Genomic DNA, 288,358 nt, shown 5'->3' on the forward strand with positions numbered 1-288,358 from the left:
GTGTGTGTGTGTGTGTGTGTGTGAGAATGGGTGAGTGGTTTGTTGATGCTATGTGCTTTGAGTGCCTTGAATCTAAAAATGGGACCAATGTTACCATATGACTCAACAAAAATACAACTTATGAGGCTATAACTACCCATAGGTGAAAATAGTTTCTTCTTCTTCTATCTTCTTTAGCAGTAACACTAGTAGTAGTGGCAGTAGTAGTAAGCATGGTAGGCTTACTAGAATCAAAATGGTGTATGGTATAGTATGGCAGTGGTAGTAGAAGTAGGCCAGCTGTTATAGCATTAGTAGTGGGGGGGGGTTAAAGATCCATCCATTCATTCATTTTCTTCCGCTTATCCGGGCTGGGTCGTGGGGCAGCAGTCTAAGGAGGGACTGCCAGACTTCCTTCACCCCAGACACTTCCTCCAACAACCCAAGACATAGTCCCTCCAGTGTGTCCAGGGTCTTGCCCTGAGCCTCCTTCCGGTGGGACATGCCCGAAAAGCATCCAGAACAAATGCCTGAGTCACCTCAACTGATTCCTCTCGACGTGGAGGAGCAGGGGCTCTACTTCGAGCTCCTCCCTTGTGACTGAGCTCTTCATCCTATCTCTAAGGGAGGGCCCAGCCACCCTGCAGAGGAAACTCATTTCGACTGCTTGTATCCATGATCTCGTCCTTTCGGTCATTAGCCAAAGCTCATGACCATAGGTGAGAGTAGGAATGTAGACTGACCGGTAAATTGAGAGCTTTGCCTTTCAGCTCAGCTCCCTCTTCACCACAGTGGTCTGATACAGTGACCACATCATTGCCAACGCTGCACTGATCTGCCTGTCAATCTCACGCTCTGTCCTTCCCTCATGAGGTTAAAGATGTGATATGTTTATTACAGTGTGATATGTTTATTACACTTCATATTTTTTGAAACACCTTCAAAAACGTAACTTAAATATGTTATCTGGTAAATTTGATATAATTTTACTCCTAATGTTTATTTACTTTAAAGGGCCCATGGTATGCTATTTTCTCTTCGATGTTATGATGTTCCTCATCAAAAGCAGACCTGGAGTTGTGTTCTGTCACACATTCACACATGTTTAACACACAAACCCTGCATAGTTCGGCTGAGTTCTTCTCTGAAATGGAAAACAGTCCATCTTGTACTCCACCGTGTTTCAATACACTTTCCCTAGAACCATTTGGATCATTTAAGACCCGGAATTTTCAATCTCTACTAGACGAAAGGTAAAAGGTAGCGTGTGAATGAAACAAAACACAACTCTGGGTATGTTTTTGATGAGGTAACGACATTATAACATGGCTTACAGTTGACAAGAATCCATTTTGTGTGATATAAGACCTTTAATATTTATGTATCACATCAATTTGAATAAAAAATGGATGAGTGGACAGTATGTCAGTAGTATATAAGTATATGTAGAGTAATACTGGTGTGTTATGTAAGAGGGGACCAGGGCATATACTAATATTTTAGCTTCTATCTCATCATCGGTCACTGGAGGCCCCGCTGCTTAAAGCCTTGTTTCATTCACTCTTATTAGATCAATGAACCTCGCATCCACTGTCTCTTTACAACCAGTTCTTTAGCCTGGCACATCAGGTGACAAAGCATTAAAAGCTGTTTACAATGCATTCTCCTTTTTTCATTTGTTGCCCACAAACAAAATAAAACGCATTCGCCGCGCATCCTTCAGAGCTTCAAAGCCCGCTCTTCCTCACACTAATGTAGGTTGCCTGGAAACAACCCAGAATTCGGAATCTAATTGGTGAGTGCAGGGCCGGAGCCAACCAGGCAGACGAGAGCAGCTCTTTGTGCACACTCAGGATAATAAAGTGAATTCCAGATTACATGTGGCACAGCAAAAGGGATCTAGTGCAGACCAGTGTAGAGGCGCATTACTGGAGACATCATCTAATATGGCCGGCTGTTGTTGTCGTCTTTGGGCTTATTTCTTTATCAGGAATGAATTAAATAAACCAGTGATTTATTTGCTGGTGTCTTTGTAATAAAAGAAACTTGGCGATCTCAAGAAAACATCGTCTTTGGTGGCGGAATTGTTGCCACTGTGAACTTGACTGCAGTGTTTTATCAGAATTAACGGCCCTATATTACACAGAATTTACTCTTGTGTGCTTTTAGACATGTTACAATGGTGTTACTTCATCAAAAACAGACCTGGAGTTGTGTTTTGTTTCAGTCTGTAGCGATTGGAAATTCCAGAGCTGAAATCATCCAAATGATTCCAGTGAGGGTTTATGGAGTTTTAAAACACAGTGGAGCACTTTCTATTACCACAAGACATGACCAGATGGAACAGAGTGTTTTCTGTTTTCCAAGGGTTTGTGAGTTAAACATGAATGAAACAAAACAAAACTCCAGGTATGTTTTTGATGAGGAAACAACATTTTAACATAGAACAGAAAATAGCGTAAAATGAGCCCATTAAATAAACCAATGGTGTTTTGCTAGTCTGAAAACAGAAGAAAAAGAAAGAAAGCTTTGTCTTTAGTGGTGCATCGGTTGCCACTGTGAACTTGATTACTGCACTGTATTAGAATTCAGCACAGGGGTTTTGTTGGCAAGATAGTTTGAGGACAAATGTTTTTCATAATCAGTTTGTTTTCTTCTGGGATATGGGCTAATGTTAATGGGTTGGGTTCACGTTCTACAATCTGATTCCATAATTGTATTTATTTTTTAAACCCTTTAAAAGTGCATTGTGCAACTTTTCAGAGTCTATCACCTTCTTGTCTTCATGGATTCATTGCTTCCTCTAGAATAGGGGTGTCAAACTCAAATTCACAGAGGCCAAAATTAAAAACTGGGACTAAGTTGTGGGCCAAACGAAATATTTATTGAGAAATTTCAACAACATCTGCATGTTTTCTCTTCTATGTAATGTTAGACCTTTTCATATTAAAATAAATGTTTAATAATAGTTTTGCTTAAACATTGAATCCAGAACAAGCATAATATAAAATAATAACAACATTTCTCTATAGCCTGTCTGTAGCCGGCAGGCAGCTCTAATACATATTTAATATGATCTCACGGTCCAAATATAATTATATCACTGACCAAATTTGGCCCCCAGGCCTGAATCTTACATGTCTTCTCTAGAATGTTCCACAGTAGAGATAAAACCAATCTATCTCAAGGGAGACAACTACAGGCTACATTATAGGTCAGATCTGTGAAGAGGCAACTCTATTCACAAAGAGAATTCATGTATTTTGGATCAATAAAAACACCTGCAATTTATAAATGCTAAATAGATGTGTGCAGTGATGTAGTGGGGATTTTTTAAGTGGGGGTACGCAATTCATGACGTAATCGATGTGATGTCCTGGTTCAGTTCTGGTTTAGTCCTGGTTTAGACCTGATTTGGTCCTGTTTCTGTCCTGGTCCAGTCCTGGTCCCTCATGTCTCATGTCTCTATATGACAGTCCTGCAGATATCATGAGCCCATGCAGGTTGTTTTCACCATTGCCAATAGCTCTGGTTTGACATTTAAGTTGTAGCTATTTTATTTTTGTTATTTTTTTTATATTTCACTTCGGTAGAAGTGGATGGACGTACACACGCTTACCATACCCACTACACCCCTGGATGTGTGTAATGTCATACTTTGGAACAAGACAAGCAGGTGACAGACCCTCCACCAGAAAAGTTTCACAGTGCACCTTTAAGCAACATCAAGTGAAGCAATACAATAATATTACAACAGTATAATATCAACACTGTACATAACATCATATATTTCAGACACTTCATGTTGCAGTGAAGGGAAAGAAAACAATGATCAATGGGATGATTCTACCTTGAATATCTGAGCGTGTTATGTGTGTGTGTAATGTTATGGATGTGCATTAGTTTGCTTTGCAAGGCCATAATTTCCGACGGAGAACAGGGGCCTATAGAATTCTATGAGAGATTTACCGTTTTTGAAAGAAATCTCCAAACTCATGATCCACAAATGTTGAACCTTATCATTATTTATTCGTGACTGGCTCCACAAAACTGCCTTATTCTTTTCAGCTGACAACCATCACGTCTTTGGAGCTGAATAATGGCGCCACTTTCTAAAGCTATTGTGTTTTCACTGTATTGTCACCCGCCCAGACTTATTTTCATTCTTTTTTGGCAACCATTCTAAACACAGGAAAATAGTTTAGAAATTTTGGTGTTTCATCTTCGTGCTCTTCATCAACACTGTTAAGATGTGGATGAATCAGCCACAACATGTAAAAATTCCTTGTTGAGTTTGTTTTATTTACACTAACAATGAGTACTCTCCAAGCGCATTGTAATCTCTTCTGTAGTAATAGTCTTACAAGGACCCACTGGGCTGGAGATTTTTTTTTCCCGTCAGAGTGTGAATGCAGCATACAAATGAGTAGAGGTGTTTAATGGTGGTTTGACTGGTGTGAGAATCGCTCGAGGCTCTGAATGATCTGGCTCTCCTCCTCTCCGGCTCTCGGTTTGCACCAATGAGAAAGAGGCTGTTTCATCATCATCCATCGTCGGGCGTTTGAAGTTAAAATCCTGCTACGTTTTCTTTTTTTTTTTTAAGACTTCACCTACATGCTCTTTCTCACCTCTTTGGCTCATTCTCTCAGTCTTAAGCTGCCAGGCTCGAGGTCTTTGAAAAGGTTGACTCCCGTGGCTGGGCTGCTGCTACTCTGTCAGAATGCAGGGGATAAATATTTCATCTGGGAGAAGAAATAAAAAGGGGCTGAATGGGAGAAGAAAGATGTAGTTTAACAGGGCCAGACAGAGGTGATGGGAATGTCTTCAAGAAATAGGGAAGTGGGAATTGCAAAAATGTGAACATGTGAAAATACGGGGACAAAATGATGAAAAAAGAGAGGAAACGAAAGATACCACCATAAAAAATTTAAAGCTTTCCATGTAATGAATTGTTAATAAGACAACCTGGAATAATAAGACAAGGTGGCTATAATCTTTACATATTTACATGTAAATGTGCATAATATGTGCTGGCCCTCTACAAAAAATAAAATAACTAAACAATATACAGCTACCATTTGTAATAAGATTGGATTACTGCGTTATTGCTGTCTGACTGCTTTGGGGAGGCGAGGAGGGAACCAGTTTCATATCTACTAATAGAAGTAAAATAAACTCACAGATGGAAACTTTTACTAAAGGTACAAAATAAAAAAAAATCCAATTCAATTATTATAGTTTTTACATTTTATTTTCAAAAGAACTATTTAAAAAAACATTATATAACAGTTTACAGTGTAAAGGAAATATTTCTTTAGACTGAACACATTCAACTGAGTCACAAAGTATAGAAACAGTACAGCTCCAATACATACAGAACACTTCAGCTCGGGTCCTGACTCGAACTAAGAGCACATAAGCCCTGTGCTCAGGTCTCTGCACTGGCTCCTGTGGCTCAGAGAATAAACTTTAAAGCGGCTCTGCTTTTGTACAAGCCTTTCCATGTCCTAACACCAAAGTACAGCTGTGACATAAAAAAAAAACAAATCTTTGACATGTTAGTGCCATGTGAACCATGTCGCACTCTGAGGACCACAGGGACCGGCCTCCTGCTGGTGCCCAGAGTCAGGACTAAACACGGGGAATCAGCGTTTCAGATTCATGCAGCTAAAATCTGAAACACTTCCTGAACATGTGAGACAGACTCTACTTTAACACTATTTAAATCCAGGCTCAAAATGGTTCTGTTCAGCTGCATATGACTGAAAGGTTTTCATTCTGCTCTCTTCTCTCTAATTGAATGTCTCTCTCTCTGTCTAATTTTATGATGATTATTTATGTTTTGATTTGTTTTTATTGTGATTTTAATGTATTTCTTATTCTGTAAAGCACTTAGACTTACTGTGTACGAATTGTGCAATACAAATAAACTTGCCTTGCCTACATGGTACAGTGTTTTAATCATGTATTATGCCACATGACCAGTAAAAACATATTTATATAAACAAAATTATATAAACTAAAACAGGTTACAGTTTGGAGAGGCCAAAACCTTAAACACTGGACCTTCAGCACCAACTAAAAACAAAAATAGTAAATCAGTGTAGTCACAGAACTGGGAACAACTATCAAGTAAAAAAAAAAAAAGTATTGTTGCCTCCAAACTGAGCCATCCATTGCTTAACCACATACACATACACATCTACCAACTACACCACGAGATGAGGTAGAAACAAAGAAAAAACAAACAGTTCCAGACAAAAGTTTGGACACGTTCTGGTCCCATAGTAGTCGATCAGTCAGCAAGTCAAACCATTATTTCTTTTGTACATTCAGATTTTCTTAACAGAAATAAAAAGTTAGACTATACCAAAATAGACTTCTAGAGAATATTTACAAAACAAAGTGTATTTATCATGAAAATCACAAATAGTTTTATCTTTAGCTCTTTGCAATGCATGCTATAGGTCTTTTTTTTTAGGATCTAGATGGTATAAAATTAATTAAAATGGTAAAAAGTCAAGACAATAATTCTAAATAGCTGCACTCAAGTGTTAATTTAACAGCTTTAGTCTTACTTACACCTTTGTTTTCTGCTCTGGGAGATTACAACTACACACTGAACCTGAAAATGTGAACAAACTGTAACTTGGACCTTTGATTTTTACCCCCTCTAGACTTTCTCTGCAACGGTTCCTTCCCTGTGCAGTAAATACATTTGAATAAAGGTCCATGCTGTGTCAGATTTGCATATAAAAAGGTGTGAGGACTGAGCTGTGGGGGTTCCAGGTGTACGTCATACAAATGGCAAATCACAAGATAAGGCCCTACAAGTTTTGTATTTGGAGTACGAACTAGAAGGCTGCAACAAGCTTTATCTATTTGTTGATTAGCTGACTAGTTAAATGATTATTTTATTTTTTCCCTACGTTTTTAAAACATTGTCAACAAAACAAAGGCTTCTAAATATAAAACTACGTATAAAGTGTTATCAATGAATCATTAATTGTTCATTATTTTTTGACATTTTGTTTCAATAATATCTGTATAGTCTAGTTAACGAGTCCAATTATCAAAATATGACCATGATTATTTTTATAGTCACTTAGTCACAATTCATTCAAACCTACTAAACTAAACTTACTTTGGTCTTGATACTGTACTTGTAGAGGTTCGGATCCATGTTAGAATGTTGTTTCCTTGTGAGAAACAGTATTGGGAGTAACGCATTATAAAAGTAATGAATTACTGTACTGCATTGCTTTTTGCTAAAACGCAGAAATACAAGGCATTACAGGGGAAAAAAAGGTAATATTTTACTTGGTAAAAACGTGTTACAATGCTTTTTAACCTGGTTTATAGTGGTGGGTTTTTTTGTTTTTCTTCATACATATTCAGAAAAATTACTGTGATATCAGCAGTGGTGAAACGCTGGGACGGGCCCGGAGGTCTGCTTGTTTAGTCCTGATTTAGACCTGGTTTAGACCTGGTTTAGTTCTAGTTCTCCTCTGGTTTAGTCCTGATTTAGACCTGATTTAGACCTGATTTTGTCCTGGTTTAGTTCTGGATTAGACCTGGTTCAGCTCTGGTTTAATCCTAGTTTAGTCCTGGTTCAGTCCTCCTGGTTCAGTCCTCCTGGTTCAGTCCTCGGTTCAGTCTCGGTTCAGTCCTCGGTTCAGTCCTGGTTTAGACCTGGTTCAGTTCTGGTTCAGTTCTGGTTTAGTCCTGGTTTAGACCCGGTTTAGTCCTGGTTTAGACCCGGTTTAGTCCTGGTTTAGTCCTGGTTCAGTTCTGGTTTAGACCTGGTTCAGTCCCAATGCAACTCTGGTTTAGTCCTAGTTTAGACCTGGTTCAGTCCTGGTTCAGCTCGGGTTTAGTCCTAGTTTAGTCGTTGGTTCATTTCTGGTTTAGTCCTGGTTTAGCCCTAGTTCAGTCCTTAGTTCAGTCAGGGTAGTAATCGTGTAATGTCTTACATTTTAAATACAGTAATGCTGTATTGTTTAGAAATGACGGTAACAAGTCATAAATAACACATTACAGTTTTGAAGTAACTTGCCCAACAGGGGTGAGAAACATACCCAGAGATGTGTTTTGTTTCATTCGCACATGTTTAACAAACTAATCCTGCATAGTTAGGCTGGGTTCCTCTCTCAAACACAATACATGCTGTTCCACTTTGTGATGTCATATGGCACTACAGGAAGTGCTCCAATGTGTTTTAAACTCTATACATCTTCACTAGAATCATCAGGAGAATTTCAGCCCTGGATTTGTCCATCTCTACTAAACCAAAAGGGAAAATGTAGCTGTTCACTTGAAAACTACCACTACATGAAATCAGAAGGTGGAACAGCATTTTGAACTTTGTTAACGTAAAGAGATTAGTAATAAAGGGTGACTCACAAATATGAGAATGGAAATAAATACAACTCCGGGTATGTTTTTTTTTAGGTAGTATCATTCTAGCATGGCTTAAAACTCAGTCAATTTACATAAGAAGACCTCTAAGGCGATGGGGGGCATGTGAGGCGCTCCACAGCACTGGCGATACGAGACAGGCTGTTGGCGATGTGTCCTATGGGCCTCAGCAGCACCTCCATCTGGCTCATGCGGCTCTCCAGACTCGTAATGCTGTCTCTTAAGCCCGACAGCTCGCTCTGCAGCATGTCAAAGCCCGCCTGCTGCAGCTCCAAGAAGGGGTGCCTGTCCGTCGCTATGCTCCTGGGCTTGGGCAACGAAGGGGCCGCGCGGGGGGACGGTGGGACTGGGAGGGTTACCACTTCAGGTATGACTGGCTTCACCGCTGCTCGCTTCTTCGGGCTCGGTTCATAGTCTGGGTCCTCTTCTATAGGAGCTGCACAGTGTTACAGTGTGTTAGTATTGGGATTGGTTGAACGGTAATTACAGTTCAGTAAAGAATGTATAAACTAGAACTGAAATGACTAACGCAGTATATACAGTAAATACGCTAAAAAGATGTGGCAATTAAAATCAGTTGCAGTTTTAAAGTGAACTGTTTAAAGTCACCACAGACTGAAGTGAGAAGGCCCTGCTATAGTGAGATATGGGGCACAACAGCACTTCCCAGCAAGGGCGTAGGTTTGCATAGGGGCCAATATTTGGGGAAGACAAAATAGTCCCTACAAATATTTGCCATTTTATTTTAACTAACTAACTCAATAGTGTTAATTTAACACATTTTATTTTACATTTTGTTTATTGGACGTTCTGAGATGTATTCGGTGATATGACGACAGGGTACCCCACAGAAGATGTCATTAGTGGAGCCAGGAGCCTAAACTGGGGAAGCAGCAGGACAGGGCCAGCACCCAAAGATGGAAGCTTGAGCAGGCCTGAGTGAAGACGCTGTACACCAAACTTTGAAAAACTTTTCAAAAGTAACTTACTTGGCTTCATCTTCAATTAAACTCGTTCTTATAATGAGTCGCCGCAGAAAAAGAGTGACTATCACCACAAGTGCACCCCCCAAACGGAGCCCTACTCGTGCGCTGCTAGCAGCCGGAATCTATTGACAATATTCCATGGAAAAATGTCTCAACATTACAAATATCTCATCACCAACAAGCAAAGGGAAATCTGCTTCAAACTTGTACATTGCTGTTATCTGGTAAAAAGTGTTCTTAGAAAGACAATGGACACAAACTGCAAAACACAAACTACATTTTGTGAAGTGAAAAATGAAACCACCCCTCACTTGTTTTGGATCTGCCCCGACTCTTTGTTTGTGGAAAGAATTCATAAAACATATGGGGTGAGGGGGTTCACCTTCCATCATCCACCTTATCAAATTGCATGTTTTAGTTGATAAGTGACCATAAGTGACAAAACTTGGGTTACTGTGTGCCTAAATATTACTGGACCTTAACTGAGTTGAAATCTAAATGACATTACCATGAACCTCGAACTCCAAATCCTGTGGCTCCACATTCTTTTTAGATTCTGGTACTGGGCAGACGGTCTTGGTGACTTTTTCTCGCTTCTTTGGTGGCCTTCCTCTCTTTCGTAGAACCACGCGCATCTCTCTCTTGGGTGGAGACACAGCCCTCTCTGTCTGGCGAGGCACCACCGGGGTAACTGGCTGTCCTCGTCTTTTTATGTCATTATATCGCTTTCTGCATTGGTCAGGATTTCTTTGGATGCCACACAGAGACGAAACTATCTCCGCAATCTCCTCCCATGCCCGCCTCACCTGTACAAGGCAAAGCATCTGGATTTAAACACGGCCAAAACAACACAGGTCAACAATATTTAAAGTGAAATTACACAAATAGCTTATCCCTGGGTTTCAGAAAGATTAAAAACTAGGACTGTTCCCATATCAGTTCACATTATAAAACGTAAAACATGTTTTTAAGGTGAAAAGTCCTCAAATTATTGTCTGTAACTAAAACCTTTATTTATTTTCACTCCGTCTTAAAGTAAGAACCACGGTAAAATCACGTGTTAACCTGCTGTTGCGTCTACTGTCTCCAAAATGGCCAAAGTGCCCCATAGTTAAGTTGAGAAGAATTTGGCTGCATTAAACTGCCTGAATTGTTCTCAGAGTTGTACACACCTGGTGCGGCTGCGGGGGGGTGTTGTCGTTGCCGTAAATGATACTTTTGCGCTTCTTAACTTCATTCGCAAGTAGCGAAACTTCTGCATCCGTGAAGCGCAAACCCCGACGACTTCGCGGGAAATCCTCCAGGTTAAGCGTAACCCGGCGCCCCATGTGCTCCTCGGGTGAATGTGGCGAGAGCAGCGCGCTGGACTGGGGTGCTCACGGGGGAAGGGTGCCAAATGCTTTTCTTTTCTATGTCGCATGCCTCCAAGCCCCGCCCGCGCCAAGAGACACCAGTGAGAAAAGTTTTACGAGTTTTCCCTGTTGGGACAATAATTCACCCACTTTGGTTTCCCTGGTGAATTTGTGTCCTAACCATTTTACTGAGCGGGTTTGGCACTGAGTTTCAATGATTTGTAAAATATTGTTTGTTCATGCGTCAAAGCGCACGCGGGGACTGACGATCACTCCGAAAGAGAGACAACAAAGTACAAGTAAAAAGTATTAGCAAAAAGGTAAACGGGCTTGGAAACAGAATTTAACTTGTTTGGGCGGTAAAAATGAGTTAAATGGGTGAAATAAAACAGAGGTTATGTCCAGGGCAAAAAAATATGGCTCTTAACAAACCACTATCTTATAACTTAGAAGATTTTATTGTATGCTTTTTAATATATTTATTGAATCTTTTGTAGAATACTCTCCCGAAACCACATTATTCTCTGCCCAAACAGATTTTCTTAATGTGACTTTTTGTGTAGGTATATATGGTGCTTACTGACTTGGCCTAATGTTATGTTTTATAAATGTTTAAACGTTCGCACTATATCTTTGAAATGAAATAGGCTAGGCTGAATCGGCCTTATATCATCAAGTTATCCATTTAAAAGTTTAAAAGGCCAAACTAAATGCCCCATTGCATCGCTGAACAAAAGGAATTCTTGCTCAGAAACTTCGCCCCTCCTCCTCCAAGTTCCGCCTTCTTTCTTTCAGCCATTTTGAGGGTCCTCTGAAGCCAGCACGACCAACACATCCCAGAGGTGAGTGCGTGGATCAGAGCCTACATGCAACAACAACTTCAGGTAAGTTACTCCATCACCTTCAATGTGCTTATTAAGTTTAGGTTAAAATTTCTTGGATGAAGAAACGAATAAAAAAAGAGTACCTGTATGCAGTAGCCTCATTTTCTAATCTCTCTGCAGATTTAAATGGAGTACATCCTTGGTATGAACATTACTGCTGTGAAGAGGAGGAAGGAGAGAGTCCACAAGAACAGAACTACATACCTCGCTCTCACAGAGGATGAGTGCCTTCACAGTCTGCATCTTTCCCGTGAGGTGGTCACTGAGGTGTGTCACCTGCTGGCAGACGACCTGTCCTCCAAGAGTCCATCCTGCCCCTATAGCATCCCTGTCGCAGTACGGGTCAAAGCTGCTCTGCATTTCTTTGCCACTGCCTCTGTCCAGAATCCTCTGAGTTCTACAGGAGGCATTTCCCAACCAGCTGTGAGCGGCGCCATCCATGGAGTCTCCAAGGCCCTGGTGCGACATGCTGCCGACTTCATTGTTTTCCCCAACACACATGAGAGTCAAGCCAATGTGAAGAAGGAGTTCAAAGAGAAGTTTGGAGTGCCCGATGTGCTCGGTGTAGTCGACTGTACACATGTGGTTCTCCGTGCTCCGATTGACAATGCTGCAGAGTACATTAATAATGAAAGAACCCACTCAATCAATGTTCAAATCATTTGTGATGCATCCTGTAAAATAACACAAGTGTATGCTAATTTCCCTGCTACAACTCCAGATGCCACCATCTTGGAAAAATCTGAGATTCCCTCCATGTTTGAGAAGGAGCCGGCCCCAGAGGGATGGCTGCTCGGGGACACTGCTTATCCACTCAAAACATGGCTCATACCTCCGTTTGGCAGGCCCAAGACTAAACCAGAGCTCTTATTTAACATTTGGCATTTAGAAGCATTCAGTGCAATGGACAAAACAGTCGGAATGCTAAAAAAGCGATTCAGATGCTTGGACAAGCCATCTGGCATACAGTACAGCCCGCAGAAAGTTGGAATGTTCTTCGTGGCAAGTTGTGTATTGCATAACATGGCTCTACGTCATGGATGCCTCGAGGATGTGGATGAGGATACGATCAAGAGCGTGAGAAGACTGGATAATGCCATGCACCTGCCTCTGTCTGATCTAAAAACAGACTCAGCAGCAGAGCTGAGGAGAGCTCAGCTGGCACAGGAGATGTGTGATCACAAACTGTAATACAAGCAACACTCATTACAGTGCGATTGCTGCTACTTAAGTTCTGTGTGCATAATCAAGATGTATGCATGCCTGTGTTCAAGGAATCTCACCACTTTTGACTATTTTCATTTGTTAAAATTTACTCGTGTTGACAGATGGATATATACTCTACATTGTCTTGTTTGTAATGTGAATTTGCCCTGGCCTGTTAAACATTCTTTAAATGTTCCATATTATGCAAAATTTACTTTGAGTTTTAAAACATGCTAAAATGTTGTTACTTCAACAAAAACGTATCTGGAGTTGTGTTTAGTTTCAGTCACACTAGTTTACACTAGTTTTCAAATTTACAGCTATCTTTTATCTTTTGTTTAGTAGAGATAAATTCCAGGGCTGAAATTACCTAACTGATTCTAGTGAAGGGGAATAAAGTTTAAAAACATAGTGAACTTCCTTTATAACCACATGACATCACTAGGTGTCATGTCAAGCCTAAATATGCAGGGTTTATGTGTTAAACATGTATGAATGAAACAAAATACAACTCCAGGTCTGTTTGTCATAGATTATTAAATTATAACATAGATCAGAAAATAGCCTAATATAGGACCTTTAAAATGTGACCTAGTTTGGCTTCTCTAATCACTGTTGCCAGTGTAATTTTCTAACTTTTCTTAATCTTATACATTACTTCTCATTTCTTGCACCAAGAAACCTGATACATGCTTATGTTTTAGTTTTATTCTCAAGAAAATTAAGATTAGGTACACTTTATTGTTTTCTGCATTTACCCATCCCACCCATCGGTTTGGCCAGGCCAAAATAAAGCCATCTCCGTCTGAATGTTTATGTGCATTTTTCAAGCCCAAAAAGTCCATATTACTGCATTTGTTTGGTAGAAACACATTGCCCTATTGAGTGGAGAGGCTTTCCACAGCTGTAGATATTCGTGCCAGGCTGGCTGCGATGTGTCCAATGGGTTGCAGCAAGACTTGTATGTGGTTCACACGAGTGTTGAGGCTGGAAATGGCCTGCCTCACTCCCAATAGTTCTCTCTCTAACATCTCAAAGCCATTCTGTTGTGCAACAAAGAAAGGGAGCTGCTCTGGCTGCAGACTGTTCACAGAGGAGGTACAGCGGGTCACAGCTGCTGTCTGCTCTGCTCCCTGCTGCTCCTCACTGTGGTCCTCTCCAAGCTCCACTCCATCTCTCTCTGACTCCTGCTCCTCTTCAGAAGAATGTTCCTCTTTCACTGCAACAACATTACATTCATGTCTGCTTCTGTGGTATACTACTGCCAAATAAGTCTAAACAGTTGGCTAAATAATTACCTTGAAGCCCAATCTCAAATCCAGCAAACTCCAGGGACGTATCCCCAACCATCACCATGGAATCAAGTGTTTTGACTGCCTTCTCCTTTCTGCTTTTAAGGGCAGCCTTTACATTCTGTCCTTTTTGAACCTCGTGGTATTGCTTTCTGTATTTGGTTCCTGGCCTTGTATTAACTTCAGTGGTAACATTAGCAATCTTATGTCTTGTTTTCCTCACCTGTAAGAATGACAAAAAGTGTAATCAAACATAGAATAACAAGATTTAAACATGTAAAAAGTGACTGAATGGGGAAATGGTTCAAAGTCAGGTAAACATTTTAAAACAGTTTGCACAAATGAGAATTTACATTTTGAGTCACGTTTTATATCGTGACTCCAAAAATTTCAGCGGGAGAATGAAGAGGTAGTGGTTACTGTTGTACACACCTTCATGACGAGCCCAGAGACGTCCTAGCCCGGCTCTGGAACAAACAGCAGTAGTATCAGTTTAGAGCACAATTATCAGACGAAACAGCTGACAGAGCAGAGGAGGAAAGACTGATGTGAGTGTTTTGATGTGCGCCATGGATGGGTAGGCTAGCGCAGCATAATAGCCACGCAGGCTAATTACGCACAGAACAGGAGTACACAAACTCACCAGCTTTATGGAATAAGAAGAGTCATTTGAGGAGCAATTTGCAACAAGAGAAATGTAGCCACGTAAGGACACACTCCCGAGGGATCAGTACAAAGTTGTGCACTGTCCGACTGTAGCCTTGTAGCCCTTTCAAACTACAACATTAGCGCCAAGTAGTGCCTTTACCTTAACGATTTCCGAACCTCACAAACTTTTGGCGACTTCTTGCGCAACCTAGGAAAATATTAAAAGATTAGTTAATATGCATGTAAACAGAAAGGCGACAGGAGAAAAAAAGAAAAAAAGTACTGCTGGGCATATATGGAAACAGGAAGTAGCCTATCCACCTGCGACCCTCGCGCTCTCCTCCCGCCTGCGCTGCTCTCTGGGAAGAACCTACCAAAATGACAGTATTGTAGTGAAAAATACTTAATCATATTGTTTATTCAGTCATATATTTCCAAGTGAAAATTACTGCTATAAGGTTATAGAGTTGTCATGACGCCTGATTGACGTTCTTGTTAGGGTTAGGGTTAGATAAATAAATAAATAAATATTTTGTGATGTATGTTATAATTTTGTTTCCTTATCACAAACATGCCCAGAGTTTTTTTTGTTTTTTCTTCATTCACATATGTTTAACGCAAATCCTGCATATTTCAACTGAGTTCTTCTCTCAAACAGAAACACTCCCTGTGTTCGATTATCCTTCCGAATCGGTTTTCCGAGGAAGTTGCCTAGCGACACGTGTGACACGCCCCTTTTCCTGGGACGGCGCGACTCGGACCTCGGTGGCGGAAAAAGACCGAGCAAATATTCCGAATAAGAATCCAAGATGGCTACTGTGACGTGTAAATATGAACTCATTGTGTTTGGACACTTTGGTGGTTTAAATGACAATTTCAGTCACTTACTGCAATAATTGTCGCGTCCGTATCACTGCCTGTGGGTTTGGTAGTCAGTGTTGTGGCGAGGAAAATATTGAACAATTCTTGATTTTTGATTTAAGGAGGGGTTAACGTCCCTAAGGTTGTAAAGGACATAAAATGAAGTGCAAATTTCAAAAACTAAATTAATTACAGTGGCAGCGTTTTCAAAAGATGGAGGAATAGTCATAATCCACGTAGTCCAACATGCAAAACATAACAATATGCTTCAAGCTCGGACGTGATGTCAAATCCGAGGCCCAAGTGGGAGTTGTAAGATAATCGAACATAGGATGATTTCGTCCATGTGATGTCATGTGATAAATCACCTCCACGAGAATCATTTGGATCATTTCAGCCCTGCAATTTCCAATCTTGTCTAAACAAAAGGTAAAAGGTAGCTGTTAACTTGGAAACTACCACTTCATGACATCACAAGGTGGAATGTGGCATTTTGAGCTTTAGAAATGTAGACAGACTCATAATAAAGGATTGCTCAAAGATGTGTGAATGATACAAAACACATTTCAGGGTATGTTTTGATGAGGCAACAGCATTATAACATGGCTTAGAACTCCCAAGTGTCCATTTTGAGTAATATAGGACCTTTAAAGAAAACAGGTTTAAGTCTATAGTGAGTTCTACATCAGATCAGACTGCTAGGATTATATAGTATGAAGCAAAATGTGGATCTAAAGGTAAACAACTGAAGTGAAACTGTATTCATTTTCTGCATCATCATGGCGCCATAATTAACTTTGAGCAGATGGGAGGGGGGAACTCTTTGGGGACGCAGTGCAGTGAAAATATTCCGAGGACCGAAAAGGACTGAAGATTTTTCAACATATTTTAAACCGTGTCTACCCCAAAACACTATTTAAGACAAACCTGGCAACGGCGTTTGGTAGGCTTCTGATAAAGCCTTCTACGCTGTGAACACTGTCTCAAAAATAAGTGTAGAATAATAATGTGTAAACTAATACTTTTCACACTTTCTCTGAGTCAGCAATCTCGCACTACAGTCATATTCACACTCCCCCTCTCAGTATTCAGGCAGGCTGCACACTTGGTCTTCTTTGTTCCAGAAGCAACAATAGCAAAATAAACTGTAGACTGTCTAAGGAAAAGAAACCAGACATTTGTAGGAAGGATGCCGTACACGACTGAGCAACTTTCACTGTACTCTACTGATGGGTTACTTTTACTTTATTGCATTAGTTTGAGTATTTTTTTTTTAATGCTTGGTCACTAAAGCTGGAAAGAATTTAAATTTTAAGTATAGTGAGTGGTTGAATGTAAAGAAATGAAAGTGTTTTACTTAAGTATACATTTCAGATATGTGTACTTGTGTTGATAGTTTTTTACTTTTACTACTCTTTTACTTCACTTGGTAGCAGGTATTTGTGCTTTCTACTCCACTGGACTGGACTGGACAGGACTGAAAAGTAAAAGTATTTTTTATTATTGTTTGAGACCTAATGAATCTTTCTGAAACCTTTTAAGACCTCAAAATATGCGCAGAATACTTTTACTTTTACCCTTTAAGTACATTGTTAAACCTGTTTTTTACTTTTTTTTTGCTTTGGTATCTATACTTTTACTTAAGTAACAAAATTGACTACTTCTTCCACTACTGATTATAGTGCAGACATATTGAGTATTTTTTATTTATTTAATGCTTTTATTACTTCAAAATCATTTCATAAAGTAACAATACTGCAACTTTTTAAGACACACTCATCTACCATTGAAGGCTGGTCTGTTTAAAGGAGATACATTATGCTTTTTCTAGTACTTAGTAATAAACATGAATCATTATTTCAGATTTTGTCCATTGTAAACCACCAAAATAGTCTAAAACAGCTTTTTGCAAGATAATATTGGAAAGTGGAAGGGTATGGGGGTAGGTGAAACCAGACGTTATCTAATCACTCAAGAAAACTTTGACAGTGTAGATTCTCATAGAATTTCAATGTGCTTTGTTTTCCAGCTGCTACACTGGTGATTAAAGCTGTCTGTCTCTTCTTTTTCTTCCTTCAAGCTCCAGTCTCACCTTCTCAGTATGGGGCCACGACATCTTTTTGTGAGTAGGTGTGATTAAATTTTTACATATGAAATGGCAATCCTAAACTCAGCTGTAGCCTAGAGCATGAATAAAGGGTGGGGTAGGTGCTTAAAGGTCCTATATTATGCAAAATTGACTCTTGTGAGCTTTAAGGCATGTTAGAATGTTGTTACCTGATCAAAAACATACCTGGATTTGTGTTTTGTTTCATTCACACATGAGTTTGAGTAATCCTGCATTATTATGGTAGTCTGTCTACATCTCCCAAGCTCAGAATGTTCTGTTCCACCTTGAGTCGTGACGTAGTTTTCAAGGATTTGTGTGTTAAACGTGTGTGAATGAAACAAAACACAGCTCTGGGTTTGTTTTGATGAAGAAAGAACATTAGACTTAGACAAACTTTATTGATCCACAGGGGGATTTACTTGGACGCAGTAGCTCACACATCACAGTATATTATAATAACAAACTGAAAAAATATAAATGTATATGTACAAGTAAAACATAGACATAAGTGCAACGTAGACATAAGTAATAGGATATCCAAATCTTTCTGTTTAATATTATCACGATATGCATCTCATGGTACGATATTTATTGCGATATTTTTGAGTGGCAAATATAATTGTAGATAAGAGACTGTGATAGAAATTTAGATTGTGGAAAGATTTCTCTCATTCTGTCTTTGTGTAAATGAATGTGATTTCTACCTGAGACCAGACCCCCACAGGAAAATATTGATTATGATTGATTACATTAAAATAGTGATTAGTTTATCTTTTAGAAACACATTTGGTCTTGTAACTAAAACTCATTTGACTTGTTGGAAAGACCCTTCAATGTAAATACATCTGTTCCCTTTTGCTTGCTAATAATGTCAGGAAGTGACAAATGCAAGTGAATATGGATGCAAATCAGATCAAGCATCGTCGTCTGGCCACACCTCAGTAGGAGTCGTCACCTTCTCACTTTGATATGTATGTAACTTGTATTTCTGTATTTCTTGCTCAAATGCTCTGGGCAGATACTAGGAGATACATGGGGAGAGACTGGGAGATACGGTGGGAGATGTAGTGGGAACATACTGCTGGTGTTGAGAGGCTGTTGGACTTTGGTCAAGGCAACCCTAGGCCCTGTCCATATCTGCTGTAACAAGAATAAACATTGGTCTATATTCCAAAAACTCATCGGGCTTTGCAAATGGATTGATTATTTATCTTCAAGAGATATATAATTTTTTCCACAACAAGACTTTTTTGCTTTTAAAATACCTTGACAAAATTTAGTTGGTGCGAATTATTACTGTCAGAATCCCAAGAATTCAAGTAAAAACATATTTCTTCATGTTGTCTGCGCTGAAATGAATCATGGGATATGTAGTTCCCAATGTTTATTAGCCGTTCCTACTATAAAACCATGCATTTAAGCAAAGAAACTTATAATTCAATATATTATGACAGCCCATGATATTATGGTGAGACTTCTGACGATACGATGTCACAATATTTTGGCTATTGTTACATCCCTAATAAGTAACATAATAACATAGATCAGAAAATAGTGTAATAAAGGTCTTTTAATCAAGTCTATAGCAAACTGTTTACTTGGCCTCTGAAGTGTTTTTGTTTTTTGATTCTACCCAGACACCACTGCTCCTTTTGTGGTTCTGCTACAGCTGGTGTGTTATGTCCTCATTTCTGCTCCTTATGCATCTTTATAAATAGTTGAACACAGTGGTTACTTCTTAGACACACACAGTGTATCAGCACATTTCATGGTGGAATTAGAAGTAACAAGACGAGATAACATATTGATACTTTGCAGCTGATGATCAACATTCCCTGCGGGTGGGATGCTAAGTAGAGACTCGGTCTGTTTGAAGCTCTGTTACGCAAATTAGGCTTTAATCTGAGTTTTATTTGAACACAATTGAAACAGCTGACTTGGTTGGAACTAGGGTGGATTTGTACTGTTAATCAAGTCTCTCACTCATGAAATGAAGCATTAGCTGACAGTTTTTCAGTTCGTCTCTCACCTTTTTATTGGAAATCAACCATCTAAAAAGAAACATGAACACTCGTATTGATCACAGGCTCCTGAAAATGTGTTTAAATCCATTTTGTGTTTTTTCTAGACTGCTAGACTTTCTTAAATCTTTTTGGCAGTGCTTGCTAAAGTGTGCATAGGGTCTCCATGGTAACTGATGAACATTCAGCCATAAAGATACATGTAGAACACCCCCAGCATGACGTCACTACAAAGTATCAATTATGCACACTGATGTCATGTCTAAACTAGAGTAGAATTGTACTTTGAAATGAGAGATCACACAATCCCAGCTGCTTTAAACATGTTATTAAAGCCATGGTTTTAAAATGTACAGATATTTAACTAGAAACTGTATTAAGAAGTTTAATGAAATGTTCAGCTCCAGTCAAATGAATCTCACAAAGCTTGCAGTTATAGGAGTGAATTTAGACATAGACTTAAGCTTCACCTTAGACAAACTTTGGTGATCCACAATGGAAATTATTTGGACACAGCAGCTTGCACATCACAATATAATATAATAACAAAAAGTGGGAAAAAAGAGTGAATGGTAATAATAAGTTCTAAATAAGTAGCAAAAAATAGCAAGAGACAGGTGTGAAATAATGACGTAATTATATAAACGTATATGTACAAGTAAAAATAAAATAGAAAGATTAGTAATAAAATAAAATTACAGCTTTTTACTGGATACTGGAGCCGAGATCCATATTAGGAACAGGAGTGTGCAAAAATATCGAAATATTGTGTTGTTTAATGTGATAATACAGTATCAATATTGTGGGCTGCTGTATTGATATATCACCAAGAGTATTTTTTGGTTTATTTTACAAAATTATTTTGTTACAGCGCAACAGTTTTGTTGCTTGTTTAGTGGAAGGAAACTCGTTCATGCAACACATTTGACATTTTCACTGTTTTGATGATTAAAATGGGTGTGTTTCTTATTAACTTTGCCCAAGAAGTGGTTTAAGAAAGACTTTAGTATCACAGCCATGTTTTAGCCTTTATTTTTTATTGAACTGTATTGAATCAACCTGAACTGTATCATGTCGAACCGAAAGTGCACTGTATCGAGATATGTATCGTATTGTGGCCTGTGTATCGAGGTATGTATCATATCGGCAACTTCTTAATGATACCCAGCCCTAATTAGGAATAGGAATTTGTATAGGTTTATGGATAAAAGAGCAAAATTTAAAAAGGAGGATCAAATAGAGCTGGCAAATGTGAACATTTTAAGACCAAAATGAGCAGGCTCACAGCAGCAGTTACAGAGAAATGGAGTGAAAGTGAAATGGAGCCGGAGTGGATGGAGCTGGAAGTGTGCCCATGCTCACTTCCTATTTGGAACATGGCAGCTAGTGGGTTAGCTATGTCTATTTATATATACAGCCTATATATTTAACTCAATATATCAGCTGTAGTAAAGAATGTCCGTAATCATAAAAATAAAACAAGATCCAATTTTACATTTTTACATACTTGCTCTTAAGAATTTTAGATTTGATTCTATTTCATCACACTATCTACAAAGCTGAAGAGCTCGTCTGAGATGTTGTGTGATAGAATAGTATCAAAGGAATCAAAAGATGAAAACAAAGTACAGACAGAGGTGGGACTAAACGTGCTGTGCTCTGAAGAACTGAGAGACATCAGGCAGGGATAGAGTAATACAGCTGCAAGTCAGAAGATGTGCAAAATATCAGTAAAAATAATTATTAGCTTTCGTACATGAACCTTGTGTATTGATAATTAGTACTTTACATTAGCGTTGTCAAAAGTACGATAAAAACAGATACCAAATGAAAATAAAATGCTAGATACTCATCACAAAATGAACCTTTCCTGAGTACATGCATCCAAGAATTTCGGCCTTCTGGTTATCGTGCATCGCATACTGGGAAGGGCCCTCTGAAAAAGTGAGCATCAAACCGCCATGTTTGATTTCCCAGTGGGATGCGTCTATTGTCAAAGCCGATCTTTTTAAGTCTTTTGAACCATATCACTTTTGTTTCTGGTTCTGATATTGTTATATTTTAGTTATGAGATTCGGACATCGTAATTGTGTGATTGTTGGATGTCCTAACAACGGAAAACAGCTCGACAAACGGGCTTCGGAAGTTTGCGAACTCCATAAATGCAAAAGGGAATCAGATCTGTGTGACTGCAAACCTCCGTTCAAACTGTTCCCTTCTCAGTGGAATTGAAAAATGGTGAAAGGCGAAGGTGATGGGCAGTATTGATCAAAAAGGACCAAGTAGGTAACCTTTGACTGCCTAAATCATCCCGAGTTTGCAGCGAACATTTTGTATGTGGAGCGCCATCAAAGCAAAATTCCGATCCCTCGCTCAACCTGGTTACCAATTTAAACAATCAACGCCAAAGCGAAAGGCACCAGCTGTTTGCCAAGAAACACCTTCCAAATCGATCTTGCAGTAAAGCTAGTCGAACAAGAAAGTTGTAGCTCAGCCTGCTTGTCTTCTGTACCTCTCGCTTAACAAACAGGATTTTGAGCATCAAACATGGCGGTTTGATGCTCACTTTTTCGCAGGACCCTTACCAGTATGCACTGTGCGATGACCAGACCTTCGAAATTCAGGATGCATGTATAGCTTTAGAATGATCTTGAGCTGTATCAGAACACAGTATATATAGTATAGTATACGCCCATGGACCACTATAGAAGTACTGCGAAAATCTCTTTGTATTGTTTTTTTGTTTTGTTTTTTATATTTTTTTTATTATCACCATGATATTGAGTATCAAGTCTATTTTTTAGTTTCAAAATCGAGTTTGAAAAGTTTGTTTTGTGACAGCACTAGATTACTTAAACAGAGCTACTTAAGTCAGTAACCTTGGCTTATTTTCTGTTGCAATGTTAACGTTTTTTTACATTAGATTTCTGTCAAGACGTAGATTAAAGCAAAACAGGCAAACTTTCTGGAGGTGGCACGTCACCTGCACGATTCCATGGAAAGTTAAAACTATACTTCAGAATGTTCTCCATGGCGATAGATAAGTGTAAAAAGAGTCAGGTTTGTGGAAATGCAAGACCATTCATAGTAAGGATAGTAAGGAATAGTAAGGATAGGGATAGTAAGGATTCAAAGCATGTAAAAGCGTGTATACAAGTTTATCATTTACACATTATACTGTACACTACCGGTCAAAAGTTTTAGAACACCCTCATTTTTCCAGTTATTTATTGCAATTCAATCATGCAAGTCCAATGAAGAGCTTGAAAGGGTACAAAGATGATGGCATGTTTTTTTGTTAGTTGAAGGACAAACAAGCTTCACGTAAGGAATAGGAGAAGTTGTCTGTTATTTCCTAAAATTACATTAAGGAATATTTATGGACCCCAATAGACCATTTGTTGTTGCAGTCACAGTCACTTTTATGACTACAGTTGTTGCTTGACCATGTATTGACCACTCTGTTTGACATGAGCCTCACATCTGTTGTCCACCAGTGTGTAAAAACTGTTTGTTCCTGAGTCTCTCTGTTGTTGCATGTCGGCAGTAGAGCCAGAGCTCTGTGTGTGTTTGTATTAAACCTTCAGAAAACGCTTTTGTGGTCCTCACCTCTTTTCTTATACAGCAAATAGAAAATCATGTTATCAAAAAGTAAGTACTGAACAGCCAGAGGTTAAAAAAAAAGATAAAAGATAATAAAACACAAGTCCAAGCTCTGCCAAAATTACCTCAGGAAAAAAGAACAAGATGGTTAGCTTGAAAACATGGAGTGTCCAGCACAGTCTCCAGACTTAAACCCCATCGAGCTGGTTTGGGATGAACTGGACAGAAGAGTGAAAGCCAAACAACCTACAAGTGCCACACATTTATGGGAACTTCTGCAACAGACTTGGGAAAAACTTTCTGAAGAATATTTGATTTCTTCTGCCAAAGGTGGACACTTTCATGAATCTAAAGTTTAGAATATGTTTTGGTCAACAGTGAAGAGTAAACAGTTTTTAAAAAATGGAAAAAGTGTGGTGTTCTAAAACTTTTGACCAATAGTGTACATCATATTAAAATTATCCTATTTTTGGCTAAAATTTTACACCAAGTTTTGATAAGTAAAAATCATAGACTGCATAGAGAAGTGGACTAAGGGAGTGTGACATAACCTATAGCATTCAGCTCCAGTCAAATGAAGCTCAGCGAGTTCCATATTAGGAATAGGAATTTATTTATGGAACAAAACAAAATAAAAACACCAGAATCATGCAGTGCGGGCTAATATGAACATTTTAAGACCAAAATGACGAGGATCGCTGCGGCAATTACAGAGAGAGGGGTGTTGATTTTTCAATGTAAAGTCAAATGGAGTGAGAGTCGATGGAGCCAGAAGTGCCCCCATGAACACTTCCTATTTGTATTGTATTTGTGGCAGATAGTGGGTTAACTGTGGTGAAAATATAATAAAACTTGTAGCTGTAAATGTGTTTTGAATGATTATTATCGTTGCATATTGTCTAGTCATGGTTATCTGCAAAGTAAAGCAAAACTTATCAAAACATTAAGAAAAAATTCAATTATATAACTTGTGTAAATACCAGACTCCCCAGTGCAGGGCAGGCATTTTACGCTGCAGTATTTACACAGCATCATTCCCAGAGTCATTTGCTGAGTTATTGCTGGGAGATTGTGTTTCACCACAACATATGAACGCTCCTGCAGCCCACCTGAACAGAATTTCAATGAAGGCTCTCCCTGCAGGGTTCTGTGTTGTTCGGCCACACTCTCTGCAACACCTGTGGCTCTCGGACCGCATCAATATTACATTTCTCAAGCCAAAAAGTCAAGTGCTGCAGGCTGAGTGTGGCTAGCTCGCATTTCAAAATAATACGAATGAATAAGAAGAGAGATTGTGCTATTAAAGGGCCTGTAAAAAAAACAAGATCACAAATTAAATGAACACGATTTGGACAAAAAGCACAGAAGGGTTTTTGGATGTCTAATTCCAAGTCTGATTTATTAAAGTTTTAACTCCAAAATGAGGCAGAATTTGAATTTTCAGGCAAATTTTCAGTCAGATCTAGTTTACTCAAATACTAAATAAGATATGTTTTGTATTTTTTAATATCTAATATGTCAACAAAAGGAAACAAGAAATTAAAACTTGGCTCTTTTCATGTTTTTAAATGTTTTTGCACATAAAATGCTTTATTTTTACATGAAAACAGTACATGATGAAAAACTTGTAATAAGTTGTTTTCTTACATTTATGTGAGTACACTACCGGAGAAGTTTCAAATGGATATCTCTAAAATTTAAGATTTTTTTTCCAGTTCATCTGTAGTGTCTTAGCCAGGCTGGCGCCACCTAGTGCCTCCACTCAGTTTCATTTCCCTCTAGCGACTAGGTCAGGAATCGGAATACACTAGACAGTTTGCAAGAATCCTGGAAGTGTGTCTGGGCACAAGCCAATCAGCGAAGAGCCATGCATTTTGTGTTGGCAATGATTCCCGAGATGGAAAATTTAAAGGCGGAACAAAGAGAATATTTGATGAATTTTATCAAGGGGAAAGACGTTATTGCCCTTCTTCCTATGGGATTTGAGGAAAAGCTTAATATACCAGTTAGCCCCGTTAGCGTCATGACCAAATAGCAGTGATTGGTTAAATAATAGAAAGTACCCGCCTACTGTCGAGCGAACGAATTCTAATGCTGCGAGGTCAGACGGTTTCTATGAAGTGAAACCCGCTGATGAATCAGGCTAGTAATGTCTTGCCTTATACAAAAAAATATAATAAATAAATAAGCATAATACATACATACATATACACATACATACATATATATATACATAAAATAAAAATGAAAAGTAAAACCCTCCCACACCCCACCATGGGTATCTGACTTTAATTGATTCTCTTCAAGATAAATCCAAGATAAATACTTTACATTACATTACACACATTGAGGATAGTTGTTAAATGAGAAATAATGAGACTGTGTAGAGACTGTGTAAATGTGTAAAGACTCTCAATGATTATCCTACCATTAACCTGTCAAATGTACTCAAAATACACCAAAAGAATAAAATGCAGTAGTGAGCAGCAGACCAGGGCAGAGGTGGTACATGAGCGAACTAGTGCCTCACAGGTGCGTACTGCATAAGCGCTGGAGTATGTGTGTGCGCTAACTGGGTACAGGAGAAGATCAGTACAGGATTATGTAAATCGATATGGCAGCTCTTTTACATTCCCGAGCCCCTGCAACTGCCGCTACGTACAGTCAGGGAGCTATCCAAGTGTACACCGAGTAAGAAATGCAGTTATAATGAAAAGATAAATCCAGAGTGTAGTCTAGCCAATGACATTTGAGTAACCAGTGTTTACTTATGAAGAATCAACTTCAAATGCCATCATATATGAAGGAAATTAGCTTTTTTATTTGCTTTATGAACAAGCGGAAAGTGAAACAGTACTGAGCTGCAGCTGATAATCCAACATTCCCATAAATTATCTATTAATTTTACCAGTGGTGTGATGGAGTTCTCAATTTTGTTACTTAAAGGTGCATTGTGTAACTTTTCTGGTGGAGGGTCCGTCAGATGCTTTTCTTCATGGAGATGTTACTGTCGTTTTTGTCTTCATGGAGTCCAAACCAGTCCAAGTTACAGGTCAGATCTGTGGAGAGGTGACCTCGCTCACAGTCAGAATGTCTTTTTGATCAATAAAACCACCTGTAATGGAATAAATGTAAAGTAGAGCTGTTTAATGTCATACTGTGGAACATTCTAAGCAGAGCAATGGCATCTCCATAGAAACAAGCAGGTAATGGACTCTCCACCAGAAAAAAATACACAATGTAAAAGTAAAAGTACAAATACATGGGCAAAAGAGTATTTAAGTAAAAGTATCATGTGAAAAAACTGACTTGAGTAAAAGTACTGATGTACCTGTTTAAAATGTATTGTAAGAGTAAAAAGCAAATGTAATTTGCAGGATTTTTAAAAGAAAATTAAAGCATCAAATGTGGTGATTTTGATAATGAACGTAGCTTAAGTGATTCAGTTGATTTCTTCCAGCTGTTTTTTTTTTTTTTTTTTGGTTTGCTCAAAGTTGGAACATTACCTCCAATTAAATGTGCTAAAAATAAATCTCAGCCTGTCAATTTCAGCAGGACTCAAACAATAAAGTGAAGTGCTTTTTACTTTTCAGTCCAGATCTAAAATGTAGTTGAGTAGAAAGTATAAGTACATGCCCTCAAATGTAGTGAAATAAAATGTATCTGTAATATGAAGTTAAGTAAAGTAAAATTCTTCTTAAGTATTTGTACTTTTACTTTTGTGCTTTGTTACCTTCTACCACTGAATTTTACAAAGCATTTTCTCAGGTAATAACATAAATAATCAAAAGCTAATGACAGGATGACCTTTTTTCATCCAGAGATGTGACTTTTTCGAACGGTTTTCATTAAAAAAAAAAAAAAAAAAAAGATCATTTTCTTTCTAATGTTTATGCATTTTTATACTCATTAACTCTGAACCAACACAAGAATCAGCACAGACAGAAGCAGAGGAGGAAATATGGGTGAGAGCTTTATGCACAAAACTCATATTTGGCCTCTTAATAACACTTAGTTTTTTAAATGAGACTATTAACATCGTAGTGTAAAGTTTTATTTGGCTTATGCATCATTTCAATGGGTAAACACTCTCCCACTCTCACTTGGAGCACTTTGGTAGCCTTGGTAATTTCTCTCTGTGATTAATTTGTTGTTAAATTTAGTACTCAAATTGGCTTCTATTGTTTAAATAAATACAAAAAGAGGCAGCCTTTTAAACAGCTCCGTGAAATTAAGTCTCAGCTACATAGAAACTCTTTGTTTTCTTCCAAACCGAAGTTCCAGCACTAAGAATCAGGCCGAAAATGACCAAGTATAATGGGTAGCATCATGTGACAGTTGATTCTCTGTCATGGAGCAATTTCAAGAGTTACAAAACGATTTAAAGTCAGGGGGATTGGAAAGTTATAAGGTTAAAGTTATAAACGAGTGCATGTCACTATCTCAGACAGTTGCTTTCATGCCATGGAGCAATATCACATTAGCAGAACAACCTAGAACCTGTTTTTAATTCATGGTCATAGACTGTATATAAATGGACATAGGTAAGTTAACCCTCTAGGAAGTGAGTATGGGGGCACTTCCGGCTCCATTGTCTCTGACTCAAATTGACTTTACATTGAAAAATTGTCAAACCTCTATCTGTCTGTCTCTCTCTCTCCCTCGTCATTTTGGTCTTAAAATGTTCATATTAACACGCTCTACATGATACTGGTGTTTTTTTTTTCACTGTTTTGTCTGTAAGTAAATTCTTATTGCTAATATCAAACTCAGCTCCAAATTTTCCCCTTTAATTGCAGGCCTCGGTGAGCTTCATTTGACTGTCACACTCAGTTAGTCCACTTTTTTATACATCTATCCCGCAGTGTTATGTTTAGTCATTTTTAAAAATAAATGCCCAATATCTGAGTAGTTACTTTTTCACTCAAAACTGAATAATTAGCCTGTATGTTTTATTTATAGACTGGATAAATGCAAATAAAATAAATAGAAAAATGATATATATTAAACATTTCACACACAGTAGTCTAGTGTTACAGCCCCAGGCCTCCAGTTCTCTGACTGTGTGTTTTAGTTTCTTTTGCTGGCTGTCCTGATTTCTGCTGTGAGAGCCCTTGTCGCCCTGATTGGTGGGGCTTGTCTAGGCCCACCTCACCTGCAGCCACCTCCCACTGTTTAAGGAGATTGCCAGTGCTTGGTCGAGGCTGTTGGCCTTTGTGGGCAGTGTGTTGTTTTGTGTGTGTCAGTGTTTCTTTCGTGTCAACACTTTGTTTGTACTAGTGTGTCTGACTTTGTGTGTGTGTTGTATAGACCATATAAATGAGTGGACATAGCTAAAGTACTAGCCGCCGGGTGTCAAATAGGAAGTACGACAGGAGGCTCTTCTGGCTCCTTCTGACCCTGGGTCCAACTGACTTACATTGGGATGTTGTGGCTCTTCTCTCTAACTGCTGCTGTGAGCCTCGTCATTTTGGTCTTAAAATGTTGGTATTAACCCCCTCTACATGATCCAGATTTTTTTTTCTTCACTATTTTTTTCCTACTAATAACATAAAGTCTGTCTCCAGATTTGCTCCTGTAACCATGAGCATCGCAAGCCTCATTTCAGTGGCGCTGAACACTATGGGTGAAGAGATACTCACTTAGTTCACTTCTTTTATACAGTCTATGGTGTGTTGAAACACTTAATTTAGTTCTGTTTTGTGCGTTTTTGTTTTGTCACTTGATTCTGTTTGTAGGTTTATGTGGTTTTATTTTGGGACACTTGTGATTTAGTTTTGTTGTGTGTCCCTTAGTTTAATCACTCATTTTTGTATAAGCCTACGTGACCCGTTTTTGGCAGAGAACTCGTTATATGTTAATCTTCTCATTTTATTTCTTAGTTTAGATTATTTTCTGTACATATTTTAGCATGTTTTGTTAATTTACCCTTTTACATTCCTGTTAATTAAACATTACTTAATTTATACCATTTTCGACCTTGGTTTTTTGTTACTTCCCTGACTCTAGCGAGCTGGGGCGTAACACTAGTCATTATTTAAAATAGGACTATGCAAAGCTATAGGACAGAATTTATTCAGATTTCCATTGAATTGGGAATCAGTTATAGCCCATACTTAGTCCACACCAGGGATTATGTGATGCAAAATGTCTGCCCAGTAGAAAAAAAGACATTCAGAATTGTGTACATATTATTTTTCCAACAGACAACAACTACCACACCCGCACTTGGCCCATAAGAAGCAGCCTACATCCGCCAGAATGACATCATTGTTGAAGATGAGGCGTTGGAGGAAGGAGATGGAGATGGTGAGTGGGTGATGGAGCATGTTCCTGTCCAGATGGTGGCGCCATGGGGAGGTTGGTTTGGGCCTTTTGAGTGTGTCTGCTGAGCTGGGAGACTGCCATGTGCGCCGCGGGGGCAGAGGAGGTGGGCTGCTCTAAACCAGGGGAAGTGATGAGTAAGTGGATTCGGGAGTAGGACTAGTCGTCACGAAACGGGGGTGTTCCAGGATTTATTTTGTGTGTAGTTTGTTTTTTTAAGTATTACTGACATATATGGGGTCAAAGATGAAAAAGTAATAAATAAAAAAGAATTAAATAAAATGGGTATCCATGTTAATACTGAGAAATGGCTCTAAGGAGTCTCTTATTCCTCGTCAAATTTGCCAAAGTGCCCATCGCAAACCCAAAAGTGTGCTGACAAATAAGAAAAAAATGTGTTAGTTAGTAATTAGTTAGATAGAGAGTGGCACATAATTTGATAAAATTAAATAAAATCGAATGTGTACCTTTAATTACACTTTTTTGTTTTGGTTTTTTGAAGAATTATAAACAGAATCTGAATATTTGATTTAACATGTAGTTATAATCTATGAAATCCATGGATCATTATGTTATAATTTGGACATAAACAAGTCCACTGACGTCCATGTTAGAAAACTGTGGTGCCCATCGTCAGTTTAACGTCATCATAACAAAGAGTTTGCAGCTTCCGTGGATCGCTGCAGTCACACTAGTGAGTATCAGATTTTTTTTTCATTTGTACCAAAATGACAATGTGATGCTACCAAATCCTCCGTGTATCACAGATTAAGAAAATAAAATTGGAGAAACGAAGTAAGTACAGAGCAGTGGCCATATGCCGGTGGTGGTGAAAACGGGGATTGATGGGCAATATGGCGTCTTGAAAATAAGTGATTAAAGATTTCTCATTGCTCAGACATGCACGAATCATTTCAAATACAACTGTGAGAGGGGAAATAACTACAACGTCGTTAAAAGCTCTGAAAAGTAAATTTAGTCTGCTTTAAACGTTCACATTTAGTATTGTTTGATATACACTCACTATGACAGACAACAATTCACCCAGTAATTACTTGAGCAAATGTATTTTTTAAAAAGGTTACAGAAAACTGGTCAGTCTGTATTCATTTAGCTCTTGACAGTAGCTTCCACCTCTGCGTTTTGCTCACTGGAGTTTCGCTCAGTCTTATACAACCTCGAATAGAAATAGAAATAATAATAATGTAATGACTGACCATCTGTACATCACTTCATAATTCACCAAGGTCTTGTATTGTACTTTATGTTGCCGTGAGAGAGACAGATGAAATATTGACTTGTGTTGCTCCATCTCTTCCGTGGATTACTCTGAGATTACAGTCTGTTTGGATGCTATGGATTAGATAAAGATTGGTAATCCAACAGGGAATGTGATGTAACATTGAGTGATATGGAGACAGTCTGTTGTGTGCACTTTAAGGTCAAAGATTAATGGACAGATACTGGTGCATTAACATTATATGGCATCGTAACAGTATTCAGACAGCGATGGGCCCTCCCACAGAGTCTCCTTTCTCTGCCTGTTTGAAAAGTGTCAAACCTCAGCCCTGTGCTAAAAGTAGACTCAAACTAGCTGTGACAGGCACATTTTGTAACAGCAACACTGCAATATTAACTGTGTGGGGAGGCTAAAAAGCATAATGTATTCACTGTAATTTAATACACCCTGTTTCTAAGTGTTGGTTACTGTTTATGTTTGATGTGAAAAGGCTATGTATATGTTGGGATGTAACAATAACCAAAATATTGTGATATTGTATCGTCAAAATTCTCACAATAATATCGTGGACCATCACAATATATCGAATTACAAGCCTCTTTGCTTAAATTAAGAGTTATGGTGCAGCAATAGCTAAAAAAAGACCATGATCCTTTGCTCCATTTCACTGTAGACTACATGAAGAAATAACAGTTCTAAGCACTTTTAAGTGTTAGTTCTTGTCAAGGCATTTTAAGAGGAAAACGTAGCATATTTGCAGTTGTTAAAATATCGCAGTAAATATCGTACCGTGAGATGTATATTGTGAAAATATTTTACAGAGAGATTTGGATATTGTTACATCCCTAATCGTGAGCTTTCCCATGATATCTCAATAAATATCGTACCGTGAGGTTCATACCGTGACGATATCATATCGTGAGACTTGGATATCGTTACACCCGTATGTATATGTGAATATGTACAAACCATGAATTGTTACAGTAGAATAATATAATCCATCACACCTCACCATGTTAAAGAGCCATGTTTTTGGACTGGCAGTAGTCCCATTTCACTGTGCTAGCAGGACTACACAACAGCACATATTAAAAAGTCCAATGAAGTTCATTTAGTCCTCCGATAATTTATGTTATTTGTTTTTTTTTTCAGACTAAGAGTTTGTTTTCATACCTGACAGTTTCGGTCTTCCTCAGAGTGGTCACATGATGTTGCTGTGACGTGTCCGGTCAGTTGATTTATACAGGTTTTGGCGCTGTCTTTCTACCGGTGGAGGCAGGATGACAGCGCCATCTGCAGAACCTGTATACATCAGCTGACCGGACACGTCACAGCAACATCACGTGACCACTCTGAGGAAGACCGCTAGTGAGCAGGTGACACTGTCAGGTAGAGCCCTGCTTACCCGCGGTACTCAATGCTAAACAGTGCGACGCGGACACATTTTGAAAGCTCAGTGCGGGTGCGGGCGAGAGCAGGCCGGTGGGATGATAAATTGTAGTCCCACAAACTAAGTGTGTAGTAAAATAGAGTGTGAAGAGTGTAAAGTAAAATATACAAATGATTAATGTTTGCCTATCATGCATAATTTATGCTGGATATTTTATTTGGCATTAATAAAAACATTTTAAGCAGTCTAAATTTGTGGATGTGGTCTAAACTCACGCACATTTTAGCCAATTCCTTTTCGCTTCTCTGTGTCTGATAGAGCTTAAGAAAACAAACGCCTCATCTTGCGGGTTTTGTGGGCGGGAGCGGAACAAAGTTTTGCAGATGCGGGTGGGAGCGGGAATGAAAATTACAATTCTTTGTGGGAGTGTGACCGCACAATGCGGGTGCAGGACTGAATTTTCAGTCCCACGCAGACCTCTACTGTCAGGTATGAAAACAAGCTCTTGGTCTGAAAAAAAGAGCCTAATAACATAGTATATATAACATGTTATTGTGTTACTTGGCCCCTCACACACACACTCACATGCCACTTTCATACTGGGCAATGTGGGTGAAGATACAACAACAGTTTTTGCCACTGGCACCCCACAGTTGCACCTGGAGTTCCCAGCAGTCTCCCATCCAGGAACTAACCAGGGCCAGCGATGCTTAGCTTCTGAGATGTGACAAGATTAAGCTTTGGCCGTTATGTGTCTCACCTCACAGTTGGGTCACGTAACACAGTTTAAGGTCTACTTTATTATTCCTTTGAGTGAAATAAATTCTCTGCATTTGACCCATCCAGGCAATCTGTCAGGAGCAGTGAGCTTCTGCCGTACAGCACCCAGGAGAGGGAGAGAAACCCAGGTTATTAACATGTAAACTCCACACAGAAAGACCCAGGTGATCCGTGAATTGAACCTGGAACCATCTCAAAGTGTGAGTCCTCCACCCAGCCACCTTTCCATCATTTGAGAAACACAAACTGCTCTACACCTCAGTCCTACACAACAGAGCAGAATACATTTCAGGCAGTTTGAGACCTAGCTGGAGTATGCAAGGCCAGCTCATCTCCAGTTTCAATTTTGTCTTGTGTTTTTAATTTTCATTTGCAATGTCAGTCCCCCCTTGGGCATTCTTTTTATTGGCTCAAACTCATCTGAACAAAAAAAAAATCATTGCATAACTCACTCGCAAAGCACAAACAAGGACTTTAAAACTTTGACAATTTGTTTGGATTGTTTTCTTGCATGTTTGCCAGCCGTGCTTTTTTTTATATCCACTCTTCCCCAACCACAGATCTGTAAGAGTGGCAGATTGCTTGCAGCAGCCTTGGAAATGTCAGCGCCTTGTGTCTCGACGTTTCATTCTCTGTTGTCAGCGAATGTTGGAGGACGAACGGCGGAAAAATGGGACGCGAGTGAAAGAACATGTGACAACTGATGAAGAAGGAGAAAGAGAAGAGGAGGAGGCGGTGAAGATGAGAGGAGGGTGAGAATACAGTGTGGCAGTATGATGTAAGGCCAGAATCATGAGTGTGGATTCTTCTATTGTTACAGCTTGTTTATTCAGGCTGTCTGTGTCTATGGGGGTTTATTGTTGTTTTTTTGAATACAGTTTCTACCAGATAATTGTTTATAGGCCCTGGCAGGTAGAGAAGTCACAGAGGCAAGATGGATAGACTGAGGTGGCCAGTGGCTCCTCTGCTTCATTCAGAAATAACTGGAGGATAGAGCACTGATTTTGATAAATGATTTGTTTTCATTAAAATTTTTAGTAGACTGTAACAAGTATCAATACCGAAAACCAAAAAACAAAACAAAAAAACACTAGTGTAAGAAACATATAACATACACTACGAGGGGTGTGCAAAAATATCAAAATATCAATATATTGTATCATTTAATGTGATACAGTATCTGTATCATGGACTGCTGTACCGATATATCACCAAGAGTATTTTTTGGTATAGTTTACAAAATTATTTTGTTGCAGAGTTACAATTTTGTTGCTTATTTAGTGGAAGGAAATTCATTTATGTGGCACATTTGACATTTTCACTGGTTTGATGATTAAAATGTTCATGTTTCATATTCACTTTGCACAAGAAGTGGTTTAAGAAAAACATTTAGTATCACAGCTATGATTTATCCTTTTTTTTTTTTATTGAAGCATATCAAATCAATTTTAAATATATCATATTGAACCGAAAGTGCACTGTATGTATGTATACATACATATATATGTACTTCTTAATGATACCCAGCTCTATACACTACCTGTCAAAAGTTTGGAATCACTCATTCAATGTTTTATTTAATTAATTTATTTTTTAAAAATATGTTTATTACCATAAATTTGGAAGCTGGACATCCACTCATACCTGATTGATAGAATTAGCCTACCCCTCGGGAGAGTCTGAAATCTGATGAAATCTTACAAGACACTGACATGATCCAGACAGGACAGAGACTCTTTCTGCAGGAGACATGCACCGTAGAGAGCGGGGAGAGACTGGGTGATGCGCCGAGGAAGATGCTCGTTTGTGTTTTGAACAGTTATTTTGCACTTCATACACACAGCCTCCTCATGGAAAACACACAAGGAAATGCAGATGATGCAGCTTTTAAGTTAAAGGCGATTGATGTGGCTGTCGAAGAAGGAAATAGAGCTGCTGCATGTGAGCTCGGCATCAATGAGTCGATGGTGAGACTTTGGCAACGTGATGAACTGACTCAATGCAGAAAGTCGACAAAAACTTTCAGAGGCGATAAAAGCAGGCGGTCCGAACTTGAAAATGTTCTTGAAGACGTGGACACCTGCAGATTATATTCATGTCTGGCCTATATACGTACAATTTTAAACTGGTTAAAAATAGTTAAAATTTGCTTAATGCAGCTTATATTCAGGTGTGCCCAATAGTTTGGAAAATTTGGTGCTTTCAACATTAAATATATGAAATAAAATGTTTAGATGTTTAGCGTTGTTGAAAAAATATTAAAGGTGCACTGCATGACTTTTCTTGGGCAGGGTCTTAACTGTTCAGCTTAGAATGTTTCAGAGTAAGGCATTAAAGGTGCAGATCATTTATGTTATTAGGTTCTTTTTTCAGACCAAGAGTTTGTTTTCATATCTGACAGTTTTGTTTGCTCACTAGCTGAACTGAAAAAAGAACCTAATAACATAAATTATCAAAAGACCAAATGAACTTCACTGGACTAAAGGTACAGATCAGTTCGGTGGAGATGCAAGTCAGTTTACACAAGAATGCATATTCTTAAAGGTATTTCTGAACAATAAAATCACCTTTAATGAAACAAAACCTGAATAGACTTGTAATGATTCTGTGGAACATACCAAACCAAAGCAATAACACCCCCCTAAAGAAAAAAAAGTTCATTCCTCCACAAGAAAAGTTGCACAGTGCACATTTAAACAGAGTTACTTAGCTTTTTTCTTTACTAAATAATTCCATAGGTTTTGCTTCATATGTATGATGTCATCTATATGTATCTAAAATGTAGAAAGTAGTAAGAAAAAAATGAATGAGTGGGCTTGTCCAAATGTTGTCTGGTCATGTATGTTTAAACAGCACAGGTCAAGACTTTGGACTTTGGATGTTTTTTTGTTTTTTGTTTTGTGTTGTTTTTTTTCTTACTACTTTCTACATTTTAGATATTTAGTTGAGTTATTAAACTTTTTTCTCTACTAAATAATTCTATACATCTTGCTTCATATATTTGATGTCTTCTGTGTGTATATCAAATGTAGAAAGCAGTAAACACATATATATATTAAAAAAAAAAAAAAAAAAGAATGAGAGGGTGTGTCCAAACATTGTCTGGTCATGTATGTAGCAACTTTTTTCTTCACTAATAATTCCTTAATTCTTGCTTCTTATATATGATGTGATGTCTGCTGTATGTAGAAAATAGTAAACATATAGAAAAAAACATAGACTTTGACTTTTGGTATACAAAGTGTATGAAATGCATTTTATCATTGTTGTGTCAAAATCGGTATTGATTATGGCTCAGAATCCTTAATAACAAAATTAAGTTTGAGAATGTAATATCGTGACAGCACTGATATTTAATACTAGGATGTATAGGCTCAGACACGGAGCATTTGTTATGTAAGGCTGCAATTACAAGCCATTACCTGGATTAAAATTTTAATGCAGCTTTTATAATGGAAAAGAATTAATCCTGCTTTATCATAATCTATTTTTTATTGCAGCTAAAATGATTTATTAATAGAATCCTTTGTGTGACATGCATGCAGTAATTTGTATTTGAGTGCTCAGATCTTTTTTATATTACTTAATATTTAGCTAAAATGGACGTCCACCACTTGGCTACTACTCGAATGCTAATTGGGAACACCAAGTCCCTAAAAATCTGGGCTCTTAAAACATCTATTTCCTTTTTTATACTTTTTAAAAATGTGTCCGAGTTGTTAGAAGAAAATTCAGCGAAACACATCATTTCTGGTCAAAGCTAGTTTTTGCAAGTTTTCTGTGGAAAGCTAATTTGCCCTTGACTTAAAAAAGAAAGTAACTTTTTTTTTCAGAACACTGCAAGATACAACAGTGACCATTACATTCAAAAATCAGTGCTTTATTTAAAAATATTTCACACAACACAAAACAACACAACACAAGACATAGACAGTTCTACAAACAGCAGTAAATAATACAGCAACGCAATGAAATGCAACTTAGCGTACAACTAGCTCAGGCTTTATTTCAGTTATTAGAAAAATAAACAAAATACAATTAATTAGCGTACATAAATTCTGACAAAAGCGCATCAGGCAATAAAACCACACAGCAGACGTACCCCACTATTTGACCTGATTTTGCACCGGAAAACTTGTCCCTTATTCGTAAATATTTGAAAGAAATTGAATACCGATGCTGAATTAGTTCAAATCTAATACGTAGAAAATCCCATTAGGCACTTTCTTCTTACTCTGGGGAGCTGGTCAAATTAACACTGCTATATTTAACACCAAAAGCTCAAAGTTATAGCGCAGACATCATGTTACCTTTACATGCATGGAATGTATGAAGATTGAGTTTGCAATGTTCAATGTTCAACTCCACAGTCAACAGTCAGGTAAATAAAGTTATTGCATTCAAAACACACAGATCGACAGTTGCAAAGAATATACAGAATGAAATGAGAGAAGGGGCTAATCGGTTTGATTGAATTGTACTATATGGCACAGTAATAGCACGGTAATAGTGAAGTAACCAGTGATGGAACGTAACAAAGTTAAAGTAGTAAAGTACTGTACTTTTTAAAGTTGATACTTTTACTTCACTACATTTGAGAGCAGGTATCAGAGTCCTGCACAGGTCCATTTTTAGAGACCCACACCCGCCCACACCCACGCAGTACAGCACCACACCTGCCCGTTAACCCACAATTTTATAAAAGTTAAACCCGCACCCTCCCGGACCCGTTAACATTCTACCCGTTACCCGCCTGTGCCCTTGATAAATCACACACAAATTAAAAGCATTCTAACTGAAGCATCCATCGGAGTACGAACTGAAAAGTTACGACTTCAAGAATTACAATCACAAAATGAAACGGTTACGCTTTCGTCAGTACGACCACGAATTCACAGATGCAACTCGACTGCCATCACTTCACAGGCATTATTTACTGAGCAGAAGAAACACTGATTGAGATGCCGCACTTTTGCGCTGCACACGCCACGGACTGAACCAAGACTGAACCAGGAATAACCCAGAACTAACCCAGGACTCATTCCAGGAATGAACCAGGAGGACTGAACCAGGACTGAACCAGGACTCACTGTCGGGACGGGCTTGGAGGTGCACCTGCGTAGACCGTCGGATGACTGCGGGCGAAAGGACCGACGCAGACCTCCGCGCCACATAAAGTTAAGCGCAGTCATCGCCCGATCGCGCTTTGCTGACACCCTGCTCTGCGGACTCTGGGTTCTCCCTCTCTGTCAAGTCCAAGATTAGTCCTAGTGTAGTCCTGGTTTAGTCCTGACCCGCCCGTGTGTAATCGCTGCCTGCCCGCATACCCGCCCGTAAAATTCAAGAACATTAAAACTCGCCCGTTTCAGCAACTATTTGTCCACGGGTACGTGACCAGGTGCAGGATTCTGATCTGTGTTTCTACTCCACTATTGGAAATAATTAGTTTGATCAGATTTAGAATTTTAAATACAGCTGAATTTCTCACTTAGACTTTTTTATCTGCTTTTTTAAATCCTGAATTTTAGTTGCTGAAATTTTAAGTAAACTTCACCTTTTAAATATTCAGCACAAATATTTTCAAGCTCTCAAATTCAACAGTCAAAAATCAGAGTGTAAAATTTGCCAGGAAAAATGTCAGAATCAGTCGATCGTGTGTGAGTGAGGAGGTTGTTTCATAAGGCTAAATTTGACCAGACTCACATCATTTCCTGCTCGTTACTAAATGAAATCTAATCATTTAGGATCGATTGCTTCTGTCTTGGCATCTTGAATCTTTCCTTCAAATTTTTTCCACTGCATATTTTACCCTCTGAATTTTGGCTTGAAAATGTTCAAATTTCACCAACTAAAATTCAGAATAAAAATAATTCAACCTGTCTTTTCAGAGGTAAAAAATTCAAAGTGAGAAATTCAGCAGCATTTAAAATTCAGAATCTGATGAAACAAATGATCTTCCACACTCCACTACATTTCTGAACAGGACTGAAAAGCCAGAGTACTTTTTAGGATTGTCTTGAGACCTGCTGAAAAGGCTTGGGGTTTATTTTTTAACACATTTGTTATCTTAGCAAACTAAATTATACAAACAAAGACTGAGAAAAACAATTGATTAAATTGTGTCTATTGAACGAAATTCAAAAGCTCTACATTTGATCTCAATATATGTGTCAAGTACTTTTACTTTTTACTCTTTAAGTACATTTGTAATAATTTTACTAAGATTTTGTAATGTGATACTTTTTTGATACTGTACTTTGACTTAGATAAGAAACTTGAGTACTTCATCCATCACTGGTAGTAAGTGGGATAACAAGATATACTGTATATGTATTTGAAATATAAGTACACTTTTAGTTACAAAGCTAAATCCATCTTATTACCGTGTTAATACTATGCCAAATGGTACTACAGTTGCTTTTATTTTTTTGTTTAAAGCTGGTGTACCTGATTTTCACACCACAGAAGGAGGTATTTAATAGGTGTTTAAAGACTAAACACCTAAACGCCGCTCACAAACACAAACAGAGCTGTTAATACGGGCAGTACCTGGAGGCGTACAGAAAAGAGTGATGGGGTAAGAGACATGTGAGGAACACTGCGATTGGTCTAAAAGTATCCACAAATTCACAAACTTCAAACTCTGCCCCTGGCTATAATCAGGCCAGTCATGCGTGATGTAACATAGTACTTGAAATCACAGCGGCCTCTGAAGTTGTTGATCGCAAAGCTGCAAATTTACCTAGTTTACATTAAAATGGCTGTAAACATTAACAATAAAACATCATATACACAGTGTAGTAGCAAATAAATCTGAACAAATATCGCTTAACTCGCCCAACCGCAGCCAATCAGAGTGCTGCTTTTGGCGCTTACTTCGAGGTTGGTGAGAAATAAATGTACTTTAATATTCGCGTTTTTAATATATACTCTTTGGGGGGAAAAAACTACTTTTGCACATTTACAAAGAACAAAAAATGTCTGGTACGCCAGCTTTAAAGTCAGAAAGTTGAGTACAATAGTTGCTTAAGTAGGGCGCACACTTTCAAGTAACGCACTGACTGCCATACGATCATTTTGGCGTGTTTTCTCCGGGGAGTGAGACGCTTCAAGTGCACCGTGCCATTTGGGAGGAAAGTGAAATATTCTCAGTGTATTGAGTGCATCCAAGTGATAAGACACAAGACAAGGTAAAAGAAACCACCATGCAACAGTAAAAATAACAACATGAGAGTTTGCATTCATCATACAGTAACTCATGTCCTCGAACGCACCGTCACAGCCCTTTTTATCGCTCAGCACTTTATCTGCTGCAGGGGAGGCATTCAGATGGCGACCCACTAAAACCAGGTCCTCTTCCATCTGGTGTGAACATTTGGTCGGATGTTATATTTTCACAAAATTTACACGTACAGGACACTGCCAGTTAGAAATATTCATAGGATGCGTTCACATTGGATTGATGTCACATGAGGGTAAAGGCCAATGTGTCTTTAAGGCAGAGACACGGATTTTGAGCGAAATATCCAAACAGAAAATCCACAAACCAGATATTATTTTCTTTACATATTAATTTTGTTGCTTAAAGGGCCTATATTACGCAAAATGGACACAAATGGAGCTTTTAGTCCTGTTAGAATGTTGTTAAATTCTCAAAAACATATCTGGAGTTGTGTTTTCTTTCATTCACACATGTTTGAGTAATGCATTGTTATTAGTCTGTCTGCATCTCCAAAATTCAAAATATACTGTTGCACCTTGTGATGTCATGAACTAGTAGTTTTCAGGTTAATCCTACAATACCTGGGAATATGATTTATATAACCGTGCATAACTTTCCAACCATAAAAGATAGAAACTTGCTTTTTTTTCCCTTAAAAAGCTGAGAGTTGCATCTTTCGAACATATTTATACTGGAAAACAAGTGCCCAATAGGAGCTTTGTTTTCTGCCAAACACATGCACTCCATCCATTTTCACTGGCCCAAACATTGCCAAAGAGTGTAATGAGTCAAGATGACCGACTGCTCTGAGCGTCTGTGATCTTAACAGCTGTAAATGTTGGTCTAAGTGCAGTTTTTTTCTCAAATAAATGTTAAATCACGCATCATGGTCTGCATAATTGCGCATCCCTTGCTATTTTTATTTGAAAGGTTTATTTCACTCAAAATGTACAAATCCAGATGTAATATACACCATGGAAATGCAGGAAGTGATGTGGCTTTAGTTTAGTTTACTTACAGACTTGATATTTTGCACTTTTGTAGCTAAGGCCCTAAATTAAGTCCAAAAAGTTATTTATACATGTTTGTCGGGTGTTTTGTATGATTTTTTATTAAATTTTTTTTTTTCCATTTGTATTTCTGGTCCTGTAGCTTTTATTACAGCCATATAACACAACTACAGCAGGCAGACTGTGAAATAACAGGTTGTATTGACAAAAAGGATGTGTGACACTTCATTAGGGGTTAAAAGGGGAGTTTTAATAGCAAAATTAAGAAAAAAATCCAGGTGAAGACAAATGTACTAAAATTTCCTTTAGGTCTGGAAGGGTTAAGAGCAACCTTTTACCTTTTATTTAGCAAAGATTGGAAATTCCAGGACTAAAATCATCCAAATGATTCTAGTGAAGGTGTATGGAGATTATAAACACTGTGGAGCACTTCCTGTATTACCACATGACATCACAAGGTGGAACAGTGTTTTCTGTTTGAGAAAATAACTAAACATGCAGGGTGTGTGTGTGCGTTAAACATGTATGAATAAAACAAAACTCCAGATATGTTTTTGATGAGAAAACAATATTATAACATAGATCAGAAAAAGCGTAATATGGAGCCTTTAAAGTCCTTTCAACTTTTTGCCTTAATAGTAAAAAATAGTAAGAGTTTCTCCTTAGTTAATTTGTGCTGACTGTGGATGTGTCCCAGTTTTAGTTTCCAGTAAAGAGGCCCAGTAATTACAGAGAAGAAGCAAAATGGAAATCGAAAAACTATTCTCCACAGAGATAGAAGCCATATGCTGGAACAGTTTATCCAAAGCTATACAATTTTCTTTGCAACAAGCTGGTTTGTGCTTTGTGTTTATATTTCTGGGGATAAAAAGTTACTATTTAATTAATTATTACCACAACTTTGTCCATCTGTTTTAAACTACAGACAACTTAGACATGAAAGCAACCTCCACATAAACCATTCTGTCGTCACATTTTTAGTGTAATCAAAATACATGATTGTGTCTTATCTATAGTGGGCCATCTGAAAATCTTTTGAAATCTTTCTTTAGTTTATAAATATACTCATAAGTTATTCATATGCATGTGTCAGTCCAGTCCTCCATGAGTCACAGCTCTTGACAGCTTGCCCTCCCGCTGCTGTCTCTCTCTGTCTGTACAGGATCTGTCCATCACTGGGAGCTGCTGCTATGTTTACTACAAGGCTCACCCGGGTCCTTGGTGGCCCCTCCGTGCACTTGTATTTGGCTCTCAGTCCACACGGCCACCCCGCCCTGGGTTATCTTGCTGCACCGTGACAGGCTCGCCACTTGGTTAGCGGACAAGACCCGGTCCCACATGCCCACCTGGGACATCTCTCCGACCAGCGCCTGGGTGGAGTCGAAGCCCCCTCCAACGGTGTCCTGAAGGAGAAGTAAGAAAATGTTTTTAAAGGGCACATATCACGCTATTTTATGATGTATGTAGAGATGTAACAATAACCAAAATATCATGATATTGTCAAAGTTCACACAATAATATCGTGGACCATCAAAATATATCAAATTACAAGTTTCTTTGCTTAAATTAAGAGGTGCAAGGCATTTAAAAAGGAAAAATGTACAATTCTACAACTCTTATATACTCTATAAAAACTTATATATAAATATAGTATGATTTTGAAAGTGCAATTTATCTTAAAAGTCATAAATTGCAAAAATCTAAGCTATATTTGGTACTTTGGTTTAAAGACTTGAAATGACTTGAAGCTCAAAGCAGATGACTTGGACTTGACTTGGACTTGACTTGGACTTCTGGGCTAGTGACTTGAGACTCGACTTGAACTTGACTGTATTTGATTTGGGATTTGATTCATACTTGAGGTCAAAGACTTGAGACTTGCAAAACAAAGACTTGGTCCCACCTCTGATTCCAAGCATCCTAATTATTCACGGTGATGAGTTTATAAGAGGTAAAGCTGACAACAACTAGCATGCTAACACTCACATCCTGATTATCGGACAATAAACTAGTTTGTAATTGAATGCAAACAGGACACAGCAGACTTATTTTGACCTCAAGAGCTGCTTATGTAATATATCTGTAATGGGGTGAGACAAACTTTGCTCAAATATATGAAAAAAATTGACTGAAATGGTTAAAGCACCTGATTACTAACTGGCTATTCAGGTGTCATAACCACATAACAAAATGCCTGCTTTTATCTTTAAGCACAGGATTAGATAAGATTAGACATTAACTGCTGTTGAATGAAAGCGTGGCCTTCGTTTTTAAGGCTGAGCTCTTTCGTCTATACTACAGTTTATTTAGAAAAGAAAGCGTCTCATTATATTCTACACACACTTCACATCACAGTTCATAGTTCAGTGTGCAAAGCTGAACTCAATACAGTTGTGAGTTGAGTCTGTGACACTGGTGGATGTGTGTGGCCCTGTCTCACTGAGGTACGTCTGGAGAGTTTGTGGTTCAGTCAATACGATACTGGCCTATACACTCCATTCTCTCTTTGAGCTCTTCTCAAGGTAAATGTAATATGTGTATGTTTTTCACAGATGTATTCTTCTTGTATAATCAAAACTTTAGTCATCAAAACTCTGACACAAAAGTTTAAAGTGAACACTGAACATCTGCCAAGGTCCTGTAGCTTTTTCATTCCCTTCTCAAAATCAAATCTAACAAAAATCCAATAGTGCTCAGTGTGAAGGGCACATAGTATGAGGCCTGAGTTCTTTTGTCCTTTTGTTTTATGTATGTGTGTCAGAGTCCTGCACCTGGTCTGGTACCCACAGGCAAATAGTTGCTGAAAGGGGCGGGTTTTAACGTGCTGGGATTTTACGGACAGGTATGCGGGCGGGTAGGGATTACACACGGGTGGGTCAGGATTAATCAGGACTAAACCAGGACTACACCAGGACTAAACTTGGACTTAAGAAAGAGGGAGAACCCTGAGTCCGTGGAACAGGGTGTCCACAAAGCGCAATCGGGCGACAGATGTGGTTACCTCCATGGGGCGCGGTGCCAGTCCTTTTGCCCACGGTCAGCTAATGGTCTACACAGGCACACCTCCGAGCCAATCCCGACAGCAAGTCCTGGTTCAGTTGTAGTTTAGTCCAGTTTTAGTCCTGTTTTAGTCCTCCTGGTTCACTCCTGGAATCAGTCCTGAGTTAGTTCTTGTTTAGTTTTTGTTTAGTCCTGGTTTAGTCCTCTTTTAGTCCTCCTGGTTCAGTCCTGGAATCAGACCTGGCTTAGTCCTGGTTTAGTCCTGGTTTAGTCCTCCTGTTTCAGTCCTGGGTTAGTCCTGGTTTAGTCCTGGTTCAGTCCGTGGCGTGTGCAGCGCAAAAGAACTCAATCAGTGTTTGTCTGCTCAGTAAATAAAGCCTGTGAAGTGATGACAGTCGAGTCTTGAATGAGACGTGAATTCATATTCGTACTGAAGAAAGCAAAACTGTTTCATTTCATTTCGTGATTGTAATTCTTGAAGTCATAACTTTTCAATTCATATTCTGATGGATGCTTCAGTTACAAAGCTTTTAATTTGTGTGTGATTTATCATGGGCAGGTAATAGGTGGAATGTTAATGGGTGCGGGTTTAACTTTGATAAAATCACGGGCGGGTGCGGTGCTGTACTGTGCGGGTGCGGACAGGTGTGGGTCTCCAAAAATGAACCCGTGCAGGACCCTGATGTGTGTGTGTGTGTGTGTCAGTGGCAGTACGTACCTGCTCTTGTCCCAGGACCAGCACTCCTCCAGGGCGGATGTGGTGTCCCGCGGCCAGAGAGTGACCCTCACCTCTCAGCCTGCCCCCCTGGTAGGCCTGCCAGGTGCCCCCCCTCTGACTCCAGCTCACACAGATGTGCTGCCAACTGCCCCTGGTGATGTTTAAGGGCAGCTGCACCACCTAGACACAACACAGGACACTTCAATATCACATTCATCAATTACAATAAACAGTTCACTTGGCTCATAACTGAAAATCATGATTATTTGTTCAAAGCAGAAACTATTTGTAATGTTTTGTGAATCGTTTTCAAACATTACTGGGAATTAGAGAAGATGGTGGGACAGAAGGACAGCCTAAGATAGACATGTCCAAACTGATTTTATTTATTTATTTTTTTCAATTACACAGTGTTTTTGTATTTTGTAATCTTTGTAATTGCATAGTCTGACATTAAAAATACATTTATTAGAGAGTAATCACAGGATTTTTCAGGACACCAGAGATAACAGCAAAAATGAATCCTATAAATCCTGATACATGTTGGCGAAACTGTGCTCCTTACCTAGGAACTCATACTCACATATTCCGGACTTGTCCAAAGATAAGTCTATTCTGGAGTGATGTTTTTACAGCTCTCAATACACTATTTCAGTGATCATTTGTTAAAGAACCACAGCTGGCAATTTTAGGGTTAATTCCAGATGGTTTTGGAGGAAATGATAAAAAAAAAAAAACCTCTTAAGAATTTTACTGACTGCTGCACTTGATTGTATTACTGTTAAATGGTTGAACTCTGATCCACCCACTTATTATATTTGGATTGAAAAGGTGAGAAAGATTTGTGAGATGGAGCAGATCACTTATTCTTTGAGACTTCACAGAGAGCTCTTCATTATGAAATGGAGTCCCATGTTTGGTCTATTATTCCAGCAAGCTTAGCATTTTTATTTTTTATTATTTATTTAATTATTTTGTTTTGTATCTAGTATTTTAATTGTATATGCATAATTGTTTCTGTTATTAATATTGTTTTCATCTATACTGTTTGGTCTCTAAATGTACTCTTGATGTACAAGCTGGGGTATCTTAAACTTAAAAACAAATTTAAAAAATAATAAAAAATACATTTATTAACTGCACTAAATCACATGCTTCAAAATAGAAAAGTAACAACAAAAATATCTGATTGCAATGAACATAGAGATTGCAGTGTGATTTGTGGTAAAGTTTAAAATGTGGATTGTGACTACTACTACTACTACTACTACTACTACTACTACTTCTACAGTAGCTACTCCTCCCATTACTGCAACTCTTACTACTCCTAATACTCCTGCTCTGATTACTACTATTACTCCTACTACTCTTACTCTGACTACTACTACTACTACTACTACTACTACTGCTACTACTACTACTACTCCTACTACTACTCCTACTCCTACTACTCCTACTACTACTACTGCTACTACTACTACTACTACTACCCATAGTCCTACTACTACTCATACTACTTCTACTACCACTACTACTCCTACTACTACTTTTACTCCCACTACTGCTCCTACTACTCCCACTACTACTCCTACTACTATTCATACTCATACACCTACTACTACTCCTACTACTTAGACTACTTAGAAGTTAAAAAAAATAATACATTTATTAACTGCACTAATTGACATGCTTCCAAATGGAAAAGTAACAACAAAAATATCTGATTGCAGTGAGCATAGAGATTGTGATGTGATTTGTGGTAAGGTTTAAAATGTGGATTCAGTTCAGGATGCAGGTGTAGTTAACATCTGGGAAAGAAACCTGAACTGAACAAGATTAAAAAGATGTTTGTAATGGTCCATACTCCAGGGTGAGCAGGTTTTATCATTCATAATAAAGTGGCGATGATGTTGAATGTTAAGGACCTGATGCCACTTGCAGCCTTTGTGATTTGTGACCGTTCATTTCCATGTGATTGTGATGAATCTTGCAGCTCTATCTCATATCCAATCTTTTTCACCAAGGACACCACTTTCCTCGGTGGAATCTATTATCATAATGTCTTACTTGAATGATACCATCCACCACTGCAGTGCAGATGCCAGGGCCCATTTAGCCTGTCCACTAAACTGACTATTCCACCTGATGTGTTCTACTTCTTGGTATGCTAATTCAACATCCCACAGTAACAGACCAATCAAGAGCACAAATTCTTGGACACAGAGGAGAGCTGATTAAAAGTCTGTGCAAATTCCACGAGCATCAGCAACAATCTGCTTGGATTATTGCTCCGAATCCACGGGGAATATGTGCGTGTTGTTTTATCCAGGATCTATATCACATTAGAAGTGTAAAGCCTCGCAGGGACCCTCTCACATGTTCTATCCCCACTATTAATAAAACATTATCTCAATTCAATACATGAAACAGGCAGAATGCAGAGGGGCTGCTGCTAGTACTCACTTACATTTGCTGGAGTGCCTTTTTGGAGATATTGTTCTTTTTTTGGAGTAGTTTTTGGAAAAGAAATGGTTCATGGTACTTATTCTGAAGAAACATTACTCTTACATCAATAAAACATTTTGTATTTTTTTTGTTTGTTTGTTTTATTGAAGAAGGCTCTTCAGATGTCATTTTAAACAGACATGTGGAGAGGGTTTACCGTGCAAACAAAGTCCCGGCCAAACAGTTACACAGTCAGTAGCAAGTAGAATCTTTACTTCTACTTCTATTTGCAGAATTGTACTCATTTTTACCTTCTCTTCAGATCAACAGTAACTACTAGTACCATTACTACTACTACTACTACTACTACTACTACTACTACTACTACTACTACTACTTCTACTACTACTTCTACTACAATAACTACTACTACTACTACTATTACTACTACTACTACTACTACTTACTACTACTACTACTACTACTGTCTACAATACTACTACTACTACTACTTACTACCTACTACTACTACTACCCTGTTACTACTACTGTGACTCTTACTACTACTACTTCTACTACTCCTTCTCCTTTTACTACTACTAATCCCACTACTGCTACTGCTCCTACTACTAGTCCCACTACTACTACTACTACTACTCCTGCTACTACAACTATTACTACTCCTACTACTGTTACTGCTCCTGCTACTCCTACGACTACTACTACTACTCCCACTATTGCTACTGCTTCTTACTACTTCCACTACTATTACTACTCCTACTACTGCCACTACTACTCCTACTACTACTACTCTCCTACTACTGTTACTGCTCCTACTCCTACTACTACTTCTACTTCAACTACTACTACTATTCTTGCTGCCGCCACTACTACTGCTACTCCTACTACTATTACTACTACTACTATTGTTACTGCTCCTACTATTCCTACTACTACTACTACTACTACTACTATTACTCACTGCTCCTACAACAACAATACCTCCTACTACATCTACAATAACTACTACTACTACTACTACTACTACTCAGACTACTACTACTACTACTACTACTACTCCTACTACTGTTACTGCTCCTCCTACTCCTACTACTACTACTAGCACGAGCACAGTACCTTGTCATTGATGAGCAGCTCTACGGGAGTACGCAGGCCTTGCAGTAGCACCACTTCGTTGGGCTGCTCGGGGACGGCGTAGGACAGGGGAGTTCCGATGCCCTTGTCTGCGGGCCGGAGCCACATGCACACGGTGAAGGCGTGGAGCTTTGGGATGTGCTGGTTCACTACTGCGTACATGTAGTTTGTCCTGGTGGGGAAGGACAGCCTGAAACCCTCTGGGAACGCCCGGCCTGGGATACCTGAGTGTAAGAGAAAGGGGAAAACCGAGAGCAAAGAAAACTGTATCAGATAATGCTTCAAACTGATTTATGCTCCACACTTTAACCATCACATGTGCAGCTTCAGAGAGACGCAGATCCGAACGTTTTGATCTCTCCTCTTCAAATCACACAAGTCAAAGATCACTTATTCATCACAGACCTGCCACTTGGTTTCATTAAGGAAAATACTAAATGAAACACTGCGCCAGTTATGTCGTATCATCTGTCAGAAAAGCAGACATTTTGTGAATCTTTTTTTACTCAAGTATAGACATAAGTGAACAGCTGCATTTCAAAACAGTCTAGCAAATCACAATATAACTTTTTAACTGATCTTATTCAATTACAAGACAATAATGACCTTTAAAACCTTTCATGACTCAGTTACATTTATATATTTTCAAAAATTTGGTAGATAAAAATATAAATTATTTTATATTTATATGTTTTTTTGTCTAGGACTTAGTGATATAGTGATAAAAACTGAATCATGACAGCTCTGAGTGAGTGACAGCTGGATTCAACTAATCACATAGAAGTATGTACTTTCAGAAGAAGCAGATGACTTTATTGATCATCATTTTAAGGTAACATAAGTAGTTTTTTTGTGGACAGACTAATGTGGACATTAGTCTCAACATGCTCCATTCTACGTTCTAGTGAAGGTGTATGGAGTTTAAAAACACAGTGGAGAACTTCATGTATTAATAGCTTAAATCTGCAGGATTTGTGTGTTAAACATGTGGATGAAACTAAACAAAACTCTGAGTAAGTTTTTGATTAAGAAACATTATTATATAGATCAGGAAATAGAATAACATGGACCCTCTAATATGAAGAAATAACCTGTAGCTGGAGCAGTAACCTATTGTGAGCGTGTTGTAGAGATTGCTATTTCCAGAAATACCCTTACTTCCAGCTACTATTATGGGATGTTTGTCACTATGCTAACTTAAATAATGGCCAATAAACAGCCAACCGCCTCTGTACAAACACAAATATAACACAACTACTCCTACCTTGCTTACTTACTCATCACTCCCGCTGACTCAGCCTATTTTGGGCAGTGCAGATTTCCAAGTTCTTTTCAATCTGTTATTTATTTTGAACTCAATGGTAGCAAGTTTAGCCGTATCCTCCACTTGTGCCAAGCACACACTTCCATTTTAGCTTCTCCTCGACTATAAATACCCAGGGTACATTTGGTTCTGTGCGTGTGCACGTACCTTCCTCCAGGCCTGAGATGCGGTGGTGGAGTTTAGCGATGCTCTGGTCGATCGCCTGCCTCTGCTTGTGCGTTTCTAGCCTGAGGGCCTTTCTCTCTTTGTCCAACAGGTCCAATTTCTTCTGCAGCTCGCCCTCCAGGTCCTCCGTCCCCCTGGACACGTCCCCCCCGGCAGTGTGAGGGGGGACAGGGGGCGCGGGCTCTGGGACAGCGCTCCTCGGTTCCTCTGGCTGGCCCGCACTTGTCACCACGTCCGTCAGGTTGTGAGGAAACGGGCCGATGTCGGACTGTGGAGACAAGATAGTGGAGGTAAATATGTGTACTCAATTACAAGTACAAGTGGACTACTGCCCAAATTGTACTTGAAGGTCATATTCTGAGAAATTGACTCAAAATGTTCTTTTCCACCTTGTGATGTCATGAAGCAGTGGTTTTCAAGTTAGCAGCTTCTCTTTACCTTTCGTTGATTTGAGATTCCAGGGCTGAAATGATCCACATGATTCAAGTGATGCTGTATGGAGTTTAAAAACACAGTGGAGCACTGTATTACCACGTGACATCACAAGGTGGAACAGAGTGTTTTCTTTTTGAGAGAAAAACTCAACCGAAATAGGCCTATGTAAATTTGTGCATTAAACATGTGTGAATGAAACACAATTCCGAGTTTTGATGAGACAACATTATAACATAGATCAGAAAATAGTCCTTTAATTAAAAAGTACTAAAAATACTACTACTAATACTAGCCTACTAGTACTAGTAACTACTTTTGAACAGATTTTAGCAGCATTTTAGATTGCAGTTACTTGGCTAGAATTTCCCCCAGTTACAACTACAAATACAGGTTTAAAAATCTACTGAAGTACAGTTACTTTACCCCGATACATAAAACACATAACCAAACCCTTGAAAAGTTCAATAAAATTTTTAAAATATGTAAATTTGTCATCCCAGAAAATAAAAAACAAGAACTTTGCACCCCAGGCCATGGCAGGCTGAAACACAGACTATCAGGTTTAGTAAACAAGTAGTGCCTTAAAAGACCTGCACGTGGTTTGAACCATGAGCGAGGAGCATGTTTGAACTTTTAGCCCTGCTAATAAAGTTTTTTTCATACCTGGCAGTTTCAATGCACTAGGGGTCTTCTTCAGAGTGATTACATGACTCTGAGACATGTTTGATCAGGTGATTTAAATAGATTTTGGCACTATCTTTTGGCAGGACGACAGCGCCATCTGCAGGCCAACTTCTTCAGAACAGTATCCCTGGTGTGTAAGAGTGAAAAGGGCCCCTCGTCTCAGTTTATAGTCCTGTGGGTACGTTTCTGTTCTGTGTCCTGTGGAGCTGTTACTGCTTTGCCTGGAATGTTCCGCAGTGTGCCAGAAAACATATCTGCCTGACATTAAGGTATTACATACAGGTATTTTTATTGCTAAAAATAGCTTTAAAACATGCATTCTCATTGTCAGTATAGTCGCCTATTCACAGATCTGACCTGTGACTTTGGTTTTGTAGTGTCACTTTCTTGTTTATTTGGAAATGGATACATTTAGTAGTGGAATATTTTTATAAAGATCTGAGCAAAGGCCTGTGCAGAAAAACGACATTGACATTTAAAGTTTATAAACAACATTACCTCGCCCCTGGTGATTCTAATCTCCATGCATCATTTTAATGGAAAAAGATTAGAGCAGCCTTATTAGTAGAGGTTTCTTTCTCATCAATAATATCTCTAATGGCCACTAGGCAAAGTGCATAATTTAAGAGTTTTTTATGTGTTTTGCTCACAAGCAGCTACAATCTTTTCATTAAAATCATGCACTACTCTGTTTCTCTGTGCGTAAGCTGGGACTATTCAGTTTTGACGTGTTGTAAATGGTTCCAAAACAATCTAAAATGTTTTAAAGGTGCTCTGTGTCATATTCTGATAGGGTCTGACATTTGCTTATCTCCATGAAGCTGCTTTGTCTTTAATGTTCCACAGTATGGTATTAAAGAACCCATATTACACAATTTTCTGATCTGTTATAATGTTGTTTCCTCATCACAAACAGACCTGGAGTTGTGTTTTGTTTCATTCTCACGTTTAACACAAAAACCCTGCATTCAGGCTGAGTTCTTCTCTCAAACAGAAAACACTGTTCCACCTTGTGATGTCATGTAGTAAGACAGGAAGTGCTCCACTGTTTTCTGTTTTTAAAGGGACATTTCGGAATTTTGGACATAGGACCTTATTTCCTAGTGAGCCAGAGTGTTGGAGACGTGTGGAGACACTTTTTAAAATATTCCATCCAGTCCTTGTATTTGCAGAGGTCACTGGTGCTAGGCTAGTGCACGTCAATGGCCATAGTTATCCTGCCACTAAAAACAGTCTTACCCATTCCTCTAAACACCCGAAGTAAAACAGTAATAACGCCAGACTGTCGATGTGAATGCCTGTGTTGATAGAATAATGTTAGAAGTGAAACCAACCTTGCATTTGAAGGATTTATGTCTGAGCAACAGCAGCGAGTTGTACTTCCTGATAGAAAGCTTGGCAGTGGTGCACTGATATATGAGAAAATAGTCCCTCAGCATGCGACAATTTATGCGATGCAAGGCTAGTTTTATTTCAAACATTATTCTATCAACACAGACATTTATATCAACAGTCTGGTGTAATAATAGATTTGCTTTGGGTGTTTTGTGGAGTGGGTAAGACTGTTTTTAGTGGCAGGATAAATATGGCCATTGACATGCACTAGCCTAGCACCAGCGAACTCTGCAAATACAAGAACTGGATGGAATATTTAAAAAGTGTCTCCACACGTCTCCAACACTCTGGCTCACTAGGAAATGAGGTCCTATGTCCAAAATTCTGAACTGTCCCTTTAAACACCATACAATTTCACTTGGATCATTTGGATAATTTCAGCCCTGGACTTGCCATTCTCTATTACAAAAGGAGCTGTTAACATGAAACCTACCACTCCATGACATCACAAGGTGGAGCATTTTGAGCGCTGGAAATATAGATAGAGTAATAATAGAGGATTACTCAAACATGTGTGAATGAAACACAACTCAACAACAAGAATGAATTCTGTGTATTATAGGATCTTTAAACTTTTTCTTTCTCCAAGAAGACCAGCAGGGAAAACCACAGAGCCCAGTTATAGGTCAGATCAGAATGTTTTTCAAGTTATTACAAAGACAAATGTAATTAAATGAATGAACAATGGGTTTAATTCCATGCTGTGGAACACTCTGAGGAAAAAAAATCTCCGTGGAGTAGTATTGTCATAGTACTAAAATTTCAAACTTGATTTCAACACTTAAGAACAATGATAATATTAGAAATAGATGAGATACAGATTAAAAGAGTAAAGGAACCATCACCACAACATCACCAACAGTCATTACAGAGACCCATCCAACTCATTAAGTATTGTTGAGGAAAACAACCTTTTCCTCTCATGTTCATTAGTTTCTGCTTAGATAAAAAAAAAAAAAATACACTTGAAACAGAAATAAAGTCCAGGTAATTTACTATTCCAATATTAGAAAGTCATACTCGTACAAGAAGTCTGTGCTGACATTCACATGCAGAAACTCAAAGTTTTACGACTTTACAATGACTTTTATATGCAAACTATGACAAGTGATGACATTATCCTTATCAGTAGTTCTTGTCCTATTTAGTTAGTTTGCTATTATGTAGATAAATTGGAATATCATGCATTTCTCTTGACATATACTATATCTATGAGTCTCAGAGCTGTGATGAGAGCTCTTATCTTCAAATGACCTCAGTACAAGAATGAACTATAGAAGTGATTATACGAAATAGCTAAGCCTAGTTATTTATTCTAACAGTATCTTCAGAGTAATGTATAAAACAAAGTGTAATGTATTACCTGTAAATATTCAAAGACTGTTTGAGATGAGAACAAGCTTTTGCAGTTTAAAGGGAACCTACATGTTTAAAAAACCCAGATTCAGAACCAAGGTTATGGAGCGAAGCATCGCTATGAAAGGAGTTAATTTACGGAATAGTCTTGAAAAAGATATAAAAGTATCAAGTCCAATGATGGCATTTAAAAAACACATAAAATCCAGTGCAATTTGTTTGTATGAAAAAGGAAATTAAGTTGTTGTAATAATAATAGTGAAGATTTCAGTTTGAAATTGTTTAATAATTGTGAACTGAAATGTACTGTAAATGATTTGAAATGTTTTAAAGTAACTATCGGTGTTGATGTGTTGTAGCCTGATTCATCAGCCAGTTTCACTTCGTGGAAACCGCCTGACCTCACAGTGCCAGGATTTGTTCACTCGACGGGAGGCAGGTACTTCTTTTATTTAACCAATCGCTGCTATTTGGTCGTGACATATGTAATGCGCCGCTAACGGGGCTAACTGGTATATTAAGCTCCCAAATCCTGTTGGAAGAAGGGCAAAAATGTCTTTCCCCTTGATAAATCTCACCAAACATTCTCTTTGTTCCGGCTTTAAATCCTCGATCTCGGGAATCGTTGCCAACACAGAATATATAGCTCTTCGCTGACTGGCTGGTGCCCGAACTCGCACTTCCAGAATTTTTGCATGCTGTCTAGTGTATTCTGATTCCTGATCTAGTCGCTGGAGAGAAATAAAATTGAGCGGAGACACTAGGTGGTGCCAGCCTGGCTAGATGTATTGTCTGGAAAAGAGAAAAAGGGGCAGATAATGTAAGATTGCTCTTCTTTCTGCTCCTTTTCATTAATTTCTTGTATGTTTGATGTTGTGACACTGTTAATGTCTTTCTTTATTCTTTATTTATACAAAACAACCTGATTTTCAACATTAAATAATAGTATTTTCATTTTTATTATCATCTAGTCTTATACATGTTCTGATACAGCTCAAGATCATTCTAAAGCTTTTCAGGAAAGATTCATTTCTGTCCTGTGAATGACTTTTTTAGTATATAGTTTCGATATTAGTTAGTAATATCGTTTAGTATCTGATTTTCAATACTTTTGTCAACCCTTCCATGCAGACTTCATGAAGTAACAAGAGGAATGGACCAATGACGGGTTCCGCAGTGGCCTTTCTAGCAATCATGAAAAAACCCTGCTACTACTTTACCCAACAACAGAACTGCAAACTCATATACCTGATAAAATGGCCTATAAGTTTTCTTCCTTTTAAAATTCAACAGCTAAAGTGCCAAAATGCCACAGTGTACAGTATAATCCCCCATTAATTAACCTTAACTCAGGCAGGATTTGCAAAGAGTTCCCTTAATTACATTGAGTTTGCGCCTTGAATCTAAATATAAACTTCATTTTCCTTCACACGTCTGAGGGGACTCTTCTCAATTATGTATACCACACACAGAAATTATAACGAAATGTTCCGACTGCTTGGAGAACACAATATTTAAGTCCAAACAAATTGCCTGCTACTACTGCATAATAGATTACAAGATTCTGGGTCCCCTGGCGCACACGGGAAACAGGCTTGGCAGGAGTCTTTAAACTTCGTCAAGAAAGTCTAAGAAACTGAAGAAGCCTGTGAAATGCTCAGTAATCACTACAGTATCCAATCTTACTTCAATATGCAGTGTTCAATGCGTAAAGGTAGCTGTATTGTAGTCTTGTGCGACACTCTGTACAACCTTGACCTATAGTTTAACTTCAAATAGAAAACATGTCAGTCTTACATAATGCATTAGTCAGTCACTTTTTCCACTTTTACCCTTTTTTAGTTCTGGTAAGATGCTTTTGTTTTTGACTGATGGAAGTGAGGCTGACAGTCTGTGCTATTTTTCTCTCCGATTGTTCACTAACTCACGCACTGCATTCATATTAAGCAAGGTGGGTGAAGTGCTTTGTCCAAGGACACAATGGCAGAATGCACTGGTCATAATTGGGAGTTGTTGTGACTATGTTGATAATGTTAGATTACCAAAAGTTTGAGTTTTTCTCTCTTATAGATGCTGTTGCCTGATTGTCTATCCATGGGTTTCACAATGATGAAAAGTAAGGACTGTCGCCATAGTGATTAACCATTTAAAACAAGATATTATGTCTTTTGTATGGGGAAAAGCTCTAAAAATGTCACATATAACAGCTGACATTTATGAATAGAGTTGGCTACTTAAAGTGCATATTAACAAGACTAACACTTAAAACAAGATTTTCTCCTAGTTTGGCCCTTTTTTTGTTTGTTTGTTTGAGTTTATAATTTTATGTCCTGGTTGGAAATGGGCAGCTGGTATCTCATACGTTAGTTGTCAACCAGAAACCATACTGCAAACAAGGGCCAAAACTATCTAATTCACATAGATAAATAGTTCTTATTTGATAGTTGTGGCACGGATCACAAAATTCACAGACACGTCCCGAACCATGACAAGCGAACCGAACGTTGTTTTTTTTTTTTTCATGAACTGTGCCACCCCTAGTATGTATGTGTGTACATGTGTGTGTACATATGTATGTATGTATGTATGTATGTATGTATGTATGTATGTGTGGATATGTTTTTGTATATATGTATATATGTGTGTATATTTATACAGTGTATAATGACAGGTAAGCACTCCAAAGGTGTTAAAGGTGTTAAAAAAAAGTGTGAACCATGTCACGTGATTATGTAAAACAATTGGGGTAGAACTCTATACATTTTTAAACTTCATCCTACTCCTTTTGAGCACCAGGTCCCAAATATGTTCATGTACATATCCCTGTTTTTGTTTTTGAATTTTTGTTGTACCTGGCTCAATCAAATAAATAAATGAAATTAAATGAATTTGTAGCAGATGTCGTTAACATGTCGTGGTGGGGTGAAGCTAACTGAAAACAGGAGGTCCAAAGGGCCCACCAAAAACAACTCCACGTCAAGATCAAACAGACATGGAGACTGAGGGAGTTAGAGCAGGAAGTCCAGCAGAAAGAAGCCCTCAGAAGAATCTTGAGGAGCTCCAGACACAGCTGAGTGAAGCTTGAGAGGAAAAGGAAACAATTTTGAGTTTGGGAAAAAATCTCCTCAAACAGAAAGACAAAGAGAGAGAGCAAATGTTAAAGCAGGGTAGACAGATGGTAAATGAGTATGTGCAGAGCGTCTACCAGGAGAACGAGAATCTTAAGAGGTTCTCCCAAGAGCAGCAGAGTCTCATGCTCAGAAACCAAGAGAAGATGAAGCAGCTCCAAAAACAACTGACAATGCAGAAGGCAAACAGCCACTACTACAGCTCTGGTGTCTTTGAGGAGCTAAAGTATGCCCGCAACACCATAAAGAACTTGAAAGTGACCAGTAAAGAGAGTACGCAGAAACTACAAGAGTGTATCCAAGAGAACAGGGAGCTGAAGACTACTCTTCAGGAGGTCCAAAGAGCCCACCAAGAACAACTCCACATCAGCCGTAAACAGATATGGAGACTGAGGGAGTTACAGCAGGTGGTCCAGCAGAATGAAGCCCTCGAGAAGAATTTTGAGGAGCTCCAGAAACATCTGAGTGAAGTTAGAAAGGGAAAGGAAACAATGATGGAGAAACTAAAACAGTGTAAACAAGAGAATAGGGTGCTGAAGATTACTCTGCAAGAGGCCATTGAGAAGAGGGAGACCAAAGAGAAGCTTCCGGTCAGCACCAAACAGGAGCTCCAGAAGGCACACAAGGAGAAGCAGGCTCTGCAGAGGAAGGTCACTGCCTTGGAGTCTGCCCTCCTTGAGCAGACACAATCAGTTGAAGAGGCACTGAATGCACAAGTTTTCCATCTTGAGTCTACCCTTGCAGCAGAGAGACATTCTGCTAAAGAGGCCCTCAACAACCAGCATCTTGCCCTGGAGTCTGCGTTTGTAGCAGAGATGCGGGCAGCTGAGGAGACCTGGAACAAACAGGTCCTCACTCTAGAATCTGCTCTCGCTGCTCTCTCAGATTAAAGCCATAGCGGAGGAGCTCCAAGTCAAAGTGGACCAGAAAAACATGAATAAGAAAAGGAGGAGGTGGTTTAAGTGGTGGCAGTAAGTCACCCTCCAGTCTGAACCAAACCTCATCATAACCTGTGTCTGTGTATCTTACCTTTCCACTGCAGATACTGTAAGTGGCATAAATGAGTTAAGGCACGACACAAAGGTCCTGAATTATAATTAAAGAAGCAAATTAGAAATTTCAAATGACTCTGAATGTTTTTTTCTTTTCAATACAGATTGTATAGAATCCAGAGCAACAGATGGCAAATAAGCTCTGCCGATATTTATAGGACACTTTTTTATAATTTTCCCTCAAATTTTCAAATTTAAATTTACTACCTCACGAAACCATAGCCGCGTATCACCGCAAAGGCGACTCCACCGAGAGCTGTAGCAGGACGAACACGTGCAGCACTGTCTCTGTGTTTGTCAATGGGAAAGCCGATCAGACTCGACTGGGCGCGTTTAGCCGCTTGTATCAGGTCTACAGTAAAACTAACAGCTGAACACACTTGTATTTACCTTCTGTACAGGCTGACCATGGCAAATGCCAGGATTTCAAAAGTAAATTTTAAAGCACTAATTAACAGTATTTCTGGACCTGGGCTCTTTCACCTGACACAGAACTGCCCCAGGAGCATGTTGTGCTGGTGGTAAATGCACAAATACAACCAAAGATCCATTCTCTCTGTGTATTTTGATGGGGATATGCGTCTACACTCGCGTAGAGTGTCAAAAAATAAGATGGATACTATTTTCTGAAATCTACGTGGACAGAACGTGCTGCTCCATACGTGCATCTAGCACGTATTTCTTATTCTGTAAAGCACTTTGAATTACTTTATGTACGAATTGTGCTATACAAATAAACTTGCCTTGCCTTGCCTTGCCTAGCAGTGGAGCCGCCCTCAGTCACTTCCCATGCATTCTAAAAGTTACGCTTCCGAAAGTTGCAGTTTTTACGCTCGCGTAGGGCGAAATATGCATGCAGTGGAGCCAGGCCCTAAGGGCATGGTTTTGTGAAGTAATGACACGGGCGCATCCTCTATGTCCGGGCGGCCCTCTTCTCTCCTACTAGGTCAGGAATGGGAATACACGGGCACCGGCCAATCAGAGAAGAGCCATACATTCTGTGTTGACAACGATTCCCAAGATCGAGGATTTAAAACCGGAACAAAGAGAATGTTTGGTGAATTTTATCAAGGGGAAAGACATTATTGCCCTTCTTCCTTACAGGACTTGGGAAAAGCTTAATATACCAGTTAGCCCCGTTAGCGGCGCATTACATACATCATGACCAAATAGCAGTGATTGGTTAAATTTAAAAAAGTACCTGCCTACTGTCAAGTGAATGAATTCTAATACTGCGAGGTCAGACAGTTTCCATGAAGTGAAACCGGCTGATGAATCAGGCAAAATTTTACTTTGTGGCTCATATGACACGTTGGTTGTCACCCAGCAAGCATACTGCAAACAAGGACCAAAACTAATCAAATTTACACAATAGTTATTATTTGACTAATAAAAATAATTGACAGCACCTTTTTTGTAGATTGAATGTTTAAACTGTCACAAAAATGTGTTCCTTGTGTGTAAATTGTGCCTCCATTTTGGCAGGAATCAGTGTTGATTCTGATTTGGTTTAGATTTTTGACTTCCTGTAGTTTTGTACTTTTCTTCTCTACTTTTTTCCCAAAAACTGCCTACTTAATTGGAATAAAATTATGATGAATATTCACCCATATACTGTAAAGTGGACTAAGGGAGTGTGACATTACGCATAGCCTCCGACTCCAGTCAAATGAAGCTCACCGAGGTTCACAGTTACAGAGGCAAATTTGGAGCCGAGTTTCATATTACTAACAAGAAATAAATCAGGATCATATAGAGTGTTACGACCAAATGAGGAGAAAAGGGGCAATTTTTTTATTTATTTATTTTTTCAATACAAAGTGAATTGGAGTAGATGGAGCTTGTAGCTTGCCCATGCACACTTCCTGTTTGGAATGCCCTATGTCCATTTATATACAGTCTATGTATTCACCACAGGAAGTACCGCACCAAACTAAGTAGTAATCATAAAAACATGAAAACCTGTCATATAATCATTTATAATCATACCTAATCATGAGGTACCTGGTAATTTCCAGCCCTGTATGCACACATTGATAGTAAGTACTGCTGTATATAAAATGCTTGGGTGTAAATATTTCTGGATGTTGTTTTGATTGCACATTTGACAGCTGCTTTGCTGAGCCCGGGGTTCGCTCCGAGGCAGTATTTAACATGTGAGGAGGCCATAAACATAGAGAAAGACTCCTGTTTGGTAGCACCTTCTCACTGCAACTTTCAGTAAAACCTGGTGTACTGCCACAGTGAGAGCATCAGTGTTGTGTTTTGGAAAGAAAGAGAGGATTAGATGGACCGCTCATGGCAAATTTACAAATAACGTCTAGAAATCTCATAACTCCAGTGACACAATCGAACTCAGATTCTTCAAGACAAACGTCATGTCCGCACTTTTAAAAGATGACAAAATAAATTGAAAAATGCCTGAGTGAATGTTTGAGAACAATCTTTCATCAGCAACGAAAGAAGTGCTTAAAAAGGGCCAAAATGAAAAGCATCCTAGAAATGGTGAACGAGAGAAAATGGTCGTACTGGAGATATGTAATGAGGATGCAGAACCACAGGAGCCCCCTGGAGTCCTGAAAATGATCACCAGCGAATAAAAGCGGCAAAGAAGGCCCAAAGAAAGTCTAAAAAGAACACTAAGACGGGTGCACAGGCCTGGGGGACGACAATGGAACAGCTGGAGATCAATGTTAAGCAGGGTCCAATGGCAAAAGATGCTCTCTGCCTTCTGGATTCTAACAGAATGTAGAAGCACTAGAGCAGATACATTTTTCTCCCTTGTACACCACATTTCTCCGTGTTCTTCCACAGGGCTATGGTTACATGTTATTCAGCTTGTAGGTAAAATATTAGGGTAGAAAGTATACTGTATACTGTATAACGTATAGTATCTATGAGTATTACGCTGAGCTCTTACTTGAATAGTATTTTAATCAAATCGAGATCAAATAGAGGTGTAATAATATCCAGGTCTCACGTTGCGATATCATCACGGTATGAACCTCACGGTACGATATATATTGCGATATCATAGGTAAGCTCACGATATGGTGGGGAGGCTCACGATTAGGGATGTAACAATATCCAAATCTCTCTGTACGATATTTATTGTGACATTTTGTGGAGGCAAACAAAACTGTTAATATGCTACTTTTTCCTCGCCTTGACAAGACTTAATCCAAAGAACTAAGACTTAAAAGTGCTTAAACCTGTTATTTCTTCTTGTAGTCTGCACTAAAAGCAAAGCAAAGGATCATGGTCTATGTAGTCCCCTCTGTCTTTTTTTAGCTATTGCTGCAACCGTAACTCTTAATTTAAGCAAAGAGAATTGTAATTCGATATATTTTGATGGTCCATGATATTACTGTGAGAACTTTGATGATATGATATCACAATATTTTGGTTACTGTTACATCCCTAAGATCAAATGTTCAGTGACTGGCTTGGTACACAGTCAGTCTGTTAGAAAAATTGTGTGGTCTGAAGCTCAGTTTAGACTTTTGAGGAAAAAATTTGACTGTTTAATGTTTAATGACACTGATGGTGTGCTCATGCTCGACTGATTTGGTCCTAGTTTGAGCCCAGTTTGGTTCTGATGTACACTGGGTTTAGTTCTGTTCTGGTCTTGGTTTAGTCTTGATCTAGTCCTGGTTTAGTTTTAGTAATGTGGTGAATGTGTAAGAATGGTGTAAGAAATCCAATTGCACCCTTAAATGTCTGTTTCGTTTATAAAATCTAAATAAAATTGTGATTGATCAATATGAGGCAAAAATATATATATATTTTTTGCCATATAGCTCATAAAGTGGATACTAAAATATTATCTCCTATTCTGTCTATTTATTTCCACCTTCACCTGTTCACTGCATGAGGTAAATTGTCCTTGCTGTGAATGTGAGATAGGCCAAGTGCCTCCTGCTACTGAACACAAAGAACAAACACAGACCAAAAAATACACTAAGAAAGACATCAAAGTGTTCCTAGTCCAATCTCTCATGACTATTTCATGTTTCCGCGGACATCTGAGTGTAGACATCAGTGCATAGACATATATGTATAGACATGGCCAGTGCGAGCATGTCCTACATAATTCAAGTCCTGTATCCAGCAGAACCAATCCATCTTTCAACAAATATAGGAGCTCCATACATTATGCATGATGTTTCTTTTGCCAAAATGAACTTATGTAGTACATGACACAATTCTGCTGTGATAAGAATGTACCATTATGGAATGTGCATCACAGTACTATAACTGTTTTAGTGCTGCCAGGGATTTATTTTTTTCTAAATTATTATTATGCTAGATCAGATTTAAACTTTATCATAATGTATTAGTATGAAACAAAACTATGAAGTCTAATAGTTTAAACTCTGGTGGTGGGTGACTTGATATAGGGTCTTATTGTTCTAGTTAAACAGTTCGTGCAGTGACACGGGGGTCTTCCTTTGCCCTATGTTTTCCCTGTGGGACCTGCATGTGCGCCCTCCGTGGGACTAATTACTGGCGCGGAAGGTGATGAATGACCCTCTTATGTAGGTAGGCTACACTCATGTAAACGTGCTCAAATAGACACACACGGTTTAGTTTTACCTCCAGTTTTTCGATGCGGTCTTTGAGCTGAGCGATGGCCTGCTCCAGCTCATCCACGGCTCTCACGGTGAGTATGTGTGCGCTGTCCGGCCCAGAGTCCGGACTGTCCCGGACCATGTGCTCCAGGTGGAGGTCCTCGGTAGTGCCTCCCCACAGCCCCGCGGGACCTCCGCGCCTGGTGCGGCCGTGGAGTCCCTTCTCACACTCGGACAGTTTGCCCGTGAGTTCCTGGATAGTGCGCTGGTCGTTCAGTATCTGGTCCTTCTGCTGGAGCACGGTCTGCCGGAGGTCGTCTGCCGTGGTGCGGAGGTAGCCCCAGTCTTCTCCCGCGTAGAGCGAAGGGTCGTCGGCTTGTTGCTCAAACTTTCCCTCGTTGCACTCTCCGGCGGGTATGGGCGTGCAGATGAGGCGGCTCACGGCGGGGTCGTGCCCGGTGAGTCCGGTCACTCCGCTCAGGCCGATGTTAAAAGTGGGCGCTTCGGGGCCGGGTGTTTCAGAACCATGGAGAGCTCCCAGAGAGCTGGCCCGAGCCGCAGAGCCTCCCGCGGCCGGAGTGTTCACCGCAGAGTCCGGGTACACGGACTGGTTCTCAGAGACGGGCTGCTGCTGCGCCGCGGCCGCTCTGGAGGAGCCAGTGTGCACCGCGGCGATGATGCAGATGACCGCTCCGATAAACGCCACCATCCCGGCGGCGAGGATCACCACAATGAACTTCAGGGTTGCGGCGGGCTACGGCTCCAATTTGGAAAAGACGCAAAAACTCACTGCAGGCGGTCTAACGGGGGGAAGTGAAAGGTCCAAAACAGGCGCAAAAAAGCCCCAATCATCAACTAGCTGTCCTCATGTGACCAGTCCCGCTACAACAGTCCTCTGAAACAGTCCCTCAGCAAAGCCAAGAGCTGATGGAGAAAACATGAGAAGGAGCCGTGAGGAGCTTCTCTCCTCCTCCTGCGTGCAGCGCGCATGTCCTCACACTCCAGCCTGTGCTTGTACACGGAGAGGCACGAGACAGAGTGGGAGTGAGTTATGACACTCTCCACGCTGCGTGGAAATCACCTCTCACTGCTCATCCTCCTGCTGACCGCCTCGTAACTTTCCCCAAACGAGTTTAGAGCAGACCTGTGGTGCTGAGGCGGCAGTCTGCGCTCTGTCACTGCACTGCGCGCTTACACATTGATTTTTCGTCTTCATTAATATGCATCAATGCTGAAAATGTGTTTCCCCTTTCCCTCTGGCTTAATATCTCCAGCTCCGCTCCGCAGCAGTAATGTGCTGTGTGAATGGGATGTTTGTGTGGCTGTAAGTCAACCTGCGGGCTCCCAGAGGAGCAGCTACAGCCACGGCACACTGATCACCGCGCTGTGCACACGCAGCTCCTGCTCCTGTGATTAGACTACTACTATACTGCTACTACTACTGCTACTACTACTGCTACTACTGCTACTACTATACTGCTACTACTACTGCTACTACTACTATACTGCTACTACTACTGCTACTACTACTATACTGCTACTACTACTACTACTACTACTACTGCTACTACTACTGCTACTACTACTACTACTACTGCTACTACTACTATACTGCTACTACTACTGCTACTACTACTAACTGCTACTACTACTGCTACTACTACTATACTGCTCCTACTACTGCTACTACTACTGCTACTACTACTATACTGCTACTACTACTGCTACTACTACTATACTGCTACTACTACTGCTACTACTACTATACTGCTACTACTACTGCTACTACTACTATACTACTACTACTGCTACTACTACTGCTACTACTACTGCTACTACTACTATACTGCTCCTACTACTGCTACTACTACTGCTACTACTACTATACTGCTCCTACTACTGCTACTACTACTACTACTACTACTGCTACTACTATACTGCTCCTACTACTGCTACTACTACTACTAATGCTACTTCTGCTACTACTGCTCTTGTTGCTGATACTGCTGTTAGAGCCATCTGCATTTTGTAACAGCGTGTAATTAAAAGGTAAGTATTATGAATAGGTTTCACATCATAAATCCTGTCTCCATATGTGGACTGAAGTAGACAAAGGGAATTCTCTCGTAGGAATGTAAAATACAGTCCTCACGTGTCACTAAATCACATTAAACAGATACTTTATCTGGCCCCAGGGAAATCCAGAGATCGTTGTTACAGTGGCCTCTAAATTTTCTCAGCGTCATTCAATACAATATATCGACTTTCTAAAAAGTGAATACTACGTAATACATATACTCCATTAAAGTGTATTTATACTTCTACTGTTCCATCCATTAATTAATAATACTGAGCTTGGATCAAAGCATCAAGACCACGCGTGCAGTTCAAAGGGCCCGTATTACATCATTTTCATTTTCCTCATCAGAAAACATATAGAGTTGAGTTTTGTTTCAGTCACACATTTAGTTCTTTTTTTTCGAACAGAACACACTGTTCCACCTTGTGATGTCATGTGGGAATACAAGAAGTGCTGCACTGTGTTTTTAAACCCCACACACCTTTACTAGAATCCAAAGTATTCAGATTATGTTACTCACCTAAAGTAATTTAATGGATTCTGTTACAAACTACATTTTGGGGTATGTAATCTGTAATCTGTGATCTGTAGGGAAATACATTTTAAAAGTGACCTTCCCAAGACTGATTTTCTGTAATATAGAACCTTTAGTAGGTGTAGTGTTTAGCTGAGATGGGGACAGGGAATATTACTAGTATGCAGATTTTGTGGCACAGTTGGATTTATTTGTCACTAACAAAGATTACAATTTCAGAATTTTCATTTTAAATAATTGTCTTACACATTACAGAAATACTGGCAACTGCCTAATCTATAAAAGTTACATAATTGTATTCTAAAAGCTGTAAACAAGTAGCAGTAGCTATTTAAGTCGTCTAAGGTAAAAAGTTGAAGATGATTGTAATTCTGGGCATGTCTTGTAGGCGCCATGAGTTGGTGATAAATCTGCACCCGCCAAATGAGGAAGCACTAGGAGACATCAGCACGGTCCAAAACACAACAGAGACTCTGACGGGGAGAGAACTAATGGTAAAAAGTTTAGGCTACTTTTAGTTTGACTCTAAGCCTATGAGAAGCATCGGTGTGTTAAAGGGCCCATATTATGCCAAAGTGAGTCTGGTGAACTTTAAGCCGTGTTATATTGTTGTTATCATCAAAACATACCTTTAGTTATGTTTTGTTTCATTCACACATGTTTGAGTAATGTTTCCGTTAGTCTGTCTACATCACCAAACCTCAAAATGCTCTGTCTCACCTTGTGATGTCATGAAGCAATAGTTTTCATGTAGAGATTGGCTGTTCCTGGGCTGAAATGATCCAAATGCAATTTAAAAACATAGTGGAGCACTTCCTGTATTACCACATGACATCACAAGTGTTTACTAAGAAGAACTAAATATGCATTGTCTTCTAAAATGTGTGAATGAAACAAAATACAATCCTGGGTATGTTTTAGATAACATTTTAACATAGATCAGTAAATAGCGTAATGTGGGCCCTTTGAATGTTTTAAGGCATTGTTTCCTAAAGACCGGGTCGCGGCCCTCAGGTGGGTCGCCAGAGATTTTTTTGGGTCGCCTTGTCACAATCTGCATGTAGGTCTGCGATATACAGTTCTGATCTGTGACCTTATTGTCATTCAGGATAAGCATTTAGTCAGAATATCCTGTCCTCACTAGGGCCACTATTTCTATGCTTATTCCTTTCACTACTACAGCTACATATATTTGTGAATTTGGGTTTTCTGTGCTCACAAAAATAAAGACAAAGCACAGAAACAGACTGAATGCTGCGCCTGATATGTGTTTTGCTCTCCTCCTGCACCCGGACTGGAACGTGTTACAGAAACGCAGACAGGCCACCTATCTCATTAGAAATATTGAAATGTTAAGACATGTTTTGTATAATTTCTACTCTTTTTGTAATTATTTTACCGACTATTTTGTTCCAATATTGCTGGTTCAATTGAATGTTGAAAAGAAAAAGAAATGGGCTTAATTTAATGTCCAAATAGGCGACTTATGGAGACATTTTATTGCTGGTTCAATTGCTGTTTTTCATTGTTTAAAACTTGAGTAATACTAATTGTTCAGAGAGACACGATCACTCAGTCAACAAAAAACTATCCTCAATAATGTTCAATAATGGTCAAATTCACCTTTATTTTGTGATTTACGAATAATGTCTCTATGTCGCAAAGTTATGGCTCCCCAGAAAAACCTTTGGGAAACCCTGCTCTAAGGTCTTCTAAACTATCTTTTTGGTCAGCTACTGTACAAGTAAACAGATTTATTTTTCAACCTTCACAAGTTTAACATTCTCCTCACGTGTCTTGTTTGTTAATGGCGCCCTCTAGTGTTTTTCTCTCTTCATTTACACGATAAATACACTACTATGAACCATGAACCATCCCTAGTTCCTGCAGTAACCCTACACCAGCGCCTGCTCCCCTGCCTCTGCCCCCCCTCTGCTCTCTCAAAGGGAATACATCAGCACCAGATGGCACCTGCGCCTTTGTCGTGGCAGTTCACGCTGAGTTCACTGACTCCGACACAGAACGGGGAAAAAAAGCTTCATGATGATAAGTCTGGGAGACAGCTGAGGTGGTGTACACAGGCCGTTCCCAGTCTACGCAGTGCTCTGGGTAAGAAATAAAATCGATATGTTTTTTCCACAAGTAGATTTGATCGGACTGGGCAGCGCTGCTCAACTTCTAGACCCAGTTTTATGGACTGTTGCTACGTAGATTTGAGATGACAGTATTTATTAGATGAATAATATTTGATACAGATGAGGGCAGCTAAATTAATATAGTTAAAGTTACACGTTTTTGTTATAATATAGTGAGTTTATTGGTTTAGTCACTGAAAAAAATTATCAGGTTCAACATTTGTGAATTTTGCTATTGGATATTTCATGGGCAGTGCTGCTTCAGTTGTTTATGAGTCTATAACTGCTCCATAAAGGGCTCCCATTTTCAGTAATCCTGCATTATTATTCTGTCTACATTGTCATGCAGTGGTAGTTTTCAAGTTAACAGCTACCTTTTACGTTTAATTCAGTAGAGATGTGCAATTCCAGGGCTGAAATCATCCAAATGATTCTAGCAAAGTTGTGCGGAGTTTAAAAACACAATGGACCATTTTCTATATTACAACATGACATCACAAGGTGGAACAGAGTGTTTTCATCTGAAGAGAAGAAGCCTATGCAGGGTTTGTGTGTTAAACATGTGTGAATGAAACAAAACTCAACTCCAGGTATGTTTCTGATGAGGAGACAGCAGAAAATAATGTAATATGGGCCATTTAAAAGTCAAAAGTGACAGAAAAATGGGAGTTTTATTTAAACTTGACTCAAATTCAGACTGCAAAAAAGTACATTTCCGAAACAGATTTTATCTAATTGGGCAGCGCTGCTTAAATTTGACATTTATCAGTTTTATATATCAAGACTAAATCTGCTCTTATTACGGTCAAACGTGTATTTTGAGCATAAGTAACTTAAATGTGGATTACAACAAACTGCACTTACATTTCACAAGCAGATTTGATCAAACTGTGCAGTGCAACTCTTACATAACAAGACTATATCTGCTCCTATAGTCAAATGTGGCAGAGAATATGGAGTTTTATTTGAAATATTAGTGCATCAGATGTGGACTGCAATTTTATGATTAAATTAGGCTGCACTGCTCAACTTCTAGATTCTTCAGTTTTGTATAACAAGATTATATCTGCTTCGTTAAAGAGCTCATATTACACTATTTTCTGATCTAAGTTTTAATGTTGTTCCTTCATCAAAAACATACCTGGAGTTGTGTTTTATTTCATTCACTTGTTTATAACACACAACTCTTACACATTTAGGCTGAATTCTTCTCTCAGATGTCATGTGCTAATACAGGAAGTGCTCCACTGTGTTTTGAAACTCCATACACCTTCTCTAGAATCATTTGGATAATTTCAGCCCTGGAATTGCCAAGCTCTACTGAACTAAAGGTAAACGGTAACTTTAAAACTACCACGTCGTGACATCACAAAGTGGAACACAGCATTTTGCGCTTTGGAGATGTAGGCAAACTAATAACAAAGGATTAGAAACAAGTAGAAACAATATCCAAGTCTCACGATACGATATCGTCACAGTATGAACCTCACAATACAATATTTATTGCGATATTGTGGGAAAGCTCACGATATGGTGGGGAGGCTCATGATTAGGGATGTAACAATATCCAAATCTCTAGGTATGATATTTTCACGATATACATCTCACTGTATGATATTTATTGCGATATTTTGTGGAGGCTAACGAAACTGTTAATATGCTACTTTTTACTCTTAAAATACCTTGATAAGACTTAATCCAAAGAACTAAGACTTAAAAGTGCTTAGAACTGTTATTTCTTCATGTAGTCTGCACTGAAATGGAGCAAAGGATCATGGTCTATGTCGTTCCCTCTGTATTTTTTTGAGCTATTGCTGCACCGTAACTTTTAATTTAAGGAAAGAGACGTGTAATTCGATATATTTTGATGGTCCATGATATTATTGTGAGAACTTTGACAATACAATATCACGATATTTCAGTTATTGTTATCTAGAAACAAAGAAACAAAACACAACTCTGAGTATGTTTTTGTGGAGGTTGCGTTGTAACATGACTTAAAGCTCACAAGAGACGATTTAGTGTAATATAGGACCTTTAAAAGTCAAATATGTATAAAAATGTGCAGTTTTATCAAAAAAATTTAGTGCCTCAAATGTGAATTACAGCTTTTATAAACTAAATAAACATACAAAGAAGTACATTTACTACTATCTGAGCAGCACTACTCAACTTCTTTGATTCTTAATTTTTATAAAACAAAGCTAAATCCACTCCATAAAAAGACCATCAAACTTTAGACGTTTTAACTTTAGAATCGAACGCTCTGTCCAACTGAGATAATGGTCTTTATAGCATGTGTCACTGTGGTTTATGGTTCAGTCTGTTTAATTATTTACATTAGTCTCTTCGGTGTAGATTACCTGCAAACAGAGGGCCGGTACCGCACACTACTGACTGACTACACCTTTCTCTTCTTCCGTCTCCCCAGGCGCCACTCGCTTCATGATTTAGACCTGTTTTATCTGACTTTTTTCCAATATGGAGAGAATGAGCGTTGAGCAGCTACATCGCTCCACTTTAGAAATATATTCGGTGAGTATTGTACAACTTTCGCGGGGACGTTACCTGTTCTGTGAAAAATTGAAGTAGCAGTAGTATATTTGTACACGGGTGAACTCTCTCTCTCAAGGATGTAGTATCACAAAGATGTATTGAAACAGTTTGTCCCAATGGTAAAGTTTTCTGAGGTGAGAAATTCTTGTTTTATAACACACTGTATTTTCAGTGTGTGCAGGTTTATGTCTGAAGGAAGATTTGAAGGACACTTGGGCAGATATACGTTTTATTTTGAACACTGTAGAGAAAAGAAAATGCATACAAAAGTACTTTAATTATGTTTTGTATTTCAAACATCAGCTAACTAAAGGCATCCAATTTTTGATGTACTTTCTGATTCAGTTTTGCTTTGCTTTATTTATCTTTAAACAAGTTGTACCACAAAAAGACATCAGATGGAAAAGTTAGTCCTGAGTCAGAGCAAGTGAAAATTCTACCTATTTCGTGTCAAAATCAAGAAGTACTTAAAAAAATTCCTATATATTTTTGTTTTTACATCAATTTCAATTAATACTTACCTTATTTGCACACAAACCTTTACTTTTTGAAATTGTATTGACTCAAAATGAGGATAATAGTACAGTTCATTGCAATTTAAGTCAATATTGTAACTATAAAAATGATTTTGTGTGATGAAAACTTGTGTGTGTGTTAGGGTCAGGGGTCAAAATCACATGAAAACATCCATCCCTGTATTCCTCTGTCTTTTAAGTCGACCAAAACAGCTTACATTTTTACATTTGTAGCTCAATTATCTTCTAGAGAGTTTTCACCACTGTACAATTTATACACATTATTAACAACAAGTTTCTGGTGTTCAAAATAAAGCTTTTATATTTATATTTTTATTTCAGCACTTGTTGGATGAGTTCAACCCGAGCTTACACAGACTGGTCTCTCTGGGGGACAGCTACGTTCAGGCGTTTCAAGGTAAAATATAATGCACTTTTTTATTTTTATTTTTTCCCAGACTTGATGTTCAAATCATGTTTTTATTAGTGCCGCAGTAAAAGTCTTCCACAGTATTATAAACACCTTTGTTCCTTGACATTCCAAAGTCCGTCTGCATATCCTGGATCCTTAACCATCATTTATGAGCCTCTTACTGTTGTTAATACAAAACAATACAAATATAAATGAATACTTGAGATTAGCTACTTCTACTGTTTAATATTATATAGAGGGCTGTAATTGTACTTTATGTTCTAACAGTGGATATTTAGTAATAAAAAAGTGATTAAAACTTATCTGAGAACTTTCTTACAGGTATTGAGTCTGTCAGTACAGTAATATTTGGGTGCGTTCACATTTGCGTATACACCACATCAATATTGGGACTAAGCTGGAACTAAACTTGACCTGGACTAGACCAGAACTAAACCAGGTCTAGAACAAGGTCAAACTAAGCCTACATCTGGACTAAACTGTGCGCAAACCCGGACCAAGTCTGTATAAAGGGCCCATGTAACTTTACTTTCTGATCATCACATTGTTTCCTGGTTGAAACATAAACTACCGGTCAAAAGTTTTAAAACACCACACGTTTTCCAGTTTTTTACTGTTACCAAAACATATTCTAAACTTTAGGTTCATGAAAGTGTCCACCTTTGGCAGATATAACAGCTGAACACACTCGAGGCTTATTTTTTTTTACAATAGAAATCAAATATTCTTCAGAAAGTTTTTCCCAAGTCTGTTGCAGAAGTTCCCATAAATGTGTGGCACTTGTAGGTTGTTTGGCTTTCACTCTTCTGTCCAGTTCATCCCAAACCAGCTCGGTGAGGTTGAAGTCTGGAGACTGTGGACACTCCATGTTTTCAAGTTTACCATCTTGTTCTTTTTTTCTGTGGTAGTTTTGGCAGAGCTTGGACTTGTGTTTTGTATCTTTTATCTTTTCTTTAAACTCTGGCTGTTCAGTTCTTACCTTTGTACCATTTTGAGCTCTTCATTGGACTTGCAGCTTGAATTGCAATAAATAACTGGAAACATTAGGGTGTTTTAAAACTTTTGACTGGTAGTGTACCTGGAGTTGTGTTTTGTTCCATTCACACATGTTTAAAACACAAACCCTGCATATTTAGCCTGAGTTCTTCTCTCAAACTGGAAACACTCTGTGATGTCATGTGGTAATACAGGAAGTGTGTTTTTAAACTCCACACGCCTTCACTAGAATTATTTGGATCAATTTAGCCTTAGAATGTCCAAACTTTACTCAACAAACAGTAAAAAGCTGCTGTTACCTTGAAAATTACCACTTCATGACATCTCAAGGTGGAACAGAGCATTTTGAGCTTTGGAGATGTAGACAGACTAATTGTAAAGGATTACTCAAACATGTGAATGAAACAAAACACAACTTCAGGTTTAGATGAGGTAACAACATTCTTGCATGGCTTAAATCTCACAAGAATCAATTTTGTTTAATATAGAACCTTTAAAATTTAAAGACCAGTATATATATTTTTAGTTTACAGTTACTTAAAAAGTCTTACATTAAAGATAGAAAATAAATAAATCTAAATAAATAAATAAAAATATCTCTTATCAGTTACTTAAAATGCATTCAGTTCATTAATGTTAACAATATTTATATCTTCAACTCTTCAGATTGCAGATATTTTTGATAATTCTTGTCTAATCTTTTTATATGATACCACAATTTAATTTTATCTCCATTACTGAACTAACAACAAGTTGAAGTCATCGAATATAACACAGTAGAGAAAAGAGGACTCCACCTTAGGGTCAAAGTTGGCATGATGTCATTCTGTTTGCTTTGTGTGTGTTGTGTTATAGCCCTGGCTGTAAAAAGTGAGGCCTACTTCACTGCCCTGTCCAGAATGGGAGAGCGGGCTTTCCACTCTCACGCTTTAGGTGAGTCGTGTTCGGAAGAGGAATAAAACATTCCCATTAACAATTCACACCTGTTATCTTTATTATTTATGTATGTATTTATTACATTATATTACGTCTTATTATTAACTGTAGATAACTGTGATACGTCAGGTTAACAAGAGCTGTATTGTTGAGATAATCTACAGGATGTGAATATAAAATGGCCATGCAGTATCAGTGTAAGTAAAAGTACAGATACTGGAGCAAAAAAATACTCAAGTAAAAGTATCACATGAAAAAAACTACTTAAATGTGCGTTGTGTAACTTTTCTGATCGATAGTTTGTCAAATTATTTTATTCCTTTGTCTGGAATGTTTCCCAGTATGGCATTAAACCTTTGTATTTTCATGAAGATCAAACCAGGCCAAGGTACAGGTCAGATCTGTGGAGAGGCGACCCCACTCAAAGTCAGAATTCCTGCTTTTCTAAGTATTTTTGAGCCATAAAACCACCACAAATTTTATAAATGTAAGGTAGAGCTGTTTAATGTCACACTTTGGAACATTCCAGGCAGAGCGATTCACATCTCCATGGAAACAAGCAGGTGACGGACCCCAAACTGAAAAGTTACATTTTCTTTAAGTAATAAAGCTTTAAATATTTTTTTTTGTGCAATTTTTAATATTTTTTTATTTCTACAAATGTGTTGTACTTTTACTTTTCAGTCCTGTTTAAAAATGTAGTGGACTAGAAAGTACAAATACCTGCTCTCAAATGTAGTGAAGTAAAAGTAAAAAGTATCCACGTTAAAACTGATTTAAGTGAAGCACAGATACAATTTGATTTAAGTACAATACTTTTCTCCTTTTAATTCGTTTTACTGTACAAAATTAGCTCTTTAGCACGGTCGAATAGAGTTTTGGCAAAGGGCTTCTCCCGTGGCCACAGGGGGCATGAATAAAACAGTGTGACAGGCAGTGGGCCATGCTCCGTTCACTTACCCCCTCTAAACGGACCAGTTAACATGAGCAACCAGAGCTACTGACCATCCACTGGGCTGAGCTTCACTGACAGCCCTGGAGCGCCGGGAGGACTGGTATTAGACTGTGTACATAAATATATACAGTCTATATGATTACTAAAGTGTTCAGGTTGTTGCTCTAATTGGTTTACTACAAAATGAATAAAAAAATATATGTATGTTTTGTCCAGTGGAAAGTTATTTAGACTTTTTTGTACTTTATTAAATGACTCTGGCAAAAAATGTGGTAATCTTTAAACATGACACTTCAGCCTTGCAGCAAAAAAGCTCCAAAACAGATTTGAGCATTCTGTGTGGAGTTGCATGTTCTCCCTGTGTCTGTGTAGATTTCTTCTGAGGCCTTGACGGTCTTTCACAAGTCTAGTGTGAAATGACAATCTCGACTGTATATATATGGACATAGATAAGCTGCTAGCCGCTGCTTTCTGAATAGAAAGTGACCATGGGCGTGTTTCCAGCTCCACTGGCTTCACTTTGTACTCAAAAAATGTAGAATGATTCATCAGCCAGTTTCACTTCATGGAAACTGTGTCTGACCTCACAACATTAGAATTCATTCACTTCACAGTAGGCGGGTACTTTTTTTATTTGACCAATCAATGCTATTTGATTGTGGTGTATGTAATGCACTGCTAATGAGGCTAACTGGTATATTAAGCTTTTTCCAAATTCTGTAGGAAGAAGGACAATAACGTCTTTCCCCTTTGATAAAATTCACCAAACATTCTCTTTGTTCCGGCTTTAAATCCTCCATCTCGTGAATCGTTGCCAACACAGATTGTATGACTCTTTGCTGATTGGCTGGTGCTCGAACTTGCACTTCCCGGGTTCTTGCAGACCGTCTAGTGTATTCCCATTCCTGATCTAGTCATTGGAGAGAAATGAAACTGAGCAGAGGCACTAGGTGGAGCCAGCCTGGCTAAAAATATTGCCCCTCTCTCTGTAACTGCTGCTTAAAATATGATCCTGGTGTTTTTATTTTGCTATTTTGTCTGTAAATCAGTGCCTATTCATAATATGAACCTCAGTAATAAAACAACAATAACATTCAATTTTATGTGTACTGTTCTCTCTTTCCTGCCCTAAAGGTGATGTTTTAATTCAGATGTCTGAGAGCCAAAGGAAACTCACTACTGAGGTGGAGGGAATCGTAAGTCAAACAAACTGAACTGTCATATTAAAGATGTAGTATCTAACTTTTCTGGTGGACAGTGTTACTTGTATCCACCCAGATTTTTATTCTTCACCTTGAATCTTTTACAGTATGGTATTAAACTTATCTAGCTCCATACAGACAGGCAGGGAGCACAAGTAAGACTAGTTACAGATCATATCTATGGAGAGGAGACCTTGCTTTATTTAGTAATGCATGTTTTGGTTTGTCCTGTATTACACAAAATGGATTCATGTGAGCTTATAGTCATTGATTTGTGCTTTGTTTCATTCACATGTTTGAATAACCCTTTATTATTAGTCTGTCTACATCTCCAAAGCTCAAAATGCTTTGTTCCACCTTGTGATGTCATGTAGTGGTATTTAGTTTAGTAAAGATTGGCAATTCCAGGGCTGAAATGATAGCAGTAGCTCTCAACCCCCTTCCAAGTAGCTCGCCAAGGGATTTCTGAATCATATGCATTGTGCTGAAGAACAAAAAATGTATTTAATTAAATTACCATTGCAAATGTATCATTCTGGTGTCTATCTTTGTGTTCTAATAAATGGATAACAGCCGTGTAAATGTTTTATAGGCATCAAACTGCATCACATCTAAGGCTCTTATATTTACTTCATTTCTCGCAACCTCTAAAATGAGTAGCTCTCCAGCATTTTTGTTTTGTAAGGGTAGCTCCCCAGAGGAAAAAAGTTGGAGACCCCTGATCTAAATAATTCTAATGAACGTGTAAGAAGTTTTAAAATGCAGTTGGAGCACGTCTTGTATTAGCACGTGGCATCGCAAGGTGACTGAGTGTTTTCTGCTTAAATATGGAGGATTTAAATTTGTGTGAATGAAACAAAACAAGACTCCAGGTATGTTTTTGAAGAGGTAACCACATTATAACATAAATCAGAAAATAGTGTAATATGGGCCCTTTAAGGAACCATTGAGCAATGAAAACAAATGTAGTAAATAAACTCTAGATATGTTTACTGGTCTACTGTGGAACATTTCAGACAAAGCAATAAATCCCCACCCCAATACACTTTTAATAAGATCCATTAGTTTCATATATTAATTTCATACCATACTGTGCAGCTTTTTCAATGTCTGTCGATATCTCTCTTTTCAGTACCGCTGGTTCCAAGTGGAAGTTCTGCAGGAGATGGACAACAACGTCAGGATGGACATAGATTACATCGCGGTGAGTGATCGGGGTCAAACGCGAGGCACGGCGGGTCAAAGCGACAACATTATCACAGCCCTTATTACCATGACTGATACATCCTGGGAGCACTTATCCACCAGATGAATGCATATTACACTGTAGAACTCTATAACCTTATGAAGAGCCGATTCATTCCACCTCCTCCCTGCGTACTCTGCCCCGGGACACGAACGGGCGCCATCCCTCTGCCGTGTCTCCGCCAGTGCTAATTTGGAGCTGACAGGAGGCTACGCTAGCTGCATGAGGAGAATGATTATAGTGGTACGTGATGAGAATTCTGCTCTACTCCCACAGGGCAGCAAGAAGCGCTATGAAATGGAAGTCCACAGCCAGGCGGTCGCTCTGGAGAGACAGCACCGCCGAGACAGGATGGGACAGGTGGGGGAATCTGGTTTGATGAAGTTTGTTGGAAATGAAAAAGAGAATTATGAATGAGTGGAGTGTGATTTAGACACAGCAGCCTCGAGAAAAGACACTACAATTGTTTTAGTTGTTGGTCCTTTATTACACAAAAGTGACTCTTGTGAGCTTTAAGTCGTGTTGGAATGTCGAAACATACCACAAGTAAGCCAAGTTACAGATCATATCTATGGAGAGGAGACCTTGCTTTTTTAATTAATGCATGTTGAGGTTTGTCCTGTATTACACAGAATGTGAGCTTTTATTCATGGAGCTTTGTTTCATTCACACATGTTAAGTGAAGTAACCCTTTTTTTACTGTCTGTTTATATCTCCAAAGCTCAAAATACTCTGTTCCACCTTGTGATGTCACGTAGTGGTATTTAGTTTAGTAAAGATTGGCAATTCAAGAGCTGAAATTATCTAAATAATTCTATTGAAGGTGTATGAAGTTTAAAAACACAGTTGGAGCACTTCCTGTATTACCGCATGGCATCGCAAGGTGGAACGGAGTGTTTTCTGTTTAAGAGAAAAACTCAGCCTAAATATGTAGGATTTGGATTTGTGTGAATGAAACAAAATAACACTTTGGGTATGTTTTTGAGGAGGTAACCACATTATAACATAGATCAGAAAATAGTGTAATATGGACCCTTTAAGGAACCTTTGAGCAAAGACAGCACTGCAGAGAAAGGACGGGACAGGTGAGAATCTGGTTTGATCATATTCCAAAGTTTGTTGTCTGTAGTGGGAATGAAAAACAAAATTATGAATGAGTGGAGTGTGATTTAGACACAACAGCCTCAAGAAAAGACACCAAAACTGTTGGTTGAGTACTTGGTCCTTGTGAGCTTTAAACTATTTTGGAATGTTACTATCAGAAACATGCCTGGAGTTGCACTTTGTTGAGTAATCCTGGTTTATTAGTCTGTCTACATCTCCAAAATGCTCTGTTCCACCTTGTGATGATGCCTGTGAAGTGGTAGATTTCATGTTAAAAGCTATAACTTTTACCTTTAGTTCAGTAGAGATTGGCAATTCCAGGGCTGAATTTATGTAAATGATTCTAGTGAAGGTGTTTTATGTTTAAAAACACAGTGGATGACTTATTGTTTTACCATATGAGTGAGTGAATGTGATTTAGAGCCAGAGCAGCCTCAAGAAAAAATATCACAATTGTTTTAAAATCAAATCTTTCATGTGTATTTCCTAGATCCACCAAAAATATTAGATTAGGTGGATGATGTCATGGAGTGAATAGGGATCGAGGGAGCAAAGAGAAACAGTTCTGTGGCGACAGGCCTGTGTAACTGGGGCTCCTGGGCAATTAGATGTGTGACAAAGTAGGTGAGCTGTGGTTTTCAGGTGTGGTTCTGCACTTGAACTGCAGCTAATCAGATTAACTCTGACATCAGCTATCAACTAAAGATTATCTCCTTGGAACCTGTTAATATTTTTATTACTACATTGTTCTTTTTATAATCACAGAGCGTTTTTTGCACTCTGTTAATACTTGATATTGCAATGCTGTATTTTATTCCAAAAGAAAAATACAACTTTGTCAATTGAACAAAATTGAACAAATTTTGCAGCTCACCCAAGCGGCTTCTTCAGTTCTTGTCAGATTACTGGAGGATTATCTGAAGGGAGGAGCTAACTACACTAAAACTAACACACCCATTTGTTTACAGTTTCTGTTTGTTAGCGAAGTCTACTGCACTTCAGTTCAAAGTGTGAATTGTGCCTGAGTCATATTTCCATAATTGTTCAGGGGCCTATTAGCATACTGGCTTTCCCTGTTGTTTTCTTTGTTTTGATTTAGGTCTGAGGAAAGAGTTGTAAATATGAGAAAAATTATGTCTAAATCCCCCATTCCTGTTCAGAGAGGGGTTGTCTTTCCTAACAAAAAATGTCTCTTTAACTCCCCTCTCAAATCATTTCTTATCTTTGGCTAAGATCTGTTAGCCTGATTCATAAGCCGGTTTCACTTCATGGAAGCTGTCTGACCACGCAGCATTAGGATTCATTTGCTCGACGGTTGGCTGGCACTTTTAAAAATTTAACCAATCGCTGCTATTTGGTTCTGACGTATGTAATGTGCCGCTAACGGACCTAACTGGTTTATTAAGTTTTTCCCAAATCCCGTAGGAAGAAGGGCAATAACGTCTTTCCCCTTGATAAAATTCACCAAACATTCTCTTTGTTCTGGCCTTAAATCCTCGATCTTGGGAATTGTTGCCAACACAAAATTTATAGCTCTTCGCTGATTGGCTGGTGACTGAACTCACACTTCCGGGGTTCTTGCAAATCGTCTAGTGTATTCCGATTCCTGACCTAGTCGCTGGAGAGAAATGAAATTGAACGGAGGCACTAGGTCTGGCTAAAGACCTGTATCTCACTGTTCTCAAAGGAGCAGTGAGTGGCTTCGAGATGGAGATGTACTGCAGACTGTGGTCCTGTGTTGCTCTCACAGTTTTGTCCTGTTGACAGAATTGAGTTTTTCTTTTGCTATGTATCCTACCCATAGACTGTATAAAGAAGAGTGTAGTAGTAGTAGTAGTAGTAGTAGTAGTAGTAGTTGTAGTAGTAGTAGTAGTAGTAGTAGTAGTAGTAGTAGTAGTAGTAGTAGTAGTAGTATACAGTCTATGATCCTACCTGAGTGACTACACACAGTCTTTCATTGCAAATTAGGGCCAAAACACAAACCCACAGTGTGTATCTCTCAACTAAATAAACATTTCCTCAAGCTCCTATTTAATATTCTCCGTGTTGTTTCCAGGACATGGGTGAGCACATGCACTTCCTCAGAGACAGCCACCACGATGCCCTGGAGGAGGAGGAGAGGCGCTACCGTTTCTTAGCTGAAAAACACTGCGCCCTCATCCAGTCATTCTCACGTCTAATGAACAAGGTAATCTGCCCACTTTGAGCACGGAGCTTTTAATATCCAGTCATATTAAACGAACAGGAAGCAGGCTCCTTCCACTCAGTAATAATTAGCTGAGATTAGCTGCCGTAGGGAAATTAGCCGCCTTTGTAACTGGGGTCATACTCGGAGCAGTGCTTCAAATGGAGAAACTGACTGCACATTCATTTGAACTTTGGCCCTTCATCATTGCTAACAAGCCCTTTTAACTCTGAGCTGTAAAATACTTTTTCAAGAACAAAAAGATAACCCTGACCTATATATTTGCATAGTTGACATCCCCAGTCTATTAGAACTCAATTTTGTTACTTAAATAAAAGCACAGAGATAGAGGCAAAATGTTACTCAAGTAAAAGTAAACGCAACACATGTAAAAATGTACATATGTAAAAGTATTAAAGTGCCTGTTTAAAAATGTACTTAACAGTTAAATGATGAAATATAGTGATTTTGATAAAGAATTTAGCTGATTTTAAGTGACTGAGTTGATTTCTTAATTTTTTTTTACCTGTTTTTGTGTAGTCGGTTTGGAATACTACTACTTTTCGGAAACTACAAAAATTAAGTCTCAGCCATTTCAGCAAGTCTCACATAATAAAGAAAATACCTTTTTACTTTTCAGTCCAAATTTAAAATGTAGTGGAGTAAAAGTATCCACTGTAAAATTTAAAGTACCTAAATGTTGTACTTAAGTATTGTGCTTTTGCTTTTGTACATTACTGTCCACCATTGATGCTGCTCTTGCTCTTACTCTTAATGTGAACCTAATGAAGAGCTCTGGGGCTGAATTCGTGGTAGCAGGTCGTTCCCACAAGCTAACCTGGAAAGATAAATTATGTCTCAGTAGATGACTCCTCCTGCATACCCTGAGGCGTGTGTGTGTGTGTGTGTGTGTGTGTGCTGCAGACTGGAGCGATATTGCAACAGAGAGCAGAGAAGTGGACAGAGGAGGTCAGCGCCACCAGGAGGCAGGAGCCGAGAAAGCAGCCTGTGAGTACATACATGTTTACCAGTGTCATTTTGAATACAGGTTTGAAATTATGATATTGTATTGTTATTTTTTTTTTATTTAGCTAAAGACAGGGGGCTCTATTCACGCTTACATCACAAACCAAGAAAATGTTTGGAAAGATGCGATTACAACTTCCCAGGCCCAGTTTTCTTCATCTACATGTCATTGTAGCATTCCGTTATGTTCGACAAATTAACAGTTACAACCATACCTCAGTTTTCATCATTTCCGCACTGACACACAACTCCGAGCAAACTGGGTACATGCGATTAGAGGAGATGAGGCGCCAAATTCAAGATGATTCCAAACAGCACATATGTATGCAGTCTTCATTTTACCGCTGATCATATTTACTTCAATGGGTTTTATCACAGTCCAGTGTCGGGAACTACACCGGAAGTTGTAATCGCATTTTTCCAAATGTCTTCCTGGTTTGTGACGTACGAGTGAATAGAGACTACTACACACAGTATTTACTCCAAATATAAAAAGAGGTTCTTTCTGCCAACAAAGCAAAATATGAGACATGACATTTAAATTATTGTTGTATTGTAAATATTATATTTTGTTGTGCAAAGTTTACTTAAAGGTCCTGTATTACACAATATTGACTCTTGACTGTTAAGCCATGTTAGAAAAAACATACCTGCAGTTTTCTTCACACATGTTTGAGTAATCCTGGTTTATTAGCATATATACAACTCCAAAGATCAAAATGCTCTATTACACCTTATGGTATCATGCAGTGGTAGTTTTTAACTTAACAGCTCTATTTACCAGACTTGCAAGTCATGGCTTGGACTCAAGCCAGACTTGAGTCACTATTTTTAGGACTTGAGACTTGACTTGATAAAACGGACTAAGACTTGGGACTTGAATTGGACTTGAGGCCTGTGACTTTGGAAGACTTGAGAAACACTTTTAAATCTGAATTCTTTCTATTCTGACTGTAATGATTCACACTAAGATCTTGTAAAGACATTTAAAAATGCAACTCTTATATACTCTCTAAATACTCACATATAAATAAACTATGATTCATTTAAGTACAATTTATCTTAAAAATCATATAAACTGCAAAAATCTAAACTGGATTTGGTACTTTGGTTTAAAGACTTGAAATGACTTGAAGGTCAAAGCAGACGACTTGGACTTGACTTGGACTTATGGGCCAGTGACTCGAGACTCAACTTGGACTTGCTTGTCTGTGACTTGGGACTTGACTTGGACTTATGGGCCAGTGACTCGAGACTCAACTTGGACTTGCTTGTCTGTGACTTGGGACTTGATTCAGACTTAAGGTCAAAGATTTGAGACTTACTTGAAACTTGTAAAACAATGGTCCCATATCTCTGCTGTTTACCCTTAGTTCAGTAGAGATTGACAGATCCAAGGCTGAAATCGTCCAAATGCTTCCAGTGTATTAAGTTTAAAAACACACTGGAGCACCTCCTGTATTACAACATGACATCACAGAGTGTTTTCTGTTAGCAGAGTAGATCGAGGTCCTTAGGAACAGGTCCTTTATGTTATCTAAATTTTACAGTATCCACAGAGAATTTTGCTTTAGATGTTAAGGAAAAAACGTTCAATAATGTAAGAAGAACTTGTTGTCCTCCCACGTTAACATAACCTTCCTATTTTCACCCACTGAGCCAAGGATAAAAACTACAACGTCTCATTTGTGTTCCTCTGTTGCCCTCTGGTGGACATAGCTTGATTGACAGGGCATTATTGGGAACAGTCAAGTCTCACAGAAATCCTTATGGAGGAGATTAGACCTGTAGCCCAGATAGTCAGATCATAAATTATTCTCTTTAGACATGATGCAATTAGGATTCTAGTAAACAACATGCATCCCTTCAGAGATAAGCTTGTTCAGTGAAAGACCGCGCACTGTTAGAGCTACATCTGCCTGCATTCACAATCACAGGATTAACACTCAGTATTTGATTTGAAGTCTGTTGTTTTGAATGTCGCAAACATAAAAAAATATTTATTACTGTTATTACCGTTTACACCACAACATGGAAAATCCCCAAGACACTAAAATGTATTGGTGGTTTCCCAGATGGGGAATTTTATCTTATTTCCATATCAAAAACACACCTAGATCATTTCACCTCTGCAATTTCCACTCTCTACAGAACTAAAGGTAAAAGATAACTGTGTTGAAAACTACCACTTCATGACATCGCAAGGCAGAACAGCGCATTATCAGCTTTGGAGATAAAGAGATCAAGAGTTACTCAAACATGTGTGAATGAAACAAAACACATCTCTGGGTGTGTTTTTGATGAAGTAACAACATTATAACTTGTCCTAAAGTTCACAAAAGTCAATTTAGCTTAAAATATGATCTTTAATTACATTGCACTTTCAAATTCATAAATGTTGAACCTGATCATTTCTATTTATTTCCACTAGACTCAGAATCAGAATTTATGTGTCATTTCAGTATAAAATTACACAACAAAACAAAACACTGCACTCAGGTCCAGGTCAACAGCAACATAAATAATAAGGAATAAATAGTTTAAAATATTGTATGACTTTAAAAACATCTTCCACCTGCCCCCATTTTCTAAAGCACATTCCTAGTCAGGGCTGTCTTGTAAGGTGCATTAGTGTCCGGGCTTTCTGACAGAACTGATCTACCTATGGGGTTAGTCCGTATGAAATCAGCCATTTTCAAGGAATCCCCCCTGTGAGCCATGTCATACTTGGCTGAAAAATTTTCAATAAAAAATTCTAAAATTACCAAACGAATGAATCTCAAATTTCAGCTCAATCCCTTGAGTCATTCCTGAGTTGGGCCCGTTGAAATAAATTTTATCAACATCTAACTGTGCCCATATGGGGAACCGAGGCTCCAAAGAAGGGGCCAAAAAGATCACATTTGGTCTGTGTCCATATTTGGGACTCGACACCATCCAGATGAAAGCTCAGAAAAGTGTGAGATTGCTGTCAGAAATGGTTGTTCTCTCAAATATTCAGGTTAAGCAGTTAGTTTGTAAATATCTGCTTGGAGTAAATAGATCTTGGACCTCAAAAACTGAAAAAAAAAATAATAAATAAGCAGCAACCAAATTTGAGATTTTGGGGGCTCACAACGCCCCCCTTAATAGTGATACCCAATATTTGACAACAGATTCAGACTCTATGACCAAGAATTTACTATACAATACACATTTTCAGTTTCCTCAAAGGTCTCTCAAACATGCTTATAAATTAAGGCTTCCGAAAAAGTGAATATGGCCCCAAAATTTCAACGGGCCATAACTCAAGAACGACTCAAGGGATTGAGCTAAAATTTGAGATTCTTTGAGATTCATTTGGTAATTTTAGAAATTTTTTGAATTTTTTTTCAGCCAAATCTGAGATGGCTCATAGGGGAGGGTGACTGATTTCATATGGACTGACCCTATGGCATCAGGGTAAAAGCTGTTCCGAAGTTTGGTGGTCCTGGCCTCTAGCTCGCGCAGTCTTTTCAATAACTCACTCTATTACAACAAAAATCTGCCTTTTAACAATATTGATTTAAACTGCTCCCATCTGTGTTAAATATTATTGGCCTATAGAATGGTGTGATGGCAAATGAAAACCAGCATTATGTTCACAATACAACACAATATACAAGTTAATATATAACAGTGTTCTTTACTGGACAGGACAAATGTAAATGTTAAATGATGGTAAAGAGTGGGGAGCGACATCCAGCGAATCTTCTTCCCCTTAAAATTGAAATTCCAAGATCATGTGAGCACTGGGAAATAGCCACATCCTCCCTAGAAAAAAGGAAAACCCATAAGGAACCTTTTGTCAATAGTTTTAGTGAACTAGAACAGAAGAGACCATACGTTTTATTCAAAGCGCCTCTATTTTCTGGTCTTTTCAAATGAAAGGTAACTTCAGGCAAAATGATTAAACTTCCCTTCCAAAATGCTTTTCTCCCCTGCTCCTGAACACACCGCTTTACACCCCTCTATTTACTGTGTATCCCATTATTCAGCTGTGTTTTTGTCAAGTTTGGAATTGCAAAGTGTTACCCCAGTTCTGTGACGCTGCCCATGCATGAAATTGTTGCCTCTTTGACAAATACTTCGACCTGACTCTATTATGTAAATAAGAGTAACTATTGTATCTGCAGCCTGTGTCAGTGTTTTGTTGTGATTTGTTGGTCAACCAGGCGGAGATTCTGAGAGGCAGAGAGGAGCTGGGGAGTATCCCATCGAGAGGTGAGTTATTTCTTTAGTACTTTTACCCAGTATTTATCTGGCTATTTACTTTGTGGTCTTGCCCGTATTAGTCATTCCATCATATTTCATTTTGTTGATGGGTTTTTTCTAAGCTAATTTAGGCCACACCAGCTGTCTTATCTTTTTGCTGTTATCGTAGCCTCCCTTACTCCCTGGCTCTGTATCTCCCTCTTCCCTTTCGCAAATGGTGCAGTTTTTCATCTCAGAAAATATAATTACGTGCCTAAGTTATCATGCATAAAATAGATAGTAGGTAATTTTGCCAAAAGCTCAGTAATAAATGGAATTTGGTGTTTTTAAAAGTAGAATGGCGTAACTAATGACACTGAATGATGTTTATACACTGCAAAAACAGAACGTCTGCTTGAGTCTAAATGACGTGAACTCAGTAAATTTAATATCATCTGGGCTTAAAGGTTTAAAGTACCTCCTCCTTTCACTTTTTGAAAACCAGGTTCCCCAGTTTTAAAGGTGCACTATGTGGCTTTTCGATGCTTGTCTCTATGAAAATACCTCTACAGTACTGCAGTATTCAATGACAGGTTTATATCTGTTGCTAAAAATAGCTGGGAAAACACGCATTCTTACTGTGACTGACTTCATGTGCTTGCTTCCAAGACTTACATAAGAAAGGCTATACCATGGAGAATTGTTTCCCAAAGACTGGGTCGCAAGACATTTTTTTGGGGGAGGTCACCTTGTCACGATCTGTATTTAGGTCTGTAATATACAGTTCTGACACATGACACATCTGAGCTTACAAAAATGAAGACAAAGCACAGAAACAGACTGAATCCTGCTCCTGATATGTGTGTTCCGCTCTCCTTCTGCACCCCGGACTGAAACAAGCTTCTAAAACGCAGGCCCACCTATCTCATTAGAAATGTTGAAATGTTAACCCTCTCAGGCTCAAATTAATTTTTAGTATTGGGAAAAATCTGATATTTGGGGAAAATGATCATATGGGGTAGTAATATACAATCCTGCCTTTTTTTTTTTGAGAGAGACCTTCACATCCAATGCATTCTGGGATGTTTCAGATTTGCAGCATTGGTCCGGTAAATTAACACTGAAGACTGAAAATGATATGAACGCTAATTGTATTTATATACCACTTTTCATAACAATTAAAACAAAAAGCAGAGTGTAACAGCTTTACAGTGGCAGAACAATATCACTTTTTTGTGTGGTACTACAAGAAACAATTTTTATCCTTTGTAAACAACAGAAGTACTTTGCACTTCTGACAGGCCGTTTGCCTGGAGCCATTCTTGCACAGTCTGCATCATCCACGTTTATCAGCATGGATGGGAAAAAAGGCTCCTGAGTAAAAAAAGCTAATAAAATATGGATGTGGAGTAAGTAGGTAATTTACATTTAGCTATTGCAAATCTGCAACGCCTGCCTGGAGAGGGTTAAGACATGTTTTGTATAATTTCTAATCTTTTTGTAATTATTTTATTTACTATTTTGTTCCATTATTGCTGGTTCAATTGAACGCTGAAAAGAAAAAGAAATGGGCTACATTTAATGTCCAAATAGGCGACTCATTAATGTTCAATAATGATCAAATCCACCTTTATTTTATGATTTACGAATAATGTCTATTGACTTGGGACGCGAAGGTTTGTGACTTTTAAAATATGGGTCCCCAGAAAAAACCTTTGGGAAACACTGCGGTGGAGCATTCTAGACACACACAGCAAAAACATTTCCATGGAGACAAGCAGGTGGTGGACTCTCAACCAGAAAAGTTGCATAGTACATCTTTAATATAGTCAATTTTGTGTTTAATTATATTTTGACTAGACCCAATATCTCACTGTATTACATCAAAATAGATTTTCACAGTACACTATACAAGTCGTAAATGGTGATGAAGAGTGGGGAGTGACATCCAGCCAATCTTCTTCCCCTCTACATTGAAAATCCAAGATCATGTGACCACTGAGGAATGGCAATAGAAAATAAAAATAAAATAGAAATGCCAAGTGTTTCAGGTCACAAAATCACAAAAAAATCCTTTGTACCTTGTTTTAATACAATTGATTAGACAATACATTTCCGAAGTTTTCCTATTTTTTGGATTTCTCATATCAAATTCAGAAACTGTTACAGACCCAGAAGTGACTTTAAGCACCTTTAATATAGTTAGTTAAAAAACCTTGAAGAGTTTAAAGATCTGGACCTACTAAATAAATAAAAGCAGACAATTCAAAGCAACTCTATTCTGGTTCAAGCCATTGTCACTGATCTAGAAGTTCATTTTTTCAGTACATTTGGAACATATTTTTTGTTTTACAGCACCATCTCCAGAGAACCGGCCCCGTTTGGGCTCCGTCACAGATTCACAGGGAGGAGGAGGGGGGAGGGCCATGAGGGCATTAGCTTCCCACAAGCCCAGCAGCGCCAACCCCACCCTCCTGCCCTTTAACAGAGGAGAGCTCATCAGTGTCCTGGTGCCACAGTCCAAGAACGGCTGGCTGTTCGGGCGAGCTGAGTCCTCCGCACGGTCAGTCTGCTTACATAAGGGCTCTCTGTATTTGCTATGAGTATGAGGTACATATATTTGTAATGTGTGGGCAAAATGCTGTACAATATGCATTCATTCTCTATATTTCCACCATTTATTTTCAATTAAACGTCCTATATTGCAGTGGTCCCCAAAATGTTTTGCTTCTCTGACAATATTTCATGGAACTGGGGGAGGCACTCTTTTCGGGACAATATTTTCACGGTTTAGTCCTGGTTAAATCCTGCTTTAGTCCTGTTTTAGTCCTGGTTTTAGACCTGGTTTAGAGAGGCGCAGAAAACATGAGAAGAGGCGCAGTCCATGCAGTGTACGCGAGGATACGTGGTCCATGCGACGCACGGGAGGAGGCATTGTTTGAGCGGCATATAGGAGGGAGAGTTTGCGGACCGGTACCAAATGATCGGGCCATGGCTCGGGAGTTGGGGACCTCTGCTATATTGCACAAACTTGACTCTTGTGAGTTTTAAGCCATGTTAGAATGTTGTTACGTCATCAGAAACATACCCAGAGTTGTGTTTTGTTTCATTCACACATGCTTTTTTTATTAGTCTGTCCACATCTCCAAAGCTCAGAATGTCATGTTCCACCTTGTGATGTCATGTAGTGGTAGTTTTTAAGTTAACAGCTACCTTTTTTGCCTTTTGGTCAGTCCAGATTTCCAATTGCGAGACTGAAATTACCCATTATATTCTAGTGAAGGTGTATGGAGTTTAAAAACACAGTGGAGCTATTCCTGTATTACCACATAACATCACAAGGTGGAATGGAGTGTTTTCTGTTTGAGAGAAAAGTACAGCATGCAGGATTTGTGTGTTTTAGTGTGAACGAAACAAAACAAAACTCAACAACAACATTATAACATAGATCAAAAAACTGCGTAATATTGGCCCTTTAATATTTTAAAATGTTTTTCTATGTTTCCATCACCAGTACATGAAAAAGCGTATAACAGTTGTTTCTTTATTCTCAGTACGGGGTGGTTTCCTGCTTCTTATGTGGAATCTCTGGACGATCCTCCAAAATCAGCCATGTCAAGGTAAACACAAAAGCAATACAGACACATATTTACTAGTTGTATATTTGTATAGTAAGTATTAGACAATGGAAGAGAGTCTAAAAAGTCTAAAAATACAAAAGAAGGGCATGTTCTTAATATCATAAGCTGCTTGCATTTGGGTGACCCATTGCCGTGGGCGACACCAGCTAACAGTGCCAAACTAGACTATTTCAGTGACATGACTCATAATGCACTTCTTAATCGTGTGTGTGTGTGTGTGTGTGTGTTGTTGTTGTTACCGTTTTGTGCAGTAATTCGTCTTTGCGAAGCTCCAGCAGTATGTCCAGCCTGTACAGCCAATCGGGAAGCAGCACCCACAGCCAAGCCCCGCCCCCTCCAGGCCCTCCGCCACCGCCGTCTCCAGGCCCTCCGCCACCGCCGTCTCTAGCGTCCTTACCGCATACGTCCAATAAGCATGCGCCACCAGCTAACAAGAGCCAGCCAAGGTCCCCTTCAGAAAGCAAGGTATTCTTACACTCACAAGGTTTAACATGAGTTTTTTTTTACTGTTTGCATAACTGAGTGAAATGATTGGAATATAAATCTAAAACTTCATATAATTTGAATTCATCATCATTTTCAGAAGGGCTCTTGTGGCAAAGTTTTGTTCTCAATGACGCCGCAGCCTTCTTTTTGGTGGATGCACGGTGGGAGCTCCAGCTGCTGATGAGTCTGTAGGCAAGAACCTGTGTGCTTCTGTGTAGAGTGCTGTGAACTGTAGATGTGCATGGAGTAGATAATAACATTTGAAGTGTTTAAAAGCTGTAGTTATTCAAAGTTGTTAGAATTTCAAATGAATGGATAGAATTTGGAGGTTTTGAGGTTGTGAAAAGGGAAAGAGACATGAATCCTATGAGACTAGAAAAACTTCATCTAGGGACTCATTATAACATTGAACATTTATAAATAATAAATCAGTGCAGCGACGGTGGTGATGCGGTCGCAGTATTGGACCGTTGTGATGAAGAGAGAATCTACGTTCAAACTCTCACCTATTGTCATGAGCTTTGGGTAATGACCGAAAGGATGAGATTGCGGATGCAAGCAGTCGAAATGAGTTTCCTCCACAGGGTGGGAGGGTCCCTTAGAGATAGGGTGAGGAGCTCAGTCACATAGCAGGAGCTTGGAGTAGAGCCGCTGCTCCTCCACGTTGAGAGGAGCCAGTTGAGGTGGCTCAGACATCTGTTCCGGATGCCTCCTGGACGCCTCCCTCGGGAGGTGTTCCGGGCATGTCCCACCAGGAGGAGGCCCAGGGAAAGACCCAGGAGAGGCTGGAGGGACTATGTCTCTTGGCTGGCCTGGGAACACCTTGGGGTCCCCCGGAGGAGCTGGAGGACGTGTGCAGGGTGAAGGAAGTCATCCCACTGCCTCCGCAATCCAGCCCCGAATAAGCAGAAGAAACTGGATGGATGGACTTTAAAGATTTAGTTGTTTTTCTACAAATGTGGCACACGATCATTGTAATTGGCCAAGGTTTTTTTTGTTTGTTTTTGTTTTTTAATGTTTAAATGTTTTGTTTTTCAAATGCTCTGTGTGATTTTGAGGTGAGAATTTGCCCTATACTATAAAAATACAAAAAAACTTCAACCGTTTGTGTCAGCATTACGTGCACTTTAAAAAGACTTGATACTGATATTTTGCAGCTAATGTCATGAACATTCTCTGGGGGGTTAAAGCTAACTGGTGGCACTGAGCACTCGAATTAATCACAAGAGCCTGTGATTAACTGAAAATGTGCTGTTAAAACTTTCATATTTTTTCCTTGCGTTTTCAGAATATAAATTTGTCAGCCTGTGTTTATAATGTGTGCATTGTGTCTTGAGGGTAAACGCTGTACATGTAGCGTGACCAAATATTCAAAATTAAAAACTGGGACACGCCCGGGTTGGGATGGTCGCTAAAACTGTGAAAAGAGAGGTTATGTTGTCCTCACTTGACTCACGTGTCAGTATTTAATCTGAGGGACTTCTGTTGTTGCATTTTTATTTATCTTCTCATTTTATTGCCTTATGCTCATTTCCAAACATGTTTTTCTGTATTTTAGCTAAAAGAAAAAGACAACATATTGGCATCTTTACTGTTGATGGGTCAAAAATAGGGACAACTGGGACATTTCTTGTATTAAACTGTGACAAATCAGTGGTTTTGGAGACACAGCGCTCAACACTTGGACTGTCCCGGGTAAATAGGGAAGTCTGGTCACCCTTTGTACATACCTCCATAGACATACATGCAATACCCCCCCAGTGTGATGTCAGTGCAAAGTATCAGTAGCAGCAGAGTGAAGGGGTCAAAGTGTACCGTCTTATTACCCTCCATTACTATACACATCTACATTTTCTAATTTACTTCTATATTTCCGCAGGGACCCGAAGCGCCGCCGTCACGTCCTGAACTCTTCCCCAGGTGAGAATGGTGAAATATGACCGAACATTTCCCAAAGGTCTTCCCTCTAATGCTGCATTCACAGTCTTTCCCCGAGATGAGGGCCATGATCTAAACTACACCATTAGCCTCGAGAGCAGTTTAGCACCGAAACCATTTTAGCGTTAGCCATTTCTGAACAATAGCTTATATCTACTCCCACTCGAGGTGAACGCCATCAGCCGGAACAGATTGAAACGCTTTACTTAGTCCTTATGTTGTTATAACCTGTGCCTCGAACGTTGTATCGTTGGAGGCTGCCTTTTATTGCCAAAACACTGAGTTTGCCGTTTTGTTTGCGTTAAAGGGGAACCAACCCGTTTGCAACAGTGAAGCTGAAGCCCACAAAGACCAACGATCGATCGGCGCCGAAGCTAAGACGCTAACCTGCTAACGTGCTAACCGGCACACATCCACAGAGCTTCTGGAAAGTAGTAGGAAGTGCCTCGATGTTGGGTAAACGTAATTCCCGGTTAACGCTTTTCTATGGCAAAATATCTGCGGGAAAGTCTCTCGTATTTTCCACCGGGTTTATAAATCTGCCCCATCACCAAATCTTCACCCAACAAGGTCAACAAAGGAAATATTCTGTCCATGAAGAATTTATCCACAACTATCAAGCAGGGTATCTCCAGGTTTGACTACACCAAATGTAAGACTTTTTAAGACCTTTGTAAGACCACTTAAAAGAAAATTAAGCGGCCGAAAAACACCTGATCTAATTCTAATAATGACCAACCAACTACTATATCTAAAACAGGGGTGCCCACAACTTTTCAACAAGTGCGCTACTTATCGGTGAGTTTCAGCTGATGTCATTGTTATTAAAAACCCGCCTTGCATGCTGGGAAATATTTTGGTCGGAGGCAAGAAACAGGATAGCGGTCAAACACAGTGCGTAACCTCGCGTATTTATCCCCGATAATGATAAATTCCTGCTGCATTATCAGATGCACAAATAGAAGCACGGAAGAAGGAAAATGTCTTTTTCGTATTCTGAGTGAAAAGAACCGCCAACGGTAAATTAAATGGCTTTAAAACATTCGCAGAACAAACGTAGAAGATCCTAGGAAACCGTGGACTCCAACAAGTTCAACAACACATCGAGACTCTTGGAGGTTTTCATCTTTTCTGCTGTGAATGGCCCAGGAGTTTCCACCAAGTCATTGTGGATATCGCCCAAGTGAATATTTGTCCAGGTAGTTGGCGATTCTGACCAGAATTTTGGTTTGGTCCAGGCTCTGTAGGGGTTGAAAAGGGTGATTTGTCGTCCATCGATGCTTATGACCAATTTCTGGTCAAATCGTCTTGGGTCCTCTGCTGTTAGAGTGGATAAATGAACCTGGATCAATACCCTTTACGTGCTTTCTCGCTCCGTCCGTCATGTTGAATTAGTGTTTCTTGCCACCGACCAAAATAATTCCCAGCATGCAACACGCGCTTTTGTCAACAATGAAACTTCGCCTATAAAATGAGTCAAAAGTCAAAATGATGGACCTACTACAAAGCCCAGCAAACTGTCCTGCACTTGAACACTCTGCGCCTCTTTTTTGAACCCTCCCCCACAGTTTGAGAACACCTAAAAAGAACCCCATCTTAAAAAGTACTTCCACTGGCACTTTACAGAAAACTGTGAAAAAGTGAAGAAAGTGAGTAGGAGTTTTAAACCTGTTTGTCCTAACTGGAGTTACATTCTCTTACTGGTTTTGCAGTGGGATTTAGCCTCTGCACATTTACCAAACCAAACTCACATCGTGACAAATACAGATGCATTTGTGCACTTTTATTAGGCAAACTTCAGCTTCGTGTTATTGTTGTTGTTTTGGGATTTTTTCCGTTTAACATCACACTGCAGCCTGGTTAAGTTTACAAAAAATAGGCTAATGAAATTTAAGACCTTTGTGAAAAAATTAAGACTTGGACAACATAATTTAAGACTTTTTAAGGACTTTTAAGACCCCACGGCTGCCCTGATCAAGGTAAGAAAGACGAAAACGTAAAGGTGAACAACGATTAGCATTATTGAACTACTGAACAAAACTAACATTATGGTCATGAATAAAACATAAGTAACTTGTTCACTCAGACCGATTCTAAACAATTAAAATAAAAAAATCGATTGCATGAATTACATATTGGTGCAGACAGAGAGATTTGTGCAGTTTAAATGTTAGACATCTAAACTGTGAACATCTGTAGCATTTGAACTGCACAAATCTATCTATACTAATATCTGCATTATGAAATTGATTTTTAGTTTTAATTGTAAAATCAGTCTGAGTGAACAAGTTACTTATGTTTTATTCATGATCATAATGTTAGTTTTGCTCTTGAGTAGTTCATTAATGCGTCGTCGTTGTTCACCTTTACGTTTTTTGTCTTTCTTATCTTGATAGTTGTGGATAAATTCTTCATGGACAGAATATCTCCTTTGTCGACCTTGTTGGATGAAGATTTAGTGATGGGGCAGATTTATGAAGCTGATTTATGAAGCTAGTTGAAAATATGCGAGACATTTCCACAGATATTTTGCCATAGAAGATCATTAACGTAAGTGATGTTACCCTACATCATGGCACTTCCAGCCGTTGTGAAAAAAGTCTATAGCAATGGTAGAGTGGTAATGGAGTAAAAATAATAAAGTAGCACTTTTTTAATAAAGTAGCACTTTACATACATGTAAAAACAGCGGGGTCAGCCCTATGTTCCCTCAGCCCTATGTTCCTGAATTTATAAGGCTTTTCTCAAAACTAAACTCTAATTCAAGTCATTTTTATTTTTATATCACATTTAAAGGGATGAGTCATTTCATCCTAGGGTCCTTTGCACCATGACCTCTGCATTACATCTGTAGTGCTGCTGGATAGTAAGTTGGGTGTAACTGACGACCAAATTGGGAAATGGAGATAAATTTTGATGCAAATTGATGGTGAAGGAAATGAGGGAACATGGGGTCTAATTTTGGGGGGGGAAAAAAACAAAAAAACATAGAAATGAGTGAATATAGGGCTGAGGGAACATAGCCACGCTCCCCTGTACTTTCTGCTCTTTCCTCTACATTTTTGAATTGGTCTGAAAAGTAAAAGTACTTGCTGAAAAGGCTGAAGGTTTCTTTATTGGAATATGAATCTAAAATGTCATATCACAGCTAGGAAAAAACATTGATTTAGTTTCTGTTGAACACTATTCAGGACAAATCGTTATAAAAATCTGTACATTTGAAGCCTTCTTAGACCTCAAAAGCTGCGCAAAATACTTTTACTTTTACTTATTTTTTCATGTGATACTTTTACTTGAGTATTCTTTTGCTCTGGTATCTATACTTCTTGATTACTTCTTCCAGCACTGAGTAATAGGTTAGCCTTACTGCAAATACTGAAATTTCTTATTGAACTTCTACTAAATACTTGCAAATGGGATGTAATGGAAAAGTTCTGTGAAGGTGAATGATATTGGAGAGCTTCAGACTTCCCTTACTGGTAATTTATGTATCTCTGTTATGAGATTGCTATAGGCAATGGAGTGTTTCGCAAAAGAAGCTAAAATCACCTTAGCATATCCTTCAAAAACCTATTACTGGATCAATTTGACACTAGACGAGTTTTATGTTTTGGTCAATAAATGTCACAGAATAGAAACTTTATGTGTTAAAATAGCTCATTTGCATTGAAACGTTTAGGTTAGTTTAGTTAGATCGCCAAAAATAGTAAAACTTCTACTGAAAACCAAGACTCGTGTACACATTAAAACTGTATTATTTGAATTTAATGGAGAATGAATCCAGATTAATCACATAACGCCATGGTGCGCAGTCCCATTCATTTTGTTTGAAAACTAAATTGGCTTTTAAACATTTTCCATTAAAACCATCTGTCAAGCATACTTCTTTACAACAGCACAGGGAAAATGAAGAACCAGCTGTGCATTTGTCTTTGTGTTTTATAAGAAGCGACGGTACTTTCTTCCAATGTGCAATAATGGTTCTGAAAGCTGCACTGTGTAACTTGTCCTGCTTGTCTCCATGGAGATGTTATTGCTTACTCTGGAATGTTCCGTGGTATGACATTAAACATTTCCATCTAGCATTTATTCATTATGGGTGTTTCTATTGCCCCGTGATATATTGGTTTAATCTTCACTGTGGAACTTTCTAGACAAAGCAATAATATTTCCATGGAGACAAGACATTCTACGTGCCTTCAAAGTGTATTGTACCCTCAGGTAAGAATACATGTTGTTTTCTATTTGTAAATACTATTTTGTTAATATATTTTACTTATAGATTTTGATTAAAAAAAGATTACAAATGCACAATGTATTATAACAATACAGTTTTGTTAAATGTTCTGTCCCAGATTTTGGACTATTTTTGGATTAAAGTCCCTTATTACTCTATTTTCTGATCTATGCTGTAATGTTTCCTCATCAAAAACATACTTGCAGTTGTGTTTTGTTTCATTCACACATGTTTGAATAACTTTATTTTTATCTGTCCACATCTCCAGAGCTCAAAACGCTCTGTTCCACCTTATGATGTCATGTGGTAATACAGGAAGCGCTACAGTTTGTAAACTCCATACACATACACTATTTCAGACCTGGAATCTCTAATAAACAAAAGGTAAAAAGTAGCTGTTAACCTGAACACCACTGCTTTGTGACATCACAAGGTGGAACAGAGTGTTCTGAGCTCTGGGGATGTAGACAGATAAAAATAAAGGTGTGTGAATAGAGATGATATCCAAAATCTCTCGCTATGATATTATCAAGATATGCATCTCATGGTACGATATTTACTGTGATATTTTATAGAGACTGATATACTTCTAGACAGGACACTTTTTTACTTTTACAATACCATGGCAAGATTTTGGTGTGAATTATTGTCATCATAATCCCAAGAATTCAAGTAAAAAACATATTTCTTCATGTTGTCTGCGCTGACATGAATCATGGGATATGTAGTTCCTGATGTTTATAAAATGTTGCTACTATAAACCATGTATTTAAGCAAAGGAACTTGTGATTCGACGTACTGTGACGACCCACAGTATTATTACCTGGTCCCCAAAGCGTTGACCAGGTTTTGTATTCACCCTGTGTGTCTGTGTGTCTGTCCACGCGATAATTCTCTTCCATTTATGGACCGATTGTCACCAAATTTGGTACGTGGGTCAAGCCCCCGTGCCCGATGCCACAGAAAAAAGTCTGGTGACGATCCGAGGTCATTTGAGGTCACACAGGTCAATTGAAAGGTCACGCCATTATAAAGGATAGGCAATTTTGGCAATTTCTGAACCATCTGCGGGCTAAAATATTCACCCAATCATCACACAAGTTGGCACACACATAATCGGGGTATGGGCTGGGCTCCTCATAAGCTGACTTCCGTGGTGATTAACTGCCCCCACCAATGCCTTATGGGGGGCCAGGTTGCTATCTCTGATTGAGCTTGTTGTGAGACTTTTGATGATACGATGTCACGATATTTCGGTTATTGTTACATCCCTATGTGTGAATGAAACAAAACACAACTCCTGGTTTGTTTTTGATGAGGTAACAATATGACTTAAAGATCAAGAGTAAATTTTGCGTAATGTAGGACCTTTAAAAAGCAACCGCCTATATTAATCATCCTTGTAGTAGATTTTTTACACATTTCACTAATCAGATATGTACATGAGTGATTTTATACTTGTATTTACTTTGTGATAATACATTTTGATAATAAATCCTCTCCTTACATGACTCCTCTAAGCTTTGTCAAACATATCATACTCCTGAGTGTGTGTGACTGAAGGGTGATGGAGCTTAAATATCCGTGTGCTCTCAGGCGTGAAAATGGCCTAGTAAAGACCAGGAGAAGCCAGTCCCGTGTTGCCAGTTCCTCTCCTCATCCTCCATCGGGGATACTTAACCCAAATTGAACCCCAGTGTGAATCCAATTGTGCTAATGGCTCCACAGCACGATATATTCTGAAACTGGCACGCGCTGAGTAAAGTCAAGAGAATTACACACAAACATGTTTAAGAAATGTAAATAAAAACTGAATAAAAAGGTAAGCAGGTTGTTACTGTAGAGATTGTTTTATCCATTCAAATTGTTAATATTTTTAGCACAAACATGACAAAAACTACATAAAATAGAAGTCTCTGTAACCAAAAATTATTATAGGTGCTGTAGCTGTCTTAAAAATGTGGAAAAAACAAAAACAGAACTAGTTCATTTTAACAGTTTGTGACAATCCAAAATAAGGATGCACCAAAACGATGCTGGTATTGGAAATCTGTGCCGATATTCACAGTTTTTGATGATTTAAAAGTCTTTAAAAAATCTTAAATTTCATGTTCCTAAAATAAGGCCTTCGAAAGTCTTAAATTCTGTTGTCCAAGTCTTATTTTTTTCACAAAGGTCTTAAATTTCATTGGCCTATTTTTTGTAAACTCAACCAGGCTGCAGAGCAATGTTAAATGAAGGACGGGAAAAAAAAACAACAAATAAACAAACAAATAATTTTGGTATATATATATTTTTACCATACACTGTTTATATTTAAAGGAAGTGCATTATATTCATTCTCTGCCCCAGTCCACCCACTCCTTTTTCAGACCCAAGTAAAATCTGTGTGACATTTATTTTTGTTTATTATAGAAAAGAAATATTTACTTTTTGTATTATATCTATGCATTATTGTCCTAATAGTCCTAATAAACTTTCATTCATTCACAGTATCGGTTCATATCGGGGATCAGCAGCTACTTAAAGCCAAAGTATTGAAATCGGTATTGGAACAGAAAAGGCAGGGGTGCATCCCTAGTCCAAAGTTATTCCTCAGTTACCTTTTGCATTCCGAGCATCCTAATTATTCACAGCGATTACTTTATAAGCTCTTTTCATGACTTTCAGAGAGTAACTAGTATGCTAACAGTGCATTTCTTGATACTCAGACAACACAACGCTACTCAGACAGACATATTTTGACCTCAAGAGCTGCTTATATATTATATATTATGTTTTTGATCAAACACATGGGGAAAAAAATGGGTCTAGGCCCTTTAAGTAATCCGGCATTCTGTGGTTGCTTCTCGAGAGCTGAAAACGGAGCGTCCCACTCGTCTACATCACAGCCCCTGCCCCCTCCCTCCTCCCCCAAAAAGAAGTGACAGATGAGCCTTGTTGACGATTTGTTGTTTTCAATTTATTATATTTGTTCACAGCTTGACCTCTTTCTTCTTTTGGTATGTTTTTTTACAATAGCCCATTACCAGAGCGGAGAGGGAGAGATGGATGGAGTCATGGATGAAGGGAGAGAAGAGAGGGAGAGAGAGAGAGAGAGAGAGAGAGAGTGAAACTAAAGAAAGTGAAGAGGGTAAGAAGAAACAGGTGGACACAGCGCTGGGGACTTTCTTTGATTTGCCTTTAGCGTTGAACAGAACAGGCTGTACAAAAGGGATCAAATAAATGGTGGTAAGGGACTAGTTTCTATAGTGCACTACTAGCAATAGGAAAGAGCCAGGTGCATTGTGGGAGTAAGGGAGCTGGGGAGGGCCACAGGGCGTCAGGATGTTGTTAGGAGACAGTCATCTGCGATCGGGCTATTTATTCTTTCACCAGGGCAGTGAACTCTGCAAGACACAAAAAGAGGAACAAGAGTCAGGAAATGACAGCTGCTTTTTCTGTTCATGAAAAATACTACAACATTTATGATGGTGGTACTATATATAGTTCAGAGTTCAGTTGAAGTGAATTGAAGAAGTTCTGGAGTGAGTAAGCAGCCTCGTAACAATTTTCTTTGCCATACATTTCTGGAGTTTTGTTTCATTCACACGTTTAACACAGAAATCCTGCACATTTAGGCTGAGTTCTCATACAGAGAACACTTTGTGACTTCATGTGTTTGTACGGGATGTGCTCCACTGTGTTTTTAAACTCACTCAAACACCTTCACTACAATCATTTGGATAATTTCAGCTGAGGAATTTCCCAGACCAAAAGGTAAAGGTAGGTGTTAACATGAAATCACTACACTACCAATACATGACATCACAAAATGGAAAAGAGCATTTTGAGCTTTCGAGATCTAGAGTAGACTAGTGAAACAGGATTACAGGATTACTCAAACATGTGACAATGAATAACTCCAGGTTCATGCCCTGACGGAGACCATCCCTCCATGTAATAAAGAACTTTTAATATATTCAGTCGGTGCCTCGGGTTTGTACCTTGACCATTTTTACATGCTTTAGTGGCCAAACCGGCTTGTCAAAACCTGAGCCCGTCAGATCTCAGAAGCTAAGCAAGACCGGGCCTGATTAGTACTTGGATGGGAGCCCACTGGGAAAATCAGGTGCCACAGTGGAGCGCCAGTCACAAATACTGTCATTGTGTCCATAGGCAAGACACTTCACCCACATTGCCTTGTATGAATGTGGTGTGTGTGTGTGTGTGTGTGAGTGATGGTGGTGGTCAGAGGGGCAGATGGTGCAGATTGGTAGCCGCGCTTGTGTCAGTCTGCCCCAGGGCAGCTGTGGCTACAATAGTATCTTACCACCACCAAGTGTGGAGTGAATGAACAATGAATAATAAAGCATCTTTGTGACATATGTCTGTGAAAAGTGCTATATAAATAAAAACGTACTTAATTTTTTATTTTTTTTTCCAGTAAGGGCTACATTCTGTTCAGATGTCAAGTTTCAGAGCACCTGTACTTTTACTTTTAACTTTTTGTTTATGACCCAGTGAAGCGCTCTACCTCTTCTCTTCACCTCACAACTCCAGGAATGTCCAGAGAAGTAAATTTTGCATAATATAGGACCTAATACAGGAGTTTAGGTATTTCCAACTTTAAGTTTGTGACCATAACCATGCCTCACCACAGATCCATGCACCTCACACACACCTCTTCCTCTTCCTCTTTCTTCCTAAACCAGCCTTTGTACATCATTTTGTCCACCAAAGTCATCGCTTCATAAATTCCTCCGTATTCTGAGGTTGTAGTCTTTACTGTTGAACTACGCTTGAGTCACATGAGTAGCCTGACCTATGAAATTTAAGCTGAATGTCACTACAGCTTATAAACCTTCTCTTTCCTCGCTTCCTTCTCGTTGATTCCTCTCCTCGATCCTCTATTTTTCAGCTGTCAATTAAATGTGTCATATTAAGTGGTGTCCCAAAGAAAACCACGGAAGGAAGGAGTAAAGATGAGGGAGGCTTCAGGAGGCAGACATCCGATAAAAGAATCAGACTTTATAGGTTTCAGTGAGGCGTTTATATCCTCTTTCTTTTGTGTCTCCTCTGTGGGTGGGACTTTCTCACCCATTTCTTGCCAAATCGAGGAGAGGAATCAAGAAGAAGGAAGTGAAGAAGGAGAAATGAAACGCGACCTTCATATACTGATGTCTGCGTTAACCACAATACACTGTAGCTGTACCTTCCACTCCTATCTTGCCGTCCCCGTCCTTGTCAGCTGCTCTTAAAAATGCTTTGGTTTCTTTGTCTGTCAGGTCTCTACCATCTTTGGCGAAACCCTTCAAGACGAATCTAGAAGAGAAAGAACAGAAAAAAATCCAGGTTTACATATTTCATAACTTAAAGCTACACTATGTCACTTTTCTGGTCTCCAAGGAGATGTCGTTTGATATCCCAGATTCCACAGTATGACATGAAGCATATCAATCTTTTTGCAGGTGTTTTTAAAGCTCAAAAATACCTTGAAAAAAATGCGTTATTGATTTGTTACGTTCCGAGTAAAGACACAGAGACCAGGTCAAGATATCTCATAATATAAAGATACAATGTGTAGCTTCTCTGGTCTCCATGGAGATGTTGTTTGATATCCTGAAAGATTCCACAGTATGGCTATAAACTTTTCTTTCTTACATTTATACATTTACAGGTGTTTTTGTTGTTTAAAAATACATTGAAAAACACATTAACGCTGTGTTACTGTGAGCAGGGTCGCCTCTCCACAGATCTGACTAGAAACTGGGCCAAGTGGCACCACCCGCTTTTCTCAATGAAGAAGAGTGCATGATTGAAATGAAAAAATGCCATACTGTGGAGCATTCCAAGCAAAGCAGTCTAGAGGAGTAAGGACACAGAGACCAGGTTTACATATTTCATAACATAAAGGTACAATGCGTAACTTTTCTGGTCTCTATGGAGGTGTTTTTTTGCTATCAACAGTATGGCTATAAACCTATTTATCTTACACTTTTTCATTTACATTTGTTTTTAAAGCTCAAAATTCCTTGTAAAACATATTTTCTTACTGTAAGTGGGGTCACCTCTCCACAGATCTGACTAGTAACTTTTCCTCACACATGTTAGTCTACTTACTACTTACTAGTTAGTACTTTTGTGTGATTGTTGCTGTACTTTCCCTGTCCTGTAGATCAGTGGTCCCCAACCTTTTTTGCACCGTGGACCGTTTTCATGTCCGACCGGGGGCTCTTTTCGGAAGAATATTTTCATGGACCGGTGGCGTATAGGAGGACGCGCGGTGGTCCACTCAGAGGGCGCGAGAAGACGCAGGATTCGGGAACAGGCACAGTCCACGCGGCATAGGGGAGGAGATGAGGTCCACATGGTTTAATCCTGGTTAAATCCTGTTTTAGTCCTGATTTAGACCTGGTTTAGACCTGATTTAAACCTGGTTTAGTCCTGGTTTAGTCCTGGATTAGACCTGGTTTAGACTTGATTTTAGTCCTGGTTTAGTCCTGGTTTTAGTTCTGGTTTAGACCTGGTTTAGTTCTGGTTTAGACCTGGTTTAGACTTGATTTTAGTCCTGGTTTAGTCCTGGTTTTAGTTCTGGTTTAGACCTGGTTTAGACTTGATTTCAGTCCTGGTTTAGTCCTGGTTTAGTCCTGGTTTAGACCTGGTTTAGACTTGATTTCAGTCCTGGTTTAGTCCTGGTTTAGTCCTGGTTTAGTCCTGGTTTAGACCTGGTTTGACTTGATTTTAGTCCTGGTTTAGTCCTGGATTAGACCTGGTTTAGTCCTGGTTTAGACCTGGTTTAGACTTGATTTTTAGTCCTGGTTTAGTCCTGGTTTAGTCCTGGATTAGACCTGGTTTAGTCCTGGTTTAGTCCTGGTTTTAGTTCTGGTTTAGACCTGGTTTAGACTTGATTTCAGTCCTGGTTTAGTCCTGGTTTTAGTTCTGGTTTAGACCTGATTTAAACCTGGTTTAGTCCTGGTTTAGTCCTGGATTAGACCTGGTTTAGTCCTGGTTTAGACCTGGTTTAGACTTGATTTTAGTCCTGGTTTAGTCCTGGTTTTAGTTCTGGTTTAGACCTGGTTTAGACTTGATTTCAGTCCTGGTTTAGTCCTGGTTTTAGTTCTGGTTTAGACCTGGTTTAGACCTGATTTAAACCTGGTTTAGTCCTGGTTTAGTCCTGGATTAGACCTGGTTTAGTCCTGGTTTAGACCTGGTTTAGACCTGGTTTAGACTTGATTTTAGTCCTGGTTTTAGTTCTGGTTTAGACCTGGTTTAGACCTGATTTAAACCTGGTTTAGTCCTGGTTTAGACCTGGTTTAGACTTGATTTTAGTCCTGATTTAGTCCTGGTTTTAGTTCTGGTTTAGACCTGGTTTTAATTCTGGTTTAGAGACGTGGGAAACATGCCTCCTGCGCAGTCCATGTGGCATGCGCGAGACGATGTGGTCTACGTGGTGCACAGGAAGAGGCATGGTCCACGTGCCGTATGGGGGGGTTCACGTTTTTGTGGCCCGGTACCAAACGACCCACGACCCAGTACCGGTCCATGGCCCAGGGGTTGGGGACCACTGCTGTAGATGATTTCGCATAAACCTGAAGAGGGACTGAAGATGGAAATTTGCCACGTTGGCTATAATCTTTACATATTTACATTTTAAATATTCATTAATATGTGCTGTCCCTTTACAAATAAATAAATAAGAAATTAGTCTGAAGGAAGATGAACACATTTAATGCCATACTGTGGAACAATTCAGGCAAAGTATCTATAGTGCACCTTTAAATGGCCTATATTACATGATTTTCTGATCTGTTATTATGTTGTTTCCTCATCAGAAACATACTCAGAGTTGTGTTTTGTTTCATTCAAATGTTTAACACACAAATGCTGTATATTTAGGCTGAGTTCTTTTCTCAAACAGAAAACAGGATGTGCTCCACTGTGTTTTTAAACTCCATCCACCTTCAATACAATAATTTGGATAACTTCAGCCCTGGTATTCCAATCTTAACTGAACTAAAAGTAAGAGGTAACTGTTAACATGAAAACTACCACTACAGTAAATGACATCACAAGGTGGAACAGAGCATTTTGAGCTTTGGAGACGTAAACTAATAGTATAGGATTACTCAAATATGTGTGAATGAAACAAAACACAAGTCAAAGTATGTTTTTTAAGAGGTATCAGCATTCTAGCATGACTTAGAACTCAGAAACTAAGAGTCAATTTTTTTTTACATAATATAGGATTTTTAACTCATCAGTCTATGTTGTTGCTTATTTTGAAAATGACGTACTTAAGCTCCTCCTCCTCGATGAAGCCGCTGTTGTCCGCGTCCAGCACTGTGAACACCTTCTTGACGTCGTCCGCAGACTTGGACTTCAGACCGACCATCTCGAAGAACTTCTTAACGTCAAAAGACTCGGCCACTGGTCCAAAAAACAAAAAAACACAGAACACAACAAAGCGGAGACAGTGAAAAGTGGGCTTCCTCCTAAAAGTAACTCCAGTGAAAGTAGATGAGCCCTGCAGCATTGGGTTAATTGGAAGAAGACAGACTATTGTGGTGTGATTGATATGCCCTCTTTGAGAACATGTGATAGCCAGAGGAGCTGAAGAGACACTTCACAGCCTCATTCTCCGAACACTTCTTAACGTTGTGAGGAGAGCGCTCTTGAGTTATAGAAGCTGAGATTACAAACTGAGCATCCAGCCACTTCAGAGATGGGTTATGTTTTCAAAAGTCTATCATTTTCTCTGTGCATTTCTGGAAGTGCCATGACCAGGTTTAGTGGGATTTAGTTTTGAGAGCGAGTTTTGGCATCAGATCTATTTTTGTCTCATTTTATACAATGCAGTTTTTGGGGTCAGTCTATTATATGTTTATAGGACCTATATAATGCTATTTTCTGATTTATGTTATTTTGTTTGTATCACAAACAGACCTGGAGTTGTGTTTTGTTTCATTCACATGCTTAACACACATATCCTTCATATTTTATTCTTTTCTCAGACGGACTACAGGAAGGGCTCTACTCTGTTTTTAAACTCGCATACATATTCACTAGAATCATTTCATTTCAGGCCTGGAATTGCCAATCTCTACAGTTACTCAAAGGATTACTCAAACATGTCTGAATGAATCAAAACTCCAGGTATGTTTCTGATGAGCTAAGAACATTATAACTAAAATGGCTAAAAGCTCACAAGAGTCCATTTTATTTAATATAGGCCCTTTGAAGACACTGTGCCCCATTTTGTCTCATGTATTTGAGCAAAATTTGACTTGTCCAAGTACAGATATTTTATTATATTATTGTATGTTGTGGGGAAGCTAGCCAATGTGGTCAGAGTAGGAAGCACACTAAAACAAAAAAAGAGAAAAAAAAGACAAACATTTATTTTAAATCAGACTTCCATTGTAGTGTAAAGTACAAATTAAAATTAAACCAAAAGCAACAACAACCTTCACCCATCTGCACAGAAGTCTCTCCTAATGGACATCATCTGCTTGCTTCTCCCTGCGTTTAATTATCCTTCTGAATCGGTTTTCTGAGGAAGTCGGCACGCATGACACGCCCCTTTTCCTAGGATGGCGCAACTCGGACCTCAGTGGTGGAAAAAGTTTGCCACATACTTTCTGCATCTAATTTGAAAAATGTGTTATTGTCTGTTGTGTGTTAGCATGTTAGTTGTTATTGGCTTTATCATCACCTCAAAACTCTGCACTCGTCTCCCTGAGCTGTAGCTTATTGTGGTGATTAATTAAGATGCTTGGAATGCATAAGGTAAGTGAGGAATAACTTTGGACCACTGCAATCTAGTTCTGTTTTTCACATTTTAATACGTTTTTAAATGAAGCACAGCGCTGTTCTTTTTTATCAACATCATCTCATGAACACAATGTGAACACAAAAATACACTTTGTTGTGCACATTGTTCAGATCAGCTTGTGTTTAGACAGAGGAGCAAATTCGACTTTTGTGGGCACCAGAAGAGCAATGGTTCAGCACCACAGATCGATTTGTCTCCACAAGGAGCTAAACAACCTTATCTAACATCCAGTTTTACATTCACAGTGTCTTCCATGTCTCATTTAGAATTTCACATAAACAGAAAAAGTCAAAGTTTTACCTGCAAATGCGTCTAGAGCCTTCTTGATGTCGTCACAGTTGAGGATGCCGCTCATTGCCATTTTAGCTGCAGGAGACAAGAGACAAGGGGACAGAAGGGAAAGAGAGAGGGACAGACAAGGACAGAAGAGGACAGAGAGGAGGACAGATGAGGATAGAGAGTGGGATAGACAAGGACAGAAGAGGACAGAGAGGGGGAGGGAAAAGGACAGAAGAGGGCAGAAGAGGACAGAGGGAGACAGAAAAGAAGACAAAAGGGACAGTGTTAAAACCAAGGCAGGACCAGAGCACACAGTCACTTTACACTCCAAACACTTCAGAGATGAACCACACGAGGAGCTGCTGAGTGACAGAGTGAGTTACAGAGACTGTCCAGGGCAAACCAGAGAAGAACACAGATGTGCCTTGAGTAAAAACAAGCACAGTGATGGAACAATCGATTTCAAAAGTAAAACACAGGAGCAGAAGTAAGTAAAAGTAAGTGAGCTTTAAACCCTGTTATAATGTTGTTACCTAATCAAAAACAGACCTGGAGTTGTGTTGTTTCATTCACACAAGTTTAAGTAATCTTTTATTATTAGTCTGTCCTTATCACCAAAGCACAAAATGCTCTGCTCCACTTTGTGATGTCATGCAGTGGTAGTTTTACAGTGAACACCAACCTTTTACCTTTAATTCAATATAGACGGGCAGTTCCAGGGCTGAAATTATCCACATGATTCTAGTGGAATTTAAAAAAACACAATGGAGCACTTCCTGTATTACCACATGACATCACAAGGTGGAACAGAGTGTTTTCTGTTTGAGAGAAGAACTTAGCCTTAGTATGGAGGATCTGTGTGTTTAACATGTGTGAAAGAAACACTAAACACTAACTAAACTAATATTTAACTAATATTTTTGATGATGAGACAACAGAAAACGGTGTATTATAGGCCATTCAAATGAAGTGAAAAAATACCCAAAACCTTTACTGAAAAAGCACTACAGTGTCGACGACGATGCCAAGGTTACAATACTCTGAAGTGAATCTAATATCTTTAGGGCCATAGAAATCAGTTTGGACTCACCCCAGCACTTAACTGTGTTTTATGTATTTATTGGAGGTCGCTTCCCCTTGACTTTGACTAACGCTCTCCTCTATCCATTTTCCTTTTGAATAAACACAATGGCAGAGACAAGTGTCCAGGCGCAGTGCAGATGACAAACAAAGTGAGATTTAAGAAGACACGGTGCACTGTGGTCTGCTTTGTTTGATGAGAACTGAAAAACAAGCGATACCTAAAGCTGCACTGTGTAACTTTTCTGATGAAGCGTCTGCCACCTGCTTTTTCACCATGGAGATGTTATATCTATCATCATGGAGATCAAACCAGACCAAGTTACAGGTCAGTTCTGTTAAGAGGCACAGTCAGAATGCCTGTCTAGATATTTGAGCTGTAAAACCACCTGTAAATTGAGTAAATGTAAAGTAGATCTTTTTAATGTCATAAAGTGGAACATTTGAAGCAGAGCAGTGACATATCCACAGAAACAAGCAGGTGACGTACCCCCAACCGAAAAGTTACATAGTGCACCTTTAATTTAGAGAGGGGCAAAAATCTATGGGTGAGTTATTGCCGTGTGGTCTCTGACAGCGACATGACGGTCACTTCAAAAAGCAGACTTTATGTAAGAGTTTGTAATGTGAGTGAGGCAAGGGGCAAATGGAGAAAGTCTGTCAGAGCAGAGTCTCTAGGCTCTAGGCGGAAGATGTGCTCCTATTACACAGAGGGAGCCGACGTTGCAATGTATGTCATGGGAAACAAGTAGAAGTAATTCAACTATTTGATATTGCAGCTAAAACATATCTGTTAGTTGAAATGCATTAAATGATCAGAAGTAGCTTAGTAAAGAAGTACCAGCTTGTAACAAATAATGATTCTGTGAGTAATTCTGAAGCTCATAAAAAATGTAATCATCTTAGAAGTATAGACAGTCCGTAATATCGATTGGCGGCCAATATTTACACTTTTGAGCATATCTGCTACTGGCCTTAAATCTCCAGCAGAGGCTGATATTTTGTTTGAGTTGATCTGTTGTCTTAAGAATATGGATTTTGAGTTTTGAACATTTTAGAGATAACAGCACAAAATGTGACTAAACTGCTCTTTTAAAGGTTTGTGGTAAAAAAAAAAAAAAAGGACTGTGAGTAACTTTGCAATAAATTTAAAACACAAAATTTGGGGAGAATAAACCAAATCTGCCCAAAATATCGACCTAAATATATCAGCCATCGGCAGAGGCGGCGCTATAATTAGGCAAAAGTAGGTGGCTCAGAGCAATTTACTTTTTTCTCAATATGACATTAAATGAGAGTAATTTACTTTAACAATAACAATAACAATAATCATGAGAAAAGAATAATAATCATTTGTAATGGATGTAAAGAAAAATGCAATTGTAATAGCAAAAAAATACAACTACTTCCAGTGCTGGTTATCTAGTACGTGACCGAACTAATAAAACTGTGTCCATAATTCACATAAATAGAGATGTGCATGTCTCAAGAACAATGGGGAAAACAGACAATAAATATATTCAAAACAAAACAAAAAGATGGTGCATTATAATGAGGGCTGCAAACTCAAATTCGCCTAGGGCCCCCAAATTGCTAATTCCAACACTGGACATCAGTTGCTCTGGATTTGGAAAAAGTGGAATATGTAGATGGATCCATTACAAATTAACCTCTTCTGCTGCTTTTGTTATGTCTGTCTGACGTTTCATATTTTTTATCCAGGCTTGGGGCTAGCACCGTGTGAACAAAGCAAATGGCTGCATGGACCCCTGACCTCCCACTGCTAAGAAAAACAAGTTCACCAACATTGAACTGTACTCTAGGTACTGTACCTCTAAAATAAATGTGAAAATGTACAGTTGTGGTTCAAACTCACATCAAAACTAAACTAAACTAGGATTACTAATTGATACTAAAAGTGGTATTGAAACTAGATACTCATTTGAGCAAGTATCAGTACTAAAATTAACAGTCACAGGGCAGAAATGAACCTTTCCTGAAAAGCTTTAGAGTGATTTCGAGATGATCAGAACAAGTATAAGAGCACACAGACTAGTACACGCCCATGGAAACTACCTGGACCACTGGGGGATTACACAGATATAAAACCACATGGGAATATAAACGAAAGTATGAAATCAAGTTTGGAATTCTAATATCATGAAAACACTATAATAGGGACTCATGTAAAGTGTATAAAGTGTGTATAGAACTCTCCAGAGCACATAGTGATGGTGCAGTTTGTATTTTGCTGAGCTGGTCAGGTCTGAGCTGCCCTTCAGACTGTGGGAAAGACTTATGCTGCATCATTCTCAAGGACACTCACTGTTTATGTCTGTATTACATAACAGCTGCTAGTGTCCAAAAACTCTCTCACCTAAGCATATCATAATGGAGTAATCACTGAAACAAAATAATGACTTACAATAATGTGAATACAAATAAAATGTAAATACAGTTCCCTATAAACTGAAGTCACCTTGTAGTCAGCAAAGGCCTTATGTGCTGTGCAAGTCTGACTACTAACTACACTTAAAGGTCCTGGAGGATAATCTGATATATGCTAAAAGCAGCTCTTGAGGTCAAAATAAACCCAAAGCATGTATCTAATTATAAAACATTGTACTGTCTGATAATTAGGAAGTGTGAGTTAGTGTGGTAGTTGATGATATCTTTACCGTCAGTTGTGAAAAGCCCATTACTGTGACTTCCGTATTTTTCGGATTATAAAGGCGTACTTAAAATCCTTTAATTTTCTCCAAAATCGACAGTGCGCTTTATAATCCGATGCCTTATGTCTTAATTCTTGTTGTGCTGACTGACCACAAACTGATTTTATGTGGTACACGGCTCTCAAAAATCTGTCAAAATGTTTTAGTATGACTTTGGTAAGATACAAAACCGCACCGCTTGATGGATTGTTGAAGCATTACAGCTACCGTAGTCAGGAGCCTCGCGGAGTAAGTTCAACAGAAGCTGAACCGCATCAGCGCACAAGGAGCGAGCTGTTTTTTCAGCGCTTGTAGTTTATGCAAATTAGCCATGTGGTTTTAAGTTTTGTTTCTGTAAAATGTAAACAAATCTGTGCAAAGCTGCATTAAACACATTATAACTCCTCCTCGTAGGAAATAAAAATCCAAATTTAAATTATCCACCCACATTCACATTCATAATACACAGTCACCAAGACAGGGAGGCAACACCGGGTGATTTACACCACAATCTTCCAATGGATTGGGGATGTCTGGGCTAAGGATCAGTCCCAAGTGTCGTCTGTTTGTCTCGCTTAATGCGCCTTATAATCCAGTGCAATTTATGTATGAAAATAGATGAGAGAATTCAACATTATTGATATTGCGCCTTATAATCTGGTGCGCTTTATAGTCCAAAACAATACAGTAATAAGGATGTTTGGAATGCTTAGGTAAGTGAGGAATAACTTTGGACCACTTCAAACCATTTAAAATGCCAGCTCATTTTAAATAGTTCACAGTGGTTTCTGTTTTTCATGTTCTTAAAACAGTAAAAATCAGGTACAGGGCTTTCAAGTGATCTATAAAATAAGTACATCTCTATATTTGTGTATTACTTCCTATATATATAACCCCCAAATTACGATATGTCTCTTGGTTATTCTACTACTGCTTCTATTAAGAGTTTGCAGAATCCACAGTTGCCCAGAGTTGCCTTGAAACTCTGTATAATAGCTAGAATGTGGCAAAAAAAAAAGTTTTATTTCTTATTTAATCAAACTTCAGGGTTTCCAACTTGACAAACTGGATTAGCACAGTTGATGTGGATACTTTAAGACCGTAACAGTCTGTCCTGATGTACTAGACCTGCGACCTCTTTGTGTTTGTACTTCACTAAAACAGTCCAGCACACACAGATCAATACTGACATACACTTAACTCATGTGACCCCACTCACAATCTTTTAATATTCTCCAGCTCACGACCTTTAGCACAAAGATGTCTGCAGGGTTAAAAGACAGTTCAGAGACGTGGAATGAGGAGGATTAGATGGATTTGAGCTGATATCAAACGCCAACTGTGCTGTATGAAGCAGCCAGGCGACTTTGTTCATCAGTACAACAGCATTAAATTCTGTTCTGCCCTCCATGTGTGTCTACCACAACCGGGCTTTTTCAGGTGAATGTCACAGTTATTTATTCAAGCCGCACACCTCTTCTTGTAACTTAGATGTCGAGGGATTTGTTTTGTTCAGAACTGCTGTTCCAATGCCATGTGTTTAATGTAATGTTTTATGGGAGCTGGTGTTTAATACTAAAGAGTCTGTGTCCCCAGGCTACGAGAAGGTCACATTCACAACTTGTGCTGTAGTCGAGTTACACAATAATTCCCAACATTTATAGACTTGTTTTTCATAATACCTGCAAATTTGTAATGCTAATTTTTGGACTGAAAGTGCAATGATCATAATTTGCAAAAACAATTATTAGTCACTGACAAACATTCATTTTGGTTTGCTTACAGCGTTACATAGTTGTCGTACTACAAATTACATACTAGGGATGCACCGATATGATACTGGCATCAGATATTGAAAATTTTGGTGGTTTGGATTAGCGAGGCTGGTGCCACCTACTGCCTCCACTCAGTTTCTTTTCTCTCCAGCGACTAGGTCAGGAATCGGAATACACTAGACGGTTTGCAAGAACCCCGGAAGTGCAAGTCCGGGCATACTTTCTCTGCAACGATTTCCGAGATCGAGGATTTAAAGCCGGAACAAAGAGAATGTTTGGTGAATTTTATCAAGGGGAAAGATGTTATTGCCCTTCTTCCGACGGGATTTGGGAAAAGCTTAATATACCAGTATATACCAAAATACCATTACATACGTCACGACCAAATAGCAACGACTGGTTAAATAAAAAAATACCTGCCTACTATCAAGCAAATGAATCCTAATGCTGCGAGGTCAGGTGATGAATCAGGCTAGGTTCGGATATATTGGTTCCAAGATATTGGTTCAGCTGATAAATACAAATTGGTGTAATAAAATGATTTACTAGCCCAAAATCTCTCATAAAATTAAACATATATTTTCATAAAGCTTTTCTGTAATTACTTTAAATGATAAATAACAGTTATAAAACACATTTGGATTATTATTTTACCATACACTGTTTGTGTATCAGTTGATATTGTTTATCAGCAAATACTTAAAGTAAATTTATCGACGGTGGAACAGAGAAAGATGGACTGATCATTCGTGCTACACACTACATGTAATTAGACCACAGGTACATCCTGAACAGAGCAGCTGTGGGGCTGTGTTTTACAAACATTGTTCATTCTTTCCCACATCAACTCACAAAGGTTAATATTGATCATTTGACAGTCCAATGATGTTCATTTGGTCTTCCGATAATTAACTTTGATGGATTCTTTTTTCAGATCAAGGTTAATTTGTTTTCATACCTGATTGTTTTGACTGCTCACTAGCAGAACTGAACACAAATATATTATCATTTCAGAACTTGTACATGCTAAATACAAATTACAGTTCCATAAAACAATATCTGAACATAGCCAAGGTCTCTGTCCAAGTTATAATACAATACATAAATAATAAGTAGGCTATGATGTAATTTCACGTCACATTTTTATATCCTCAGACCTTGTTGCTTCCATCTTGTTATCTTCACATCTCCAGTGTTTCAGTGGCAGTGACAGACCACAAAGCACTCGATCCCCCCCCCTCCCCTCCCCTCCCCCGGTCCCATTCATCTGTGCTCTGTGCAAACCACTGAGGGCTGAGATAACCTTGAGGTGCACTGTATTAATTGCATCTGTCTTGGGCTGTGTGGGCTTCCCTGTGGAGAAATGTCATCCTCCTAGAGCACTAGGGGCACACAACAAAGTAAAAGTAGTAAAGTACTGTACTTAAAAGTAAAATTAAATACATAAATAGTATAAGCTAATTTTTTAGGTATCTGTACTTCACTTAAGTACATTTTAATGTGGATATGTTTTACTTTTACTTCACTACATTTGAGAGAAGGTATTTGTGCTTTGTACTCCTCTACATTTTTTAAAGGTCTGAAAAGTAAAAGTTTTTTTTTATTGTTTGAGAATTGCAGAAAAGGCTGAGGGTTTATTTTTAACACGTTCATAATTTGAGCAAACTGAACAAAATTCAGCACAAATCTGTATCAAAATCACTACATTTGAAGCTTTATTACATCTCAAAATCTGTGTGAAATAATTTTAGTTTTTACTCTTTAAGTACATTTTTGCACTGGTACTTTAATACTTTTACTTAAGTAGATTTTTCCTATGATACTTTTAATTTTACTTGAGTATTTTATTTGCTCCGGTATCTGTGTTTACTTAAACCTACACTATGTAACTTTTCCTGTTAGAGTTCAAATTAAAGTTATCCATCTTCCATATATTAGATTACTGTGAGCGGGGTCACCTCTCTGCAGATCTGACCTGTAACTTGGCCTATTGGCATCACCTACTTGTTTTTGACAGATAGCTAAGTTTAATGCCATACGGTGGGACATTTAAATCCTATAATGTTTCCATGGAGAAAAGATGGTTGTGGACCCTCCTTCAGAAGAGTTACACAGTGCATCTTTAAGTAACAAAGCTGAGTACTTCTTCTTCTGCTTCTGTCCTGGAGTCTCCTGCTTCTCTGGGAAACCAAATCACAGACGAGCAGCCAGGCCCAACTCTGCAACAGCTGTCAGTGTGTGAGTAAGACCATCCAAGCACAATAGTCTGTGCCAAAGATGATAAACAAGTAGGAACAAGGCTTAGTGAAGAAACCTGAGCTCGCTGTGTGCTCTTTGGAGTGTTGGTAAAGGACAATGTGAAGACGAGATGCAAATATAAAAACAGTCCAGTCTGCAGAATGTGTGTCCTCCAGGCAGCTAGCGTTACATGCTGTTTGTGGGCTGAGATCGAAGCGCTGGAGACAACACGGCGTTTTGCACGGAGGGGCTGAATATACTGAAGAGTCGTCGTGTGGTGTTGGGTGCCTGACTGTAATAACGCAGAAGTTTTGGTAAGAGTGTTAAAGGGTAGCCAGGGTGGCGCCACCTAGTGCCTCCACTCAATTTCATTTCTCTCCAGCGACTAGGTCAGGAATTGGAATACACTAGATGGTTCGCAAAAACCCTGGAAGTGTGAGTCTGGGCACCAGCCAATCAGCAAAGAGCCATACATTTTGTGTTGGCAACAATTCCCGAGATCGAGGATTTAAAGCCGGAACAAAGAGAATATTTGGCGAAATTTATCAAGAGGAAAGACGATATTGCCCTTCTTCCTACGGGATTTGGGAAAAGCTTAATATACCAGTTAGACCCGTTAGCGGCGCATTGCATACGTCATGGCCAAATAGCAGCAATTGGTTAAATAAAAAAAGTACCCGCCTACCGTCGAGTGAACGAATTCTAACGCTGCGAGGTCAGACGGTTTCTACGAAAGTGAATCCGGCTGATCAATCAGGTTAGTTAAAGGGTCCATATTCTAAAAGGGTTCCATGTTCTAATAATTCCTCATCAAAAACAAACAAGCTGGAGTTTTGCTTTGTTTCTTTCACACATCTAACAAACTAACCCTGCATGCTTAAGATGAGTTCTTCTCTCAAACAGAAAACGCTTTGCCTTGTGTTAACTCAGGAAGTGCTCCACCGTGTTTTTAAAATCCATACACCTTCACTAGAATCATTTGGAGAGACCAGTGCGGAGTTCTTCAATGACACTAAAGCTAACAACAACTACCAACTAAGGGAAACAGTGGCTCAGTAGTTAGAGCAGTGGGTCCCCAAACCTGAAGTTTGGACCAAACCAAGTTCTATCATTGTGTCCTTAAGCAAGACACTTCACCCTTGTATAAAAGTGATATGTACTTTGAATGATTGGTGGTAGTCAGAGGGACAGATGGTGCCGATTGGCAGCTTCACCTAAGTCAATCTGCCCCAGGAAATAATGAATAATGACCACAGTTTAGTGCTTTGAGTGTGTAAATTATTATGATTATGATATGTTATTATTAAGCAATATAAACTAAAGAATATGTGACTATTGAACATTTACTTCTGAACCAAAAACCAAAAAGTGGACATTTCATCTGCACCAATGCGACAGCTGCTACGTCTGCTTCTAAATGAGCTTCACAATCTCCACAATCCGCTCTCCATTTCAACAAACGCCCATAAGACAAGCAGCAAAAACAAATGTTCAGCTTGTAATCCAATCATTTTCATAAGCATCTGAAAACAAAACAATCTATTCCAATTGATTTGAGCTCTGTGTTTACCTAGCTGTCATTCCTTTGCGCCAAAAGAGCAAACCACAAATGTATGCAAAGTCACCCTCTCCTCCCCCAAAGCCCCGTTCCCTATCTAAATTACCAGCCATCTCCTGTGTTCATCTTCTAAAGAGAAAGAGAAACTCCGCGAGCGTATGTAGGCAATTATCTTTTCCGTGTGTGTTACACTGTGTATTGATTGAGCAGAGATAGGGTGAGTGAGGAGGGACAATGGAACAGTTGGAGAATACACAGACATGCAGCCACACACCAGGAGGCGATAAGAGGGGCAATCGTTCGGGACATTATCGCTGCACCAGCCCCAATCCTATAACAGGACAAGACTCTTAAACATCTGTTGGTAGAGAAGAACTTCAGTACAGACAGAGAAAAGACATGCTGTGAGGTAGAATAGTCTTTGGGGGACCAGAGTTTTTGGAAGAGTATTCTGGGTGGAAAAATATGCAGCATTAGTATTCAGTGATAGAAAACTGGAAAAGTGGAACAAAACACTAAATCCACTTCTTTTTGCTACTTAACTGTGCACAGATGTGTATGTGTTTTAATAGCATTCACTAATCCTAATCATTTTTTGGTCAATTTTAGTGCAAACAAGGTAAATTTGCAGCTTTCTAGTAAAAAAAAAAGCCTAAATCTTAAGTCTGTGCTGCCTCCAGTGATCTTTGCAATTTCCAGTAGTTCAAGACGGCCCAGATTACAGCCAGGTATTTCTGATTACAAATGTCTGGCTGCAGGGGCAGAGTTTGAAGAGTGGATACTTGTTAGTAACCTGACTCACACCAGACTGATATGTGTGTCACTCTGAATTGAGTTCTACACATCATCAGTCTGGGATGGCTCTTGCTAAATGTGGAAGTGACGAATATTTGAATCTGATTGGTCAAAGTGTCACAACAGTGGAACAAGACATAAAATCAAACTTTTGTTATATCCAGTTGAGAGAAAAGCACAGACATCTTCCCTCTCCACAAATGCACAAAGATCTTATCTTCTGAATGATTTTCACAAATTAAAATCATCTGTATAATCCCTAAAATAAGATGAAGTACGCCTGTCACCATCATCATGTTTGTTTTGGTTGTCTTGGGTGATTCACCCAAAAGTGGAAGTGACGAATATTTGAATCTGATTGGTCAAAGCATCGCAACAGCCAAACAAGACGTAAAATCCAACTTTTTTTATATCCAGTTGAGAGAAAAGCACAGACATCTTCCCTCTCCACAAATGCACATAGATCTTACCTTCTGAATGATTTTCACAAATTAAAATAATCTGTATTATCCCTAAAATAAAATGAAGTATGCCTGTCACCATCATCATGTTTGTTTTGGTTGTCTAGGGTGATTCACCTTTCGTACAAACCTCAATGTGACCATTTGGCGGGTCTATTGCACCAGCGGGGGTGTGCCTTGACGGATTCTGGTAAGTATGTGAACTCACAAACCTTTCCTCAAACTCCCAGACTTGCCCTTCCTCCCACCTCACTCTCCTCTTTAATCCTCCAGGTACTGCCCAGTTTATCAGCTCTATTTGAAATACAGTTGTGGGTAGAGTTTAGGTGTTTAGTCCCACTTTAAGAATTTAGCAGAACTCATGCCTCACAGCCAGAAGGTTGCAGGTTTCATTCCCAGCTGTGCAGAGTTGTGCGCATCTCAGAGGGAGATACAGTACTATTACCATTGTATTTTCCAGTGGCGTAGCGTAGTTGCGGAAGGCCCAGGTGCAAGTCCAGCGCTGAGCCCCCCCTCCTGGGTCTAAAAAAAGTGGACCTCTATCGGGCCCCCAAAGTGCCGTGAGCTCTGGGGTGTGTTGCTTCAGCTGCACCGCCGAATGCTACACCCCTGGTATTTCCATTGAGGAGGCCACAGTAAATCATTGTTCTCCTAATGTGCCATGATGTTTTTAAGTGAAGCGTTCAGAAGGAGTGAGCGAGCGTTGCTTGACTTACGATGTGTGAAAGAAAAGGCGTCCTCCCTATGTTGTTATTTATTGAGATACAAACTGCTGACTTTGACATGACTTTTTAAGTGCCCAACTCCATCAATCAGTTTCAAACATATTTAAAGCTGCACTACGCAACTTTTCTGGTGGAGGGCCCGCTACCTGCTTGTCTTCAGAGATGTTATTGCTCTCCCTGGAATGAAAAGCATTTAGTATTTGCTCATTATGGATGTTTCTTTTGCTCAGTAATTCCTTCTGTGAATAGAGGCGACTCTCCACAGATCTGAGTTGTAACGTAGCGTAGTGCTGTGACCTGCTTGTCTCTCTTGTGATAGATTGGTATATCTGTACTGTGGAACATTATAGGCAAAGCAATAACATTTCCATGGAAACAAGCAGACCTCTGTGCCACTTTAAGTAACCTAATATCATCACTATTTAATACAGAAAAACAAAACCACATTTAGTTGTATCATGCAGGAGTAAACTGAAGGAAGTGAAGCTGCCAATCTGGTGAAGTGTCTTGCCCAAGGACACAACAACAGTATGTATTATCGAACCACTGACTACTGTATTGGTAGGCAAACACTCCAACCGCTGCGTCGCTTTCACTGTGCGCCCCCAAATACATAAATCAGAATGCGTTACCATGGCAAACGTAGAGGCATGTTAAATTATCATAGTACATTATTGTCTAATATAAGCTTGTCGACGAGGGCATTCACATTTGCATAATATATCACCAAGTAAATTAAAAATGTAAATTCCCTCTAATCTGCCCGTGACAGCAGTGTTAAAAGCATACATTTTTCAAAGTGACGCATAAACAAAATATTACCGTCATTAATTAACCGACCACTTTTCATTCAAGCGTCTTTAGCTTGGTAATTATTCATAAAACATAACACATCTGCATTAAAAGTGTTCAGACATGTACATATTTAGCATTTTACATGTAGTGACTGACACTGACTTGATTTTATTTGGGCTAATTAAAAGCGCATTGCGTAACTTTTCTGGTGGAGGGTCCGTCAAATGCTTTTCTTTGTGGAGATGTTGTTGCTTTGTCTGGAATTTTTCACAGTATGGTTTTAAATCTTTCTATCTTCACAGAGATGGGGGTCAGATCTGTGGAGAGGCAACCCCGCTCACACTCAGAATGCATATTTATCTAGGTATTTTTAAGGTATAAAACCACCTGTAATGGAATAAATGTAATGTGGAGCTGTTTAATGTCATATTGTGGAACATTCCAGGTAGAGCAATGATGTATCCATAGAAAGAAGCAACCAAAATGTTACACTGCATCTTTAAAACTCGACCTTCAATCTTGAAAATCTTTCGTAAAATAAGTCAGATTTTCTACTTTTTTAAACTATTTGATTAACAATGAACTTTGGTGTGGCTAATGTTACTGAGTTTTCCTTAAAAAAAAGAACAGGTAGTAAGTAGTAGTTAGTGATGGTAACCTGCACTGTCAAATATTAATACTTTAGTCAGAGTTACTATAATCTGAACACTTTAAATTTTAAGAAAGCACAACATACAGTCTCTCCAAAGCATGTACATTTAAGAAGAATGTAACAATAACCAAAATATCATGATATTGTATTGTCTAGTACAAAAGTCTCACTATAATATCGTGGGCCATCACAATATAGCAAATTACAAGTCTCTTTGCTTAAATTAGTTTATCTGAACAACTGGGGGATTTTTCACATATTTTAAATTAGTTTAGTTTAGTTTATTTATTTAATGAGCTGGGGACAGTGCACAATACACAGTAACATTAACAGTAGAGATTCACTGTACCAGGTTGTAGCATGAGGACTAATTTTCACCTCTAATCCCTGGGCAGGTTCATTGATTGATTGGCCTATGTAGCATGCTTTGGGTGAAATGAATAGTTATGCTGATTTTTAAGTTTTTCTTTGTGATTTTAACGTCTTTCTTATTCTATAAAGCACTTTGAATTACTTTGTGTATGAACTTGCCTTGCCCTGGTGCTGTAGAAGCTAAAACAACAGAAGGAACTACATCGACCATGATCCTTTGCTGTTGTCAGTGCAGACTACATGAAGAAACAACTGTTATTGAGTACTTTTAAATCTTAATTCTTCATATTATAACAGTACCAATGACTTTTCAAGGCTTTTAAAAGGAAAAAGTAGCATATTCACAATTTTGGAAACCTCTACAAAACATTGCAATAAATATAGATGCATATCGAACGAGAGAAAAAAGTACATGAATGTTTTGAATGTCTTTCCGAGAATTTCTTAAATTTTAAAATGTTCAAAACAAAGGAACAGTAACAAAGATATATCAATAGTTGGATCTTGAGTTAATTTAGTGCTCACTAGCCTCAGCTTCTGTAATGTTTGTTTCTAGGAGCCTTACCTTGGACTGGACAATCGCTGGTGAAGATGCAGGGGTGCGGGTGACGCCAGTACCAGTACAAGATTACCAACTAAGCTCCTTCTGTTTTATACTTAGACCTCCTCCCCAGGACTATTTTTGGGATACGAGGCTACATCATAGTTCAGCGTGAGGTCGGTGTCACTAATCAAACTTCACTATTAATAATCCGTAGTCAAGTATGCCCCCTCGGCCCTGCAATATTCATTTGTGGATGTGGTTAGTCAAATTGTCTTTCAGATAATAGCACCGAGATATGCTAGTCATTACAATTAGTGCGCGGCTGATTCAATGGGACATATTATGCAAACGTATGCTAACATTTGTGGCGTTATTGGTTGGTTTGGGATTCATGAATGGGATATTGGGGATGAGGCAAGCTTTTTTCTATCACTGAGTACATATATGGTCAGAACAAATCAGATAAAGTGAAAATCAGATAATTCAGTAATTAGAACGGATGCACAAGAGAAATCTGATCGTCAACAAGACCTGGTGACCCGTGAAAGTTTACAATGAGGTTTTAGAGTGACTGTTGTATTTGGATTCTTTCGTATTTCTTTTTTTTTATGTATCTGCTATATAGTTAGAAGCTAAGGCACTGGTGGATCATTTTGTTATAATCTGCACATTTTAAATTGTAATATTCATCTAAAACAACCCAAAAGAAACAGATCTGCTGACTTCTGTATTAAAAAAATTTAATGTCCAATGGGAGCTAATATTGCGGTAAACATCATTAAAATAGTCGACAACTATGATTGGAGAGCTGCAGATCACACTAGTGAGTAGCAGATTTTTTTTTTTTAGTTGGACCAAAAAGACAAAACAAAAAAAGTACAGAGCGTATGCCAGTGGCTGTAACAATGGGGCTTTATCGGCAAAATGACGTCTTGAAAATAATCATGCACGAATCACTCCAAATACAACTTTGAGAGAGTAAGTGAGAAGGGGGATGGATTTTGCATAATAGGTCCGCTTTAACATCTTGTCTTAAATTTTTTTTTGCCACTTTAGTTTCTTATTTTTGCTCAAATTTGTGTTAACATCTACACAGGTGTGAACAGTCACACAGATTCTGATTACTCACATTTCAATAATCCGATAATTCCAGAAATCAGATAAAGATTAGGTTTTTGGGTTTTAAGTTTTAAGATATTCAAAAGAAAAATACACAACAGAAAATAAAGTTGCCAGTGTTGCAAATGTAGAACTCAATAATCACAACATTACAGGTCTCCAACCTGTAGCTCAGGAGCTGCCAGTATCTCTCCACTGCCTTTCAAGTAGCTCGCCAAGGGATTTCTGAATTATACCATTGTGCTGAATAACAAAAAGTTGGTTAATCACATGCCTATTACCTAAATGCTTATGCCCAGAAAAAAAAAATCCTTACATCCTTCATTCTGATTTTGATGAAATTATATTTAGTATGCACAGTATGTAATTTATTTTGCTATTATGTAAATATTTGTAAAGTTTCATCATCAATGTACAGCAACTACATATATTTTTTTAATTTTTGAAACTATATAATGAACAGGGATGGGTCAATATAAGTTTTTTTCTTCCCACTCCTTTTTGAGAAATGTGCTTTTCTGTTGTACTATGTATATCATTATTACTTCTCTCTTGGCAAAAACTCAAAATAAAACCGAATGAATGAATCGATCAATTACTATTGTAAATGTATGAAGCCAAACTTTGTGCATTAATAAACAATGGTTTATGTTTTACAGGTATCTAACTGTACACAAAGGCTGGCACTCTTTCTCATAATCGTCTAAATTTCTTGTGGCTGCTAAAATGAGTAGCTCTGGCATTTTTGTTTTGTAAAATAGCTCACTGGAGGAAAAAGGTTGGAGACCACTGCACTGCATGTATCCAAATATATAACAGTAATAACAAAAATCTTCATTAAACAGTACGGGACTAAGAGTACTGAATGTCATGATGTAATCTGAGTAATCTAAGTCTGTTCATAAGGTTTTCATGACAAAAACATATCCAGAATTTACACCTTTTATTTATTTCAGTTTACAGCCAAAGTCCTGAGGATTATAAAATGTAAATTCCAACATTTTTGTTTCTATCATATCCACACCGAAATCACAAATTGGACTTGTTTGTCATAGTGAGATCCCATTCTCTCCTTGTGCTCCTCTTGCTCTACAACTTTTAATTGTCACTTTTAATCAGCGGCCCTTATCCTTTCAGCCATTTTGCATCATTACAGACCAATCTCAGGGAGCAGATTATATCTATTACCATCACCGCCACGCTCATTCTGTCCCTAATCTTAACACACCAATATCTCCCCCATTCACCGGAAACTACAATCGATAATGGACAGCAGCTGATAAACAGTTACACACTGCTAAATAGGCTACTTTTAAAACTTTTCTTATACTTTTAGGTTAAAGGGTCATTATGTATATTTATATTTTAAGGAGAGGGCCCAAAACTATTCTCCATGGTGTTGTTGCTTTGCCTGGAATAAATGCATAGCAATTTCCATGGAGACGAGCAGATGACTATTTCATACCAAGTATTTTTGGGCAATAAAGACTCTTCTAACTGAATAAAAGTAAGATGATTATTATGTCTGGTAGGAGTTTAGAGAAGAAACATTTTTACGATTTGCAGTTATAAGGATTATAGAGAATTAGACGATCAAGGGGGGAAAAAAACTCAAAATAGTTACCAACATCAGTTTTATTTCTGGTAATTGTCTGTACAAGGTGAAGATATAGTAGTATGTTTAATGCTGTTGAAGGTTAATGTATTGTGCCCATAGGGAAATTGGCCCTCTGCATTTGACCCATGCCATCCATCAATGTAGGACAACCTGTCAGGACCAGTGTGTAACAGCAGTTCAGCACTTTGGGGACTCTTCTCCAGATGTCGCGGTAGGTTTATGGTCAAGAGAACCTTAGTCTAGAATAAATGTCATGTGTTAGGTTAATGGGGAGATAACATGCAAGGAAGAAACCCACCACAATAGAACATGGGATTTAAACCATAGATCAGGAGTCATCAAACTAAGGCCCGCAGGCTGACTCCGGCCCTCCACATCCCTTTGACCGGCCCCCCAGCCTCTCTGTCCACTTGAACTGGCCCTGTGAAGCAACCCTCAATAGCTTTATATGAAGTATTTAAATAATTATATGACGTATTTTTGCAGCCAAATTTTCATCACCTGATAAGCTCGAGATTAAACAGTGACAGTCACGCGCGCAGAGTTCTCTAATGCAGTTAAGGACAGCAAAATGGCTTGTGTTAAAGTACGAAAAGTTGACAGAGAGTGCCGAGTTTTCAAAGAACAGTGGACAACCGATTATTTTTTTTACTTTGTTCAGTGTAAGGACCGTACAGTTTGTCTGATACATAAAGAAAGTGTGTCAGTTTTCAAATAATATAATCTGTGTCGTCGGGGTCATACAACTCTGTTATACGACCAAACCGACCCCAGTCCTCCTCACAGTCAGGAGCGATAATGTGGCTCCCAGAGAAAAAGTTTGGTGACCCTGCCAGAGACTATATAGACATGGACATAGCTAACCCACTTTGTTCAAAAATAGGAAGCAAGAATACGGGTGCTTCTGGCTCACTTTATATTGAAAAGACATCACCGCTCTCTCTGCAACTACTGCTGTCATGCTCGCCATTTTTGTGTTAAAATGTTTGTATTAAACCGGTCTGCATGATCCTGGTGTTTTCATTTCGCTATTTAAATCAAGAAATGAATATTAAAAACAGACAAATCAGGTGCCTGCTAAACCAATGAGGCAGGCAGGAAATGATACTGGCAATCTCAATTCCAAACATGGAAAGCAGTTTCAAATTTGCACCTATAACTGCAGCCTCGATGAGCTTCATTTGACTGGAGGGGGCTAGAGAGAACGCTTAGCCCACTATTTTATACAGTCAATGATTCAAACCCAAGAATGTCCTGCTGTGAGGTTGGAATGCTAACTACTCATCCACCATGCTCCTATTCAATTATTCGGTCTACTACTGTGCGTAAATAACGTTAAAATCCACCTGCTTTCCTTTATACAGTTTTCAAACTTACATTCCATATTTTTCCATTGACCTTAACGTGACTGAAAGCAGACAATATTAACTCTGCACACATTAATGGCTCCACATTTTTTGATAACAGTGTTTTGAGCCTTATCGGATCTACAAAGGGAGCTGTGAATAATCCTTTAACAAGCTAAAAGCGTCAAGAAATATGTGAACTCATCCCAGTCTAGTGTGCTGCATATGACTTTTCAACCACACTGTTAAGCACTGTTGTATTGTTTTGTATGAAAATGATGAACAAAATGAGAAAATGATGTCAATCTCTAGAGAAAGCAAGTTTATTTGAATAGAACAATTTGCACACAAAGTACTTCAAAGTGCTTTACAGAATATAAAAGACATTGAAATCACAATAAAAACTGATCAAAAGTTCAATAATCATCATAAAATTAACATTAAAAGAGAAGAGAGAAAAGTGCGGATTGAACAGTCATATGCACAGCTACCTGGATTTAAACATTATCAAAGTATATTTAGGAAAGTTTTGACGTTTCTCATTGGGGGGTAGAAAAATATTGATATTGTGATACTAAATTTGGTGATACAGTATTGTTTTCATGGGCTGCTGTATCGATACATCATTAAGTGTATTTTCTTTGATATCTTCCAGCTATTTTTTGTGACCACACTACAATTTTGTTTTCTTATTTTGTTGAAGGAAACTTGTTTATGCAGTACACTTGACATATTCATTGTTTGGATGATAAAAATTTATGCTTTTCATATTAACTTGGCACAAATAGTGGTGTAACAAAGAAATATTGTTGCAAAAATATATTTGGTTCTTATAAAACAGCAACATATCACAGAGTATCACGAGCAATATATGGGTTATCACATGTATAGCCATATCGTAATGATATTGTATTGTGAGCCATGTGTATTGTATCATGTAATTCCCAGCCCTATTTACTAGGGATGTAACGATAGCCAAATCTCACAGTATGATATTAATCACGATATGCATCTCACGGTACGTTATTTATTGCGATAATTTAAAGGGGCTGATATAATTGTCAATGGGAAACTTTTTTACTTTCAGAATAACTTGACAACATTTTGATGTGAATTATTACTGTCATAATCTAAAGAATTCAAGTCAAAAACATATTTCTTCATGTTGTCTGCAGTGAAATGAATCATGGGATATATAGTTTCCAAAGTTTATAAGATGTTGCTTCTATAAAACCATGCATTTAAGCAAAGGAACTTTTGATTCGATATATTGTGACATCCCATTATATTATTGTGAGACTTTTGACAATATGTTTTTTGACGATACGATACAATATCTCGGTTATTGTTACATCCCTACTATTTACCACATAGCACTCATTCATTCAACATTTATCTCAAATTAGCCCATCTGCAGTAGATGCCAATGTAAACTCCAGATATTCCCTCCAGCTCCACCAGACTGGCCCTCAGGTGTACAAGCCCAGGCCAGCATGTGTGGGCCCAGTTCAGTGCCAAAGCCTCTCAGAGGAGAAGGGTTGGCACTACAGTCTGGAACTGTCGTGTCTCGGAGATGTTTTCCACATCGATACTGAAGAAATTATCTCAAAATGTAATAACTAAAATGACTTGCTCTGTTAAAAGTCCTCTTTTCCCAATTTTAGTTGTTTTAGCCCAGTACAGATATATTGTATAAGCTAAATATAAGTGTCTGAGAATTGTGAAGTGTGCGGTTAGAATGCTAGTAGTGGTTAGCTTTACTGTGACAGCCAAACTTTGCTCTGGCTTCTGAAATTTGTGAAAAGCGCTCATGAACTCATTGAGGTGCATAATTAGGATGATCTGAATGCATAAGTTAAAGTGAGGAATAACTTTGAACCACTGCACACCTTTCAAAATGAACTGCTTCTGAGCATGGATCTACAGTATAATAAAAACTGAATAAGGCACTCCCCCTCTTTCCCAGCTTGAGACCGACTAGTGGACGCTCCAGGTACTGCAGCTCGCGGTCCTATAGAAGCATAATGCATTTTCTGGAAATTCAGACTGCCCCTGTTCAACAGACAGGGCATCGACAACTTTCACAAAGGTTGGATTTTGTAGGGATTCTTTTCTATTTTCACAACATAAGCTTTTTATCAGTTTTTATTGCCTCGAAGTGCCTAAAAGTTACCTTTGTAAAAGGTGCTTTGATCGGTCCAAACGCTCCACGCAGTGCATGTTACAGACGTCACATGGGTGGGAGGTGCTACCCCTTATTGAGGAAGTAAATGAGGAAGTGAAATTTTTTGGGGGGGCCCATGCGCCACTGAGCACAGCCCACTGAAAACAATACACCATCTTGGATTCATCTTCCAGATTTTATTATCGTTCTATGGTTCTGAGAGTCACGAAGTGCGCAGTTAGCATGGTAGTTGTTGTTATCTTAAACAAGACAGCAAAATTCCGCTCTGGCCTCTGAAATTTGCACTTATAAATTCATTAAGGTGAATAATAAGGATGCTCTAAATTCACAAGATAAGTAAAGAATAACTTTGATCCACTGTAAACCATTAAAAATGAACTAGTTCTGTTTTAAAGACAGTAAAAATTAGGTGTAGTACATGAGATATAGCTAATATTACATCTAGGTACTCCTGGTTGTGGGTACATAGCTCAGGCTCTGGAAAAGATTAAAGATCCGTGCTGCCGACAGCTTACTCCAGGAGATGTATTGATGGATGGATCAAATGCAGAGGACATCTTCCAATCTTACATTTGTTCGCCTGTTACAATCTTTCACCCAACCCTTCATATTTTCTTATTTACCGCTTCTTCTACATCTCTGTAACTGCTTTATTGCTCTTCTCTATCATCATTGCTACGGACTTCTTTATCTCAAGCCGACACAACCTGGTCTCCCTATTCCTCCTACTCCTGCGAAGGGTGACATGTCTCCTCCGCAGTGGGTGACAGGAAGGGTGGGTGGGTTTGATCAAAGTGGAAAGAGAGGGGATAGTTAGAAATAAGAAATATGGGATGGATGACCTAAAATGACATCAAAATCATTACAAACGCTCTCCCAAAACAACAATAAACACTGCTGTAATTCTGACTGGTCCCAAAGCTGCTCTTTATTAGATTATCTTTGGTGATTTGTGGCTGGATTTAATTACTAGAGGGACCGGCGCTCCTGATTTGTGTTTTAGGGGAGTTTGTAAATGATTGTCTGGTAAATATGAGTCATAAACTATTATCCATATGAGTAGAACAGTGGATGACACTCTCAGTGTTTTTTGCAAGAAGTTCTCAGGTTTGATTTCCTGCCTAGATGCACTGCTTTTTAGGTACAGTTTAGAATCTCTGTGTCTCCTGTTAATTCCCTTGGATCTAAAGCTGATTTGCCTTCATACCATTTAATTTATCTATCTTGTATTTATTATGACCACAAACATTATATACTATAGAAATGAAGTGGGAGTGAATTTGGAGCCTATATTGGAGCATTTTTATAGCAACCAAGGAGCCAATCAGGAGTGAGATTGTTTAAGGTACCGTTGATTTTGCAGGGGGCAACATGGAAGTATAATAAGATCGTGTCGTGTTGTTTTCAATGGCCTGTCCTCAAATGCCAAAAAAATATTTTTTTTTGCACATTACTTCCTGAATATTGGTCTAGCGCTGCCCAACGAGTGACACCAGAAACACGTGATCCATTCTGACCAATCAGACCAATAGCTGCTTGAACTAACAAAGCTAACTTTTAGGCACGTTGGTGTTTTAATAATTCTAAAACGTTCATGTTGTAATAATAGCAGAGAATCCTTACAAAATCCTTGAGAGCAGTGGATGCCCTGTCACCTGAACACGGGCAGCTTGAATTCCCAAAAAATGCATGGTGCTCTATGGGAGAGTTGTTTCTGGGCTGGAGCTCCCAGGAGCTGCAGTACCTGGAGCGGCCACTAATCGATCTCGCTCCGGGTCTTATCCAGTGTTTGATCCAGTTATTATTATAGATCCATGGAGGCAGGCGCTGTCAATCAAACCTGTAGCTCATGCTGGCTAGAAGATGACCTTGATTCATATGTATTCATATCTTAATTTACAGACAAAATACCCAAATGTGTTCATATCTTAAGTTACAGACAAAATAGCCAAATCAAAACACTAGGATCAGGTGGAGCAAGTAAAACAAACATTTTAAGGTCAGAGACACGAGCTTGACAGCAACAGTTACAGAGAGAAGGTCGACCATTTTTCAACTGAAAGTGAATTAAGTCAGTGGAGTCGAAACGCCCCCGTGCTCACCTCCTATTTTGAATGTAGATATGTTCATTTATAAATATAGACAGTGTATGATTATGACAAATAACAGCCTAAACCAAATCTAATATTCACATTAAAATTTACCAAATAAGGACTTAAAAAGTAGCAAGCATTATTTGAGATTCAAGAACTAAATAAATAGGATAAATTGGCATTCAGAAACAATATGGTTGAACTTCTTAGTCGGAAAATGTGTATGAAAATGTAAATAATTTAAATTATTCCAACATAAATTGTCAACCACTGAGTCAGTCACACAACCGTTTCAAAGTTTTGCTCAAAGAGAAGTTTTTTTTTTCCCCCTCATTGAGATTAGCGACGACGAAAAAAAGAGTGAATGCTAATAAGACAAGACCAAAGACAGCGCTGCCTTTGAACTCAAGTTAACTCAAGTTTGAAGAAAAAAAGTGGAAGTTTATTGTGTTTTCTAGATAAAATTCCTTAAATATAGGCCTAAAAACATTTGTCTGTGCCAAAATTTTCACCAATAAACCCAGAACAATAGTAAAAAACTGTATTCTTAAACTCGATTTCAAAACAGACTTGATGATTAAAAAACTAGAATGTGATTTTCAGCATTATATCATAGTACTTTCTTTTATACAGTATTACTATGTGGCCTTATATCTATGTAATCCCTCAGTGGTCCAGGTAGGTTCTATAGAGGTCCATGGACGTATACTAGTCTGTGTGCTTCTAATGCAGCTCAAGATCATTCTAAAGTGACTCAGAAAAGGTTTATTTCTGTTGTTTGACTATGACTTCAATACCTGCTGAAATAAGTATCAAGTTTTGATACTAGTTTTAGTATCAGTTTTTCTTTTGACCACCCTCGAAGTAAAAATGTTATGATGAAAATCCACATGCTGGAGTCATACCTTAGTTGTACTTGTGATTTCTCATACTCTTTTTCTTCTTTTGTCACTTATACAAACATGTTGTAACTCGTCTACAGGCTTTGTGTCCTTTTTTCACAGCTTATGTCCAATGCCTTCATAAGTCTACTCCAATCGACTACTCTCTACATTAGTTTACAGTAGCAGTAGTCTGTATTTTGATTACATTTATAAGTTAGAAGTGATATGATAAACAACAGGAGTATCAAAGGAAACAGGAAACGCACACCAAGATTTTTGTAGAGGTGCAAATGGGAGGTAACCAGGCTGGCACCACCTAGTGCCTCCGCTCAATTTCATTTTTTTCTCCAGCGACTAGGTCAGGAATCGGTGTGAGTGTAGTGAAGTGTGAGTTCGGGCACCAGCCAATCAGAGAAGAGACATATATTTTGTGTTGGCAACGATTCCCAAGGATTTAAAGCCGCAACAAAGAGAATGTTTGATGAATTTTATCAAGGGAAATTGCCCTTCTTCCTACGGGATTTGGAAAAAGCTTAATATACCAGTTAGCATTACATTACATACGCCACGACCAAATAGCTGCGATTGGTTAAATAAAAAAGTACCCACCTACCGTCAAGCGAACAAATTCTAATGCTGCAAGGTCAGACGAACTTCCACGAAGTGAAACTGGCTGATGAATTAGGATAAATGGAAGGAACAGTAAAATGCAAGTGAAAAAATACATAGCACACTCAGATGGCCAATGTCCAAAACCTTTTATTTTTATTTTTAAACCACAGTATACGATAGTCCACAGCAAGAAAAATTATCTGACAAACGTTTTTTGCTGAAACATTATTTAAAATTTTTTAAAAAGCTTTTGGACATCAGCCATCTGAGTGTGATATGCATTATTCACTTTTAAAACGACAGGAGTACATCATGAGTAGATATAGACTCTGAATTGGATGGATTGTAAAATTGGATTGTGCATTCTAAAGAAATTCTTGGTTGAATTAAAAATTCTGCATCAGTCAAATAAAATGGGTTGATTCTGACAAAAGTATAAAGTATCAAACTGATAAAATCACAGAAGTTCACTAGCAGGATATACAAATCCTTCTAATCCTGAAATAATGAGTAGATTAATACAAATTTTGGTTGATTAAGACTCCACTGGTGGATGAATAGACCAAACTACAAAAGGCTTGCAGCCTGATATTTGAAGTACCTTATCTATTTCCATGGAGAATATGGCTTTGAAGTATGACTTTAACTTTCTGTTTCCATGATCTCATACAATTAACTTTCCACCTTCAGTTACAAAGTTACATATTATCTCTTTAACTCAAATAGAAAATGTGATCCTATAATTTATATTAAAATAATGGCTTGATTCATTCATTAACCTGTAAACAACCATATGCATTTGTCTTTTGCATCGGAAGGATTGGGCTCAATTTGCAATTATCCCAGATGCCCTGCCTAACAAAAAACTACATTCATTCAATCCCAGAACACATAACACATCTATATAATATGCTTAGAGGACAACTTAATTGACAACTTGATACAACAAAAACACATATTCTTCTTTGTTATCCACTTTCTTCCATTTGGACATAGACATTACAGGTGTGAACATGTGTCTGTGTGCACCCAGGGATCCGGCCCTTTGACAGCACAAAGATGATGATGAAGAGCAGAGGAGGGTGCATGCAGAAGAGACGCATTTACAGAATGTGATTGTGAGACCAAGATGTATGAGCGGGACACCCAAAGGCGTCTGGACAGGGTGCTGGGAAATCAGATCCTTCAGGTCAGTGGCCATGAGCTGTCACCCCCCCGGCTCTCGCTCTGGTAGCTCTATCTCTGCTACACCATGTCTATGCTCTGCTTATCATCTGAGCAACAGGCTGCGCCAACTGTTACATCTGAAAAGAAGGGACATGAAAGTGTTCTTCACTTTTGGATTTTGACGTCTAATTATTCGCCTCCAAGTGATTTACTAGCAGAAATTTAAACAAGATACCAACTGATGTATATCGCGTGGGATCATGGTATTATATTTATACAGCGATTTTCCACCTTCAAGGCACTCAAAGCGCTTTACCACAAGGAACCACTCTTCCATTCACACGCACTCACCCATCAGTGTACGCAGACACTGGGGGCGAGGTGGGTTAAGAGTCTTGCCCAAGGACACAACAACAACATTCATCTGTGGGAGCTAGAATCACATCGCCAACCTTCACATCAGTAGACAAACGCTCTGCCAACTGAGCTACAGTCGCCCCAATACTAGAAATTATTGTCATACTTAAAAGGATTGCTTTTTTTTAACCATTCCACTACACAAAGTATTTTTTAACTCTACTATTTCTCCTAGTTTGCTTGTGTATCTATCAGTTATAGCAAAGTTATTAAACAGTATTAGGGCTCCAATGTATATATTTTTAGCTTTACTACTATTACCTATTTCAAATATCCCTACCACTGTAAGCTTATCTTCTGTATTTTTACATGAGTAACACTTCAATGTACTGCAAAGTCACTTTTGTTACAAAGTACATACCACCTTTGACCATTACCATATACTGTAAATAAGGTTTTGGCTTGAAGGCTTTAGTGGACAGGGACACTATAGCATAACATGGGGAGAGAGAGTACAGACGTTCAGCAGATGGTCGTGGCTGGGAGGTGAACCATAGACTATGACCCCATTTACACGTACAGGTATTTTTAAAAACTGAGACATTTCCCTTCATCTGTACCCAGCTTTTAGATGCAAACAGTGAATTTGCCTCTGAAAACAAATCTTTCTAAAAAGTCTGGAGGCTTTTAGACAGCTGATGTGCCAAAAATGCCACCAATGTTTACCTTTAGCTATGATGATGATTTTGGAAGCATTCAGAGCAGCAGTCGCATTTCTTCTGGTGCAAACACTTTTCATGTGTTTGCATTTCCACAGCTGATGAATCATATCCATTACGAAAGACGAATGAGGCTCGGAGGTCAGCAATTTGCTACTTATCACATCTGTGGAGAGGCGACCCCGCCCAGTAATGCATGTTTTTCAAGGTATTTTTGAACAATACTTACAGCAGTAATGAAATAAATGTTACAGGTTTGAATCTAATCCAGGTGCCGCCCAGAGGCTTGGTGTAGTTATGATGGCGCTAGATGGCGTATTTATGCGGGATGATGTAAACAAAAACTTATTTGAAAATGATGCTATGTGCATGATGTTATTTTGGAAAATGGAGGGAGGGAAATATTTGTTTCTGAACATACCAGCTATGTGTAAATGTAGCCTGTATATATAAACGGGCATGGCTCACCTGCTCCAAATAGGATGTGTGCATGGGGGCACTTCCAGCTCCATTGTCTCAGGCTCCAATTGACTTTTACATTGTCAAAATTGTCACCCTTCTCACAGTTTGGTCAAAATTGCCAATAACATAATTTGACTGAAGATGAACACTATGGGTGACGTCACAATCCCCTCTTTATAAATCTATGAGGTGAACCTATAATCCCAAATAACTGCTGCTGCTTTTACTTTAATATTATCACTACTACACTACTACTACTGCCACCGCAAGGTCAAAGACTTCAATTCATCTCCCTTCATTTTCACCTGTGCTTTATTATCAATGGGCTGGCTTCATTAGCAGCTGCCTGATTAAGGTGATAGAGTTATCCTCATATTCTCCTGGGCTTCCAAAGGCAATTTAACACCCCCACGTTTGTAGTACTAGTTTGATCTCAGGTGTAAGGAGACCGAGGTCTGTAGTAACACCAGTAAATAGTTTTAACAGCATCACATCCTGTTGATGAGAGTAAATTAAATGGCATTTGAAGTATTCTTATGATTAAATGGCTCGTCAGTAATGGATAAAAAAGTGAGTGGAACCTAATGTGCGTAAACACAAGAAGGAACTACTCTGGAGTGTTCAAGTGTGTTGCGAAAGTAGGATATATGAGTGATTTGTAGGGACTTTTATAGGCTAAAGTTGATTTTGGTGAAGCTCTATACACACTGTCTAGTATTTGATGATCATTTTGATTTTAATAGACCTGTGTGCAGGTAATTGTAATTTGTAATCATGTACTTTGTTTGTCATGTTACATCATTTCACAATTTTGGGAGAATAGTTTACATAGAAACCACATATTGTTGATGTTTTTAGAATAAAATTGTTAGATTTATTTGTAAAATAGATTGTTCCTGGCATGCATATCAAAAAGTTATGATATGTTGTGATGTAATAGTTATGAAACAGCAACTCAAGCCCCCATAATATGCCGTAATCTGACAGCTGCTATGTACATTATGTATGTGAGAGTGGACAAGATGACACGGACACAGACACAAACTGTAGCTGAAAAGGCCACAGTTTATGTCTCGACTACGTGTATGGCTTTGACTTTGTGTGTGAGGGCTGGTATCACATTGTGGGGACTAAAGTTTGTACACACACATCACTTATGGGGACAAATATCAGGTCCCCATGAAGTAAATGCATCATTAGTGGATCAACAACATGATTTAAAGCAGGGTCTCCGATCTTTTTCCTCCGTTGAGCTACCTTACAAAACGAAAATACCAGAGACCTACTAATTTTAGAGTAAATAGAAGAACCACAATCTTAGATGGGTACAGTTAGATGCCTATAAAACATAAACAATTTTAGTTAGTTAATATTAGTTAGAAATGAAAATGATACATGTACAATGATAACAGCCATTTAATTAACCAAAAATGTGTTATTCAGCGGAAAACATGTAATTCAGAAATCCCTTGGCGAGCTATTTATCTTGTGATATTTAAGCCATGTTAGAATGGTTTTACCTCATCAAAACAAACCTGGAGTTGTGTTTTGTTTCATTCACACATGTTTGAGTAATCCTGCATCAGCTGTCTACATCTCCAACACTCAAAATGCTCTATTGCACCTTGTGATGTCATGTAGTGGTAGTTTTCAAGTTAACAGGTACGCACATGACATCACAAGGTGGAACTGAGTGTTTTCAGTTTGAGAGAAGAGCTTAGCCTAAATATGCAGGTTTTGTGTGTTAAATCTGAGTAAATGACTGAAACAAAACTCCAGGTAAGTTTGTGATGAGGAAACAACATTAAAGAGCAGAAAATAGTGTAATTTGGGTCTTTTAAGGCAGTGGTCCCCAACTTTTTTGTGCCATGGACTGGTTTTAAGTCCGAAAATATTTCACGGACTGGGGGTTGGGGGAGTTTAGTCCTGGTTTTAGAGCTGCTTTAGGCCTGGTTTAGTGTTGGTTTGGTCCTGGTTGAGTCCTGGTGTTAGTTCTGGTTTAATTCTGGTTTAGTCCTGGTTTTAGTTCTGGTTTAGAGGCATGGCATACAGGGGGCTCAGCCTGGTATCAAACGACCTACGGCCCAGTACAGGTCCATGGCCCGGGAGCTGGAGACCCCTACTTTAAGGGGTTTAGGTTAATATTAAGCAAGTAGTGACTATGACTGAGGTTAGGATCACCTGAAATGGTCATCAATGTAAAGTCCCCAAGTGTGTGCATGTGTGTGTGTGGACCGAGTATATGAGCTGCATCTCTCAGTATCTGGTGCTGCTTTGATCTCTGAGTACAGTCTACAGGTGTGAACGGTCATACTCGGGTACAATCTGTACAAGACACACAGCTCACACACACAGGGGCCACATTCTTACATTATGGTATTAAAAAGTGCACTCTCTATAACCCTCCAGTCTCCACACCTGCCATAACTGTGAACTGGACTCTGCACTGACGCAAACAAATTCATTATACTGTATCTACCTCTGCCTTTATATCATGTGGATGTGTTACAGTATTTGCTCTTTATAAATTGCACTGATACCTCAACCTCTTTCGTCACCACCCGCTTTTAGAACTTGAAAGTTTCCCTAAATATCTGATAACATTTCTTCCTGCCGGCATCTAAGGCAAAGATTGATTCAGTCAAACAAAAACAAAGTCTGTTTATTACCAAAGTGAACCAGCCGATGGCAACTTCAATTACAAAAGCAGGCTTGGAGGTGCGATTGAGAAAACCAAAGTGTCTAACAAAGTACAGCTGGTGGTTATACATAGGACTGAGAAGCTCACTATAAAACTCACTTTGTTTTGTTTAGTCCAGTTTCGTTTAGTTCATTTGGCATTCTGCAAGCCTAGTCAGCTCCCCAGGGGGCAAGTGCATACAAGCATAAAGCAGACTACTTTCACCCCATAGTCAATCACACACTTACAAATGCATATATATGTATGCATGTATACAGTGAGTAGAGGCCGTACTAAAATGAGATAAGGGACTCTATGACCTTGAAGCAGAGGGAGCTGTGGCATTGTGTATGGCATGAGCAGCAAAGTGCATCGAATTCTAACAAATCACCAGTGTCAGGTAATAAGAGAAGGGACGTGCCCGGATTACGCGCGCCTTAAGTCCCCGTCTTTAGACTTATACAGGGAGGCTATTATTCTAGTGCTTTCTAACATGTTAGAAACATTTGTAAACTTGATATTGTTAAATACTGATGCTATATTTGCTGTAGCTTCACTTAAATTTCCTGTATTACGCAAGCTTTACGCCATGTTAGAATGTTGTTTCCTCATCCAAAACCCGGAGCTGTGTTTTAGACAAACTTCACTGATCCACAAACGAAATTATTTGGACACAGTAGCCCAAACATCACAATGTAATATAATAACAAAGAGTAAAAAATATAAATGTTAATAATAAATTCTAAATCAAGTAGCGAGAATAGCAAGAGACAGGTGTCAAATAAGGCATAATTATATAAATGTAAATGTACAAGTCAAAATTTAAGACTTTTTAAAGACCTTTTTAAGACCACTTAAATTAAAATTAAGACCAACATAACACCCATTATGCGACCGAAAAACACCAGATCCAATTCTAATGACCATTACTCACTGCTTTAAATAACAAAAAATACTTTTATTATCAAATCTCATTCAGAACTCATTTATAGTAGTATGCAATGCTTGTAAAATGGACAAAAATAATTTATAACATTCAACAAGACAAACTAAGTATTGTTTGCGCATACTTTGAGCGCTTTATGTTGCATTTCTGTATGAAAAGCACTCTGTAAATGAAGTTTGATTTAATTTTGATTTGATACTCCAAATTAAATGTTCATTTCATGTTACATTTAACATTGCACTGCAGCCTGGTTGTAGTAAACAAAAAAACAGGCTAATGAAATTTAAGACCTTTGTGAAAAAAATAAGACTTGGACAACATTATTTAAGGCTTTAATTTAGGAACATGAAATTTAAAACCTTTGTAAGACTTTTAGCTATATACAAGAGCTATATACAAGAGGTCATCATTTGTTTCATTCACACATGTTTGACTATTCCTTTATTATGATTCTGTCTACATCTCTAGAGATTGGCAATTCTAGGGCTGAAATCATCCAAATGATTCTAGTGAAAGTGTGTGGAGTTTTAAAACACACTTCCTGTATTACCTCGAGACATCACAAGGTGGAACAGAGCGTTTTCAGTTTGAGAGAAAGACTCAGCCTAAATATGCAAGATTTGTGAGTTAAAAATGTGTGACTGAAACAAACACAACTCCAGGTATGTTTTTGATGAGGAAACAACAGCATAATATGGGCCCTTTAACTTTTTATCTGTCCCCATATGACACCGGATTATCAAAGCTGTTCAAATATTGACACATTTCTCATTTCCTCAAGCTAACCAGACAGACTACAGTGTACGACGTGATGACTGACAGTATGAGGAGACATAACTTTTTTTCTACTTTTATTGAGCGCCTTCACTAAGCGTTTGCACATTTGAAAGACAGTAGTGTCAGTGTGCAGACAGGGGACACTCTGACCGCTGTGCCAAGCCTCTGCAAAGTCAATGGCAGCTTTAATTGCCATGTCTTCACCTCTTGTTCAGATACAAGGGCATCAGTCACCAGAAGAGGGCAATAGGAGTGAGATGTATTAAAGCTGACTGGGCAAGACAAGACACTTCAGTCAGCTTTAAGACATTACTTAGCATAATAGTTGTAGCTAAAGGAAATATATTGTTTCATTAAAGCTTCTATATTCTACAAAACTGAGTCCTGTGAGCTTTTAGTCAAGTTAGAATGTTGTTACCTCCTCATATACAAACTTGGAGTTGTATTTTGTTGTTTTTTTGTTTGAGTAATGCTTCATTATTAGTCTGTCTACATCTTGAAAGCTCAAAATGCTCTGCTCTAGTGGTAGTTTTCAAGTTATTTCAGAGAAGAACAAAGCCTAAATATAAGCAGAGTTTGTGTGTAGATGTGTGAATAAAATAAAACACAACTCCAGGTATGTTTTTTGATGAGGAAGCAACATTAGATCAGAAAATAGTCTAACATGTGCTCTTTATTATGTTTTAATGCAATTATTTTCTAGATCTAAATGTATGGCTTTGCTCACTGTAGGGTAGGATGATCAAAAGTGTCAAGACTTAGATAATAATTGAAACTGACACTTAACTACTCATTTCTAATATTAAGAATGAATAGTTTTTATATTGATCTAGAACTATCACAGACTATTTTGTGTTGACAATCTTAAAAAGGATCTTAATCATTGAACCGTTTCCTTAGTATCGTGAGAATAAAACCTAAAGCTGTCTGTCACTCTTAAGATTGCACTTTCACTTCTCCCTGTTCTATTTTATAAAATGTAGAAAACATGTTATTAATCATTAAATTGACAATAATGTTTTTTGTTTTCATTCTAACCCAGGACCTTCTTGTTGTGAGGCTGAAGTACTCAAAGCAAGTGTTTCCAAACTTTTTGTCTGCCGACCCATATTTTAGAAGTCACAAACCTTTGCGACCCAAATCAATAGATATTATTCGTAAATTACAGAATAAAGATTGAGTTATTGAGTGATCGTGTCTCTCTGAACAATTAGTATTACTCAAATTTTAAACAATGAAAAGCAGTAATTGAACCAGCAGTAAAAGGGATCTGTAAGTAGCTTATTTGTATATTGTATATTGCAGAGCTTATTTGTATATTGCAGACGTACATGCAGATCGTGACAAGGCGACCCAAAAAAACCCTCTTGCACCCCACCTGAGGGTCTTTTGGAAACAATGCTCTAAGCTGCTCTGCCACCCTGGGTTAGAACTTTTCCGACTAACTTGGTTTTAAAAGCTACGGTAAATCATACTCTTTTTGAAGACACTTCTTTGGCATGCACTTTTGAGTCGCTGCCAACTGAACGCCACAATTGCTTTAAAACTATTTATTTGTGTTTTGTTTTTATATTTTTTCAATATCTTTTTCTGCGTGTGGAAAGCCAAGTGCAAGATCCAATCAGGGAGCGGCCATCACCTACCCTGCTCCCTCTCAACACAGCTCCAATAATGTGCTATGTTGTCTCCTTCACCTGTCTGTCACACCCGCCGGCCCCCCACCTAATTACACCCCCTCTACCCCTGTCTGCCACTCCCCCTGCCAATCTGCCCCGACCTGCCTCGACCTGCCGCACCTGTCTCACCCGCCACCTCTGATTCCACCCGAGCTGCTCTTATTGACAGGGCACCTCCAGCAAAACACTGCAGCTGAGCGACTGATGAGTGGAGGGAATGGGCTGCTCTGAGACTAAAACAATTGCAGATATGGTAAGTGTTTTTGGCTCTATTTTGCAATGGTACAATTTTCTTTAAACATTTCTCAAAACTAGAAAGAATATCTACTTTTCATATTTCATATTTTATCAACAAGTAAAAAAAATGTGTAATATTTTGACAAAATTTTTGCCATTTAATTTAAAAATCTGTTTCTTGCATGTCAACTCATAACCATAGACTGTATAAAGAAGTGAACTGCAGGAGTGTGACGTCACCCATAGTGTTTCGGCTGCAACCACATGAAGCTCATAGAGGCCAGCAGTTATAGCTGTTAATCTGCAATCTGGAAGAATATTTGGAAGTGCAAAAAACAAAGAAGAAATGACTTCGCACCTTTTCTATTTGGAAAGCCAATTCTACCACATTATCTATTTCCATTTATAAATACAGTTTATGCTCATTAGGCAGTGTAATTAAAGGTGTATTATGTAACATTTCTGGAGATGTGTTGGCTTAATGTGGTATGTTACATGTGTTTTTATTGCTAAAGATGTCATGAAAATCATGCAATCGCTGTTAAAGGGACAGTTCGGAATTTTGGACATAGGGCTTCATTTCCTAGTGAGTCAGAGTGTTGGAGACGTGTGGAGACGCTTTTTAAAAATATTCCATCCAGTCCTTGTATTTGCAGAGGTCGCTGGTGCTAGGCTAGTGCATGTCAATGGCCATAGTTATCCTGCCACTAAAAACAGTCTTACCCACTCCACAAAACACCTGAAGCAAATCTGTTATTACGTCAGACTGTAGATGTGAATGTCTGTGTTGACAGAATAATTTTAGAAGTAAAACTAACCTTGCATCGCATGAATCGTCGCATGTTGAGGGACTATTTTCTCAGCAGCAGCGGAATTTTCCTTTGCCGGTAAGATAGGTGCTAGGTGATATCAGTCCGCCGCTGCCAAGCTTTCTATCTGGAAGTACAACTCGCTGCTGCTGCTCAGACATAAATCCTTCAAATGCTAAAATTATTCTATCGACACAGACATTCACATCGACAGCCTGGCTTTATAATTGTTTTGCTTCGGGTGTTTTTGTGGAGTGGGTAAGACTGTTTTTAGTGGCAGGATAACTATGGCCATTGACATGCACTAGCCTAGCACCAGCAACCTCTACAAATACAAGGACTGGATGGAATATTTTAAAAAGTGTCTCCACACGTCTCCAACACTCTGGCTCACTAGGAAATGACGCCCTATGTCCAAAATTCCGAACTGTCCCTTTAAGAAGGTCACCTCTGCACAGATCTGACTCGTAACTGGATCTGGTGGCGTCGCCTGCTTGTCTTCATGGATGTAGATAAGTTTAAGGCCATACTGTGCAACATTTTAGACAAATCAATAATACATCCAAGGAGGCACACTAATTAAGTTACCTAGTGCTCCTTTAAATAGCTTTATCAGCATCTCTCAGCATTAGCCAACAATTCCATTGGTATTTTATCGATGACATGGTTAGCAGCCTGAATGCAGAAGTTCTAATTTAATTGTGTGGGGTTAGTATATTCTTTGTTTTATATATATTTTCTATGCACTTTCAGGCCTGTCTCATCTAAACAGTAGTTATACCCTTCATTTTGACAAGTAGAAGATGCTGAGGTCCAGCGGCAGTGGAGTATGTAATCCTGCGTAGTGGTCCACTGAGCAGTTCTTTTGGATACACAGACTTCCCCTTAGCCGCTCGTGACAATGGTCGGACTATTGATTGTTTTCTTAACCTCTCTCCCTCTCTCTTTTCTCCAGCAGAGCCTGACGGTCAGCCCAAGGACTACAGCCACTTCCGGGCTATCATCACAATACATGATCACAAATCCCACACTCAGGACCAAGAAGAGTGGACTCGCAAAACAAGAGGCTGCTTCGCCACAGCCTTTAACAATTCAAAACTAATCTGTTGAATGAAAAAAACGCCTCAAAAGGTTGCAGCTGTTTCAGCTTCCTGTTATATGAAAGGGGAATTTTAGAGCTTGATTTAGTTCCATACAGTAAAAACAGAACATGACATTAAAAACAACATCAAAACAAACCCTCAACTGTGCAAATTCCCATCCAAGTTACAATACAAGTACCTAGATAGAATTAGATGTTTTAAATTGTTTGATTTTTGTTTTGTTTTTAATTATTTTCAAACTCTAAGCTGTGCAGAATTAATTGCAGTACAAAAAATATATAAATAAATAAATATTGTAATAATAATTGTTATGCTTAGAGATATTTTTCAGTGTGTGGGAGTAGGGCTTCTAAATATTTGCCAGTTGTGAATAAAATATATCATAAAAATTGCCACACATTTGCATGAGCCTGGGATTCATACAGTATTAACAAAAAGCAATCATTTGAACTCCTCTAGCTGTTTTGTTATCTTTATTTTGGTTTTATGTGTGGTGGACGGGAAATTCCCCATATTTCCATGTGTCAAACGCTCTCGAGCCTTGAGCAGTGGCAGCTTAAGTTTGCACAAGTCTATAGAAGATATATGTGGCCCCGTTTGCACACAGACTTAACGGGATGAAAGGGGCCTAAGGGAGAGCCATGTGCAGACACTCCACACTCAGCGCGTTTGATCCACGGCCTATGCACACCACCATGAAACCGGCTGGAATGGTATCCGCCGGCAACAGCCCTCCTCTTGTTGTCCTGCTTCGACTGGATGAAATCGCCCTGAATCAAGATCTCGATATGCAAAAACGTGAGTTATTCAAGAGCCTGTTTGTCACTTTGTGTAACGTTTCAATACCAATCTGAGTGGAGGAAGTATATTCTTGTTAGCTATTCATTAGATTACCATAAACGCCAAAAGCCACAGTTTCAAATGAAAACCGTATCGTTAGCATTCAAGAGGGTAACTGCAAGGCATGTTTATCTTTTAGCTCATCTCAAAAGTGACAGTGAACCGTGTGTTAGCTTTGCAAATCTAACACAACAACAAAGTCCAAATGAATTCTGCCGTTAACAAAGCAAACTAATTAAGAGCTCCGAACGTGGCTCTGAGCTGAACCCAAGTGGGATTGAGCGCAGAATTATTCATGGAGAGGGTCAGAGATGGTCAAAAGGCACCTCTTGTTCCAGGTGTACTGTCAGTCAAGAGCCCGTTTGCCGCATATGCAAATAAGAAACTTTTCAAATGTTTTTTTCATTAGTGATGGGTTAAATCAGTGACCCTTGTTTAATTCCAATGCATTCTCCACCAACAATATCTAATACACATTTTTGTGCTTAAAGGCCCTGTATTCTTTTTTTCTCCATGTACAATTGTATCTTGCGTCGGTACAGATTGTATAAGCAGCTCTTGAGGTCAAAATAAGTCTGCATCTGCATTAGAAATCATTATATTGTTTGATAATTAGGAAGTGCGCGTTAGCATGCTTTGTTGTTTGCTTTACTGTCACAGCAAAACTCCACACTGGTCTCTGATGGTGTTGAGTGCTCATAAACTCATCACTGTGAATAACTGAATAAAGCTTGCTCAGAATGCATAGGGTACCGTATTTTTCGGACAACCAGTCTCACTTTTTTTCTTGGTTTGGGTTGTCCTGCGACTTATAATTCTGTGTGACTTATACATTAAAATTTTCACACTGACAGCTGAGAGAGGGTGCTCTAGGCTTGTGTGCCAGTATCTGGTGCTCCTATTACTCCTGTACCACTGTCACTTCACACCCTACTGCGAATGTCTCCTGCAGAAAGAGCCACTGTCCTGTCTGGTATTGTGTCAGTCAATTGCACCATTACTTCTGTACCACTGAACATTTAAAATTTAAGTGACTTCAGTGACAACTGAAACCATCCTCTCTGGATTCAGAAAGGCCGGAATAATTCTAAGTGGAACTAATGCTGAGTCTGACGACAGCTACACAGAAAAGGAAGCGGCACTCACTTTACCTCCGGAGGTCACGTTGTTGCTCAGAAGTGACACGGAGGATGAAGAATTCAATGGATTTAATGATTTGAACTTATAGTTATAGTATAGTATATGTACTTATAGTTATCTGAAAAACTGTTCAGATGTGACGTTAACAGTCTATTGTTCTCTGTTCTATTGTTTTTACTATAATTTCCCTTTCAAAATGATATGTCGGTTCCTGGTCTCTGATTTTATAAACAAATTTCCCACAAAAAGTGCGAGTTATAGTTAGGTGTGACTTTTTATGTTTTTTTCTTCTTTATTACACATTTTTTGGGTGCGACTTATACTCCGGAGCAATGTAGTCTGTCAAGTGAAGAATAACTTTGAACAGTATTCACTTGTCAGAGTGCAAAGAACTGCAAAACTTCTGGTTTTAGAATGGCCTTTTTCCCACTTGAGTCACTCTTTACCTTGTGTTGACACCGATCGCTGTCCATTCCATAAGCTTAGGCCTCTCCTTCATGAAACTGTATAAGACTTTCATTTCAAATATACTTTCTACTTGAGCACAGCCTCTTCACTCCTTCTACTAATCTTTATTTCTTCACATCATTTACCCATCTTATCCCTTCTGTTCACTGCCCAGTGCGTCCTCTTCCTCTCCTCACATGCGGTGCACACTTAATAATTCTAACAGGTCGTGGAGCCAGGGGACATTATCAGGGGCCCGGATCGATGCCCAAGAGACGCCACTGCATTAACTCCAGCTAATTACAGTGTCAAAGTGTTACTGTCTCACTCCGGCGCTAGCTCATGTGTGCGGCTAAGTGGTCACGGCGAGCTAGCACACACGTTAGCATCCACTGAGGAGATGATGATAGATAGATAGGGAATCAAGTGCTTATCTGAAATGAGTTTTGAACTGCATTGCGGCTGCCTCGCACACATTGAAAGACACAGTTAGTCTGTTAGCACAATGGCCGTTAATGGAGCGTTCAGTTCAGAATGGCTCTTAGACTTGGACTGTCTAGAGTCTGAGGACAGTGCAGCGGAAACGGGCGAAGACTTTCATAACTTGTAATTCTGCAAAGTTTGAGACACAATTGTTCTCCAGGAATTAAAGTTTAAACATTTCACAATTATACAAACATACCCAGAGTTGTTTTTTGTTTCATTCCCACATGGTTGAGTAATCTTTTATTATTAGTCTGTCCACCACTCCAAACCTCAAAATGCTCTGTTCCACCTTGTGATGTCATGAAGCAGTAGTTTTCAATTTAGCAGCCACCTTTTACCTTTTGTTTAGTAGAGACTGGTAATTCCAAGGCTGAAATCATCCAAATGATTCTAGTGAAGGTGTATGGAGTTTAAAAACACAGTGTGGTAATATCGGGTATTACCACATGGCATCACAAGGTGGAACTGAGTGTTTTCTGTCTGAGAGAAGAACTGAAGTTTCAGTATACAGGGTTTTTGTGGTAAACATTTGGAAGTGAAACAAAGCAAAGTCCTGCACGCGGATGGCGGTTCCAGCCGCGGACTCCGTAGCTAAACCGCGAGTTGGGCGGATGACGTGACGAAAAATAATATTTTAATTAAATTCGGGCGGATGGCGGTTTCACTACTCAAATAAAAAACTCTGAACTCGGAGCAAATGGGAGGGGACCGAGCGGATGGCGGGCGGGTGCGGTTTTGAAAACTGGTTAAAAACTGTGGTTGCAAATGGATAGCGGGCGGATGATGAGTTTTGCGATGCGGTTGCGGATGAAAAAGTAGCCCATCCGCGCATCTCTAGTATGCAGGCGGGGAGTGATTACACGCGAGTCAGGTGAATCAAATGTACGACGAACGGGAGAAAAATACTGGACGCGCATCCACAATGTTCATTGCCCTGGAAACAAGTGCCATTTACCATCTTTTCCTAGAACAATGATAGACCAGGCTGAGAGAGACTTTAGTGTTTTTATTACATAAAACCCATCAGTGGTGGTGATTGGCTCGGCGACTGCACTCCAGGTTAAGTCCTGGTTTAGACCTGGTTTAGACCTGGTGTAGTCCTGACATTCGGCTCAGCAGTTGCTGCGTGTATATATTTATGCTAATGACACTGGTTTAGTCCTGGTTTAGACCTGGTTAAGTCCTGATTTAGACCTGGTTAAGTCCTGGTTTAGACCTGGTTAAGTCCTGATTTAGACCTGGTTAAGTCCTGGTTTAGACCTGGTTAAGTCCTAATTTAGACCTGGTTTAGACCTGGTTTAGGCCTGGTTCAGTCCTGGCGATGAGCTCTGCGGTTGCGGCGTGTATATATTTATAATCCTGTACACGGTGTAGGTTCAGTCCTGGTTTAGTCCTGATTTAGTCCTGGATTATTGGGCTGTCGGACTAATGGGCTGACCCCGATTTATCACGGGCAGGTAACGGGTGGAATGAGTCCGGGAGGGTGAAGATATAACTTTGATATAATCATGGGTTAACGGGTGGGTGTGGTGCTGTACTGCGCAGGTGTGGACAGGTGCAGGAAGGTGTGGGTCTCCAAAAATGGACCCATGCAGGACTCTGAAAGAAAGTACAACTCCAGGTGTGTTTTTGATGAGATAACATAACAACATTGATCAGAAAATAGCATAATATGGGCCCAATTATGTGAAAAAATGACCACTGTTCTTAGACTAGTTCTAAGGTTACTAAATTGTAAAAAGATTAGCAGTTGGATTTATTGCTCCCCAGGAATACTGTTGTTATATCCTTGGGCAGGACACTTGACTTGTTAATTACTGCTTTTAGTTGTTCAGTAAGCATATCGAGGAATTCTGCAGGAGCCTGATTGAGCTGTTAGTAAGTCACATTGTATCTTTGCATGTAAATCTATATCTGTCTATACACTCCATAAAGTTTAAATGAAAATCAATCCGTAAACACATAACTTAATTAGCCTTGGTAACAAAGTTGCTATCACTTGTACTTGAGGGTCGGCACTGGTTCAGTGGTTAGAGCAATTGCCTTCAAACCCAAAAGTTGGCAGTTTGCCCCAGTTCTAGTGCTGTGTCCTTTGGCATTACACTTCACCTACCTTGTCTTTGTATGTTTGAGTGAGTGGTAAGTCGTGGTTGTGCAGTAGTTGTAGTAGTATGTATTTGCATTTGTCAAAGGAAAAGCCATTTAACTGTATACAATACTGGAATTGTTGGCTCATAAACCCCTTACAAGTTACACTATTTAGCCAGGCTTCTGTGTGTACTAGAGATGGTTTGACAGAACATGGCAGACCCCGGATTAAGAGGACAGAGACAACAGTGCACTAAAGCCCGGTGCTGTGATTGGACCACTGGCTTCCTATTCGCACTTCAGTCCCTCATGTGTGCATTATTCAGCTCAGCACACCTGGAGAGCGACGCCAGCCACCTGCTACGGCCAAATGAGCCTGCCAGACAAGATGGAGGGGCCAAAAGAGACATGAAAGAGGAAGTGAGCTGCGTGGTGGGGCTAGGGTGTAGGGAGGATGGAATTAGCGGACGGACAAAAAGCCAGAGTTGGAGAGGAGTGAGAGGTGGCGAGCTAGCCAGGAGAATGGATGTATGGGCAGGCACAGGGAGATAGATGGGGGTCTTAACTCACAGTGCAGGGACATTGTCTAAAGCAGCAGCAGAGCTAAATGAGAGGAATAAATTAAACAACAAAAGAGCAGAACGGAGCAGTGACTGGGGCCAGGGTGAAATTGAAATCTGAAAAACAAAGCCAAGAGGTGTCCTGGCTGGGTTGAGCTGAACTGTGCAGAATTAGTTTGTTTGGGTGATGTGGTAATGAAAAATGTGCTGGGGAGAGTTTAAAATTAAAACTTGAGATTTTTTTTTTTTCAAGTAAAAGTAGTTGCTCAAAGACTCAACAGTGAGCAAAACAGTAAAACATTTGGCAACAAAAAGTGATTTCAGTGATTCCATGGACAAATTAAAACTTTTAAGGTTCAACTTGGGGTATTATATACTGTAGGGTATTAACTGCTAACACATGACATATTTAGATCCCCATGTTACTGTTTTAATAAATGCTATATTCAACTGAAAACAACATGTTAAAATGTTCAAGTTTCATGATCCTAATACTAAATCACTCCCCCTTCAGAGTGCAGAACACAATCAGTCTGCATCCCACTAAAACTATGTCCACACGACAACACTCCTGGATTTTTTAAATTTTATTTATTTATTATTTTTTGTGTGGGTTGAAAAAAAAAATTGTGTCCACACAAGTGTCAGATCAATAAATATTCATGTCCACACGACAATGGAGCACTGAGTGAAAATGATGTAATACATATACCACGCGTATATGTGGCGCTGTAAACAGGATACAGCCAGAGCCACTGGACACACAAAACTACAAAGAGTGCATGTGCATTAAGTCCTTCCTTCTTGGGGTTCTCTTCTGGTCATGTGGCGATGACGGGGTCCCGATGTCATTGTTTTCCAAACACTACAGTTCGCTTATTCACACAACAACGCAACTCTGGCATTCTCAGATTTTTTCAATCTGGAACCCGTTTTCAGAAAACATCGTTTTCACCCACCTGAAATGCCAGCTCCGTATGAACAAAAGGCCAAAATTAATCAAAACTTCACAGAATGACCAAAAAAACATTGTCGTGTGAACAGCAGCTAATGAAACTACTGCACATTACATCATGTTTGCAGCTGTAGTGTATTGTTTTGTATCATGCTTTTGCTTTCTGCATTTGGCCCATTCTTCAATGCTTCAATACATCTTGATTAAGGCTCAGTCACCTAGACCTGTTACCACTGATACTACATCAGATCCAAAGTGTGTCTTGATTTGGTGTGATTTGATTGAAATTGAAAATTGATTAGCAAAACAGTGCTGTTCCACTCAGTGCATTTTACATCAATACATTTTCACAGTTCGCATCAACACTAGGAGGTGAAATGAGGACACTGTCTTGCCCAAGGACACCACAGCAGCCGTGGCAGTTTACTTTTATGATTTAAGTCCTTTGCCCTCTGCGTATACCATTTCCCATAGTTACTTTTGTGCCAATTAATGACATCACCACTACCCTAAATATCTGGAAGCTTTAAAAAGATAATGGTTTAAAGCAAGGACACCTCTCCCTCTCCTTCCTCGATTCCTCCCTCTCTCCCTCCTTCACAAATGCATTTATCCAAAACGCATCATTGTGACTGCAGCAGGGACCCACCCATGCAGTATGCTGTTTGTCAAGGCTGTGGGGCCACTGAAAAAAATAAACAATTCTTACGATGAATTTTAGATGTACATGAATGGAGATGGATGGGTGTTTCAGAAGAGCATATCTGATAAAAGTTTGGGAGTAGAGTGGACTTGGAAAGGGTAAGTGATGGTGCGAAAGATGGTTTTATTTGGTAAATTGGACCCTGGGCTCAGGTGGCGGGTGTACAGTAGTTATAAATAGAGCAGCCAATATAGAATCATTGTTAGTGTGTCTGTGTTAGTCTGTGGTCATGTTAAAATGTCCATTGTATGTTGTGTTGAGTAAAAATGACTTTAAGCAGTTAGTCTTTTTGAACCACATAAAAAAGTTTGAATTTTTGTTTTTAATTTGTGATATCTGTATGAATAACAAAAAAGAAATACAGGTGGCAGCATATTTTATTGTATTGCATATTGTGTTGTGTCTGCTGTTGTTTGTTGTTAGAATTACTGCGCAGACAAACTCCACTCTGGTCTTTGAAAGATGTGAAAAATTCATCATAGTGAATAATTGCGAAGCTCAGAATGTAGGAATAACTTTTGACCTATTAAATATATTCTTTAGGTATAACATAACTAATATCAAAAGTATAGTTATTTAGTAGGATACTGATACTGGTATCAAATATCAATCCAGGAAAATTAACTGGATTGAGTAAGTTTTATATTGGTTCAGTTGATATCTTGGTTAAGCATTTTATTGCATGAAGACTACTGGAAAAGTCGCATTGGCCAAAAATTGCGCAATGAAGAAGAAAAAAAATATATATAAGTCACACCGGACTATAAGTCACACTTTTTAAGGGAAATTTATTTTATAAAATCAGAAACCAGGAACCGACATTTCATCTTGAAAGGCAAGTTATAGTAATAGCAACAGAATAGAGAAAAACAGGCTGTTATTCAGTTATTCAGGTAACTAGAGCATAAACAACAGAACACGTTTACCAAACTCTCCATCTCACTCCAAATCACTAAATCCATTGAATTCTTCATCCATTCAGTCACTTTTGAGCAACTCCGCGACCTCCGGAGGTAAACGGAGCACCGCTTACTCTTCTGCGTAGCTGTGGTCAGACTCAGCATCAGTTCCAGTTAGAATTATTCCGGCCTTTCTGAATCCCGATAGGATGGTTTCGGTTGTCTTTATGTTTGTTTAAATTTTAAGATTTACAATGGCACAGGAGTAATGGTGCGATCAACTGGCATGATACCAGACATGACAGCGGCCCTTTTTGCAGGAGACATGCACAGTAGAACAGTGCTACAGGAATAATAGGAGCAGCAGATACTGGCGCACAAGCCTAGAGCGTCCTCTTGTGGCTGTCAGTGTGAAAATTTGCATATATAAGTCCCACCGAAGTATAAGTCGCAGGACCACCCAAACCATGAAAAAAGTGCAACTTATAGTCCAAAAAATTTGTTAAGTCTAGAGCATTTATTCATACAAAGTTGTTCACACTTGCTTGCCACACTGGATCAGTTTTGTGGTAAATGAACTGTGTTTGGATGGAAATTAACTTGCTTTATTTTTACATATTTTTGTCATACATAGTAAATGCAATAAAAACAACTATTTTCACTTCGACTTCTACTTAAACTTTAAGAATATATAGTTTTAAAAGTGAAAATTCAGTTGACAGTTCACCTTATTGATATTTTTCGACTGCAGATGAAGTACTGAAGGTGTCTGTCATTGTAAAATCTCATATGAAATCCAATATACTGCAATATGCTCGACATTTTAGCTTCACAGATTGCTCAGCTCAAAACTCAATAAAAATCGGATTCACTTACCTTACACAAAAAGTGAGGCATAGAAGCTTAAAGATCTGTCTTGTCTAAACGTACACCATTGTTCCTATGGGTGTACATTTGATTGAGTGTACTTATCATGCAGAGGCTGTGTGCCAGTGGCAAAGCAGCTGCTCTCACCTCAATGACAAAAGGTGCCATTATGAAATTAAGTAAATATGAAAACCATCACAATCCTTGACAGGTGACAGCTCTGTCTCCCAGTGTGCACAAGAACCTGCCTGAAGTCCTTCATCAAGGACATCATTAAACACACTGTCAGAAGAGAAAAGAACAAATATTAGGCCAAGGAAAATGGAATAAAAAGCTCTAAAATATTCAACTGCCTATTAGGTTCACAACAATTGATTCTTTGATTTCAACTAACACTCTGTTTGAGGCAGAACGCCACATTAAAGGTTGTATAGAGGATTTTCCAAGGAACGAGAAATCCAGCGACTGTTTGTCCTTTTTCAAATGTTGCGCATGCGTGAAACCACCCCCCCTCCCCTACAGCTCCCTACGTAGAAACGCCTCCTCTCCGCCTCCTCTTTACGCCAGAAACAGGTTTGTTTACAGCCGGTGAGCTGCACATGACTTGTAAACAAACTAACTACAGTGTTGGATTAGGCAAGACGGAGAAGTGAGGAGCGGGGGGAGCGGGTGTGCGGACATTTCGTTCGCGGACGAGAAGTGAGGAGCAGGGAGAAGAGCGGAGCAGGGAGAGAGGAGAGGAGAGAGGAGAGGGGAGCGGTGCGCGGAGATTCCGTGCCCGAAGTGAGGAGCAGGGGGAAGAGCGGATCGGGCAGCGGGGACAGGAGCAGGAAAGGGTGTAGAGAAGGTTGCGCGGAGATTCAGTGCGAATGAACTAGCTACAACACGCAGCAGCAAGCGGACTCTTTCTTTGCACTGAAAATTACGTTTTCAGACATAGGATATCGCTTTCGTGTCCTGAAAAACGTTTGACTAGCTCTTGGAAATAAAGTACGTTTTCATAATAAGCAGAAGTTCCTGTCCAGGAGTAATTTGGCGACCAGTGCGTCAGTCTTTAGACCCTGCGTCTGCTTCAGTCGCGCCATCACTGGAATGAATCTTCAAGAATCACCTTAGTTTGGCTTCGCTGCTTTTCCCCTTGTCTTCTTCTTTCAGCGACCTCAAAAACGGACTTTCTTTTGCGGCTAACTGCTCCTGGATTCTTGTCTGCCATTGCAACAAACTTTGTGCTAACTGCGAGGAAGATATAGGTCAAAAAAAGCCGCTAAGAACTGTTGCGTTGGTGGAGTAAACAGCGTCTGTGCGGCTTGCGTCTGTGGACTGCGTGACAGGCGTACGTAAACCACGTACCGGCGGCGCGCAGGCAAGTCAGTTACGCTAGAAACGTAGGGAGATTGATTGACAGCCTGTCAGCTAACAGATAACGAGGCAATGTCGTTATCTATTGGCAAATGTTTAGCTGGCCCCACCACGTCCAGAGTTGATGAATTTTTATTCTCTTTTTTTTTTTGGTCATCATAATTACAAGGCTACTGCACCTCTATAATGCTATCATTGACAACTTGAAACAAAAAAAAAAAAAAAAAAATCCTCCATACAACCTTTAACTTGGTGTAGAATAGAAACACCCCCTCTGCTCAGCTGTGTTTTAATGATTTACTATGCTATACTACTATGCTATAATTTTTTTAGTAGAGCGTATACCATCTGCTTGTCTCCACAAAGATGTTTTCCATGAATATGTGTAAATGTAAACATAGTATATGGCCTTTATTTAAAGTGATTTATTGTTCAAAAATACATTGGGAAGGTAGCAGGGTACCTCTCTCCACAGATCTGACTAATAATTCGACCATGTAGTGCCGCCTGCTTATCTTCATGGAGAAGCTGTAGAGACAAGCAGGTGGCAGACCCTCCATGAGAAAAGTTACATGATGCCCCTTTAAAGCAGATCTGTTCATATTGCCTTCACTGCAGATTACCAACTTTGCAGCTATTGTTTTACCTGCTTTAAACTGCTTTAACTGTCACATACACTATTTTTAGTTCATTTCAATGAAAAATGCTCCGACCAGTGCATCCAAAAGTGCTCCTTCGATCCAGCTCCATCTTGTCTTGTATTCATTGAACTGACCACTGCATTACAAAAGGCTCCACCTCATTTTACCTCGAGCTTAAAATAGAACTTGAACAAACAATCTGCAATGACATTAGCTGCAGCTACAGGACAAGAATGGGACTATGAAAAGCCTGCTTGATAAATGTTTATTGCACAGCGCCACTTTCCCCCTGCGCCAACTTATTATTCAGCTCTTCATTCATCTAGTCCATTAAACAGACAGCCCCATCGATAGTTTTTCCAACCAGCGCTATCATAATCTGGCCGCAAGGCTGTAAGAGGGGCTCAGCGGCTGCTACAAGTATGTGAGGAGGACATAAGAAGTGGCTACACAGTGGTAAATGGGTGAATAAGATTGTACAGAAGAAATGAAAGCACTATTATGGTTAATTGTGTCGATAGTTATGATACAATTATTTATATAAATGGTTGTACCTGATTTTTATGTCTTAATAAAACTGCAGTTTATTTTAAATGTCCAATATTATGGTTGTATTCAAGTTAACAGCTATCTTTTACCTTTGGTTCAGTAGAGATTGAACATTCCACTGCTGAAATTATCCAAATGATTCTAATAAAAGTGCATGGATTTTAAAACACATTCGAACAAGGTGAAACAGGGTGTTTTCTGTTGGAGCACTAACCATGCAGGGTTTATGTGTTAAACAAGTGTGAATGAAACAAAAACGCAAAGCAAACAATATGACATCATGTCAACTTTGACCCTAAGGTGGAGTCCTATTTTCTCTGCTGTGTTATATTTAATGACTTAGGCCAGGACTTGCCGACTTGTTGTTAGTGACTCTAGGTATATTTGTAATAAGGAAACATAACTTTGATCAGAAAATAGCATAATATGGGCTCTTTAAACAGCGCTTCAAACTTATATTACTTCCATATTGTGTGCTTCACAACTTTTAGAACAATAGCCAACATGATAACGATTCCAGCAGTTCTTCCTGGTTCATAGACACTAAAAACGCTTTATAATATGATGCAAACAGTGCATTCTAAGAGCTGCTTTTACAATATATCAATAATGTTACTTTAATACAGGGGTGTCAAACTCAAATTCATAAAGGGCCAAAATTAAAAACTGGGGTTAAGTCATGGACCAAACTAAATATTTAAATGGAAAATTTCAACCACATCTGCATGTTTACTCTTCTTTCGAGATATGTAATGTTAAACCTTTTCTTATCAAAATAAATGCTTAATAATAGTTTTGCTTAAAGATTGAATCAAGCATAATATAAAAAAATAATAACAAAATTGTAAATAAATAATGTTTCTATATCTGTAGCCGGCGGGCCAGCTCTAATGCATATTTGATATAATTTTGCCAAATTTCGCCCCCAGGCCTGAGTTTGACATGTCTGCTTTAATACGTGAAAAGAACAAGATGGTACTGACCTGACCTATCACCTAACCACTTTGCTAACGTGTGTCAGCGTGGTTTATCTAAAATGTCATTCCATTTTAGATCCTTTTCTAGTAGAATGCGCTGGACCAGTCAGACACTGTGTTAAAATTCATTAATTCATGTAGCCCTTCTTAAAAATGCATTGGACTTAGCTTATCTACAGCACTGCATATAGTACAGCGTTGTACACTGCATAATTCATTCTCTCTTCATTCTCACTCCTTGCAAACTGTCTTTCTGACCACATTTACACCAGCGACGATGTCTTGCTCAAGGACACAAAGAAGTAAATATTGACAATAAACGGTAATAATGAAACTAATTTATGACACTGTAACAATAAAAACCCAAGAGCAAAATATTGTTCAACCTTTCAAACCTTCAACCTTAAAAAAAAAATCCCTAGTATTGCAAAGAAAATGCACACACAATAAATCTTAACCCCAAAAATATATTGTCTAGTTTTCATATATTGAAGTCCATCATCATGACAGGTCTAATTGACAATATGTTTTGCTCAAGGACACAGCAGCAGCATGCACGCAACCTTGGGGTAACGGAGGGCACTGCCACGAAAATAACCCGAAATGCAGAACAGCAGATTTATCTATTTAAAATTACACAAGTACAGCATTCGTGAAAAAAGTGCCTTGTTTTTGTTGCCTATTTTGAGGCATTGATCAGAAGGGGAAGTCCTGACACTGAAGAACACAGCGCCAGTGATGGGGTAGAAATAGCCTATCTGCGGAACAAGTTTGTAGCACTTTCTCACCTCTCACTTGCCCAACGCTATTTCAGTATCTCTGCGGTGAATGGCACGCTTCCCAGAATGCACCAGGAGAGGGATTGGTCTCATCCTGAAAGTGCCTTGTTCTGAATAGGTCCAAACTGAAGTTAAAGTATGGCGATGACCTTGAGGTTTGGAAAAGGATTGCGACAGTTTTTCTAGTCATGTCAGAATTTCATGAGTTGTACGTCTCTCAAGTAGCACCCCACTTTTGCCACATCACTTCATCTCATTTATATATATATATATATATATATATATATATATATATATATATTATATATATATATATATATATATATATATATATATTATATATTGTATATGTCTGAGTAACCCTTCATTATTAGTCTGTCTATATCTCCGAAGCTCAAAATGCTCTGTTCCATCTTGTGATGTCATGTAGGGGTAGTTCTCAAGTTAACAGCTACCTTTAATTTTTGTTCAGTAGAGACTGGTAACTCGAGGGCTGAAATTATCCAAACAATTCTATTGAATGTGTATGGAGTCACAAGGTGTTTTCAGTTTGAGAGAAGAACTCAGCCTGACTATGCAGGATTGTGTGTGTTAAACATGTGTGAATGAAACAAACCACAACCCCAGGTCTGTTTGTGATGAGATAACAACATTAAAAAATACATTTTAATAAATAGCATAATATGGGCTCTTTAAGCAATGTTATAATGCTGTTACCTCATCAAAAACATACCTGGAGTTGTGTTTTGTTTCATTCACAACCCTTAGTACTATTAGTGTGGGAGCCTAAACCCAGTTTCATCATTTTTTTCATTACTGAGATAATTATTCTTATTTTGTTGATTTAATATTTACTGAAAATGCATAATTTTTGGTAATTTTGGTAATCCTTTATGGTTATTTGTTGATTATTTGCTTAAAAAAAATTTGATCTATTTACATTTTTTCTTTCAATTAATTATTTCTAATGTTAATCAGATTTTTACTTAAGTAGTGCTTATTTTTTGTATTATTTTGTGGTCCATGGCTCCTTATTTAAGACAAGCGCACCAAGGTGCACCATAGGAATGAAGTAGAACCAAACAGTTTTTTGACCTCCTGTCAACTTTATGTTAAAGTTCCCCTTTCTTTTTTTAAAATGTATCTTTATGTGAATACTCAGTCAAGAGTTTTTAATGGCACTTGGATCGCTGTCTGTGGATTTTTGAGGCATTTTAAAAGGTGGAACAAGGTGCGCAAAGCTTCAGCTATGGCTTCACAAATGTTTAGACCTTACAATTAGTCTGTCTACATCTGCAAAACAGAACTCCAGAGATGTGAGATGTTTCTAAAAAAGAAACAATTTTGTCAGATCAGAAAACAGCGCATCATGGAATCTTTAAGCATGTAGTGTCATTCCTGCTTATATGCTGATATGAATGAGCAGTTACTTGAGAAAAATCAGTCATACATTACACAGCGCAACAAGCAGGAAGTCACGTACACTGAAATAAGAGTTGTCAGTATGTTTCCAAAGTGGTTATGGCAAGCAGCACTGCTCACAGTGTCAGTTTCACAAAAACTACCATTTTATAACTGGACATCTGGAACTGTAGAAGAATTGAAGTAGCTCTAGAGTGTAAAAAGAGGCAGCAGACTGGAAATGAAGAGTCAACACAGTGTTGGAGTGTTGTTCAATCGAGTCTGGCTATGCTTCTGTTGTAGGGAGTATTAAAGCTCTGATGATGCAGGCCAGAGAACAAGACCTAAGCTGTTGGGTGTCCTCAGTAGTACAATTTCCCTATCAGGAAAAATCCCCCCCTATATTTTCAAAAAAGGGTGAAACGCTCTGTCTCGTTCCATCCCTATTATTCATGTATGAAGCATTTATAGTACGATTTGCATAAGAATGGATTATGAAGATAAAAACGTGGTATGCACATTATACAATATGCTGATGGTTGCACGACAGAAGGAACAGTGCCTTGGCAGAGGTTTACTCCATTTTGAATGCTTAATTCTTTTGCAATTTCAATTCATTTTATATGTTGGTTATTTTGACAACCTGGATGCAAACTGATGACCTCTAGATGAGAGCTTTGTCTGTATATGTGTCACAAGCTTTTCACACTAAGCCACTCAGGTCATTGTCATTTTTCAAACTGAGAGCAGACCTATTATGCAAAATCGACTTTTCAGAGCTTTCAACCATGTTATAGTTGTTTCCCCTTCTCAATTCCCCTCTTGAAGTTGTATTTGGAGTGATTCATGCATGAAAGGCACTATATTATGCAAAATTGACTCTTATGCTCAGGGGAGATGGGTAAGACCAGGGCTGAAATCATCCAAATGATTCTAGTGAAGGTGTGTGAAGTTTAAAAACACAGTGGAGCACCTGTATTAACACACATGACCTCACAAGGTGGAACATTGTTTTCTGTCTGAGAGAAGAACTCAGCCTAAATATGCAGGGTTTGTGTGTTAAACGTGTGAATGAAACAAAACACAACTCCAGGTCTGTTTGTGATGAGGAACATTATAACATAGATCAGAAAATAGTGTAATATGGGCTAGGGATGAGCATGATTAGTTGACTAATTGATAACTGATCATTAAGAATTTCATCGATTACGTTCATTACTTTCAACGAATGTAGGTTTCTGTGTGTAGATATGGAGCTGCGTCTGACAGCGTAAACACTGGAGTTTCTGCCACAGCCCCACGTTTGGGCTCTGGCACCTCCTTGGAGACACTGTACCACTCAATGAGTGCGTTTACATGTCATCAGTGTCCCGGTTTCATCGTGGTGCATGAATACGCAGTATCCCGATTACTGCAACATAAAGAGCTGCGCTAAACCTGCACACGTACGATTTTTGAAAACATTGTGACACACACTCACAGAACAGTTTCACCTTCAACATCAACATCCCAGTAACAGAAAGAACATCTATATTCCACGGAGTCGTCTCCTTTAGTCCGACAGAAGCTGACCACATCAGCGCACAAGGGCATTTTTTTTTTCTCTGCTTAGTTTATGCAAATTAGCTATGCAGTTTTAAGTTTCGTTCCTGTAAGACTTGCGCAAAGCTGCATTAAACACATTCTAATCTCAAACAGGCTGATGTGTCCCTATAGTGGTTATGGTTTATATGCTGTAAAGTTGAATTTATTTATGCAGATAGTAATAATAATGATGATACTTATTATATAAAAAAACATTAATGATTAATCAAAAATCGATCGTTAATTCTTCCGACGATCGATTAATAAAATTTCATCGAATGCTCATCCCTAATATGGGCGCTTTAATCACTTATATTCAAGATGCCACATTGCAGATCAACCCCAGTTTTCACCACCACCGCTATATGTCTAAAAGTGTCTTGTTCTGAATATGTCCATATATAAGTTAAAGTATAAAGATAATCTTGAGTTTCAGAGTGGGGTTGTGACTGTTATTTCTTTGTGAGTGGTGTCAGAATTTCACGGGTGAGATGTCACTCAAGCAGCTCCCAACTTTTGCCACATCGCTTCATCTCATTTTATTTTATTTTATAAAGCACCTCCCAAAATGCACTGCCAACAAACGTCCATAAAGGGCCCATATTACACTATTTTCTGATCTATGTTACAGTGTTTCCTCAGCACAAAGTTGGAGTTGGAGTTTATTTCATTCATACACAAATCTCTCATTTTCAGTTCCACTTTTCACCACTACCAGTAAACACCCACTGCTCTGTACTTACCCTAAAATACCAAATAATAGCCAGGCCGTTTATTTATTTCAATCACTTAACAGACCAGGCATTTATTTGAGACCAGGCGGCGATTTGGGACAGACGATAAATTCCTTCCTCACAAAAACTGGGTAGATATGATATTCAAATTCTTTTAATCAATATAACTATAATTTACAGTTTTTATGGCACACTGCGGAGGAGGGGTCGCCGTTATACAATGACCTGGCGACTACTTTGCCTACCTGCCGCCTCGTCCCCTGCCTTTCCTCACCCCTTTGCCACAACTTTCCTCTTTCGCCACAGCAGCTACGATGAAATTGCTACTTCCCCCAAATTGCCAAAGTGAAGTAGTATTACAAAAACTTCTAATAACTGCTTCCATTTCCTTCCCGCTATGTTGCGCCATTTTTCTTTTTTTATCTCACTTCGAAATAGCAACGTCGGTTCGCCACAATTTCAGTGAAGGTGAGGGTGATCGGGCGCAGCGCAGAGAATATAGCCTATCCATTCCGAGTCAAACAGCCAGTCTGGTAAAGGCAGGACTGAACTGAAGTCAAACTGCTCCTGTGTTTGCTTTAAACATCAGGCTCTCTATGATCTCTCTGTGCTAATCTTGATATTTTAGTTAAATAAATCACAAAAAAACATGAAATGGGACTTTGAGCAGAGTTGTCGGCAGCAGCCAGAACGAACCGCTTTCTATACGGACTCGGCATTTATTTGGAACCGGCAGTTATTCATCAAAATATACACCCGGATTAATTGAAACCTGGCTATTATTTGGTATTTTATGGTACTTCGTTCTCCAACTTTATTTTCTGAATCACTGATACAGAATCCGGCAGTGGTGCATAATCTTTTTAATACAAAAAAAAAAATCTCTTTTAGTGTGATCTTTTAAACTTTTTTTGAACAAGTCATGTATGCTTTTATTTCATCACGCCTGGACTACTATAATGCACTTTATTCCGGCATCCCCCAAAATGCACTTTATTGACTACAGTTAGTCCAAAACTCTGCAGCACGACTTTTAACAGGAACAAAAAGGAGAGAGCACATTACCCCAATCTTTGCATCTTTGTACTGGCTTCCTGTTAATTTTAGAATTGATTTTAAGGTTTTATAGTTTGTTTTTAAAGTTTTGAATGGACTGGCCCCACAGTACGTCTCGGACCTCATCCAAATTTACACCCCCGCACGCGCTCTGAGGTCCGAGGGCCAGTTACAGCTCTTACAAGACTTAAAACCAGGGGGACCGGGCCTTCTCTGTGGTCGACCCTAAACTTCGGAACGCTCCCCCCATGTCTGAACAGAACAACAAAATGGAGAGTTTTAAATCTCGTCTTAAGACCCACTTTTACTCTCTGGCTTTTAACACCGTGTGAGTTTTATTTATTTTTTATGTATTTTATTGGTTTTATTTATTTATTATTTATTGCTATTCTCTGATTTTGCTCTTATTGTATTTTACTAGTTTTATTATTTTAAGACTAGTATGATCAAATCTGAGCATTTATTTGATCATTTTATTATTGTTGTTATTATTATGTATTTGTGCAGCACTTTGGAAACTGTGAAATACGCTATAGAAATAAAGTGGATTGGATCGGATCTGCAGCTCTTTATTGCAAGTGCCAACTCTTTGTTATGATGACATTTATGTCCCCATTGGGCACCACAGTTTTTTAACATATTTTTTTTTTATTAAGTCGTTTTAGATAAATATTGTAATGTAAAATGTGCAAATTATAACGCAATGAGCCACTGGTGTCACAGATTATAACTGTATAGCAGGCTCAAGCACAATATGTCTTCTTTAATATCTTTACAAAATATACAATAAAGTCATGACATTATGCTAAAGGCGCACTGGGTAACATTTCTAGGGTCTGCCACCTGCTTGTTTCCATGGAAATGTTATTGATTTGTCTAGAATATTCCACAGAATAGATTAAACCTGTCTATCAGGAAGAAGACAAGCATGACACTACATTACGATTCAGATCCTGTGGAGACCTATTCACAGAAGGAATTATTGTATTTTTGAGCAATAGAAAAACACAGTGATGAAGTAGTGAACTTTTTGTGTGTGACTTTGTACAAAATGTGGCATTCTCTGTTTGCCCGACTGCCTCTAAGGGTAAATCGTTTTTGTTTTTTTGGGGGGCGGTTTGGCTGCCATAGACTGAGGGCGTCTGGCTGCATTTCATTTAAGGACGAAGGCAAAATCTCCACTGACGCGCGCTCATTGTAACGGACAGTGAATGTATGTGTGGGTGAGTCACAGATGAAGACTTCTTTAGGCAACCGTCTCAACTGTGAATCACCGCATCTTCCCAGACATACTCAAACAAGTTTCTGGTGTTTGGCCTATTTTTACAGATGCATTTGCTTGCTCTGATGATGCGGCGTGTTCTAGTTCCTTACAAGGTGCTTTAGTGATGTGCTGGAAGTGTCTATCCATCTACCAAGAAGACATAAGACATACGAAAACAAAGTTGTAGTTGAGAAGAAATAAGTTTGCTTTAATGATTAGATAAACTTTGGAGTTACATTTTAAAAATAACCCGCAATAGGTAAAATCTGCTTATATTTATACAATTATATCTGTTTTATGGCTGTAAAACCCCTCACCACACACTTTAGACACTTTTCTCAGACAGGACAGTTACAACAACACTTTTTGTATCCTTCTTAAAAATTATTGCTGCTGTCACGCTCATACGCTGTAAAAAAAAAAAAAAAAAAAAAAAAAAAAAAAAAAAAAAAGCATGCAAAATTTAACTAAAAATAATCCATGAAACAGAGATCGTGAAAGGTGATTCGCGTTATAGTGAGGAACAGCTGTATGCAATTTCTCTTAAGGATGTATTCATCTCGTTACGATGCTTTCATGGTATGCAGCTCACAATAAAATATTTATTGCAATATTTTGTGGAGGCTAATCAAATTGTGAATATGCTACTTTTTCCTTTTTTAAATGTCTTGACGACAGCTTTTCGTTCTGTCATAATGCAAAAAAGAAAGACTTAAAAGTGCTTATAATAGTTACTGCTTCATGTAGTCTGCACAGAACCAGAGCAAAGGATCATGGTCTATGTAGTTCTCTAAATTTTTAGCTATTGTTGCAGCATTAAATTAAGCAAAGAGACTTGTAATTTGATATGTTGTGATGGCACGTGATATTATTGTGAGATTTTTGATGAAACAATATCATGGTATTTCAATTATTGTTGCATCTCTGATTTTTGGAGGAAAATGTCTCCCAGTAGGACATACTGTATATGGTATTTGACCCATCCTTCAATGCCACTGGGACAACAGCTTTAGTTTCCTTTGGGATTACCTTATCCTACCTATACTTTATAAAACGGCATATCTACAAAGCTAAGCTGTATAAATGGTTAATAATCACAAACGAATCATGGTTTAAAAACTACCTACTCATTCATAAATGTTTAAAGTTGTAGTATGTAAAAAATTTTGAAACAAGTCTCTTGCATATACAAGTTAGCAAGCATATTTTCAGTTGGTCACTCTCATCTTTTTGTTAAAAATAAAACACCTAAACAGGACCATTCAGGCTCCTGAAAATGTGTTTTTAAATCAATTTATTTTTTTTACTTTCGGACTATATTAAAACATTGTTGGCAGTTTTTGCCAATGTGTGCATTGTGTCACCGTGTGTCATGGCTGAACATTTCACAAATAGAGATATATTTATAACACTCCCAGTCTGATTCACTGTATCAACAGAAAATTAAAACCATACTTAGGACCATAAATATAGATAAATTTTTGCCACAGTATGGATGCAAGCCCACTCAGAGTAAGAACACACAAGTTTCAAATGTTTTTCAGTGCAATAAAAACATCCATACTGATAATCATGCTAATTTAGTTAGGGTTGTAACAGTACACAAACATCACGGTTCAGTATGTACCTCGGTTTTGAGGTCATTCGGTTCATTTTTGGTACAGTATGGGAACATAATGCAAAACCATTTGCTTGTTGTTTATTTGTGTGTTTATTAAACCAACAAGTGGATGAGATTTCATGCCAGCAAAAGGCGAAAGTGAGGACCGCAGTGCAACACCCGTAGTTTTGTATGGATTCACGTGGTTCAGAGGGACGTAGTCAAGGTGGTGTTGTCAACGAAGCTGCCCTAACTATCAAGCGCTGCGGGAAACACTGCCATCCCAATCACAGATGAGTTCTCTGTGAATATTAAAGAGCTGAGCCTTCCATGTAGCTGCACATGTAGTGGCGTAACGTAAACACGCAAAAATTGTGCAAATTCACTTGTATTGCACCGAACCGAATGTCCCGTACCAAAATGGTTCGGCACGAATACATGCACCGTTACAACCCTAATTTTAGTCAGAAGAAAAGTTACATACTATGGCTTTAATAGAAAATTTCTACAAAAATTATTATTAAACATTTGTTAATGAGTAGGTTGTTTTTAGTAGGCCACCATAAAGTGTTACCTTTGTAAGTTTCATCCTGGTGGACGTTTCTGGACCAACCAGACACGGGGAATCAGACCTTCAAACTCCACACAAAAAAACCCCACTTGCCCAAGAACAAACCCAAGACCTTTGTTGTACGGCTATGAAGAAGATGGAGTGTCTGATGTGACTGATGGTTCTGCTGCTGCGGTTTAGATGGTCCAGATATTGTATTCACCCTCATTAAAAGTACAGAACAAGTCATTATAAATAATTAATCAAACATTAACCTTGCTCATAGCCGCTACTCTCAGCAACTTTGACAAATTAGCTTGCTGCGTGCATTTTTCAGATCTTGTCCTTGTTCTGAGCCCTAAAGACATATGGTACATCCCCCGTCTGATGACTGTACTGATGAAACCCCAAAACGTACACTTTCTCCTCAGTTAGCCTGTGATCGGTCCAAGGTCAGTGGAGGCGTTAGCGTCTTGTTAGCGTGCCAGGAGTTAATGGAGGGCACGGCAAATCAAATCAGCCCTGGTACCGCGCTAGCATGCTAACGCACTCGTAGCGTGCAACAACAAAACGTGCTGCCGTGTCAGTGATTAAAAAGCACTCCGAATAATTACATGCATTGCGGGTAATTAACCTAAATGAATGTGATTTTATTGATGCGAGGAGCGTTGAGGATGTGTCTCTTAACGTGATGTTTTTCTAAGTGGTGAGAGGAGATAATTCAGCATGGCAATTTGTTTTTATTTTATTGTTTGCTAATTACTGTGGTAGACTGATGCGTGGTGCCGCTAAGGGTTTTTAGATTACGGAATGTGATTAGGTTGGAAGTATACTATTAGCCAAGGCTAATTTGACAAGCTACATTTAAGTACGGTGTAAAGTTTTATACATTTTGGGAATCAAAAATTGCTTAAATTGTACTCTTGTGAGCTTAAAGTCCTGTTAAAATGTTGTTACCTTATCAAAAACATACCTAGAGTTATGTTTTCTTTCAGTCACACATGTTTGAATGATCCTTTTATTATTAGTCTGTCTACATCTCGAAATGCTCTGTTCCACCTTGTGATGTCATGAATATGGTTGAGTATCATTCAGAAGTTGCAGATATGATACATACCCCGACACATAGGCCACGACACGATGCGTATCTCGATACAGTGAGCTTACGATACAATTCAATACGATATATTTCAACTCAATTTGATACGGTTCAATAAAAAACAATGGCTAAATCTTGGCTGTGATACTGAAAATCTTTGTTAAACCACTTCTTGTGCAAAGTGAATATGAAACACCAACCTTTTAATCATCAAAACAGTGAAAATGTCAAATGTGTCGCATAAACAAGTTTCATTCCTCTAAACAAGCAACAAAACTGTAGTGCTGTAACAAAATAATTTAGTAAAATATACCAAAAAATACTCCTGGAAATGTATCGATACAGCAGCCCAACGAATATCGATACTGTATCATCAAATTAAATAATACGATATATTGCTATTTCGATATTTTTGCGCACCCCTACTTATGAAGCCGAAGTTTTGAAGTTAACAGCTGCCTTTTACTTTTATTTCTTAAGAAGATCGGCAATTCCAGGGCTGAGACAATCCAAATGATTTTAGTGAAGGTGTATGGAGTTTAAAAACACAGTGGAGCACTTCCTATATTACCACATAACATCACCTTGTGATAAGATGAGAGTGTGTTTTTTTATGTTTGAGAGAAGAACACAGCCTAAATATGCAGGGTTTGTGTGTTAAACATGTGAATGAAACAAAACACAACTCTGGGTGTGTTTTTGATGAGGAAATAACATTATAACAGAGTAGAAAATAGTGTAATATGAGCCCTTTGAAATTATAAATAAATGAAAGCAGCATGCAAGTAAGTGAAGACTGTAAAGAAAACATACTGTGCTTGCGTCTGCTATATAGTTCTAATCTATGACACCAGCAGATCATTACTTGTTTAGCATTGTCCCATTGTCTCCTTGAAAACGTACATAGACCTAGTGTTGTGTTGCATTCTTCTATTTCAGCATGTCACGGGTCATTTGATGTAAAGAAAGCAGCGGTCCTGACTCAGCCCAGCCCATGTCTCGTATTCTCTTACAGGTGAAAGTCAAAGCTGTGATGGTCAATATTTCCGATCTGAACACTGAATGCAATGACTAGATGTAATGTGATTCGGTTGACGCCACAGCCAAGGCTCCAGAGGTCACCGTCTCTGGATTTACATCTCATCCCAAGAGCCTTTATGAGCAGGTAAGTTCCTATGGTCATAAGATTTAATTTTTATAAGCATGCTTCGACTCACCATAACGATAATATACAGCGGATGCACTTTGAACCTGATTAGCAAATCCTATATAGCTCCTTCAAAAACCCATAAAGTCCAGTATGAGCAATAAGACAGGCGTATTAACTGTAATGTAAACAAGGTCACTGTGTACGCGCAATGTCAAGAACACCTTTCTTTAGAGCCGGGAATCATAGGGTGCTTCACAATTCGATACGATACATGGCTCTTGAGAAGTTAATATGAAATACATCTATTTGTAGGTGCATTGTGTCACTTTTCTGGCGAAGGGTCAGTCAAATGTTTTTTTCTCCTTGGAGATGTTATTCCTTTGTATGGCATTAAACCTTTCTATCTTCATGGAGACCAAACCAGACCAAGTTACAGGTCAGGTCTTTGGAGTGGCAACCCTGCTTACAGTCAGAATGCCTGTTTTTCTAGGTATTTTTGAGCTATAAAGCCAAGTAGAGCAGTTTTGATGTGGAACTGTGGAACATTCTAGTTAGAGCAATGACATATCCATAGAAACAAGCCGGCATGGACCCCCAACCAAAAAGGAGCGCACTTTTATTCATCAGAACAGGGAATATGACAAGTGTATTGCATGAGGATCAAAATTGTAGTTGCTAAAAGATATAACAAAATATTCTTTGCGATATATCGATACAGCAGCCCTCAGTAATGATACTGTATCCCCAAATTTAGACATATCTACCGTATTTTTCAAACTATAAAATGCATAATGAAGAAGAAAAAAACATACATAAGTCACATTGGACTATAAGTCACACTTTTTGGGGGAAATTAATTTTATAAAATCAGAGACCAGGAACCAATATTTTATCTTGAAAGGCAAGTTCTAGTAATAACAATAGAACAGAAAACAACAGGCTGTTAACGTCACATATGAACAGTTCTTCAGATAACTATATCATAAACAACAGAACAGTTTAGCAAGTTTACCAAACTCTCCATCTTACTCCAACTCACGAAATCCATTGAATTCTTCATTCTCGGTGTCACTTCTGAGCAACTCGGCGACCTCCAGAGGTAAACAGAGCGCAGCTTCCTCTTCTGTGTAGCTGTCGTTAGACTCAGCATGATTTCCAATTAGAATTATTCCGGTCTTTCTGAATTCCAGCAGGACGTTTTCGGTTGTCTTTATAATTTTCTTTAAATTAAACATTTTCCGTGGTACAGAAGTAATAATACGATTGACTGACATGATACCAGACAGGACAGCGGCTCTTTCTGCAGGAGACATGCGCAGCAGAGTGTGAGTAAGAACTAATAGGAGTAGCAAATACTGGCACACAAGCCTAGCTCACCCTATCACCACTGTCAGTGTGAAAATTTAAATATATATAATTCGCACTGGCGTATAAGTCGCAGGACCACCCAAACCATGAAAAAAAGTGTGACTTTTAGTCCAAAAAATATGGTATATATATTTCAATATATATTTTCGATATTTTTGCACATCCCTACCATCCATGATTCTATTCTATTCATGAAGTAGAGCAATTTGCAGTAAATTTTATAAAAAAGACCACACAGTAATGAATAAATAATACGTGTTAAGCAATGGCAGTCCATCATGGTTTGCCAGTCTGCTTTTATTACATAGTGAGAAAAAAAAAAAACAATTGGAATGGTTGGTAAATATATAATCATTGTATGTATGGCACTGCAAACCCCACTACCATGTTTTAATGGATTGGTGGAAAGCGACACATAATGGCTCTTTGGCTGCAATTCCTCAACAGTGAAAGCCTTGCTGGAAGTGATTTGGCTCTTCATTATAAAAATAGGGGAGGGCCAACACTTTTTACAGTAAATGTGTGTTCTTGTAAATGTTCCTGTTTCTAACTAGTTTAAAGGGCTTGTGTTGCGTCATTTTCTCAGGATGTAACGATATCCAAATCTCTCGGTACGATATTTATTGTGATATTTTGGAAAGGACACATTTTTGCTTTTAAAATACCTTAACAAGATTTTAGGGTGAAGTATTTTTTTCGTCCTAATCCAAAGAATTCAAGTAAAACACATATTTCTTCATACTGTCTGCACTGAAATGAATCATGGGATATGTAGTTCCCTGTTTATAAGCTGTTGCTACAACAAAACAATGCATTTAAGCAAAGGAACTTGTAATTTGATATATTGTGACAGCCTATGATATTATTGTGAGGCTTTTGACGATACGATATCACGATATTTCGCTTATTGTTATATCCCTATTATTTTCTGATCTATGTTATGTTTCCTCCTCACAACCAGACCTAGAGTTTTCTTTCATTCAGTGTTTAACTGAAAACACTCAGGTCCACCTTGTGATGTCATGTGGTAATGCTGGAAGTGCTCCACTGTGTTTTTAAACTCCTTACACCTTTGCTAGAATCATTTGGGTAATTTCACACCTGGAATCGCCAATTTTTACAAAAAAAAAAAAAAAAAAAGTTAAAAGGGAGCTGTTAACATGAAAACTACCACTTTGTGACATCACAAGCTGGAACTGGGCATTTTGAGCCAGATTTATCACAAAGGGTTACTCAAACACCACTACAGGTTTGTTTTTGAGGCGGTAGCAGGATTTGACATGTACAAGAGTAAATTTTCATAATATAGGGCCTTTAAGATTTTATACACATGATTGTTGGATTGTATTTCACTGCTTTCTCTTACCAAAAGCAATGTTATAATGTTTCCTCCACACAAACATACCTTGAGCTTTGTTTTGTTTCATTCAATGTTTAAGACACAAATCCTGCATATTTAGGTGGAGTTCTTCTCTCAAACTGAATAGACGCTTTGTGGCATCACAAGGTGGAACTGAGCTTTGCAGATGTTGACACATTTATCATAAGGGCTTGCTCAAACACCACTACAGGTTTGTTTTTGAGGCAGTAACAGCGTTTAACACTTACAAGAGCACATTTTCTGTAATATAGGGCCTTTAAGATTTTATACACGTGATTGTAGGATTGTATTTCACCGGTTTCTCTTACCAAAAGCATCCCTGAACTCTACCTCTGGGTCACTTCTTCATGAAACGCATCTCTGGTCTTTTCTTAACATCTAACTCGCCTTAACTCATGTCCTCTTATCTCTTCATGCTCTCCCATCTCCAAAACCCCTCCTTTTGTGCCCACAGCCCTGTTCCCCCCATTGTTACCTCTGCTTTTCTTTCTGGCCGGACACCTCCACTCCCATCTTCCACAGCATTATAGGAGCGCCCAACCAAGAAAGGAAAACACAATTTGTATTCAGCACCATAGCCTGGATGTGCAAGAGGGGGAAATAAGAGGAGGAGAGAGGGGCGGGGCTCTGGTAAAGATTGCCCAAAGTCAGGGGTGTAAATCTCGGTATACAGTAGCGTTTTGATATTTCGACCTTGAGTTGACGCCCGAGCGACATGCTAATTCACAACCATGCAAAAGATAAACGATTAGATCTGGTTTAGTCTTGGTTAAAGGTGCACTGTGTCATTTTTCTGGAGGGGGTCTGCAACCTGTTTGTGTCCATGGAGATGTTAATGCTTTGGTTTAAATTGTCCACAGGATGGCATTAAATTAATCTGTCTTGCATAGATTCAACTACAGGTGTTATTTATTGCTCAAAATGATCTTAAAAAACATGAATTCTCATTGCTGGGTCGCCTCTCCACAAATCTAACCTGTAATTTGGCTTGCAAGTCTCCATAAATTCTAAAATTTACGGTTATGCTGTGAAAGACCAGCAGGTGATGGACAGATTACACAGTGCACCTTTAATGCTGGTATTTTTAAAGTCATCTATTATCTTAAACATGTCTTGAAATTTGGGGGAAAAACCCTAACTAGTTCATTTTAAGATGTTTGCAGAAGTATTTTTGACCTCAGCAGCTACTTATACATTATATTTGTACTGAGGCAAGAAAAAAATTGAAAAAATACATGAAAATAAAATGGGTGGAGTTCCTTTAGAGAGCCCATATATTACACTGTTTCCTGATCTATGTTATAATGGTGTTTCCTCATCACAAACTCGAAATACTCGGAGTTGTATTTTGTTTCATTCTCACGCATTTAACACACACACCCTGCATATTTAGGCTGAATTTTTCACTCAAACAGAAAACACTTTTTAAACTTCATACACCATCACTACACTGCAAAAAACTAAATCTAGCCAAGTTAAGATGACTTGAATTAAGAAAGTTTTACCATGATCTGAGTAAATTTCACTTGACAAGTAAAATTATCTGCCAGTGGAATGAGACTTTTTGTACTTAAAATATGAAAATACATCTTGCTTCACTTAAAATAAGAAAAACAACAACTTTTTACACACACAATTGAATGCTGCTTAAATTAAGAAAAACACACTTATTCCACTGGTAGATAATTTTACTTGTCAAGTTGAATCGACTCAGAGTCAGATGTTCTTAATTTATGTCATTTTAATTTAACAAGATATTGTTTTTGTTCCAGTGTAGGATCATTTGGATAATTTCAGGCTTTGAATTTTCGATCTCTGCTGAAAAAAGTTAAAAGGTAGCTGTTAACTTCATGCCATCACAAGGTGGAACAGAGCATTTTAAGCTGCAGACAGACTAATAAATCAGGATAACTCAAACATAACTCAGATATGTTTCTGATGAGATAACAACATTCTATCATGGATTAAATCTCACGAGTAAATTTTGCTTAATATCTGATCTTTAATGTTTAAGATAAAAAAAAGGAGTGTTCTCACTACAGAGATAAAAAATCGTATTAAAAAAGCAGCTTTTAATATTTTCAGTCCAGTATTCCCCCACCGGCAGCATCATGTCATTTTAATCATTCATTTTTGCCCACAGAACACTTAGCGGTTTCGAATAATTAGCCGCTCATCCCGTCAACTGTTATTCATCCATCTCATTTTGTGCATCATTAAACTGGCTCTTGGTGTATGGGCACGTGACTCTCCTCCGCTCCGCAGTTCTTCTTCTCTGCTGGATGTTTAGAATGAGCTAAATATAGATCCCGATAGCTTCACGGGGAATGGACAGTTATAGGAAGCAGCGTGGCTAACCGCAAGACTCAAATGTTTATCAATAAGGACATCTCGGGGGGAGGGCATGTCTGTGCACGGATGACCCTATCAGATTTTCTCATTGATCAGTATGGAGCGCATAGGGGACCGCAAAAAACGTTTCAGTTAGCTTCAGCGTTTAAAAAAATGTATATTACGCTTGAGTACTTTTGCAGTGGTCCAAAGTTATTCCTCGCTCGCCTTATGCATCCGAATACGCCAATAATTCACCATGATGAGTCTATAAGCACTTTTCGTTGGCACATTCATTGGCCAGAGTTTATCCTCACGGTAATGCTCGCAACAACTAGCATGCTAACAGTACACTTCCTGATTCTCTGCTTTATGATTTTCAGCACTCAGCAGTCTTACAGCTGCTTTTACGATACTGTATATCTATGTATATCTAAAATATATTTTCTAAGGGTGTAACAGTGCACAAAAATCATGAATCGGTATGTACGTCGGTTTTGAGGTCATGGTTCGGTTCATTTTCGGTACAGTATGGGATATACAAATTATACAAACAGGAAAATAAAATAAATGCAAAGTGCTGCTTGGTAATAGTAATAAGTCAAGTAAAATATTCTTAAATAAGCAAGAAATGTATATATAATGAAATATTATAAAAAATGAATTCCTTGTAACGGTAAACAAAACTTTTCAAAAAGTACAGCTCAGCACTAACAGTTCAAGGATGAAGTTCTACTCAATCCCCTTTCGCTATGGACAGAAATCACGGGTATGGCGGGGGGTATGGTATAGAGCCCTGCCCTGTCCAATCGGAGCGCACAATGCAGGGCGGGTGGGATGATGAACTGTAGTCCCACAAACTAAATATGAGTGTAAACTAAAACATACAAATGATTAATGTATGCCTATTATACATAATTTGAGTTGGATATTTTATTTGGCATTAATAAAAACATTTTAAGATGCCTAAACTTGCGGATGTGATCTAATCTTGTGCACATTTTAGATAATTCCTTTCCGCTTCTCTGTGTTTGATAAAGCTTAAGAAAGCGAATGTCATCACCTTGTGGGATTTGAGGACGAGAGAGCGACAAAATATAGCAGATGAGGGCGTGAGTGGGAATGAAAATGACAGTTCTTAGCGGGTACGGGAGGGAGCGGGACTAAAAATTCCTGAGGATTCACGTGATTCGGAGGGACTTGGTCAAGGTGGGGAGCAATTGTTGTTAATGCAGCCACCCTAACTATAAAGCGCTGTGGGAAACACTGCCACCCCAAACACAGACGAGTTTCCTTCTGAATATTAAAGAGCCGAGCCTTAGGTGTAGCTGCACATGTAGTGGCGAAATGTAAACACACACAAATTGAGCAAATTCACTCGTGCCCGTCCCGAACTGAAACAGTTCAGCATGAACACATGTACCATTACATCTCTAGCATTTTGCTAAATAAAAAAGAGAAGTCAGGTTTAACATTTTTCCAGTGTAGGGTCCATCACCTATGTGTTCTCATGGAGATGTTTTTGCTTTGCTTGAGTGTTCCATAGTGTAGATTAAGCCTTTCGATTTCAAGGGAGACAACTACAGGCTACAATACAGGTCAGATCTGTGGAGAGGCAACCCTATTCACAGAGAGAATTATGGTATTTTTGAGCAATAGAAACACCTATAATGAATAAATTCTGGAGTGAAGTGTTTATTGTCATATCACGGAACATTCCAGACAAAGCAACAACATCTCCATGGAGACAAGCAAGTGATAGACTCTCCGCCAGAAAAGTTGCGCAATGCACCTTCAAGTCATTGTCGTTGCAGTAATTCAGTGATAGGGACTCTTGGCTCTTTTATGGGATCTGAATCTTTTGGATCATTTAATTTTAAAGAGCCCTTCAAAAGTCTGCCTCTTTTTATATTTGTTTATATGACAGAAGCCATGAACTCATTTTAAAAACAAACTAATCACAGAGAAAAACAGCCAAGGCTAAGATTCATTTAAAATGGTTCAAGCTGACACTGTGGGTGTGTCTACCATTTGAAATGATGCATAATGTAAATGAAATGTTGCACTGCTATAATCACTGTTATTAATATGTTTTGCTCTCACTTGTGTTTCCTCTGCCTCTGTGATGATTCTTGTGTTGTTTCTGCGTTATTAAGTATAATAATGAGAAAGGAAAATTTGGTCGTTTTCAAAAATGGGATCCGGTTCCAACCATTCACATTAGAGGACTGTTCAAAAGAGCCGACTCACCAACGTCACATCACCACAGTAACACCACAGTGTATGAGACAAGAGTTTACCCCTAAACTACATGATATCTAAGTTTTTCTGAACACTATATTTAATTCATCTGAGAACAGTGGTCATTTCTTCCACATTAAAGGTCTTATATTACCGTATTTTTCAGACTATAAGGCACACCAGATTATAAAACGCAATATCAATAATGTTGAATTCTCTCGTCTATTTTCATACACAAGGTGAATCGGATTATAAGGCGCATTAAGTGAAATAAATGAACGACACTTGAGACTGAAACCTTAGCCCAAGCACCCTTGATCCATTGGCAGATCGTGGTGTAATTTGCCCAGCATTGCCTGCCCCGTCTTGGTGAATGGGTATTATGAATGTGAATGTGGGTGGATATTTCCTAAGAGAAGGACTCAAATATACATTGAGTAATAATGTGTTTAATGCAGCTTTGAGCACATTTGTTTACATTTTACAGAAACAAAACTTAAAACCACATGGCTCATTTGCATAAAATTAAAGTGCTGAAAAAACAGCTCGCGTCTTGTGTGCTAATGTGTCCAACTTCTGTCGGACTTACTCCATGAGGCTCCTGACTACAGTAGCCGTAACGCTCTGACAGTCCATCAAGTGGTGCAGCTTCGTAGCTTACCAAAATCATACTAAAACATTTTGACAGATTTTTGAGCGCTGTGTACCACATAAAATCAGTTCGAGCAGCCAGAATTTATACATAAGGTGCACCGGATTATAAGGCGCACTGACAATTTTTGAGAAAATTAAAGGATTTTAAGTGTGCCTTATAGTCCGAAAAATACGATAAACAAAATTGACTATTGTGATCTTTAAGCAATGTTACACAACTGTTACCTCATCAAAGACATCCCTGCAGTTGTGTTTATGTTTGAATAAGCCTTTATTATTAGTTTATCTACATCTCCAAAGCTCAAACTGCTCTGTTCCACCTTGTGATGTCATGAAGAGGTAGATTTCAAGTTAATAGCTACCTTGTACATTTCGTAAAGATTAGCAATTCTAGGACTGAAATCATCCAAATGATTCTAGTGAAGGTGTATGGAGTTTAAAAACACAGTGGAGCCCTTACTGTATCACCACATGACATCACAAGGTGGAACAGAGAGTTTTCTGCTTGAGAGAAGAACTCAGTCTACTGTAAATATGCAGGGCTTGTGTATTGAACATGTGTGAATGAAACAAAACACAATTCCAGGTATGTTTGTGATAAGGAAACAACATCATAGCATAGATCAAAAAACAGCGTAATATCAATATTTACCCGTCCTATGACTGTTTATTCTAACACTTCTTTTGCTACCTTTTTCTTTTTTTTTAATCAAACTACATTGGCAGGTCTAAAAAGCAAATCACTGCACTGCTCACTAAGTCTAGGGAGTGTGTTTTTTGACCTTGCAGCAGAAATAGTCCTAGCAGTAGATGCGCACTCGCCAATAGGGCCATACATACACACTTACTCACACCAGGCTAACACTTAGGTCACACTCCAGTGGTTAAGACTTGCCCCTGGCCTGGTGTAGCCCTCCTCTCTGCAGATGGAGGGAGCAGCGTGAAGAGACACAGAGAGAGAGAGAGAAATGGAAGTGCGGAGAAATTTGTAAACACTGTGCCTCTGGTTCCATTCACAAGCACAAGTTGTTCTTTGCTCGGTCTTGTTTTGGGAGTGTGCTGTCAGAAAGTCTTAAATTCAATTCTTTTCAATCTTGCAGGTTTAAAAACACACTGTAGTGTATGTTCACATCTCATTTAGACCTGGTTTAGAACTGGTTTAGTCATTTAGACCTGGTTTAGTCCTGGTTTAGTCCTCCTTTAGACCTCGTTTAATCCTTCAGACCTGGTTTAGACCTGGTTTAGTCCTCCTTTAGTCCTCCTTTAGACCTGGTTTAGTCCTTTAGACCTGGTTTAGACCTGGTTTAGTTATCTTTTAGAGCAGGATTAGTCCCGCTTTAGACCTGGTTTAGTCCTCCTTTAGACCTGCTTTAGACCTGGTTTAGTCCTCATTTAGACCTGCTTTAGACCTGGTTTAGTCCTTTAGACCTAGTTTAGTCCTGTTTTAGACCTGGTTTAGCCTTTCTTTAGACCTGGCTTACAGCTGATTTAGTCCTCCTTTTAGACCTGGTTTAGTCCAGCTTTAGACCTGGTTTAGTCCTCCTTTAGACCTGGTTAAGTCCTGCTTTAGACCTGGTTTAGTCCTCCTTTAGACCTGGTTTTCTCCTGCTTCAGACCTGGTTTAGTCCTCCTTTAAACCTGGCTTAGTCCTGCTTTAGACCTTGTTTTGCCTTCCTTTAGACCTGGTTTAGTCCTGCTTTAGACCTTGTTTAGTTCTGGTTGATACTGGTCATATTCTGGCTAGACTTGCTTTTCACAATCAGACCAAAGTGGAATTTTTCTGTCACACTCATGCTAGCATGCTGACCGCACATTTCCTCATTTCCAGGCAATAAAATGCTTTATAATTAGACAGGACATCGCTAACTTATTTTGACCTCAAGAGCTGCTTATACTAAACTAAACTAAACTAAACTAAAATATATATAGACAGTTTAATGTTTAGGTTAAAAAGGGATCAAGCTCTGAAAACTCATATTAAGAAAGCATTTTTAAAAATATATTTTCAGGTCTGTTTTGGGTAAGAAGAAAAAAAAATTGGTACCTGCACTCATATTTAAAAATTAGACACTTGACACTAAAATGCAAGAAATTATGAGACTTGTTTTGTTTAATTCACATTCATGAGAAAGTTGTTATTCAAAACCAGACAGCACAAGCTCAAACACATCCCCCACAGCTATTGTTTATCACGAAGTAAAATGGCGTCAGACAAAAAAACATTTAAAGGTGCACTATACTACATGCCTGGAGGGGTCTGCCACCTACTTGTCTCCATGGAGATCTTATTGCTTTGCCTGGAATGTCCCACAGTATGGCAGTACAGTCTAAGTCTATCATGCATTTGATCAGTACTATAGGGACATAACGATATCCAAATCTCACGGTACGATATCTATTGCGATATTTTGGAGAGGCTAATATAAATGTAGATAGGATGCTTTTTTGCTTTTAAAATACCTTGACAAGATTTTGGTGCAAATTATTTCTGTCTAAATCCCAAGAATTCAAGTAAAAAACATTTCTTCATGTTGTTAGCACTGAAATTAATCATGGGATATGTAGTTCCCGATGTCTATAAGATGTTACCACTACAAAATAGGGATGTAACAATAATCAAAATATCGTGGACCATCACAATATATCGAATTACAAGTCTCTTTGCTTAAATTAAGAGTTATGGTGCAGGAATAACTAAAAAAAAAAAAAAAAAAAAAAAAAAAAAGACAAAGGGAACTACATAGACCATGATCCTTTGCTCCATTTCAGTGTAGACTACATGAAGAAATAACAGTTCTAAGCACTTTAAAGTGTTAGTTATTTGGATTAAGTCTTGTCAAGGCATTTTCAGAGGAAAAAGTAGCATATTAACAGTTTGGTTTACCTCCATAAAATATCGTACCGTGAGCTGTATATTGTGAAAACATTGCACCGAAAGATTTGGATATTGTTACATCTTTAATCATGAGCTTCCCCTCCATATCGTGAGCTTTCCCATGATATTGCAATAAATATTGTACCGAGAGGTTCATACTATGACGATATCATATCGTGAGACTTGGATGTCATCACACCCCTTTTACAAAACAATACATTTAAGAAAGAAACTTGTAATTCAATATATTGTGATGTTCCACGATCTTATTGTGAGACTTTTTACGATACAATATTATTGTTACATCCCTATTCAGTACAGTAACAGGTGTTTTTATTGTTTTCACTTTAGCGATGTTGCCTCTCCGTAGATCTGACCTGTAACTTGACCTTGTGGTGCCACTTGCTTGTTTCATGAGGATGTTTTAATGCTATACTATGGAACATCCCAGGCCCATATTACACTATTTTCTGATCTATATTGTAATGTTGTTTCTTCATCAAAAACTTACCTCAAGTTTTATTTGTTTTTTTACACATGTTTAACGAACAAACCCTGCATATTTAGGCTTTCTCTCAAACAGAAAACACACAGTTTCACCTTGTGATGTCATGTGGTAATACAGGAAGTGCTCCAATGTGATTTTAAACACCATACACCTTAAATAGAATCATTTGGATTCAGCGCTGGAATTATGTTTTGATGTTTACAAATGTAGACAGACTAATAATGCAAGATTTTTGATTATTTAATAGCAGTATAACACGACTTTAAGCTCACAAGCGTCAATTTTGCATAATAATAATAATACATCAGACTTATATAGCGCTTTTTTGTACACTCAAAGGTGTTTTACAAACAAATAGGAAGTGACATTGTAAAAAACAGGGGAACCATGGGGGAAAGCCAGCTTGAACAGTTGAATTTTTAGTAGTGATTTGTGATTTAATATAGCAGCTTTAAAGACGTAAAAAAATATATATATATATTCTGTTCACAATTCCACTGCGAGTCTTCTGGTATGCTGGCTTATTTCAGATAACTGTAAAGCAAAATATAACTTTGCATGACCTCGCTGCTCAGTCGCTATCTGCTTTTTGGAGTGAAATTTCTGTTAATATTTTACCAAACAAGAACGAAACTCTGAAAAAAAAAAAAAAAAATGGAATTCTTAGTTCCAAACCAGTGCGATGTGAAATTGAAAATAAACTCATCATAGTGCACCAACGCAATCCCCATGCAGCCTGACAGTACAAGGTTCAAAACTGAATAATGCTCGTAACACACAAAAAAACCACAACACAAGACGTATTATTTGTCAAAACTAAACTAAACTTCGCTTCAAACTTTGATACATCAGACATGCCCGAAATAAATAGCTGTAATCTCAACGCTGTACTCTCTTGGGAACAACGGAGCTAGAACAGTTGACGATAAGATGAAGTCTGGGAAGAAGAGGCAGGGCCGGTGGACGGATAAGGATGGCGGATTAAATAAACTGTAGAGTCAGGGAATTGGGAGTGAAGGTCATGTGGAAAAGATGGAGGTACAGGAAGACACGGAGATACAGGCAGGACAGGAGTGATCAAACAGAGGATATCGTGAGCATTATCCGGGGCCTTGTCAAGACTAATCCTGCAAGAATACCGTCTTCTGGTATTAAGGAGACATTAGTGTGATCTAAATGTAAATTACCTGTGTGTCAAAGGGGGGATGAGAAAGAATCTATTTTATTCATCTAATTTAAGTTTTAGTCTTTTTTCTAACTGATACAGTCCTGGTTTAGTCCTGGTTGATAATGGTCTTGGTGATGTTGGCAAAGTCAAATACTTTCTGATGTACCTGATTTTTACTGCCTTATAAAAAAAAAAAAAAAAAAGGTTCTCAAATTCAGGGATAAGAAAGAGTCTATTTTATTCATGTTTTAGTTACTTCAGTTTCAATCTTTTTTTTCAAATTGATTTAGTCCTGGTTGACAAAGGTCTTGGTGATGTTGGCAAAGTCAAATATTTTCTGATGTGCCTGATTTTTACAAGCCTGATTCATCAGCCGGTTTCACTTTATGGAAACCATTGCAGCATTAGAATTCATTTGCTCGACGGTAGGCAGGTACTTTTATTATTTAACCAATCGCTGCTATTTAGTTGTGACATATGTAATGTGCCGCTAACGGGGCTAACTGGTATATTAAGCTTTTCCCAAATCCCGTAGGAAGAAGGGCAACACATAACAACACAGAATGTATGGCTTCGTCTACATCCATCTCGACCGCTTTGTTTACTGTTGTGCTGTACCACAAAAAGGGACCCAGTCATGGCTTTACAGCACTTCGCTGATTGGCCAGTGTGTCTACAACTTCCGGGGTTCTTGCAAATCGTCTAGTGTATTCCAATTCCTGACCTAGTTTCTGGAGAGAAATGAAACTGAGTAGAGGAACTAGGTGGTTCCAGCCTGGCGAGACTTTTACTGCTTTTTAAAAAAAAAAAGAAAAAAAAAAGTTGTCTAAATCAGAGATGAGAAAGAATCTATTTTATTTACGTTTCAGTTATTTTAGTCTTTAGTTATTTTAGTCTTTTTTCAAACGGATATAGTCCTGGTTTAGACCTGGTTTAGTCCTGGCTGATAATGGTCTTGGTGGTGTTTGCAAAGTCTAATATTTTCTGATGTACCTGATTTTTGCCGCCTTAAAAATATAAAAAATAGTTTAAATAGTTTGCAGTTGTCCAAAGTTATTCCTCACTTACATTATGAATTTTGAGCATCCTAATATTTCACCGTGATGAGTTTACAACTACCATGCGAACCACACACTTCCTAATTGGCAGGCAAAAAAAGATTTATTTTGACCTCAGGAGCTGCGTAAACAATATATCCGAGGCAAATTTTGCTGAAATACATGGAAAGAAATCAGGTGGAGGCACTGAAATTTAAAGGATCGAAAAGGAATTGTTTGTAGTCATATAAAGCATGCGTATTTTATTATATTTTATGTTCTGTTTTGGGGAAAAAAAAGGCTGGTACCACGACAAACAAAAAGTGTTTACAAAATATTAATAAATTCATTTTCATTGAACGCTTTTGGTTAACTCACGAGTGTTTGACGAAAGCCCAGTCAATTGGTTCCTGAATTGCATTAAAGCACCAAAAACAAAAGAGAAATCTTAGAGGCAAGAAGACAAGCGGAGGCCAGGAGGCGCAAAACAATGAATGCAAATGAATTTCACTCTAAAAACTTTGTAATCCCTCAAAGGAAGGCAAGGGCGTCGGTTTGGTCTCAGCTTTGGTGGGAACATTATCATTATTATTATTGAAACCAACTGATGGATTACTTGATTAACAGATTAATTATATAACATTGTTTATTTTTCCTATGATGCACACTGCAAAAACCAAACAGCCTGTCTTTATAAGAAAGGGTAAAATGGGATAAGAAGTTGTGTATATGTTTTATGAATTCTTTCCAAGAACACACTGGGCAAGTCCAAAATAAGTGAGAGGTAATTTAAATTTTCAGTTTGCAAAATGTACAGTTTGTGTCCATTGCCCTTCTAAGATGATTCTGTACTGGATAACAGCGGTGTAGATGTTTGTAGCATATTTCCCTTTGCTTGTTGGTGATGAGATATTTGTGAGGTAATGTCCAGACATTTTTCCAGGGAATATTGCCAGTAGAGTCTGGCTGCTAAGAGCGCACAAGTAGGGCTCCGTTTGGAGGGGTGCACTTGTGGCGATAGTTGCTCTTTTTCCGCGGTAACTCATTATGATGCAAGTTTAATGGAAGATGAAGCCAAGTGAGTTCCTTTAGAAAAGTTCTTCAAAGTTTGATCCGCAGCATCTTCACTCACGCCTGCTCAAGCCGCCATCTTCAGGTGCTTACACTGTTCTGCTACTTCCCCAGTTTAGGCTCCTGGCTCCACTAATTGGCATCACTGATGTCGTCATATCACTGAATACACCAGAACGTCTAATAAACAAATGTGAACTAAAACGTGTTAAATTAATACTACTGAGTTCGGAAAAATATCTGAATAAATGTATATTACTGTTTATTAAAATTAAACAGCAAATATTTGTAGGGACTATTTTGTCTTCCCCAAATATTGGTTATGACATGTCCCCACCGTCCCTATGCAAACCTACGCCCTTGAAGGAAGGTGAAAAGGCTCAAACAAAAATGAGAGCACCACTTCCAATTACTGCTGTTAGAAAGTTTGGACACTGGACCTTAGTCGTAGTTGGTCAGTGGTTTGTGCTGTAGAGAGAGAGAGAGAGAGCACAGGGTGAGAGCTGGGGTCAGATCCTGTTCTGTTCTGTGAGATGGACAGTCTCCTGATCAGCATTCTCTCTCACCATTGTTCCAACACCACCACTGGGACTCCTGTGAGCGCACACCGTGAAATCTCAACATGATTTAAGGGCACTTTTTTCTCTCCTTTGCCCATAAAAAGACAGCAGAATGGGCAAACAATATAATAATACATCTAGTACATGGCTAATATGAGACTATAAGGGTCACAGGGGGGAGATAGCAGTGATGATCCACAATAGCATACTGCCTTTAAACCTGTGCCATTTTATTTCATTTTTTCCCCTGTACTTTAGATAGAGTACAGGAAAAAATTATAGTTAAATAATTTCTAATAAATTGTTAAATGCTAATCAACGTTCAAGTAAAAATTCAACTTAAAAGATAAAGATGTAAAGGCACTAACAATATAACATAAAAAAAATAGTCATGTGGTAATACAGGAACTCCATACACTTTCATTAGAATTTCAACACTAGAATGGACTAATAAACCGGGATTACTCAAACATGTGAAACAAAACAATTCTGAACTTGTTTTTGAGGAAGTAACAACATTACCGGTATATTGTAGCTTAAAGGTGCATAGTGTAACTTTCCTGGTTGAGGGTCCACCATCTGCTTTTCTCTATGTAGATGTTTTTGCTTTGTCTGAAATTATGATTATGATTATGGGTTTATTTATTTCATTCATATATTATAAAAAGACATCAACAGTGTTACAGCATCTATCTGCCCCGTTTTCCCTTTTACAGACAGCACATCAACACAGATAGTTACTTTAAAACATTTCAGATCAGTACATTTCACTTCAGGCGCAATTATTAATCAACTGCAAACAGAAATCGTCACTATTATGTACAACAACTTTCCTTTTTCATACATACGCATTACACTGAATTTGTGTTTTTTAACTGCCATCATTATGTTTCACAGTATGGCATTAAATCTTTCCATCATCATGGAGATCAAATCAGGCCAAGTTACTAGGCAGAACTATGGGGCGGCTGGTTTAAATTGGCTTTAGAGCTGGTTTAGTCCTCCTTTAAACGTGGTTAAATCCTGCTTTAGACCTGGTTCAGTCCTCCTTTAGATCTGCTTTAGCGGTGCTTTAGACCTGGTTTAGTCTGGCTTTAGACCTTGTTTAGTCCTGCTTTAGACCTGGTTTAGTCCTGCTTTAGACCTGGTTTAGTCTGGCTTTAGACCTTGTTTAGTCCTGCTTTAGACCTGGTTTAGTCCTGCTTTAGACCTGTTTTAGTCTCTCTTTAGACCTGGTTTAGTCCTCCTTTAGACCTGGTTTAGTCCTCCTTTAGACCTGGTTTAGTCCTCCTTTAGACCTGGTTTAGTCCTCCTTTAGACCTGGTTTAGTCTTCCTTTAGACCTGGTTTACTCTTCCTTTAGACCTGGTTTAGTCTGGCTTTAGACCTGGTTTAGTCCTCCTTTAAACCTGGTTTAGTCCTCCTTTAGACCTGGTTTAGTCTTCCTTTAGACCTGGTTTACTCTTCCTTTAGACCTGGTTTAGTCTGGCTTTAGACCTGTTTTAGTATAGCTTTATAACTGGTTTAGTGATCCTTTAGACCTGGTTTAGTCCTGCTTTAGACCTGGTTTAGTCTGGCTTTAGACCTGGTTTAGTGCTCCTTTAAACCTGCTTTAGTCCGGCTTTAGACCTGCTTTAGTCTGGCTTTAGACCTGGTTTAGTCCTCCTTTAGACCTGGTTTAGTCCTCCTTTAGACCTGGTTTAGTTATCCTTTAGACCTGGTCTAGTCCAGCTTTAGTCCTGCTTTAGACCTGGTTTAGTCTGGCTTTAGACCTGGTTTAGTCCTGCTTTAGACCTGGTTTAGTTATCCTTTAGACCTGGTCTAGTCCAGCTTTAGTCCTGCTTTAGACCTGGTTTAGCCCTGGTATTATGCACAACAACTTAGTTTCCTTTTTCATACATACACTGTTTTTTTTTGTTGTTGTTTTTTTTTAATGCCATTATTATGTTTCGCAGCATGGGATTAAATCTTTCTATCATCATGCAGATCTGTGGAGCGGCACCCTGCTCACAGTCAGAATGCCAGCTTTTGGAGGTATATTTCATCAATAAAAGCACCTGTAATTGAAAACATGTATGGTAGATGTGTTTAATGTCATACTGTTGGACATTTGAAGCAGAGAAATTACATTTCCATAGAAACAAGAAGATGGAGGACACCTAACCAAAATGTGAAAGTGCACCTAAAGCTCACAAGAGTTAATTTTGTATAATATAGGACCTTTAAGTCTTCATATTCTTGCACTGGTACTGACCTTCTGGTTCATATAATCAGTGTGTATCCATTATACCTTATGGATATCCAGTCTACCATCTGGGACCACTTTTATTTTGGTGAAGAGAATTAGTCTTCCATGCTTCTAAATGACCCCTATATAAATCTATAGGTGCCTCCCAAACGACTTGAGCTTTAAGTGGCTTTGAGGAACTAGGTCACACCCACATCCCATTTCAATTTTCTTCATTTTCAGAATAAGATGTGGATCTAAAATAAGAAAAGTCTAAGTCCCGTTCTGCTCCGGTTCGTCCCATCTGACCAAAGCTTTGTTAATGATCTCATTTAAGGGGTCAGGAGTTTTATAATTGGAAGTGGGCCCCCTCCTGGTGTCCCGGGATAACCTGCACTACACTCCGAAGTTAGAATGCACTCGCTGACCTTGACAAAAATCCTCTCACGCATGTCACAGAGTCCAAGCAAACTCACTCAGATACACCACTGTGTTTATTATAAGCAAAAAAAAAGCTACAGTATGTTCGTGAAATAATCAAGCAAATTTAAGGAACTGTATTTATGATTTTCATTTTAAATTTCGTAAACATTACCTGTTTGTGCCCCGGATAAAAGGTAAAAATGTTTAAATCCAATATAGGTTTCTTTGATAACAATTGTAAAGCTGATTTATTCATAATTACAAAAACATTAGACATGATGGCCAAGTTGTTTATGTTATATAATTTGATGTTTTGGTTCTTGAGACGATTATGAGTCTTATTTGGGTTGCCAGTTTCCATGCTGAAGTCCAGTTGGTCCAGTTGAATTTTCATAATGAGCCATGGTCTGTCCATATACTGAGAATAAGAAATGCTTCCTCTATTTGCAGGTTTAGGCACTGGCAACCCAGGCTCAGTTGTGATTGCAGCATCTTTTTTAAAACTGTAAGAGGGCAGACTACATATAGATTTTCTTGCTTGTTTGGCGACTCGTTCTTTTGCAGCTTAAAATTTGCGATGGAAAAAATCTTGGTGTTTTTGACATGTACACAAAGGCTACGTTCAGACTGCAGCTACAGTTTGAACGACACAGAAAAGATTTTTTTCAAATGCGAACCCAGGCCACTTGGATATGTGCTCCTAAAACCGATACATATCCGATATCTTTTGACATGCGACTTCAGTCTGAACGGCCAGGTCGCATTCATCCCACCTACACGTCAGGCTCAGAGTCTAGTAAGAGAGGTAGAAAGCAAAGTTAGCGAGTTAATTTATATTCGGGCGGATCGCTGTATTCAGGCCAAATTGGAGGGGCCTTTCAGAACTGGGCGGTTTATGAAATGATTTGCCAAAGAAATGGCCGAGCGCGGCTACAGGCGGTCCTGGCATCAATGTCAACAAAAAATAAAAAGCCTTCAAGCAAAATGCAAGGAGGCAAAAGACACCAACAAATGAAGCAGCCGTGGACGTGTAACCTGTCATTTTACGAAGAACTGGATCGTATTTTGGGAGACAAGTCCAGCGTTAAGGTGACTTCCATAAACAATGAGCATGTTCGCTGCGTGTGAAGTCGTCATGTCTTCCAGTGTGCATGCGGGACACTTTTGGGGCGTTTAAAGTTTAAACAGGAGATCAGATACAAGTCGCATTTAATTGAAAATGTGAACGACCTCTCAAAAAAAAATCAGATTTCGCAAAAAACTAAGCATTATGTCTTGCAGTCTGCAGTCTATGTTACTTTTCTGATGGAGAGTCTGTCACCTTTTTGTCCTTAAATAGATGTTTAGAAGATGTTAATGCTTGGCCTGTAATGGTATTAAACTTATTTATCTAGCATTTCTGTAATCACATCTGTTTCCATTGCTCAAAAATACCTTGCAATACATGTACTCTTACTGTGAGTGGGCTTGCCTCTCCGCAGAGCTGGCCAGTACATACACACCTTTAAGATTACAACCCTTCCAAAATAAAAGCACATACACATACTAGGTCCAATCTCAAGGGGTCAGTAAAGGACAATGGGCAAAACAATGGCTAGAGGAGCCCAGACATTTACTTTTACAATCCACATTTGTAAGCAGCAACGCACAAACAACTTAATGATAGAATTGGGCGCCGAAATCACACACAAACTTCGTTCAGACTTTGTTAAATAGCTCCAGCAACTCATCCATCATTTTCAGAACATTGCGCTAGCTTCCTCTGCAGGTTGTTAGCGGATCATTTCAACCTCATATAAACCCAGTACAAATCTGTGCAGCTCCGATCTAATCATTTATTTAAATATTAGCCCAATGTCGGTACGGGGTATTTCAGTAGACTCTGTTCGTGTCACGCTCGTAATTTCCCATTAGCAAGTGGCTCTGTTCCAGTTCTAGTGTTGTCAGCGCGCACATGCTAATGCTTTTCTGAGACTGCTCTTTGATTGTCCCAGGTGCCCTCCCCCAGAACATGATGAAACCAATTTTGTGCTATTTGCAGTTTTACTTTTGTAGAATATGAGATTGTGTTTGAGTCTGGGTATGGATGTTATCGCTTGAATACAGGTGTAGGTATTATCAAGTGTTACCGAATACTGTGGTATGTTTATTTATTTATTTTTTGACGGTAATTATCTCAGATGCCATTCCATAAAACAAAACACAACATACAAAAAACACTGGGTATGTGAAGCTACGTTTATATGATGAAGATTTGAACAGAAGACGCAAAAGTGGCATCGTGTTCACTTTTTATTCTGCGTTTAGACAAGCGTTGACGCAAAAGTGTGTGGAATTCGATTGGGTATGCATGCCAGGTTTCAGTGTACTGTATGTATGTGACATAAACATAAACATGTACGCAACGTGAGCAGATCTGACCAGAGTTTTGCATCTTGGGCAGTGTAGACGGAAACGCTACGGCAGAGCTTATTCAGCTTTTCCACTCTGGAGGGTGGTTTCAGATTTTTGCATTTTTAAGCCTCAAAAACACCGTCACCGTCTAAACGAAGGTACTTCCGATAAAATATTTTGTTGTTTTTACCCGAAAGCGTTCTCATGTAAACAGGCCTCAACTAATATGAACTTTGAAGCCATGATATAGGCACTTACAACTCTGATTTTAACACAAACCTCAACAATAAACAATATGTAAAAAGGTTATGTCATTGTAAGATAAGGCCAACAACTCATTTCATCCACAATGGGTCAGTAAAAACAAGTTACGAAAGTTTAAATCTTAGTTACTTTTCAAACCAAGGTATCGACTGTATCTTTTTGGGCTAATTACAAGGGATGCACCGATCTGATACTGGTGTCAAAAATCGACGCTGATACTGAAAATGTTGCTGGATCGAATATCATCGGTTCAGCCAATACCCTGGTTGGACATAGAATTTATGTAATAAGACTTTTTATTAGTTGTAGTCGGTCCAGAGAGTCTCATAATGTTTGAATTTTTATTTTTACAAAGCTGTTCTGTAGTTCCTTGAGGGATAAATAACAATTGCATAACACATCTGGATCAGTTTTGTCTTATTCTATTAAGTTAAAAGGAAATAAATGCTGTTTCTGAATCGGCATCGGTTGCTATCACGTATCGGCAGATTTTTAAAGCTACAGCATCAGGATCAATATCGAAACAGAAAAAGCTGGATCAGTGCATCAATACGAACAACAACAACAACATGTAAAGTCTGGGTTGAGTTCTGAGCACGTGACCAAACAGACTTACAAATGGACATGTTCGTAGGCTCAGATGCCCTCCCCGCTGCGTGTGACCTTGGCGGTGGGAGGGGCCGGCGATGCGGAGGAGTTGCCAATCACAGCCCCCCTCCCTCCCCTATGACATTGAGGCGTTCTGTTGTGTACATAACCGTAATTGTCTGCACGGCGGGGGGCAGGAAGCATTTCGAGACGTGACGATTTCGCTAGCGTCAAGAACTTTCACGTCAGCGGAGGGGAACATATGTCTGTGAACGGGCCGCCGTTGTGCACCACATGCCTGAGTTCTGAGTTGCAATTAGGTTCTGACAAGGTGCCAACGTGCAGTCATCATTCATCCCGTGATTTACATACAATCACTCCGATGTGTTCAAACGGGAAGTACGCGATTCGTTTGAGGAAAGGCTTGTGTAGTAATATCGGGCAAAGTAATGAGAATTGAGTATGTAAAGGACAGGGGAATTCAGCGCTAGAAATCATGTCATCTTGTGATTTATTGGGTCATTTTTGGTTCGGTGTGGTAGTTAAAGGCACTGTACCCGATTGTTACTGTTTTAAAAACGCGAAAAACAGAACTGGTTAATTCTAAATGGTTTGCAGTGGTCCAAAGTTATTCCTCACTTACGGTTGCATTTTGAGCATCCTAATAATTCACTGCTATGAGGAGAGACCAATTTCTGTCATTGTGTCCTGAGGCAAGACACTTCACCCGCATTGCCTAGTATGAAAGTGGTGTGTGCGTGAATGTTGGTAGTGATCAAAGGGGGCAATGGTGCAGACTGGCAGCCTCACTTCCATCAGTCGGCCCCAGGGCAGCCGTGGCTAGAATAATATTTTACTGCCACTGAGTGAAACTGAATGAATAATGACTACAGTGAAACGCTTTGAGAGTCTTTGGCAAGCCTGTATAAGAGCTTTTCACAACTCTGATGTGAGTGCAGTTTTGCATGACATAAAAGCTAACAACAAATAGCATGCTAATGAGCACTTCCTGATTAAATGGATGCAGACAGTGCAAAGCAGACTTATTTTGATCTCCAAAGCTGCTTATGCAATATATCTGTACAGGGGCAAGACATTTACTCAAATACGGAGAAAAAAATCTGGCACAGAGCCTTTAAAAGGTCATGCATTTTTCATTTTGCTGGGTTTTTGATCTGCGAACACATTTACAACTTTCTTACAACTAACAGAATGTGAAAAACAACAAGAAGGTCTGATTTCTGAGCAAACAAGACAGCAGAGGGCGCTTGTACTTGCCTTTTGCTTTTGCTTTTGCTTTTGGAGTTAAGTGGCAAGAAACCATCAATAGTATAACGTAATATGGGAGGCGGCTACTTAAGCTTCGTAATATCTGGTGAAAATATATGTACTTTAAAAAGTAAGTATAAAAAGAGGAGTACTTTGCTAATTTGCACCTCACCTCATCATGAAGTGTGAGTGACTGGAAAGGAAGATGGAATAAATATGTAAGATTACTGAAACACAATAATTCTAAATATGTTTTTATGTGGGAACAAGTTATTAGCTGATGATGTGAGCTTCAGTTTAAGACTAAAGCAATATTTTTGGGTGATATCAAATTATTGGTCTGCCTTAGACATTTTAGGAAACTGAAGATGAAGCACTAGTTCTTGTGGCTCTTTCATGTTGTCAACACTGCTAGTCAATATAGTAGCAATCACCGCAAGTAATCTCTCTCTGTGTCTCTAAATGCTCTAAATGACTCTTTTCTTTGTCTTTTTCCTCACCTCTTCATTTTAATTAAAACCTATTTAAATGAGGGCCCTTAACGGCGCCCTGATCTTGCTTCCTGTGTCAAAATGAGATGGAAATAGTGCTGGCGCGACCTCCGGAATCGCATTTTAATCACTCCAACACGCTCCTCTGCTGCTACTCCGACTGAAGCGCTTTACCGACCATGTGTTAGGCCGCACACAGGTGGAGGGGGTAAGAGGGGGGAGCAGGTGGGGTTGGGGGTTTTTAGATGGATGCTCACATGTGTTCGGGGTACAATGGGAGAGGACAGGGGCAGGGGAAGGAAGGTCAAGATGAATGAACGCATTATCTGAAGAACATCGATTCATTAACATAAAAATACAATACAGTCAATCTAACACATGGTTTTATGATCATCCATATGGCAGTATATTGTTACAAAGGACACACGCAGAAGATAATGTCCATTCTCCAGACTTCAACTATGACCCTGTATCATCTTGTCACCTGTTACTGTCAGCCAATCACAGTCCACTTCTTTGTTTTTCAACCAATCACCTGTCAAGTCAGTCAAGTGGAACGAAACTATAGTCATGCTTGTGGACATTTTAATGCAAATAGGTAAAATTGCAGCTTCGTGGTCCTAAAAAACTGAGCGTGTGTTTCCTCCAGTACCCACTTGAGACTTTCCTGATTAATACCCGTTAGCTATAACTCCGCCCCTCTTCCTCCCTCGCTCTCTTCTTTAGTCCTTCAGTTTAGCAGCTCTATCTGAATTGCAGTTGTGGGCGGGATTTATGTGTTTATTCCCATTTAAGCCTCTGAGCTTCTCCATCTCCTTCTGTTCACCACCAGTGTTTTGACTCCCGGTTGGAACGATTCCCGAACAAATTCATAATGTTTTCTAAACTCGTATGTCCTTAAATTAAATCAACAATCTGCAGTAAGTGTGTATTTTTTATACTTTCAGAAATATTCATCTACCCAAACTACAAAGTCAAATTTAAAGCTCTTATTTAAACTTTTTTGAGCTTTAAGTCATGTTAGAATGCTGTTACCTCATCGTAAACGTACCTGGAGTTGTGTTTTCTTTCATTTACATGTTTGAAAAACCATTTATTATTAGTCTGTCTACATCTCCACAAATCTCAAAATGCTCTGTTCCACCTTGGGATGTCATGAAGCATACGTTTTGCCTTTTGTTCAGGAGAAACCAGCAATTCCAGGGTTGAAATTATCCAGATTATTCTAATGTATGGAGTTTAAAAACACTGTGGAGCACCGCCTGTATTACCACATCACAAGGTGGAACAAAGTGTTTTCCATCCCAAGAGGAAAACTCAGCCTACATATGCAGAGTTTGTGTGTTAAGCATGTGCAAATGAAACAAATAAACTCCAGGTATGTTTCTGATGAGGAATAACATTATAATGTAGATGATGAAAACCCTTTAAAGCACGGTTAAATATATTGTATCCTTGGTTAAAATATCCACACTGATTTGATGAATCATTAGCCACAAGGACACACTCTTTTAGCTTTCCAGCTTTGGCTCACTACCTCATAAACTACCACTTAAGATCTAAAACATTATAACGCCCTTCACTGGCATTATACATGTTACAAGAGAGGATGTACTGTAAAAAAAAAAAAAAAGGGAAGATTTTTAACACAATCCGGAGCACTTTGTCATTTTTATGTGAGGCGAGTAAAAACGCACAGCAGCAGAGCCAGTGGTGAAAGTTAATCATCAAGTGTTCATTCCAACCACGTCCAGACCACAAAGTCACACACAAACCTCAGCTCCTGCACCTCCACTCTTCCTCCTCTTCCTAACCGGTCCCATTCCCAAAGACACATGTAGATTAAAAAGCATCGAGGAGTACAATGTGTTCCATTACAATTTTCCATTTACAACAAGTATTGCTGACGTGGGAACTGCTGCAAGCCTGTACAAACATGCATAACTAGCAGCAGTATAGACGTATTTTGCGATTTCTGTATAGCATAATAGAATGAAGCTCTTTCGACACATCTACAAATGAGTATACTGTAGTTCTAACACACCTATATTACACAAAATGGATTCTTGTGAGCCTTAGCTATGTTATAATGTTGTCACTTCATCAAAAAACATAACTGGAGTTGTGTTTTGCTTCATTCACACATGTTTAACACACAAACCCTGCATATACAGACTGAGTTCTTCTCTCAAACTGAAAACACTGTGTTCCCCTTTATAATGTCATGTGATAATACAGGAAGGGCTTCACTGTGCTTTTAAACTCCGTACACCTTCACTAGAATCATTTGGATAATTTCAGCCCTGGAATTGCCAATCTCTACTGAAATAAAATGTTAAAAGATAGCTCTTAATTTGAAAACGACCATTACATTCAACAAGGTAGAACAGAGCGTTTGGAGATAAAGACAGACTAATAATTTACTCAAACATGTGTGAATGAAACAAAACACAATTCCAGGTATGTTTTTCGAGGAGGTAACAGTATAATAATATGACTTGAAGCTCACAAGAGTCAATTTTGTGTAATATAGGGCCTTTAAAAGAAATCAACTGATATACGATCATTGTTTTGAAGACAACAGTTTTTCGCAAGGTCTTCCCAAATGTCCAAAAATCCCTAAATGACCACAGGATGAAGGAGCAGTGTCTCTATCCAAAGCTCAACTCGTAAAAAGTAGCTCCTCTAACATCTAGCCACAAACAGAAAACAAATTTACCATCACTCTGGAAGGAAACAAGTCATAGCACATTGCACTCCATAAACTGTGAAATAGACAAACATCAGACACAATTACTGCAGTGCGGAAGATGCAAATTTCACATTGTCACATTGCCAATGACGCATTTTATTTTTTGTTATAAAAGTACTAAAATACCGAGTCTAGTTAGTACATCTTATTTTATATTATCTTTTCACTACATGTTTTATTGTACATTCAAAACTAAAATAATTTCAAGATAAAGATGCATTATGTAACATTTCTCATAGGGTCCATAAGCTATTACCTGATATTGCTTGGTCTAGAATGTTCTACACTACACTACTTAAATTCATTCAAATTCAGGTGTTTTATTGGTGAAAAGAAAATACCTTGAAAAACATGAATTGTTACTGTGAGGGGGCTTGCCTCTATACAGATCTGACATGTAACTTGGCCCTGGTGGCAATGCATTCTAAGCAAAGCAATAACAAGCAAATTAGGGATGTACAGATCTAGCTTTTTCACTTCCGATACTAGTTTTGATACTTTGACTTTAACTTCCTCAAAACACAGCTAACTTATTATACAAGAGATCAAATTATGTTACCCAACTGTTATTTTGTCTTTCCTGTCACTACTGAATAGCTTCACATGACTAAAAGTTCAAACATTATGAGGCAAACTGGGCCAAACTCATACTTTATCATCCAATTAAAGGTGCACTGTGTAACTTTTTGGTTGGAGATCCATCACCTGCTTGTTTTTATGTAAATGCTTTGTCTGGAATGTTCCACAGTATCACAGTACATTTATTCAATTACAGGTGATTTTTACAGGTGAACTCAAAAATACCTAAAAATCAGGCATTCTGATTGCCTCTGGTTGCCTCTACACAGATCTGACCTGTAACTTGTCCCAGGTGAACAAACCTGGTACCTTCTTGCTATGAAGCATGAGTGCTAACAACTCAGCTGCAAAGCCATTGTATATTATTAATAGGGCCGGGAACGTTAATGCATTAATTTTACATTGGTAAATAAATAAATAATTATTATTATCTTTTTTTTTTTTTTTTTTTTTTTTTTTTTTTTGTAAACGTCTGTTGCTCACTGGCTTTTATTTTGAAAAAGTCCATTGTGAGCGAGCCTTGAAAGTTGCTTATTCTTGCAGCGCTCACAGGAAACAGTCAGAAAGGGGTACGGGACTTTTATATGGCCATTTTCATTTTAAAGTTCTTCCAGACAGTCGACAAAGCCAAAGCCATTTGTAACCACTGCAACGCTGAACTGTCTTATCACCAAAGTTTTATGAGCCTGAAATACCCCCTAAACACAGTACACTCTGTTGATGGCGGCAAATCATTCAGTGAAACCAGTGGAGCGAAACTTCGGCAGACCACGTTAGAGACAACGTGTCAGACCCATTGCTCCACACACACACATTATGCACAGCATGTAGGGCACCAAGTGCTTTTGGGGGTACCACGGCACCACCACACGGTCTCACTTTTTTCTTCCGCAAGAAGCCAGTGCCAGCGAGCGCATTCTTAATAATAATAATAATAATAATAATAATAATAATAATCTTGTATGCCTTTGCAACTGACTTCGTGCAGAGGAGTAAAAAAGAAAAGTTCTAGGAACTGACAAACTTTTCCACAATTGCACTGAAAGTGTTTTCTGTGTACTGTTTTTTGGTTACTGTTTTTGACTGAGATTCTCATTTTTATATTAAACAGGAAAACATTAATGCCCTGGCATTGGCAATACATTTCAGTTTTGTATTTGAAATGATTTGATTTTTTCAGTTGAGATTTACACTGAATACTTGATTTTACTGCATCATGCACTTAACTGAATTCAGTTCATTAAGTCAAATTCTATGAAGTCGTTATTTTTTTGAGTTACATTCTCCAAATGAAGAATGCTACTGCTACTGTATAAAGAAATGCTGTTTGCACAACAACGGTATGGCACTTTTTTCACATTTATAATAAAAGTGGGCTATATGCTACTTTTGAATTCATTATAGTATTTTGCATACAACATGCAATTAATCATGATTAATCACAGGAACTCATGTGATTAATGTAATTAAGATTTTTTATTTTTGCCCAGTACTAATTATTACCATTCATATTTTTGCTCTGTTATCATATTATATTGTGATGTGTGAGTGACTGTGTCCAAATAATTTCTCTTGTGGCTCAATAAAGTTTGTCTAAGTCTAAATCTAAGTCTAATTAAAGGCCCAACCAGAATACCATGGAACCGATACCCTGTACTAGTATCCAGTACCAGTATTGGTGCATCCCTAAAGTCGACAGCAGACCTTCCACCAGAAAAATATACCAGACAATACCATACAACTTCTATGGGTACATTTACTGAGTGATAGCTGCAATGACGGCAAAACTCACTCCACATCACACCTCTAAAAAATACATGACATTCTTCTTCTTCCTGAGCTCGCCGCATCTCCCTTCGACCCCAATACAACCTCCCCACTCTTTTACTACAATACTTTTACTTCTTCAAACCCAGTCCATGATTAGCATTAAATCATACCTGGCTCTATCTCTCTCCACGGAGCCCTCAAGTCGTTTAGCTCTAAATTCCCGTGAAGTGCACCACAGATTTGCTCCCATGCATCAGGCTGGACTGTTATAGCTAGCGTGGAATAGGTGATAAAGTTTATATGAGGGTGTATTATGGTGCTAGTGGGGCAGGGGCTACAGAGGGGTTCACGATCTAAGATTATGATTGTATTGGGTTGGCCATATGGGAACTTGAATGAGTATTAAACCACCAAGGCTGCGTTCACACTTGACTTTGGTTCTGGTTTAGCCGGTTTTAGTGCCGGTTTATTTCTTGTGATGGGTTGTGCTAACGATGGACCATGTAACTGTTCTGTTGGGAGTTGCACCACCTGCTTGTCACGAAATAAAAACCCCAGATTCATACAGAGCGGGTTAATACGAACATTTTAAGACCAAAATGAGGAGCCTGACAGCAGCAGTTACGGAGAGAGGGGCGACGTTTTCTCACTATGAAGTGAACTGGAGCCAGAGTCAGTGGAGCCAAAAGAGTGCCCATTCTCACTTCCTATTAGGAAAAGGGCAGCTAGCGGGTTAGCTATGTCCATTTATTTATACAGTCTATGATTCATTCTTGTCTTTGGTTCTGGTTTAATCGCTTTCAGTGTAAGTTTAGTCTAGTTTAGGTGAGTTCTGTTGGTAGTTGTGCCACCTGCTTGTCACCATGGAGATGTTGTTGCTTTGGCTGAAATGTTCCGTTATCAATTTAATGACAGAGGTGTTTACAGTTTTAGAAATCCCTTGAGCAACAGCCATTGTTACCACAGACTGTATAAAAAAGTTGACTAAGGGAGTGTGTCGCCACCCATAGTGCTCAGATCAAATGAAGCTCACCGAAGCTAGAAGTTATAGAGGCGAATTTGGAGTCAGTTTCATATTTGGAGTAGGAATTTATTTATGGACAAAACAGCAAAATAATAATGTAGAGCAGGTTAATATGAACATTTTAAGATGAAAATGAGTAATCTAACAGCAGTCAAGCGCACCCACGATTTATACATACTTGTCTATGATTCGTACTGTAATGGGGGCTTCTTCTTCTTCACAGATCTGGTCCGTAACTTAGCCTATTTGCATCTTCTGCTGTCTCCATGGAGATAAGTTTAAAGCCATACAGTGGAGCACCAGGCGAAGCAATACGATCTCCATAGAGACGGTAAGGGAAGGTTATGGACCATTCATCAGAAAAAGTACACAGTGCACTTTTAAGGAGTGAACGCAGCCTAGGTTCTTTTTTTTTTTTTTTTTTTTTTTTCAAAACACTTGAGTAAATATGGCAAAACTTCAAACCAAATGCACAATTCTGTATCTATTTACTCATATAGCTTAAAAAAATTCTGAATACACTTGTAACGTAACTTTGCAGCCATTTTTATGATGACAAACATTCCAAACATCCCTTTTCTCTCCCTTTCATCCAACACTCCTGTCTCATTGACCAATTACATAGCGCCCAAAGACCATGACCTTAATTTGGATCTTTATTTTTTGTATATATTAGACTGCAACGGCGCACAGCTTAAAGGGAATTACAATTTACCAAGAGAGACCAAGCAACCAATCTATTATGACAATAGATTTACAATAACAAAGGACTTCGGTATTGTATATTATCAATGAAGGATCAGAATGGGCTCTCCAGTAGCCAATCACGTCGTCCGATTCGGGTCCTGTTTTCTGAATGAGTTTTTTTTTTTTTTTTTTTTTTTACGGGGAGGAAGAGGAGCACGCATGCCATTGCTACATCAAGATAAAATCATCCTTACCATGCTCTATAATACAACACAATTCTTCCATATAAATGCATGGAATAATTTGCTATTAAGATGACAGCGTGCATTTCTGAGTATGTGTCATGCATTCTAATTAGACAGAAAATGCGTCCTTCAATGCGTAAAAACTACTACAAACACAATTGTGCTAAAAAAAAAAAAAAATGCCAGTCAATCTTCAAATCTTTTCAAAAACGTCACATGCACGTACCTTTAGTATTTGTCCCAACAACCTTCGGAACAGTCTGGCTGAGGAGCGAAGAGTGGTGGGCGAGCGAGGAAGTAAGAGGAGATAGAAAGAGAGATAGGAAGGAAAAGGAGGGATAGAGAACGAGTGAGATAAAGTAGAGAAAGAGGAGACAAGAGAGGGAGCGAGGAGAAGTGGACGCACTCCGGTCTCTGTGATCCAAAGAGGAGGGATGAGGTGAGAGAGAGAGACGGGAGAGAGAGAGAGAGAGAGAGAGAGAGGGTGCACCGGATTGGGATAGGACGGGATTGTGTGGTGATGATGATGATGAAGAAGAAGAGGAGGGAGGAGGAAGAGGAAGGGGTAAGCAGAGGTACGGAGAGACAAGAGGAGAATAGGTTGACTTTGATCTGGCTGAGTAAATGCTGAGTGTTGCGAGGCTGTCAGTCGGTCACATGGGGTTGAAGTTTCTCACCGTTTCCCATACTGACGATGATGAGGAGATGCGCAGTACATGATGAAGAGGAGTTTAAGGAAAGTCCCAAAGGCTGAGGGTAAAAACTGCAGGATCATCTCTGCAGATCTGTAAGTTTAAAGAGGTAAAACTGAAGAAAGTTCCTGCTTCCAAATGCTGTTGTGAGTGAATAATACTACTACTACTACTACTACTACTACTACTACTACTACTACTACTACTACTACTACTACTACTAATAATAATAATAATAATAATAATAATAATAATAATAACAACGCCTTGCTATGTGTGCATTGTCCCCTCAAACTAACACTAGTCACTCATACCCACGGCAAATATTCAGAAGCAACTGAATGCATGTACTGAAAATACATATTCAGAATACAAATTTTGAGTAACTATATTCTGGACCAGTTCATTTTTCATTTGGTGGTATTCAGAATAGTTATTTTTCTAAAATCAAAGGAATACATGGCAGTGCTTGATCATGCAATTTTGACTTTGAACTGCGTGTTTTTAGCAAGAACATTTTAAAACACAGCTCCTGCAGTATGTGTGCATGTTTCCTTAATGGCAAAAAACAATGCAACAAACACAAAGCTGTTTATAATTCTATGTTGCGTGTTTTTTAGGGCTGGGTGTCATTAGGAAGTTGCCAATACCATACATACCTCGATACATAGGTCACAATATGATACATATACATATATATTTCAAATTGAATAATGGCTAAATCATGGCTATGATACTACAAGTCATAGTTAAACTACTTCTTGCGCAAAGTTAATATGAAACATCATCAAAACAGTGACAATGTCAAATGTGTTGCATAAACCTTCCTCTGAACAAGCAACAAAACTGTCGTGCATTAACAAAATAATTGAGTAAAATATACCAAAAAATACTCTTGGCAATATATTGATACAGCAGCCCAAGATATTGATACTGTATCATCACATTAAATGATACAATATACCGATATTTCAGTATTTTTGCACACTCCTAGTGTTTCTTACTATAATATGATGCAAATCGAAGTAAAAGTATTCCAAGTATTCAGAATACAGTACTCTGATTGGACCATGTGACACAATGTGTTATAAAATACAGTTTCATTTGGATATTCAGAATTCTGTAACTACATTTTTAAAGTATCCTTGCCATCACTGCTAGGGATTTTGATCGGATATGTAATGACCTAGCAGCTTTATGGTTGAAATGCATTGAGTCTTTATCCCTCAAGTAAATATTCAGAATTTTCAGATCTCTGCTGCTATGTCAGTAGGGTCAATGAAAAACTGTCATTCGTCATAATTTCACACCATAAATACAGCTACCATTTTCAGTATTTTCAAAATGTATTAACTTCAAGGTCACCAGTCTCTTAATAAACCATGCAAAGCGTAAATGTCCCAAGCTACTACAGGCTGTAACCTTTAGCGCATAGAAAAGTACAAGTGTGATTCTTGTAAACCTCGACCCAGTGTCAGGCGTGGACACGATCAATTTTCAAGTCGTAAAATTCTCCTTCCACCCATTAAATAACAGTGTAATCCTATTCTGCCATGTAGTGTGCCACACGAGAGTCCGCAATTAACTGTGGGGCAATAAAGTCCAGAAGCAGAGAACGTGAGGCTACAAAAGGTGGGAACATAACACAATCTATAACCATGGATGTGAAGAAATCATTCTAGAGCTGCATGACTGACTGGACTGGAAATGAGCAGTGATATCAAACATTCACCCAGACCAACAAACCAATGCTAACATAGAAATAACATATTAATTACACTGAATCGGTTTAATTAGAGCATTTGTTTCTGTTGTGCACAACTTGTTTAAAGGTACATTGTGTAACTTCTCTCATGTGGGGTCTGTCAGAAGCTTTTCTAGGTGGAGATTAGGGCTGTGTATCATTTAGAAGACGATTCATACCTTGATACATAGGCCACGGTACAATACATATCTCGGTACGATATGATACAATACGAGTCAATACAATTCAATACAATATATCAAATCGATATGGTTCAGTAAAAAATAAAGGCTAAATCGTGGCTCTGATACTAAAAGTTTTTGTTAAACCATTTCTTGTTCAAAGTTCATATGAACCACACATTTTAATCATCAAAACAGTGAAAATGTCAAATGTGTTGCATAAACAAGTTTCCTTCCTCTAAACAAGCAACAAAACTGTAACTCTCTAACAAAGTAATTTAGTAAAATATACCAAAAAATACTCTTGGCAGTATATTGATACAGCAGCCCATGATATCGATATTGTATCATCAATTTAAATGATGCGATACATGATTTTTTCAATATTTTTGCACAAACTTAGTGGAGATGTTACTGCTCTGTCAGGAATGTTCCACAGTATAGAGTAAACCTATCTATCACGAGGGAGACAAGAAGGTTACACTACTCTACATTACAATTCAGATCTGTGGAGAGTCGCCCCTATTCACAGAAGGAATTATTGTATTTTTGAGCAGTAAAAACACCCATAATGAATAAATGTTAGATGGATATGTTTAATGTCATACCATGGAACATTCCAGACAAATATATAACATCTCTATGGAGACCAGGAGGTAGCGGACACTATGTAACTTGGTAAGAGTCCAGCACCTGTTTGTGTACATGGGGATATGCTAGGGAGATCAGCATTAAACTTGCATATTATTTAATTATTGGTGTTTTTGTTTATTTTCTTCAAAACAATATCTTGAAAAATATTATATTCTATTGTGAGCAGGCCCACTTTTCCACAGATCGGACCTGTAAATTGGCTTGGTGCTTGTCTCCACAAAAATAGATAAATCACACTGTTTGAAACTTTCCAGGCAACGCAACAAAATCTCTGGTGACCAACACCCCACCCAGAAAGTTACACAATGCACCTTTAATGTAAGCACGAATTTGTGATAAATAAGACTGACAACAAGTGACAACACAATTTCACAATTCTGACAATGATTTATGGACTTGAAACTGTGAAAACTGTGCAACTTTTAGTCTTTATTTTTAACTTTATTTAACCAGGCGGTCCCACTGAGATTCTGAATCTCTAACAAAACAGTAATATTACATTATAAAACCATTTGCATCTCTCAAGAAAAACATACACACATCCCTGTCACCACACTTTTTTACAATTTTCTTAAACTTATCAAGTGACACCATAGATTCCAATTCCACTTCTACCTGCGATGCAATAATCCTGGGAAAATTCAATATGCATATTTTCTCAGTGGGGCAAAACATTTTCTTTCCAAGTAACATTTGTTCAACTGAGTCTTAAGATGTTCTAAAATGTACACATACTATAATCCAGTGCTGGTTACACTCAATAAAACTGCAGTGAGATTTGTAGTCCTCTATAATTTCATGACCTTCTGCTAAAACAATAAAAGGGCGCCTCATGTTCTGCTCTCAATAATTTGGCCTTGATCCCAGTGAGACAGAGTGGGTTAGTGCGCGTGCGTAGTGCCCTGGTGTCAGAGGAGAGGGGAGGGCTCAGGCAGGCACAGTTCCAGTAGTTCAGTACAGTTTGGCCCGCCTGTGGTTCTGACTGTGTTTTCGTGTGCACTCTGGGGCTTGTAGCTTTAACATGGCAGAGCAGAGCGGCGGTGCCAGTCCTGCGGGCCCTGCTCTCAAACAGGAAGAGAAAGACTGACACAACTACTGGTGCTGCACACAAGGAAATAGTGTGTTTGTTTCAAGACTGAAGGAAAACAATCATATGGTTTTGTGTGATCATTAAAGGGCCCACATTATTCTATCTTCTGATCTATGTTATAATTAGGGGTGTGCAGAAATATCAAAATATCAATATGAACAGTTCTGCTGTGGGCTTTTAGAGAGTTGAACTGCACGTCCCTCTGCACATGTAAATGTTGAGCTCATATTATGGATGAATAAGCAATGATCATTGCAACAGTCATTCGTCTACTGAGTCACAACTGAACTAAACTAAAGCTAAACTCTAAACTAAACTCTGTTGTGTTCATCATTAAGTTGGTTGATCATTAAAGGTGCATTGTGTAACTTTTCTGGTGAAGGGTCCATCAAATGCTCCATGGAGATGTTATTTCTTTGTCTGGAATGTTCTACAGTATGGTATTAAACCTTTTTATCTTCATGGAGACCAAACCAGACCAAGTTACAGGTGAAATCTGTGGAGAGGCGACCCCACTCACAGAATGTCTAGGTATTTTTGAGATATAAAACCATCTGTAATTGACTAAATGTAAGGTAGAGCTGTTTAATGTCATATTGTGGAACATTCCAGGCAGAGCAATGACATATCCATAGGAACAAGCTGGTGCACCTTTAAGTAGTGAGTCTGAAAGCCTTTATTTTTTGGCTGAATCATATCAAAACAAAAGTGCGCTGTGTCAAGTATTGTATTGTGGCCTATGTATCGTATCGGCAACTTCTTACTGATATCCAGCCCAGCCTGCATAGTTAGATTGAGTTCTTCTCTCAAAATGAAAACACTTGGTTCCACCTTGTGATGTCATGTGGTAATACATTGGTTAGGGCCACAGAAGGCTGGAAATGGCCCTGGTGTTCGGACAAAGTGATGGAGTGAGTGGTGGAGAGGGAGACTCAAAGGGAAGCCTGACTGAGATATGATAAAGCAGAGTCTTTGAGAGCGGTTTATCAGCTCGGTGCACTCAGCCCACACATTACAATTACTCCATGTGTCTATAGTGGACAAGAAAGCAGGCCTGTCTTAAATACACACTGCGATAATTGACTTTTCCGTGGCCGCCTCCCAGGAGCACAACCACTATTGATCTCGTTCATTTACATGACTTTGTCATTAGGAGCGCAGAGAGTTAGTCAACAGATGGGGCGTCTCTCTGGGATCATCCTGGGAAAGAATCTTACCAAAGACATGTGTTTGCTTTCTGCCTGTTTATTCAAATGCAATGTCTATTTTGAATTCATTGTGAAATAGAAAATGTGTTTTTGTCATGTTTTCCACTATTCATTTGCTTTCACTAATAAGAGAGTGGAGAAGAATGGATTAAAACCACGAAAGACATTTTATAATATAATTTACAACATGCTTTTGGTCACCATGGGATACATTTTCACATTTTCTACCATAAAATAATGTTTACATTTGGAAAATATACTAAGCTTTATCTCCATTTCCAATGAGGCGTTTAGGCATTAGAGCTCCCTCTGCTGGCAGCAATGAAAATGAATACCAAAAAAATAAATAATGAAGCCCCTAGACCATGTGAATGTTATGCTAATAGAGCTAGAGTCATGCATTTGCTGTGAACACAATTTGACCCCAGAACAAGTCCAGTGAGGGCTTGAAAATGGTGTCTGTCTGAATTTTTTACCTGCAACAATCTGGGCAAAAAGTGAACAGGGCATAGACAACTATGGATTTATAAAGCAAAACATGGGGAAAATGGTTAAAACTTCAAAAACGTCTGTTTTGCAGAATGCGTCCCTACAGAAGAAAAAAAACGCATAAATCAGACCGTATATTTTAAAATGCTGTTCTTCCCTTCCTTCTTAAAATCTGCTCTATCTAGGTGTTGAGAAATCCTGATGTAATTTGTGGTGATTCAATGACAGTGATTCAAAGGAAAAGCAGTCAGAATGTTCTAACTGACCTGATCTAACTGCACTTTTCCATTGTTTTACTGAAGAGTTTCACACAACTCACACATACTGCAACATGTTTTTAGGTCTAATTCTGAAAAGGGACAAAATACAGACTTTACAAAGTATAAGTAGTATAATTTTTTGGTATTTGTACTTTACTTAAGTACATTTTAAAGTCAATGTTTTTTACTTTTACTTCACTACATTTCAGAGCAGGCATCTGTACTTTCTGCTCCACTACATTATTTAACTGGACCTAAAAGTAAAAGTATTTTTAGATTGTCTGAGACCAGCTGAAAAGGCTGAGGGCTTTAGTATATTAGCTGTCTTGATCGAAGAAACTTCAGTACAAAATCCATACATTTGAAGCTTTATTCGATTTCAAAATCTGGGTGACAGTACATTTTTAAAAGGGTACTTATTTATATATTTTTTTTCATGTTTGCTCTAGTCTCTGTACTTTTACTTAAGTAACAAAACTGAGTACTTCTTCCTCCACTGATCATCAGTGTACCTCTGACATACACAAGAGGGCTTGTCCTTTAAAAGTCTTTTTATATCTGGAGTTATCTAGACTTTTGGACACCATTGGCATTTCATTTTTATGTAAAATAAGAAATTAAACTGTAAAAAGCAGATTTGTCAGGCTAGAACAATGAATAATTACAGCTAGCCTCAAAGTCTGCAACTCTTTTGTGAGGTTAAGTTTAGATAAACTTGCACATAGTCGGTACAAGTTTTTTTTGTCAATGACCTTTAATAATTAACGCAACTAAATAAATAGTTCCTCATCGTTTTGAAGAAGTACACTTCTGCTCGGCTTAGTCTAGTCTGAAACCCACATTTCAATTTAAATTCATAACCCCGATTCTGTAAATATTTGTATAAAATATGCTTTAAAATAATGCAGTTTCTTCTCAGCATTCTCCAGACATTATTGCTTTTCATATTTTTCCCACTGCCTAAAACAGTGCATGTTTACAATGCAATAGTGGTCAAAGTGATGCTTGAGTCATCTTGTTTTTGATCAGGGTGTGATCTTAGACGCCAGATGAGCAGACGGAAGCAGTAGCAGTAAAAATATATGTGCTGTTTCTTCAGAATATATATTTTTAATTAAAGGACCACTACACAACTTTTCTGGTGGAAGGTCTGCTGCATACTTGTCTCTATGGAGATGCCATTGCTTTGCCTGGAATGTTCCATGGTGTAACATTAAGCATATCCATCTAGGATTTATTCATTACGGGTGTTTCTATTGCTCAAAAATACCATAATTTCTTCTGTGAATAGGGGCGACTCTCCACAGATCTGAATTGTAAAATAGCTTAGTGCTGTGGCCTGCTCGTGATAGGTTTAATCCATACTATGTGAACCAGACAAACAGACAAAGCAATAACAGCTCTATGGAGACAAGCAGGTGACGGACCCTCCAATAGAAATTTAAGATGAAACTACATAACTTAAATGGCACTCTGCAACTTTCTGGTGAAGTGTAGTCACCTGGTTGTGTCCATGGAGATGCTATTGTTTAGTCAAGAATGCTCCACAGTATGGCAAAAGATGTACTTCTCTATTTCAATGCAGACAAGCCAGTGATGCTACTTGGCCAAGTTACAGGTCAGATCTGTGAAGAGGCGACCAACTCTCTGCAAGAATCTATGCTTCCAAGGCGTTTGCGAGCAGTAAAAACACAATAGTCAAAGAGTTACAAAGAGGTACAAGATTTTCTAATGTGTTATAATGTTGTTTCCATCACAAACAGACCTGGAGTTGTGGGGTTTTTTTTGTTTTGTTTTGTTTTGTTTTGTGTTTTTCATTCACACATGTTTAACACACACTTCCTGCATATTTACGCTGAGCTCTATTTCTGCTCCACTGTGTTTTTGACACCTGTCTCTCACTATCTTTTTTGCTACTTATTTAGAATTAATTATTATCATTTATATTTTTCCCTTTTATTCCTTTTTGTTATTATATTATATTGTGATGTGTAAGCTACTGTGTCCAAATAATTCCTCTTGTGGAACAATAAAGTTTGTCTAAGTCTAAGTGTTTTTAAACTCCATACATCTTCAACAGAATCATTTGGATAATTGCAGCAATAATTTCTGAACAAAATAAAAAAGGTATTTGCTAATTTGTAAACTACCATTTCATGACATCATAAGGTGGAACAGAGCATTTCGAGCTTTGGAGACGTAGACAGACTAATAATAAAGAGTTACTCAAACATGTGTGAATGCAACAAAACCCAGCTCCAGGTATGTTTTTGATTAGGTAACACGGTTTAAAGGTATATTGCTTAACATTTCTTGTGGAGGGTGCACCTGCTTATCTCCATGGAAATGCTATTGCTTTGTCTAAAATGTTCCGCAGTATAAATAAAACCTATATATCACGAGGAAGACAGGCAGGTTACAGCACTACACTACACAACATTACAATTCACATCTGTATTATTGTAATTCTGAGCAATAAATACACCAGTAATGACTAAATGCTAGATGTATATGTTTAATGTCATATCACGGAACATTCCAGGCAAAGCAATAACATCTCCATGGAGACAAGCAGGAAAAGTTGCACAGTGCACCTTTAAAGAGAGTCAAACATTCCAAGCAAAGCAGTAACTTTTAGGGAAGCGTGAGCCAGTCCCAGGACAAATTTTGGGAGTTAAAATAATTAATTCTGAGTCAAAGTAAATGTACATGCTTGTGTGTGTCTGTTGAATTTCATTATCATTAAATATTTGTGAGTTCAGCCTAACCTTAAGCTTGTACAAACAGTGTGATAATGATCTTTACAGCAGAAGTTTCAGTTCTGTCTTGAGGTCTATTGAAGTTATGGTTACTTACAGCTTATAGGAGCATTATAGGTAAATACAAAAGAACAGCTACTTCCTTTTATAACTCAACTGCCAGTGAAAACCAATGAAAAGCAAGATTACCAAAGGAAGTTAAGAAAAAATGTTGACAAGTGTGAATGTGGAGAGAAAGGGGAAACTAAAGCAGTCTTAAAAGAAACTCCTACTGCCTTCCTACAAATTCTCAGAAGTGACGAATGACTGCCACATGACGGACTAAGAAATCTACAGAAAGAGTAAGTTTAGTCATTATTTTAAAATATTGGTATATTTTAAGTGTACAATCTTTGTAAGTGTGTATATATTTATTAACACATGTGAGATTAAGCTGGATTTATCAATTGATTCTTTCCAGATGGCTTATATCCGGTTTAAGTTTCATTATGAAATCTTAAATCAGACACATTTCATTCTTTTCTGGTTAAAACATGTGAATTTTAATACTTTAAAGGGGAACTATGTAAGTTTTCTGGTTTAGGGTCTGCAGCCTGCTTGTCTCCAGAAAGATGTTTTTGCTTTGCCTAGAATGGTCCCCAGTATGGCATTATAGTTTCTATCCACCACCAGATCAATTTACAGGTCAGATCTGTGAAGGCGTAAGCTTATCTGTCTCACGTCAGAATGATATGTATCTCTGAATTGAGTTCAGATTTATCAGTCTGGAACGGCTCTCGCTTGGGAAAAGGTGAAATGTCCAGATGATTAGGCTATATTTATTTCAATGTTATTTAATTTAGAAAGCATCAGAGCAGTGGAACAAGATGAGAGATCAAAGTTTAACTGGAGACTTCAATCCACTTAAGAAAAATCTATCTATCTAAATATCTAATAAATATAGATATAGATAGATATAGATATATAGATAGACAGACAGACAGATAGACAGATAGATAGATAGATAGATAGATAGATAGATAGATAGATAGATAGATAGATAGATAGATAGATAGATAGATAGATAGATAGATAGATAGATAGATAGATAGCAGAACAAAATAATCTGTATTTCTGCTGAAATAGGCTGAAGTCTGTCTGTCTGTCTGCGTTGCCAAGTGCGTTTGGGTACATTAAACTTTAATTTGCCCAAACCCCAACGCTGCTCTGTGAAAAGTTGCATAGCAGATTTTATCATCGATCTTCAAACAAAGTATTACAACTATTACTGTAATAACTAGTGGTCAATATTGAGTTGTAGCTTTACTTTCAGTATTCTTCCCGAAAGTATCATGTGAGTTAGTTCATTCAGTGTAAGACGCTTTGCTTCTAATCTGCGTGTGTAATATGATGTATGCGTCAATACAGAAATGACTGTACAAAAATCCCTACCCACTCAGTTCATTCACAAATGACGCTACCACAACTCACCCTATCCTTCAGCTGTCAGATTATCACGTTTTTCATGCCATCAAAACCACACATGTGCCAACCAAGTGTGGGCCACTGAACAAGACCACAAACACAAACAGGAAGTTACAAATGTTGTGACACTGCCTTTCTTATGAATTCTTCTTACCAGTCGTGATATGGATGCCGTCAGCTGACTCGTGAGAACGAAGCAGGCTAGAGGTGAAGAACCATGCTCCCTTTGCGGCTCCTGTGGCTTCCATGGGCGCTCGCCATGGCAGAGGAGTGTGACCTCGACCACAGCTCCTACACTGGTAAGGAGAAGTCATAGAAAATGGGGAATTACATTAGTTAATGGGTAGGTTTCCTTTGCTAACTATGAATGAACACAATACTGACGCAAAGCAAAGGGCGGCTACTTTGATTTTGAATCTAAAATATTTAGTCGAGTTATTTCACTTTTTTCCTTTGCAATTCTGTACATCATGTATCGTATATTTTATGTTTTCTGTAAGTATTTAATTTAGAAATTAGTAAAGAAGGTGTGTTTTGACTGGGTCCTAGACATGATTGTTGGAGAAGAGGAGATGGAGAGGCTGAGGAGGTTGATGGAGAGGCTGCTAATAGGATGGAGGAGGCAAAGTACTGTTGTGCAGGGATGTGCAAAAATATCAAAATATCAATATATCGTATCATTTAATGTGATGATACAGTATCGATATCGTGGGCTGCTGTATCAATATATCGCCTAAAGTATTTTTTGGTATATTTTAACAAATTATTTTGTTACAGTGCTACACGTTTGTTGCTTGTTTAGAGGAAGGAAACTCGTTTATGTGACACATTTGACATTTTCACTGTTTGATGATTAACATGGGTGTGTTTCACTTCGCACAAGTGGTTTAACAAACTTTTAGTATCACAGCCATGACTTAGCCATTATTTTTTATTGAAACATATTGAATCGATTTGAAATATATCGTACTGAATCGAAAGTGCACTGTATCGAGATATGTATCAGCAACTTCTTAGGGATACCCAGCCCTAGTGTTGTGTTATGTCAGATATGGATGTCTTGAGAGATGATTGGTCATGACATAAATTTAGATTTTGGTAAAAAAGTGGAGTTGCCCTGATGCTCTGTTCCACCTTATGACGTCCTGAAGCGGCATTTTTAAGTTAACAGCTCCATTTACCTTTAGTTTAATATAGACTGGCAATTCTGGGGCTAAAGGTGTGGTGCTCTTCCTATATTACCACATGATGTCGCAAACAGTGTTTTCTGTTTGAGAGAAGACCACAGACTAAATATGGACCCATTAATTAATATAACTTAGAGCCCGGGCCACATACAGCCCTTTGGTCGACTCTGAATGACCCTTTAAGCTCATTTGGAATTACAAAATAAATATATTTTATCATTTTACCTCATACATGGACTAAAGCTGCACTGCTTTTATTTTAGAGGTGTTTTGACATTTTTTGTAAGGCAGCCTCACTTTTTCATTGCTCATAACATAAACTCTTACCAGTCTTACCAGCTCATCAAAACAATGCTATTTATTGTTTTTTTTTTTTTATAAAGAAATGCAATTAATATTATACAGAACTGAGTTAAGCATTTTGGCCCAGTGCCCCCCCCAGTATTTTCTGTTTCTCATGTGGCCGCATGGAAAAAATAATTGCCCACCCCTGATTTAGAGTATAGTATATATAGCGTTAATTAGACTTAGACTTAGAACTTAATTGATTCGCAGGGGAAATTACTTGGACACAGTAGCTCACACGTCGCAATAAACAAAGAGCAAATATATATGTATGGTAATAATACATTCAAAATGGTGTTAATCTGCTCAACTGAATGGCATTTTCGTCTCTACCCAGCCTCCACAGCTCTGAAGTCCCTACACTGTTATAATGACTTCCAGTCCTTCTTTCACTGCACATGGAGGGAGGAGCCGGAGAGCCAGTCCAACCAAACACTCAAACTGTGGCTCAAGGCAAAAAGCTCCAGGTAACACAGGATTACGGGATTACAGTGAAAATGATTGTGACTTTTTTGTATTGAAACTATGTGTGTTTCCAGGAAAGGCTTGTGTGAAGACTACCCCTCAGTTGAGCAGGGGCTGAGACAGTGCAGATATAAAACTAGAGTGTTTTCTTTGGGCACGACATACACTGCCTTCTTCAATAAATCTGTCCACTGCTCCACTGCTCACAACACATATCTGGATCTGTCCACTCTTTGTAAGTCTATTATTAGGCCTGCCACGATATGAAATGTTGAAGTGTCAGATTTTGAAAGCAGGGTTTTAGCCAAAAAGTATTCTAAAAACAAAGTAACATTAGTAGAATGAAGCACTTTAGTACTTAGTTTATATCTATAATGAGTCATAAAGGGTATTTATTAAATCCTCGACATCGCAAATCTTATCAGACAACAGAAAAATATCAAAGAATTCCCTACTTTCCACTGAATAATGTATTTCCATACTTGTACAGGTATACTGCAAAACATGAAAATCCAGATGAGTTAAAAGTACTTTAATTAAAATTCTTAAAGATTGTAAATTTGACAGTGCTGACTTGTGTCAACCTGGATTATTAGATTTATTTTCTGTTTCCAAATGGAAAATGTAGTTTATTATTTCAAGCTAAATTAGAGTCAATGCATTCATTTGAAATGGTAACTTAATAAGACTTAGTAAGAAAATGACAGCTCTTACAAACTACAGAATTTTCTTCAATTCTTTCTCTTCCAGTAAGGGGTAACGATGAGAAAATCCTAGTGACAATGGTCTTGCTGCTGTAATTACAGCAAATTGATCCTTAATTAATAATGTGACATTTTCTAACCCTATGTATGACCCAGAAAAGTCAGGAAAGTGGGCGGGGATAGTGGATAGGTGAAAACAGACATTACCGGACAATACAGGATTACTCAAACATCCATGAAACAATTAAAAGTAAAATAATGATGAGGGAACACTGTTATTTGATAAAATTATGCTTATAAATTTGAATTTGTTAATTTTAGTAGAGAAGCACAAAAAGTAAAGATCACAAATTAATTAATATATTATTAATAACAATAAATATTTTGTTACGTATTTGTGTAAACATACAGCCATTCTTCTTCTATTTCCATTTTGACTTAGAAGTATGTTCAAAGAGAGCACTCAGAAGCACCCAAAAAATATTGTTACTGGATATCGACTGTATCAATATCAGCTAATATCGATACTGGGAGCAATATATCATTCATGCCAAAATTATCGGGTATAAAATCCTCCTAAAAATGTGGACTGAATATAAATTGTAACATGAATGAATTATATTGACTCACATCTCACGTTTCTGAATGTTTGGACAATACATAATTTATAGTGTCCTTTTGTGGTCCACAGTGAGAGCACGCACACCGGTCAGCCTGACCACCTCCAGCTCAGAGGACGGGGGCAGGACGATCACATGGTCCAGCCCCTACCCACAATCCTCTTCTCTCAACAACAACATCACCTATGAACTCAGCTACAGGTCAAGCGGACACCAGAACTGGACGGTACGATTGGAACTCTGGGAATGAAATGAACTGAATAATCTAATCTAATCTGATGTGTGTTGTTGTTCTAGGAGGAGAAACTGTGGAACAATCACAAGAAACTGGAAAAGAAAATCTTACGTCCAGGACACAGATATGAGGTCCGAGTGAGAGCCCTGGTCCCACTGAGTGAATGGAGCCACTGGAGCCCCACAGTCTCCTGGTTCAATCAGCCAGGTAACATACAGCATTAGTCTATTCACTAGTCTAGAGTCAGAAAGGTTTTTTTTTTACTAGCAACAGCAAAGTTAGTTGTAAATTAAAGTAACTTTCCTGGTTTATTTTATTTTATTAAGCAGTTGTCGAGGACCATGTAAAAATTAATTTATCAAAATTATCAGTACCAGATTAGTCTGTCTGTTAGCTGTCTATCTGTAGTCAGTGTACTCAGTTCTCATCCATTACAATTACATTGCTATGCTAATTTATGGCCATTTATCAGCCATGTGCTTATCTCTGTGGAGATGTTATTCTTTTGCTTGGAATGTTCCACAATATGGCTTTAAATTTATCAATCTTTCATGAGTTAATTTGCATGTATTTTGATTGAAACATGGTTAAACCACCTTAAACATGTATCTTACTGAGTGAGCTTGCCTGTCCACTGATCATACAAATCAGATCCATTATTATTATTATTAATGCCATATTGTGGAACATTCCAGGCAAAGCATCAACATTTCACTGGAGGCAAGCAGATGGAAAATCTTCTACCAGGAAGGTGACATAGTTCAGGTTTTGTTACATTTGCTTTTAGATTTGGAATCAGCCCAAATCAAATAAATCAAAAAAATAATACTGAATAAATCTGGTAGCCACAAATAAATATTCTCTTTTTCTTGTTATTTACTAAATTTGAAGTAGCATGACCACAGAAATTTGGTTGACTGACTAAAGTGGCTCGTCTGACCACACCTAATGGATGTAGTGAGTGTGAAGCCCTGGTGATTGTAACTCAGTGCTAACAAAGCTGACAACTCCAATGAAGAATAGAGCGGTGCACTTTGGCCTGGTGTCAGTTCATTTGCTTTATATCCACTCATTTGTGTTGTTGTTTGTGTATTTATTTTACAATGGCATTAGCAGTGGGAGACACAGCTGGTTCACAGGCCACAGTCACTCTTCTTTACAACGCACCCTATTTGTGTGAATGGGCCTGATTATGCTTCATAATTATGTAAAGTGGGAGCACTACATTAACTTCTACGTTATTCTGGGGTACAAAAGTTCAACAACTGTCATCAGCATTAAACGCTTTTTACATAAAACTAATGTTAAACTCCCAACACAATCAAATGAAAATGCAAATGATGACACACTGCGCAAGGAGGACGCAATAATGTGACTTGTTGCAAAAATGAATGAAAAAATAAAAATAAATGAAGATAAATACAAAATAAAATACCAAAAGAATAAAATAAAGCTAATCTGATTGTATTTGATGCCACTGACCTTCTGTGTGTTCCTCTTGGCTCAGATGTGGAGACAGCGCCCCCGGTGGAGTGTGTGCTGTGGGGGGACCAGGAGGTGCAGTGCAGATGGGAGCAGAGCACTGAGCTGGTCCACTTCATTAGCTACCAGCTGGTGTGTCGTCAGAACCAAACGGCCCCGTGAGTGCCTGCATACATCACGTGTGAAACATTATAACAGCAGCCACGGCTATAGGTTTTGAAATACTGCGGTCCATTATGTTGGTTTAGGTCTGGATAGGCTCTAGTTTAGTCTGGTACACTTTACGTTGGCTCAAGATGTGGTATAATCATTGTTTTTCCTGGTTTAGTCTGGGTTTAAACCTGTTATTGTTAATTTTTTGTTTAGTCCTTTAGTCCTTTCTTGGTGCTAATTTGCTAAAGTTTAGTGTATGTTTAGTCCCTCTTTAGTACAGGTTAAGACATTCTTTAGTGATTATTTAGTGCTATTTTAGTCCTGGTTTAGTCCTTTAGTCCTGGTTTAGTCCTCCTTCTTTAGTCCTGGTTTAGACCTTCTTTACTCCTGGTTTAGTCCTTCTTTAGTCCTGGTTTAGTCTTCCTTTAGTACTAGTTTAGCCTTGGTTTAATCCTTTTTAGTCCTGGTTTAGTCCTTATTTTGGACTAGTTTGATCCTTTTTAGTCCTGTAATCCTTCATTCGTCCTGTAGTCCTTCTTTAGTCCTAGTTTAGTCCTTCTTTAGTCCTTATTTAGTACTAGTTTAGCCATGGTTTAGTCCTTCTTTAGTCCTGGTTTAGCCCTTATTTTGGACTAGTTTAATTCCTTTTTAGTCCTGTACTCCTTCATTAGTCCTGTAGTCCTTCTTTTGTCCTGGTTTAGTTCTTCTTTAGCCCTGATTCAGTCCTGGTTTAGCCCTGGTTTAGTCTTTCTTTAGTCCTGGCATAGACCATCTTTAGTACTAGTTTAGTCCTGTTTTAGTCCTTCTTTAGTCCTTATTTAGTACTAGTTTAGTCCTGGTTTAGTCCATATTTAGGACTAGTTTAATAATTTTTTAGTCCTGGCTTAGTCCTTCATTAGTCCTGGTGTAGACCTTCTTAAATCCTTATTTAGTACTGATTTAGTCCTGGTTCAGTTCTTGTTTAGTTCTGGTTCAGTTTTTGTTTAGTCTTGGTTCACTTCTTTGTTTAGTCCCGGTTCAGCTCTTGTTTAGTCCCGGTTCAGTTCTTGTTTAGTTCTGGTTCAGTACTTGTTTAGTTCTGGTTCAGTACTTGTTTAGTCCCGGTTCAGTTCTGGTTCAGTTCTTGTTTAGTCCTATTTCAGTTCTTATTCAGTTCTGGTTGAGTTCTTGTTTAGTCCTTGTTCAGTTCTTGTTTAGTCTTGGTTCAGTTCTTGTTTAGTCTTGGGTCAGTTATTGTTTAGTCCTGGGTCAGTTCTTGTTTAGTCCTAGTTCAGTTCTTGTTTAGTCCTTGTTTAGTCCTGGTTCAGTTCTTGCTTAGTCTTGGTTCAGTTCTTATTTAGTCCTTGTTCAGTTCTTGTTTAGTCCTGGTTCAGTTTTTGTTTAGTCCTTGTGTCCACACTCGTCCAGGCAGCAGCAGTATTACTGAGTGTACATTGTGTTGTCCATGGCGCAGGCTGGAGCAGTGCTGTGAGGAGCCTTCGTTCAGCCTGGTGGGGCAGAGGGGGGACACAGTCAAATTCAGCTGCCTAATACGCCTCAAACAACCTCCCACATCCTCCCTGCAGGTGGCGCTAGAACCAAAGCGCAGCATCAAGACTTTCAACTCCAACGAACACAGTAAGACACTTCAAAATACACCCTGAGCAAAGGCACTGTTTACTCATCTGATTTTCAAGTTAAGATTTAGTGGTCCTACACTGAGCAAAATTGACTCTTGTAAGCTTTAAGCCACACCATAATGTAGCTGTTGTGGTTTGTTTTATTCACATATTCACAAAACTTCAAATTCTCTGTTCCTCCTTGTGATGTCAACAGCTACATTTTGCCTTCTGCTCAGTTGAGATTGGAAATTCCAGGGCTGAAATCATCCATACTGAATCATTTGGTCCATTCATTCAATGGATCATCACTAAAATGAATGATTTTAGTGACTGTGTAGACTCAGTGGAGCACTTCCTGTATTACCACATAACATCACAATGTGTTTTCTGTTTGAGAAAATAACATATCCTACATATGCAGGGTTTGTGTGTTAAACATGTGTGAATAAAAAAAAAAAACACAACTCCAGATATGTTTGTGAAGAGGAAACAACATTATAACATAGATAAGCTGTATTTTTATTTTATTTATTTATTATTATTATTATTATTATTATTATTATTATTGATTATTGTGTTATTTTATGTAAATAGTATATAGTTGCTTCTAAAATTCAATGATTTTCTGTTTCAAATTTTATGTGGCACAATTCATTATTTTAAAAAAGTTTCATATTTTCATATATTTACAGTGCATACAGACAAATAATTTAGATGTATTTATTTTATTTTTCATATATTATTATTATTATTATTATTATTATTATTATTTTTTAAATTTTTGGGGGGGTATTTTCATGGTTGCATGGGTTCCTCTTTTAAATCTAAATACCAGTGATAAAAAGTGCACATTGCAGAACAACATTACTGTCATATACTGTGACTTTGTGGCGCCATCTTACGATAAAATTACGCTACTGCAGCCCACTACAATTCTGCATACTAACTCTCATGTTTATTGTTTGCAGTCCGTCCATACCCCCCAACACATGTTAAAGTAAAACAAAATGGACACAACTGGATCGTGGAATGGACTCCACCCAAAATGCGCATTCCACAACTTGATTATACGGTGTGTTACTACAACCAAGAGAAGGAACTGGAGAATATGTGCAGTGATTCCCAACTGGTGGAGGAAAATTCAGCGGTATGTTACAATTTTAGATTTTTATCTTCTAATTCATGAGCATTTAAAGGCCCTGCTTAATTTTAAATAGACTTTTTGCGCTTTTAGGTAGCTCATCAAAACCATATTTCAAGTTGTATATTGTTGCATTCACAAATGTTAGAATAATCCATCATGTTTTGATGTTCAGACTGGCTCCCTTAATGCAAAACAGTTGGTTCCACTTCATGATGTCATCTAGTGGTAATCCAGGAGAACGTCTTTGTGATTTTAAAGTCCATATGCTTCTCTACATTTATTTTGACATTTTATTAAGTTGTCTTTATTTAAAAAAAAAAAAACAACACACACACACATTCTTTGGGATAGGTATTTATTTTCTAATTAAAATTAATATCTACAATTGGACTACACTGTGAATGCACAATTTAACCACAGAAAAAATCAAAGGATGCTTATGGACTTTAAAAATGCAAAGAAGATAAGCCTGTATTTTTACCTGTGATGCAACAATCTGGGCAAAATGCAAACAAAGCATTTTTGAGTGATCAGAGAAAACTATTTTGGAATAATGGATTGAATGAAGCGAAATACAACTCCAGACATTTCCAGGTTTTGATGAGGGGACAACAATATGACATGATTAAAAGCTTAAAGTGTTAAGAACTTACATAAGACCTATTCAAAGTGTTGTTATTATAAAGTGTTACCATATTGATATATTTCTATATAACAGGACGGGCAGATTATACAAATACCTAAGGGCTCCTCTTCTGTCACCATCCCGGGCCTGTCTCTGATCCCGTCCCACAGATACAGAGTCAAAGTTCGCACCTACGTCATGTCTCCATATAACGGGACACCGTCGGACTGGTCTGCTCCTGTAGAGTGGACATCACACAAAGGTAACAAAATACAACACACAAACAGATTCAGATTTGTAATGTGAGGTTTTTAAGCGAACTAAGCTTTGATTGTGTAGCGGTTTGGCCCGTCTCCTATTGGATCTACATGGCTGTGGCTGTGCTGATGTCTGGAGTCTTCCTCACGCTCTTCATCTTTCCTGCCTGTAGAAGGTAACTATTTAATATGTAGTTTATGGGTCCAATATTACACAAAATGTATTCTTGTGAGATTTAAGACATCTTGTTGCCTCCCCAAAAACAAACCTGGAGTTGTGTTTTGTTTCATTCACACGTTTGAGTTTAAGCATTATTATTAGTCTGTGTGCATCTCCAAAGTTCAAGATGCTCTGTCCCACCTTGTGATGTCTTGAAAACATAGTTAACAGCTATCTTTTATCTTTATTTTAGTAGAGATTAGTAATTCCAGGGCTGAAATTATCCAAATGATTCCAGTGAAGGCGTGTGGAATTTAAAAACACAGTGGAGCACTTCCTGTATTATCACATGACATCACAAGGTGGAATCGAGTGTTTTCAGTTTGAGAGAAGAGCTCAGCCTAAATATTTGTGTGTTAAACATGTGTGAACGAAGCAAAACACAACTCCGGGTATGTTTGTGATGAGGAAACAACATGATGACATAGATCTGAAAATGGCGTAATATGGGCCCTTAAATCTAACCTGATTCATCCTCGCAACATTAGGATTCATTCGGTCGATGGTAGGCGAGTACTTTTTTATTTAACCAATCGCTGCTATTTGGTCATGACATATGTAATGTGCTAAATTCCATCTTTTCCCTCGATAAAATTCTATAAACATTCTCTTTGTTCCGGCTTCAAATCCTCGATCTCAGGAATCATTGCCAACACAGAATGTCTGTCTCTGTCTTCATCCATCTCGACCGCTTTGTTTACTGTTGTGCTTTACCACAAAAGGGACCCAGACAGGAGCTTGGGTTTGACGTTATGGCTTCACAGCTCTTCGCTGATTGGCTGGTGCACGGTTTACAACTTCCGGGGTTTTTGCAAATCGTGTAGTGTATTTCGATTCCTGACCTCGTCACTAGAAAGAAATTAAATTGAGCGAAGGCACTAGGTGGCACCAGCTACCTAAAATCAGTAATTTATTTAATGTTACATAGTGCAGCTTTAAGTACTGACTGAGTTAATTAACAATATGCTTTATATATGTCCATAGAAAAACTATTCTTTGGGTGGAGTCAGTTCCTTCTCCAAGCAAAAGCAAAGTCATTTTGGAGATCCAGGTAAGACTGGGCTACAGGGATTGTATTGATGAGGATGGTGGATACTGGATAGCATAAACTTTGCCTTGTTTTACAGACTGCAATTAATCCTAAAGTAATGCAACTGTTTGAGAGCACATACCAATGCAAAGCACTGGATATGGACAGCATCTCGACTTGGTAAATTCTTCTCTTAACCCTGCGTATATCATTTTAAAATATTGAAATCTTGTTATTAATTAAATCTTACTCCTTCCTACAGCTCCTCCTATGTGTCCCTGTGGTCAAACAAGAACCCCAATCCTCAGCAGGGTAAGCAGCTACAGCAGGCAGAGGGGGAGGAAGAGATGGAGGAAGAGATGGAGGAAGAGGAGGAAGAGGAAAAGGAGGAGGTGGGGAACGAAAGCCGTGAAAATGTGGACCATTCTTCAATGAGCTTCACTGGACCATATATCTTCTGCCAGGTCTGAACCACAGCTGCTGCACACAGATAATGCACCACACGCATCACACTTCATCCCATTGGTTTTGATTTCGTTCATTTTAACATGTTTGCAAAAGGTTTATTCTATTTTTGGTTCAACTTCACACGTGGTAAATTCTATAGCGTTAGCAATTACTTTATAAGGCTTGAAAACTTACCTCTTGTCAGTGCTCTCTTCTGAAAGCATTGTCCAATAATAATATAATATAACAATAATAAATCCAAAAGTATAATTAGAGCTTTTTATAATTTTTTTATAATTTTTATTTTTTTTAATAATTAACAAAAAAAGTCAAGGGAAGTATCTAAACACCTCTTTTTCTTCGGTTGTGTTGCATTGAGCTGGACTATGCTGCCCTCTGGTGGTCATGGCGACATATGTTTTTGTTGTAAAAAATTATTGCCCATATTAATAAGAAAGAAATTCAAAACATGTCAGTGTTTCATATTTTATGAGTTTAGTAGACATATACAGTGCTGAATAAATATTATAATAATTAATAACAATATTAAACTGGGTTAGTCGATTAATCCAGTGTTTCTCAAACTTTTTTTTTTTTTTTCTGGGAACCCATATTTTAAAAGTCACAAGTCAATAGATATTATTCGTAAATCACAAAATAAAGGTGGATTTGACCAGTATTGAACATTAATGAAAATATTTTATTGTTGACTGAGTGATCGTGTCTAAACAATTAGTATTACTTAATTTTTAAACAATGAAACACAGTAATTGAACCAGCAATAAAGGCTATCCATAAGTTGCCTATTTGGACATTAAATACTTCTTTTCAACATTCAATTGAACTGGCAATATTGGAACAAAATATTCAATAAAATAATTAGAAAAAGTACAGGAGGAGAGCACCACACACAAGAGGAAAATTCTTCTTATAGGGACAACCAATTTTAAATCAAAACTATTGAGAACAAAATTGACATGGTCTGTTTTGCATTTCAGCCTGCAGAATCCAATCCAGACAAGGACATCCTGGAGCAGACTGAACTCTCCTGTCCAGATGTGGAATCTTCTACCACAGTGAGGACCATTTCATCTGAAGAAGGCTATGTGCGTCTCCCCAGTCATACGATGCTCAGGTCTGTACTAGATCTGCCCTCTGTGGCACTAAGCACCTGCAGCACAGAGGAGAACCAGCACTGTATGAATGAAGATTGCAGCTCTGACACTTTCTGGCCACACGGGAGCACCATACAAAGCTCGGGGTATTGCCAGCTGCCTACAGGCTTTACAATTGCTCAGTCTGCACCACAGTTAATAGTCTGAACAGAGGGACTGCACTGCATAGGCCTACATATCCATGGGAATGATACAGAATTGGGACTGTTACTAACAAATGAAAACAAAATATTCTGTTTTTGGATGGAGAGAAGTCCTTAAAATGTTGTGATTACAGAAAGCTTGGAACGCACCATTTGTATGAGTAGTTTCTGTGTGTAGGCCTATGACAGATTTCAAAAATTTTTAGTGCTTTCTTCAGTGCTTTATAGCTAAAGGACTTATTTGGTTAAAGGGCCCATATTAGGCTATTTTCTGATCTATGTTATAATGTTGTTTCCTCATCAAAAACAAACCTTGAGCTGTGTTTTGTTTCATTTACACATTCAACACACAAACCTTGCATATTTCGGCTGAGCTCTTCTTTCACAATGTGTTTTGTGATGTGATTTTGATGTCATGCTGTGATACAGAAAGTGCTCTACTGTTTTTTTAAACTCCATACACCCTCACTAGAAGCATTTGGATGATTTCAGTCCTAGAAATGCCAATCTCCTCTAAACAAATGGTAGCTCTTAACTTGAAAACTACCGCTTCATGACATCACAAGGTGGAACAGAGCATTTTGCGCTTTGGAGATGTAGACAGACTGATAATATAGGGCCCCTGAAACATGTGTGAATGAAACAAAACACAACTCCATGTTTGTTTTTGATGAGGTAACAGCATTATAACATGACTTAAATCTCACAAGAGTCAGTTTTGGGTAATATAGGCCCTTTAACAAAGTTGTACAATAAGTTGTTTACTAAGTTGCAATATCCACTATCACTTGAGTTTCAGACTATGAGCAATATTCAGAAATTGACTGCTGGTTCAGTCTATATAAACCTGATTAAACTGATTTAATAAATTAATAAAACCCATCTGCTCCTGAATGTTGACAAGACCAAGGAACTGGTGATTGACTTTAGGAAAAAGAGGACACCAGTGTAGCCCATCACCATCCAGGGCTATGACGTGGAAATACTGGACTGCTACAAATACCTTGGCATTCATGTAAACAACAGGCTGGACTGGAGAGACAACTGTAATGCTGTGCACAAGAAGAGCATGAGTAGACTCTACTTCCTGAGAAAGCTCAGGTCTTTCAATGTGTGCAACAAGTTACTGGAGATCTTCTACCAGTCTGTGGTGGCCAGCGCCCTGGACTTTATTGTGGTCTGCTGGCACAGCACCAGTAAAAAGGACATTAGGTGGATTGACAAACTGATCTGTAAAGCTGGTCACGTGATCGGCTGTGAGCTGGTGACACAGCTGAGGGACAGGAGGACACTGGACAAACTGCTTTCCATCATGGACACTTCTGCTCTCCCACTGGACCAGATGATAGAGGGACAGAGGAGCTCATTCTCCAACAGGCTCCTACAGCTCCACTCAAACAGTGAGAGATACAGGACTACATTCATATCATACTCCATACAGATATACAACAACTCACCTTTATGTAATAGATAATACTCCCTACAACTGTACAACAACTCAACCTTATGTAACAGATAACCAGTGTTGGGAAGGTTACTTTTAAAATGTAATCCCCTACAAATTACAGATTACACACCCCAAAATGTAGTTTGTAACGTAATCCATTAAATTACTTAAAGTGAGTAACGTAATCTGATTACTTTGGATTACTTGATATTGTCAACCACATCCTGAAAATTCTTGTTTGTTCTCTTCAAATTGTCTGAGCCCAAGTCTCCATGAATAAGCAACTGTTTGCTGTAGAGAAACAAAGACCATGAGATCTTAATATAAGAGGTTTTGTCTGTTTAAAGACAGTAACAAGATCAGCTTTTCCTTCACCATATTAAAAAATATTATTGATAGAGAAATAATTTTTTACATCAGATCACCTTAAATTATGTCAACCTACTGTTAGGTGTCATGTTCTTTAGTTCTGGTTTAGTCGTGGTTTAGTCCTAGTTTAAACCTGGTTCAGTCCTGCTTTAGTCCTGGTTTAGTCCTGGTGTTAGTTCTGGTTTAGAGGCGCACAGGAGGAAGCGCGAGAAAACACGGTCCACACGCGGCGCACGAGACGGCGGTGTCCGCGCAGTAACTACTGAAGGAGACGTGGTCCGCGGGTTCTCAGGTTGATGACGATGATGAAGGTGTGTGTTTGTGTGTGTGTTTGTGTGTGTGTTGTGTGTGTGTTTGTGTGTGTTTGTGTGCACGTCCACTCATGTCGCAGGTCACTATAGGACAGTAGTGCAGATATTATGAGTCTATGCAGGTTGTTTTCACCAGTGCCAGTAGCTCCTGTTTCACATTTAAGTTGTAGGCGATTTTATATTTGTTTTTTTTATATATATATCTCACATCGGGAGAAGAATTTCCAAGACACAAATGCGTTTTTACCAATGCACTGCTGCTTCCACTGTGTGACTGACACCGCCAACTTTAACATGACGTTTACATCGCTCTTATTGCGCGCGTTCTGTTTGGGTTTCCGGCAATGAGTGGAATTACCGAAATAAAAAAATAAATAAATGGGATGTAGCACAAAATGTGAAAACAGGAAAATACCACCTTGTAATCCACTTATTTCAGCAAAGTAACTGTAATCCAATTACCACTCATTGAAACAGTAACTGTAACTGAATACAGTTACTCATAATTTGTACTCTGATTACGTAACGGCGGTACATGTAATCCGTTACTCCCCAACACTGCAGATAACCCTATGTCCTGTCAATCATCATATCATTGTTACACTGTCTTCCTGTGACCTCTTGTATAAAACTGATATTTTATATTTTATTACTTATTTTTCTTTTTTTTTTTTATTTGTACATTTACATTTATATAATTATGTCTTATTTGACATCTGTCTCTGTATCTTTTTTGCTTCTTATTTAGAATGTATTATTACCATTAATATTTTTTACTCTTTGTTATATTATATTGCGATGTGTGAGCTACTGTGTCCAAATAAAGTCTAAGGAATAAGTTTAGTAAAAAAACATTGCCGTTCCCTGAGTTTCCACGTGTGTCACTAATGTCCAGTTAGTCTGCAGGTAGAGGGTCATATCAGAGACAGGGATGTCAAACTCAAATTCACAGAGGGCCAAAATTAAAAACTGAGACTAAGTCGTGGGCCAAATTAAATATTTGAAATGTATTGAAAAATTTCAACAACATCTGCATGTTTTCTCTTCTTTCGAGATATGTAATGTTAAACCTTTTTCTTATTAAATTAAATGTTTAATAATAATTTTGCTTAAACACTGAATACAGAATAAGCAAAATATAAAATATTTTTTAAAAACTGTAATAAATAATGTCTCTATAGCCTATCAGTAGCCGGCGGGTCAGCTCTAATACATATTTGATATGATCTCACGGACCAAATATAATTATATCCCGGGCCAAATTTGGCCCCCGCGCCTGATTTTGACACGTCTGACGTAGAGCATCACTGCACAGACCATGTGCACAGAGTTGTGCGCCAGCTGCCTGAGGTCATGTATGCATGTTTGCACACAGGTGTCTGACTTAGGATCGTGTTGTCAATGTTGTAGCCTACGTGTTGCTTAATGTAAATATGAAGAATGTTTTGTGTATTACTGGGTAATTCTGCAAGGTTGCATGGAACACAATGGTTTGAACTTGCAATGTTTTGTATTCAATATAAACTGTTTAATAAAGAAATAGTTTTTCTTACTTTTAAATTCATCTCTCTCTTCTTTTATACTTTTATGATTTTATGATTTAGGTGAATATCTTCATTGGTTTTGTATTTTCTGACTATAAAGGTCCTATATTGCACAAAATGGATTCTTTAAACCATGTTATTATTATTGTTATATATTGTGTTTTGATTTGTGTTTTGCTTTATTCCTGTTTGAGTAACACTGCATTATTAAACTGTCTACATCTCCAAAGCTCAAAATGTTCTGTTCCACCTTGTGATGTCATGAAGTGGTAGTGTTTAAGTTAACAGTCTCCATTTACCTTTACTTATCCAAATGACACAGGATGTGGGATTTGTGCGTTAAACATGTGTGAATGAAATAAAACACAATTACTGTTTTGATGAGAAAACAAAACTATAACACACAGTCGATCAGACCAGAGTGTAATACGAGCCCTTTAAGACAGTCACAATCTGCAGTTTCTCTCCAACCCCAGCACGTATTCATATTTCAGACATGTTTAGGATGAGTGATGCATAAGTCTTTTGTCTCCGTACAGGCAAAAACAATACTGGAATTTCAGGCACGCTGATATCAACTTCCTGTGTTTTGGCCCATCGCTAGGTACGACTTCCTGTCTGATGAGGACAGGGAGCCGTTTGTCACCGTCGTCTTGATGCCCAAAGAGACACTAGCATTCATTATAACTTGACAGGGTCTTTCCCAGTATTCCTTATTCTTTCTTAAAAATGTTTTTGATTCAGGAAACTGCTCAATCTGGTTGCAAATCATTATGAAATAAATATGGAGCGGACGCAATGGAAACTTGTGTGTGGGACAGTGGGGCTTGATGAGGGGTGGTGTCTTGTGTACAGCGCGTCCCTGTCCTTTGTCGTACATAAAAACAGGAAAAATAAAAGTGCTGGAAGGTGTAGGGAGTGCGTGGAGACACATGTGGACTTGTGTAACCTCCTGTTCAAAGGCCTACACTTTAGAACTTCAATATCTTTACAAATATTAGTGGTATTTGAGATTTTTTTTATTTACAATTTAGATTTTGAGCAGAAGCACTGTATCTCAGGATGTAAGAGTTAACAATGTAAGCGCTACATTAAACAAATGTCCAATGAAGATATACTGCTGAGTTTCAGATGGCATCACGGCATTCTATAGATCAATCATATTTAAAGCCATAGTATGTCATTTTTTAACCAAATAATACAATATAAGACGTTTTTGTTGTGTTTATGGGACTTAGAAAAACGTGTGTTCTACCAAACTGACTCCTGATTATTTTCATGGCAATATTGTAATCTTGGATTCATTGTAATACAAGGAGAATGTTCCAAAGTTTGGTTTCAACTCTCTATTTCTCTGCAGGTCATGTGTTACCTCTAGAAAGTTACATAATATTGTATCTTTTATACAGATGGGCAGCAGGTAAGATGAATATAACCTCATAACCTTGTGAAAATGCAGATCAGTGAGCTCTTGGGTCTAACCAATAAAAGAAATTATGTTGATGATGATATTTGTGAATTTACCTTTTGGATATTTCTTGGCAAAGTAGGAAAAACTGTCTCTTGCCCCCCAGGAGTATGAGATCATCACACTCTGAAATCTGAAAAACACAAGTAGACTTTAAAAAACAGCAACAGGAGATCATATTATGTAGACCCAAGTGTTTTCCAAACTTTTTTCTGGGGACCCATATTTTAAAAGTCACGAACTTTCATGACCCAAGTCTACAGACATTATTTGTAAATCACAAACTAAAGTTGGATTTGACCATTATTGAACATTAATGAGGATATTTTATTGTTGACTGAGTGATCGTGTCTCTCTGAACAATTAGTATTACTCAAGTTTTAAATAATGAAAAACAGTCAACATAAGGTGGCCTAGTGGTGTGTTTATGCTGCACTACTACATTACTTTTGTTTATTTAACCAAATTTGTGTCGGTATGTGTGTGGTCAGGGGGAAATGGAGAGGGCATTTTTTGTTGTTTTATGTTTTTTTTTTTTATGTTGGTTATTGTATTTTGTTAAATGTTATATTCTAAAAAAAAAAAAAAACCAAACAAACAAAAAAAAAAAAACAATGAAAAATAGTCACTGAACCAGCAATAAATGTATCCCTTATTCGCCTATTTAGACATTAAATGTAGCTGATTTCTTTTTCTTTTAAACATTCAATTGAACCAGCAATATTGGAACAAAATATTCACTAGCTGTCTCATGTGTCAGAAGTGTACATTGCAGAACTTCATGCAGATCGTGACAAGGCAACTCAAAAAAAATCTCTTGCAACCCACTTAAGGGTCACGATCCAGTCTTTGGGAAACAATCATGTAGACCACGTGAAGCATGAATAAAATAATACAAATCTCCATTAACATTTTAATATTAATACGATAAAAGAATTAAAAACCTAAAATAAGTATGTATTAAGAGTTACTGTATGCACCAGTTTGATACTGATATCTGATATCAACGCCTATACGCAAAATTTACTGTATAATTAACTGTATATCGGCTTCAATAATATGGGTTCAGCCGATTTCCAGGTTAGACGTATACATTTTATTTATTTATTTGTTTATTTATTTATTAAATGAGACAGGGACAGTGCACAATATACATTAACCTTAAAAGGAGAGATGCATTGTACATCAGGTTGTAGCACCAGTGCTCATTTCCACCTGTCGTCCCTGGGCAGGTTCTTCTGTTCTTCCTGGTGACATATGTAGGACGTTTTGATGTAATAAGACTATTTACTGGTCACAGTTGGTCCAAAAAGTCTCAGAATGTTTGAACTTTTGTTTATACGGAGCTTTTCTGTGGTTACTTGAGATAAATAACAGCTACATTTGGATCAGTTTAGTCTTATATCGGGTATTGGCAGACACCTGAAGCTACAGTATCGAAAGCGTTATCGAACTGAAAAAGCTGGATCGGTGCATCTCTATTACTGTGTTGACTCTATCTGTCCCTCTGGGGAAATGAATCTCCTGCGTTGCTCGCCCTCTGATCCATCACTGTCGCGGGGCTCTTCCCATAGGCCTGGCATATGTTCAGATGCCTGATTTAACACACATTGAGTTCCATTGTAAGGCCCTCTCCGCGGTCTGGCCCTCATACATCTGCCATATGTTTGAATAACTCCCACTACTATCTCCGGAGTGTACAGGTGTAAACAACTGTTGCTAAGAAACTGTTGTGCCAAGGGACCCAAAAACATGGTCATAAAGTAGGCCTAATGTAAAAATAATGCCCTGATGACATTGTGAAGTAGCGTTTCTAATGTTTCTAATGCAGCTATGACAGACACATAGTTTGGTTCAAATTGTTGTTGCTATTTTCTTTAAAACACTGAAAACACAACTAGCTAATTATAAACAGTTTGCAGTGTTTCAAAGTTATTCCTCGCTTACCTTGGGCATTGAGAGCGTCCTAATTATCCTAATTATTCACTGTGTTAAGTTTATAAGCACTTTTTATAACTTTCAGAGTGGAGACCAGAGCAGGGTGACCAGATTTTCAACATCAAAAACTGGGACACCCCCGGTTTGTGGTGGTTGGTAAAAATAAAACTGTGAAATGAGTTTGTAATTAAGGAAAATTGTTAAGCACTTGGACCATTCCTGATTTATTCATGACTGACATGAGTCAATACATTACACGTATACGTTACATTTTCTTGTGTGTTTGGGTCATTTTTAAGCAGCTTTTCTGTATTTTACCTAACCAAATGACAATTTATGCCTCTCTTTACTGTTGGCAGGTATAAAATTGGTCAAAAATAGGGACACCTGGAACATGTTTTGTATGAATTCGGGACAAATCACTGGTTTTGGATGAATCTGCTGGGACAGGGGACACAAGGCTCAAAACTGGGACTGTTTCGGGTAAATACGGACTTCTGGTCACTTTAGAGCAAGGGTGTCCAAACTTTTTTCATCAAGGGCCACATATCTAAACACAGATGAAGCAGAGGGCTGATCGAGGGCCAGACTGATGCTCAATACAGTGAATAATTGAAAATTTCTATATGTTTAACACGTTAGAATGAGCCATCAGTCTTTATTCAGGCTAAGATCCTTAAAACCAAACACTAAATATTAAATATTGGCTTTATCAAGGAAGATTTTCAAAGAACTTGCAGTAAAACGTAAATTTTTAACTGATGCAAGGTCATTTGAGCCAATTCACCTGGAAGCCTGAGGGCCAAAAAATTTTGTCTGAGGGCTGCATTTGGCCCATGGGCCATAGTCTGGACATGCCTGCTCTAGAGTCTAGACCAGAGTGGAGTTTTCCCATAATGCTAACAGCAACTAGCATGTTAACTTCCTGAGCATCAATGAAACGCATTATAATTACACCAAAATATGTTTCAACACTGGTATGTAATCTAAAAAAAAAAAAAAAAAAAATGTAATAAAAAATATATTCACTGGAAAAAAACAACACCTAGGTAAGTTAAAATGACTTTAATTAAGAACATTTGACTTTATTTGAGTCGATTCAACTTGACAAGTAAAATTATCTACCAATGGAATAAGAGCGTTTTTCTTCATTCAGGCAACATTCGATTTTGTTTCTTATTTTAAGTGCAAAAAGTTGTTGTTTTTCTTATTTTAAGTGTAGCAAGATGTATTTTCATATTTTAAGTACAAAAAGTCAGATAATTTTACTTGTCGAGTGAAATTTACTCAAATCATGATAAAACTTATTTAATTCAAGTCATCTTAACTTGACTAGATTTTGTTTTTGCAGTGTGTACTAAAAATGTATATTTCTATTGCTGATCCTTAATTCAAGTCTGTGAATATGTAGGAATCTGTTTTACTGTATTCAAGGGCCTGTACTTGTATCTGATTTATTCTCATGTTTTGGACCAAATGAGTCTAGCCCCAGTACAGATACAGATGCACAAGCAGCTGTTGAGGTCAAAATAAGTACACTTGTGTTTACTGTCACTCTGTATCTAATCAGAAAGTGTTTTGTTGTCAGAGAATCAAGGTAAAATTTTATAGTGAGGTTTATAGGGCCCATATTACATTGTTTTCTGTTCATAATGTTTTTTCCTCATCACAAACATGCCTGGAGTTGTGTTTTGTTTCCTTCACACATGTTTAACGCACAAACTCTATATATTTACGCTGAGTTCTCAAACTGAAAAGACTCTGTCCCACTTTGTGATGTCATGTGGTAATAGAGGAAGTGCTCTACTGTGTTTTTAAACTCCCTACCACTCCAACCTGTAGCTCGGGAGCAACCAGTAGCTCTCCACCCCCTTCCAAGTAGCTCGCCAAGGGATTTCTGAATTATACATATTGTGCTGAATAACTCGAATTTGATTGATTAAATGTCTATTTCCTTTGTAAATGTTTAATTTTGATGTCTAATTTTGTGCACTGATAACTGGATAATGGGTTATGTTTTATAGACATCTAACTGTACTTCATCTTCCGCTTAACATGGCTCTTATATTTACAAAATTTCTGGCGACCGCTAAAATTAGTAGCTTTCTGGCATTTTAGTTTGAGAAAAAGTAGCTCACAGGAGGAAAAAGGTTGGAGACCCCAAGTATCACTTGAACGATTTCACGCCTGGAATTGCCAATCTGTATTAAAGAAAAGGTTAAAAAAAAAAGCTTAACAGACTAATAACGCAGGATTACTCAAACATGCATGAATGAAACAAAACACAAATCCAGGTTACAGCATTCTAACATGACTTAAAGCAGGCAAGAGGCAATTTTGAGTAATACAGGGCCTTTAAGCGAGAAATGCCCATTCATACTTTGTGACAGTGATAGTCTAACAAACATCAAAAGAGCGCGCCTGCCTCTTGACTGTCCAGTTGACCTCTGAGTTTGTCACTATCCTCTTGTATCCTCTTCTGTCTCTTGTCTGAGGTCTCCTGTGGGTGGGGCATGCTCGTACACCCATACAAATCTGGCCTCCCACCTCAGTGCTGAATGTAGAGGCACTGTGCTGTTTAGAAGTCATACGTGTGTGCCAGACTGGGCAGCTGGGCAACGGGAAGTCCTCCATAGTTACTCCGATGGGTTGCGTCATTGTGACAGCCCTGTAGTTTGTAATTGGGGTGGAGGACAGGTCAGGGTTTGGGTTTTGTAGTGGAATTTGCTGTCAGATCGCAGATTTGTTGACCTGTTTTATAGTTAATTTCTTGGCCTATCCGCGTGAAGCAAAAGCTGGCATAAAGCTCAGCATCTTCTCTGTCAACATAATTAAACAAAAGTGAAATTGTCTTTAAACATACAGCATCTGTACTGCTATTTTTAAACTCTTTTATGACCCAGTGCTCTACCTCTTTTCTTCATCAAAAGTGAAACTGTTTTCTCACAAATGTTTCAGAAAGTGAAAGTGATCTCAACATGACTGAAGCTGTGTTAGAATTTAAAGGTCCTATATTATACAAATTGACTCCTGTGAGCTTTAAGGCATGTTAGAATGCTGTTATCGCTGTTATCGCAACAAAAACACACCTAGACTTGTACACATGTTTGAATAATCCTTTATTATTAGTCTATGTACATCTCCAAAGCCCCAAATACTCTGTTCATCACCTTTTAGCTTTAGTTTAGTAGAGAGTGGAAATTCCTGCAATTAAGTATGGAGTTGAAAAACACAGTGGAGCACTTATTGTATTTCTAGAGGCCATTGCAAGATGGAACAGAGTATTTTCTGTTTGAGAAAACTCAGCCTAAAAATGCAGGGTTTGTGAGTTAAACGTGTGTGAATGAAATAAAACACAACTCCAGGTATGTTTGAGACAGAGGAGGGACCAAGTCGTTGTTTTGCTCAACTAAGTCTCAAGTCTTTGACCTCAAGTCCGAGTTAAGTCTCAAGTCACTGGCCCATAAGTCCAAGTCATGTCCAAGCCGTCTGCTTTGAGCATCACGTCATTTCAAGTCTTTAAACCAAAGTACCAAATATAGCTTTGGTTTTGTTTAAGCTAAATTGTATTTAAAAATCACATTTTCCCTTCTTAAATGTCTTGACAAGATCTTAGAGTGAATCATTATGGTCAGAACAGGAAGAATTAAGATTTAAGAGTGCTTAATAACAGATATTTTGTCGTGTAGTCTGCACTGAAATGGAAAGATCATGTTCTATGTAGTTCGCTCTGTTTTACTGTAATGTACTGTATATTACTGTAGTACATTTGAGGATACCACATCGCAGTACTTCAGTTACAACCAAAGTACCAAACAGAAGTGGGAGGGACATGTTCCAGTTTGTTCCTATAAAATTAACCACTGCATTTATCAACTGTAAAGAGAAAAGTATTTTCAAAAAGCATAGATGTTTTTAGGAGAAGCATCAAGTCTTCTCAAGTCACAGGCCTCACGTCCGAGTCAAGTCCCAAGTCAATTGACCTTCAAGTCCAAGTTGAGTCCCAAGTCTTAGTCCATTTTATCAAGCCAAGTCTCAAGTCCTAAAAATAGTGACTCAAGTCTGACCTCTGTCCACACCTCTGGTTTGTGATGGGGAAACAAGATTACAACACAGATCATAAAATTACAGCCACAAACCAACTAGTGTCAGCCAAATGTCACGCTCACTTTTTTTAGTTGAAAATCAGACACCTAAATCGCACCATGACTCAGTTTTCATCTAAAAACTTATCAGACCGTGTTTGCGAATGTGTGCATTAATGAGTCACCATGGAAACTGCTGAACAATCCGCCACAGACACACATGCAGAACCCCGTCACGGCAAAATATCAATAGATCCCTGCACTCCATCTGAAATTATGAAACCGTCAAATTGTACAACGTGAACTCAGCCTCTTCTGTATGACATTATATGTGTGTGGGCGCATTTAAATGAAATCAAAATGTTTAGAATGACACCGTGAAGACTCTATTTGCATGAGTGTGTTTATGATGTGTTTATGGTGCTTCAGAGCCCTTCCCATGTGAGTGTGGTTAAACAGGCCGAGCAGATGCCTCCTCTGGGTGATTAGCAGATGGAGCCGTGCATCTGGGTGCTGAGTGGAGACTTTCTGCAGCCAACAGTCAAGAAGGTGAATGTGAAAAACAAATCACAGAGTTCACTTACAGTACATTGCCCCCCCCCCCCCCCACCGGCCCCTCTGCGTCAGGGGGAGCAAACGTCACGCCACACCCCCGCCTGGACTCCTGTCAGCGGGTGCAGGGCAGGTGGAGGGCAGGAGCAGGAGGTGGAGGTGCTGCCGGCTGCTTGCACTCAGAGACATTCTTTGACTTTCGCTCACTCTTGAAATAGTTCTCAAGTGGGTTAAGGGCAATTTAAGAAGAGAAAAGATTTGCTTCATCGACAAAATCATATTCTATTCCTTTACACATGAAACAAAACTTAATAATTCATGTAAACTTTCTACCAGTGTTTCTCAAACTGTGGTAGTCCTTCAGGTGGTACTTGGACAGCGCTTCAGTTTCTGGGTTTGCCTAAAGTGGAGTTAATTTTATCCATTTTCTGTTCTCTTTTGGATCATTTTTTTCAAACTACAGTGGAGATGATGTTACAGAACCACATAAAACTTTTCAAAGATCTGGAGTTGTATCCTGTCTCCCGAGGGCATGATTGAAAACCAGATAATCAATTAGAGAGACACAAGCTCAGTTTGCGTCAAAAACCGACCTCATGGTTTATATGTAAAAAAAAAGGACTGAGAAACTACTTAATTTGTGTAAAAAAATAATATATTTTGTTCTCAATGATAGGAGAATTTTGGAGAGGAGGTGTTTTGACATTTGAGAGACACGTGCTACAGATTAGCAGCTGTGGTTGGATCATCTCGAATTAGGACAGAGGATTTTCACTCTCTATTGTTTGGTACCAGCCCCTGGCTCGTCAGGCAAGAGATGACATAGTTCACTTTTAGACCTGGTTTAGCCCTGGATTAGATATAGTACTGTTATACTTGGTTTAGATCTGGTGGTACTCGGAAAGTCAAATCTTTTCTTTGGTGGTACTTCTGAGCTGAATTTATTGTTGGACAGGATTGTTTTGTGTATATTAAAATATACAATGATTTGTATTGAGTATACTAAGTTAATTTATGGTGGGGTTCTGTGTATCTGCACAGCCTGCATATACCAGGAAGCAGTGCTGTTACTAATAAACATTTAAGATTTATACAGTTTCTACTTTTGGAGCAGAACAGCAATGTGTAATATCACCTAGTTTCAGAAAGCACAAACCACTTCTTGAGTTTGTGCAATATGTAAACAAAACTGTAAACCAAATATGACTTTATAAAATAAGAAAGAAACACAAGCATAGTTAATTTAAGCTTCTTTACCATATGAAAATAGCATTAGGTGGCAGTGTTACCAAACACAGTTCTTCTTTCATTCATATAAAACAGTTAACAGTTTAGGTTAGCACACAGACTGTACAATAATCTTCAATAACTTAAAATGGTGTTAACTCTGCTTTATGGACAGCGTCACTAGTGTTTGCATCTCTATATGAATCAAGACAACAAAAGGCCATAGGTGCTGTAGCACATGTAACTTCCTGCTTTTAATTAACAGGTTCCAACATACTTATTCATGTTCAAAACAATGTCTGGAAGTGAGATCGAGTGTGTGCTGTAATGGAAAAATACTGTTGTAGCATACGATGGCTTTCCCAGGTTTTAACAGATTGATTTTCCAAAGACAAGACTCATATCTGTACTGAAGACAAAAGCAGAACTAGAACTAGAGGTGTGGGAGTGGTCACCAGCCACACACTGTGGAACATTTCATACATGAAGCAGACCTGGGTGGCCGTGTTGAGAACCACCGAGTAGAAGCATGCAACACTGAAGCTCTGTATAGAAATAAAAACATCTTTGTCGCAGTATAAAAAAGTTAGTCCACAGTTATGGTAATGGTAAATAAATAAGACATAGCACATAGTCAGACCACATGTAATTTTGACACAGAGAAAGATAATGTGTTGTGGGATTGACCAGTTTGCAATTCCAGTGTATAGAGTTAAACACATTAAATACTGTTACAGAGACTTGTATATGAACATAAAGCATACGTGTCAAAAGTTGTTGTCAAACTTGGTAATACTGGTCTTTTCAGTTTGATTGTCTCTCAAATTTTCTCTTTTTTCCCTTTATCCTTTATCATTTTCTGCCCTAAACTCCAAGGTGGTGGAGCCCATTTGAGTGTCGCGGGTGGGTAACCTGCCCAGCCATCCTAATTCTTTTTCTACCAAGCTGTACACGAAACTACTGTCCTTGAAGGTTCTTAAAGATTTTCCAGTGAATTTGTAGATGGCGTGTTTGGTATTTTTAGAAAGTAGTAGTAGCAACATGTGTGAAGTTCCTCTCAAAGCTCGTGAGGGCTCTAGACCAGTGTTTCTCTACTATGATTATTGTAATTTTAGACTTTTTCAGTGTAAATACATACTATATTTTATTTCATCTTAGTTCCTGCTTTAGTTCGGGCCTCTCCTAGTTTGGCCAAGGTTCGGGCTTTGGTTAGTCCTGGTCTAGTCCTCGTGTAATCCTGACAGTTATGAATATTTTGAGAACTACTATTATGTACTACACAGAGTTAGCACAACTTGTACTTGAATAGTGTTGTCACGATACTAAAATTTCAAACTCGATTTCGATACTAAGGAATTCACTCAATACTCAATACTGATTATGATATGACAATGAAGATTAAAAAATAAATCTCCTTTTTAGTAGGCTAATAGAATGCAATTTCCGTCAACAAAATAATTGTTCTTTCTTGATCTTAGCATGAGGTCTTATATTTGTTCTGGCGAAGCTCAAAATCAGGCTAAAACTGTTCAGGAAAGCTCAAATTTTATCCTGTTAATGTGATTTTTTGCATTTGAGATACTTGCTTAAACATGTATGTAGTTTCGATATAACTTTTAGTAGAGATGTAACGATATCCAAATCTCTCGGTACAATATTATCACGATATGCGTATCACGGTACGATATTTATTGCAATATTTTGGCAAATAAAATTCTAGATAGGACACTTTTTTGCTGTTTTGGTGTGAATTATAACTGTCAGAATGCCAAGAATTCAAGTAAAAAACATATTTCTTCATATTGTCTGCGCTGAAATGAATCATGGGACACGTAGTTCCTGATGTTTATTAGCTGTTCCTACTAAAGAACAATGCATTTAAGTAAAGGAACTTATAATTCGATATTATTGCGAGACTTCTGACGATACAATATCACAATATTTTGGTTATTGTTACATCCCTAACTTTTAGTATTGATTAGTATCTGACTTTCAATACTTTTAACAACCCAGGACATGAATACTTTCTGAAGATGTCCCCTTTAATAAGTCAATTTGCTACTTTAAATTGTGACCCTAGCACTATAAGAGCATGGAAGCCTAATGTTTGTGAAGCCTTAAACTGTTTGACCATGTTGTTTATACTTTAAGTTGAAGTAAGTGTCATATCCATTTTACAGTCTTGGTCTACTCGCCAAGTCTGCCCCCTTTCCTCCCTGATATTCTACAGACCCCATTCAGATGACATTTACAGGGAGGGCATCCAACACAAGAACAAACGGACTAGCATTCACACTAATTTAGGATGGTGGGAGTACCCGAAGAGTACCCACTACAGGAAGTAAGCATTGAATCAATTCCTATGTCTCTTTATGTAACCACTCTGCTACTCCCGTCTCTCATATATATCGGATTACAACTGTTTTCTATGCACCGAAAGTACTTAGTAGTCATAATGTGTCTGACCGAGCACAAAGTCATTCCACAGAGGGCGTCGCAGTCCTTCTCCGTCGATATCCAAACACGTGGAGTTCAGAATTGCACTATATGTCCACAGTTCTACAGCTATGCAGTTCCAGTCTGCACCCAGCCACCTGTCAGTTCATCTTGGGGTGCCTTTTTCGAGAGCACCCACCAACGAAAGTCCTCCTCCGAAACATGTCCCAGTGTTCCTTAGTTCTGTCCGACTCCATGGAAGTTGGGTTAACAGTCATTAGTAGTGTTACCTAGGAGATCTGGCAGGGTGAGTTACTGACAGGTGAATAAACGCTGCAGGAGAGGAGATGGGAGGCTTCATCTCAGGGTATGTCCACAGGTTCTCAGGGTGCATCTGTAAGAAAAGCACATGAGATAATCATTAACAATAAAGTTTTAGAAATGTTAAAGGTCCAATATTATACAAATGAACTCTTGTGAGCTTTAAGTCACGTTAGAATGTTATTACCTCGTCAAAAACATACATGAATTTGTAGTCCAATGAGGTTAATTAGGTCTTCCAATAATTTATGTTATTAGGTTCTTTTATCAGACCAAAAGACAGTTTCGACTAGTGGTCTTCCTCAGAGTGGTCACGTGACGTTGTTGCTGTGACGTGTCTGGTCAGCTGATTTAAACAGGTTTTGTCGCTGTCTTCCTACCAGTGGAGGCAGGACGACAGCGCCATCTGCAGTCCGACCTCCTCAGGACAGTATCCCGTGTGTGAGAGTAAAAAAGCCCCCTTGTCCCGGTTTATAATCACATTGGCACGTTTCTGTATTCCCATTGCCTCTTTAATCCAGCGACAGTGTTTGATTTCTTCCATCCCAGTCCATAATGTGGTTCTCTCTTTTACAGTGGTCAGAGATGGCCAATTTTAGAAAATACAGAAGTGTGCCCACGGGACTATAAACCGGGATGAGGGGGCTTTTTTACTCTCACACACCTAGAATACTGTCCTGAGGAAGTGCACTGCAGATGGCGCTGTCATCCTGCCTCCACCGGTAAAAAGACGGTACCAAAACCTATATAAATCAGCTGACCCGACACGTCACAGTAACATCACGTGACCACTCTGAGGAAGACCGCTAGTGAGCAGTTGAAACTGTCAGGTATGAAAATAAACTTTTGGTTTGAAAAAAGAACCTAATAACACATGCCTGGAGTTGTGTTTTGTTTTATTCACACCGGTTTGAGTAACACTTTATTATTAGTCTGGCTACATCTCCAAAAGTGTATGGAGTTTAGAAACACAGTAGAGCACTTCCTGTATTGCCACATGGTATCACAAGGTGGAACAGAGTGTTTTCTGTTTGAGAGAAGAATTAAATATGCAGGGTTTGCGTGTTAAACATGCATGAATAAAATAAAACAGAACTCTGGCTATGTTTTTGATACGGAAACAACATTATAACATAGATCAGAAAATAGCCTAATATGGGCCCTTTAAGGCGAATAATGCATTAACAGGTTAACACAAAATACACTTTTTTTTTGTTTTGTTTTTCTGTTGTTTTTTTTTTATCTATTTTAGCAGGGTTTACATCAACATCAATTTAAAATGGCTGAAATATAGAAACAAGTCTACTGATTTCTGTTCAGAACTTTTGAGGCATCTCTTCATAGTGGCATTTCACCAGAGCAAGCAGTGGATTTCATTATTTATTATTTAATTTTTTTTGTTTTTAGCATTGAAAAATTGCTAAATAACATTTTTGAACCTGGTGTATGACCCAGAGTTTGAATTTTTTTATGTAGCAATATGGGCGAAGATAGGGGGTAGCTGAAAAGATACATTTTCTAAGCACTCAAATGCAATTCAGCATTTTAAACATGCATAAATCAATCAAATAGAAAAAGAGTGCTGCTAATTTATCATATATTTATCACTGTGTCCCCTTTAATGATATATAAAAGATAATGGTCTTACCTTAGTTTATTTTACATTAGCATTGCCCTCATAGCTGCCTTGCTAATCCGTTTGCGATTTTTCCTCCTCCTCCTCTGCCGCGGTTGAGCTGGAGGCCTGGGACCCGCTGGAGCTGACGGCGCCTGTGTGGTTGTTGTTGTGGTGGTGGTTGTCACTGTGAAATCAAAATATAAAAGATAAGTTTCCGGAGCTTTTGTGATTCTGAATAGGACTTAATCAGCTTTACATCCGATATTTATGTACCTGTTGTGGGAGCGGCAGTGTGCACATGATGGTGGTGATGTTTATGCAGATGACTATCAGCCTCCCTTTGCCTCTCCTCCTCTTCTCTTTTGAGCTGCTGCTGTCTGAGGATCTCCTTCTCTTGGTCCAGCCTTTTGTGGAGAAGTAACAGCTCCCTCTTCTCTTCCTCCAACTTGGCCTCCTCCCTTTCTAATAACCTGTCTTTTTGGGGCGTCTCATTGTCCCTGTGTCTCACCTGCGGGTCCGGGTTGGGCTCTTTGGTGGGACGGACCCTCCTGTCGTCCCTGGCAATGCTAGCCTCCGTGTGGGCGACAGGGTCCGGGGTGACAGGTGCGGAAGGAGCACTCGTTTGGATTTGTGTGTATTTGTCTTGGTGCCATATCGGGCTATGTGTTTGTGCGCTTTCTTCCAGACCAAAGCTGGGAATGTCCCGCACTATACCTTTAACCTCAGTAGTGACGTTACCAGCGGAGTGTGCAGTCTTGTTGCTGGTGGAGTTGTGGGACCAGAGAGGGGTGAGGTGGAAGGATTCCTCTCCCCGGGATGGGTGCCCTCGGTGCAGGCTGGAGCTGTCCGCCGCCTGGGTGAAGGTGTCTCCTCTGGGGCTCCACTGCTGGTCCATGTGATCGTGCTCCATGTGAGACCTCTGGTTCTGTTTCAGCTCGTCCCACTGGTGCAGCTCGTCTTTGGAATGCAACTTCACCTTGAGTACAAAAAAAAAGTATGATGTCAATAAAATTGGTTATTTTGCTGATATATATACAGATTTTGTTGAAAGTTGCTGATCTCCATGTGGCTCAGGGGTTTAAATAGGAGACAAGCAGGAGACCAAGTTGGAGGTCAGATTTATGAAGAGGAGACCCTGCTCACTGTAACAATGTTTTTTCAAGGTATTATTTTAGGGGAAAACATGCAAGATATATATGTGTAATGCTATAATGTAGTACTCCCCAGATTTCCATGAAGAAAAGTCACAAAGTGCTCCTTTAATGTAATATTTTTGTAAAACTAGATACCATTTATGACTAAATGTACTGAAATTTTCTTTAATAAATAAAAACTAGCTCAAGTTTTATACAACTCAATAGCATGCTTGTCTCAACTAAAATTACAACAAGCAACAAGTTGTCAGTAAACATTATGATTTGCAGGTTTTTTTGTTTTTTTCTTTTTTTAAAGCAGTGTAATTACCTGGTCCCCGAAGGGTTGACCAGGTTTTGTATTCACCCTGTGTGTCTGTCCACTTCACATTTATGGACTGATTGTCACCAAATTTGGTACGTGGGTCAAGCCCCCTTGCCTGATGCCGCAAAAAAAGTTTGGTGAGTATCCGAGGTCATTTGAGGTCACATGGGTCAATTGAAAGGTCACGCCATTATAAAGGATCAGCAATTTCACAATTTCTGAACCATCTGCGGGCTAAAACATTCACCCAATCACCACACAAGTTGGCACACACATAACCAGGGTACACTGGATGTAACAGGTTGAAACTGGTCAAGGTCACTTGAAGGTCAAGGTAACAAAGGTCAAATATGCGCTTTTGGTCATAACTCCACAAAGGATCGAGCTAGAGCAAAAGAAGTGGTCTCAAAATCTCAGAAAAAGTAAACACAGACATTCTCATGTGTGACCAATATCACACAAATGTTCATAGGCACTGTACAGCTACACACATTGCACTGTGGATATAACGATCATGTAATATGGGCTGGGCTCCTAATAAGATGCTTCCATGGTGATGAACTGCCCCGCCCCATCTCCGATTGCACTTGTTTGTAATTTGTGTTGTATCAGAAAGGGGATCTGGGTCATTTGGTGGTAATAAACTTCACTCCATTTGTTCCAGATAGAGGGCTGACACCAGTATTACTGCCAGTTACTACAGGCATGTCCAAACTATGGCCCATGGGTCAAATGCAGCCTTCAGACAATTTTTTCTTGGCCCACAGGCTTCCAGGTGAATTGGCCCAAATTACCTGGCTTCAATTAAAAATTTACTTTTTACTGCAAGTGTTTTGAAAATCTACCTTGAAAAAGCTAATACTTAATATTTAGTGTGTGGTTTTAAGGATCTTAGCATGAATAAAGACTGTACTGAGCACCAGTTTTCAGCCTTAGCTCAGCCCTCTGCTTCATCTGTGTTTGGATATGTGGCCCTTGATGAAAAAGGTTTGGACTCCCCTGGTTTACTACAACTTGTTTGGAATGCATGTAAATAAACAAAGTCCAGTTCAACTCTGTTTTCAATCTTATTCCTCGTAACAGATGAGTTTGGTGTACCTGTCCCAGTGCAGTGGTGAGCGTCTGGTTGTGATGGAGCTCCCTGCTGCTGTTGCTGCTGCTGCTGCTGCTACTGTGCTGTCTTCTCGTGGTCTTCTTCTTGGGCGGAGGGGGTTTTGGAGTGGGCTGACACCGGCATTCCACATGGTCCACCACAGACACCACTGCTTTAGCGTATGTGGGTCTTTTGTTCACATATTCAATCTTCATGACCTTTAAAAGTCAAATGAACAGGCATGGTATCAACACGTGTAATTCATTCATTAATCCTTTTAGCAATTTGCTGTTAGAGCAGTTGGTAAGCTGTTGGGACATACATCGGCTTACAGTTAAGACTAGTCATAGTTTCCAGTTCCTCGATGTCAGGGGTCTCCAGTTGTAGCGTGGGAGCTACCAGTAACTCTCCATGCCCTTCCAAGTAGCTTGTCAAGGGATTTTAGAATTTTATGTTTGTAGCTAATAAGTAAAATTTGATTCATTACCACTGTAAATGTATTTTGATGCCAAACTTGGTGCACTGATAAATGGATAATGGTTTATGTTTTGTAAGCATCTAACTGTTCCCCATCTATGGCTTGCCATGGTTCTTATATTCACTCAGTTTCTTCTTGACTGGTGAAAGTGGTAGCTCTGGCATTTTGTTTCGTAAAGGTAGCTCACTGGAGAAAACAGGTTGGAGACCTCTGCTCTATGCCTTTGCAGAATTCATACAGTTTAAAGTCTGCCTATGCAAAAAAGGGCATGTAATAGGGCATGTAGTTGGAGCACTCATCCACCAAATTTGGAAGATTGATTACGGCTCAGACCAAGTTCTGTCATTGTGTCCAAGACGAGTGGTTGGTGGTGGTTGGTCTACCTCGGGGCAGCTGTGACTACAGAAGCAGCTTACCAACACGAGTGGAGTGGATAAATACCACACCACAGTGTAGCACATTGAGAGACGTTATTATTGTTTCTAAAAAAAGATAAAGGCAAATGTTTTCAGATGATAACACTCCATTCTAAAAGTTTGTAATAACTGAATGGAGATGGGGGAAAGTGAAATTTCTGTGGTCAATACACAGACTTTGATTTGATTTGATGCACCAATTACAAGGGTCAGGTCATAGATTTTACAAATTATTGTTCAACGTGTATGGATTTTTCTTGTAATTTCTTCAATTTAAATGAAATGAAAATGCAGAATAATCTATTTTTTACACTGATTCTTAACCACTTTCTAGAAGTATGACATAATTTGATTCAAGAATCTGAGGCACCAACAGACGTACAAAGGAACCACCATCCTCTACATTAGTGGGCATCATTATTCACCTTGTATGCAGCATTATTAACCTTGTATAACTCTATAATTGCACCATATATGATATATTGTGTGGAAATTTGAGTGTAGTGTAGTGTAGTGTAGTGTAGTGTAGTGTAGTGTAGTGTAGTGTAGTGTAGTGTAGTGTAGTGTAGTGTAGTACCTGTAGGTATCTAGTGTGCGTGACCACGGGCACACACTGCAGGCTCTTGGCATTGCAGCAGCCCGAGCAGCGTTGCACCTCCACACATGGCGGCCACAGCAGGAAGTTAGCGTTGCTCCGATCCAACATGGACCTGGTCACCTCCACCACCTCCGTGCGCACTTTACACAGGGCCTGCTGCGCCGGCTGGGCATCTGACAGAGCAGAGGGGAGTGTGAATGCACAAGAATCTCGACGCGACAGTTACATCCTGTATGACTGCCAAGCGACACAAGTAACCACGGCTCTAGATAATCTCTGTAGTCGGTGAATGCGCCCGGGTGATAAGAAAACCCTGGTCTCAAATAGGACAGGTCATTATTAGCAGCAGAAACTCAAGCCTCTGTCTGGTTGCTAGGAGATCAGTGTCTGGCAAATATTATCATTGTAATGGCTTCAATTTAGTTTGGCTTATGATGTCATCCATAAATAAATACATATATATGGGCTGGTGCGACAGATGTGCTTTTAATAGCCTCTTAGAAGCGATGCCAATATTATCCATCCTTGTTTTCTATTACGACTGAAGTTAACATTCACTGAACTCCCAAATATAATGCTATTTCATTAGAACACAGTCTGGTCTTTGTTTACTAATGATCATTTACATCATAGGCCTCATAAAAGAGTCTGCAGATATATTATCACTATTATATTATACCCTATTGATTACAAAAGAATATTACCAAGACTTCTAGGGAGTCTGTGACCTCCAGTGGCTGCTGATGTGTCCTGCTCTTCATCTAAGAAACAACAAGAAATAATATTCCTTTAAAAAATGTGTTTGCATTGCTGAAATATATATATATATATATATATATATATATATATATATATATATAGTGTGTGTGTGTGTGTGTGTGTGTGTGCGTGCGTGTGCGTGTATATACATATATATATTGTATAATAACATTTATAAACTAGAAAAACTTGAGTGAGGTTGAGTGCCCAGGGGAAATGTTAATTCTGTGATTGCATGCTGATCCATTTCTATTTATTTGGGCTTGGGAGGATGTTTGCTTGTCACAATTTGACTTGAAAAGTTACTTACTACTGTTACTAAGGGAAAAAAGAGAAGGATAAAACACAATCCACTAATCAATACTAAATCTGTAATTATGTAATTGACATGGGTGTGTAGAGAATGGCAAATATATAAAGAGGTCGTCTTTACCTACGGAGTCAGAGAGCAGCAGCAGCTGGAGGTCTTCTATGGAGGAGATGGGAGTGTTTCTAACCAGCTCCACCAGCGCTGCAGGAAGAGGGTCCCCCTGGAACACAACCAGCATACAAAGATCAACACAATAACAGTGTATGGAGTGTAAGTCTCATAGTGCAACTCAAAAGAGGCAGGATTGTTCCCTTAATAGTTTTTTAAAGCCCACTTATTTTTGTCCCATTTATTTGATAAATTACACATTACAATGCATATACCATTGTAGTTAAATGGTTAGAATTAAGTCTAGTTTTATTTATTTTTTCTTATACTCAACACGAAATGCTGGAATTTCTAGCATGGCTAGCGCCGCCTAGTGCCTCCGCTCAATTTCATTGCTCTCCAGCGACTAGGTCAGGAATCGGAACACACTAGACGGTTTGTAAAAACCTCGGAAGTGTGAGTTCGGCTACCAGCCAATCAGCGAAGAGCCAAACATTCTGTGTTGGAAACAATTCATGAGATCGAGCACTTAAAGCCAGAACAAAGACAATGTTTGGTGAATTTTATCAAGGGGAAAGACGTTATTGCCTACAGGATATGGGAAAAGCTTAATATACCAGTTAGCCCCGTTAGTGGCACATTAGATACGTCATGACCAAATAGCAGCGATTGGTTAAATTAAAAAAAGTACCCGCCTATTGTAGAGTGAACGAATTCTAATGCTGTGAGGCATTAGGATTCGTTCAGGCTAGGAATTTCCCCATTGTGAGACAAATAAAGACTCTCTTATCTTATCTTTATACACTATCACTGTGTGTTTTCTGTTATCATTATTAGTAGTGGTCGCTCTAGTAGTGGAATAAGGTTCAGTTTGATAGTAATATTTAGGTCTGGACAATTTGGCAAATATTTCGAATTGCAATTTTTCAATCAAGCTTTGCAATCTAAGTTTTAATAGTAGGATTCTGTTCAGAGTTAACCATTTAAATGTTATGATTTTTATGGTTTTTGCTTTTACTTAGCTTTTACTGGTTTTATTGTTCTAGGACTGGTATGACCAAATTTTAGCAATTTACCTTTTTATTGTCTTCATTTTATGATCTCTGTGCAGCACTTTGTAAACTGCTTTGTTTGTGGATTTGGATTTAAATACAAAATATAAGGATTACATTTCAGAACATGCACACATCTAAACCACAGGGGTAGCAGTTTTATGCAGAATAAGGGTGTTGATTGTGGAGGAAACTATTGCACTTAATAATTTGCATTCACTCCAATTTTGATATCAGTTGCAATTAGGGATGCACCAATCGAATACTGGTATCCGATATCAACGGCAATTCTGAAAAATTAGCTGGATCGGATATCAGCTTCTAAATATCAGCTAAATATCGGTTCAGTCGATATCCTGGTTGTTTACTGGTCGATGTCGGTCCAGAAAGTCTAATAATGTTTGAGCTCTTATTTAAAGAAAGTTGTTCTGTCGTTACTTTAGAGGTAAATAACAGCTACAACACATTTGGATCAGTTTTGTCTTCTCTTTTTTAGTTTAAAGGGTCATCGGTAATCGGTTTATATCAGGTATCAGCAGATTCTTAAGGCAATAATGTAAAAATTGGTATCGAAACTGAAAAATTGGGGCATCTCCAATTACAACTAGTACTAATAGTAGTAGACGAATCCACTGAGAGCAAGCATTTCTCCAAAGTAATCTTGACATTTCAGCTTTAACATTCAGCATATACTCAAAATCCCAAAGCCAATATATTAATAGCCGTGCACTTGGTAAATGATTCCCCAAAGTGAGCTGCACATTGTGATGGAGGCTGGGGTGTAGGTTTAACCCCCTTGGTCATTAATGGCCAGAGGTCCTGTGGGGAGGGGGGGGTCTGAAGGGACGCGGGCCACACAATGGTCACTAAAGAGCGCCCTGAATGACTATTGGCGTTGTGTCCTCTCATCTGCTAACATTTAAGGGTCAAAAGAGTCAGGAAGGAGTCAGGAAGTGGGGGAAGGAGCGATACTGAGCGGAGGACAGAAGGAGGCGCATCTAAAAAACGGGGATAATGGATGAATAAATGTCAGGCCCAAACGGACAAGGATCAGACGTGGGTCGAAGCATCTATGGGCGTTCGACATGCTTCATTTGGTTTGTCATCTTGTGGCGTCAAGGCAAAGCAAGGCAAAAAATGGCTTAAAAAGAACAATGTACCCATATATCAGTATTTGAACATGAACAATACAGAAAAGGAGGTGGTAGTAACAAAATGTAGTGTCTTGTTAGATTTTTGTGGATCATATATTCTTTAATCAATCCAAAAATGTGCAAAAAATGTGCCTTGGTCTTAGTTGAGGTTGCAGGAAGTGAATGGACTGTTCAATATCATCTTCTAAACTAGGTTGAACTATGACTTTTTGCAGATTAAGAATTGACAATACTGAAAATTTTCCTCGATCACAGATCAGTTTCCAAATATTGGTTCAGCCAATATCAGTGTTGAACATCTAAATTGATGTAATGAGACTATTAACTAACTGATGAAGTAAAAAAGCTATTATTATTAGTTCCTGCAAAGGTTTCGATCAATATCAGGAATCTGCAGATACTTACAACTCTAGTATCGGAATCGTATCGGAACTGAAAAAGCTGGATCGATGCATCTCTACTTACAATATACCCAGCAATTACAGTTTGTAGACTCTCTCTTCTAAAAAATCATATTACTTTAGAGTAATTTTGAGTACCATGCAACAAAAACAATAGAGATCATCATACATAGAATTTACAGTTTCAGCCTAATGATGATGAACCATGAATGCAGATTTTAAGATGCTAAGTGTTAAACCAAACATATCTCTGTGATCGTTTGATGCAGCTTGTCAATAGAGACAGACATATTGGTTGATCAATGTATTGGGTCGATACTTAGACTTTTTAGCATATCAACTCGGCCTTAAATCTCCAACACAGGCCAATATTTTGTTTTGGTCAAACTGCTGCCTAAAAAATAAACACAAATCTTTATTATTACCATTTAATACAAAGAGTAACTGCACAAAACATGCTCTTATAGGTTTGTAGTAAAAAAATGGCTGTGGATTAGTTTGCAGTCAATTTAAATTACATACATTTGAAAAATAATTGTAACTGGGCCCACATATCGGCCTAAAAGCATCAGCAGGACTCATCGGTTGCTCTGGATTAAAAACATCGGATTGGCATCGTCCATGAAAAAAAAAAAACATCTCTACTTGTCAATAACGTGAAGTTTTGCATATACAATGCAATTAAAGGGAAGAATTAACCCTAACCCTAATCTTATTCTGTAAAGCACTTAGAATTACTTTGTGTATGAATTGTGTTATACAAATAAACCTGCCTTGCCTACCCTAACATTTTAGTTTATATTCTAGTCATCTTTAGCCATTAGTCTTTAGGTGCCCTGTGCATTCTGTTTTGTGATCTGCTGCTGTCAGGGCATCCAGTTTAGAAAGAGAAATTTACTAGAAGTTAGTGGAATGATCCCTAAAAACACAAACAGTAATAAATAACTTGCGTAAGAAACACTTTGGTATCTATAATGAGGCATAGTTCTTTATTTAAACTTCTACAGCTCAAATAAAATTGTAGAACTGAAATCAAATTGTAGAACTGAAAAGATATCTAAAAATTCCCGACTAGTACTAAAAAAAACATGATAAATACTGACCTCCAAAAATGACTGTTCCATCTAACATACATGGAAGGAAGTCAGTAGTGAACAAAAACGTGATTTACATTGTCTGCTTCTCTTCAAAGTTTCACTAGTTTCTCTTTGTTAGTGTTTCCCAGCAGGCACCACGTCACGGCCAAGGAAGCAGCGGGCCATGCATGTAGTACCTCCCCGTCCATTCTATAGTACAGGCCCCAGTGACTTGTGCCATTGTTGGATTCTTCTCACACAGTCAAAGAATAGCACATCTCGGCTGCCCCTCAGGACTCATCAGCACCATTTCCTTCTTTAGCCCGACAAGCTAACCTGCCTCCAGCTCCAGCTAATTGTTAATTATAGGATGTTTACAGCGTGCGCACCAAGACCTTCTGTCAGGGCGATCAGTCAGAGCTATAAATATGCACTATACCAGACGCTTTATCATATTATTCAGATTCATTCATACGCAGGGATTAACTCATTCACAATTAGAATAATCGATGAATCCAGGAGGTGGAAGACGAGTTTCAAACATAGATATAAATTAAAAACACTTAGGCAACCATAATACTATAACTTTCAAATCATTTCAATAAGAAGAAAGGAAACGTGAATGTGTAAACTTTTTGCATAGTCATAAACTTGCATTATCTGACGTCTCAAACAGAACTTTGGACCAGAATGAAAGTATACACCTCTCATCCAGGTAAGCAGTGATGGGAAGAATACTTTGAAAATGTATTTAGTTAAACAATGCTGAATACTTGCATTAAAATGTACTTTCTAATACATGGACCAATCAGAGTACTGTATTCTGAATACTTTTACACACGGTTGCATTATATTATAGTGACTTAAAGCTTGACATACACACCCTTTGTTCTTCTATTTCTGTGCAATTTCACTTGACTATAAAAACACAAAATGCATTCTCTTATGAGCCTTTTAAACGACTGTATCACACAGAGACATGTCGTCTTTCCCCAAACATCCTCAGTTGAACATTAAAATGCAGATACATAATTGCATGTCTCACAAAACCTTTAAACTATGAGATGACTTTCCTCCACTCTCATAAGTTGTTCTTGTAACAAGGCTTCAATTACAGATGCTCTCTGGGTTTTCTTGCATGTTAAGCCAATGGTCCCATTCATTTGATTGTAACTGTGCGTCTCACATCCAGCTGCATGTGGGGCTGTGGCTCTTCGGAATAATGACTTTGTGTGGAGAGGCAGAGGCAGCAGCTGTTACGACTGCACTGGGGGCTCACACAGAAATGAACTGTTACATAAACGCCCAATTATACGCTCAAGTTAACCAACTCCTTTCTATTGAGGAAATTCTGCACTTTATGTTGGAATATGGCAGAACATCACTTAAGTCAAAATGACCCAGTTTAATTTTTTACAGGAGTCACTGTTTCTCTCTTGATTCCAGTTAGTCTTAGTTCAATGTAAGATTTGTGGTGGTCCGCAGGAGTGCATAATGGCCATTTACTATACAGGGGTGAAAAAAATACATTAAAAGCCTCAATAAAACATAAACAAGACTCATCCTGAACAAATAGTTAATTCATAATTCAGGCTTTGTAACTACTAAGGTACAATATGTAACTTTCTATAGGTGGTAAGTCCCCTGTATGATTCCAACAAAATTAAAGTAAAATGTCCATGGAAATAGATACGTTTTATGTCATACTGTGGAAAATTAAAGCCAAAGGAACAAAATTTCCATGGAAACACGCAGAAGAAAGCCCTCCTCCAGGCCAAATAAGAATGAGGTTTGCGAAGATGCCAGTCCGCTCACAGTAAGTTTTTATGTTTCAGAGCAATAAACAAAACCAACATGGGAAAAATGCTATTATTTCAGTCTATTTTTTTTGGCTAAAAAGTTGCATACTGTGGCTTTGATTAAGGAATTAGCGTAGGAGTTAAATGTAGGGCACTGATTAAGTAGTTACAAAGCATCAGTCATTCTTAAACTATTTCTTCATAATGAATTAAGTCTTTGTGCATGCTTTGTTAAAGCTACCGTCTGTAATTAGACTGGCCGATCTGCCTCTGTTGTATTCTCACATATCGCCACTAGGGGCTGTCTATGTTACTGCAGTCTGACAGTGTGAAGTGTGACCTGACAGAAGAGGACCAGAGAGCACAGGTGAGACAGAACAAAGGCCAAGTGAGCACGAAAAATTGTTGTTAAATATTGAGTACGGCTATGCAATAAGACCAAAAAATTGATCTAGTTTTTTTTTTTCAGACTCTGACCCACAGTTGAGAAGCAGTGGAGGCAACAGAGGAAATTAAGTGACAGATAATGGGACTTGATTATGGGGTTGAGCGTGAGGAGCACGTGGAAGGTTTGTGAAGTTTGGACTTACTCATGTATTCCTACTTTATATGTATATTATGCAAGTGTTATAATAAACTTATTATATTTTGCATTGCCGAATGGGTCGGTTAAATAATTTTGCACTGGAACAGTTTCCAACTACATTGAATCAGTTTTGGTGTATCTATCTTGCATTTATTTAGTGCCAGCAGGTAGCAGCTACTCCATCAGAAAAGGTTACATAGTGTTCCTTTAACTGACTGCAAATACTTTTAATAAGAGGACTACAAAACTTTATGAACGCAACGCAGTAGTTCTGTCATGATAATTACATATATATCAACTCATTGTTCAATATATGTTAGATGAAACAGTACATTTTGAGGGTTAATATTTATTTTGAGAACTTTTTGGTATTTTTCTGTACTATGATAAAATTTGAGCTGTGGAAAGTTGAATAAATATTGCAGTTTGTGTTTTTGTAACTACACTGTACATTTAAAATTGCTTTGAGAGATAACCCTGTCGTTACTTTCAATATTATCAGCTATATTTTCTTACATCGTACTTCAAAATGTGTTATCGTAACAGGCCTAGTATGTAATATAAGCTACTAAATGTAAACATAATGAAAGAAATGAAAAGTAACACAAGTATCCGTCATAAAACTGCCTATAGGAGATCTTTAGGGTGAATACAGCCCTTTGTGCATTTGCCAAATTTAGATCAAGCACGGGGCAAGGGTCTACTTTTTGAGTTCCACCTACTTTCATGTCTCTTTAGAACATGACTGAGCCTCACAATGCTGCCTCTGCTCTGACTGTTTCACTTTTTATCATGGGGAATTCCTACTCGCACCTCAAAGCTCTCCTCAGCCTCTCCTGTATCTGAACACACATGCCCCACGCACTAAACCTGCTTCACATGTGGCCCATAAAATAGAAATAAGGGTTGAAGACAGGTATTTAAGTCATCTTTCAGAGATATGTGCGTGCCTTTAAGTCGCGTTGCCATGGCGATGCTATAGAATGGTTTAATATGTACTTATGGGAGTCAATAAACGGGGAGTGGAGGATTTCAATTTGCCGTAGTACTTTAATTGGAGGTTTGTGCGTCTATAGCTTTCAACACAACACACAATGTCACAATAAGGAAAATATAGGATAGTTTATATTGACTCAAGCTGGTAGGTCCACTTAAAAAACCCTACCGAAGCACTGGCCCTATCTCGCAATAGTAAAATCGAAGTATCTAAGGTTTAAATTGGAAATATAACCTTTCATAGCTCTGAGATGAAGGTGAAGCAATATTCGTTGACCCGTTTTTTCCATTCAAATGCTCCTTGATTGATTTGGCAGAGTTTTAAACCGGATGCCCTTCCTGCCGCACGTGCTATAATTGGACCTGGCAGGCGATGGAGCGCTTTGCCAACTTTTCAAATCTAAAGAATCAACTCTGACTAATACTTTTGATACTATGAGCTCTCTGTGACTGTACTGAGTTAGTATTTTTGGCCCTATCTCGCAATGTAACACAAGCAATTAAGATATTAAGCTGAACCCAAATAAAAGTGCAATTTAGAGCAGGGATCTCCAACCATTTTCCTCCAGTGAGCTACTTTTACAAAACAAAAATGCCAAGAGCTACTCATTTTAGCGACCCCAAGAAAAAGGGCAAGCCTTGGGCACAAAGTTGGGCTTCAGTATGATACATTTGGTTATTCAGCACAATGGTATAATCCCGAAATCCCTTGGCGAGCCACTTGGAAGAGCTACAGGTTGGAGACCCCTGCTATAGAGTAATCTTCCAACAAACCAAAACTGGCTAAAATAAACTCACAAAAGGAAAGAAATTCATATAGGTCTATGTATGGTCAAGGCTTGCCCCAAATGTGTCTAAAATCTCCATTTAAACCTTCTTATCTGGTAGCATCAGCAAAACAAGAAGTTGTACATTGGTCACCATAATGCCAGTTGTCATTACATTAGCTGACCCAGACAAGACCTTGGGATAAGTTTTGTCTTCCTGTTTGACCTTAAAGGAGGTTCAGCGATGCCAATCTCTCTTCCAATCATACATCATTGTCTTCCTTTATTTATTTACGTAAAACTTCCCCTATTCGTCTTTCAACACTGTGCATCGCTTTATTCCACTGTTGGGTTGGGCGTATGGGCACGCTTTGACGCTGCGCACGCACTAACACTGGTATTCAGCTGCAGATGATACGAGCCTCTCCAAGCCATCCATTCATTCAAGTTAATGACCAAAAATAACAGTTATTATTTGTGCCAGTGGAGCCCAGCCATGACATTATAGAGGCGACGTGGAAACGCGTAAGCTTCTCCTCCCGCGAGTTTACATATGGGCAGGTGCACGAACTTCAAAGGAGCGATACGTTGGTCTACTTTTGTTTTGATCTGACTGGTTTAAAGGAAAGCACAACTAAGTCAGACAGAAAGATCAAGACGTTTCTTACGCAGCCCACGCCGTTTGATTTGTAGATTAAGAAACGTAGTCTACAGGGTTGTGGAAAATAGTCCAAATTAAAATATAAGCCTAAACAATGGCAAAAAGTCCCACCAAAAATAATTTAAGCATAATGGTGTCAGGCGTACAATACGACGTCAAAGAAACAATAATGCTCCCACAGTACTGTTTCCATTTTTAAAACATTTCCTGCTATTGTAAACTTACAATGTCCCAAACTAGAGCGCAGTTAACTTTAATGGGAGCTCCATCGTGTGTCCAGTGCCCATAAAACTCATTAATGTGTAGTTACAATGAGTCCTCGTGTAAACTGCAACATTTACGAGGCAAATTAATGATTTTTCCTTTTGTAGTTTTCTGAAAGTTCAGGAATAGCCTATTTTAAGAACGCCACTAAAGCTCTCATAACCTCTTTCTATCCCTTGGTATCGCGCGCAGCTGCCCCGTGTGCACCGCCTGTATCGCGCCCCTGCCCAAAACGAGATATGACAGTCATAGCAGGCGATGGGCATGTGCCACGGGATACCCAAAACTCACCTCGGCAACGCCAAAGCGCAGACACGCCGCCGTCACGAGCAGCAGCGCCAGCCACGAGCTCATCTTGCTGGGCAGCCTCGAGCCGCTGCGGACCGGGCATTTAGGGAGCGCGGGGGTATTACGCAGGGGCCTATACTCCACAGCGGAGACAGCCGAGGGACAAAACCAATAATGTTAGATTCTTATCAAACAGTTCAAGTAAAAAAATCCACTTTGTTCTTCTTCGGCATTGTTATAAAGTAAAATAGGGAGGTTATTACACCCCCACGTTTTTACGAAATTATCCAATTATAAAAGCCCAGCTGGGATGGAGAGGAAAAAGTTATTCCAATATCTGTCCGTTTGAATGTTTTCCAATAATTTCCAAGATGCCTGTAATAACCGTGACGTTTTTAAAGTCCAGCTGTGTAAAAACGTAAAAATAAAAAGCAGAAGAAGACGTAGACGAGGAAGTGGCAGGTCAGTTAAATGGTGCGCTCCCTCTTGTTTCCTCGGAGCCTTATCACTGAGCAGAGCGCGGCGTGAACTCAGCGCTGTATCGGCCTGATTACACACACTGGCTGCGCTAAAGTGCAACTCCTACGGCTGCTGCTGCTGTTGCTGCTGCTGCTGCTGAGAAGTGCTGCTGCCGCTGGTGGTCGTGGTGGTGGTGGAGGGGAAGAGCACGTTTCCAAGTCTGCCGTGTGAGCGTGTGCTTGTGTGTGCGTGGCTGCGTATCTCTCCCGCCCCCTGCCTGAAGAATGGATGATAATGTGCGTACAAAGACACACGCACAGCTCGCATGGCATCACTGTGAGCCGAGTTCCTCCACTGTGGAACTTGGGTGTTATGAGGCACGTGTTCCTGACGCACAGCCAAGAAAAGTTTGTCTGGGAGTGGGCTGAAATGTCGTTGATTAAAAGTGGACTCAGATTTGGCTAAGCTTTTGCCTGACTCCAAACTAATTTAAATGTGCATTGTATAACTTTTTCTTATCTCCAGTGAGATGTTATTACTTTGCCTGTAATGTTCCACCATAAAGTTATCAATCTTTTCAGGCGTTTAGTGCCAACTAAATATCTTGGAAAACATTAAATCGTATGTTTAGTGGGCTTATCTCTCCACAAATAGTGCCATCATTTGCTGTAGCCGTGGAGACAGATAAGTTCAATCATACAACATTTCAGGAAAAGCAATATCTCAACTGGGAATAAGAATGTGGCTGATCCTTCACAAGAAAGATTCAAAGAGTACATTCAAAGTCAGGCCTATGGAAAGTAGATTTTTCACTTGCAAACTCAAGGACAGGGTCAAAGTCAAAGTGCTCACCATACCATGTTGTAACTTGTACTCGTTCAAATTTGAAAATACAATTTGTTCTTTTTTTCACAGCAAACACAACACAATGACACTAATGTTGAGCAAGACATGGGATTCTATATTTTACAATGACCTGGTTTGTAATTAGCGAAGACTCTCCTAATAGACAACATTTTTGAATCAGAATTTTCCGTTTTGTACACGTGCACTTCACTTTCTCATGTCAGTATTTGCTTGTCATGCTCATACATGTATCTTCATAGACATTAAAGGTACATTATGTACTTTTCTAGCAAAGGGTATGTCACTTGATGTCTACATGGTGGTTATATCACTTTTATAATAATGCTTAGGGATGTAACGATATCCAAATCTCTCTATACGATATAATCACGATATGCATCTCACGTTACGATATGGATTGTGATATTTTGGAGAGGCTGATATAATTGTAGATGGGACACTTTTTTGCTTTTAAATTACTCTGACAAGATTTTGGTGTGAATTATTTCCATGATAATCCCAAGAATTTAAGTAAAAACATATTTCTTCATGTTGTCTGTGCTAAATGAATTATGGGATATGTAGCTCTTTATGTTTATAAACTGTTGCTACTATAAAACAATGCATTTAAGCAAAGTAACTTGTAATTTGATATATTGTGACAGCCCACGGTATTATTGTGAGACTTTTGATGATACGATATCACAATATTTCGGTTACTGTTACATCCCTACATTAAATTTATGTTTTCTTATGGAGACAGGTTACAGGTCAGATCTGTTGAAAGGTAATAATGCATGTTTTTTCACAGGAGTTTGAGCAGTTAATTCGATAAGTTGTAACTTTCCATGTAAAGTAAATAACCCATGGAGACAAGCAGCTATCAGAACCCTCATATGAAAAGTTACATAGTGCATTTTCAAAGTTCCTCAACTTAAACTCCACTGACTCAAACGTAGCGGCGTGAGCGTTTTAAATAGCACAGCTTAAAGCAACATTAACACTGGTAGATAACCCGTGCTATGACTAAATTAAATGTGACACTAATATACTTACTAAAACTGGATGGGTCACAAGGACAGTTGCCATGCCAACTGACTCCTCTCATTACATCAGCATCACCCCGAGCCAGGCTATCAGGAAACAAAAGGTGGTTCAAAATATCACCGCGCTTATTCTGGGCACCTGACCTTTCCATAGTCACTTTTGTTTGGGGGACATTTTTAAACAATGCCATACCATGACTGCGCCAGGTTCGACTCAGCAAGAGCAAGCTGATAAAATATAACTCCAAAAGCCTTTTATGGTAGACACAGAAGAAGTGATTGTTCTTCAAAGAGCATATGTGTGATTGTGCAATTATGGGAAATGTGGTGGTGTAACGGTTAGATAATACAAGATGGTTCCAGGTTTGATTCTCGGACCATTTGTGCTATTTTATTGCAAAGCTTTCAAATATAATGACTAAAAGTACTTTAATTTTCTACTGATGTTATCTTTTCCACTATAACAGTTGCTACGGTTACACTTTGAATTACTTTGTGTACAAATTGTGCTGTACAAATAAACTTGCCTTGCCTTGCCTTATAAAAATACTTCATTCACAAGAACTTTTAGCATTGCCACTATAACTTTTAATACAACTTAACGGATATAACTACAGTGTAATGGCTCTTCAGCTAGATAATTACAAAAAAAAATAATAATAATAATAATTTGGTGTTTTGATTATCCTATAGTAAAACAGGCCTCACATGAAACTCACAACTTCTTTGGGGTTGCCAGTTCCAATGTCGAAATCCAGCTGGTTTAAACCTGATCTGAATCCTCACTATCTAAACACCAGCACCTGACTACAGCTGATCATTTGTCAGTGCTAGTGCAACCTCTGCAGCTCTGTGAGTGAATTCTGGAGGTTCTGAGCTTTCAGACGAGGCATAGTCTGTCCAGATACTGAGAATGAGAAGAAAAAACTTGTGCATGTCTCCTGTATCGTGAGCCTAATAGCATAGTTGCTTAAGTCATATTTGAATGTTTTCGTAAAACAAGAAAAAACACATTTATTTGGCAAGCACATTGGTATTTTTTTATTGATATTGTTTTGAGATGAAGGTGCAGACAGTGATTTTAGACTCTAACAAGTGTTCTTATAGGCTGAGGACATAGGACAGGCAGGGTGATGCAGCAGTGGTAGGAGAATAAACATAGGCAGATATCACAATTTAGCCAAAAAAAAAATGACTGAAGCAATTATCCTGTTAGGCTACCAATATGCAAATTGTAATACTTAAACTGTGAGAGTGCAGGCAGTTCCTTTAAGTATCTGACAAATGTGAAAGTACTAGAAAATTACCAACTTTTAAAAGTATCACTCTATACACTTATCTGAAATTTACAATGCTTAAATGAGATTTAAACATACAGTTGCGCCATTTCAAATTAGCCAGGTTGCAATTCAGGTCAAAACACCCACTCATTTTGTTGTTTTAATTGAACTATACTCAGAAAAGTCATGTACAGAGGAATGTCACGGCTTGTCTGAAACGTGTGAGTTCAGTTATGCTTTGGTGAATAATAGGATGCTATTGTTTTCCTAACAAGAGTCATGGAGGAAACCGTGTGTGAGCTACGCTGCTATATTTACCCTCAAATTCACATTCACATGTCTGACCAAGGTCGCTAGCTCAGAGTAGACAGCACAGGTCACCAAATAGTGCTTAGGTAACAGGAATCCTCTGGCACATAGCACTCATTTACACTACAAATGTTTGGCCAAGAACACAAAAGGAGCCGTTTAAGTGTCTTCCAAATTGAAATGCCTTCCCTCTTAGTTATCGTACACGTGTTGCCAATTTTATGACAGCGTAACGTGTCAAAACCTATTCTGTTCCTCGCTATTGGTTGTGGTTCCCAAAGCAGGAGCGTATCTAAGGAGCCAGTGGAAACGAAGAAGAGGAACTGCAGACAGATGAAGAGGGAGGGGGTCACCACTGGAGGTAGGGGCTTTCCCACCAACCTGCTCTTCTCACCACAATTTTACAAGCGTCACCTGTGATCCAAATATCAATGGAGACACTGAAGGAGACTGCTACACTGCTTACTCGATTTCAAAGGAGTTTTCACACCAAGTATCTTTCAAAATCTCAACCCCAAGGCGCGAAAGTTGTAGCTGTTTTGCTGTGTAGCCATAGTAAGCCTGCCTGCACTGGAATTGACACCTTTATTATTGGCAGGCTTTAATTCGCTGTTTACAAGCAGGGGAGCAAATAGGGGCATCTCTTATTTTACTGGGTAAGGGGAAGAGCAAGGGTGAATGTATGCAAATGTGACGGGTAAAAGCAGGTTAATAAAGGGCCTGTTTACACAAGAGCGCTTGCGGGTAAAAATGACAAAATATTTTATCGGAAGTGCGTTTCGTTTAGACGGTGACGGCGTTTTTGGGGCTTAAAAATGCAAACATCTGAAACTACCCTCCAGAGTGGAAAAGATGAATATGCTCCACCGTAGCGTTTCCATCTACACTGCCCAAGACACAAAACTCTAGTCAGATCTGCTCACGTTGCATACACTTTTTCGTCACATACATCGCCACCGAGCCGCCTGGCATGCATACCCAATCGAATTCCACACACTGTTGCGTCACCTTATGCACAAAGATTTCCTCCCGAAAATGCTCGCCTAAACACGGAATAAAAAGTGAAGACGCGACGCCACTTTTGCGTTTTCTGTTCAGATAATCATCATATAAACGCAGCCAAAAACTGGACATTAAAGATGCACTGTGTAACTTTTCTGGTTGAAAGTCTCAGCTGAAATGATGTTATTTTGCACTGATTGTTAAAAAAGCAGATGTGCATTCTTACAGTAAGCAAGGCACCTCTCCATAGCTCTGAGCTCTAACTTTGCTCGGTGGTGTCTACATAGAGAGAGATACACGTTTAATGCCGTACTGTGGAACATTTCTGGCAAAGCAGTAACAGCTCCATGGAGACAAGCAATGTTTACTCCACCAGAAAAGTTATATAGTCCCCCTTTAATATGAATTTATAGGCATAATAAAAAGGCGTAGAGGTGTTGGTTGACATGATTAAGGATTGGCGGTTCAATCCTTTTAGCCCTTTGGCAAGACACTTAACACTTGTATGTGATTTGGTTTGTGGAATTGCATGAATGGTACGATTGGCAGCCACACTTCCATTAGTGTGCCAAAGGGCAGCTCTTGTCAGAGTAGCTTGTCATCACAGAATAAGAAAAGGCAATAAATAATGATAACGATGATAGACTGTTTTTTAATATAGTGTTTACATTTATACTACAATATGTAACTAAAATCCTGAAAAATATCTATACCATGACCGAAGCTAATTATATAAAATACTGCACATATCCTGCATGAAATATATTACATACAGAAGATACATTACCAGCCAAAAGTATGGACACATCCTCTCATTTACTGTATTTTTTCTCCTTTATTTTTACTATTTTATACATTTTACATACATACAGCAGGCATCAGGCATCAAATATATGAAGTAAGATATATGGAATTATGTTGCAAAAAACTGTATTTTATATTGAAATCCTCAAAGTAGCCACACTTTTTTTTTTGTCAAAAATTTTACTTATTTACCTTTTTTTCTTTACTACATAATTCCATATATCTTCATAGCTTCAAATATTGTATAAATGTATGTAAGAAAAAAAAAAAATAATAATAATAATGGGAGAATGTGTCCAAACTTTTGAACTGGTAGTGTACGTATACCATGACCATAGCGAATTAAATAGAATGTTGCACATATCCTATACAAAAAATATTAAACATTAACAGGTCAAAAGTATGGATACACCATTTCATTCAATGTTTTTTTTTTCCCCTTTATTTTTTATTTTTACTACTTTATACATTTTACATATATACATCAAATATATGAAGTAAGATATATGGAATTATACTGAAAAAATGTATGTATTTTATATTGAAATTTCCAAAATAGCTGCGCTTTGCTTTGTCGAAAAATATGATTTATTTATTTATTTATTTACTATATAATTTTATATATCTTCAAATATTGTATAAATGTATGTAAGTAGTAAAAAAAAAAAAAATCTAATTAAAAAGAATGAATAAATAAATAAATAAATAAATAATATTAGAAGGTATATTACCAGCCAAAAGTATGGCCACACCCTTTTATTTATTTATTTTTTATTTTATTTTTACTACTTTATATATTTTACATACATACATCAAATATATGAAGTAATGTATATGGAATTATATAGAAAAAAGTATGTATTTTATATTGAAGTCCTCAAAGTAGCCACATTTTGCTTTGTCAAAAAAATATGATTTATTTGCCTTTTTCTTTACTACATAATTCCATATATTTCATCCTATATATCTAAAATGTATGTAAACAGTTCAAATAACGGAAAAAATATGGGAGAGTGTGTTCAAAGTTTTGACTGGTAGTGTACGTACCGTGACGATATAGGCTACTTAAATAGAATATTGCACATATCCTATACAAAAAATATTAGACACCCTGGTATATAGTTTGTCTAACTTGCCTTTGAATGTCCAGTATCTTCTTTGTGGCCACGGAAACGGTTGGATCCTCTGTCGCTTCAGCAGCTGCACCTGTCTCTTTAAAGGAGCATCATAGACTTTGAAGGTAAAGACGTATAAACAGAATGGGCTTAGTGGGCGTACTGGATGTTTTGAAGATGGGTGTGTGGGTGACTTGTGCTGCCTTGAGTATATTAAAGTATTACTGACAGTGAGCAAAGTTAAAAGCGCCCACCAACACCTGTACTGTCTCTCAGGAGGCTGAACCGGACTCTGGTTCACTTTTAGCATACTGTTAGCCTACATCTGCTCCGCTTCTCTGGTATAGGGGTCTTTTCACACGGGATTTGAAAGCTCCTATGTTACAGAATTCTGGATGGGTTCTTGTGAGATTTAAGCCATGTTATAATGCTTTTACCTCATCAAAAACATATCCAGAGTTTTATTTCATTTACACATGTTTGAGTACATCTTGGTTTAATAGTCTCTTTAAATCAATGTTTCCCAAAGACTGGGTCACGACACTCAGGTGGGTTGCAAGAGATTTATTTTTTTCTTGTCACGATCTGCATGTAGGTCTGCAATATACAGTTCTGACTATACATTTGATGTGTGTTGTGTTCTCCTTCTGCACCCCGGACTGGAACGCGCTACAAAAATGCAGACAGGCCCACCTATCTCATTACAAATGTTGAAATGTTAAGACATGTTTTGTATCATTTCTAATCTTTTTGTGATTATTTTATTGACTATTTAGTTCCAATATTGCTGATTCAATTGAATGTTGAAAAGAAAAAGAAATGGGCTACATTTAATGTCCAAATATTGCTGCTTCCATTACTGTTTTTCAGTGTTTAAAACTTGAGTACAACAATCACTCAGTCAACAATAAATTATCGTCATTAATGTTGAATAAAGGCCAAATCCACCTTTATCTTGTGATTTACAAATAATGTTTATTGACTTGGGGTCACGAAGGTTTGTGACTTTTAAAATATCGGTCCCCAGAAAAAAAGTTTGGGAAACGCTGGTCTAAATGTTCTGTTCGACCTTGTGATGTCATGTAGTGGTAGTTTTCAATTTAACAGCTGCCTTTTAACTTTAGTTCTGCAGAGATGGACAATTCCAGATTTGAAACGATCTAAACAATTCATGTGAAGGTGTATGGAGTTTAAAAACGCATTGGAGCCCTTCCTGTATTACCACATGATATCGCAAGCTGGAACAGAGTGTTTTCCATTCCTAAACAAGCAGGATTTGTGTGAATGAAACAAATCAAAACTCCAGTTTGTGGTGAGGAAACAACATTTTAGTGGATCAGGAAATAGCGTAACATACAGTAGATGATGTTAAGAGAACAATACTCCTCAAGTGGCATTAAAGGGCTTTAATGCCACTTGAGGAGTATTGTTCTCTTAAGATCATTCAAGTAGCTTCCTTTGTTGTTTTTTCCTACATTATTTGCCAGATTTTTTTATTCTTGGAGTTGGTTGTGGATTGCTGTTCTTTTCCGAGCACTTTTCACAAGATAAATGCTCTCACCTCTGGTGCCTCAAGATAATCAAATGTAACAATAGTGAATGAGTTTATACAGCATGGCAGGTGATGTTCCTATAAAGTGAAGTGAATTTTTTGACCTAGAAAAATACTGTGTTTGATACTGGTATATTCAGGATATTAGTTAAAGAGGTGGTGTTACTTCTGTGGTGTATAATAGGTGAAATAGACTTGTGGGCTGAGCTTTGTACAGGCTCCTGCTGCTAACCATAAGGAGGGTTTGAGTCATGCCCAGAAGAGATCACAAGATGACTCAAACATTCTGAAGAGCGTTTTATATTTCATCCATTGAGAAATAAACCCTCTTCGGTCATGTTTTTGATGAGAGAACAACACTATAACATGGTGGAAAGCTCGAAAGGTCAATCTTGCATGATACACCTTCTTTAAGAGTTTGACCAATTCATTATTATTAGGGGTGTAATGGTATCCAAGTTTCACAATATGATATCGTCACGGTATGAATCTCACAGTACGATATTTATTGCGATATTGTGGGAAAGGTCACGTTTTGGCGGGGAGGCTCACGATTAGGGATGTAACAATATCCAAATCTCTAGGTATGATATTTTCACGATGTACATCTCACAGTACGATATTTATTGTGATATTTTGTGGAGGCTAATGAAACTGTTAATATGCAACTTTTTCCTTTTAAGATGCCTTGACCAAACTTAATTCAAAAAACTAAGACTTAAAAGTGCTTAGAACTGTTATTTCTTCATGTAGTCTGCACTGAAATGGAGCCAAGGATCATGGTCTATACTTTTCTCTGTCTTTTTTTTAGCTATTGCTGCACCATAACTCTTAATTTAAGCAAAGAAACTTGTAATTTGATATACTGTGATGGTCCACGATATTATTGTGAGAACTCTGACGATACGATATCACAATATTTCGGTTATTGCTACATCCCTAATTATTATATTAAAAAGACTGGTCATCTTCTAATACTTGCAACTACGTCTACACCATAGACTGCTGAAGTTAACTTGTAGCTCACTGAGGTTAACAGTCATACCGGCGATTCACCAGGAAGAACCTGCCACAGCGATGGAATACGAGAACCATATTTATTGACCGTGGATAGATGCGCTGGCTTGGGGGAGACTCAGGGTTGGGGCTCCGTCTCCAATCCAAAATGGTCACCCAGCTCAGTCGAAATCCCCCCCTCGTTAAAGATGATGTATTCGGACTGATGGATGAACAAGATACACAGGGTGGGAGCAAGGGGGTCAAGAACGCTGACGCGAATGGTTTTGTCAGGATAGGCTGTATAAATAGGGCTCCTGGGTAATTGAAGGCGTGGTTGAGATAATCTGTGGTTCGCTGGAGAGGAGGTTGAGGCGTGGTCCAGCTCCTGAACCTCACCCTGCGTTCAATTATCTTCTGACTCCCACTTGGACCTCGGAATTGATGCCACATTCGAGTTTGAAGTGTATTATTATGTTTCGCGTGTCAGATTATGTGATTATGATTATGACTATTACCTAATTTTATGAAAACGCTGCCATTTTAATTCATTTGATTTTTGGACTCTCCACTTCATTTTATGTTATGATTTGTCTGCCGTTACAACCTTAGGGACTTTAACGCCCGTTAAATCAAGTATTTGTTAAATATTGGCCTCACCACAACACCGACTACCAAACCCACAAGCAGTGATATGGACGCAGGAAGGTATTGCAGTAATACGAGTGACTGAAATTGTCATTTAAACCACCAAAGTGTCCAAACACAATGAAAACAGTTCATATTTACACGTCACAGTGGGCATAGTCATTTTGGATTCTTACTCAGAATCCTTGCTCGGTCTACTTTTTCTGCCATCGAGTTCCAAGTCGGGCCGTCACAGGAAAAGGAGTGTGTCACCGTGTTGCTAGGAAACTTCCTCGGAAAACCAGTTCGGAAGGATAATCAAATGCAGGGTGAGTTAATCAAATTAACTTCATATTTAGAGCTGAGTTCCATATTAGGAATTCTGTTTGCGAGTGTTATACCAACCAAAGAGCCAATCCGGATGAGAATGTTGGAGGTAACACAATGTTTTTTTCAATAGAAAGTGAAGTGGAGCCAGAAGCTCGCGCATGCCCACTTCCTTTTTGGAAAGCTCACAGGTTGGCTGTTTCCATTTATATATATACAATCTTTGGTCTATACAAAGCTTTTTCAGAGTTTATCTAAAAATAATTCAGAGCTTAATTGGATCAGCTTGATATGTTCACTCTGAAAGTCTCAGGCAAAGGTTGATCATGTGGTTTTGTAAATAGTCACAACACAAGTATTATTATCAGACTGAAAACACTAGTTCAGTGCTAGTTCTGTTTGTCCCTCTTGCTTAATCTGTGTTGTGAAGACTTCCAGCGCACATGTCCTTACACACACTACTTCTTCCTGACAGAGCCTGCACAGTGGGCCCTCTGTGCTTAACAAATGAGTGAAAAATGACAGCACTCGCTCAAATATTTAAGCTTTTGAGAAGATCCGGAGAAGGTCAGCGCCGCCCGATCCCTCCAATCTCCACTCGCACAATGGTGGTATTTGATTTCCAGAGTTTTCCAGTGGTTAAATTGACGTAGTAATGGCATAGCTGGCTCCTTCGCCCACTGTATTCAATAGACTTGCGGTTTGTGTGGGACTATAGGTGCACAGTTGACCCCTGATTAGTCGAGGGGTATAGGCTCTCGGCAGCGCGTGTCCCGGAGATAATAGAGGATCATGGGTAGAGTCGCTGGGGCCGCTGGGAAGTCATTAGTTGGCCCCTCTGAGCCCCAGTTTGAACCCTCTCCTCGGCTCTCGGGTTTCCTCTGGTCATAAGTCGGAATCTGAGACAAAAGAGGGATGTATGCAGGTGCACTAAAAGCACTATAGATAACTCAGTGACATTTAAGAACGAAAGGTATTTGGCGAGCTCATCTGTCAATAAAATGTCACAACAAGCGCAATTGAAAAGGCAGTAACCATTTCAGTTTTTTCAGTAAGACAAATATAAAGTTACATTAAAAGAAATAGATTTTGGAATAATTTGCAGTGACAGTGACGCTGGGGGTGTTCTACTTCTGTCTCTATTGGCAAAATGTTCAGCAGGTAATAATAAAATTTTCAAACAAGGGTGTAATTGAGGAAACCTGTTCTGCACTCGGCCAATTCATGACTAACACATGAGTCAGTATAGTCACATTTTCTTTGTGTTTTGGTCATTTTTAAGTAGTTTGTCTGTATTTTACCTAAACAAATGACAGTTTATGCCTCTCTGTATTGTTGGCAGGGATCAGATTGGTTAAAAATATGGACATCTGGGACATTTCTTGTATAAAACTGGCACAAATCACTTGTTTTGGATAAATCTGCTGGGACAGGGGACACAGGGCTCAAAAGTGGGACTGTCCTGCGTAAATAGGGGCGTCTCGATACGCTAATTTAAACACATTTTCCAGAGCCTGTGATCAATACAATTTGATTTTCAACAAAAGGGTGACAGTGACTAGTTGAAAAACTATTGGCTAATGTTATGTAGCTTTTGACTGTAAAGTTATTTGGAAGTACAACACCTCAACTGTTGTACTTCCTATTAAAGGGACAGTTCAGCATTTTGGACATAGGGCCTCATTTCCTAGTTAGCCAGAATGTTGGAAACATGTGGAGACACTTTTTTAAATATTCCATCCAGTCCTTGTATTTGCAGAGGTCGCTGGTGTTAGGCTAACGCATGTCAATGGCCATAGTTATCCTGACACTAAAAACAGTCTTACCCACTCCACAAAGCACTCCGAAGCAAAATAATTATTACGCCAGACTGTCGATGTAAATGTCTGTGTCGATAAAATAATTTTAGAAGTAAAAACAACCTCACATTTGAAGGATTTATGTCTGAGCAGCAGCAGCAGCGAGTTGTACTTCCTGATAGAAAGCTTGGCAGAGGCGGATTGATATATGAGAAAATAGTCCCTCAACATGCGACGATTCAAGCGAAGCAAGGTTAGTTTTATTTCAAACATTTTTCTCTCAACACAGACATTTACGTCGATAGTCTGGCATAATAATAGATCTGCTTCGTGTGCTTTGTGGAGTGGGAAAGACTGTTTTTGGTCACATTGTGTTAAAATAAATCTCAGGTTAAGTCTAACTTGAGTAACAGTACTTCTAACAGAGTAGTGCTTTCAGTTAGCTTCACACCACCAGGGACAGTTGACGACAGTATCATTTGTCTCCTTTAATTTGCATTTAATCCAACTTTCAGTGCAACTTCTTCCACTGTCTCAGATTTCCTCTCCATATCTTGAGCCAGGATCTTGGTCTGAGAGTACCTAGCTGAAATATTTTGCCCGGAAAAAACAGGGTACCCAAAGAAATCTACTCTGAAAATACGCACACTTTTAGATGTTGTATAGGCTTTGTTCATTCAGGATTCTATCAATGCTGAGCTGACAGGATTCTGATCACATGCTCGGGCTTGGTTTTCAACTCCTCTTGTCAACACCTGAATTAATGGCTGCTGATAACAAAGTAAAAAGTAAAACACATCATAACACAAAAACACACCACAATTCACCAGTTTAGCATTGTTACCACCACATAATTTGAATGTACTGTATAATTCTTTTAATTTAAAGCTGCAGTGTAACTTTTCTGGTGGAGGCTCTGCTAACTCCTTGTAGAGATGGAGATCTTATTGCTTCACTGCAAAAAACTAAATCTAGTCAAGTTAAGATGACTTGAATTAAGAAAGTTTTATCATGTTTTGAGTAAATTTCACTTGACAAGTAAAATGATCTGCCAGTGGAACAAGACTTTTTGTACTTAAAATATGAAAATACATCTTGCTACACTTAAAATAAGAAAAAACAACAACTTTTTGCATTTAAAATAAGACACAAAACCAAATGTTGCTTGAATGCTTTTTTTTTTTCATTGTTTACCTGAAATATTCCTCAGTATAGCATTTAACTTACAATCACACTCTTGCATAGTTTTAATAGCTGAGGAAAGACATTGACACTCCTGGGTTTCAACTGATAGTGATGTTGTCTCTCCACAGATCTGACTTGTAACTTGGTGGCCTGGTGGTGTAGCCTGATTCATCAGCCAGTTTCACTTTGTGAAAACTGTCTGACCTCGCAGCATTAGGATTCGTTCATTCAACGGTGGGTGGTACTTTTTTATTTAACCAATCGCTGTTATTTGGTCGTGATGTATGTAATGCGCTAAATCCCGTAGGAAGAAGGGCAATAACGTCTTTCTCCTTGATAAAATTCACCAAACATTGTCTTTGTTCCAGCTTTAAATCCACGATCTCGGGAATCTTTGCCAACACAGAATGTATGACTTTGTCTACATCCATCTCGACTGCTTTGTTTACTGTTGTGCTGTACCACAAAAGGGACCCAGACAGGAATTTGACGTTATGGCTTCACAGCTCTTCACTGATTGGCCAGTGTGCAGTCTACAACTTCCGGAGTTCTTGCAATAGCATCTCCACCTTTAATGTCTGCATATTTTAAGATACTACATCAAGTCAAAACTTTTGAAGTACCATCATTTCCTCCATTAACAACAAAATATCTGGTCTTATTCTGCATAAAACTTCCTAAAGAGCCCATATTAGGCTATTTTCTGATCTATTATAATGGTGTTTCCTCGTCAAAAACAGACAGTGTTGGGTAGGTTAGTTTTAAAATGTATTCCCCTACAGATTACAGATTACATACCCCAAAATGTAGTTTGTAACGTAATCCATTAAATTACTTAAAGTGAGTAATGTAATCTGAATACTTTGGATTACTTGATTTGCTGTAGAGAAGCAAAAGATTAGGAAATCGTAACCTAAGATGTTTTGTCTGATAAAAGAAAATAAAAAGCCCAGACTTTACTTAACCGTATTAAAAATATTATTGATAGAAATCGAGGAGACACGGTCCGCACGGCATGGTTTAGTCCTGTTTTAATCCGGTTTAGTCCTGTTTTAGTCTTGGTTTAGACCTGGTTTAGACCTGGTTTAGACCTGGTTTAGTCCAGGCTCACAACATTTCTGTTTAACTGTGCATATAACTGAAAGGTTTTCATTCCACACTCTTCTCTCCAATTTATGTCTCTCTTTTTTAATTTTAATCTTCATGATTATTTATGTTTTGATTTGTTTTTATTATGATTTTAATGTCTTGCCTAGTTTAGTGATGGTTCAGACCTGGTTTACTCCTGGTTTAAACCTGGTTTAGTTGTGGTTTAGACCTGGTTTAGACCTGGTTTAGTCCTGGTTTAGTCCTGGTTTTAGTCCTGGTTTAGTCCTGGTTTAGTCCTGGTTTTAGTCCTGGTTTAGTCCTGGTTTAGCCCAAAATGTGAAAACAGGAAAATACCGCTGTGTAATCCATTTATTTCATCAAAGTAACTGTAATCCAATTACCACTCACTTAAACAGTAACTGGAACTGAATACAGTTACTCATAATTTGTACTCTGATTACGTAACTCCGGTACATGTAATCTGTTACTCCCCAACACTGAAAACAGACCTGCAGTTATGTTTTGTTTCATTCACACATGTTTAACTCACAAATCATGCTGCATATTTAGGCTTAGTTCTTTTCTTGTGATGTCATATGGTAAAACAGGAAGTGCTCCACTGTGTTTTTAAACTCCATATACCTTCACTAGACTCATTTGGATGATTCAAGCCCAGGAATTGCCAATCTCTACTGAACTATTGGTAAAAGTTAGCTGTTAACTTGAAAAGTACTACTACATGACTTCACACTCACACTCAAATATGTGTGAACTAAACAAAACACAACTCCTGCTATGTTTTTGCGTAATGTAGATCCTTTAAGATCTGTACAAACATGTTCTGAAATTAGATTCTTGCGTTAGTTTGTCCGTTCATATTTCTTCTGGATTCAAATCCCAAATGTTAGTGTAGTCGCAATGTTTGTCAGAAAATTTTAGATTTTCCCCAAATTATTCAGTCAGCCCTGTATCAAAGCTTCATTTTGAGTGTCTGCATGGCACCAGTCTTTGGCATTCACGGTCCCTTAGGTCCCAGCCAGCATCTGTCAACAGCAGCTAACCAATGAGTCTATGCATAAAGAGTGAGAGGGAGGGAGAGAGCCGGAGAGATTGACAGACAGAGAGGAATTACTGGAATGCACTCTATTGAAACAAGGGCAGAGAGAGAGAGAGGATATCAGAGGGCAAAACAGATTGAGAGAGATAGATGCATATTGACATTTAAAGTGCATTATGGGAAGTATGGCTACTGCAGAATGACGTAATCATAACTCTAATCAATGCACGGATCCTGGTTACAAGAAGTGGTTGTTTACATAAAGTTAGACGAGGACTGTTTTATATTGTTTGTAAAAATCAATAAAAAGTGAATTATGATGAAGGATGGATCAAATATTGCTTTGTTTTACTTTGCTTTATGTTATTAAATGTTTTTTTTATCTCCTCAGAGACAAGCAGTTGATGCAGAGGCTAAGTTACACGTCAGAACTGTGGAGAGGAGAGCTCCGTCACAGCAGCTGCACGTTTTTCAAGGTATGTTTGAGCAATAAAAGCAGCTGTAATTGGATAAATACAAGATAGATATGTTGAATGCCCCACTGTGGAATATTTCAAGAAGGAATGCATTAAGAAAAGTTATGCAGAAAGTGCTCTACTCTGTTTTTAAACCTCATACACCTTCACGAGAATCATTCGGATATTTTCAGCCCTGGAGTAGCTGTTAACTTGAAAACTACCTCTTCATGACATCACAAGGTGGAAGAGAGCATTTTGATCTTTGGAGATGTAGACAGAATAATAATAAAGGACTACTGAAACATTTGTGAATGAAAAAACAACTCTAGATATGTTTTTGATGAGGTAACAGCATTATAACATGGCTTAAAGCTCACTAAAGTCAATTTTCTGTGTAACATATACCAAATTACAAACAAAATTTTATCTATCTTAGATTTAAACAGCACTGAATGTTTTCTCAGAACATTTTTTTTTAGAATTAAGTAGACCTATTTGTAGTCAGTTGCACATATGGACAGAGGAAGTACACTGGCATTGTTTTGTTTTCTAATAGCCAAAGTTGCACAATTTGTTGAAAACATACACTCACAGACTTCACTTGGATGCAAAAGTGGGCGAATCCTTAAAATACTTGATTAAAAAAAAGGAACTTGGAAATTGGGAAATAATGAAACCACAAGACCAAAGTAATTCTCAACAACATTGACAGGAAGTCACTGTTCCTTGTAAATCCTGACAAAGTTTACTGTAAAATAATGGTGTAATGGCTTGGAAACTAGACTGTTTCCCTTAAATTATCTAATACAGAAGCCAAAAACAGAAATGTATATATGAATTTTTTTGACACAGACGAGATGGAAGACAGATGTGCTTTTCACTTAAATTTTCTGACATTTTAACTTATGTTTCTATAAAACTGCTGTAATATTAGCAGCTGCTTACACAATGTTGATTTACTTAAAATTTGTTAACGTTTGACTGTGTAACTTCTGGTGGAGGATCCTTGGTATTGCTTTACCTAGAATCTTTAGTTTGCCATTAAACTTATCTTATTCAATAATTATTATTTTTTGGCTTGGTTGCGTCACCTGCTTGTCTCCATGGAAACAGACAATTAACCGAGTTTCACTTTTGTTTGTGACACTCTGAGCCTGTCATCCATTTGTTCTCCACGCTAAGGCCCCGTCCACACTAGTACCTATCTGAGTCGTTTTTGTTGTGGATGCAGTGTTCGTCCACACTAATCCGACTGAAAATGGCTCCAGAGAAGGAACGATCTGGTGCTGCCAGCTCCCACAAATTCATTTGAGAACGGATCGGATCTGGCACTGTATGGACGCCTGAAAACGCTGATATGCTGATATGCTGATGTAGGTCTGTGCGCCGCAAAGTAGTTCACCGCCAAAATGCTAAGAGGGTAGAATATATGTCCATTCATATATATGGTCTATGCATATGACCTGCAGACATTTAATCTCTGAAAAGTTTCACATGAATCATCTCCAACGCAATAGAAGCACAGAACAGACTGACCATCAGCAAAACACCCCTCTGTCACAAAAACAACACTCATATTCTACTGAGTCATGTCCTTTAGTCCGACAGAAGCTGAACCGCATCAGGGCACAATAGCGAGCTGTTTTGGGAGCGCTTAGTTTATGCAAATTAGTCATGCAGTTTTAAGTTTCATTTCTGTAAAACGTAAACAAATATGCTCAAAGCTGTGTGGATAGGGAAGGCTTGTGGACATAGAAACGACGTGTCTGGACTCAAATCATTTCCAATACGGTGATATGGTCATACGTGGATTCACTTCAGTGTAAACGTAGTCTAAGTCACCCCACCTTCAGAGCGCTCTCACAACACAATCAGTGTGCATCCTGCTAATCAAACTACTGCACATCACATCAGGTTTGTCGTTGTCATGCTCAGTTTTGTGTCATACTTTTGAATATTTATGGAGAATTACAGGGCTCGGGAGAGATCACTAAATTACTAAAACATGAATGGATGACATCTAAGACCTTTTTAGCCAAGTTTTTGATGAGAAAACAATAACAGAGTAGAAATTCTTCTTCTTCTTGATTATACGCAGGACCCAGACTGCACACCTTTGTAGATCTCACAAGTCTGCAGTCTAGGATAACACGTACAAACCACCCACACCGTTAACTAGTTGGAAGGCATATATTTGGAGAAGAGCCAGGACTTGACCCTCTCTGGCTCTCCTCATTCACGGTTCCATCTGACCACGTCCCGTCCTCCATAAAAGTGTGCATGCTCCAGTTCCTGTGTTTTTCTTTAAGTTGGTGACCTCTGCATAACTGTACCAGCGGGTTCTAAGGAGCGCTGTAAACACAACATACAGCAAAGGGCAATGGGGATACGGAGAGCTTTATACACACACTGACACGGGGTTTGTTATTGTTATTGTCACCATGGAAACCCGTCAGACTGTAATGTCTATCAGCTGACGGTGGCTCATGACCCACAGGGGAAAGTAACTCTGCGTTGTGTTTTGTTTTGTGAAATGTCAGCTCTGTTTAATTAATTGACTGATGTGAATTAAAGTTTAAGCAGTAATCAAAGTACAATTTAACTTTGACAGTATTCAAATAAGAAGTAGTAGTAGTAGTAGTAACAGCGTGTTCATGGTAGCAGTAACAATCTGTGTGTCATCGTTCATTCGTTTTTCAAAATAAAACCAAAAATAAGAAACTGAAAAACAACTATTTTCTGTATTATTTATCTCCAAAACCAAAATGAAAAAACAGATAACGATTAGTTTTTTCTGTTTCCGTCACTTAAACTACGATGCTGGACTTTTGTGCTGCATACGGACTGAACCAGGACTAAAATAGGACTAAACCAAATCTAAACCAGGACTAAACCAGGTCTAAACCAGGACTGAACAAGGTCAAAACCAAGACTAAACAAGGACTAAAACAGGACTAAACCAGTCTCAGTCCCAGTCTGGTCCCGGTCTGGTCCCGGTCTGGTCCCGATCTGGTCCCGAACCAGGACTGAATCAGGACTGATCTCAGGACTAAACCAGGTCTATACCAGGTCAAAACCAGGCCAAAACCAGGACTAAACAAGGACTAAAACAGGACTAAACCAGTCTCAGTCCCAGTCTGGTCCCGATCTGGTCCCGATCTGGTCCCAATCTGGTCCCGATCTGGTCCCGATCTGGTCCCAATCTGGTCCGATCTGGTCCCGATCTGGTCCCGGTCTGGTCCTGGTCTCAGTCCTGATCACCTGGCACACCTCAGGGCCCGTGTCCTGGTTCAGTCCTGGTTCAGTCCTGGTTCAGTCTTGGTTTAGATCTGGTTTAGTCCTGGTTTAATCCTGGTTTAGTCCTGGGATCAGTCCTGGGATCAGTCCTGGGATCAGTCCTGGGATCAGTCCTGGTTCAGTCTGTATGCGGCGCAAAAGTCCGGCATCGCAGTTTAAGTCGCAGAAACGCGAAACGTCCATTATCTATGTTTTTTCCATTATTCATTTAAACACAACATTGAATCGTTATCCAGTTTTTCATTTTAGTTTTGAAGACAAATAATGAAGAAAATAGTTTTTTTTTTTCATTTTCTTATTTTTGGTTTTATTTTGAAAAATGAATGAACCAATGATACACGGCTTCAGTAACAAAGGTTATTAGACAGCAACAATGCATAAAGCTTCACTATGTAACTTTTCTATTGGAATACCTGCACTTGCTTTGGCTGGAATGTCCCACAGTTTGACACAGTATTAAATTTGCATATGCAATTTTACAGTGAGGGCCTTTCCATAGATGTGACCTGTAACTTGGCCTGGTGGTGTCACATTCTTGTCTCTATGGAAGGAAAAAACACTGTGCTGTGGAAAATTCTTGGCAAAGCATAATCATATCTATGGAGATTAGCAGGTGCTGTACGGTCCACCAGAAATATTATAGTGCATTTTTAACCTGTGTACATGTTCCCCACCACTGACTGAACAAACAAACTTAAATTTACAATACATTTAGAGCAGACTTCTTATGCAAATTTACTTTTCAGAAGTTTTAGATAGTGTTTTCCCTCACCATTTACTCACCTGAAGTTATATTTGGAGTGGGGTCAGATATGCACAGCTCCAATTAGGCACCAAATGCGGAAATCTGCAGACGTGTTTTATTGTGTTGTTTAAGTTATTTTAGATCAATATTGTGATTTAAAATGTCCAAATTACAACATAATGATCGACTGGTGTCATAGATTAAAACTATATAGCCGACATAAGTATATTAGGTCTTCTGTAAAGCTATTTTGTGAAAGAAAAAAAAAAAGAAATGAGAACGAACAAAGCCATTATTCATTTTATATTTTACAATTTTTTTGTCGTGTGAACTATCAACTGAACCTCATTGTGGCTGCATTTGACATTCTGTTCACTCTGTTCCCTGGAGCAGACACAACAGCCCCAAAAGCGTGCACATGTTTCTCTCACATTATTTTATTTTGTGCAGCCGTTGCATTGTGAGGACAGTGAGGCTTCCAGTGGAGGATGGACCACACCAATCTGCAGAACATAAACACCAGGGTGAGGAATGCCTGGTTTTGTTCAGCTCGCAGTGGCTGTATACAGCAGCAGCATTCCTGTGCCAGTACCCCCACCCCATCCCCCACCCATCCCCTCTCTTCATTCCCTCCCCTCCTGGTGCACGGGGGACTTCCCTGCTCTCTACTGTACAGCGCTAATGAAAAGCTCACAGGGCCATCGCGCTAAATTGGAATTCTAATTTCAAGTTCTCCGCGAGGGGTGGTAAAGTCATTTCAATCCCTCCCTCCCCTCCCGTCGAATAGGCCTGGCTTACGGGGCGTTGTGCAAAGTGAATGGATTCAATATTCTGAAGGGAGGAGACAGACCCCCCAACAACTCTGTGGATAACTTATGACTGTGGGTAACTTATGGTTCTGTGAAATTGATATTTTATTAGCAGTTGTTCACACAATGTTGACCTCCTTAAAATTTGACTATGTGACTTTTCTGGTGTCTCCATGGACATTGCATTCCCTTGAGTGTTTTATAGCAGGCCTATTGACACTTTCCAGCTGTCATGTCATGTCATCAACATTCCCTCGGGGTGTGATGCTAACTGAATGCACTAAATCCGATTTTTTTGCCCCTATGCGACCCGTATCTGATCTTTGAATAACAGTCTAAACGACACAGATCCGAGTTTTTCAAATGCGACCCAGGCCACTTGGATATGTGCTCCTAAAACCAATACATATCAGATCTTTTGACATGCGACTTCAGTCTGAACGGCCAGGTCACATTCATACCACCTACACTTCAGGTTCAGAGTCTAGTCATTGGAGGGAAATAAGGTTAGCGAGTTAATTAATATTTCGGGTCATCGCTGTATTCAGGCCAAATTGGAGGGGTCTTTAAGAACCACAGCAGTTTATGAAATGATTGAAAAAAAAAAGCCAGAGTGCAGGCTACAGGCGGTTCTGGCTCCAATGTCAACAAAAAAATAAAGAGCCTGCGAGCCAAATACAAGGAGGCTAAAGACTCAAACAAACGAAGCGGCCGGGACGTGTAACCTGTCCATTTTGTGAAAAACTGGATTGCATTTTGGGAGAAAAGCCCTGCTCGCTGCGTGTGATGTCGTCGTGTCCTCCAATGTACATGCAGGACACTTTTGGGGCGTTTAAAGTTCACACTGGAGATAACATACAAGTGGCACTTAATTGGGAATGGATTTCACAAAAAAATCTGAATTAAGCTAGTCCTGCAGTCTGAACGCAGCCTTAGTTGGAACTATAAACAAGTTAAACAAGTCTCCCACGCCTCCCACATCAGTCCCTCTCACTCTTCAACTGAACCCTGAACACTTGTATTAATCACAGGTTCCTGAAAATTTGTTAAATCCATTTTGTATCTTTTCTTTAAAATTTTTTTGTGTGCATTGTGTCACTATGGTAACTGCTGAACACTCCACCAATAGAGATATATGCAGAACAACCCAACTGCAAAGTATCAATACCTTGTGCTTATTTGATTACAGATGTTTTGGCGTCGCCTGCTTGTCTCCGCGGAAACAGACAAGTTTAATGCCATATTTCCATAATCAGCTGTTGTTTATACGATGTTGACTGGGACTTGACCGGGAACCAAAACAAGTCAGGACTACGAGACTAGTTTTAGCTTTTCATTAAAATCGCTCATCCTTTTTGTGAATGAGTCTGTTATCCATTGCTTTTTTGGGGGGGAGTGAAAAGTAAATGCACTAAAGCAAACGTCAGTGAAATGAGTGGACCTGTTTGTGTGAGTTAAACATTGACAAAACCCTGGAGCAGACCATTATGTCAGTGCACAGAAATGAGCTGGCTGCATCATGTTTTTCTTTTCTTTTTTTTTAGGTGAAGATATGACATACGTTGAGCTAATTCCATAATTGTTTATCTGCTTCTTAGCAACCAAAATGATAACAAGAGCCAAGACATGTCCGCATTGCACAACAGTCATGATTAGACTAATACAAATAATTCACAACAAGTCTGTTTTTTTAATGAAAGTTTAAACTGCCAAGAAAAATGCGTGTAAACTGTCTTTGCATTTTGGATGGAATTTTCTGTGTTGATGACATAAGTAGAGGCAGAGGTGGGGACTTGATCATGACTTGGACTCGAATCAGACTTGAGCCACTATTTTTAGGAATTGAGACTTGACTTGATAAGACTTGGGATTCGACTTGGACTTGAAGGTAAATGACTTGGGACTTGACTTGGACTTGAGGCCTGTGACTTGAGAAGACTTGAGAAGCATGTTTAAATCTGAATTCTTTCTATTCTGACTGTAATGATTCACACTAAGAGCTTGTCAAAATATTTAAAAAGGAAAAATGTGCATTTCTGCAACTCTTATATACTCTATAAATACTCATATATAAATATTCTATGACTTATAAGTTCATAAAATTCATATAAATTGCAAAAATCTAAGCTATATTTGGTATTTCAGTTTAAAGACTTGAAATGACTTGAAGCTCAGAGCAGACGACTTGAGCTTGATTTGAACTTATGGGCCAGTGACTTGAGACTCGACTTGGACTTGCCTGACTTAGGACTTGACTTGGATTTGAGGTCAAAGACTATAGACTTACTTGAGACTTGCAAAACAACAACTTGGTTCCACTTCTGCTTAGAGGTACTCCACTTTATAACTCTGCACTACTTCCTGTGTTGTTTACGTTTTGTCTCAACTTTATTTCCGCAAACTGCCTCTTAACTGATGTAAACCAGTGATAAATACTAGAAAAAGATGAAAACCTGTCACATGTTCACATTTAGCTACACAAGAATGACACAGCATACAGTAGCTTTACGCACCTATAATGTAATAAATCTATGAAAGACTAGATGTAACAAGAGAGAGCAGAGAAAATAACAAAAGTCTATGGACAAACGGAACAGCCTCTCCCATAGGATAACCATACAACAAGCAGAGGAAAGAGGACAATGTGCTGTATACAGGGGATCAACAAACAGAGGGCTTCACACAGCTCTGTTCCCTATATAGGCTACTGTGTGCACATATTCACTTACATTCTGGGCTTAAGCAGACTTACCAGCTTGAAGTTCAAGTTTTACATAACATTTTATAGAAAACAGCATGCCACACATTATAGCTGGTCATTATTTTCCCTCATTATCAGCTGCTTCTAGGCTTGTTACGATGCGTGTATGTCGTAAAATCTGCTGTGTATAGTCAGTGAACTATTACATAATTATAATAATTATTTGACAAGTCGGTATGGCCACGATATTGTGTGGTTTGGCAAAGCTTAATCTCATCAGATCTTAGAAGCGAGGCCGGGCTTGTCGTTGTGTCCTTAGGCAAGGCACTTCTCCCACAACGCCACGTGTGAATGAGGTGTGTGCGTGTGAGTGAATGAGAGAAAGGGAGAGGGACAAAGAGTTGGTGGTTGGACTGAGGGGCCGATGGTGCAGATTGGTAGCCTCGCTTCCATCAGTTTGCCCCAGGGCAACTATGGCTACAGCTTTCCAGCACTGAGTGAATGAATAATGCTCTTTAAAGCGCCTTTGGGTATAAAAAAAGCACAAAAAATTCTCATGCATTAATATTATTATCGTATTTTTTGGACTATAAGTCACACTTTTTTTCATGGTTTGGGTGTTTCCTGCAACTTATATATTAAAATTTTCATACTGACAGCCGCGAGAGGCTCTAGGCTTGTGTGTCAGCATCTAGTACTACTATTACTCCTGTAACACTGTCACTTTGCACTCTACTGTGCATGCCTCCTGTAGACAAAGTTGTTGTCCTGCTGCAAGTAGTGAAATATGCAGCTGAAAATGGTAATCGAGCAGCAGAAAGAAACTTTGGAGTCAGCATTAAACTTGTGAGGGATTGGAGGAAAGCAGGGATGGAGAACACAGCTTCACGGCAACCGGGAGGGTGCACCATGCAACTTTCCTGGAAGTCACTGGATGAATCAACAAAGCTTGAACTTCAATGACAACCGAAACCATCCTGTCGGGATTCAGAAAGGCCGAAATAATTCAAACTGGAACTGATGCTGAGACTGACAACAGCTACACAGAGTAAGCACTGCTCCGTTTACATCATGTATCTATGGTTTATCTCCAGACAGCCCGCAGAAGTGACAACAAGGATGAAGAATTCAATGGATTTAGTGATTTGGAGTGAGATCGTGAGTTTGGTAAACTTATGTTCTGTTGTTTATGCTATAATTATCTGAATAACTGTTAATAGGTTATGTTCACATATTAACCCTTATTCAGCCTGTTGTTCTCTGTTCTGTTGTTATTACTCTTAACTTGCCTTTCAAGATGAAATGTCAGTTGCTGGTCTCTGATTTTACAAAATAAATTTCCCCAAAAAGTGTGATTTATTGTCCGGTGCATCTCATATATGTTTTCATTGTACATTTTTTGGCTGGTGCGACTTATACTCCAGAGTGACTTATAGTCCGAAAAAAACTGTGCTAACATGAGAGTGGGTCCACAAGAACATGACAACATGAGATCTAGATACAATTTAAAGTAAAGAAATAATTTGTATAATTATTTTCACAATTTTTAGACTCTACCTGTCACCCTGTCTTTATAGTTAACCATTTTATATAGTTAATCATTTCAGAAAAAGCACCATCATGAGAGGAGAGCACGGTTCATTCTGTCCCCAACACAGCCCTGCGGTCAATGTGATTACACAGAGGTCTCGGTCTAACAAAGTGAAAACTCAAAAGGTGAAGTCGGAGCAAGGTCGGCGACAGTGAGAGGAGATTTATGACGCCCAGAAATAGAAACAGCGTTAAAATTAGACCTCGGGCAGGAAGGCGGGGCTAGTACAGGTGGATCTGCGTCTTTGCTCCGTCTAAAAATGCTTCCCTGACCTCTTCTTTCTGTGTGTTTTTTGTCTCGGCCTGAGCCTCCTCCCCGGCGTTCCTGTTTACAAGGTCATTTCCTCATGACGCGGGGTCCACTGTGTCATGGTGTCATCTGGTATTGCTCTCAAAAAAAAAAAAAAAAAAGAACCCGGAGCTCTCGTTCAGCCAGTGCAGTTCGCCGATAGCAGTGAATTCCTTGACTCAAAGTATTCCATGCATCTACAGCGGGTTTGTTATCAGCGGAGACTTGTTTGTTTTGATAAAGGCACTAGCTGGATGGAGATAAGAGAATAAGAACAGTGAGCTGAACTGAAGTAGTCTTGAAACCTAAACTAAGTAAGATTTCCTATACAATACGACATATACTCAGAGGCCAGTACTGTTTTTATCGATAACTGACAAATGTTTTATTGTGAAAATATTAAATGATTTGAACATGTTTCTTGCACTGTTCCTTCAGATACGATCCAGATTTTGTACTTTCTTTATGTTTTCGTTCTTCAATTAAGGAAACTTCAAATTATCAATCAGATGTTTTATCAAGACATTATTCTTACATAATCTTACTTGAGTATTTTCCTGGACTACTACTTTGTTTTCTACCTTGATTAATATCATTTTGAAGTAACAATACATCAACAGCCCATCTCTGTATACACTTGAGATTAGTTGTTGTTACAATTTGAGATTAGATTGATAGATTTCGATACTGTGGTTTTAAGTATTTACCGATTCCCAGTATTAGCCGATATCCGTGCAGAGACAGCATTTAGACAAAGACAAACTTATCCAAATGTGTTACTATTATTTATCCTTCAAGTTACTACAGAACAGCTCCGTATAAATCCTCCTGAGACCTGACCCATTCATTTGTGTCCTTTATAGTGGACATTGAGTTAACCAGTCTATTTTTTAAGTGTTTTGAGATAGACTCTTAATGAGGGGACTAGGTTTCTCTGCCTAAATAGAGCTGGGGGATTATTGGGTATTATCATATCCAGGATAAAACAAAAACTAAGTCAGGGGCTTAGTTTGTGGCTGCACTATGATTAAAAAAAAAAGAAGAAGAAGAAATTAAAAGGGAGTCTAAAAACTTTGTGAGGCAACTGTAGAAGCTTGTCAGAGATGTTGGTCATCAAAAATGTTGTTTTTGTTAGGTTGTTGACTTAACTTAACATCAAAATGTCTCCAGCATCCATTACAGAGGACATGTTATAAAATTATAAATAAAAATAAAATGAACAAAATCTAAATGCTAAGGTGTTCATTTACCTCCAAATAGACAGAAAATCACACTAAAAATATCTTGCAGTGCACTTTTTTTCTTCAGGTCCCAGGAAGATCATGCACAACTCAATCATTATTTCCTGGTTATAATTGGCCCAGAAAGTCTTATAGTCTAATTACATCAGTTTAAATGTCAAACTAGGATATCTGCTGAAGTGATATTTGGAATCCAATATCTGATCCAGCAAGTTTTTCATTATCGGCGCTGATATCCAATATCAGAATCGCATCCCTAGTTACAATAAAAAATGTTAAATTTGATACTGTTACTCGATATAGATTTTAATTCCAAACAAAACACAATAATAACAATACAAAAAAAAAAGTTGAAGACATAAGATGCACTGATGTAGTAGTAGCAGTGGTTCTAAAAATAAAACTTCTGACTCTCTTGAAAAAAATAAATAAAAATCTAATAGTTTCTACATTGTACATAAAAAATCTAAAAGTAAAAAAATCCACCGTTCCTCTTAAATTAACTCCTGTTTCCATTCCCGTCTCATAATTATATACAGTATCATGTCATTTTCAACACAGAATAACACTGTAGTTTTTCCCTCTCATTTGTCACACACATTTAACTTTTAGTGGCTTACAGTACTACAAAGATTCAGTTTATTTTTCTTTTAGATATAACTCGTGAGACGGTTTGAACAAGTACACAAGGGAAAATATATTGTTGGAAGGATGCTGAGGTTATGGCTACAGGCAGCAGGCCAAGAGCAAGACCAAAGAGGAGATTTATGGATGGAGTGAAAGAGGACAGGAGGCTGCAGAGTGAGTGATGAAAAGAGGATGCAGAGGAGACAGCAGGAGACAGATGATTAGAGCTGACCATTGTAATTAGGACTGAAAGTAAGCCCGGGATAACCTGTGAGGGTGTGTGCCCATTCTGAGACCCCGTTTACAGCTACTCTTATCCAAGTGGGTCTTCATACAATGTGGTACAGTTTACAGTATGTTATGTTGATGAAGGAGAATTTTATGTGGCTGTTGGTTGTGCTGCTGCGGTGAAGTAACAACAATAGTCTTTACGCTTTATGTTCTAGCTTCACAGCCTGGTGATGTGACTATTTACTGTATGTATTTTATACTGACAAACTGTATTGTACTAACAAGAAATTTGTGTTAAGTCAGAAATGTGCAAAATGCGCCTGTCTTGATTGAGGTTCAAGTATCGTACATAAATAACCAAAATATCACCTCATCAGTCATTCAAAGATGACACCCCAAGTTTGTTTATTTTTTACTCAGCTCTTTAGTGTATATTTTGAAAGGAACTATATTTTATATAGTTTTTCTCATTGTCAGTATATGGACAGGCCATGTCACATGCGAAAGTTCAGAACGTTCAATCCACTCACTGAGCTGTCCAGGCTGCACTAGCACTGATCATGACTGTTTTCAGGTACTGGAGTTTAAGTAGTGATCATTCAGATCAGAGAGAGGCATTTTGGGTTTAAACAACTGGATTCTGACCTCGCAGCATTAGGCCTTGTTTCCTCAACTGTATTCAGGTACTTTTTTTATTTAACCAGTTGCTGCTATTTGGTTGTGACGTATGTAATGCACCACTAAAGGGGCTAACAGGTATATTAAGCTTGTCCCAAATCCAGCAGGAAGAAGGGCAATAACATCTTTTCCCTTGAGAAAATTCACCAAACATTCTCTTTGTTCTGGCTTAAAATCTTCGATCTCGGGAATTGTTGCCAACACAGAATGTTTGGCTTCATCTACATCCATCTCGACCCCTTTGTTCACTGTTGTGCTGTACCACAAAAAAGGACCAAGTCATGGCTTCACAGCTCTTCGCTCATTGGCCGGTGCGCAATCTACAACTTCCAGGGTTTTTGCAAACCGCCTAGTGTATTCCGATTCCAGACCTAGTCCCTGGAGAGAAATGAAATTGAGCAGAGGCACTAGGTGGTGCCAGCCTGGTTACTGGATTTCAACACTGAAACCCAAATGAGAGATTCATGAGAGGCTTTTACCTTTGCATCTTAAGAACCAAACACCAAATTCCAATATAAACACCTTGGCACCTTGCCCAGTGTTTTTGTAATTAAGAATAAATGAGCATTAGAATTGTCAAAAGATCATTTCTGTCAACTGGCCTAAAGTTTTTTGATATATGTTTTGCAGTTCATCAAACTGCTACTTGGACACTGTTTTATACCTGCCTGAAGGCAGGCAGTGTCCACCAGCAATCTGACCAGAACTGAAGTAGCAGCTTGGATGAGCTGCAAAACATATTCAATCAAAAAAACTTTTGTCCAGTTGACAAAATTTTATTTCTCCTTTGACATGGATCCTGAATGACTGGGGATACATTTTAAATCCACATCGTACATACAGTTCCTTTAAATGAATGTACAATTCAAAACAAACACCTAACAACCTCTACAGTCCTTGAATATACTTAATCATAACGTGACCTACATAAAAACCTTCATAAGCACCAATCTTCTGTAATATTAAGCACTAAATCATCTCTTAATCACCGTCTCTCCTTTCCTGCTCCCATTAATGACCATTCAGCTTTAATACTCCACAAATATAGGCTTTGAGCACTATAGTCATGAACCACAAAACACGAGGTCGGGCAGTAGCTAACTCATCTGACACACCCCGTCTTGACATCTTTGTAATTTCACTACTTTTTTTCTTCTTCTTTGTTGCCTCCACACAGCTGTGGACCAAAAGTCAGAAGTTAAAAAAACCTTTAGAGGTCCATAAATTACCCAGAAGTCTGCTCTTGTGTTCAGATGTGACTCTTGGATGACTTTTTATGACCTGCCCGTGCAACCTCACCAGTGTTATTATCATATACAGTGTGTTGTAGATTGGAGGAAGTTTCAATGGATCAGAGATAGGGCCAAGAACCTGTAATCAAAATGAACAATCAGGCAGGTTGGGGCAGGGCTATAGGGGAGCACAGAGATTGTCAATGCAAATGTAAAAATGCCTAAAATATCTCTCTACTGAAACTACTTATTACAGGTAATCACTCATGAAATAGATATGATTAATAATAGAGTTTGAAATGAGTAGTTTTGATAAATGTGTACAAAAAGATATTGGCTGTTTCCCCAGATCCTATTATAAATAAGAACTGTCACAAAAATTAATACAACTTCGACTCATATGTGAAATACAATATGATAATAATAACATGACACCTGGGAAAATGTATTTTGGGGTTCATTGTGTATTTATTGTGTGTGTACATTTTCTTTTCTTTGCAATAATAGGAAGATTAGAGCCATTTTCATGTGATAATGCATGATTTAAGCTTTAGAAGGTCAAATAAATAACTTTTTTGGCTATTATGAGCAAGTTAAAATGAAAATAACTCGACTTACTTAGCTATCGAGCCCTGAAGATATCTGGTTAACAAAACAATAAATTCAAAAGGCTTTGTAAGTCCAGTTGTTTTCATTTTCACTCACTTATAATATCGTATTCCTGGATGTCTCAAAATTTGCATCAATCACTGTAACTTAACAGCTCAGAAAAGCTGATGATGTAAAAAATATATATATACTGACAATGTACTTTTTGAGGATGATTGGAGTTTGCATGTTCTTCTTGTGTCTAGCTTGATAAATTCCTAAATGAACATTATATTTCATGCTGTCACCTATATGATTCTATAGAAATAAAAAGTTTAAAGTTGGAACATTTCTGATAGTGATAAATAAGATTTATGCATGTGGAGTGTTGGATTTGTGGAGATGCAAGTACTGTACATGTGTTTTTCAATGCAATAAAAACATGAAAACAGATTTTGTTGTCTGGTTTGGGTTAAAAAGTTGAACAATGAGGCTTTAATACTCCATGGGCAGTTGTAGGTGGAGGGTCTGATACCTTCTTTTCTCTATGAAGATGCAGTTTTGCCTGGTGCATTCCACAAAAAGGCATCAAATTTAACAATCTTCATGGAGATAAGCAGGTGATGCCTTACAACCAAGTATTTTTAGGCAATAAGAACACCTAAAATTTTATAAATGGTAGATATAAAGATAAATGTATACCAACCAGAAAAGTAACATATTCTACTGCTGTTTTTGTACTTTTCTGTTGCAACTCTGAACATTTCTGGAATGAATAAATCTCCTTATCTTAAAGGTCCTACGTTACGCAAAATTGACTCTTGAGAGGTTTAAGCCATGTTAGAATGCAGTTACCTCATCAAAAACATACCTGGAGTTGTGTTCATGCATGTTAGAGTAATCCTTCTTAATTAGTCTGGCTACATCTCCAAAGCTCAAAATGCTCTGTTCCCCCTTGTGATGTCATGAAGCGGTAGTTTTCAGGTTAAAGTTACCTTAAGTTCAGTACAGACTGGAAAATTTTAGGGCTGAAATCACCCACATGATTCTCGTGAAGGCGAAAAAACATAGTGGAGCACTTCCTGTATTACCACATGACAACACAAGGTGGAAGAGAGAAAAAAATTCTAAATATACAAGCCTAACATACAGGGAAAAGAATCAAAACACAACTCCAGGTGTGTTTTTGATGAGGAAACAACATTATAACATAGATCATAATATAGACCATTTACTATCTCAAGGTCTCTTATGACATGAATTGAGTTTGGTTGTAGTAGCAGCACTGAAAATACCCATACTTCTTTCACTAAAACTACTTTATCTAAAAATATCCAGTTCACAGTACTTGTACCAGGTGCATTGGTGGTGGCACAGGTAGGCTGAGGGGAAACGGAGAGGAAATATGCCCTATAAAACACGTAATGGTTTAATGTGGAGGAGGAGGAAATGAGAGGAGTGGAGCTAAATGAGAGGGTGCCTGCTTCTGGAGGCAGGGAGAGTGGAACGGGGGAAATCCAGGCTTATACCTCCCAGAAGATGTGCACTCGGGCTGGGAGGGAGGGGGCACTTGTCAGCCTCTCTCTGCTCTGCTCTCTCCAGGGTTCGATGGGTCCAACAGTGTCTGCACTCTCCAGTCATTCTCATCCCCTCCTACTCCAGCCTGGGACAATGGATTCTGCAGAGACGGAGTGGGACGATGCCAGCCTCACAAGTGTGTCAAGGCCAACTTTCTTATAGAATATAAAGGTATTTGGTTTAAAAAAGACAAACATTCAAACTCTTTTATGAGCTTTTAGGCATGTTTTTCAACCCAACATTAAGTTAAAAGTAAAAAAAAAAGTAATAAATTCTGCATTCAGACACAAATCAAAATTAAGTTTATTATTGAAACTAGACAATCCTTTTAACAGGTGCTGATACTGATAAAAATCATATACAGGACAACACCTTAGATTGTATATAAATGGACAGAGCGAACCCAGCAGCCGCCACGTTCCAAGTAGGAAGTTTTCACAGAGGTGCTTCCGGCTCTTTTGACTCTGTTTTCAATTGACTTTACATTGAGAAAGTTTGGCTCTTCTCTCTGTAATTGCTGCAGTGAACCTCGTCACTTTGGTCTTAAAATGGTCATATTAACCCGCTCTACATGATCTTGGTGTTTTGATTCCATTAATAAATTTCTATTCTTAATATGAAGCTTGTTTCCAACTGCAGGCCTCGATGAGCTTCATTTGACTGAAGCCGAATGTCCTACTCCCTTAGTCCACTTCTTTATACAGTCTGTGTCTGGGATTTATGGAGTTTTAGATGAATGTTGGCATTTATTCTGAAACAAATATGATCTGGAAGTTCAGTAAATACCTGAAAAATATAGGCCTAATCCATCTTGTTTAAAGTCTGTCTTTATGATTTGAGTTTCTGCTCTTTTGGACAGGGAACAAAAATGTGTCACTTGAAGTTGATGTCTTGCGTTGCAGTGTTGCATAGTGCTCATGTGAGGTCTGTGTGGTGATGGATGAGCCAAATGGATGAACCCCGTGACTCTGTGAGAAACCACGATAGGAGAGTACACAACATGTACAGGTGAACATGACCAAAACTACTACATACTACTTTGCATCCAGCCTATTAACTGCATAACACTGAGGTGACAGCATTGTCAAAAGCCCATTTCTTTTTGAAGAAATCATCATTCTTTAGGTGGTAGGATATGGACAGAAGCAGGTAGAGTCATCAAAAGTAAGACTGGTACCTCAAAATAGTATTACTCAAACAGAAGCACAAAATAGTGATCCAAAAAATATTTAAGTAAAACAAAAGGTATTTGGGGATAAGACAAATTGTCATTGTGACCAAATATATAATAAATGAGTTGTAATGTGAATGCAAATGGACGGACAAAAATTTAATTCAGAACAACATCTGTTATTGTCAAAGAAAAGACACAAAAATAAGAAAGATATAAATGTATCTGAAGGAGAGGTACAAGAAGTACAAATATTCATGTCACATGTATAATTACTTAAAACTTTTACTTAAGTAAGAGTATTGTTACAAAGTAAAATGAATGACTCAAGTAGTACAATAGTATTAATTCATAAATGTACCACGTTTTGTTTCTATTTTAAGGAGGCCATCTTCCTTCAGGTGGTAAAGACACTTTTTACTCAAGCACCAGTAGCTTGTGATTTTGTCAAACTATTAAACTGCACTGCTGCACAAAAAATGCCCAATTTGGGCATCAAAAAGCATGTATTTGTGTTCAGTCCCTCACAGATGACCCATCTCACCCTGACCCTACACACAGTTGTAGCCTCTTAGTCACAGGTCAGTCATGAACAGTACAATAGTGACTGAGAAGATGCCCGGCTCCACATTAACTATAGTTTCATCACACTTCCTGACAGTGAACCTTTGCCAAAAATGGTCACAACTTCTGGGTCCATACAGCAGGTTCACTTCCTCAGCTTTGCTATTCACTGTAAACAATACAAACCGTTGTTCACTCCATTACGTCATTACATTTTAACCTAATTTAAACTTGAAATATTATAATAATATGAATTAATATAATATTAAAATATTAATATTATATTAATTAATATTATTATAATATTTCAAGTAATATTTTTATAAATAAAATTAATAAATATTTCAAATAATTTATCGTTTTATATCCAATTTATTTAACATGTACATCCTTGAATATTATTTTTTCAGCACTGACATAACCAACTTTATTGTAGCTTGGGACTGGCACAAAAGTGGTACACAGTAGCTGAATATTAAAAAATGAATAATATACTCAGAGTTTTTCACCAATATATTTTAAATAGATAATTTTTAAGATCTAATTTACTTTGGATCAACATAAAATAATTAAGTGATGACATTATATATTTAAAGGAACAGTATGTAAAATACTGGAGGCAGCACATCACCAGCCTGAGTCCATGAAAACAGAAAGTTGAAAACATACTTTCTGCTTCATTAATTCTCCTAGATGGATAAGAAATTTGCCATCCTGTTGAAGATTACAGGCAAAAGAAAAAGATTTCCATTGAAACAAGCAGGAGAGGGCCAAACAGGAGTCAAATTTGTAGAGATGCAAGCTCACAGTAAGGTTGTTTTAAAGGTTTTTCATAGCAAACAAAATGAAATGAGTTATCCTAGTCTAAATAGTTACATCCTGTGGTTTTAATATAGGCTTTTTTTCTTTTTGTATTCAGTTTCATTTGTATCATGTGCATCAAATCACTTCCATTCTTTAGTTCTTGAAGTTGTCTCCCATCTTTAACACTGATTGTCTTGTATCTAAACTACAGGCCCTTCCTGGAGTGTGCAGATTCTGAATTCGGCGTGCACAGCTCCCTCCTTATCCTGCCTGCGCTGTGCCTCTGCCTCTTCCTCGCCTTCCTCTCCCCTCCTCCGGGTTTGTTTGTTCTCCTCGCGGGCTCCCAGGTGTTTTCCGGACGGTGTTCCCTCCGTGATGTTCCGCTCCAGCTCCTCTTCCTGCTCTGACTCAGGTAGCTTCGTCCACGCCGGTCCTTTCTCTCGAACCGGCCAATCAGAGCCCATTCTCTGGCCCGCTATTCAAACAACAACTTCACATTTCTTCGCGTTCCACGTCACTCTCTCACTCTCATTCCAACAATAACACAACAGACCTGGCTTCCTGTGCCTGTGGGAACAATGGTAGGATAGCTTTGATGGTCGCCGTGAGTTTGTTGTAGATACTGGCTTATCGGGGGCCAGCATCGCCTCGCTGGCCATAGATCGCACTGGCTACTCCATCCTCTCCGGCCAATGGGAGGAAATCGGGATGTATAGATGAACGAGTACATTAACGGACACACAGGAAATCGGTCTTTTGTTATGACAAGCCTGACATGAGCAGAAGTTTGCAAAATGCCATTGTGCAAATGTAAGGTAACAATGGCCATGTGGGTGTTTTGGGGTTGAAATAATTAGGCGCTGGATGCAGAGGTCGTAGGTCAGGACAATAATAGCACTAGTTTGTAATACTTTGATGCTTCCTGTTTTATACAATGCTGAATGTATAGAGTCATTGTGACGAGTTATGATTTCCTCAGTCTATAAATATTGGAAGAGTGAACTTAGATCCTCATTTTTCAAGTTCCTAACAAGTTGCACATAATGAATGAAATGTCTCTGAGTTTAAAAAACATTATTGTTTTTGTGGTTTTGTGGTTACCTGGTTCACACACAGGCCACTTTTTGAAATTTTTGTGTTTTGAGCTCAGTTTTTAACATCATGTCATGGGATTTTAACCAACTAAGAAGTGCAGCATATGCAGTTCAAAGTATGTAAGGGACTGTTGGATTGTGTAAAAAAAAGTTATTTGTTTTTCCCGTATCCTCGGAGATGTGCAAGAGGCTAAGGAGCAAAATATGGACATTTGAGATGCTACAGGCTTTTTACACCATATTTGGCAACAAACGTGACAGATGACCTTTCAGAGGAAATACTCTGGGACCTTCCACACTCAACACTTCGAGGGAATGAACCGTTTCATCACTGACCAAAACTCCAGAGCGGAGTAAGGACGCCTTTCCTGTTGTGTTCACCTGGTTCCCTCTGGACTCTGCTGTGACGCTGCACAATACAGAGAAGGGACACTTTTGGCTCTTCCACTGGATCTGCTGACCCTCCCTGACCAGTCCTCTTGTTAAATTGAATTCAGACTTTTGACTGAGACAAAAAAAAATGACTGAGAAGTGCAATGAAAATGATGCTGCATCAAAACTTGAATTTCCTTCAGGATCAATAAAGTGTCTCTCTCTCTCTTTTTCTATCACTTTCCTTCTTGGCACAATTTACATGAAACTTATCTTCTTTTTTGATACTTTAAGCATAATTTCAACAAAGTAAAGGTGTTTTCTTATCATTTTATCTATTAAATAGTAATGTCTGTGGACAGTGGAGGAGTTTTGGCCCAGTGTACATCATGGTTGCCTGCGTCATGATTTCAAACCAGGGAGTTAAATACAAAATGGACAGAATTGCCGAAATCGGAGAATAAAATGTAAAATAGAATAATCTTAACTGCTTTAGTGAAATGAGTAGTTCCTGCCATATGCACTTTAAGTTGAGGTTGTCAATATAGTGGAAAAATTAATGCCACGATTTTCTTGGAGCCAGATCATAATTTCGATTTGATCTTGATTCATCAAACCAAAACATGCACAAGAGGTACAATCTTCCTGCGAAGGTGGTCCTGAACAAGAGCTGGGTCCCTGCTGCTCCTGATTAGGTGCCCCTGGTGACACTGAAGGATGGGTCAAATGCAAAGGACAAATTTCCCCAAGAAGACAACTAAATGTGTACTGAAGGAGTATGGAGTTTAAGAACACAGTGGAGCACTTCCTGTATTACCAATGGTATCACAAGGTGTTTTCCATTTGAAAGAAGAAATACACTAAATATGCAGGGTCTGTGTGTTAAACTTGTTTGAATGAATCAAAACACAAATCCAGGTTTGTTTCTGATGAGAAAACAAGTTATAACATAAATGAAAAATAGCATAATATGGACCCTTTAAAAGAAACTATTTTGGATGTGATAGATTAAACTTAAATCAGCTTCAGTGAACAGATATAATTCTTTGGGACATCTTTTTAATGAATTTTTGCTGTGTACAACTTCACTGCAACAACAAATTGGGCTCCTTTTTAAACAGTGACTCCATCACTTGTGATTGGAGATTGCTTTTAATGTAATGTTTTGGTTAGCAATCACTTAGTGTCAGTTTTCTGTGACATTTACGACTCTAATGGGGTTGTTGAAAAACTTGCTAATAAGTTGCATAATGAGAACAGACCACCGCTGTCCACTCAAAGCCTTCCTCTCACCATGTTTCCTTGTTGTCTCACTCTCTCCATGCTTATCAATAGCGCCATTGATCGCAGCTGCCACCGACATTACCAGGGTCACAGCGGTGTTGGGATATCAGTCGCCCCTGGCAACACGTCCACGGGTCCGCCCCCACTTCCTACAAACAGCCCCAGTGCCTTTGTGCATGAGTGAGATGACAGCATATGACTGCGTGGGACATTAGGAGGCCATGAGTCATATTGTGCATACCAGCCGGACACAACAGCTCCCCCTGTTGCCGGGGCAGGGGAAGTCCCGGAGATGTGGGTGTATTGTCTGGGCCAGCAGAGACTGTGACATCATGAGAGGAAGGGGGCGACAGGTGGGGGCACTTTCCTCAGGCCAGTGGGAACTCTGAGGTGAGGTCAGTAGCAGTGCTGTGGTGGGACAAAACAAAGAAAAAGTGCTGTACTTGACTATAAATTGTAAGTATCTGTACTATACTTAAGTCCATTTTAGAGTGGATACTATTTACTTTTACTTCATTACATTTGAGAATGCATATTGCACTAATTTTCCACTTTGAAATGGACTCAAAAGTAAAAGTAATTTTTGTGATGATCCTGTACAGATTGGAACTGGGCGAGACCCCCTCCTGGCACCCCCCAGCCCGAAAAAAGTGAGGATGCATGTTATGTTAGTTTGAGACCTGCTAAAATGCCTAGTTTCTAACACACTCGCAGTCTGAGGAAACAAAATATACAAATAAACACAGCTAAGAAAAAACTATCACTTCAGTTGTATCTGCTGTATTCTGCAAAAATCTTTATCAAAATCACTATCACACATCATATTTGAAGTTTTATCAAAATCTGCACAAAACTTTTACTTGAATATATTGAGTTTTGCTCTGGTATCTGTACTTTTACTTAAAGGTGCACTCTGTAACTTTTCTGGTGGAGGGTCCACCACCTTAGCCAGACTGGCGCCACCTACTGCCTCCTCCGCTCAATTTCATTTCTCTTCAGCAACTAGGTCAGGTTCAGAATACACTAGAAGTGCAAGTCCGGGCACCAGCCAATCAGCAAAGAGCCATACATTCTATGGTGGCAACGATTCCCAAGATTTAAAGCCGGAACAAAGAGAATGTTTTGTAAATTTTATCGAGTGGAAAGACATTATTGCCCTTCTTCCTACAGGATTTGGGAAAAGCTTAATATACCAGTTAGTCTCCATGGAAATGTTATTGCTTTGTCTAGAATGTTTCACAGTATAGATTAAACCAATCTTTCACAAGGGAGACAAGCAGGTTACAGTACTACAATACATTACAGTTCAGATCTGTGGAGAGTCACCTCTATTCATAGAAGGAATTACTGTATATCTGAACAATAGAAACATCCGTAATGAGTAAATACTAAATGCATATGTTTAACATCATACCATGGAACATTCCAGGCAAAGCAATAACATCTCCACGGAGACAAGCAGCACTAGGCTGCATTACAATTCACATCTGTGGAGAGTCACCCCTATTCACAGGACTTATGGTATTTTTGAGCAATAAAAACACAAGCTATGAATAAATACTAGATGGATATGTTTAAAGTCATACCATGGAAGACTTTAGGTCAAGACAAGCAGGGAGTGAACCTTCCAACAGAAAAATTGTGCAATGCACCTTTAAGTAACAAAATTGAGTATTTCTTTCACTACTGCCACTGATCCATCACTGGTGCTAACGCTGGGATAATTGTAGCTTTCAGCAGCTATTAGCTTTATGAATGAGGCCAGTCTGTGCGCTCTGTGGGCTCTGCAGCCCTCACTGACATGTTAGATGCCAGTGTGGGGAAATGCCAGCTGTGTGCGTGCAGAGCTGCTGTTCACTCACTCACACACAGGCTTCAACTTCATTATTAACCCAAGGGAAATTGCACTGTGTCTGTACTACAGATTAGAATACAATTGCATATAGGTCCATCCAGATTAACTGTTTTCAGATCTTGGTATTTTTGTCCCAACTAAGATTCTGTTAATATTTTATTTCATGATGCTAAATGTCGATGCTGATGCTGTCTGAGACTTAAAGGTGCACTGCTCAACTTTTCTGGTGGAGGGTCCGCTGCCTGATTGTCTCCATGGAGATGTTCTTGCTTGGCTTGGAATGTTCCATGGTATGACTTTAAACCATCCATCCATCCACCAATCCATCTAGCATTTATCCATTACAGATGTTTCTACTGCTTAAAAATACAGTAATGCCTCTCCATAGACCTGAATTGTAATGTAGCGTAGCGCTGTAACCTGCTTGTCTCCCTTGTGATAGATTGGTTTACTCTACACTGTGGAACATTCTTTACAAAACAATAACATTTCCAAGGAGACAAGCACGTGGAGGACTCTGCAGTGCACCTTTAAGAAAAGTTTGAGCAATGAGCAAATTTGAAAAGGTTAATTTTTCAAGTTTTCAACAATTTCTTTAAACAGTTTCAAGTGTTGCGCAGTTTTATGATTTATAAACGTTACATTTGTTTGTGTGACCAGAAGAGAGCTGAATGATGTCTTGAGCAGAGCAGTTATCCAGGAAACATCGAGTTTATGAAGCAGTGACATGTCTGATGTATCTGTCACCAGGTAAGTGTGTGTGTGCGTGTGTGCATGTGTGCTTGTGTGTGTGTGAGACTGAGGAGCACACACACACACACTGTACACTCCGCTCTCAGAGGAAACTGCAGCACAATGATAAGCTTCAGGACACAATGGGCCCAGCAGTGCACAGACACAAGCCAGGACCAGTTTAGCTCGGAAAGGTCAACAAGACTCTCCAGGCTTTCATTCAGCTCCCTCACTTATTATTGTTCAACATTATAACCATTACTGCGATGGCCTTTATTTTGCAAATGTGGGAGCCATCCGGAAATACCAGCAGAATATGAAAATCCAGGCCGAGCAGCGTATTCAGAGTGTGAACTTCTCTGATGTGAAGTTTCCCATGGACCAGGCCAGACAGGGATTTGATTTGCATCACACAAGTTTCTGGTTCAAGGCCAGGTTAATGAATACAACAGATTGTGTCACTGCAGACAGCTGTGTGGCAACATAACGGTATCTGAAATCTGTCAACAATAAGGATTCAATTCAAATATGATGATGTATGGTTTTGGTTGTCATGTGAAACTGCTGAATAGAGTTTTGCGTCTCTGCAGGTGTCTCAGTGAGGTGCATGTGTAGATATAAGTGCACAATATACAAACCATGACAGTTTCACATAAAACTTCTGGTGATGTCGAAAAGTTATGAGAATAAGAACATCTGCTCCTGTAATCACATACACACAGCTCCTGAATGACTTGGGGGAAATATCTAATTGCCATTTTTCTGACACTGTGATTGCAATTTTCGATGTTTGTTTAAATAATAGAATTCACATTTTTAAACATGTCCAAGAGAACAAAAAGGCTGATTTATGAATGGACAAACTAATACAACACTCACAATTCAGACCATTTGCAGAAATTTATGGACAGATGCGCAGATTTATGCAGAATAAGACTGGATTTTTTTCCAACAATCCATCCATTTTCTTCTGCTCATCCAAGGCCAGGTCATGGGGGAAGCAGGGACTCCCCCATTTCCTTTACCCTGGACACTTTCTCCAGATTCTCCAGTGGGACCCCAAGGAGTTCCCAGGCCAACCGAGAAACATAGTCCCTCCAGTGTGTCCTGGGTCTTCTCTGGGACCTCCTCCCAGTGAGACATGCCTGGAACATCTCCCGAAGGACGCGCCCAGTAGGCTTCCGGAATAGGCACCGGAGCCAGCTCAGCTGGCTCATCTCAACGTGGAGGAGCAGCAGTTCTACTCCAAGCTCCTCCAGTGTGTCTGAGCTCCTCACGCTATCTCTAAGGGAGCACCCAGTCACCCTGCAGAGGAAACTCATTTTGACCACTTGTATCTGCGATCCTGTCCTTTTGGTCATTACCCAGAGCTCATGACCATAGGTGAGGGGAGGAACATAGACTGACCAGTAAACTGAGAGCTTTGCCTTTCAATTCAACTCCGACTTCACCACAACGGTCTGATACAGTGACCTCATCAATGCAGACGCTGCACCGATCCGCTTGTCAATCTCGCGCTCCATCCTCCCCTCACTCATGGATTGTTTTCATTTTTATATATTTTGTTGTTATTAT

At 38.6% G+C, this 288,358-nt stretch overlaps 6 protein-coding genes, 1 long non-coding RNA gene and 1 pseudogene across 10 annotated transcripts; 4 read left to right on the top strand and 4 right to left on the bottom strand.

The window, feature by feature from the left end:
- Positions 1 to 8,483: 8,483 nt before the first annotated feature.
- On the bottom strand, positions 8,484 to 10,847 carry LOC129408725 (myb-related transcription factor, partner of profilin-like). Its single transcript, XM_055153087.1, has 3 exons — positions 10,556 to 10,847; positions 9,892 to 10,189; positions 8,484 to 8,833 (listed from the first exon to the last, which is right to left on the bottom strand). The coding sequence occupies exons 1-3, from the start codon at positions 10,709 to 10,711 to the stop codon at positions 8,484 to 8,486; spliced, it is 804 nt and encodes a 267-aa protein (XP_055009062.1). The 5' UTR covers positions 10,712 to 10,847.
- LOC110162287 (putative nuclease HARBI1) lies at positions 10,521 to 13,478 on the top strand. 2 transcript variants are annotated; one of them, XM_020927154.2, is made up of 3 exons: positions 10,521 to 11,055; positions 11,531 to 11,619; positions 11,740 to 13,478. In XM_020927154.2, exon 3 carries the CDS (start codon positions 11,746 to 11,748, stop codon positions 12,808 to 12,810), a length of 1,065 nt encoding a protein of 354 aa, XP_020782813.1. In that variant the 5' UTR covers positions 10,521 to 11,055; positions 11,531 to 11,619; positions 11,740 to 11,745; the 3' UTR covers positions 12,811 to 13,478. The 2 variants fall into 2 exon arrangements, with proteins under 2 accessions (XP_020782813.1, XP_055008734.1); XM_055152759.1 differs by having other exon boundaries at positions 10,521 to 10,836.
- A 29,020-nt stretch (positions 13,479 to 42,498) lies between these two features.
- LOC110162428 (neuronal pentraxin receptor-like) lies at positions 42,499 to 63,490 on the bottom strand. The gene is made up of 5 exons (XM_020927324.2): positions 62,780 to 63,490; positions 50,116 to 50,401; positions 48,627 to 48,868; positions 45,045 to 45,224; positions 42,499 to 42,729 (listed from the first exon to the last, which is right to left on the bottom strand). Exons 1-5 carry the CDS (start codon positions 63,461 to 63,463, stop codon positions 42,499 to 42,501), a joined length of 1,623 nt encoding a protein of 540 aa, XP_020782983.2. The 5' UTR covers positions 63,464 to 63,490.
- Positions 63,491 to 69,985: 6,495 nt separating this feature from the next.
- On the top strand, positions 69,986 to 91,321 carry baiap2l2a (BAR/IMD domain containing adaptor protein 2 like 2a). Its single transcript, XM_055153088.1, has 14 exons — positions 69,986 to 70,039; positions 70,918 to 70,993; positions 72,860 to 72,937; positions 75,030 to 75,091; positions 76,230 to 76,301; positions 76,620 to 76,703; positions 79,504 to 79,635; positions 80,557 to 80,640; positions 84,813 to 84,900; positions 87,226 to 87,433; positions 88,425 to 88,490; positions 88,763 to 88,976; positions 90,877 to 90,917; positions 91,243 to 91,321. Exons 1-14 carry the CDS (start codon positions 69,986 to 69,988, stop codon positions 91,319 to 91,321), a joined length of 1,338 nt encoding a protein of 445 aa, XP_055009063.1.
- Positions 91,322 to 98,140: 6,819 nt separating this feature from the next.
- Positions 98,141 to 204,253, bottom strand: pvalb6 (parvalbumin 6). Of its 3 annotated transcripts, XM_055152397.1 has the most exons (7): positions 204,092 to 204,253; positions 203,944 to 204,018; positions 194,073 to 194,180; positions 105,287 to 105,352; positions 103,449 to 103,581; positions 100,367 to 100,476; positions 98,141 to 98,561 (listed from the first exon to the last, which is right to left on the bottom strand). In XM_055152397.1, the coding sequence occupies exons 3-7, from the start codon at positions 194,080 to 194,082 to the stop codon at positions 98,536 to 98,538; spliced, it is 345 nt and encodes a 114-aa protein (XP_055008372.1). In that variant the 5' UTR covers positions 194,083 to 194,180; positions 203,944 to 204,018; positions 204,092 to 204,253; the 3' UTR covers positions 98,141 to 98,535. The 3 variants fall into 3 exon arrangements, with proteins under 3 accessions (XP_055008372.1, XP_055008373.1, XP_020782819.2); XM_055152398.1 differs by lacking the exon at positions 203,944 to 204,018; XM_020927160.2 differs by lacking the exons at positions 194,073 to 194,180; positions 203,944 to 204,018.
- LOC129408771 (5S ribosomal RNA) lies at positions 99,178 to 99,295 on the top strand (annotated as a pseudogene).
- On the top strand, positions 156,827 to 192,786 carry LOC129408579 (uncharacterized). The gene is made up of 3 exons (XR_008632018.1): positions 156,827 to 156,901; positions 163,355 to 163,504; positions 192,687 to 192,786. It is a non-coding gene; the product is annotated as an uncharacterized LOC129408579 (long non-coding RNA).
- Positions 204,254 to 228,722: 24,469 nt separating the features above from the next.
- Positions 228,723 to 248,118, bottom strand: pdgfbb (platelet-derived growth factor beta polypeptide b). The gene is made up of 8 exons (XM_055152902.1): positions 247,354 to 248,118; positions 238,322 to 238,418; positions 237,834 to 237,890; positions 237,109 to 237,302; positions 235,643 to 235,855; positions 233,360 to 234,062; positions 233,117 to 233,270; positions 228,723 to 231,541 (listed from the first exon to the last, which is right to left on the bottom strand). Exons 1-7 carry the CDS (start codon positions 247,414 to 247,416, stop codon positions 233,128 to 233,130), a joined length of 1,470 nt encoding a protein of 489 aa, XP_055008877.1. The 5' UTR covers positions 247,417 to 248,118; the 3' UTR covers positions 228,723 to 231,541; positions 233,117 to 233,127.
- Between the last annotated feature and the right edge of the window lie 40,240 nt (positions 248,119 to 288,358).

The sequence above is a fragment of the Boleophthalmus pectinirostris genome, unplaced genomic scaffold (assembly GCF_026225935.1).
Source record: "Boleophthalmus pectinirostris isolate CB_2022bp ecotype Guang Dong unplaced genomic scaffold, ASM2622593v1 HiC_scaffold_17, whole genome shotgun sequence".
Lineage (NCBI taxonomy): Eukaryota > Metazoa > Chordata > Actinopteri > Gobiiformes > Gobiidae > Boleophthalmus > Boleophthalmus pectinirostris.

Excerpts from the sequence above, each read along its gene's own strand:
- LOC110162287 (XM_020927154.2), top strand. The coding sequence starts at position 11,746 with ATGGAGTACATCCTTGGTATGAACATTACTGCTGTGAAGAGGAGGAAG.
- LOC129408725 (XM_055153087.1), bottom strand. The coding sequence starts at position 10,711 with ATGGGGCGCCGGGTTACGCTTAACCTGGAGGATTTCCCGCGAAGTCGT. Across the intron at positions 10,190-10,555 it reads CCCCCCCGCAGCCGCACCAG|GTGAGGCGGGCATGGGAGGA; the intron begins GTGTGTACAACT and ends TGCCTTGTACAG. Across the intron at positions 8,834-9,891 it reads TTTGGAGTTCGAGGTTCATG|CTCCTATAGAAGAGGACCCA; the intron begins GTAATGTCATTT and ends AACACTGTGCAG.
- baiap2l2a (XM_055153088.1), top strand. The coding sequence starts at position 69,986 with ATGGAGAGAATGAGCGTTGAGCAGCTACATCGCTCCACTTTAGAAATA. Across the intron at positions 70,994-72,859 it reads CTACGTTCAGGCGTTTCAAG|CCCTGGCTGTAAAAAGTGAG; the intron begins GTAAAATATAAT and ends GTTGTGTTATAG. Across the intron at positions 87,434-88,424 it reads CGAGCTGAGTCCTCCGCACG|TACGGGGTGGTTTCCTGCTT; the intron begins GTCAGTCTGCTT and ends CTTTATTCTCAG.
- pvalb6 (XM_020927160.2), bottom strand. The coding sequence starts at position 204,251 with ATGACTTCTCCTTACCAGTGTAGGAGCTGTGGTCGAGGTCACACTCCT. Across the intron at positions 105,353-204,091 it reads CGGCATCCATATCACGACTG|CTAAAATGGCAATGAGCGGC; the intron begins GTAAGAAGAATT and ends TGTCTCCTGCAG. Across the intron at positions 100,477-103,448 it reads ATCGAGGAGGAGGAGCTTAA|ATTCGTCTTGAAGGGTTTCG; the intron begins GTACGTCATTTT and ends TTTCTCTTCTAG.
- pdgfbb (XM_055152902.1), bottom strand. The coding sequence starts at position 247,416 with ATGAGCTCGTGGCTGGCGCTGCTGCTCGTGACGGCGGCGTGTCTGCGC. Across the intron at positions 235,856-237,108 it reads CGCACACTAGATACCTACAG|GTCATGAAGATTGAATATGT; the intron begins GTACTACACTAC and ends TGACTTTTAAAG. Across the intron at positions 234,063-235,642 it reads TCACCACTGCACTGGGACAG|GTGAAGTTGCATTCCAAAGA; the intron begins GTACACCAAACT and ends TTTGTACTCAAG.
- LOC110162428 (XM_020927324.2), bottom strand. The coding sequence starts at position 63,463 with ATGGTGGCGTTTATCGGAGCGGTCATCTGCATCATCGCCGCGGTGCAC. Across the intron at positions 50,402-62,779 it reads ACCGCATCGAAAAACTGGAG|TCCGACATCGGCCCGTTTCC; the intron begins GTAAAACTAAAC and ends TTGTCTCCACAG. Across the intron at positions 45,225-48,626 it reads AGCTGCTCATCAATGACAAG|GTGGTGCAGCTGCCCTTAAA; the intron begins GTACTGTGCTCG and ends TGTTGTGTCTAG.